This window comes from Oncorhynchus clarkii, chromosome 1 (genome assembly GCF_045791955.1).
Source record: "Oncorhynchus clarkii lewisi isolate Uvic-CL-2024 chromosome 1, UVic_Ocla_1.0, whole genome shotgun sequence".
NCBI lineage: Eukaryota > Metazoa > Chordata > Actinopteri > Salmoniformes > Salmonidae > Oncorhynchus > Oncorhynchus clarkii.
Genome location: NC_092147.1, coordinates 41468366 through 41745080, shown reverse-complemented (window position 1 = coordinate 41745080; position 276715 = coordinate 41468366). Strand labels below are relative to the sequence as shown.

The 276715-nt window shown below is 43.2% G+C and overlaps 4 protein-coding genes across 17 annotated transcripts in view; 2 read left to right on the top strand and 2 right to left on the bottom strand.

The window, feature by feature from the left end:
- Positions 1-147269, top strand: part of LOC139407218 (tetraspanin 9a) — a 270678-nt gene extending 123409 nt beyond the window's left edge. For 2 of the 3 annotated variants that reach the window (XM_071150801.1, XM_071150810.1), the window contains 7 exons: positions 42651-42730; positions 111657-111848; positions 114232-114306; positions 133223-133324; positions 133896-134027; positions 138054-138137; positions 141241-147269. In XM_071150801.1, coding sequence (XP_071006902.1) covers positions 42668-42730; positions 111657-111848; positions 114232-114306; positions 133223-133324; positions 133896-134027; positions 138054-138137; positions 141241-141312 — 720 coding nt within the window. In that variant the 5' untranslated portion in view covers positions 42651-42667 and the 3' untranslated portion in view covers positions 141313-147269. Of the gene's footprint in view, positions 1-41562; positions 42731-111656; positions 111849-114231; positions 114307-133222; positions 133325-133895; positions 134028-138053; positions 138138-141240 lie in introns of those variants that run through there. The other variant, XM_071150791.1, reaches the window with a different exon arrangement.
- A 4092-nt stretch (positions 147270-151361) lies between these two features.
- LOC139407204 (tetraspanin 33b) lies at positions 151362-162578 on the top strand. Of its 2 annotated transcripts, XM_071150769.1 has the most exons (8): positions 151362-151683; positions 154584-154641; positions 154858-154985; positions 155197-155271; positions 155803-155898; positions 156421-156549; positions 159966-160127; positions 161131-161399. In XM_071150769.1, exons 1-8 carry the CDS (start codon positions 151588-151590, stop codon positions 161197-161199), a joined length of 813 nt encoding a protein of 270 aa, XP_071006870.1. In that variant the 5' UTR covers positions 151362-151587; the 3' UTR covers positions 161200-161399. The 2 variants fall into 2 exon arrangements, with proteins under 2 accessions (XP_071006870.1, XP_071006879.1); XM_071150778.1 differs by lacking the exon at positions 155803-155898 and having other exon boundaries at positions 151385-151683; positions 161131-162578.
- LOC139407195 (tetratricopeptide repeat domain 38) lies at positions 161393-183868 on the bottom strand. The gene is made up of 14 exons (XM_071150757.1): positions 183762-183868; positions 183160-183237; positions 179572-179653; positions 178793-178967; positions 175489-175662; positions 171820-171895; positions 171458-171577; positions 170982-171041; positions 170759-170797; positions 168388-168469; positions 168067-168241; positions 163749-163908; positions 162786-162859; positions 161393-161823 (listed from the first exon to the last, which is right to left on the bottom strand). Exons 1-14 carry the CDS (start codon positions 183789-183791, stop codon positions 161736-161738), a joined length of 1413 nt encoding a protein of 470 aa, XP_071006858.1. The 5' UTR covers positions 183792-183868; the 3' UTR covers positions 161393-161735.
- Positions 183869-186239: 2371 nt separating this feature from the next.
- Positions 186240-273987, bottom strand: LOC139407155 (microtubule associated monooxygenase, calponin and LIM domain containing 3a). 11 transcript variants are annotated; one of them, XM_071150652.1, is made up of 40 exons: positions 273763-273987; positions 246449-246850; positions 245990-246197; positions 245641-245757; positions 245313-245414; positions 244171-244326; positions 243402-243502; positions 241065-241322; positions 240505-240620; positions 239304-239430; positions 235857-235953; positions 233504-233651; positions 230588-230790; positions 228629-228747; positions 228339-228410; positions 228028-228210; positions 226365-226475; positions 223876-223971; positions 223377-223442; positions 222823-222933; positions 222539-222646; positions 219747-219854; positions 219096-219282; positions 217667-217761; positions 213564-213657; positions 209547-209742; positions 208966-209258; positions 208341-208430; positions 207487-207642; positions 204641-204715; positions 204333-204532; positions 202184-204230; positions 201870-201964; positions 197742-197792; positions 196481-196588; positions 195897-195990; positions 194122-194172; positions 189058-189157; positions 188819-188892; positions 186240-188618 (listed from the first exon to the last, which is right to left on the bottom strand). In XM_071150652.1, the coding sequence occupies exons 2-40, from the start codon at positions 246734-246736 to the stop codon at positions 188434-188436; spliced, it is 7086 nt and encodes a 2361-aa protein (XP_071006753.1). In that variant the 5' UTR covers positions 246737-246850; positions 273763-273987; the 3' UTR covers positions 186240-188433. The 11 variants fall into 11 exon arrangements, with proteins under 11 accessions (XP_071006753.1, XP_071006763.1, XP_071006781.1 ...); XM_071150662.1 differs by lacking the exons at positions 219747-219854; positions 222539-222646; positions 222823-222933; ... (1 more) ...; positions 223876-223971; positions 226365-226475 and having other exon boundaries at positions 273763-273981; XM_071150680.1 differs by lacking the exons at positions 194122-194172; positions 219747-219854; positions 222539-222646; ... (2 more) ...; positions 223876-223971; positions 226365-226475 and having other exon boundaries at positions 273763-273981.
- Between the last annotated feature and the right edge of the window lie 2728 nt (positions 273988-276715).

Genomic DNA, 276715 nt, shown 5'->3' with positions numbered 1-276715 from the left:
ATAATGTCCAAGGTATAACCTAGCCTGGTGGAACCAGCCTGACCGCTATGTTCACCATATAATGTCCAAGGTATAACCTAGCCTGGTGGAACCAGTCTGACCGCTATGTTCACCATATAATGTCCAAGGTATAACCTAGCCTGGTGGAACCAGCCTGACCACTATGTTTACCATATAATGTCCAAGGTATAACCTAGCCTGGTGGAACCAGCCTGACCGCTATGTTCACCATATAATGTCCAAGGTATAACCTAGCCTGGTGGAACCAGCCTGACCGCTATGTTCACCATATAATGTCCAGGGTATAATCTAGCCTGGTGGAACCAGCCTGACCGCTATGTTCACCATATAATGTCCAAGGTATAACCTAGCCTGGTGGAACCAGCCTGACCGCTATGTTCACCATATAATGTCCAAGGTATAACCTAGCCTGGTGGAACCAGCCTGACCGCTATGTTCACCATATAATGTCCAAGGTATAACCTAGCCTGGTGGAACCATCCTGACCGCTATGTTCACCATATAATGTCCAAGGTATAACCTAGCCTGGTGGAACCAGCCTGACCGCTATGTTCACCATATAATGTCCAAGGTATAACCTAGCCTGGTGGAACCATCCTGACCGCTATGTTCACCATATAATGTCCAAGGTATAACCTAGCCTGGTGGAACCATCCTGACCGCTATGTTCACCATATAATGTCCAAGGTATAACCTAGCCTGGTGGAACCAGCCTGACCGCTGTGTTCACCGTTCTATTTCACTTCACATTTTATGCTGCCTATGTTTGCGTATAAAAAACATAACCGCACGTAACCTCCATTCGCTATTCGAGTGCAGGCTACGGATGATGCTTTTTTAATTCCACCCATAGGCTATATGTAAAGACCAAATTATATTAAGAATAGTCTGATGGGTGACAATATTATCAAGTGCTTGTCAAATTGTGAATGAGACTGGTGAAGTGTGTGCAAGCCTGCGCAGGAAACAGCAGAGCTCATGCCTTTCATGCAACTTTTTTTCAAATCATCATTAGAGTCATTATGTGTTCACAGATACATGAGACGCAGAGATGCCTGGCACTCAACACATCCACCATGAAGTGATTAATAATAATAAGGTACAGCATAAATGTCCAATAATAACAACACCCTTTTCATTCCATGTGTTGCTGATGAACTCTGCCTCAACTCTGCCTATTTCTACTGATGGACTGGAGATGCTATTTCCAGACGGCAGCCTCCGTGGTTTGATGGGGAGACCACAATTGGGTAGGTTTTTACCTGACCTGTTCAATCTTCCACATAGTACCTGTTTGTGTGTCAGGTATTACCTAACCTAACTGCCATTGGTAATAGAACAGTGACTATGTGTGTATGTGTTCACAGAAACATGTATGGAGCAGCACATGGAGACTTGCAAGATGATGCGATGAAGTCCAGACTGACAGACGGGCTTGATACTGATGTCTTCTGAATGGAGATAGACCTGTCAATTTGCATTAAAATGTTGCATTAAATTTGTTCATAAAACGTTTACTTGTATTGTCTTTTTTATTATTGAATTGAATGGTATCTGTCAACATGGGGAGAAACACTGTGTATTCTGCACCAGGGTCAGGGGATACGGGACACCACACAGGAAGGTATGACCACTCTGACATGTTTGACAAGGTAGCCCCATTACCACCAGACAAAATACTGATAGGAACAGTATCTGTATCGGCTGGGAAGGACAATGAAAGATGAAAGGTGGTCATTGTTATATTAGCAGAATACTGATTCTATGGTATTATGTAAAGGGTTGGTTATTCTACATGGACCTGTTACTACATTTCAAAGTTATCAAACACGTAGTTTAGAATATCTACATAAATTCATAAATTCATCAATTGCTTTCTCATATTACTCGGTAGGCTACTGACCTATTCAAAGCTTGCTCCGGCATCTCACCATATATCTATCTGCCTGTAGTTATTTGTTGTGATTGAGGGGGGGGGGGGGGGGGGAACAGCTGCAGGCAAGGTGCTGACAGATGGGTGGGTTTTGGTGGTGGCAAGGATACACTGAAGAAACATCCACATCAAATCACACCTCCAAGCCAACTCACGGTTGGCTTCTGTCGTGGCCGCCAGCATTTCTTAAGGAGAAAGGCAAAAAAACGAGGCCATAACAGCATGTGCAGTTCCCCTTTAAAAGCACCACAAAAAGAGAACATTACATGGATTGCTGCTGCTGCCTTGGCTGCATTAATTCTGAGGCGCCTTAATGTTAACTTTTAGTTTTGATGATTCCAGATAGGGGAATGTCAAAATCCTTACAAATGACTAAGAGTGCGAAACCTCTACCTTTGCTTACCTTCTACCTCTTCCCCCTGCAGTCAGTATAGTTTAGAGAGAATTCAATCAGGCTGTGTTCCGTTCGTTTGCTCCGCTCAAGGTGATTTTGTCAAATCACAATGAAATATGACTTTGGTAAAAATGTGGCAATAAGTGAAAATGGGAGGGAGAGAGTTGGGAGGCCAGTCAGAATGTGCATCTGTGGCTTGAATGTAAAAATTGTCCTTATTACATGCAGGCGTCTCCTCTAGGTGTGACCTCGGAGTTGCCTGTCTAGCTGTCATGTTTGAGGCTGAGTGTATTCACCTTGTCATAATAATGAAGCCATCCAAGACCTCTTGTCCCTCCCCAGAGCCCCCGACAGACAGAGCCGCTCCTGGAAAAGTCTTGAGCTCTATGGCTCAGCACTGTGACAATTATAGCTGTCTCAAAGGCTGCTGCCTCTGCCTGAGCTCCTGGGTCGTGTTCATTATGGAACGGAACCAGAACACTTTGAAACATTTTGCAACAGAAACAGAAATTAGTATTTCTTATTGGGCAAGTCCAGGTAGTCCCTCCTTGTGTCAGTGAGTTTTCTTTTGTTTGGTGCCTAATGAAAACGATCTTGGAGAAGTTCTGAAGTCATGGCAGATCTCTGGGTGCTGCAGTCAGTAAGTTACCTTGAGTCACTCACAAAATTCTCAGGTATCACAGGAGGTTGGTGGCACCATAATTGGAGAGGACGGGCTCGTGGTAATGACTGGAGTGGAATCAGTGTAATGGTATCAAATACATCAAACAAATGGTTTTCCGGTGTTTGATGACATTCCATCTGCTCCATTCCGGCCATTATTATGAGCTGTTCTCCCCTCAGCAGCCTCCACTGTCAGGTATAATTGGATGTAGTATGAACTCTGATTTAAGAATATTAATAAGAGGGCAGATTACAGGCTGATGACAGAGAGGTGTTGAACTGGACCTGGATATTTAGATGCGGTGTTGTTGTAGCAGGACTGTGATGAGGAAGGGAGTTCCTGTCGAGGCAGGTGGTTTGGAGGGGACATAATTATAATCATTTGTACACTGTAAATTGACCACAGCTAAGCCCAACAAATAAATTGTATTTGAAAATAACAATTATTTCAAACGTTGATTACATTGAGACACGATCACATACTGTATGTCACTTATTTATCTGTGGGAATACTTCGGAACACATTGTATATATTAGATTATATATATTTTTAGCTGAATTGCTGGTGATTGTACCTGTTTTACTTTTTTATTGCGGTACCAGTCAACAGTTTGAACACATCTACTTATTCAAGGGTTTTTCTTTATTTTCACTATTTCCTACATTGTAGAATAATAGTGAAGACATCAAAACTATGAAAAAACACATATAATGTAGTAACCAAAAAAAGTGTTAAACAAATCAACATTTATTTTAGATTCTTCAAAGTAGCCACCCACTGCCTTGATGACAGCTTTGCACACTCTTGGCATTCTCTCAACCAGATTATTGTGGTAGTCACCTGGAAAGCATTTCAATTAACAGGTGTGCCTTGTTAAAATTTAATTTGTGGAATTTATTTTGCTCTTAATGCATTTGACACAATCAATTGTGTTGTGACAAGATAGGGTTGGTATACAGAAAATAGACCTGTTTAGTAAAGGACCAAGTCCATATTATGGGAAGAACAGCTCAAATAAGCAAAGAGAAACGACAGTCCGTCATTACTTTAAGACATGAAGGTCAGTCAATCCGGAAAATCTCAAGTACTTTGAAAGTTTCTTCAAGTCGCAAAAACCATCAAGCGCTATGATGAAACTGACTCATGAGGACTGCTGCAGAGGACAAGTTCATTAGAGTTAACTGCACCTCAGATTGCAGCCCAAATAAAACGCTTCACAGAGGTCAAGTAACAGACACATCTCAACATCAACTCTTCAGAGGAGACAGCGTGAATCAGGCCTTCATGGTCGAATTGCTGCAAAGAAACCACTACTAAAGGACACCAATAAGAAGAAGAGACTTGCTTGGTTCAAGAAACACGAGCAATGGACATTAGACCGGTGGAAATCTCTCTTTTGGTTTGATGAGTCCAAATGTGAGATTTTTGGTTCCAACCGCCATTTCTTTGTGAGACGCAGAGTAGGTGAACGAACGATCTCTGCATGTGTGGTTCCCACCGTAAAGCATAGAGGAGGAGATGTGATGGTGAGGGGGTGCTTTTGTGGTGACATTGTCTGTGATTTATTTAGAATTCAAGGCACACTTAACCAGCATGGCTACCACATCATTCTGCAGCGATACACCATCCCATCTGGTTTGCGCTTAGTGGGACTATCATTTGTTTTTCAACAGGACAATGACAACACACACCTCCAGGTTGTGTAAGGGTTATTTGACCAAGAAGTAGAGTGATTGAGTGCTGCATCTGATGACCTGGCTTCCACAATCACCCAACCTCAACCCAATTGCGATGGTTTGGGATGAGTTGGACCGCAGAGTGAAGGAAAAGCAACCAACAAGTGCTCAGCATATGTGGGATCTCCTTAAAGACTTTTGGAAAAGCATTCCAGGTGAAGCTGGTTGAGAGAATGCCAAAGCTGTCATCAAATAAAAGGGTGGCTACTTTGAAGAATCTCAAATATAAAATATATTTTGATTTGTTTAACACTTTTTTGGTTACTAGCCATGCAACCACACTGACTGACTCAGAAAGGCCTGACCAACCAGAATGGAGTCACTGACCTGGCTCCTCAAGATTCCTAGTTTCACACAGGGACATTCCCTCGAATATATCTAAAGGCCACGCAGCTTCCATATTCCACAAATAGCGATGCTGGCTTTGTACTGTTTACTGTACTGTAGTGTACTGACAGTCCTTCATATCTCACATTCAGCACTTCAATTAGTATTTAAAGTCATCTATCGCACCACAGTCTGATGTCAATGGGGAGTAAACACACATAAAGAACAGATCCCTTGTGCAGACAGGTTTGTATGTGTTTTATATTTATTTGAAGAGGTAGGAGTGAACGGGTAGGAGTGGAGAAGTTGTCCGAGGTTGTTTTCTCTCTCCAGTTAAGGTCAATGTCTGAAGAGGCACTCAAGGCCTCGCCTGCATTAAAAATACAGCATCTCTGTAGGCAAGTTCTGTCTTAGACCCCGTATCTGATTTCTAATGCCGCGTGTGGTTAACCCTTTACACTTTTGGGAATTGGCCTATATGGATAGGGCTAAATTAAAATGTTTCTTGCAAAAAGTGCATAAGCATGGTAGCAATTGAATGGGAACAGTTCACCTGACATAAGACTGAATCCAAACATTACACTGTTGATTTGATGTGCATTTTATATTTACTGTACTTTTTGCCGCACTTGTTTATAACGCAATCTGAACATACTCTGGATACATTCAGTAACATGATAAGAATATTCCTGGAAAATGTGGGGTTGGTGCAACATAAGACAAAACAGTTTTTTGAGTGAGAGGACTAAGTGGTGTCTCCAAGTGGCTTCACAGTTCCTAAGTCATTTCAATGCGCTTTTACAACTTAAAGAAGAGTCTTCAACTGTAAGGTTTTTTTTTGTTGTTGTAGCTCTCCTAGCTGTGCCGTTGAGGAACTAGAGTAAGCACACTTGTAGTTGTTTTGTTTGGTACACAACCCTGCATCCCACCATCACACAATTACTGTAGCCATTTATAAATTGTAATCTGGGTCAGGTGAAAGCTTGTTCTATGGCCAACATGACTAGCCACATTCTAAATGACGATTTTACAGTGTTAGTCTTCCACAGGGCAATTCAGAGAAGAAGAATGTCATTTTGGTGCATATTGAAAGGAATCATGAGTGCGTTCAGGTGCGTCTTCTGTTACAAATCTTTTTCACAATAGACAAACTTAGTCACATTCTGTTCAGAACAACCCAGAGTATGATGTCATGACATCTTGTAACTACATCAAACAGTGATCATAAACGTTGACAATGTATATGACATGAGTTTTAGGATTTGGAAATGTAAAGTGCACATTTGGACTCATGGGTGTTTGATTTGCTCGTATGACATCAAAGCGGTATTTATTATAATCCTCAATGTCTCATCTTTCAAAATACATTGAGTCCTCTTAATTTACAGCATTTCCCTCAGTCAGACAACAAACATTTGTAAAAGTTGCAAAATTAGCGGGAGGGATGGGGGCAGCTCAAGTTCAGAACAGCTGTCAGTCAAAACCAATGCAGCGCTGTGAGGTGCAGAGTCTGAGCTCTGACGTCATGTATAGCATGTTACTGTACAGCCACTGTGTTCCAATGTAGGTGTTTATCAGTGCCTAAATCTGCCATTTTCAACCAGTATACAGGTGTGAGTGTGTAGGGCTACAGACTACGGTGTGAAACAGTATAGTAAGTGGCGCTGCATGTGAGGAAGTGATGCAGGCTTTATTAGAGAATCGACTGTGTGGTGTGACTGTCTCACTGCCATCCTGTACTGCAGCAACAGCTGTCAAATATTTTTACCTGGACGACTCATGACAATGAGAAGTATCACATCCAGCCGGGTCCAGACCTGCAGAAAAACCACTCACTGCATAATGTGCATATGCAAGGTGTCTTTATCTTAGAAAGCCATGTCGTAAAAGCGTGCAGGTCTGCTTTCTGCGTTTTGCAGCTCTCTCGCTCTCTCTCTCTCTCTCTCTCTCTCTCTCTCTCTCTCTCTCTCTCTCTCTCTCTCACACACACACACACACCCATACAAGTAGTTGGGGAAGTTACATTTATAATGAAGGAAGTGTGCCTGTCTGGATTAGAATCACAGGCTTGAGAGAAACTACTAAAGCCAGCCCGAGCGCGTCTTTTCCTTACAGGGTTAATTTTTCCAGATGGAAGATGATGGTTTTTACACATGGGAGACATATATTATAGTCCACGGCCATGGGTGCTCTGGGGGAAGCTATTTTCTGGCCCTAAATCATTATGAGTGGGACCTTGTGCTCCTTAGCGTGATTTAAAATTGATGACGGAGTGGCAGCTGTCATACCCAATCTCACTCAAGGCACTCTTGGCACATTTTGCCATGGGGTGGGATTAACATGATATGCTAATTTGCCCCGTATTATTTACTTATAGCTGCATCTAATGTATATATGCATATATGGATGTATTTAAAACATGTTCTATAATACATAATGCACTTTCCCACCCTCCCAATACGTATTGGTAAACAATAAAGGTGTTTTATTCAAATCATCTACAGGCAATTTTATATCAGTATACAGTATCTCAGTGCCAAACCCTTGCTTGCTTGGAGTGCAAGTGCAGTGTTGGGAGCCCTCAGTGCAGTGTGAATAAATGTAATATTAACAAAAGTAGCCTGAGCTAATTTAAACTAAAGCCCCTAAGAGTTTCCTCCTTCTGCAGACCTTAATTAAGAAAATCTGTCAGCGCCACGCGCAGTTTGTTCAAATACACCATGTATTAGTAGTACAGATTTGTTTTGTGAGGGGAATTAATAAATGTGGCTAATTGATTCAGGGCCGTAGCTACATATGAGGACATGAGGTCCAGACCTCGAATTGAAACTCAGTCGGGGTTTCAATTTACTGTTGTGAGTTAGAATAGTAGAATTCAAAAGGTGCAATTTTGAAAATTGGTTGTGCATCAGCAGTTTTCTCTTGTTATACACTGAGTATACAAAACATTAAGAACACCTGCTCTTTCCATGACATAGACTGACCAGGTGAATCCAGGTGAAGCTATGATCCTTATGGGATCAATGTAGATGAAGGGGAGGAGACAGGTTAAGTAATGTTTTTTAAACCTTGAGACAATTGAAATGTGCATTGTGTATGTGTGCCATTCAGAGGGTGAATGGTTAAGACAAAAGATTGAAGTGCCTTTGAAGGGGGTATTGTAGTAGGTGCCAGGCGCACCAGTTTGTGTCAAGTACTCTAATCCTGCTCGATATTTCACGCTCAACAGTTTCACAATTTCAACTGTCACAAACTGAACTTGAACCATCCCTAAATGGGTCTAGTTAATTTGCAGTGATTTTAAAGTAATTTGTGTATTTCTGAGAAAGATACAGACAGTCTATAATACATCGACGTAATTTGATAATTTTTTGCACATTATTGATAATTATCATGTATTTATTGAACATGTTAACCACATGTATGCAATATATCTCAGAGAGAACAATGTTATTGTGAACTGGTTACTGAATAAACGTAAGTTAGAAACATTACGTTCCACCACCAGCTGCCCCATTCAACAACATGACACAACAATATACAATAAAGAACGTGTGTGTGTTCCCCAGCCTTCACTTCCTCTGCTTCACCCTCCCTCTTCAGTCATGAAAGAATGGTCTCCTTGACCCATTTTAGCGCCACCACTTGCTAACAGCCCTCTATGCCTTGTAGTCCTCAGTCTCCGGTCCATGGATGGAGATCAGCAGCAGACTGTTCATCATGCTGGTGGACAGGCTGAACTCCAGTCTGACTTGATGCTCTTCATGGCCGAGAACCCTCGATCACAGCAGGATGTCACCTCTGTCTCTTCTGCACTCACTCTTTTTTTTTTAAATCGTAAAATGATGTCATGGTTGTTGCACCGAATTGTTTTCTGTTTCACCTTGCTGAAAGGGTGTGAAACGTCAGCGTATGTTGACTGGGCGTTAAACGGTGTTCCACTAGATTACATAGGCACAAAATCAGATTCCTCTTTCTTGAATGACCCGACACACGTAATTAGAAAGCGAGGAAGAGCTGTCAGTCAGGCTAAGATTCCACAGCCAATAGTCCAAATTGGCAGTAAGGCACAATCCTATTGTTGCATCTTCAAATATTCTCTCTTTCTAAGTTTCTACCATAAGGCTGTATATCCATCTCCGTCGCTGTCACGGTTGTCGTAAGAACGGGACCAAGGCGCAGCGAAGGTTGAGTTCCACATATTTATTTCAAAAGTGAAACTTAAAGCAAAAACAATAAATCAATAAACGAAGAACGAAATGTGACTACGTGGAGCACAGGCGCAAACACAAAATAAAATCCCACAAACTGGTGGGAAAAATAGCTACTTAAATATGATCCCCAATTAGAGACAACGATTACCAGCTGCCTCTAATTGGCAATCATACAAAACACCAACATAGAAAAATTAAACTAGAACACCCCCTAGTCACGCCCTGACATACTACACCATAGATAAACAAGGGCGCTCTATGGTTAGGGCATGACAGTACCCCCCCTCCCCCCAAAGGTCCGGACGCAAAACCTGAAACCAAATGGGGAGGGTAGGGGGGTGATTCGTTCGGTAGCGGCTCCGGTGCAGGTGGTAGCCCCCGCCCAGACCCCGGATCCGGCCATCGCGCCGAGCTGAACGCCGTGCCTGGACTGGGCATTGGCACAAAAGAGGACTCTGGCCATGGAACTGGGTTGGACGCCGTGCCTGGACTGGGCACTGGCGCAGAGGAAGGCTCCAGCTTTGGAGCTGGACTGGACGCCGTGCCTGGACTGAGCACCGGCACAGAAGAAGTCTCTGGCCTTGGAGCGGGACTGGACGCCGTGCCTAGACTGGGCACCGGCGCAGAGGAAGGCTCCGGCCCTGGAGCAGGACTGGACACCATGCCTGGACTGGGCACCGGCGCAGAGGGAGGCTCCTGCCTGGGAGCGGGGCTGGACACCGTGCCAGCCCCGGACCATGAACCATCGCTGGAGGTTCCGCACCTTGGACCGTCGCTGGAGGTTCCTGATTAAACTAGAACACCCCCTAGTCACGTGACAGTCGCATTTATAAAAACCGCTAGCATCATGTGCGAGTTTAAGAATGGTGTTATCCCGTAATAGGTTTTTGAAACATTCACGCGTATAGCCGTGACGAGTGAGAACACATTGCTGAGCTTCAGTGGCGATTTTACAGTTGAAGTCGGATGTTTACATACACTTAGGTTGGAGTCATTAAAACTAGTTTTTCAACCACTCCACAAATTTCTTGCTAACAAACTATAGTTTTGGCAAGTCGGTTAGGACATCTACTTTGTGCATGACACAAGTCATTTTTCCAACAATTGTTTATAGACAGATTATTTCACTTATAATTCACTGTATCACAATTCCAGTGGGTCAGAAGTTTACATACACTAAGTTGACTGTGCCTTTAAACACCTTGAAAATGCCAGAAAATTATGTCATGGCTTTAGAAGCTTCTGTTAGGTTAATTTACATCATTTGAGTCAATTAGAGATGTACCTGTGGATGTTTTTCAAGGCATACCTTCAAACTCAGTGCCTCTTTGCTTGACATCATGGGGAAATCAAAAGAAATCAGCCAAGACCTCAGAAATTGTCGACCTCCACAAGTCTGGTTCATCCTTGGGAGCAATTTCCAAACGCCTAAAGGTACCACGTTCATATGTACAGACAATAGTATGCAAGGTATTGGAGTGGCCATCACAAAGACCTGACCTCAATCTTATAGAAGATTTTTGGGCAGAACTGAAAAAGTTTGTGCGAGCAAGGAGGCCTACAAAACTGACTCAGTTACACCAGCTCTGTTAGGAGGAATGGGACAAAATTCACCAAACTTATTGTGGGAAGCTTGTGGAAGGCTACCCGAAATGTTTGACCCAAGTTAAACAATTTAAAGGCAATGCTACCAAATACTAATTGAGTGTATGTAAGCTTCTGACCCACTGGGAATGTGATGAAAGAAATAAAAGCTGAAATGAATTATTCTCTCTACTATTCTGAAAAACTGAGTTGAAATGTATTTGGCTAAGGTGTATGTAAACTTCCGACTTCAATTGTAAATCTTGGTGGGGCAAACTCTTTTTATTTATTTTTTATGCATGACAGCAAATCCACTACACAACACTAAATAACACTAAATAATACATTCATTCCACTTTAACATTGAAAAACGGTGCCCACAAACTGTTAGGGCCTGTTAGGGCCTACATAAAGCCTTCTTTTCAGCACAATGGAGTGAATCCTTACCACTGCTACACCTGGCTGTCATCAGAGCCTTGTCTGGCAACAAAACAGTTCATTCAGACTCATTTACTGCCTTTAAAAAAACATAGCTACTTGCTTTAACAAATGTGGTTTCAACTGACAATTGAGTTGTACAAACTATGGCATAAGGGAATGATAATTTAGATTAAGACATTAATGAGTGATCTTAGACAGATCTAGTCAATATAACTATTTGTTCAGCACTTTTGAAATGTACAGCGACAGAATTCAGAACATGGTCTGTTCTTACAATATTCTCCCTGTACACAGTCAGAACCGTAGGATAAATAAAGGGTACATATTAGCAGACTATAAAAGCTCTTACAATATCCAATGATTACATTTTCTCTAAAATAGGCTATAGGCTACATGTGCACCTCGGAGTCGGAACAATAGTGTGAAGAAGAAGCCGAACCGGCGGATCGGACAGTGAGGATGCAGACAGGATGTTCTGGTGCTCACCTCTCTTAGAGGCTTTTATTTACAATATGCAGGACTAATTGGCCAATAAACTTTGTACAGAAAATAACAAACAGGAAGTTGACAAAGACTTTAATAAATCAAAGATATTCTCAGTATAAACTATTCCAGCAACAACTATTTGTCTATAGCAAAACTCAGGTATGGCTCTACTCTAGCCAACCTGTTACCTGCCCAGCCTGCTCTCACCCAGGCAAAAGCCAACTGAGCACCAAAGTACTCTTTCCAGAAACTCCCTTCAGCTCGGAATGTTCCATCATGATAGCCCCAAAACACATTTCTACCATAAATACGTAATTTCCCATGGACATATAACATCATAAACAACAGTTTTACATAAACACACACTTCAATAGCTTGTTCCATAACTTCTTCTTTAAGTCACACAATACATATTCATGAAGTAATTCACCCCCGGGATAATTCATCACTTTGGCTATTCCCGTCAACCAATAAATGTTCCTCGATGACTTGTAGACTAATTTGCCTCATGCGTAATGCACACTGGCACTTCAACAAGGAGACAGCGTGGCGCTTAAGACAAACACACAAGGTAGGTTAAATTACATGATTATACTCTACCAACGCTTCAATTTATATTCAAATAATATATTTCACATTGCTTGAGCATGTACGTTTAAATGGGCAGCTTTATATACGGTATAAACATGATTAACTAGTTACATTGTTTTAGTAACTGGCTTGCACAACAAACACTCAACTTTGGCACCTTATGTTAAAGTATTGTTGGCAAATGGAATGCTCTACTCAATCCAACATATTCTCTTGTGTTTCAAGATTCTTGCTATACCTTTTATTACCTTTATTTAACTAGGCAAGTCAGTTAAGAACAAATTCTTATTTTCAATGACGGCCTAGGAGTGGGTTAACTGCCTGTTCAGGGGCAGAACATCAGATTTGTACCTTGTCAGCTCGGGGATTTGAACTTGCAACCTTCTGGCTACTAGTCCAACACTCTAACCACTAGGCTACCTTGAAGAGATGCAGTAAAGAGTCTTTCTCCAACCAATCATTTGTTTGAGTGTCATTGCCTATAAGTCATGGACATGCGCCTTATTACAAGTAGGCTAAGTTGTGAGGGGGTAAGGGACCAACTTATTAAGGTGAGGCACATGGGCTACTACACAACATACACTTAGTATTACTTAGCTACAGTATACATATCTCCCTGGCATATTACATCATTCATGCAGCAGCATACAATACATTTTTGGACTCACCTTGTTGTGCTGTGCTCACTTGAAAAAGAAGGTGGTGAGGCAGTCCTTGTGGGCAAATTTGGTCATCAAACTTTGTCATCAAAGTCTGGCATTCTCTGCATTTAAGGTGCTTTCAAGACAACTGTGAACTTGGCATAAAACACAGTCAAATCATGACGTCAGTGATCTTCAGGTTGGAGCTCTAGAAAGAGATCCTGACTTGGAATTCCGAGTTGGATGACCGTTCAAAACGTATTTTCCCAGTCGTTAGCTTGTTCCCAGTTGTCTTGAACTCACTGAAGTCTGAGATTTCCCAGTTCAGAGTTTCCAGTTGTTTTGAACAAGTCAGACGTCATGCTGGATTGACAGCATGGCCAATGTATTCAATCTGTTCTGGCCCATGGTGTTGCATGTGAATCTTTATCCTTTTCAGCTTGGAAAAGAGACCCTTGAACCCATACTTGGACCACACACCCACTCCGCCGAATAGCAGGCTAATGATTGCTTTGCAACGCTTGCAGTTAGCCACTGATTCCTTCCAAACCACTTATGCGATTTCCAACTTGTTGTGTAATGTTTATGTCCAATGGCCGATGAGCATCGATATGTTTTATCTATAATTTCTCTTCATATGATGAGGGTTGAAAAGGATTTACCAGTAGATTGTCGACTTGATTCATGATGATGACTGCTTGTCTAGTTTACTAGCTAAGATTTTTAAAGTCTGATGTTGACATGATCATTCACATCAAAGCGACGGTAGATATAACGTGATTTGACATCATTTTATCTTTGGCCAATGACCTTGAGCCTTCTTGGATGGGCACTTCTAATGTAAATCTATGGCAGCACCCAGCATTCATGGGGCTTGAACTTTCTAGCTCTCTCTGTAGATTTTGCAGTAATGTTCCCCATGAGTGACAGAACACTGAGCCAATCAAATCAAAATTACATTTCATTGGTCACATACACGTGTTTAGCAGATGTTATTGCGGGTGTAGCGAAATGCTTGTGCTTCTAGTTTCGACAGTGCAGCAATATCTAATAAGCAATATCTAACAATTTCACAACATATACCCAATACACACAAATCTAAGTAAGGCATAGAATTAATAATATATAAATATAAGAACGCGCAAAGTCAGAGCGGCATAGACTAAGATACAGTAGAATAGTTTAGAATACAGTATATACATATGAGATGAGTAATGCAAGAAATATTAAGTGACTAGTGTTCTATTTATTAAAGTGGCCAATGATATCAAGTCTGTATATAGGCAGCCACCTCTCTGTGCTAGTGATGGCTATTTAACAGTCTGATGGCCTTTAGATAGTTGCTGTTTTTCAGTCTCTCGGTCCCAGCATAGACGCACCTGTACTGACCTCGCCTTCTGGATGATAGCGGGGTGAACAGGCAGTGGCTCAGGGGGTTGTTGTCCTTGATGATATTTTTGGCCTTCCTGTGACATGGGGTGCTGAAGGTGTCCTGGAGGGCAGATAGTTTGCCCCCGGTGATGCGTTGTGCAGACCGCACCACCCTCTGGAGAGCCCTGCGGTGGTGGGCGGTACAGTTGCCTTACCGGAAACTTGAGAACATTAACCTCACCTACGCTGTGTATGTTCCGCTGGCTGCCCCATTACCACATAAAGCACTGAGCTAGGATGACATACCTGCATTTTGGAGCATGCATTCAGCTTTATTAACTCAATTATAATTGTTTTTACATTGTTTGCAAACTGACATGTGACAAGTATTAATGCTAAAATATCATGCAAAACAGGCACAAAATATCTAGATACAGTACCAGTCAAAAGTTTGGACACATCTTCTTATTCAAGGGTTTTTCTTTATTTTTTACTATTTTCTACATTGTAGAATAATAGTGAAGACATCAAAACTATGAAATAACACACGTGGAATCATGTAGTAATCAAAAAAGTGTTAAACAAATGAAAATATATTTTAGATTTTAGATTCTTCAAAGTAGCAACCCTTTGCCTTGATGACAGCTTTGAAAATGACAACTTTTTTTTTCAAGCCCTGAACATGCATCCATTCGAGTTTGTTTCTGGCTTTTTAGAGTGTAATCTGCTAGTTTGTTTGGTCTGGTGTTACCCATAGTGTAGCACTGTGGTGTCGAGAGTGTGAAGCCACCGGGAAATTGAATTATACAGATACTTTACAGGTACTTTCTGAATGTGAGCACTTTGTCACTTAAGTGACTCTCTGGTCATCCTTGGTCCTCTGATCCTCTGGTCGTCCTTTTACAGCCTGATACAGTATTTCCTGTGGGCTCACCTGTCAGGTTTGTTAGCAGAAATGATTGATTCGCAGCAAGAGGGGAGCATGTCCACGTAAGAGAGGGGGGCTGGCCTCTTCCTTGGACCAGGGCCATAATCCCCTACTGGATGACGTCTCTAATGCTAATCCAAATGGAAGGTATCCAGGGAGCTTTGCCATGGTCCACTGCTTACTCTGCTCCTCTCTACTCCCGTTATCTCTCCACACCATCTGGGGTGGCTAAGGCCGGAGTAGGGCTTGGCCGGGTCTGCTTACTGCTGGTCTCCTGCCCTGTGTTTGTCCGTCCGTGGGTGGTTGGCCAGGACGGAGCGGCTGCTTAGATCGACTAAGGGCCATATTGGCCAGGGTTGGGCCAGCGTCCCATTCTCACTCTCTCTCACACACACACAGGATTGCAAAGGGAGGGTATATTACTGGAAACTTTCAAAGTTTCACAGGCGTCTGTAATTATCTCTGTGTGGCCTTATCACATGATTATATGAAATAATTACATGAGATGATTTTTAAATAAAAAACGGAATGACAAAGCTGTAAAACATTATCCTAAATATAAACCATCAACAATACCATTGGTGTTTATATGAGGGTTTCAGAATGAAATATCCTTTATATGTTTTACACACTTGTTTATTTTACTGTCAATATGTATTTTTTGTCAATGTTTTTGCGTCAAACTGGTGTCAGTTGTGAAAAAAGTCAATATTTTAGACGAGTTGCAGAGGTAATGGAAAATAATGGCATTGTTGATGAGATGCTTTTTTCATTAATTAGGCTATTTTCTCTTGAACCACATGATCCATCTACTAGAAACTCATCAACAGTATAGACACAAATATAAACATTTAAATAAAAATGACATATGACTACCTTTTTTTAAGTGTATATTACTAAAGTTAACATAGATTGCCATAGCTTTGCAACCATAAACACACACACACACACACACACACACACACACACACACACACACACACACACACACACACTGAGATTGTCCTAGTAGGAAGTCCACTGTGTGCAGCTCACCCTGCACTAACATACATAACATGAAAATATCTACTTCTGCTAAGCTTCCCAGTAAAGCAATGAAAACAAGCAAGCATCCCAAAAAAGTGCTCAAAATAGCCCACGTTAACACGTTTGTTGAGGTAGCGTAGGCTAACGATTGAGGTAACGTAGGCTAATTCAATTAGCACGAGGTTGTAAGTGGCAAGAACATTTCCCAGGAAATAGACATATCTGACAATCTGATATTGGCAGAAAGCTTAAATTCTTGTTAATCTAACTGCACTGTCCAATTTACAGTAGCTATTACAGTGAAATAATACCATGCTATTGTTTGAGGAGAGTGCACAATGAACATGAAAAGATATTAATAAACAAATTAGGCACATTTGGGCAGTCTTGATACAAAATGTTGAACAGAAATGAAATGATTTGTTGGATCACACTAAAACTTTGTGCATACACTGCTGCCATCTAGTGCCCAATATCTAAATTGTACATGGGCTGTAATAATACATTATGGCCTTTCTCTTGCATTTCAAAGATGATGGTACAAAAAAAGACAAAAAAAATGTTTTTTTTTCTTTGTATTATCTTCTACCAGATCTAATGTGTTTTATTCTCCTACATTCCACAAACTTCAAAGTGTTTCCTTTCAAATGGTACCAAGAAAATGCATATCCTTGCTTCAGGGCTTGAGCTACAGGCATTTAGATTTGGGTATGTCACTTTAGGCGAAAATTGAATAAAAGGGTCCGATCCTTAAGAGTTAAGAAAAAAGGTTCATGAAATGAATAATAGATGAAAATCATATTCGGACTATCTCTGAAACGCATTTAGACAATACCTTTGATGATACAGTGGTAGCAATACAAGGTGATAACATTTACAGAAAAGACAGAAATGCCAGTGGTGGAGGTGCTGCTGTTTATATTCAGAACCACATTCCGGTAAAGATTAGAGAGGGTCTCATGTTAAATACTGATGAAGTAATATGGCTACAGGTTTATTTGCCTCAACTAAAGCCCATTATTGTGGGAAGCTGCTATAGACCGCCAAGTCCTAACAGTCAGTATCTGGATAACATGTGTGAAGTGCTTGATAATGTACAGTATTGATACAACAGTAGCTAAGATGGGTGGGAAGTCCATAGTAAAGCTCTGCTCTACCTTCTTAACAGCACTATCAACAAAGCAGGTCCTACAGGCCCTAGTTTTGTTGCACCTGGACTACTGTTCAGTCGTGTGGTCAGGTGCCACAAAGAGGTACTTAGGAAAATTGCAATTGGCTCAGAACAGGACAGCACGGCTGGCCCTTGTATGTACACAGAGAGCAAACATTAATAATATGCATGTCAATCTCCTGGCTCAAAGTAGAGGAGAGATTGACTTTATCACTAATTATATTTGTGAGATGTATTGACATGTTGAAAGCACCGAGCTGTCTGTTTAAATGACTAGCACACAGCTCAGACACTATACATACCTCACAAGACATCCCACCAGAGGTCTCTTCACAGTCCCCAAGGCCAGAACAGACTATGGGAGGTGCACAGTACTCCATAGACCCATGACTACATGGAACTATATTCCACATCAGGTAACTGATGCAGGCAGTAGAATCAGATTTGAAAAAACTGATAAAAATACACCTAATGGAACAGCGGGGACTGTGAAGCAACACAAACATAAGCACAGACACATGCATACACAGACATTATAACATACCTACTATACACACACTTACTTACACATGGATTTTGTGTTGTAGATATGTGGTAGTGGAGTTTTAGTCTGAGGGCAAACACTTAGTGTGTTGTGAGTTCTGTAACGAATGTATTGTAATGTTTTTAAAATTGTATAACTGCCTTAAGTAGCTGCTGCCTTAGCAAAAAATACAAACACACACACAGGCTGTTGATTGCTGGCCATATTGAAAGGAGGTGCTGCCCAGCTGGGTCTGAGATCTTTCCCACTGGGCACACCACGTCATTTCAAAGTGGACATTTGGGTAATACTTGGTTGAGACGTTGATCAATGAGATTTCAACTTGAATTCTCCCACTCAAAAAGACACTGTGATTCATCTAATAGCACAACCAAATGACCTGGATTGCAGTTGAGATTACATTCAATGTACAAAGTGCAAGTGATCAATGCTGTTCGAGGTTCTGCACAGATTATTATAGCAATTGTGAAGATCTCCACAGACATGCAATCTTTGCATGCTATCTTGAATATGCATGCTTTCTGTGATTGATTGTATGTACCTTTTTTTACATTTTACTGCATTGTTTGGAGCTAGTAACATAAGCATTTCGCTGCACCCGCTATAAAATCTGCTTAATTGTGTACGCAACCATAAACTTTGATCTGATCTGATAGTTAGAGTAGGCTAACCTCAAAATGTGGCCATGGATGTTTCACATTTTAAAGTTGAATAAATACTGTTGCATTAGTTTGGTAGATAACCTTCACTTTAGGCAATTTAGTGTATTACAAAAGTAATATTGAATTGTGTTTGGTTGACAACGCAACCAAATATCAACATTTAAAGGCTATCTAATGCTTGGATAGTTTAATCTGAAGCACTGGCTTAATCCTATTTGTTGTAGTTAAATTTTTGTTTTAGTTGGAGACATGAATCGAACATGTCATTTTTTAACTTGTCAACAAGTTATTAGACTTTTTACTGTATTACAAAAGTGATATTGAATTGTGTTTGGTTGTCAACGCCATATTGAAATGAGGTGCTGCCCAGCTGGATCTGAGATCTTTCCCATTTGAAGAAGATATTTTGTGCCACTGACTTAGTCCGGCTTTAAATCCATTTTGTCTACAAATGTATAATTGATATGTTGTATTCATGTCTCCATCTCAACCAAAGAATCAAAGTTAAAGAATATTGCTTTTTTTAAAGTGCATTTAAAGTTGGATTAGAGTAGATTTAGTCCTATTCTTTAACTTAGATTTGTGGTTGAGGTGAACATGTGAATACAACATATCAATTATTAACTAGAAGATTATATTTGAAATCAAGCAAAGCTTGAAACCCCAGGCCTACACTACTCTTTCCATGACACAGACTGACCAGGCGAACGCTATGATCCCTTATTGATGTCACTTGTTAAATCCACTTCAATCCGTGCAGATGAAGGTGAGGAGACGGGTTAAACAATATATATATATTTTTTTAGGCCTTGAGACAATTGGAGACATGGATTGTGTAGGTGTGTAAATCAGAGGGTGAATGGGCAAGGCAAACGATTTAAGGACTTTTGAATGAGGTATGGTAGTAGGTGCCAGGCACATGGGTTTGTGTCAAGAACTGCAACACTGCTCGGTTTTTCACGCTCAACAGTTTCCTGTGTTTATCAAGAATGGTCCACCACCCAAAGGACACCTAGCCAACTCAACACAACTGTGGGAAGCATTGGAGTCAACATTGCCCAGCATCAAGGAAAAGGGTGGCTACTTTGAAGAATCTCAAATATAAAATGTGTGGGAAGCATTGGAGTCAACATTGCCCAGCATCAAGGCAAAGGGTGGCTACTTTGAAGAATCTCAAATATAAAATAAATGTTGATTTGTTTAACACTTTTTGGGTTACTACATGATTCCATAGGTGCTATTTCATAGTTTTGATGTCTTCACTATTATTCTACAATGTAGAAAATAGTAAAACTAAAGAAAAACCCTTGAATGTGTAGTTTGTGCCCAGTGGGTGGGCTCTACCGGGGGACCTTCTCTGTGTGTTTACAGCGGGCGGGCATCAGTGCCAGTGGGTGGTTGGAAAGGAGAGAGGAGGCAGGCTTTGTACCTCTCAGATTGTTCATAGAGATAGGGCTGGCTGGACCTGCTGGGTCCTTCTCTATGATCAGTATGACTCCCTTCCCTAGGGGTAGTACTGTACGTGAGCAAGCATGTGGTATTTTATTATACGATTATGCTAGCGTGCTAATAGTATGGAGATCAAGAATATCAAACATAATTCAATAAATCAGAGCAGCCAACATCTGGCGGTATTAGAGGAATGAGGAATGACAGTCTTTGTGGTGTGGCGCAGGAGCACAATGGCTCCTCAGTCATATAGCTGCTGTGGCTTGAATCCATCATCTCCTCTGAAACGTCCTCCAGTAGCGATAGACAGCGCTGAGCAGAATAAATAGACGGACGCATGTTCTCTCCATGTTCCATCACCCCCCCCCCCCCCCCTCCCCTCTCTCTCTCTCTCGACACAGCAGCGCGTCGACACGCCTTGCTATGTTTGCAATGCAGGAGACAGCCCCTGAAATATTGATGTGATTCATCTGACCTCTCAGCGCTGTGTCAGCAGGTTGGAATCTTGTAGCTACTACCCTGGTCCGCCTGGTTTTATTGACTAATGCTCATGTATAAGACACTCCACATACTGCTCCACCAGCTGTTTCCCACTGTAGGAGCCCCATACTAAACCCAAGTGACCACTCTGCAGAGTCTGACCCCTTAATCCTGAACCATGGACAGACAGAGAGCCTAACACCACAGATCTATGGGTCTGTGGGATTTCCATAGACTCCATTAGAGTCTGAGCCCAACTGGAAAACCACAGAGGGATCTGTAGAGCCCCTTTTCTCTTGTCTTTCACCAGGTTAATAAAGGATCTGACCCAGGACACCGATTAAGTTTAGTTGGTAATCTCCTTTCAGAGAGATGGCGGTGCAGAATGCCTCATGAGAAATCGCAATATTCATGATCTGTAAAGCGGACTAAATAGTAGCACACTGATCCATTTACTCGTGGGCAATAACATTCAAGCTGGTGATAACCCCCCCCCAAAAAACGTATAAGGCTAGATAAGTGTATTGATAAATATTACGAACGTAGTCGAGGTCAAAACATGTCAGAGAGGAACCAGGGAAAAAACGGAGTACCAAACTCCAAGAAAAAACTACGAGAACTACGATGATTATGCTTTTCAAGGTAAGAATGGAAACCGACCTGCTAAAATCAATAAATAATAAATTGGGCGTACTTGAACTTGTCAGTAAGGAAATAAAGGAGATAAAGGCGAACCTCGAAATGAGTGACGGAAAAGCTGTGACAATGGAGAAAGAAACAAACAACCTAAAAGGTACATTCAATACTATTGAAACGGACGTTAATGAACTTAAAAAGGAGAACATGTTTCCGAGAGAAGCCTTCCTCGGAATACAGACTAGATCCATGCGAGAAAATCTGGTACTTAAATGGTATAAAAGAAAATGAGGCTGAAGAGCTTGAAAGCGCGGTGAAAGAATTCCTCCTTAAAGTGCTACAGATCCCACACGATACTGTCAACAAAATCAAATTTGAACTGTGTACACCGTTTCTGACAGGGAGGACAGCGATACGAGTGCCCAATCATTGCCAAATTTGCATTCTTTGAACATAAAATAATGTAAAAAGCCTGGGCAAAAGACTCGCTGGCACAAAAATAGGAATTAATGATCCGTTCCCGAAGGAAATTGCAGAACAGAGCCAAAGTTCTTTACCCACTCTTCAAGGTGAATAGACTTAAAGGGAAACGTGTAGCTCTTGTAGTCAATAAACTGTACACTGACAACCAACTGTTCGGAGACACCAAGACTACTCCATGGCTATTCTAAATAATACAAAGTTCCCATAGAGGTGTCAAATAATGGAACACCCAATACTATCCATGGTAGGGATTGTAATAACAAAAACTGGAAAACGATCAAATACAACAACTGATAAAGAAATAAACTACAAATGCCCTATACCATTCAAGATAGGGAATGTTGTAAAATATATTGTCAACTTACTATTCCTAGTATTTATAAATAGATAAAAGACAGCATTAGAAGAAAGGATCATTATTGAAATAATACATCTTCATATATAAGGAACTGGAACACAAAAGTACTTAAATGCCCGAAAGTAGGTAGGAATCAACATGGTAGGGATAAAACCGCAGCTAACAGAGGACACAGAAGTCACAGTATGTGGGTATGTGTGGGTGTAATGTGATGGAAGGCGTGTGTGTTTCTGTTTTTGGAAAAGTCTGGAGTTAAGTAAGTGAAAAAGGAAAATGGTTGCAAATGCCAGAGCCCATGTGTGTCTGCGAGCAGAAGTTGTGACAGAGAGCACTTTCAATTTTGTGCAGAAATGTGATGTACGTTTTAAAATAGATTACAAATATAGTTTATTTATTTATTGCCTTATCATGATGGAGCGGTCCCCAACCCTGTACCCTATACAGCCACCTGAGCTACCCACACATCCTTATCTGCTTTATAGGCCTACTGCAAGTAGCCTATATGCAGCCAAGACAGAAAGATAAACGAGGTCAGAGATCCACTAAAGCAGCGCTGCCCACTCAAGAGTCTGAGCCTGCCTGGCAGGGTTGGTCCAACAAAACCAAAGCCCCCGGATGGGTGAGCGTAATATTCAAGGAATTTCTCAAAGCTGCAAATGAGAATCTTGATGACCTTAGACTACCGGTCCAAAGTCTTAGAACACCTACTCATTCAAGGGTTTTTCTTTAAAAAAAAACTATTTTCTACATTGTAAAATAATAGTGAAGTCATCAAAACTATGAAATAACACATATGGAATCATGTAGTAACCAAAAAAAGTGTTATATTTGAGATTCTTCAAATAGCCACCGTTTGCCTTGATGACAGCTTTGCACACTCTTGGCATTCTCTCAACCAGCTTCATGAGATAGTCACCTGGAATGATATGGTTTTAAATACCTCTATGGACCATAAAGGTAATCACACTACAAACTATCACCCATATGCACTTAAGGAAATCACGAATATCATTGAACTAGTGGATATATGGAGGCTTAAATATCCTGACAGTGAGATATACATGCCGTAGGCTCCATCAAGCTAGTTGTCTTGACTACTTTCATTCTCTCTGGCACCAAAATTTTAAAAAGTGTTGAGAGGGGACAGAATGCAGTCGGACCATCAAATAATTGGCATATACATTACTCTTACAGAATTTCCACGTAGGCACGCCTATTGGATTACAACTTGTTTTTCAACAGGACAAAATAATTGTCCTACATAACATAACATAACAGCAGATCCCCTTTTTGTATGGGACACTTTTAAATGTGCCTTTAGAGGCCATGCAATGCAATACTCATCTTTAAAACAAAAGCAATTTAAGTCAAAGAATGCATATTAAGAGAGGAAATAGAGGGACTAACACGGTGGCAATCAAAACAGTACCATAGAGGCAGAGAATACGTTAGAGGAAACACTCAAATAAATGGAGGAACTTATTCAAGAAAGATCAGGTGTACTGAGAAGGGAGGGTTAAAGCTCCCTAACATGAAATTGTATCAAGAGGCCTTTGTCGCTTCCCAAATAAGGTCTCTCTTTGTTGTGAACTCGACTAGGCCAATCTGGGTGGACATGGAAGAGGAACTTAATGCCCCATTTGAGGGAATCAGATTATTTGAGTCAACAAAAGGTGGGACCCCAGAATCCAATAATGTCCCATACTAAAAATATATGGAGACAGAGAAGAGAGAGAAAGATCTTCACCTTTCTTGATAAGCTATGCTTCGTTATGGAACAACCCTGAATTGAAAATAGGGGGACACATGGTCAAGGTCAAAATCCCAGTACATTCCGATATAAGCGTTTTGATAGAAATCCTATGCAAATTACCACATGCCACATGGCTTATATATTGCCACCGTATAGGTTCATTTAATGGAACTTGTAAGGGCCTAAAGGCCATATGGGAAAAAAACCTGGAGGGAACATTTGGAGAGGAGGAATGTAATGTAATAGTACAACAGATGCTCCTCCCTATGAGAGATGCCCGGTCCAAGCTGATTGAATTTAAAGTGTTCAATGGGATTTATTGGACTCCTCTGAGGTAGAACAGAATAGGTTTGATAGAATCCAGTCTATGCTGGAGATGTGGGGTGCGGGCGGGCGGGGAGTCTGGGTGCTTTCCGGGTGCTCTGTGAATTCATGTCTGTCAAGTTATTGTTAAATGCCAAATATAATTTAATTGCATTGTTGTTATAACATAAAAGGAAACAATAAAAACTACTTATAATTAAAAATAACAGTAATAATAAATAAATGAAAGATAAAGCAATCTGGATGGAATATGGGGGGGAAAATAAAAAATCTATCTTCAACATGGAAATGCTACCAAAAATAAATTACTGAACCTTGTTACAAATGACAGTCACCCATGATTCACCAAACTATATTTTGAAAGAGGAAGCAAAGTACTTTAAGCATATATTTTTGTTCCAGTCTCCATCTCCACTAACTGAAGATAATTGTAAGAATTATTTTCCTATTAATAATGTCAAATGAACAGCTGTACAGAAAGACTCATTTGAAAGCCAAATTGCAGAGGAGGAACTTATTTATGTCATAAACCCTTTAAGTCCGGGAAAACTCCAGGGCTGGATGACATACCAGTGGAGGTATACCGAACCTTTTTTGATGTACTCAGAAGACCGTTATTAGCATGTTTTAACTAGAGGTCGACCGGTTAATCGGAATGGACGATTAATTATGGCCGATTTCAAGTTTTCATAACAATCGGAAATCGGTATTTTTGGGCGCCGATTTGACAATTTTTTTTATTTGTATTTTTTAATCTTTATTTAACTAGGCAAGTCAGTTAGGAACATATTCTTATTTTCAATGACGGCCTAGGAACGTTGGGTTAACTGCCTCGTTCAGGGGCAGAAAGAGATTTTCACCTTGTCAGCTCGGGGGTCCAATCTTGCAACCTTACAGTTAACTAGTCCAACGCAATAACGACCTGCCTCTCTCTCTTACAACCAACCAAATTATGACAAGTGTACAATATTATGTATTGAATCACACACAAAAAAGACTTTGACATTACCATATAGTTTATCAATAAAATGGTCTGACGGTGAATGTAGAAAGGACAATACCTGGCTATTTGTGGGAAAAATCACCCTGATTAACTCTTTAGTCATATCCCAGTTTACCTATTGTCACGACCTGGCTCGAAGTCCGTAACAAAATGGGAGACAATGTGGAGGTAAGGAATAACAAAAATATATTTATTAACTGAAGTAAACTAAATACAATTAACAATGGTGTGTGTAGTCAGTAATCCGTAGTGTAAGTGAGTGGTTGCGTGCATAAATGTGATAATGAGGGGTGTTGAAAGGTGCCAACGCAAACAAACAAAATGGCCACAAAAATGCCACGACCAAAATCTATCGGTGTCTGCATGGAGAGTCTCCTCAATGAATGGGTAAAAGGATATTTATTCCGGGACACACCCAGGTTTGTCACATTTGATCTAACCCCCTAAAAAAATAAAATACAATAAACATCGGACCCAGAGTGGAACGACCTCTCTCTCTCTCTCTCTCTCTCTCATCCTAGCAAAAGCCCAGGGTGTATATATTTCTATCCCTATCCCCTGTCGTGTCCTGTAACCTGTTTCCACAAACACAAAGGAGTATGAGTACGTGCCTTATTGCCTGTGTGGCGCCACAGGAATACTGCTCACAGAGGGAGCCGGACTGACAGACTGCTGATATAATCACATACTGTGCTGCCAGAGCCCTACATACTGTAGGTGTTGGTTGTGGCTGCAGAGCGTCCACAGGTTTTTAGGAAACATGAATAAAACAGGGATGAAAGTATGTGCCCAGAGATACGATTCCATTACGGGTGGCTCCATGCGGTGAGGCCAGGGGGCCGTAAACCGCATCCCCTTTTATCCGTCTCTCTTCCCCCTACTTCACCAAAATAAAAGCCCAACGTATTACCCATCTATTCTCCTACCAGTCTAGGACCAGTAACTTAACCCCCTGTCACTAAATATAGTAGAGGAAGTGTTTATTTCGGTCGCTGATTTCCGATGTGTGTTTTATAAGATTTGTGGAAGTGTCCAGACGGCAGTGCACCCACCATGGCAAGTGTAACTGGTAATGACCGTTAAAAAGAGCCCCCGTATCTTAAAGCTAAAAAAAAACCAGACTGCAGCTTAAAACTTTGCATCTCACAGCAATTTTGCAGGTAACTTTCTGCAGTGTGCACTCACTGTGTGTACACACAAAAAATACTATAGTGGTAAGAATACAACCACTGTAGTATTTATTATCTTTAAAAAACTGTAGTGTTTTGCAGACATTTCTGTAGTATTTACTACAGTGGTTTTTGTGGATAACACTGTAGTATTTATGATAGTATTCTACAGTATACTACAAAACTCTATACTAAATTCTACATGTGATCGAGGGATACTACAGTGTGGGGTGGTAAGGTAGCCTGGTGGGCAGGAGCTTTGGGCCAGTGACCGAGAGGTTGCAGGATTGAATCCCCGAGCTAACAAGGTAAAAATATGTTGTTCTGCCCCTGATCTAGGCAGTTAACCCACTGTTCCCCGGGCGCCGATGACATGGATGTCGATTAAGGCAGCAGCCCCCCACACCTCTCTCAATCAGAGGGGTTAAATGCGGAAGACACATTTCAGTTGAATGCATTCAGTTGTACAACTGACTAGGTATCTCTCTTTCCCTTAGTATAGTTCACTACATAATTATATACAGTGCATTCAGAGAGTATTTAGACCCCTTAAATGTTCTACATTTTGTTACATTACAGCCTTATTCTAAAATTGCTTAGATATTTTTTTCCCCTCATAAATCTACAAACAGTACCCTATATTGGAATCTTTGCAAATTTTGAAAAACAATCTAAACTGAAATATCACATTTACGTAAGTATTCATACCCTTTATTTAGTTCTTTATTGAAGCACATTTGGCAGTGATTACAGCCTTGAGTCTTCTTGGGTATGGTGGTACAAGCTTGTCACCTGTATTTGGGGAGTTTTTCCCATTCTTCTCTGCAGATCCTCTCAAGTTCTATCAGGTTGGATGAGGAGCGTCACTGCACAGCAATTTTCAGGTCTCTCCAGAGATGCTCGATCGGGTTCGTCCGGGCTCTGGCTGGGCCACTCAAGGACATTCAGCGACTTGTCCCGAAGCCACTCCTGTGTTGTCTTGGCTGTGTGCTTAGGGTTGTTGTCCTGTTGGAAGGTGAACCTTCCCCCCATTCTGAGGTCCTGAGCTCTCTGGAATAAGGTTTTTATCACAGATCTCTCCGTACTTTTCTCCGTTCATCTTTCCCTCAAACCTGACTAGTCTCCCAGTCCCTGATGCTAAAAAAACATCCCCACAGCATGATGCTGCCACCACCATGCTTCACCGTAGGGAGGTTTCCTCCAAATGTGAAGCTTGGGATTCAGGCCAAGGAGTTCATCCTGGTTTCATCAGACCAGAGAATCTTGTTTCTCATGGTCTGAGAGTTTTTAGGGGCCTTTTGGCCAACTCCAAGCGGGCTGTCCTGTGCCTTTCACTGAGGTGTGGCTTCCGTCTGGCAAATTTACCATAAAGACCTGATTGATGGAGTGCTGCAGAGATGGTTGTCCTTCTGAAAGGTTCTCCCATCTCCACGGAGGAACTCTGGAGCTCTGTCAGAGTGACCATCGGGTTCTTGGTCACACGATTGCTCAGTTTGGCCAGAATGCCAGCTCAAGGAAGAGTCTTGGTGGTTCCAAGGAGGCCACTGTGTTCTCGGGGACCTTCAATGCTGCAGAATTGTTTTGGTACCCTTCCCCAGATATTTGCCTCGATACAATCCTGTCTCACAACTCTATAAAGAATTCCTTCAACCTCATGGCTTGGTTTTTGCTCTGACATGCACTGTCAACTGTGGGACCTTATGTAGACTGGTGTGTGCCTTTCCAAATCATGTCCAATCAATTGAATTTACCACAGGTGGACTCCAATCAAGTTGTAAAAACACCTCAAGGATGATCAATGGAAACCGGATGCACCTGAGCTGAATTTCGAGTCTCATAGCAAAGGGTCTGAATATTTATGTAAATTAGGTAATTATGTTTGGGGTATTGTGTGTAGATTGATGAGGGGGGAAATAATTTATAACTTAATAAAATAACTTATTTTAGAATAAGGCTGTAACATAACAAACTGTGGAAACTAAGTACTGTAGTATTCTATAGTAAACTGTAGTATGTTTTATGCGGTTAGAGACTTACTGTATGTAGGTTTTCTTGGTTGATTACTTCAATTGTCCTTGGTCCCCAGTTTCTCCAAGACAATGGAATCAACACATTACAGAGAGGAGGCAAAGGGTAGGAAACCCATGACTATCAACATTTATCACAGACAGTAGCTCCCAGGGATATATTTGTATAATCCAGCAGCTCAGCAGTTTGTGCATTGTTTACCTGAAAATGCAATTTAATTCAAAGGCTTATTCCTCTTTGTTTTGCCCTGTTCCCTTTTTCCTACACTGAAGGGCTTTTTAATATAATTTGTGCGCGTGCATGTGTGTTTCTTGAGAACCTTTGAATTATCCACAGTAAGCTAAATAAAAATCACAAATCTTCAGAATCTAAGACTTGAATGTATCTCATGTTGAGGATGACTTGATGGCTTCAAGGGATGTTGTATGTAAAGCCGTTCAAAGGCTTACAATGAACTTGAATTACCGTACAGACAATAAATCGATGACAGGGTCCTGACTTCAACACTCGGCTGATTTCCCACTGAACTGAACAAGATACATATTGCTGACGTTCCATTCTTTCATATACCATTATGGGCCTTTGAAATATTGCGTTAAGTCTTCCACCGTCCAGAGGACTTAGCTGTTCTGCTCCTTTGATCAACATAATCATGATACCCTGTCACTACCCATATGTATTTTGTTGCCGTTTCGGATGCATGTAAGTTACTGTACAACTCCAGGAATTACATGCAGTTCTATGGTACTTAACATGGTAAACAATATTATGTGTTAAAAGATGGTCCTTTAACTGTTGCCTTTTTGTTGTGGCCTATGTTGTATTTCAGTGATGGGGAGTAGTGACCTACAGTATATGTAGTTCAACTAGTCATTTAACTACATTTGGCAGTAGCTTGGTGGTAGTTGAACTAAAATCCAATCTAGGTAGTGTTTTCAGTAGTTAATTACTTTTTTTTGTCATGTAGCGTTGTAGCTAACTTCTGGAACTAAAGTTACACACTACTTTTCTTGTGGAAAAAGAAAATTAACTTTGGATGAAGTAAGCAATCATTTCCTTTCTATTTTGGCATCAGACCTGCATCATTTTCACTTGAAACATCATTTTTGTACACTGAGTGTACGAAACGCTAACGACACCTTCGTAATATTGAGTTGCAGTGGATTTAACAATTGTCATGAAGTAATTAGTAGCTTGGTTAACTATCTTTTCAGAGTAGCGTCCCCAACACTGTTGTATAGGCTGTTTTCCTTGGCTAAATGCTAAGAAACTAGCCTGTGTTTGTCTGTTTGTGCAGCCCTGCCTGTCCTGTCTTCTCTTAGCTGTTGCAGCTCTGTCTGACAGATGTGCCTGCAGGTCTACTGTTTAGACTGGGGGACTTGGCTTTTCTTGGTGTGTGTGGTCTGTCTGCTCTGTCATCTCTACAGCTTATTCACACTCCGGTTGACAAGAGAGCACAGACATGTGTCTCCCTTCTCCTGTCTCCTGCAGTCATTGGCTCGGAACTAAGAATATATGGCAGAGTCAGGCGTAGTTTTCCATTGTATTACAATAAACAGACCTGAGTGTGTTTGTTAAAATGTGTGTGAAATTCACTAACACAAACACTGCCTTTTTAAACAACCACAAACAAACCTCTCTCAGACTATGCTCGGTAGCAACTAGTGAAATATGCAGTAATCACTCCGCCATTACCTGGTTGCTAAAATTCTAATACATTAGTTTGCCTATATTCAGTTATTGTGGCAAAACAAACAATATATAGTGTATAGAATTATTGTACCATCTAAACCGCTGGGAAATACATGTTCAATATTGTATTTTCAGCTGTTTGAAGCTGGTGTACAAAACCAAAAGTAAAAGATGCTAAATCTAAACTTAAGAACGGGAAGTATAGAAATAGCACACATAGAATATATCTACCACTTCTTAGACTTGCTTTCAATGAGAATGACAGATCTGTAATTTGGCAAAAAAGTTACACATTGCAGCTTTAACTACACAACCATAAATTGACACTGATTTCCTGGGACCTGACTGACTGGCACACACTCTAGTTGTGTCTGCTGAGGAGGAGAGCATGATGTCAGAAATCCCTAATTAGTTCCACCATCCAGACACCTTTATCAACTTTATTGTCGTAAGTCACCGGTAGGGACTCAAAATGGCCGCTATTGTCTTGTTGCCCAATTACCTGGACGCCAGACTTAGTCATAAAAGGCCAAGACAAAATCGAAAATATCCGATTGTATTGACGTCTGTCTGTCAATTCGATTTGGCCAAGTAGAAAAGAGCTTGTTAGCATACTGACAAGGACGGACAGGATGGTCAGTCTTAGACCACATGTCTATTTATAACCTTTAGCCAGCCGGAATGATAAGCAGGGAGGTGCCAGACACGCTGGAGACTGACTGGTGTCCGACAAATTAGGATGACCCCCAACCCTTTGTTCAGTTTGGACCCTGTGACATTTGAGTTCCTAGAAGTGTGTGGTCCATTTATGCAGTTTTTTCACCTGACAAGTCCTCTATGTTGTCCTTTTTGTACACAGCAACAGCCTTGGCCCCAGTATGTATAGAGTGTATAGAGTAACCAAGAGGAATGAGAGCTGAGATAGTGTGGGCAAACATGCCCTTTGTTGTCCTAAAACAAATAAAAATCTGTCGTTTAGCAGATGCTCTTCAGTCAACCTTTTAGTTTTTTATCTCCTTTTTCTCCCAATTTCAATTACGATCTTGTCTCATTGCTGCAACTCCCCAACGGGCTCGGGAGAGGCGAAGGTGGGGTCATGCGTCCCCCGAAAAATGACACGCCGTACCGCGCTCCTTAACACACGTCCGCTTAACCCAGAAGCCAGCTGCGCTAATTTGTCGGAGGAAACACCACTCAACTGACGACCGAAGTCAGCCTGCAGGCACCCAGCCCGAGACAAGGAGTTGAGCCAAGAAAAGCCCGCCCGGCCAAACCCTCCCCTAATCCAGATGACGCTGGGCCAATTGTGCGCCGCCCTATGGGACCCGTGGTCACTCTGCCTGACTCTGCCATATATTCTTAGTTCCGAGCCAATGACTGCAGGAGACAGGAGAAGGGAGACACATGTCTGTGCTCTCTTGTCAACCGGAGTGTGAATAAGCTGTAGAGATGACAGAGCAGACAGACCACACACACCAAGAAAAGCCAAGTCCCCCAGTCTAAACAGTAGACCTGCAGGCACATCCGTCAGACAGAGCTGCAACAGCTAAGAGAAGACAGGACAGGCAGGGGCGCACAAACAGACAAACACAGGCTAGTTCATTAGCATTTAAAAAATATAGGACAAAACACACATCATGACAAGAGAGACAACACTACATAAAGAGAGACCTAAGACGACGACATGGCAGCAACTCATAACAACAACATGGTAGCAACATGGCAGCAGCACAACATGGATCGCAGCACAAAACAGGGTACACACATCGTTGGGCACAGACAACAGCACAAAGGGCAAGAAGGTAGAGACAACAATACATCACGCTAAGCAGCCACAACTGTCAGTAAGAGTGTCCATGATTGAGTCTTTGAATGAAGAGATTGAGATAAAACTGTACAGTTTGAGTGTTTGTTGCAGCTTGTTCCAGTCGCTAGCTGCAGAGAACTGAAAAGATGAGCGACCCAGGAATGTGTGTGGGGGCCTTTGGGGACCTTTAACAGAATGTGACTGGTAGAACGGGTGTTGTATGTGGAGGATGAGGGCTGCAGTAGATATCTCAGATAAGGGGGAGTGAGGCCTAAGAGGGTTTTATAAATAAGCATGTCATGTCTTTAGTATCATTAAAGGTGAATAATTATTTTATCAAATTAATTCTCTGTCTAATCGTGTACATTTAATTAACTGGGAAGCCGGGAGACCACGGAAAATCTTCAGATTACAAAGTTATAATTTTCCGAATATAACTCTTGAGATATTATTATCTGATCAATTAGTCTTCTATTAATGAATTATTCTTTACCTTATATTAGTCTAATTTCAAACGTCGTAGAATTCTTGGTTAGCCTAAACCATGAGTCATCCATACACCAATTGGCTTAATAATGTATTTACTAACTAACTAAATAATCACAGAATTGCATAACAAGCAACAGTAGATAATTGGTTACTAACAATGATAGGGATGATCCCCTAGTGGGCTAAACCGGGGTGTGGACTGATAAAGGAGTGGGAAAGACAAATGGATTCATTACACAGGGTCTATAATTGCATACATCGAAAAGCAAATCCTTCACACATGAACGGCCGCTCATTCGAGAATAATTGCAAGAATATATTTATGCCCGTATGTCATTGTTGTCTTCTCTGTTGGAATCCATTCTGTCTGCTGGAGAGTTCATCAGAGTCTCTCTGGTTGCGTTTCCCCAAAGATCAAAGTATTTTGTGGTTAGATTGGATACTTCAGAGTACCATTCAGAAATGTTCTCATAGAATAGTTGTTTAGGCCGTTGTCGGTACTCGCATCCTAGGTTTACATCATTTCTAGCTGCAGTCTAGTAATTAGTATCTAAGATTTGCTCTTATTCTGTAGGGGTCGATCGTCTCAGAGTTGAACCATTTCCAGCCATGTAACCAATGATCTACGTGGTATGGTTAGGAATTCAACAACCATTGCAACCTTAGCTTACACCGGGGTTTGCGTGGTCTGATGTGAATTTCCTCAGGAGTGTTTTTTATTTGTAGCAATAGAAAAGGGAGGTACCATGACGCCTGATCATGTCGGTGCTCACGGGGGCGTGGCCACTGACTAGTAAAACCTTACAGGGAATACAATTCTCTCAAATAAAAGATTAACATCACATTACATAATTTCACAAATAGTTTCATCTTTACTCATTCATTTTACACAAAAATTAGATGCAAACCCCATAATTGAGAAGTGTACACATTCAGATATATAGGTATGTGTGTTTCCTGTCCTTGAAACACACTCAACATGTACACATTCAGATATATAGGTATGTGTGTTTCCTGTCCTTGAAACACACTCAACATAACTGTCCCTTAAGTGTCCACGGACCATTCCCACACTCTCAAAAGTGGACATTTTGTTTAATTCTCCAATTTTGAGTATTTAGGAGTTCGGCCAAGTGAAATCTTTTGATCACTCTGTGGTCTCTCTCTCTGCATGACCAAGGGGAGAGAGTCTCCGCCAGGAATTTATGGCCTGAGATAACAGAACCTGGGTGTAGGAGAGAGTGAGAGGGGGAAGCCACGATCTACACCCAGAAAGCGCCACGTCATGACAAGCATGAACCAGTGTGTCTTGCGACGGGTAGACAGAAATTACCAGTTTACAGAAGAGTATAGAGTGCAGTGATGTGTCCTATAAGGAGCATTGGTGGCAAATCTGATGGCCGAATGGTAAGAACATCTAGCCACTTGAGAGCACCCTCCATAATCTAGCATGGGTAGGATGGTCATCTGAATCAGGGTTAGTTTGGCAGCTGGGGTGAAAGAGGAGCGATTGGGGTGAAAGAGGAGCGATTACAAAGCCTGCAGCTTTGATATGTGCTGAGGGAAGGACAGTGTACCGTCTAGCCATACTCCCAAGTACTTGTATGAGGTGACTACCTAAAGCTCTAAACCCTCAGAGGTAGTAATCAAACCTGTGGGGAGAGGAGCATTGTTCTTACCAACCACGTGATCTTTGTTTTGGAGGTGTTCAGAACAAGGTTAAGGGCAGAGAAAGCTTGTTGGACACTAAGAAAGCTTTGTTGTAGAGTGTTTAACACAAAATCCGGGGAGGGGTCATTTGAGTATAAGACTGTATCATCTGCATATAAATGGATGAGAGAGCTTCCTACTGCCTCAGCTATGTTGTTTATGTAAATTGAGAAGAGCGTGGGGCCTAGGATCGAGCCTTGGGGTACTCCCTTGGTGACAGGCAGTGGCTGAGACAGCAGATGTTCTGACTCTTTGAGAGAGGTAGTTTGCAAACCAGGCCTAAGACCCCTCAGAGACACCAATATTCCTTAGCCGGCCCACAAGTATGGAATGGTCTACCGTATCAAAAGCTTTGGCCAAGTCAATAAAAATAGCAGCACAACATTGCTTAGAATCAAGGGCCATGGTGGCATCATTGAGGACCTTTATGGTTGCAGTGACACATCCATAACCTGAGCAGGAACCAGATTGCATACCAGAGAGAATACTATAGACATCAAGAAAGCCAGTCAGTTGATAATTGACAAGTTTTTCCAACACTTTTGATAAACAGGGCAAAATAGAAATATGCCTATAACAGGTAGGATCAGTTTGTTCTCCCCCTTTAAATAAAGGACTACCAGTGGCTGCCTTCCAAGCAATGGGAACTTCCCCAGAGAGGAGAGACAGGTTAACAATGGTCAGAGATGGGCTTGGTGATGATAGGGGCAGCAACCTTAAAGAAGCAATGGTCTAAAGCATCTGACCTAGATGGTTTAAGGAGCTCCTTTAGCACCTCGGACTCAGTGACCGCCTGCAGGGAGAAACTTTGTAGTGAGGCAGGGGGAAAAGAGGGAGGAGCATCAGGGCTAGGTGCATTAGAAGGGGTGGGAGATGAGGAAATGTTGGATGGGCAAGGAGGCATGGCTTTGTCAAATAGGCATCCTGACTTAATTAAGTGGTGATTAAAGAGCTCAGCCATGTGCTTCTTGTCAGTAACAACCACATCATCAACTTTAAGGGACATGGGCAGCTGTGAGGAGGAGGGTTTATTCTCCAGGTCTTTAACCGTTTTCCAGAACTTCTTGGGGTTCGACTCACAGAGAGAGAACTAACTTTGGCCTTCCGGATAGCCTGAGTGCACTTATTTGTAATTTGCCTGAACAAGAGCCAGTCAGCCTTTCGCCGAATGCAATTCTTGAGGTGGAGGAACTCTGCAAGAGTCCGGTCAAACCAGGGGCTGAACTTGTTTTTAATTCTAATTTTCTTTATGGGGGCCAGGACATAGACGTGTCCTAATCCATTCACACGCTCAGTCCATCATGAGACATTCACAGTTCAACATATGCAGTGGGACGACTGTATAAAATACATTTAAAAAATACTGAGCTAAATTTTATGCTCCAAAAAAATGAAAATTATATTCTTAATACTAATACAACTGCTCAGAGAAAGAGATTTCTTTTAACACATAATCATTTATTTTAAATTATTCCCACCTAAAATGTTTTATGAGACTGAAGAACACCTTGGGAGGGATCTTAGACCATTCCTCCATTTAAAATCTTTTCAGAACCTTGATATCCTTTGTCTGCACTTATGGACTGCCCTCTTCAATTCAAACATCAGGGGGTTCAAGTCCGGGGACCGAGATAGCCATTGCAAAATGTTGATTTTGTGGTCAATTATTATACATTTTGGGGGATATTGATGTATGCTTGGGGTTATTGTTTAAGTTTCAGCATCCTGGCAGGGGCAACCAGGTTTTTGGCTAAAAATGTCCTGTTACTGGGTAAACTTGACCTTAACAAGGGCCCCAGGACAAGTGGAAGCAAAATAGCCCCATAACATCAAAGATCCACCACCATATTTTACAGTATAGGTATGGGTTGATGATCACACTCATCTAATTTGTACATGTGCAGTTGCCAGGGATGCTTGCCAAATGATTAAATGGCTGTCCTCTATCTTATTAGATACTGTTCCACATTAAGAAACTCTTAGAGTCCAGAGTCTTAATCCTGCAGATTTATATTTTCTTTATCATTTCACCCAATAGGTTTAAGAAGAAACCTAAGACGACTTTGCTCTATTGGTCTAATTATTGAAGTGCTTCTTAAATAGAACTAGCCCCCCACCCACCACCGTGTTTCTGTTCTGCTGGCGATGATGCCGTGTTGGCTAGACTACATAAGTTTTACTCCAATAGAGCTCCACACAGATATGCCAGAATCAATGTTGTTTGTTTCATATTTACTCTGCCTGACACAGCCACAGGGCACTTTTACTTAGATTTTATGTTATACTCTTTCATACCATGATAGAAAAGCAGTAGTGTTTTGGCTGGAGGAGCCCTGAAAATGAGTATTCTAGGATGGATCTTCCTACTGAACTGAGCTCGCTTTCCAGTTTTCCTTTTAAACACGTATCGAAGGAGCTGCCAGGTTTATTCAGCATCAGAGAAAGTTCAAATGAAGAAACCCTGTGCAACCTTGCTCTGCTGCAACCTTGCTTGTCTAATAAAGGACTTCAGAGCCCCATGCCTTTTGGTTCTCTTCTGTTGAGTCGATGGCGATGAATGCAGCTGGGATCTGTTCACGTGGGAGTGAGAGGACGAACGTGCCCTTGTGTCGGGTGGAGGCATCAGCAGCACACTCACATGCTAGCTAAGGGCCCCCATAGCTCTCTGATAAATGCATGTCCTTCTATGAGGCAGCGGCTACTGACGCACAATGTATTGAATTAATAGTTAAGGGCCTGACGGGCTGTGATCAGACAACACACAGGAGCTGAGCCAACGCTTCTTTAGCTATCTGTGTGGGACCACTTTCATCGTTCTCATCCCACACCAGGCTTACGTGAACAGTGACGCTGACATTAAGGATTATTATTAAAGTTGAATGTGGCATGTAGAATAGTCTGTCACAGACACAGCTGCCCATGGAGAGAGGAGCACTGCACTCTGAAAAAGGAAATTGATTTTAGGTAAACAATTTGATTAAGGCCACCAGAGGAAAGTGGGAAAGCTGGTATCGCAGGTGCAGCAAAATGCTTATATTTCTAGCATACCTAAGAATACACAGCAATACACATAAACCCCCCAAATAACAATTATGTAATTAAGAAACATCAGAACGGGCAATGTCAAAGTCCGGAATATAAACATAATATATACAGTGCCTTGCGAAAGTATTCGGCCCCCTTGAACTTTGCCACATTTCAGGCTTCAAACATAAAGATATAAAACTGTATTTTTTTGTGAAGAATCAACAACAAGTGGGACACAATCATGAAGTGGAACGACATTTATTGGATATTTCAAACTTTTTTAACAAATCAAAAACTGAAAAATTGGGCGTGCAAAATTATTCAGCCCCCTTAAGTTAATACTTTGTAGCGCCACCTTTTGCTGCGATTACAGCTGTAAGTCGCTTGGGGTATGTCTCTATCAGTTTTGCACATTGAGAGACTGACATTTTTTCCCATTCCTCCTTGCAAAACAGCTCGAGCTCAGTGAGGTTGGATGGAGAGCATTTGTGAACAGCAGTTTTCAGTTCTTTCCACAGATTCTCGATTGGATTCAGGTCTGGACTTTGACTTGGCCATTCTAACACCTGGATATGTTTATTTTTGAACCATTCCATTGTAGATTTTGCTTTATGTTTTGGATCATTGTCTTGTTGGAAGACAAATCTCCGTCCCAGTCTCAGGTCTTTTGCAGACTCCATCAGGTTTTCTTCCAGAATGGTCCTGTATTTGGCTCCATCCATCTTCCCATCAATTTTAACCATCTTCCCTGTCCCTGCTGAAGAAAAGCAGGCCCAAACCATGATGCTGCCACCACCATGTTTGACAGTGGGGATGGTGTGTTCAGCTGTGTTGCTTTTACGCCAAACATAACGTTTTGCATTGTTGCCAAAAAGTTCAATTTTGGTTTCATCTGACCAGAGCACCTTCTTCCACATGTTTGGTGTGTCTCCCAGGTGCCTTGTGGCAAACTTTAAACGACACTTTTTATGGATATCTTTAAGAAATGGCTTTCTTCTTGTCACTCTTCCATAAAGGCCAGATTTGTGCAATATACGGCTGATTGTTGTCCTATGGACAGAGTCTCCCACCTCAGCTGTAGATCTCTGCAGTTCATCCAGAGTGATCATGGGCCTCTTGGCTGCATCTCTGATCAGTCTTCTCCTTGTATGAGCTGAAAGTTTAGAGGGACGGCCAGGTCTTGGTAGATTTGCAGTGGTCTGATACTCCTTCCATTTCAATATTATCGCTTGCACAGTGCTCCTTGGGATGTTTAAAGCTTGGGAAATCTTTTTGTATCCAAATCCGGCTTTAAACTTCTTCACAACAGTATCTCGGACCTGCCTGGTGTGTTTCTTGTTCTTCATGATGCTCTCTGCGCTTTTAACGGACCTCTGAGACTATCACAGTGCAGGTGCATTTATACGGAGACTTGATTACACACAGGTTTATTGTATTTATCATCACTAGTCATTTAGGTCAACATTGGATCATTCAGAGATCCTCACTGAACTTCTGGAGAGAGTTTGCTGCACTGAAAGTAAAGGGGCTGAATAATTTTGCACGCCCAATTTTTCAGTTTTTGATTTGTTAAAAAAGTTTGAAATATCCAATAAATGTCGTTCCACTTCATGATTGTGTCCCACTTGTTGTTGATTCTTCACAAAAAATACAGTTTTATATCTTTATGTTTGAACCCTGAAATGTGGCAAAAGGTCGCAAAGTTCAAGGGGGCCGAATACTTTCGCAAGGCACTGTATATATATATATATACAGTATGTTGTAAATTTTATATTTTATATTCTTCAAAGTAGCCACCCTTTGCCTTGATGACAGCTTTGCACACTCTTGGCATTCTGCAAAGAAACCATTACTACAGGACACCAATAAGAAGAAGAGACTTGCTTGGGCCAAGAAACACGAGCAATGGACATTAGACCAGTGGAAATCTGTCCTTTGGTCTGTCTGATGAGTCCAAATTTGAGATTTTTGGTTCCAACCACCATGTCTTTGTGAGATGCAGAGTAGGTGAACGGAGGATCTCCGCATGTGTGGTTCCCACTGTGAAGCGTGGATGAGGAGGTGTGATGGTGTGGGGGTGCTTTGCTGGTGACACTGTCTGTGATTTATTTAGAATTCAAGGCACACTTAACCAGCATGGCTCCCACATCATTCAGCAGCAACACGCCATCCCATCTGGTTTGTGCTTAGTGAGACGATCATTTGTTTTTCAACAGGACAATGACCCAAAACAGACCTCCAGGTTGTGTAAGGGCTATCTGACCAAGAAGGAGAGTGATGGAGTGCTGCATCAGATGACCTGACCTCCACAATCACCAGACCTCAACCCAATTGAGATTGTTTGGGGTGAGTTGGACCGCGGAGTGAAGGAAAAGCAGACAACAAGTGCTCAGCATATGTGGGAACTCCTTCAAGACTGTTGGAAAAGCATTCCTCATGAAGCTGGTTGAGAGAATGACAAGAGTGTGCAAAGCTGTCATCAAGGCAAAGGGTGTCTACTTTGAAGAATCTCAAATGTAAAATGTATTTTGATTTGTTTAACACTTTTTTGGTTACTACGTGATTCCATATGTGTTATTTCATAGTTTTTATGTCTTCACTATTATTCTACAATGTAGAAAATAGTAAAAATAAAGAAAAACCCATGAATGAGTAGGTGTGTCCGAACTTTTGACTGATACTGTACATATGAAGCGGGTAGGTAAAACAGTATGTGAACATTATTAAAGTGATCAGTGTTCAATGACTGTGTACATAGGGCAGCAGTCTCTAAGGTGCAGAGTAGAGTACTGGGTGTTAGCCGGTTAGTAACACAGACTAAGATTCAGGGCAGGATACTGGGTGGGTGCCAGCTAGTGTTGACTATTTTACAGTCTGATGGCCTAGCAAGCTGTTTTTCAGTCTCTCGGTTCCAGCTTTAATGCACCTGTACTGTGTCTGCCTTTTAGATGGTAGTGTGGTTAACAGACTGTGGCTCGGGTGGCTGATTGTGCCTCTGGTGATGCGTTGGGCTGGGTTGCGTACCAAGCAGTGATAAAGCCCGACAGGTTGCTCTCAATGGTGCGTCTCTGGAAGTTTGTGAGGGTTTGTCTACCCCGTCGTATAAACACCAGAGACGTGGATTAGTGTATCTCTGTGTATATAAGGTAGTACTGGGTTTACCTTAAGACCATTCAGCTGAAACTCTGCCCCATCTGTCTCAGAGTTGCAGCCATCACAAGCACTCAACCTCGCCTTGCCGAAAGAGAGGGGGGATCATTACCACAGCACAGAGGTGTGGAGTTAAGACTAGGCTGTTTTCACAAACCCAACCTTGTGAAAGGGCTAGGTAAGTGGGTGTTACGGTGCTGCTATTGCTATTGTTTGTGCAGTAGTTCTGAGGTGAGAGAAGATGTATCCAAGTAAAGGAAGCGCGAGCGCTGTATCGAAAGGTATCAGATCTTTCATCCCCATCTCGTCAAATCAGCATATGTACACTGTAAAGGAAACGTCATCTCTCTGTGGGGGTTTGATATCTTATCAGGCTAAATGCATTTTCTCTTTGTTCACAGATCATTCACATTGAGTCATCTGGGGTTTGAATGTCAAACCAGATAAATATAAGGATGGAGCTCCGTGGAGCTGTAATATGTGTGTGAAACAACTGAGACAGTCTGTGTTTGACCATTGTATTCCATAGGATAGCTCTGAGTATCTTTAAGCTACTCTCCCATTTCCATGCTTGAAATGGTGCCATCATTCCAAAGGCAGAACCCCTGCCAATTTATCGCTGCTCCTTACATGGCAGTGAGCAAGCCGGTATTGAGCAACTGACAACTTTGTGGCAAGGCTGCAGAGATACAGTACTCCGCAAGTCTGCATGCAGTAATCATCCTTATTATGAGAGCGTTTTGATGTCATTATAGCCAGCTCTTCACAAATATAGGCGTAAACATAAGCGAATGATAAATATAAGCGTAAATAAAACAGGGCGTGAATATAGCAAGTGTCGTAATGAAATCGAAGGGTTGAAGGTTGCATCGGAGAGCACTGGCCAACTCCACTCTCTTCATGTGATATGTTTCACACTGACAGGAAAAGCCCCTCCCCCCCATGCAGATATTAATATGAACCTAGCCCCTCCGCTCACCCTCCTCCGACACGTTTCCCTGGCCTCATGATATTTGAATTAATGAATGGCCTCCTGGACCCCCTGACGCGCAGACAGCACAGATGAAATTGCTGAACTTGTATAGGCAAAGCAGTGCTACGATCAGCTTATTACATGGTCGGAGAGGAGGGGAGGATCCCGGGCTGCCTGCAGCCGCCTAATTGGTTGCTCCCTCAGCAGTGGGGAGGGGCCGAGGAGAGGCAAAGAGAGGAGAGGGAATGAGGGCAGTGTTCTAATTTAGGGGGGATAGGATTGGGAATGCCCGTTAGATGTGGCTTGCCGATAATAGCACACATCAGCCACAGCGCTGCAAATGAGAGCACAGGCAGAGAGCAGGGGACTGAGTGCAGAATGATACCATAGAGCACAGAGCGAGAGAAGGAGTGGGAGAGAGTGTATTGTCAGCACGTTGGAGAGCGCAAAGCACAGAGGACTGAGAGAGTGCAGGAAAGGAGGAGAAGAAGCGGAGAGAGGGAAAAAATATAGAGGATTGTGTTTTTGTAGGGGGGTAAAAGTTCCCACCGCTCCAGGCAGAAAGCAGACCTGAGGTCAGCAGCAGGGAGAAGTGAACCAGGTGGAAGAAGTGGAGCAGCTGACAGCAGGAGAGAAAGAGTCACAGGGGGTCTGCTCTCACGGCAAACATCACAGCAGTGTGGAGAGCACAGGAGATCCAGGGGACACTATTGAAACTTACCGACTCAAGGACGCAGTCTGCCGTCACTTGTCAGGGTAATAATGGTTCTCACTGGACTAGGGCTTCTCTGCATGGCTAACTCAAGAGCATGAGAGCAGACGCTGGGCATTGGGCGGAAGACACATAGAGCTGGGAATAGCGCCTGTGTCGTTCCTTCCTCTCACTTACCTGTGTTGGGGAGATAGAAAGATTCTGATATAGAAACATTCCGATTGTCTGGCCTTGAAGAGAATCAGTACAGAGCAGAGAGGGAGAGAGGAGCCGGTTAGAGTGGGAGAGTTCTGTCCTCTCATCTCTGAGACATGGTAGAGTGTGTAACAGTAGCGAGCCCCTCAGCAGCAGCAGCAACAGCCCCAGAGCATGGAGAAGTCCAGCAGTGAGGAGTCAGCCATTCACCGCAGCCCGTCCGTGGATAGCCGCGACTCTGACTTTGCCCGCGCCTCTACATCTGGCCGCCCGTTCGGTGGCCGCGGCTTCACCGCCGGCGCGTTCTACGGCTCCACGGGGCCACGTGGCGCCTCCGCCGCACAGGGGCAGGCTGGGACAGCGGCCGATGCCAGCGTCAACATCGGAGGAGACAAGAGCAGCAATAACAAGTACACGGCGCCCAAAGGCAGCAAATACGTGGTCTTTTACCTGGATCTATCCTTTGTGTTCCTTTTAGAATTCAAGAAGTGCAACATGGCACGGGGCTGTCTCTGCTGTTTGAAGTACACGATGTTCCTCTTCAACCTCATCTTCTGGGTAAGTAAACATGATTTATCTCTCTTCTTCTTCTCTTTCTCATGTCTCCATCGTGTTTGTTCTGTTTTGGGGATGGCTAATTATAGGATGCATTAGGATGAATTTGGGCCAACAAGCAGGAATGACACTGACACATGGTGCTGGAAATTACTCAGTGGATACAAATGTAAACGGGGTAGTCATTAGGTGTGCAGTAATATGAGTAAGGCAAGATGGTAAAATGTCATATTGCATAATACTTGTAAACTGATATACGGATCATTTCAAGACTTCTGTTCAGGCGTATGTGAGATAAAGATTGGTGTTCAAGTTTATGAGGATCATTATGAAAACCCTTTTCTTCTCAAGGTGATACTGTAGGTCTTTGTGCAACCATGTGTGTTTCATAACTATGTCTGCCTCATCCTGGCATGAGGGGGGCTCATTTGCATGTTACTATCGCTGGTTGTTATTGAGGCGTTGGAGTGGGGGTTGTCACTCCAACGCCTCAAAGTCCAAATTGGCTATATCGTAAAAATGGATGAAAACAAACATTTGCTGTTTGGTTTTAATTTGAAGATTAGGGTTAGGCATACGGTTAGCAGTGTGGTTAAGTTTAGAGTTAGGTTTAACATCAGATTTGAAAAAGAGTTTGAGGAGTGGTTGCTCCTCCATGTCTCCATGTGGGTGCTCTGCTGGGGTGCTGGGGCTGACACTCATTCAGATGGCTTTACAACATGGCTCCATGTGGCTGGGGTGCTGGCACTCATTCAGATGACTTTACAACATGGCTCCTGATGGATGCTGATTTACTGCAAACATTATGAGGATTTAGAGTGTTAAGCTGTCTAGTTAAAGGACAGGGGGGCATTGCTTACATGTTTTAGATGGAACCATGACATATCTGGGGAATGGTTCTGAAAGATTTAGAACGATTGAGGATGTTTTAATTCATTTTGGAGAGCCACTGGAGAGTTGGATGGGAATAATCTGATTTGTTGGTTTTGATTTACACATTGGGATTTTTGGGGTTAACAAAGATTTTAAAAAAAAACATCATCACACATCATCATCAAATCCCCCAGATTGCAGTGGGCCTTATGTTGGCATCTGTCATTTTGTTTGTGAAAGTAGGCATCCCCAGAAATATTTAACCAGTGGATTACCCGGGGTTTAGTTGATGGACCGGAGCCTTTTGTGTGGAGCCAGTCATGTGTGAAGCGTAATAACGTCACAACACCACAGGGTATACCTCTCCAATCACGTCACCACTAGCCTACTACGTGCACCCTGCAATCTGGGGCACATTTGAGGCTCAGGCACCAGGCTGCTGCCCATTATTACTGAACCATGACGAGACCAATAGCCCACAGCACAGATTCCAATGTAGCTTTCGGGCAGAACACCCACACAGTGCAAGAGGGATATGTGTGTGCCTGATTAGCAAGGCCTGCTCAGATCAGGCAAGGTGTGTGTGCAGTACGTGATGCATGTGGAGGGATCAGAGGCCGGGCTACTGGATGGCGGCTGAGGTCATTGTGTCAGTGCTGCTTTGCCATCCGTGACAGCTACGGGAGGATTTAGCTGAGGCGCTTGCTCTCCCCGAGGGCTTTGTGTGGCTCAACCTGTACTTAACCCCTTGTGTTGGCAGTAAAACCCCCCATGTTAATAACCTGATGCTCTAGCTCCACACTGGGAGGAGTGGGGAAAGAGACTTTGCCTTTGGCACTGAGCTGGATGCCCTAGACCTGCCTTATTGTCACTGACTCTCCTAGGGTTGGGGAGAGTAAGGAGGGCTATGGGCACCCTATGGTGTGAGGAAATTGTGACCTTCCTCTGTGTGCGTGTTGATCAGTGGGGAAGCCTGGAGTGGCCGGGGGGCTTTCACTAGCGCAATGGCTCCCGCTGGGCAGTAATTGAGCTCCTCACACTGCTAATGTTCACTTAATGATCACGCCCCTTGCTAGCAGATTGATAGTCGTTGTGGCGCCTTGACTCCCTTTAATGACAGTTTAATAACTGTCCCAGGGGAGTCACTGTTTCCCTGGGTGGCCATGTATCCACCTCTCTGTGAAGGCAGGAGGTGTCTGTCTGTCTGTCTGTCTGTCTGTCTGTCTGTCTGCTGCAGCCCCACCGGGTCCGGGTGTCCAAAGGCAGCACTGAGGCTGGCTGAAGCCTGTGGCTGGACCCAGTTTAGGGAGAGACACAGGGGCTTGGGGACTGGGGGACAGGGTGAAAAGCAGCCCTGTATCCTGACACCCCTGGGACATTGCTGCTCTCCCTGTGGCACTCCATGAATCGCAAGTTTACGCTGCCTGCCCAGGGCCTCAGCTTTGACACCCCAGATCGGAGCGGAGTTGCGTGGTGGCTGCCAGGCCTATGGCGTAACCCGACGCCAGGTGCAGACAGCGGGCCTCCCTCGAAACCCACAACCCCCAGCCCTCCACTCCCTCCACGGGGCTTACAGCGGTAACTTGAAGCACAAGGTAAATAGCGCAGGCACTCCAGGCATGTCCCATGCACTCATCTCCAGGCCTCTCCAGCAGTTGTTCCTGACCATCTGGCTTCTCTTTCTTATGGAGATTAGTGTTAGTCTGAGCTGCAGCATGGTTGGGGGGTCTGGGTCAGATCAGAGTATCTGGTGGTGTAGTAGTCAGGATTGAGAGCAAGTCTCCTTTGGATGACGGAGGACACCACCAATAAAGCCAGTGGTCACGACAATCACACCAAATCACAGTGGCTATGCCCAAAAATACAGTGATGACTGGACGACATGTTGGTAGACACACTATGAGTCGGGGAGCAAGATTGGGTTGGCTGTGATTTCCTATGTGTGTCAGCTTGCAGACTGGCCGTGGTGTATTTGCAGGCCCCTGCTCTGTGTCCTCTCTCTGTGATGTCTGATAGAATCTCTGGTCTGCTCTGCCCAGCCCTCCCTCCTTTACTCCCTCCACTATTAATCGGTTCCTTCCCTCCCTGAAACATCCTCCCTGTTTCCTTCCCTTCCCAACACGGACACATAGTGCACCTTTGTTAGAAAGAGCTGCCTCCATCCCACCACTGTGTCATTATCATACCATAAGCAAAGCCTCATTTGATATTCATATTTGGAGAATAACTGGCCGCTCAGCATCCTTACCTTATAACGGGCCAAAGAAGTGGTGCAAATCCTTTGTTAGGGGAGTAGAAGATCCAACTGTGTTTAGCATTCATGAATTCCTATGCTTGCTTAGGGGATTGCTGGAGGATTTATATGCCATTTGGTCGAAGGAAACAAAAGATTAGTTTCCCCATCGATTTAATCACCTGAGTTGACATTTTTGTTTTAAATGTAGCTAGCCAGAAGAAAAGAGCTTGAAACCTAATGACAGTTTCAAGGTGTTTGTGTGTGTTTTCCTCATTGAACGGTGGCTTTATAAAGCATTGCCTTGGCAATCATTTCACTCATGCTGTCCCATTCCTTCATGCCACAAGGTTTTGAGCCAAGGTGCCGAAGCAATTTGCCTGCTGTTTTCCCCCTCACAGAGTGCTGAAAAGTTCACTAAACCCCTCGGCCCCAAGGGACTTCACATTGTAACAAACTTTCAGATGTACTCTCTCACCAGAAGTCTATCACAAGTTAACTTAATCCCTTACTAGGTGATGTGGAGGTTAAACTGAAATTGAGGCGCAGTGAATTGTTTGAACTCATGAAACCAGCTTTCAATAATTCATGATGGATTCAATAATTATTACATGGATTTCCAATACTGACATGCATACTGATAAAAAAAGATTGAACCTTTATTTAACTAGGCAAGTCGGTTAAGAACAAATTGTTATTTACAATGTTGGCCTAGGATCAGTGGGTTAACTGCCTTGTTCAGGGGCAGAATGACAGATTTTTACCTTGTCAGCTCGGGGATTCTATCTAGCAACCTTTCTGTTACTTCCCCAACGCTCTAACCACCTGCCGCCCTGATTCAGGAGTGGCTTAAATAACACAATATATTATTGTGAAGCTATATCAAACAGTACTTTAGGGCAATGTAATGTAGACAATTAATATCCAAAACAGTACAAGAGGACATGATCCTGCCATGTCAATTTTTACTCTCAAATAAGGACATGGCATATCTGATTCTCCTGCATTGGACAATGTATTTAATTTATTTACATTTACTTAGAAGAAGTATTGACGTAGTTGATATGCATTTGATCATTTTAAGTGTTGTAAGTAGCACAGGGCCTTTTGGGGGCCCTAAGAGAGATTTGGTAAGGGCCCTTTGGCACGTGCCCTTCATGCCCGGTCAGTAATTTTTGCCATGATTAATACAAGTTTAGACAGCTGGCTAGACTAATTTACCAATCAAAAAATGTTTTATGAGTGACTGTCATTGGCTGACATAAAAAACTGCTGCTGCACAACCATATTTCGAACTGTAAGTTGAGACCCCAACTGAGTACAAAAATGTAACAATAATACTAAATTGGGGTGGGGGCCCCCTAGTGGCCAGGGTCCCTAAACGAAAGCTTATGCCGCCTATACCTGGGGCCGGCCCTGAATTAGCATCCCCACAGGAGAAGGTACAGCCTTGGCTCAATATTCCTACTCTAACCTGCACTCCAATATCTCCATATACTGTAACCCCGCTCCCTGCCTGTGTCCAGTAGCTAAATGTCTGGGGAGATACATTTTAATTTACACATCTCCACCCGGCCTGCTCCTTCAATTGCCAACCTACCTCATTGTAGAGCTCTGCAGAGCTCATTAGCTTGTGTAACAGATCAAATGGGATATAGGCCCATATAATGTGGTGGCTTGTGGTGGGTGTAGTTAGCCAGAGATGTAAGTCTCCCCACCCCCCATGCTGGCTGATTGGAAATTGAGACAGCCTGTTTAGAGTAGAGACTCACTGTGTCAGTTATGACTCATAACATACTAGGTGCCACCGTTCAATAAAAACCTGTTACTGGGTTCCCAGGGCAAGACCAAAATAGCATCCCCATGCCCTGTGAAAGAGGGGGTTTTAATGATCATGCTGACATGTTTATTTTTGTTTCTCGTAGTAAACATGGTAGCGTAGCGCATGCATCTAAACAGGCATTATCCTAGGGCAGGAGGAAATTTTATTTGGTTTTAACAAGGTTTGATGGGAGGCTGGGGTGCTATTGTGTCAATATTGTGTTGTTGACTAGAGTGTGCCAGGTGAACGGAGAGACATAGAGAGACCAGATGAAATAACAACTGCTATGAGAGAGGTAGCTAAGCTAGCTCCGTAAAACCTTGGACACCTGCCATTGTGTGACAGTTGCTTGGCATCCCCCAGACCAAAGCTCTCTTATTCCTCCCACATTCCACACCACTGTCCCTCCCAATTAGGAGAACCATCCACAGGGGAAGCTCTCTGGCCAGGGCCAAGCCCTGTATTCACAAAGTGTTTTAAATCATGATTATTTAAAAGACACTTTGTGAACACAAGACCAGGGCTTGGCTATAATCCTTACTGTAGCGTTTACAGTGCAGTATTACTCCACATACCCTCGGACTCTGTCATATCTATAGGTCCCCTTAGTGCTAGATGACGAAACACGTACAGTACAATACACCTACTCATTCCAGGGGTTTTCTTTATTTTTACTAGTTTTTACATTGTTGATTAATAGTAAATACATAAAAACTATGAATTAACACACATGGAATCATGTAGTAACCAAAAATGTGTGGAACAAATCAAAATATATTTCATATTTGAGATTCTTTAAAGTAGCCACCCTTTTCCTTGATGACAGCTTTGCACACTCTTGGCATTCTCTCAACCAGCTACCTTCATGGGGTAGTCACCTGGAGTGCATTTCAATTAACAGGTGTGCCTTGTAAAAAGTTTGTTTGTGGAATTTCTTTACTTCTTAATGCGTTTGAGCCACAAAGTAGTGGTGGTATACAGAAGATAGCCCTATTTGATGAAAGATCAAGTCCATATTCTGGCAAGAACAGCTCAAATAAGCAAGGAGAAATGACAGTCCGTTACATTAAGACATGAAGGTCAGTCAATCCTGAAAATGTTAAGAACTTTCAAAGTTTTGTCAAGTGCAGTCGCAAAAACCTTCAAGCGCAATGATAAAACTGGCTCTCACGAGGACCGCCACAGGAAAATAAGTCCCAGAGTTACCTCTGCCGCAGAGGATGAGTTCATTAGAGTTAACTGCGCCTTAGATTGCAGCCCAAATAAATGCTTCACAGAGTTCAAGTAACAGACACATCTCAACATCAACGGTTCAGAGGAGACTGCATGAATCAAGGCTCCTGAGTGGCGCATTGGTCTAAGGCATGGCATCTCAGTGCAAGAGATGTCACTAAGAGTCCTTGGTTTGAATCCAAGCTGTATCACATCCGGCTGTGATTGGGAGTCCCATAGGGCGGAGCACAATTGACAAAGCATCATCTGGGGTAGGCTGCCATTGTTTTGCTAGTAAAATAAAGGTTACATATTCATGGTCGAATTGCTGCAAAGGAATCACTACTAAATGACACCAATAAAAGTAAGAGACCTGCTTGGGCCAAGAAACACGAGCAATGGACATTAGCCTGGTGGAAATCTGTCCTTTGGTCTGATGAGTCCAAATTTGAGATTTTTGGTTCCAACCTCTGTGTCTTTGTGAGACGCAGAGTAGGTGAACTGATGATCTCCACATCTCCACTGTGAAGCATGGAGGAGGTGGTGTGATGCTGTGGAGGTGCTTTGATGGTGACAATGTATATGATTTATTTAGAATTCAAGGCACACTGAACCAACATGCCTACCACAGCATTCTGCAGCGATACGCCATCCCATTTGCTTTGTGCTTAGTGGGACTATCATTTGTTTTTCAACAGGACAATGACCCAACACACCTCCAGGCTGTGTAAGGGCTATTTGACCAAGAAGGAGAGTAATTGAGTGCTGCATCAGATGAGCTGGCTTCACAATCACCCGACCTCAACCCAATTGAGATGATTTGGGATGAGTTGGTCCGCAGAGTGAAGGAAAAGCAGCCAACAAGTGCTCAGCATATGTGGGAACTCCTTCGAGACTGTTGGAAAAGCATTCCAGGTGAAGCTGGTTGAGAGAATGCCAAGAGTGTGCAAAGCTGTCATGGGTGGCTACTTTGAATAATCTTAAATCTTAAATATATTTTGATTTATTTAACACTATTTTTGGTTATTGCATCATTTCATATGTGTTATTTTATAGTTTTGATGTCTTCACTGTTATTTTACAATGTAGAAAATAGTCAAAATAAAGAAAAACCCTTGAAAGAGTAGGTGTGTCCAAACTTTTAACTGGTGCTGTATGTGTGGACTGGAGTGCTTGTCATCACAAGTCTAGTTAGTGATCATCTCATCAAGGCTGACGGATGACACCTCAGGCCTTCAGGGCTCTTTTTTTTTTTTCTCTCTCCGAGAGAGAGAGATGACCATCATTAGTTCTGCATAGATAACCAGGACCTCTTATTAAACATGTCATGTCAAACCATGTGTCTCTGGTGATGAGGGATGTTTTCCCAAGCAATAGTGTCACTGAGTCACAGAAGGGTTCTGCCTTTAATGATCAGTGGAAGGTGTCTTTTGTGCTGGCAATATCACTTTTTCACTTCTGAGAACTATCCGTACACATAGTTAACGACATAACCAACAGATTGACCACAAAAGGATAATTGAATTGATTCCTAATTGCAACTCCATTTCCATTTGAAGGAATAATGTGTGGATTGCACATTGCACAATAGAGGATGATTGAAATGCTTTCCTCGTGAAATTAAATGGGTCTGAAAGTGATTGTCATTGTGTTGATACAGCATGAGGCTGTGTATCAAATTCGCTGTAGTCGGTAGGAAAGGCTGAGGCACACATTGTATTTTGTCATATTCCCCCTGGAGAATGTATTTTTCTCAGTAGAAGACTTTGAGGCCTCTACTTCAAATAGGCCCTCTCTTTTGTGGTATTATATGATTATATAAGGCAAACTTTAGTTGTGCCAAAGTATTCTACCAACAAAACTGAGATGTGATGTTCTGGTGCTGTTTGTCTATGTAAAAGCCTCTCTTTAGTAGAAGAAGAACATCAACATAAAAAAAAATATTCATAACATTTTACTTTGTAACTTTGAGAAATGTTTAAACGACTGAAAAAAAACTGAGGCAAAGAAGCGTGGGAGTTTTTTTACGAAGTCCCAGTCCCCTGGAGTGGAGTGACGCACAGAAGTGAAACCTGTCAATCAAACATGGTTTGACAACACAACAACAATCCCACTCACTGAGAGAGCATCGGTGGAGTAATACATAACATGGTACAGTGGAAGTGAAGTATGTACCTAGCTAGTGAATAAAGCAGATATTCAATTTGTCATCTACTGTATGACGGTCTCAATGAGTTGAGTTACCTTGACACCGCAACAATTAAGTTCACTTTCTTTTCAGAGACAGTCAGGTTCTTCATTCGGTCAGAGATACTGCTCTATTTTTAACACTTTTACAAAAATCCCCAGCCTTTAATATCTCGAATAATGGGACTCTCAGTATGTTTTATGGTGCTAAAATATTTACTAAGGAGCTTCATGCAAATAGGTGTTGAGAATAAAAGGTTATCATGCTCATGCTTGTCCTTGTAGGGGTTTGTAAACTTGTCTCCATCTCAGGCCTCCACTCACTCCAGGCATTCCGATCGATGCTATTCTGCACCTAAGCAGTGAAGAATGTTAGAATAGCTTGCCCGCCTCGCCCTACTCAGCATTTTCCTCTGTCACCCAAAGGCAAATTAAGGAGAAATCAATACCCCAAGTCGCACTTGCTCAGCCTCAACTCTGAGGGAGAAGGTTTGGGACTATTTCTTTCCACTTGGTCTGCTGAGGAATAACTGGGTTTCGACCGGATTACCTCTCTGCTATTTAATGAATTATTTGGGGCGGCTGGCTTTGATGCACCTTGGCTGCAGACCCTAACACACTCAGTGTCCTGTGTTTGATGTAGCCGCCATAGGGGATTCTGAGCTTCTCTTTAATGGTCATCATGTGAGGCTGGTGTCAGGTAGATATTGGGAATCCCTAATGTTTTCCAATTGAATTGATCAGGAAATTATCTTAGCCGGTTTGTCCGTCTTACTGGCTGGCCAGGGCATCCAGGGTTTAGACACCATGGGCTGAGGATCCGCCATTGACTGGATCTAAGGGCTATCATCTTACAATTGATTCTATTGGGCTTGATTGCTTTCCCACCATGGTCCTCGTTCCCTCATACCCAGATACCATCCTCCTCCTCCTCCTGCTTATTAAATATCTTCTCCTCTCTCCAAACCAAACATAGAAAACCCAGACATGTCACATCCTTTTTAGCTTGGCATTTCGCTCTCGAATAGTGATGCACTCAAAATATGAGCCTCAACTTGCCTTTGAATCTGTGCATTTCAATAGGTTGTCACCTTGCATTTGGGCTTGGGGACCCAGAGGTGCACAGTCTGAATGAGAACGGGCCCTCGGCGACAGCGTCAACAACTTGGTCCCTTGCCAGCCTCCAATAGGACACAAAGCCCTAAATAAGACCCCACTCAGAGGAAGGGGGAGGGGGACTCATCCATTGGACACCAATCACTGCCATGTTTCTATCGTTGTTTTTTTAGTGGGCTAATTTTATTTGCCACATACGGAGCCTGTGTTATATACAGTACTGTGTGCTCCCATTGGAAGTGTACGTATATACATCTATCACGCTGTGCTCAGAGAGAAATCCACATCCACCTTCAAAAACAGGTTGTTGCAGTGCTCTCTCATTCTTGCAATTGACTCGTGTTCTTTGTGCATGAGGTGTTCACATAAACAGCTCTGACATTCTCCCTGAAGATAGATGGAGAAGCAGCATCAAGGCAACATCGACTCTATTTGTAGCTAACTGGCTCTGAAGCTTACAGGGATATTAACATGGTTTCTGAATGCGGATTCCCAATCTTCGCTCCTTTCTTGAACTGAGCTTTACCGTGTCTCTGTGACCTTCCTCGTGTCTTATCAAACGCCGTACACTATTCCTCATTTATTTCACAGCCGAACAGATGCGGGTGGATATAGATAGAGGCTTGAAGAACTGGGATTTGTACACTAATATGAGCTCATCACCGCTATCACCTCTGCGTGATCTCATTCAAGCGTTGAATCTGTGTGATTCGTAATACAGCTCTTTTGACACAAATAGAGTGCTACTACTCATCCTTACTGGGCGTGATGACGAACGCCATCATGATGTTTTCAGGTAGTGCTAATGGACAGGGAAAGGTCAGTGTGTTGTCCCATTAATTTCAGTGCTGAAATGGTGCTCCGAGCTAGTTCGTCATAATTCTCTGCACTAGGTGTACTGTATGTTCTGGTTGGTAGTGGGTTTTGCTGTAGCTGGCATGGTCACATGTACCATCTTGTCCTCAGCACCTGGAGAGATGGGGAACAGATGGTGCTGGACAGGGTTCCTACATCCTCCCTCTGAACTCACAGACCCAAAATGGCTTCCTAGCCCTCAATCTGTGTATGGAGCATGGGCTCTATGCATGGAGTTGGGGTCGGGTGGGTGGTAGGGGTCCTACTGCTACCCCAGGGACCTGACAGCCCAGCCAGGTGAATACAGTGATGTGTAGTGGCAGCTCCCACCGAGGTGATTCACACAGCCGTATCTTAGTGGTCCTGTTGGCTATCTCTCAGGCATACACATTGTGTCACATTTGTGGAAGGCATACTAATCATTCCAGCCCAGTTTTAAGGGATAATAACTGTATAGATTGGTTAGGAATTGTTCTCCCCTATTTGCAGCAGCCACTCAATAGCACAAGTGTTTATATTTGTTATATGTTATCTACAGTACAGTGTCGTGGGTGTTTCTTGTTGTTGATTAGCTAGCAATTTGCCACACACTATAAATGTAATGTTTCCAAGTGGCTGCACACATTGATTAACAAAGCACAAAACGCTCTTGAAGATGTTTATGAGTCATTTGCGCTGATGAAATGTTCACTGTGCAACAAGATGAACATATAGATAAACAGTAGCAGCAAAAATGTGATTAATAAAAAAAAGTTCAATTGTAGATAGTCCGGCTAGCTATTTGGTTTAATATTTAACTAACTATTTAGCAATCTTATAGCTTCGAGGTAGAAGCTGGTCAGGGTCCTGTTGGTTCCAGACATGGTACATCGGTACTGCTTGCCGTGTAGTTGCAGAGAGAATAGCCACTTGAGTGGCTGGAGTCTTTGCCAATTTTCTTGGCCTTCCTCTGACATCGCCACCTGGTATAGAAGTCCTGGATGGCAGGGAGCTCAGCCCAAGTGAAGTACTGGGCCTTACGCGCTACCCTCTGTAGAGCCTTGCAGTCGGATGCCAAGCAGTCGCCATACCAAGCTGTGTTGCAGCCAGTCAAGATGCTCTCAATGGTGCAGCTGTATAACTTGTTGAGGATCTGAGGGCCCATGCCAAATCATTTCAGCCTCCTTAGGGGGAAGAGGCATTGTTGTGCCCTCTTTATGACTGTGTTGGTGTGTGTAGACCGTGATCCTTAGTGATGAGGACATCGAGGAATTGAAGCTCTCGACCCGCTCGACTACAGCCCTGTCGGTGATAATGAGGGCGTGCTCGGCCCTCCATTTCCTGTAGTCCACGATCAGCCCCTTTGTCTTGCTGACATTGAAAGAGAGGGTGTTGTCTTGGCACCACACTGTCAGATCTCTGATCTCTCTGTAGGCTCTCTCATTGTTGTGATCTGTGGCCTGATCTGTGATCGGGTCGTGGGCAAACTTGATGATGTTGTTGGAGTCGTACGTGGCCATGCAGTCGTGGGTGAACAGGGAGTACAAATCACATCAAACTTTATTTGTCACATGCGCCAAATACAACATCGTGAAATGCTTTCTTACCAACAGCACAGTTCAAGAAATAGAGTTAAGAACATATTTACCAAATAAACAAAAAAATAATAATAAAAAAATGTAACACAATAAAATAACAATAACGAGGCTATATACAGGGGCTATTGGTACCGAGTCAGTGTGCGGGGATACAGATAACTTGTACATGTAGGTAGGGGTGAAGTGACTATGCATAGATAATAAACAGCAAGTAGCAGCAGTGTAAAAAACAAATGGAGGAGGGGGTGTCAATGTAAGTAATCCAGTGGCCATTTGATTAGTTGTTCAGCTTAGGGGTAGACGCTGTTAAGGAGTCTTTTGGTTCTAGACTTGGTGCTTCGGTACTTCTTGTCGTGCGGTAGCAGAGAAAACAGTCTATGACTTGGGTGACTGGAGTCTCTGAAATTAGTATATAGTATATAGGCCTTGGAGGACAGGAAGCTTGGCCCCAGTGATGTACTGGGCTGTACAGACTACCCTCTCGCCTTACGGTCAGATGCAGAGCAGTTACCATACCAGGCGGTGATGCAACCGGCAGGACGCTCCACTAAATGCACACCTGAGGGGCAGATGTGAGGGTCAGCGGGGCAGATGTTCTTGCCTACCCTCACAATCTGGAGGCGTCCCATCAGGTAGTCCGGGATCCAGTTGCAGAGGAAGGTGTTCAGTCCCAGGGTACTTAGCTTAATGATGAGCTTGGAGGTCACTATGATGTTGAACGCTGAGCTGTAGTCAATGAACAGCAATCTCACATAGGTGTTCCTCTTGTCCAGGTGGGAAAAGGTAGTGTTGAGTGCAATAGCATCTGTTGATCTGTTGGGGCAGTATGCAAAATGGAGTGGGTCCAGGGTGTCTGGGATGATGGTGCTAATATGAGCCATGATCAACCTTTCAAAGCATGTCATGCTCAGATGTGAGTGCTACGAGGCGAAAGTCATTTAGACAGGTTACCTTAGCGTTCTTGGGCACTCGGTCTGTGATGGTCTGCTTGAAACATGTAGGTATTACAGATTGGGTCAGGGAGAGGTTAAAAATGTGCAATTCGTGCAAGACTGGGCAAATGTCTGTATACTTGATCTGCGGAAACATTGAAGCGCTTGGGCTCTCCTCGATGAGAGAAGTTTTTCGGCTTAGTAAAGCCTCAAACATAAATTGTCCGCAACACTGAAATGGGCTACTTTTATGTGAATTAATGAGGAGGCAGAACACACCTTAATTCAAACTGTTAGAAAATAAAACTTCAGTTTCCTTCTTCAAAACAACTAACCAAAGCATCACCAAATTTATATGGGGCAATAAAAAAACCTAGGATCAAGTTTTCCACTCTATCGAAACCTGAATCTAAGGGTGGTCTTGCCCTTCCCTCCCTTCAATTGTACTACTGGTCTGCCCAAATCCGCAACATGCTAACATGGATCACAAACAGACAAGAGTCAACGTGGATTCAGATAGAAGCCCAATCCTGTGGTTCATTGCCCTTAAGCTCAATTATATTCATTAATAACTTTAGTGAAGTGGGCAACATAGCCAAAACCTTTGTGATTTACAGCACCCTACTAGCGTGGAGGGACTGTAAGAAATACCTGGGCATTTCCTCCCAAATATGTTCTCACTCGCCTATAGTGGGCAACCCAGACTTGCCAAAAGCCCTGAGGGATGCCAACTTTAATCTTTGGCATACTCTAGGAATCAGGACCTTTTCAGACCTATTTCATCAGAAAACCACTACACTGAAATCCTTTCAAGAGCTCTGCAGTGAATTCGATGTGCCAAGATCCCATTTTTTTTTTTTATATCTTAAAATTAGACATGTAATTTCCTCGTTTACCTCCAAGAGGAGGTTTAGAACTCAGTTGAATGAAGTTGAAACCCTTCTTGTCACAGCACAATCCATTAAAGGCAAAACATCTTACATCTATAGACTCCTTTCTGAGAAAGGAGGCTCCTCCTTTACTCCTTTGAAAATAATCTGGGAAAAGGACCTTGGTCTGACTATCAGTGATGAGTTATGGGCAGAGGTTTGCGACAGGGTATACTGCTCCTCTACTAATGTAAAAATGAAAGAATCTAATTACACATTTTTGTACAAATTTTATTATACTCCTTTGAGACGCCATAGAATGAAAACAGATATTTCTCCTAACTCTAAAAGATGTACCGCTGAAAGTGGAACCTATATGCATGTATTTTGGAGCTGTAGAGAGATTGCCAGATTCTGGCAATCTATACATACTGCTGCACAGAAAATACTAAATGTACAGTTTGATATGACCCCGTGTATCTATCTTCTTAATGCCCAGCAGGACTTTGTTCTTGATCCTGACAGAGAAAATGTGCTTATGACTTTTACCTACTTTGCTAAGAAATGTATTCTTCTATTGTGGGCCTCTAATACCCCTCCTACATTTAAAATGTGGATTGACCAGATTGTTGACTTTCTCCCTCTTGAAAAGCTCACTTATGACCTCCACAAGAGACAGCCCAAGTTTGATAGACTCTGATCTCCACTATTCAACTATATTTCAAACTGGACAGAGTCAACGGGGTGACTAGGGAAATGTGCACATACATGTTGTGTAAGGTGCTGTAAAACCTAAAAATGAATTATTGTCTCGTCGTCTCAGCGAAGGCTAGAAATAACTGATAAGAACCTTGATAGTGCTGCTGCAAGTGTTATATATGTTTTTTTGTGTTTTTATTTAAATTTTGTTTTTGAGTATGTGTGCGTATGTATGTATGTATGTATGTATGTATGTACAGTGCCTTGGGAAAGTATTCGGCCCCCTTGAACTTTGCGACCTTTTGCCACATTTCAGGCTTCAAACATAAAGATATAAAACTGTATTTTTTTGTGAAGAATCAACAACAAGTGGGACACAATCATGAAGTGGAACGACATTTATTGGATAACTTTTTTAACAAATCAAAAACTGAAAAATTGGGTGTGCAAAATTATTCAGCCCCTTTACTTTCAGTGCCGCAAACTCTCTCCAGAAGTTCAGTGAGGATCTCTGAATGATCCAATGTTGACCTAAATGACTAGTGATGATAAATACAATCCACCTGTGTGTAATCAAGTCTCCGTATAAATGCACCTGCACTGTGATAGTCTCAGAGGTCCGTTAAAAGCGCAGAGAGCATCATGAAGAACAAGAAACACACCAGGCAGGTCCGAGATACTGTTGTGAAGAAGTTTAAAGCCGGATTTGGATACAAAAAGATTTCCCAAGCTTTAAACATCCCAAGGAGCACTGTGCAAGCGATAATATTGAAATGGAAGGAGTATCAGACCACTGCAAATCTACAAAGACCTGGCTGTCCCTCTAAACTTTCAGCTCATACAAGGAGAAGACTGATCAGAGATGCAGCCAAGAGGCCCATGATCACTCTGGATGAACTGCAGAGATCTACAGCTGAGGTGGGAGACTCTGTCCATAGGACAACAATCAGTCGTATATTGCACAAATCTGGCCTTTATGGAAGAGTGGCAAGAAGAAAGCCATTTCTTAAAGATATCCATAAAAAGTGTCGTTTAAAGTTTGCCACAAGCCACCTGGGAGACACACCAAACATGTGGAAGAAAATACAATGGTCAGATGAAACCAAAATTGAACTTTTTGGCAACAATGCAAAACGTTATGTTTGGCGTAAAAGCAACACAGCTGAACACACCATCCCCACTGTCAAACATGGTGGTGGCAGCATCATGGTTTGGGCCTGCTTTTCTTCAGCAGGGACAGGGAAGATGGTTAAAATTGATGGGAAGATGGATGGAGCCAAATACAGGACCATTCTGGAAGAAAACCTGATGTAGTCTGCAAAAGACCTGAGACTGTGACGGAGATTTGTCTTCCAACAAGACAATGATCCAAAACATAAAGCAAAATCTACAATGGAATGGTTCAAAAATAAACATATCCAGGTGTTAGAATGGCCAAGTCAAAGTCCAGACCTGAATCCAATCGAGAATCTGTGGAAAGAACTGAAAACTGCTGTTCACAAATGCTCTCCATCCAACCTCACTGAGCTCGAGCTGTTTTGCAAGGAGGAATGGGAAAAAATTTCAGTCTCTCGATGTGCAAAACTGATAGAGACATACCCCAAGCGACTTACAGCTGTAATCGCAGCAAAAGGTTGCGCTACAAAGTATTAACTTAAGGGGGCTGAATAATTTTGCACGCCCAATTTTTCAGTTTTTGATTTGTTAAAAAAAGTTTGAAATATCCAATAAATGTCATTCCACTTCATGATTGTGTCCCACTTGTTGTTGATTCTTCACCAAAAAATACAGTTTTATATGTTTTATTTTAGACTTTTAAACTTTTTGTTTGAAGCCTGAAATGTGGCAAAAGGTCGCAAAGTTCAAGGGGGCCGAATACTTTCGCAAGGCACTGTATATATGTGTGTATGTATGTATACATATATATATATATATATATATATGCACCAAGGAAAATAAATAGGTAAAGTCAAATAACAACACTTATTTTTCTTAATCTTTCATTTTACTTGTATTTTTTTTAAAAATGTATTATTATAATATTTTTTGACTTTTTATTTTTATTTTTTTAAGTCTGTCACATCTGTGAATGTGGAATGTGTTTTGTTGGTTGATTGAAAAAACAAGAAAACTTAATAAAACTTTAAATAAAAAAAAAAATAAAAAAAACTTATTCGAAAATCATTTGAAATTGACAAATTGAAACATAGCCTATAGATAATTAGCAGGCAGTGCATGTTAACTGTCCTGCTTTCTGACATCATGTGCGTAAAACAACTCACACTGGGGCAACCGTTAGAAGATAAAGTGTTTCCAATGATATCATCAAACAATCAATGCCTACGCATAATTGGTTAAAATCACAGGATGCACACAGATGATATCATTTATCATCCACTATCTTTTTTTGCTACAAAACATAGAAACTGGCCATTTCCACATATGTTGATGTTGGGGTGGTGCTGAATATGAAGTTGAAAAACTGTGACATTTCCCTTTAAACTGTACTATGCTAGATTAAGAATGACTTTGACTTTACCACGGTAGGTGGATAAATGCCTTAATTTGTTTGTTTATCCATCCATCATGGCCCATAATCACAATATTTCACGTGTTTTAAATAATTGAAGTTAAAGGACAAAAAAAAGACAATTCAAATGTAAAAAAATTTAATAAAATCAAGAAATTATCAAATAGTTTGACAACCGTGTTTGTAAGCTTTTAAATGATATCAAACTCAAGTGTTTACGTTTTCCAGTGATGAAGACGTGTCATGTTAGGGGGTATGCAAAATGAGTCAACTTTTAGCATGTTTTGACATTCAGGTCCAAAAAGTTACTTTGTGACCATTTTCTACGATGGGAAAATATGTATAGAAGGTGTCATTCTAATCTAAAAACCCTGCAGTCAAAAAGGGATTCAAATCCAACGGAACGACCGTCAAATTTGACATGTGGCTAATGTATACTATACTTGTATTCCAAACATGATGACAGAGTTAGATGTGTCAACACCCACTGTACAGTCCGTTCCCACACAAATCAATTGACACATTGTTTATGGGCGGTGTGACATTGGTGTGCTGACTATGCACTGTATTGACCCACCAGATGAGGTCATCCTGTTCACGGCTGGACCTCAACCCGGGCTGGCGGTTGGCTGGTTAATTGTGTGCCAATGGCAAATTATGATGCCATTCTCCAGAAATAGGCTTATCCAGGGACAGCTGGGCGCAGGAGGATGTAACCGGAGTGGCCAAGACAAGAGAGACGGCAATCAAGAGTTGCCGTCATTGCATTGGCCCTCTCGTGTGATGGATGATACACTGAGTGTATAAAACATTAAGAACACCTGCTCTTTCCATGACAGACTGAACAGGTGAGTCCATGTGAAAGCTATGATCCCTTATTGATGCAACTTCTTAAATTCACTTCAATCAGTGTAGATGAAGTGGAGGAGACAGGTTAAAGAAGGATTTTTAAGTCTTGAGACAATTGAGACATGGATTGTGTATGTGTGCCATTCAGAGGGTGAATGGGCAAGACGAAATATTGAAGGGCCTTGTATTTTAGTAGGTGCCAGGCGCACCGGTTTGTGTCAAGAACATAAACTCTGCTCGGTTTTCATGCTCAACAGTTTCCTGTGTGTATCAAGAATGGTCCACCACCCACATGTCATGTTCTGACCTTAGTTCCTTTGTTTTGTCTTTATTTAGTATGGTCAGGGCGTGAGTTGGGCTGGGCAGTCTACGTTTGTTTTTCTATGTTGGTTTTTGTGTTCGGCCTAGTATGGTTCTCAATCAGAGGCAGGTGTCGTTAGTTGTCTCTGATTGAGAATCATACTTAGGTAGCCTTTTCCCACCTGGGTTTCGTGGGTGTTTATTTTCCGTGTTTGTGTTTGTGCCACACGGGACTGTTTCGTTTGTTTCGCGTTGTTTGTTTTTGTATGTTGTAATGTTCAGTTTTCTTATTAAATTATGGACACTTACCATGCTGTAAATTGGTCCAATCTATCTTACTCCTCACCAGAGGAAGACAACGATCATTACAACACAACTGTGGGAAGCATTGGAGTCAACATGGGCCAGCATCCCTGTGGAACGCTTTCGTCACCTTTGTAGAGTCCATGCCCCGACTAAGTGACGCTGTTCTGAGGGCAAAAGAGGGTGCAACTCAATATTAGGAAGGTGTCCTTTATGTTTTTAGCACTCAGTGTATATCAATTATCGGTCCCTGTCACTTGTCTCTGTGTTCATGTGACATGAAAGCACACCTCATCTCACTATTGGAGGAATAACTCTATCCAGGAAATCTCACTCACAACCCCACTCAATAAAAGTGCCTACCTTGCAAAGGAGATAGGAGAAGAAAGTGCTACCCTGAGGCGTGTTCTTTCATGAGTTCTCACCTAGGTTTGGAGAGGAAAGAGGGTACTTTATACCTTCAGTTGTGGTTGAGTCTCATTTGCTCCCTTTGGAAAACATCTAGGAGTTTCTTCACTCTTCACTAATGAGGGTTTCACACTACAGATGAGACTTCTTCTGGTCCAACTCTTCTCGTGTCTGGATACAGCTCAAAATATCCTCTGAGTTTTTACTTCGCAGCTAACACGCTGTTAAATCTTCCTGAAAAGCAGTCACGGAGCCTACTCTCCTCTATCTCCCCCTGTCTATTTATCTGCTTTAGTTGCAGACACAACATTGCCGCTTGAAGATTCTCCGCCAGAGGAAGCTGGCTGTTTTACAGACATTAAGCAATATAGACGGCTGCCTCTAAAAGCCCTGAGTTCCCTGATGATCATCGGTTTCCATTCTCGTCTCGCCGACAAGAATAACTTCATTCGGTGGCACGTTAAGTTACCCAGAAGCCCCGAAAACAAACAAAACAAAACATTGATAAGTCGTCGATTACACAATCTCCCCTCTGCATCAATACCCGAGTGTGACTCTCATTATATCATGTGCATTTGGAATTCACAGAGAAGAACCCATTGGATATGCATGGGCTTGCTATACAGCAGTGAGCACATAGATGAGCGGCTTGCCATCTTCCCCATCGGTTATCTTGCTGTCCGCATTTCGTTTCTGCGTAATGCAGTCCACGATGAGACCCAGCAGAGTACAGGAGACAGGCACGGTCAGCAGAGCATTCCCTGTGTATCGTCATTCAAATGTTGTATTTAATAAAATAAAAAAATAAAAAATATATATATATATGTTGTATTTACTGCAAGCCTCCTGACATTAAAATAAGCACCCAGATAATAGGTTTCCTTAGGAGTTACAGTCACTGTGGGCTCCAGCTCTGTGCCCCGGCTAACTGTGTGTACACATCTAAGCCGCCACTACTTAATAACATTCTTTAAAGCCCCACTGATAGCATGTGTCAGCTGGATCGGGATTCAGCGCTGCTGCTCTCCTTTTGTTGTCTTTTTTTGACGGGTTATTGTCTCGCGTCGCAAATGGAAACAAAAGACGCCCCACAAAGTGTAGCCGCGTGATAGGAGGACGGTAAGAAGAAAAGTGGGCTGCCATTAAACGGGAGACTTTCATGGATGGAGAGATGCCCTCCTCGCCTTCTCTCGCTCCGTGCATCTTTGTTTCACTTTCTTTGGCGGTAATGTGACCTATTCTTCCCAGGCACAGGGGACATAAAGTGACAAAAAGTGGTCACAACTCAGAGAGAACGAGCGACGGCCCCTCTCTGTGTGTTTCCTCCAGTAATGAGAGGAAGAACAAACACACAGCAGAGAGACTGGGCTCTAATGATTAGAGGTGACCACCATGACCGGACGGCCTTGTGATCTACCGTATGCCACAGCTTGTTAGTCGCCTTTTTATTTCATTGGATTACACTCACCATCTGTCCCCCTTCTTTTAATACGTTTAATTGAAAGACACTGTCAAAGTGGGTTGGATTGCCAAAGTGCAAAGCGCAAAGGATTGATTCAACTTGGTGACCAATCCTTTACATAACCAACATTTATGTCTGTGGCTGAAGCCCTAAGGCAATGTTTACAGTTGTGACTCATTTATTTATTGTCTTCCTCCTCCGTTCAGCATAAGTAGACAGAAGTAGACAGATGGTCGTTCTTGAGGGACCGCATGCTTGGGGTAACTTTGCTTGTCAGCCTGATAAAGGTTGACAAAGACCATGAAGCCTGCAACAAATAACTAAACGCGCTCAACTTGTTAAGTTATGGTCGTATTGTGTGTTAAGTAACTCGGAGGACCACTTCGGCATCCCAAAATGCTATCGCAAGCCATTCGATTCAGAGTTATAAAGACACCTCTTTAGTCTGTATCTGGATGTGTTGATAAACAGGACATTGGTGCATTCTGTCACTATGGCCACTAAGCATGTACAAAGTCCTCTATTGATCTGAATGTCCCCTGCACCTTCTACCATGTCCCCAGGTCATGTAGAACATGAGACGCCCGGTGGTTAGACGGATCACGTCGTCTTCTCCAGAGGCCAGGCCAGAATGTGCAACACAATAGAGTGGCTGCGGTCTGGCACACAGGACCCGAGACAGCTTTTTCCATCTCATAAACACCATTCATTATATATAACCAATCGTATAGGGTGCACGGCAGTGGGGGTAACTCAAGTAGCTAGAGAGGAGGAACAAATGGCCACATCAGCAACAGCAATAATCCCTCCTCCTCTTCCTTTGATATTAATGGGTCGGCTAGTGAGAGAGTTGAATTATGCTCTTATTATACTCCATGCAACAGGAATGGAAATACTTGGAATCAGAATGCTTTTTGCAAAAAATAACCATAATAGCCCATTATGACACCATGTAGCTCTAATCTAAGGGTCGGGTGATGGGTGTCTGTAGACTGCACAGATAAGTAGCTGTTGCGTGGATCAACCGTTGCTGTGTCGCCTGCGCTTCATTGCTCCTGTTTGGATTGGACAGTTGGCAACCAGGCTGCGGTGACAAGGTGACATTGGCCAGTGGTCATTAGCACCTGTGTGACGGGCGTACGGACTGGCACCTGTCACATCCATATGGCCCGCCTCACTGTCACATGGGGTGGCAGGTAGCCTAGCTGTTAGGAGCATTGGGCCAGTAACCGAAAGGTCGCTGGTTTGAATCCCGAGACGACTAGGTGAAAAATCTGTCGATATGCCCTTGAGCAAGGCACTTAACCCAAATTGTTCCAGTAAGTCGCTCTGGATAAGAGTGTCTGTTATTTGACTCAAATGGAAATGTAAATGTCCACCACCATCGGCCCTCCCAGGCTAGGACAATTAGAAGGCAAAGTAGTGGAGGTGTCTGTTAACACTGCGTTAAGCATCAGGCTTTGTTGGTGTTCGAGCCACAGGTGGGCTGATGGAAGCTTTTCCTCAGAACAACTCTCTACGGTATCTCTCTGCAGGAACTGTGAAATCCTTGGAAGATGAAGAACGAGGCTTTATCCTGCATTCAGTACAGGGCTCTCCAAGCCCTCTTGCCATGTGGATCCATCTTAGGTGGGCCACTTGAGAGACAATGGGCTCCGGCACTTATCTAAACACACAAGCAATCTAGAGCCATTGCTCAGTAAACACACCGACTCTGAAGGAAGGCTATTTGCATAATAAGACGAGGGGGAGAAGGGGAAACCTGTTGCAGTAGTGGTTGGAGGATGGCTGTGATGTACTGTGATTTATGAAGGGAGAGCACTGCTGTGGCTCAATGTGTAGCCAACTATGCTCCCCGTTGAGATTGGAGTGTTTTTTCATCTGCATTTCATCTGCATTCAAAGTACTTTTTAGGTGCTCGCTTCCCCATTCTCCGGGCTCAGGCTGAGAAGGAATGCTAAATATCAAGCTCTTAGCTGCAATTACAAACGGAAAGTTCCCAGCACCTAGAAACGCTATAGAACCCGCTAAATAGAACTCACTAGGACCTTCTACACCTCTCCTGAATGGACATTTTCCTTCAGTCCGGTCACTTCCCTTTTCATCAGCTGACCCTGTAAAAGCGGCAGTCAACTCATTTCCTCCAAACTGTTGGGATGCTTTCAGTCTAAGCGTGATGGCACCGTGCATATTTCATATCATGCGGTAGCATTTGTAGGTCGGCGGTGCAGGTGCACGCAGGGTTAAGAATGATCGTTTATAGACATAATAGACGGTAATAACCTTTATCTTAGTTTTTAAGGTTATGCTTGGGACATAGCCTATTTGTGGCGCAGAGCAGCCTTCCAACTGCTGTCTGACTGATTGTGCTCCCTGCAGGTTGGAACCTAAGTATGCCTGAGTATTAATAGCAGAAGAGAAAGCTGATATTTCCTGAGCCTCGTACTGCGGCCTAGTTCATGAGCAGAGAGCTCCCGTGTCTGCAGGCCTGCAGCGACAGGCTACTCTCTAGCACATCCTGTAGTATCCACTCATCTTCCTGCACAACCCTCAAACCACAGACCCTTTCCATTACACTGAAACTAAGAGCCAGGGAATTAAGAGAATTAGAATAAACCGTTTGAAGGAGGCAGATTTCATTATAAGTTTGCCCAAAGACGATGGCTTGTGGAGAAATGTGTTTTCTCTATCTGCAATTACCTTGTGGCCGCTGCAGCAGAGCTCTTTTAATTCCAGTAATTGGCGTAAAGGCTGAACGGTTATTGGTTTATGTGAACCCCCCTGTGGTATTGCTAATGCTGCTCCCTCCTACTGAGTTGTGCCTCTGCACAGTGACACTGACTGTACCCAAAGGACGCATGGTTACAGCTCCAAGGACAGTAGCCATGGAGATATGAGGCTGCATGTAATTACTCTGTGGGTTTGACAGCCCTGTGGAGGGATATAGGCTTACAATGTTTCGCAGTTGTTTGTGTTGTTTTTTTTTTTTTTTTTTTTTCATGTGAACTTTACATTCGCTGTATCTCGACTCCCCTCTCTAGTTCCCAGTGGACTGCCTGTTCACTGTCTGTTTGGTTATCTACTCGTCAGAAGGTGATAGAGCAAACACCGTCTCCCTCTGAAGTTCCTGGATCCTGCACGTCTTTGAAAACTTCCAGCACCTCAACATATCAAGGGGAAGGAACACAACACAGAGCAGTGCTTTGGCTTTGGTTTACCCCTGAAGGGTGACTGGAGGCTGGAGAGGGATTCAGCATACATTGTCTCCTTAAAAGTATTCAAATACTTCCTCCTTATCAGTGTGGGCAGATGTTGTTTTGAGTGGGAACGTCTCTTTAGTGGTAATTTCATGGAGTGCGCATTTAACATTACCTCCTTCTTGTTTTTGTTTTCTTTCTTTCTTTCTTTGAATACTTGATTGATAAAAAGGAATGATTGAAACAGACCATCATCATCTATACGACAGTTTTCGAACCAAATATTTAGCTCGGTATGTTATACAACAGGTGCATTTTTGATTAAAGGATTCATCCTGTCTCCACTAACGGGAGATAAATCCTGGCGTTTTGTTTACCCGGAAACTCATCTGAAACATCTGGAGGCACATCAATTGGATGACGGGTCCTGTAGATGCATGGCCTGACCTTGTTCTGAGGCAGAGTGCAGTTTTTCAATACGAATGTGAAGAGAGGAGGTAGAGTAGAGGACCCCAGCTCTGCTCTGAACATATACAAGGAAATAATGTTTTCAGCTCTGCTGCCCTCTATCTATTAACAACCTTGTCTATTCTGTTTATTTCTGTAGCCTGTTTATTTCTGTATTATTGGTGAAACAGTTCCTCTGACCTCGGTATGATGGAAGGGTTTGGACGCAGATTAGATTAGTGCCCAGTCTAAATCTAGGCAGAAATGATCAATCGTATTTGTTATTATTATTGTCATTACAACCTCTCTCGTACTTCCTCTCGTTTGCCAGCCAGAGCGTAAACAAATGGGAGTCAAATTATTACTGTAAGATAGAAGGACCAAAAGGAAAATCAGTAGAAATATTCAGCTGAGGTGGTGGAAACCACAGTGGTTGCTGTTTGAGGGCCAAATGTGGAGTTGGGTCTGTTAGAAGTGAAGGATATGACAACTGTGAAATCACCAGCAGCCCTGTTGGAGTTTGAGTCAACCTTGTTCAGAGTCGACACAGCCTATACACCTGCTGTTGTTGCTTTAGACACGGAACGGTGAGTTGTCATGGCCACAAAGCCATCTGCTGACATTTCTAATCAGTGAAGGGGTCTCGGTTGGCGTCACCCATCCAATTAGTGTCCTGTGGGTTAGAATACAAGCACACCCCACTTTACCTTTTACCTTTTTATCACACCCCGTCATGTCACACACTCCTGCTTATACACAGGATGACAATGTAACTATAACCAAGGGCCTTATTAACTTTTGTGAGAGAACATTTGCATAGAGAAGTTCAGCGGCCATTTTAGCTCCCCATTTCTCTTTATTTCGACTGGAAGCTTCATGACCTTCTATTAGAATCTTCAATATTCACATTGTGCTCTGCTTTGATTCCAACTGGAAATCACATCAAGAGATTGAGGCTATGGGATTTTGGTGCGAAAAAAAGCTAATGGCAATGGCCATTTGGATACAAACACATTGGAAATGTGTTGAGTCCCCCAACATATTTTTATAGTGATATGGCTCTCAGAGTGGACAGCATGGAAAATGTGAGCTGAAAGAGGATTGTGATTTCTCAGAGCTCCGTGGAGAAAAATACTAAGATGGGAGGGTATTGATCTTTCCAGCAGGTGTAGCTTCATAGACCACTGAGTTTCTCAGGCAGGCAGGCATTTAGCTCCAGGAGGGATCTCCTCTCTCCCTTTGGTTATCACCACTGCATTGAGCTGGGACTGCTAAGAGGCTTTATGTTATCATTGGCCAGAATATGAATGACCTTTTATCCCCTCTCTGTGGGAATAAAAACTACTCCAAAAAGATAACACGCGCACGCACATATTTGCGTGTGTGTTCGCCGAGGAATGATGTCATAAACGAGACAGATTCCACTGCAAACAAGCCCATCCTGGTTCCATACTCCACATCTCGTCCTTTCCAATTTGAGATGTTATCATACTATAAAGCTCTCGTGTCATATGTAAACATCTAGACGCCACTCAGCTTGGCAGTGCCACTTGTGAAATCAGCGCGTTGAATTTGTGCCTGAGGTGCTCCCATATTGCGAGGATCGCAAGTGCCTGTCTGTCTCAGTGGCGGGGGGAGGTCTGTGGCAGTGGTGTCACAGCGTGGGCGTGGGTGTTTGTGTAGAGAGGGTTCTCAATGGCCACTCATGCAGAGCAGTTACACCGACTCCCCCTCCAGGGACGAGCAGCAGGCCACTTTACCATATGACCCTCTATGTCTATCTCTTCTATAGCCTCCTCTCCTCTCCGCTAATCACACTGCAATTACCCACTGAGTAGAGTGGAGATGAGGACTCCAGGGAGAGTAGCAGCCTTGACATCTAATTTGTCTAATGTATGTTCTATGTAGGTGTGTGACTGTGTGTAGTGTTATGTGTGTAATGCCGTTGGTATGAGTGAGCGAGCGAGGTGGCTGGGTCGGGAGTGTATTAGCAGAGGTTGTCCTGGGGATGTTTGCAGGTGTTTTCAGGAATTAGCGCCAGCGAATGAGCCCGTTGATTCATTAGCCACTGTGTGATCTCCACTCTCCGTGGTGGTTTCTGTAACGTGGAAACATCATGGCAGTGTCTCAGATGTATGTGTGATTAAAGAGTGTTTTTTTTTGTCATAGAGAAGACCTTTCGATGGTAGTCAGGGAGAAAGAGACCTCGCAACATGTGTAGTGCTCTCACATATTATACCATTGGCCTTGACAGACAGACAGACAGACAGACAGTATGGAGGGGAAGCTGGATCCTATTGACTCTGTAGGGCAGACATTTGACGAACTGACTTGTTGGAAAGGCGGCATCCTATGACGGTGCCACGTTGAAAGTCACTGAGCTCTTCAGTACGGGCCATTCTAATGTCAATGTTTGTCTATGGAGATTGCATGGCGGTGTGCTCGATTTGATACACCTGTCAGCAACGGGTGTGGCTGCCATAGCCTTATCCATACTCTTGTATGTATAGTGTACATACTGTAGGAAGCCAACCTCCACATCAAACACACAGCACAGGGCCCTGCTCACGTAGGGACTGTCAGGAATCTCAGTAATGAACCACTGCATGTTAAAGAGATTAAGTCGAAGATGATGTGCCGCGGCAGAAAACGGGCAACCGATGGCAATCGAGACGTCATTTTGCCTTGTTTTCAAAGTTAACGAGTCACAGCAGTCATTGTCTGGAGAGGGATGGCAAAACGTTTGGTCAGGGCCTTATCGTTCTTTCATATTGCATATTGCAGAGAAGGTACTCTCCATCTTTTCTTCATCCCTGTAATGTTTGTTTCCCACCGCGAGACACACTCTGGTCAAAATATCTTAAACATTACGATAGTTAGCTGTCGATGTAAGTGCGGAGCCCCGCAAGGCTCGATGCTTGCGCTTTTATTTTAGATTGGTTTTGCTAACTGTTCTCCTTGGTGCATTGTACAGAGTCTTACGTTTCGAGTTTCAATGTCACGTGCACAAATACAGTGAAATGCCTTCCTTGCAAGCTCGAAGTCGAACAATGCAGTAATCATTATCAATGTAGTACTAAACATAACTTAAGGTAGAACAAAAACACACAAGAAATAGAAAACAGAAGCTGTAAGCTGGCAGGCAGGCAGGCAGGCAGGCAGGCAGGCAGGCAGGCAGGCAGGCAAGTCCAATCAGGAAGAGATTTAACAGTGCACAACTATGCCAAATGGACTGTTTCATTCTCTAAATATGTAAATGGTTATTGGCAAGTATCAGGGCACGGGTTTAATAGACAATATCATAATGGTCAATGCGAGACCGAGTTGCAGTGGACCCCAGGAAGAGTCCACGGTGGCACTTCCATACAAAGAGTCCGTCTGTCATTTATCTTCCCTTAAGTAAACTTAATTAGCCTACTCCTTCCTGTTAGGAGCCACTGTGTGGATCTGTGGCAAACACAGCGCCCCGCGGAAGAGGGGATTGGGCCTGAAATTGGAGTCAGAAAAATCCCTCCGATAATATATTGTTTAGGTGGTGAATACAGACGATAGGGAGGGAATGTATGACTGCAGGTGCCAGGGTTTCTGTCCATCAAACGAGGATAGAGATGTGTGGAAGCAAAACATCCCCTCTCCTTTGGGAACCTGAGTCTGCAGATGTTCTGTTAGCCAGGGCAAAGTTAGCTGGCTTCTTCTTTTATTACACTTCATTTAGATGATGCCAGTGGTTTTTCATTTGGGAAATTATGCAATAGAATTATGTAAGGGGTCCCAATGAAGACCGTAGTTCTGGTTAGAGTGTTCCTCATGCTATGCTTAGGGAGATGTTTTATTAATTATGACTGCACTGAGCTCAGGCTTGGTGATTCTTAACGAATGTCCATAAAACGTTAATCATTATTTCAATTTCTAGAGTAAAAGCCATTTTTTAAAACCTTTATTTAACTAGGCAAGTCAGAACAAGAAGAAGGAAGAACAAGAACAAATTCTTATTTTCAATGACGGCCTAGGAACAGTGGGTTAACTGCCTGTTTAGGGGCAGAACGACAGATGTGTACCTTGTCAGCTCAGGGATTTGAACTTGCAACCTTTGCGGTTACTAGTCCAACGCTCTAACCACTAGGCTACCCTGCCGCCCCCATTCACTTCACCATGAGCACTGGCCTGGGTAGATCTTACCATGCCTATGAAACGCCTTCACACTTTTACTGTGCTCAAGCCCTGATACTTTGTAGTAATTCACTGCAAGGTTTGCTAACTACCTCTCTCAAAGAGTGCAGTGTATAAAGTCAGAACATCTGCTGTCTCAGCCACTGCCAAACACCAAGGGAGTACCCCCAAGGCTCGATCCTAGGCCCCACTCTCTTCTCAATTTACATCAACAATATAGCTCAGACTGTAGGAAGTTGTCTCATCCATGTATATGCAGATGATACAGTGTTATACTCAGCTGGCCCCTCCCTGGATTTTGTGTTAAGCGCTCTACAACAAAGCTTTCTTAGTGTCCAACAAGCTTTCTCTGCCCTTAACCTTATTCTGAACATCTCCAAAACAAAGGTCATGTGGTTTGGTAAGAAGAATGCCCCTCTCCCTTCTGGTGTGATTACCACCTCTGAGGGTTTAGAGCTTGAGGTAGTCACCTCATGCAAGTACTTGGGAGTATGGCTAGACGGTACACTGTCCTTCTCTCAGCACATATCAAAGCTGCAGGCTAAGGTTAAATCTAGACTTGGTTTCCTCTATCATAATCGCTCCTCTTTCAACCCAGTTTCAAAACTCACCCTGATTCAGATGACCATCCTACCCATGCTAGATTAAGGAGACGTAATTTATAGATCGGTAGGTAAGGGTGCTCTTGAGCGGCTAGATATTCTTTAACATTCGGCCATCAGATTTTCCACTAATGCTCCTTGTAGGACACATCACTGCACTCTATTCTCCTCTAAAAACTGGTCATCTCTGTATACCTGTCGCAAGACCCACTGGTTGATGCTGATTTATAAAACCTTCTTAGGCCTCACACCCCCCTATCTGAGATACCTACTGCAGCCCTTATCCTCCACATACAACACCCATTCTGCCAATCACATTCTGTTAAAGGTCCCCAAAGCACACACATCCCTGGGTCGCTGGTCTTTTCAGTTCTCTGCAGCTAGCGACTGGAACGAGCTGCAACAAACACTCAAACTGAACAGTTTTATCTCCATCTCTTCATTCAAAGACTCAATCATGGACACTCTTCCTGACACTTGTGGCTGCTTCATGTGATGTATTGTTGTCTCTACCTTCTCGCCCTTTGTGCTGTAGTCTGTGCCCAACGATGTGTGTACCCTGTTTTGTGCTGCAATCCATGTTGTGCTGCTGCCATGTTGTGTTTCTACTGCATTCATGCGCATTCATGCCATGTTGTGTTGCTACCATGCTGTGTTGTCATGTGTTGCTGCCATGCTGTGTCGTTGTCTTAGGTATCTCTTTATGTAGTGTTGTGGAGGCCTTCTGCCTTTTGGTATGCCGTCATTGTAAATAAGAATGCGTTCTTAACTGGCTTGCCAAGTTAAATGAAGGTTAAATAAAAAAATATATAAATGTTGGCTAGAGTGTGCAGAGTTTAATACACCGTAATTGCAGGGTTGAGAGAGTGTTTGACAAATTGCCATTCTCATAATTGGAAAACAGCACTAGGTGTGTAATTGCAGAGGATTAGCTCAGGTTACCATAGCACTGAGATGAGTATTTCAGGTCTCAGACCTTGCTTGACAGAAATTAAGAACAGAGACATTTTGTCCTCTTCTTTTCCTCGTCTCTCTTCTCCCCTCCCACATTTAGGACTTTGCCACAGTCAGGAACATGTCTCTCCAGACTCTAGAGGAAGACTCTACTTCTCTTTTTAGAGAAGAGGAAGTTAAAAAAAAACACCAACAGCCAATCCCTTTCCTCTCCCTGCTTACTCAGGATAAAATGACAGCATAGATCAGTAGCCGTGCTGCAGAGTCTAATGAAGAGGAGTGAAAGATAGACAGGTTGGGGATGTCAACAGCCTAGACAGCCTTCATGACCCTCTTACTCTCGCAGTATACAAACACACATGCACATAGCAAGCATCCAAAATGTATTTGCTACTAGAATGGCTAATACATTCTCCCATTTGTCTCAATTTAGAATTTACGTCACTGCCAACATTCCAAATATATTTTTATGACTGAGTGAGTATTCATTACTCTCTTTAGACACATAACAGGCTAAAGATAAAGATGAGAGAAATACATGCATTAAAACGCAGTCCTACGGTGGCGTGGTAAAGAGAGATCTTTGAAGACAGGAAATTGCCCGACAGGATTCCTCAGCCCACAGTGTTTGTACAGTAACTGTTCTGTTTGTTGCTTAAACGAGGAACTTCCAATCGGGGGAGACAGTAATGAAATAATACGATGTAATGGAGAAGCTGATTGAAAAGCAGTATAGTGAGATCAATGTGTATGCTATGTGCCTGGTTGGTACGTCATACTGGAGATAGATCCCCAGGATTTATTGGCATTACAGACATCTCAGCCTCAGACCAGAGACTAGTAGAAGTGACAGTATATTAAGTCCATGGTTTTCTCTGTTAGATGGACACCTGGCGAGAGATGTTGTACATCGCTATGACTTTTCTGCTGTCATGCTGCTACAATTATCTTGATGACAAGGCTCTATAGCCTCTTGCTCCACAGCTTTAGGGGATCTGTTCTCTTAGGGGAGTTGTTCTCTATAGCCTCTTGCTCCACAGCTTTAGGGGAGTTGTTCTCTATAGCCTCTTGCTCCACAGCTTTAGGGGAGCTGTTCTCTATAGCCTCTTGCTCCACAGCTTTAGGGGAGCTGTTCTCTATAGCCTCTTGCTCCACAGCTTTAGGGGAGCTGTTCTCTATAGCCTCTTGCTCCACAGCTTTAGGGGAGTTGTTCTCTATAGCCTCTTGATCCACAGCTTTAGGGGAGCTGTTCTCTATAGCCTCTTGCTCCACAGCTTTAGGGGAGTTGTTCTCTATAGCCTCTTGCTCCACAGCTTTAGGGGATCTGTTCTCTTAGGAGAGTTGTTCTCTATAGCCTCTTGCTCCACAGCTTTAGGGGAGTTGTTCTCTATAGCCTCTTGCTCCACAGCTTTCGGGGAGCTGTTCTCTATAGCCTCTTGCTCCACAGCTTTAGGGGAGCTGTTCTCTATAGCCTCTTGCTCCACAGCTTTAGGGGAGCTGTTCTCTATAGCTTCTTGCTCCACAGCTTTAAGGGAGCTGTTCTCTTAGGGGAGCTGTTATCTATAGCCCTTTGTTCCACAGCTTTAAGGGAGCTGTTCTCTTAGGGGAGCTGTTCTCTATAGCCTCTTGCTCCATAGCTTTAAGGGAGCTGTTCTCTTAGGGGAGCTGTTCTCTATAGCCTCTTGCTCCACAGCCTTAGGGGAGCTGTTCTCTATAGCCTCTTGCTCCACAGCTTTAGGGGAGCTGTTCTCTATAGCCTCTTGCTCCACAGCTTTAGGGGAGCTGTTCTCTATAGCCTCTTGCTCCACAGCTTTAGGGGAGCTGTTCCCTATAGCCTCTTGCTCCACAGCTTTAGGGGAGCTGTTCTCTATAGCCTCTTGCTCCACAGCTTTAGGGGAGCTGTTCTCTATAGCCTCTTGCTCCACAGCTTTAGGGGAGCTGTTCCCTATAGCCTCTTGCTCCACAGCTTTAGGGGAGCTGTTCTCTATAGCCTCTTGCTCCACAGCTTTAGGGGAGCTGTTCTCTATAGCCTCTTGCTCCACAGCTTTAGGGGAGCTGTTCTCTATAACCTCTTGCTCCACAGCTTTAGGGGAGCTGTTCAGTTCATAGACTTTGGCCCCAGGTCAAGGCCTGAAAAGAGCATAATGTCAGCCTGGAAATAGAGCTGGCCAAGTTCTGCCTGGCCACCTGGAAGAGATAGGCCACTGTCAGGGCTGTGAGTGTTACCCGGCGTGACGGATGAGGTGGAGGAGTCAGTCAATCACAAGGGCTCCCGGTTCCCCTAATTGATCACGCCACATCTCACTCCAGACCAGAAGTCACAGGTGTCAACCTTGTGTTAGTATTCAGCATCACCTGGCCCCAAACATCTAACTCCAGATCAGATCAGAGATCACTGCTAGGCTAATTACAATGCATGTTGTTACTGTCTTTACCAGTTAATGTCCCGTCAAGCTACACCTGGAAGCCATTCTCTGTTGCAGAGCTACAGTAGCCTATATCTCCATGTGGCAGGACCGTGTGCTGGTGAACAGTAGGAAGTCACTTGCTGCGGGACACCAAGTCACAGCTTTACCACTGCATTACGGTTCGTCACCCAGGCAGCAATGGAAATGTATCAGTCAACGTGCCACCGCTCACAGGATTTACATGTGTTTAGTGCTCTTTCTCTGGGTAATCTCGGTCACTCCTACCTCTGCCCCCCAGTGCAGCCCTCTCTCTTTATAGAGCCATCTGTTCTTGCTCGTTTTAGGACACACTTCGGATTTCAGATTCCTAAATGAGTTTTCAGGGCTGCATCCTCTCCCCAAAGAGGGAGATATGGGCTCGGGTTAAAAACGATTACATAAACGCCGTAGCATTCTGATATGCAGAACATTAATTTTACTAGATTTCTGCCTTGAGGACTCACCTCTCCCTCCCTCTCTGCCTCCCACGCTAGCCGTGGCATGTTGAATTAAGGTTACGCTTGGTTGCGTCTCCTCTCTGTGTTAGTGCCTGAGGAAAATCTGGTTTAATGTGTGTTAAAAAGAGCATGCGTCAGAGGGCTTCACATGTATCTATGTGTTGTTGTAAGTCTCTGTCTTCCAATAATACACAGAAAACAATTGTGTATGCGTGTGTTATGTGATTATGCTGAATATGTCCATGTGATCTTTTCTGGTATTTTCTTCAGCGAATATACATAATGTACAGTACATGGGAGCGTTCACTGTGGTGTTTTCGAGGGTGACAGAAAAACTTTCTTATGCTTAAAATTGAATGCCGCACAGCATTTCATTGAAATTGCATTTGTGTGATCTCAGCTAGGACTATGATATAGCACACAAAGTGTTCAGTAACTGATGAACTTGTAGCTCTGTTCCACCATTACAGATTTAGTCAATATTTCTGTTTGGGGAATCGTTTGTATTTTTTTTGTTGCTTTTTTTATTGCCTGGTAATCCCTTTAAGTTCCTATGAATTAAATGCACAGTATTATTGCAGTACATCTTTATAATGTTGGGGAAGTGATTATGTGACATTTATTGATGAGATCATACCCTATATGGGATTAGCTAATGTTACGCACACACACACACACACGCACACACACACACACACACACAATAGGATATTGAACTCAGGTGATGTGCTTGCTGCTAGCTGGTCCAGTTCCAGTCCTCGGGGGTAAAGTAGAGACAGAGGTGATGACTGGACTGAGGTTCTGTTTGTCTGTCTAATCTACTTTCCCCCTGGGTAGTGAGTGTTCGCCTCTCATACTGGCCTGCTCTGTGCCAATGTCCAGTCCAAATTAAATGTTCTCAACACACAAAGGAGACAGAGAGGATCATATTTGAAAGCCAGGGCTGCTCCTTAATGACTGTTCCCTTAAAACCTCTAATGACTCCCCATCCCGCATGAGGGAGCGTAATCATCGACTGACACTAATTAGCATAACGCAACGGACATAAATATTCCTAGAAAATATTCCTATTCATGAAAATCACAGCTGAAATAAATTGAGACACAGCTTAGCCTTTTGTTAATCACCCTGTCATCTCAGATTTTCAAAATATGCTTTACAGCCAAAGCTAGACAAGCATTTGTGTAAGTTTATCGATAGCCTAGCATAGCATTTTGTCCAGTTAGCAGCAGGTAACTTGGTCACGGAAATCAGAAAAGCAGTCAAATTAAATCGTTTACCTTTGATGAGCTTCGGATGTTTTCACTCACGAGACTCCCAGTTAGATAGCCAATGTTCCTTTTTTCCCAAAATAGTATTTTTGTAGGTGAAATAGCTCCGTTTGTTCTTCACGTTTGGCTGAGAAATCGCCCGGAAATTGCAGTCACGAAATGCCGAAAAATATTCCAAATTAGCTCCATAATATCGACAGAAACATGGCAAACGTTGTTTATAATCAATCCTCAAGGTGTTTTTCAAATATCTATTCAATAATATATCCACCGGGACAATTGTTTTTTCTGTAGGACCGATTGGAATAATGGCTACCTCTGTATTTTACGCGAGAATCACTCTGGGAGCAATCAGGTGACCAGTTGCGCAATATATCCGCTTACGGGTATTCTTCAACATAAATGCGTAAAACTACGTCACAATGCTGTAGACACCTTGGGGAATATGGAGAAAAAGTAATCTGGTTGATAGCCCATTCTCTGCTCAATAGGGACGCATTGGAATGCAGCGCTTTCAAAACATGAGGCACTTCCGGATTGGATTTTTCTCAGGCTTTCACCTGCAATATCAGTTCTGTTATACTCACAGATAATATTTTTACAGTTTTGGAAACTTTAGAGTGTTTTTTCTATCCTAAGCTGTCAATTATATGCATATTCTAGCATCTTGTCCTGACAAAATATCCCGTGTACTACGGGAACGTTATTTTTCCAAAAATGAAAATACTGCCCCCTAGTCACAAAAGGTTTTAAGCTGAACCTTTCCTAAAGCATCAGAATGATGATGGGCCCAGCAACACGAAGTGTTTTTTGTCTAGAGTCGTGAGTCAGGGATTGGGGGGTAGATGAGATGGGCTGAGCAAACTGTGGATAATTGTGGAGTTCTTTTTTACTATGTGAATCAAGGAATCAATTAGTCCTGTGTATCAAAAAAGGGTCAGCTCAGCCGTTATTCTGGACATGAGAGTTTGTCAAGCGTTATAGACCTATGTTCTGCGTATGGTTAGACTTGGGGACACTGATGAGGCAGTTTTCGTCTTGCAAGGCTGCCTCTAGAAATCTGCTTTCGGTTAAAAAAAATATTAAGAGAGAATAAGAAGTTGAACATTGGGTCCATTCACTCTCCCCTTATTCTGAAATTGAGGTCAGTCCATGTAAACAGCATTGGGACCCTGAATCAAAGTTCCTTAGTTGCCCTGAAAACTGCCTGTATTGTGATTGTGTTTAGATGGATGAAGTGGGATGATAAGTTGTCCTTCAGTGATAGACATCTTCAAGCATCTGGACCTCAACACTCAGTAGGCTTTGTGTGCACGACTCAAATGTCAGATGATTAAAATTGTATTTTAAAGAGGGTTTATAGCTAACAATCTAATGTTGATTACATTTCCATCCGTGTTCTTCTCATCTGATTTGCCTTTGCAAAGAACAACACACTATATTGATCAGGTGAGCTCTACTGTTGGCTCTACTGTAATACTCAAAATGCACCAATGTGGATGTTTAAATCTGTTTGTAAAACAGTGAAAGGTCCTTTCAGTGGAAACTCTCATGGCAGATGTAGTACATTCTAATCTCCTCTCACTGACTATGTTAAAGGTCCCTGTTTCTCCAATCCCCGCAGAACAGAGATTACTAATGTCAGCCCCTCTCACTAAGCCCACTGTGAACAGCCTGGCGTGACAGATGCAGCCGCATTGGTGGCTTAATTCATTAATGAAGACATTTACTAAGATACACCCCCTGTGTTCCTCTGCCCAGGTGGAACATACAGTATGTGTCACACACCATAGCACACACCACACCGTCCGTCCGTCCACATGCGGGAGTGAGTGTGTGAGTGTATTTCTCCTGTCCATGAAAAATGAATTCCCTATCAGAATAGTGTAACAGAAGCTCTCTGTACTGTTAAAGGCTACGGTTACACTGCTATGAAAACCCTTTTAGTCTAGAATAAGAGCACTCGTGGTGCATCAATGTGCCGGCTTCACAAGTGCTTTTGTGCGTCAATACATTTTCCATTGGAACAGTGAATTGCTTCAGACTGTTTCAAATACAGGGCCTTCAGAAAGTATTCAGACCCCTTGACTTTTTCCACATCTTGTTACGTTAAGACCCCTTGACTTTTTCCACATTTTGTTACGTTATAGCATTATTCTAAAATGGATAAAACAATTTCCTCTGGAATTTATACTCAATACCCCATAATGACAAAGCAAAAACTGTTCTTTAGACATGTTTGAAAATGTTTTTAAAATAAAAAACACATTTACATAAATATTCAGACCATTTACTCAGTACTTTGTTGAAATACCATTGGCAGCGATTACAGCCTTGAGTCTTCTTGGGTATGACGCTACAAGCTTGGCACACCTGTATTTGGGGAGTTTCTCCCATTCTTCTCTGCAGATCCTCTCAAGCTCTGTCAGGTTGGATGGGAAGCGTCACTGCACAGATATTTACAGGTCTCTCCAGAGATGTTCGAGCGGGTGCAAGTCCAGGCTCTGGTTGGGCCACTCAAGGACATTCAGAGACTTGTCCCAAAGCCACTCATGCGTTGTCTTGGCTGTGTGCTTAGGGTCGTTGTCCTGTTGGAAGGTAAACCTTCACCCCAATCTGAGTTCCTGAGTGCTCTGGAGCAGGTTTTCATCAAGGATCTCTCTACTTTGCTCCGTTCATCTTTCCCTCAGTACTGACTAGTCTCCCAGTCCCTGTCGCTGAAAAACATCACCACAGCATGATTCTTCCACCACCATGTTTCACCATAGGGTTTGTGCCAGGTTTCCTCCAGACTTGGCATTCAGGCCAAACAGTTCAATCTTGGTTTCAGCAGATCAGAGAATCTTGTTTCTCATGGTCTGAGTTATTCAGGTGCCTTTTGGCGATCTCCAAGTGGGCTATCATGTGCCTTTCACTAAGAAGTGGCTTCTGTCTGGCCACTCTACCATAAAGGCCTGATTGGCGAAGTGCTGTAGAGATGGTTGTCCTTCTGGAAGGTTCTCCCATCTCCACACAGGAACTTCTCCCTGACCGAGGCCCTTCTCCCCCGATTGCTCAGTTTGGCCGGGCAGCCAGCTCTAGGAAAAGTATAGGTGATTTCAAATTTCTTCCATTTAAGAATGATGGAGGCCACTGTGTATTTGGGGACCTTCAATGCTGCAGAAATGTTTTGGTATCCTTCCCCAGATCTGTGCCTCGACACAATCCTGTCTCTGAGCTCTACTGACAATTCCTTCGAAATCATGGCTTGATTTTTGCTCTGACATGTACTGTCAACTGTGGGACCTTATATAGACAGGTGTGTGCACAAAATGATTGCTCTAAAATCCTATACTTGGAGCATTTCGCAACGTATTTCACCCAGCTGGTTTCCCCTCATCAGTTAAACACAGGCAAGGCAAGTTGCTTGCCTTTGCACTTTCTGGAGGGTTCCATTTGATAAGCTTCTCAAATGGAATTAAGATCAAATGAACGCACCAGAGCATGAGGGCAGATATTTATAAGCAGGCACCGAAATTAACGCAACGATTAAACATGTCTCCCTAACCCGACCCCTTTCATTTAAACTAGGTTTTATAAGCAGCAGCATAAAAGGCTCATTTCAGCCATGCTATGCCATGAGACCAACACCGGGACGTGTTGTGCGGTGTCTGCTATGCCAGGCATGCCTAGAATCATGGCGCTCGGATGGCGCTCGGTGCCCAGTATCCACTGCCGCTCTCTACTAAGGTCCCTGTAGCCACATTTAAGTACATAGCCCATAGAGATTGACATCACACTGGCACACAATGCTATTCAGGTCATGTCTGAATTATCTGAATCCGATGGGCACGAAAACTCTAAGGCACGGACCAGTTCAACAGTTCCATACCACCCACTTTCCATGCCTTGCATAGGAGATCTGCTCTTACTCAGCTGCGGTGGCTGTGGCCTTTCATAGTGCATTGGCAATTAATGGATCATCCTTATCCATTTATGTTGAATTGGTTCAATCCACTTAAGGGGAAATATTATTAACGTCTCTGTCTCTGTAACGTCTCTTTATAATTGGTATGCCACTGTATTCAGTCCTCCGTGTCCTTTCTGCTGGGCTGAACAGTTCATTGTGGGAACCCTGTCCGGTCCCCTCGTTGCTGGCCCAGTGTCGTCTCTAAATATAACCCCATCATCATTTGAGTGACTGGCTGGACTTGGTATGACCTTCCAGTGTTATATTGGCTAGAGAGGCCCCGTGGTTTAACAGTGGGGGAGCTCGAACTCCAGCGGGGTGAGCAAGGCCCTCTGACTGCCTGGTGTGTGAATTGTGAAACAGCTGAGTGAGGCGAACAAGCTGTAATGACACTTTTCACACTCCCACATCTGAGAGGTCACAGTCACATAGGCACTACGGCTAGGGCAGGACGTTACCTGCTCAACCTGATAACATCAAGCCAAGACAGCCTCTCTGTGCAGATAGTGGCTATTATCCGTTGGTTCATTTCAAGCCTTTTGCAGTAGTTTAGTTTTTATTCCGTTTCTTTTCACCCACCCACACATATCCTGTTCAATTCAAACGTATGTCCCGTTACAGAATGCAAAGGGACATGTTGCCTGGTTTGATACAAAGAGATGTGAGAGACCCTGTAGGTGTCTTAGACACTGTACAGTAGCTGTTTATGAGACCTTGAGAGCCGAATGGACTAATACATACGGTGGAATCATTGGTATGTGAGGATGGAGAGCATAGGGGGTCCAGGGCGGACAACCCCATAGCCAGAGGTCACATTGACCTGACATTTCCCATGAATGAGCCTCCGGAAATACCTGAAGGGAAATCTATGCCTGGGTGTGTATGAATGCTGACGTCGTGTTTCCTCTAAACTAGCCTTCTTCTATACCGCACAGAAATAATAGGTTTTCACGGTACATGACTGACTCAAGTCTTTCCCTGAGCTTGAGGGCAGCATTCACTGCCTACTATTTATTTTGAACTTGAATGCTGTTGCTGAGCAGATAGCGCCAAGATTGTACCCTGCAGTGTATACTTAGTCTTCCCTACAGCCGTTGGCATGTATTTCTCATTTCCTGCAGAAGATTGGAACTTTGATTTGACATTATGCTGGTGATGTGTGATCTGTGGAGGTAGTCTGACTAGCCTCTCACTTTGACCTGGGCCACGTGCGTGCTCCGGTGCTCAGCCAACCACTAAATCAGCCCACATGCCACCGTGTTCCCACAAGGGTTAGTGTTAACAAAAGCAGCCCGAGAGGCCTGGCTGGAGCATTCTCCTCTGGTCACAAACACCCCTCTGGAACAGGTTATGGTTAGGAGGATGGAGGGAACTCACGGCCGGATGGGGGAAGGTGCCTGGTTGAGAGTGCGAAAGGGTCAAACGTTGTCACGGTTCAGTGCATTTTAAGATTAGATGAGCTGCCTCTACTTATGCAAGGTCAAGACTAACCATAGAAATAGAATTACTAGAACAGGGAAATTCTTCTTCTATGGGACTAATGGTGAGCACTATTAGGATTGCCTCGTCTGAACCCGGCCACCACTGCATGCTAACAAGACTGGTTCATCTCATGCACCTGAGGCAGTACAATGTGCTCTGCTCTTTAGATTCCTATGACATTGAACATAGATTGCTGGTATCAGTCTGATAAACCAGGAAGGATTTTTTTTTCCAGCGAGCCCCCTGAGCCAATACACTGTACACGGCTTGTTTTGATAATCCCAAGGTTGTTGGAAGAAGCCCTTACAAATCTGATTTCCAAACCTGTGTTCCATTTTCTCTGCATTTCTTTTTCATGGAAGTTGACTACACAGCACTTTTTCTTTTTACAAACTTGGGAATGGAATGTTGAATATGGAGGAGCATGTGTACAGTACACACTCTCTACAAAATGGAGACCTAAGGCATTAGTGTCTTTTCATTATGGAATCTTGTTTTAGGGACAGAGTAGACATTTGTCTGTATCAAATCTGCATCAATTCCCTGTGAGTCTGTCAATGTCAGTGTCTGGCTTCTGCTGCCCTGCAAGAGCACTCAGCAGCACGTCCTCCAGATCTGTGTATTTTCGGCTGAGTAAACAAATTATCAGCAGGACATCTCAAAAGCCACTTGAATTGTATAATCAACCATCCACTTTCGAAATGAGAATGCTTTTCCCCCACTTTGATGTTTTGATATTTAAAATCCTTAAACAAAGTTAATTGGGTATGGAATAGGGTTGGGCGGGAACCAGATTTTCATACCATCATACCGTTTCTCTACCATACCAGGGTATACGGTATTACCGAATGTGCACACAAGGGGCGCTATTTCTCAACAACAACAATAAATAAACAAAACAATTTAGGCAAAAGGGATCTTGATCCAGGAGGGGCTTGAATATCTCTGCTGTAACCAAAAAGATTGAACTTGACATCTAGCCAGTTAGCTAGCAAGTTAGCAAACCAAATGCTTAGCTGGAGCCCTGAGCTGAATATCATTTATTTCAAATCTTCGATATCTTATAGTAATACTTAACTTACATGCAATGGAGTAGCATGCACCCCTGCATACCCCACCCCCCACCCCCCACATATTGAAAATCATACTGTCAGTATTTCAAAATACCCTGATAATGGTATAAACGGTATACCGCCCAAGCCTAGTACGGAAATGAGGAAATTGGGTCTTTAGAATTAGTCAAAAACACTCATACATATTTGATGACTTTGACGTTTCAGAAGTAGTCTGCTGCCCCATTTCGGGCCCAGTCTCTGTCCTGTCTTTGAGCAGTTTAACTGGCTTGATATATGGATGGCGCCACTTTAAAGAAGATATCCAACCGTAGCGACAACAGTCGGCTGAATGATATAGCCAGCACCATTGATTGGAATTAGGGAAAAGGTTAAGGTCTGGGGGACCACCATCATTTATTTTTGAAGACCCCATGACAAGCTCTGTCACATTCTCCCAGTGTACTTCAGCCCTTTACACTCGTTCCCGTATACGGGTTGAAAATGGCAGATTTGGGCACTGATAAACGCCTAAATTGGAACACAGTGGCTGTACAGTAACATGCTATACATGACGTCAGAGTCTGGCTCCGTGCCTCACAGCGATGTATTGGTTTTGACTGACAGCTTTTATGAACTTGAGCACCTTGCCTGGCAAGAAGCTGCCGCCATCCCTCCCACTAATTGGGTAACTCAGTGTATTTTAAAAGATGAGACATAGATGATTATAATAAATAGCATTTTGATGTCATACAAGCAAACCAAACCCCTGTAAGTCCAAATATGCACTTCTCATTTCCATATCATAAAACCCATGTCATATACAGTGTCAACGTTGATGATCACTATGTTTGATGTACAGTTACAAGATGACATGGTTCCATACCCTGGGTTGTTCTGAACAGTATGAGGGAACGCACTCATGACTCCTTTCTATGCGCACCAAAACAACAATCTGTTTCTCTGAATTTCCTTATGAAAGACTAAGATCGCATTTTATAACTTAGCTAGTCATGTTTGCAACAAGCTTTCAAATGATTCACACCTGACCCAGACCGTTTTTGGATTGCGTAAACAACATGAACTGTGTGATGGCGGGGATAACAAGTTGTGCTCCAAACAAAGAAACTACAAGTGTGCTTTCGCTAGTTCCTCAACGGGCACACCTAGGAGAGATCCAAAAAGCACCTTATAGACGAAGACTCTTCTTTGAGTCATTACAGTGCCCACTTTGGAGAGCTGTGTGGCCGCTTGAAGACACCAGTTAGTCCTCTCACTCAAACCCTTGTAATTCTTCTGTCTTATGTTGCACCTACACCCTCACATTTTCCAGGAATATTCTTATCATGTTACTGAATGTATCCAGAGTATTTTCAGACTTTGTTATTGTTAGAGTCGTGTGTATAGGTGGCAGGGAAGTCAGGCGCAGGAGAATCAAACTTGGTAGGAATGGAGTAGTTTAGTAACTTTAAAGAAAACAACTCCAAAACCATGAATACAATAAAACAAAGTGGGTACGAGGACCCGTCGCGCACCAATACAAACAACACGAATACTGAACAACAAATAATCTCTGACAAAGACATGAGGGGAAACAGAGGGTTAAATACACAACAGGTAATGAATGAGATTGAAACCAGGTGTGCAGGAAGACAAGACAAAACCAATGGAAAATGAAAAATGGATCAATGATGGCTAGAAGACCGGTGACGTTGACCACCGAGCGCAGCCCGAACAAGGAGAGACATCAACTTCGGCAGAAGTCGTGACAGTTATCAACAGATGCCGTGGAAAGTACAGTAAATGTAAAATGAACATCAAATCAACAGTGTAATGTTTGGATTCAGTCTTGTGTCAGGTGAACTGTTGTGTGCTCTCCTTTTGGTCTAATCATATTCCCATAATCTCCAAACTGTTCCATTTCAATTGCTACCATGCTTATGCATTTCATATTTCTTCTGTAAGAAACATTTCAATTTAGCCTTATTCATATAGGCCAATTCCCACGAGTGTAAAGGGTAAGGCCTTGGCCAGGAACCAAGCTCCAAGCTAACCACCAACAGTAAGGGAGGGAGGGTAGTGTGGTGGTTACGTAAAGTCACAGAGAGAGACAACCTCTGCGTTCACTCCTCCTGCTGCTGCCTGACTTTGTCTTAGAACCTGCGTCTGGTGACCGGTGGCCAAGCAGCCTGGGAGGGACTGGAGATGAACTGAGCCGCTGTCTCAACGCACCCCATAACCCCCCCACCCGGCCTAAACTACCGCAGCGCTCTAGCCAGCCCCCTAGCTCGCCCTCAAGGGAATAGGCATTACTTCATTATTAAACAGGTGGTTAACCTTTGAGAGAGTCAGTGGAGGATTGACAGAACATATATAGGATTATTTTAAAGGTGCGAGAATAATTAAGATGGCTTTTGGGGGATTGCGCCGTATTCCACTGTGTTTTTATTATTTATTATTATTTTTTATTATCTCACACCTTCATGCTTATGTAATGAGTAATGATTTATTCAGGGCCAGTCTTCGGAGCAACCCAGGGATCCATATTCTCCCCAATATCTTTTCTCCCCATGTGCTGACCTCCTCACCTAGGAACAATCGGAGAGACATTGGAGTATTTCAATATTGTTAAGGGGGAAGGCCTCTCCGCACCCTCCCCTGCCTTCAAACCCGCCTCTGTGAGATGATTTTATTGATGGGCCTAGGGAAATGTCTTATGTGTATAGCTAGGACTATAGGTGTGTAAATGATAGGCAGGCTGTATGTCTTCTTCTCCAATGTTCTATGAGTTTATGGCAGCATTGGGAGGAAGGCGAATGACAAGTTGATGGGGTTGTTTGGCTCTTTGCCCTCCAGGACTACCCAGACTCCTCTGCAGTGGAGGTCATCGTTTGTATCACATTACCAGCCGATCAGTCTAGAGGAACATAACTGTCAGACCGGACTCGCATGATACCTCACCCCTCCTGCTGACTGGAACAGACACACCCCATAAGCCTTCCCTTTGTGCTAATTAGCATGTCGACTGTAAAGTCCCCATCATTGAGCCGTTAAGGTGGAGTGGAGTAGGGGTGAGGATAGAGTGGGGGTGGGTTGATGGTAGATCCTGTGTGCTCCATTTCACCCAGCGCCATAAAACCTGACCTTTCGACAGGTCAAAGGGTTCATAGAATGGGAGGAGCCAAGTCCCGGACTGGTGACGAGGGTGTCAATGCCTGTGGTGCTGTGTGGGGAGGGGAATGTGTTTGTGTGGTGGTAGGTAGCCTAGTGGTTAGAGAGGCGAGATAGCAGCCAGAGGGTTGCCAGTTTGAATCCCGGGTCTGACAGGAAAAATTTGGTAGGAAGTTAGCTGGCAACCGGAGGGTTACTGGTATTAAATCCTAGATGCCATTGCTTTACATTGTGCCTTTGAGCAAGGCACTGAACCGATCCCCGGGAACTCAGTGTGGCAGCTCCCCGCACCTCTCCAAAACCTGTATATGTGTCTTTGAGGGGTTGGGCTAAAAGTCACATTTCGGTTGGACCTTGTGTGCAATTGACAAATAAAGTGGTGTGTGTGTGTGTACGCTCGCACGAATGCATTGGTGTCTGCGTGCGTAAGTGAGGGGAGGTTTTTATTACTCAGTGTCGTCAGAATTACGTGTGACTCGGAGGTCAGTGCTTTGGGAAGCCCTCCATGAGAACCTAGTATCCTCACACATACAGAGACGCACACAATCCCACCTCCACATAGGCCATCAGTGGATGAATACCAAGCAGGAAAAATAATAGGGTCCAAGACAAGATGGATGCTGGAAAGACAACAGGGGATTCAAGATGAGCTAGCTACTGCCTCTGGGGAGCTAGAATGTAATTTGAAAGAAACCTGCATAAGTTTGAAATTCTGAAGGACGGTTCTTGATTTTTTTTAAATCCGAGCTCCCCTAACACTGAGCCGCTCGCTCTCTTATCATTTTTATTGTAGCTGGAGGGAAATGCATGCGTCCTCTGAATATTATGGGTAAACACCGGGGAGCTGTCAAGGCTAGGGCTGCGGCATTCATGACATTTTGTCAGCAGTGATTGTCATGCAAATAACTACCAGTCTCACGGAAATTGACAGTTGATTAACATAAACACATTTAGGATCTCCGGCATTCCACACATAGCCTACAAACCACTGATGCGGACCTCTGCAACGTCTACACTTTCAAAAGTCTAATAAATCTATTTAATATAGCCTACATCATCCCAATAAATCCATTATTTATTTTAGACAGGTCTAAAGAAACATGATATGAAGAAAATGTAGCCTATTTCAGAAGAACAGAATAGCATATTCTGAGTTGTCTATGTTAGGCCCTGATCTGACTATGCCGTATGGCTGTGGGCTACACAAGTTAATTTAGCAGACAAGATTTGCTTATAATTCCTGTGTCTTTATTTTATATTATTTTATAGTAAGAAGATTATTGAACGTAGCTGAATGAAATAGAAAGGACAATTTATAGAAAGGGAGTGCTCACAGGTGTCTAATTCTGTGTTGAGGGGTTAACAAAGAAACAGGTCCTCCTATATGCTTCATTTAGAGTTATTTATGTAACATTAAATATGGCATCACCAGAAAGCTGGGATCCTCTTTTAAATAGTGACCAGTCAAAACTCTGTTTTCTGTAGGCTATGGGCTCTCTAACCCTGTTCCAGGGGTCCTAGGCATGTAGGCTATGTTTGGAGTTATTTGTCCACTTTAGTTGTGATATCAATCTTATCAAAACATATAGGGCTATAGGCTTGGCTACATGATGTGTGCAGCTATGATTTGAAAAGTCGGGGGGGGGGCATTCCCTGTTTTTTACCTTAGACTGCACATGCTGGGCATCATTCACAATTGATAATATTCTCAACCATCAGATTATTCTCAATTTGGTCTTGTCTTTACATACACTAAATCATTTATAAGTGAAATTAATTTTGATTCAGAATAATCTATTTTCACGGACCTGTCGGAACAGAGACAGGGGTAAAATGTTAATGCCAGCCAGGTAGGCTACTCTGGTTGTAAAGCAAAGCCATGTGCTTAATATTAGTAAAGTTGAGAAATAAATATAGTAGGCCTAGCCTATAGAAAGCTGATGGGATCCTCCTATTTTTAATAGAGGACATCAAAACTGTTTTCTCACGCATTGCATAGCCTATAGAATTGTCGGGAAGGAACCTGCAAGTAAGCATTTCACTGGACAATGTATTCCATGTGTATCCCGTACATACCACTAAAAAAACTTGTAGTTGATTCTTATTGTGAATCAAGTCTATTTTATTCTTATCCCATGGTGCTGAGTGTATGGATAATATATGTTGTTGTTTTCACTCACTGTTCTCTCTACTCTTTAAGCTTGTTAGCCACACATTGAAACCAGTTTCTCCGCTACGTTTGGAAAACTAGGTCCATTTTCTAGTGTGTGCATGTTTCCTCATGGGTGTGGGTGTGTGTAACCCATGTGTAAACAGTGTATGGGTTTGTTGGTATTCCCAATACTTGTTAATGGCAAAATCTGTCGATTCAGATGTGGCTCTTTGGCTGGACTGAGCCGAGTGTGTAGGAAGTACTAAAACACACCAGGGTTAAACCCTGGTTCCATACATAATACATAACTGAGAGATAGACAAGGAACCAGTAAAGTGGAATGTGCCCATAGAGAATAGTGAGAACAGCTAGAGTCTACACACCAGAGTTTACTAGGCTCTCTCTCCTCAGAAACATAAAATAACTTTAGCAGTCCTCTCTCTATCTACACTAGAATGACCAATAATATGTGGACACCTGCTCATCGAACACCTCATCCCATGGGTATTAATATGTAGTTGGTCCCCCCCTTTGCTGCTTTAACAGCCTCCACTCTTCTGGGAAGGCTTTCCACTTGTTCCACACTGTTGGAACATGGCTGCGGGGACTTGCTTCCATTCAGCCCCAAGAACATTAGTGAGGTCAGGCTCTAATGTTGGGCGATTAGGCCTGGCTCGCAGTCACCGTTTCAATTCATCCCAAAGGTGTTCGATGGGGTTGAGGTCAGGGCTCGGTGCAGGCCAGTCAAGTTCTTCCATACCGATCTTGACAAACCATTTCTGTATGGACCTCGCATTGTGCACGTGGGCATTGTCATTCTGAAACAGGGCTTTCCCCAATCTGTTACCATAAAATTGGAAGCACAGAATCGTCTAGAATGTCATTGAATGCTGTAGCGTTAAGATTTCCCTTTATTGGAACTAAGGGGCCCGAACCATGAAAAACAGTCCCAGACCGTTATTCCTCCTCCAAATTGTACAGTTGGCACTATGCATTGGGGGCAGGTAGCGTTCTCCTGGCATCTGCCAAACCCAGATTCATCCGTCGGATTGCCAGATGGTAAAGCGTGATTCATCACTCCAGAGAAGGCGTTTCCACTGCTCCAGAGTCCAATGGTGGTGAGCTTTACACTACTCCAGGCGACGCTTGACATTGCACATGGTGATCTTAAGCTTGTGTGTGGCTGCTTGGCCATGGAATCCCATTTTATGAAGCTCCCGATGAATAGTTCTTGTGCTGATGTTGCTTTCAGAGGTAGTTTCAAACTCAGTAATGAGTGTTGCAAAACGAGGACAGGCAATTTTTTTCGCGCCACACGCTGCAGCACTCGCCGGTCCCGTTCTGTGAGCTTGTGTAGTCTACCACTTTGTGGCTGAGCCATTGTTGCTCCTTGACATTTCCACTTCACAATAACAGCACTTATAGTTGAATGGCACAGCTCTAGCAGGGCAGAAATTTGAAAAACTGATTTCTTGGAAAGGTGGTACCCTATGACGGTGCCACGTTAAATGTCACTGAGCTCTTCAGTACGGGACATTCTACTGCCAATGTTTGTCTATGGAGACTGCAGGCTGTGTGCTCGATTTTATACACCTGTCAGTAACGGTGTGCTAAAATAGCCGAATCCACTAATTTGAAGATTTGTCTACATACTTTTGTGTATACAGTGTATCTCAATCCCTCTCTCTCTCTTTCCATATTTCCCTCCCTATCTCTCTCTCCCTCTCCCTCCCTCACTCTCTCTTTCTGTTTCTCCTTCTTTCTCTCTCCCTCTCTGCCTCTCTGAAATATTTACTGAACAACAAAAATGAGAGATATTATTATTAAATGGAGGGAAACTAGACCTTTAGCCGGTGGGTTGGCATGCAAAGTGGCCCTATTGATTAGACTGCCTCCACGCTGAATTTCCTTGTCCTTACTAGGGAGGTACCTGACGACGATGCTCATCTAGTTTGGACATAAGCGGATGCGCATATTTTATTTTGTGTCTTACTTCTTCCCTCTAGGGGAGATGTTATGAACAATGTATAACACAAGTGTGTTTCCAATACAGGGTTGGATGCTTCTGAAATAAGCGTAATATGTTTGATGTTTCGTAAATATACCCTGCATTTGTTAAATTGCCTCTACAGCCCCCCTCCCCCCCAAAAAATGGATCTCCATCTGCACAAAAAAGTACAGGTAGCACACAAGCCGAACTGCAAAGCCTAGTCAACATCTGTTGATGTCTCGAAGCACGTACACTTACTCAAGTAATGTGCAGTTTCGTGCAGCCCGCCAGTCTAAGCGATTGTAACCCAACCTCCCATCACCTTGTGATGGAATGGTTTAGGTCATTTGGCTGCCACCTGGTCTGATGGATGTTGGGGACTATGGCTGGAGATGAGAGGATTCCGGTAACCAGAGCCCACTTTCAGTTACCTGCCAGAGCCAATAACACAGGCAGGCAATGCAGCCCCAGCCAGGCAGCAAGGCCACAGCGGTCAATGCCCTTGAATTAGACAGAAGCTCATAAACCCATTTGGGCGGCTCACAATAGCCCCAGCCGCCCCAGTGGCATTTCTCTCCATGCAGGAGGTAAAAATGGCCGACCTTCCAGATACCATCACCCTGGCCTGATACCTAAGCCACCCAAGCCATGTACTTGTACCTAGGCCAGGGAGACCCCTGGGCTATTGTTCAGCCCACTTCAGACTAGCTATAGGACTATTCTCAGACACTTTGAATGGACTTATATTGGCGTTTCAGTGCCTCTGGCTCTACTCAGGCCTCTCTGACTGCAAGGTCATGACAGCTCTGACAGCCCCACTGCGTGCCTGGAAAGGCCAGCAACACGGTTGTTGTTGTTGTTGTGTTTCCTGTAGGGAGAGAGGCTCCCTCTCAGATATGCAGCATATGGACAGCTACGTCAGTGGACAAATTAGAGTGCATGCAGCCAGTGTGCATCAGCCCTGGGGATATAACTCAGCTCACCGCCCCCTTTAATGTCCTCACTCTGTGTGTGTGTGTGTGTGTGTGTGTGTGTGATGATTTTGCTGCACAGCGTAGCCTACATGAATACAACATGTTGGACGCGTTCTTCACGTTTTACCAGTGAAACCTCCAAACTGCATCTCCAATCATTTGATCTCAATCAGTTTCATGGGAAGATGCATTAAGATCTTCTTGAATGACTGTTTTGTGAGCCAATTAGAGCAGATGGTGTTAGCAAACTATTAGACTTCCCGTATTTTGTGTCAATCCATGCAAATTCTGCCTCGCTGCGCACGCTGTTAAGATTTGTCCCATGACCATTCAGATAACCATCCTCAAATCTCATAAGACATGACCAAGGTGGTGTCTTTGGTGTAACAGCAACATTATACTAGGCTGTTATAGTTGGTTCTGTTACAATACTAATCATTATGTGATCTTCCAAGACATTGATTCAGCTTTGATCTAACTTTACTAGCACCATTGTGAGAAGTGGCCACTACACCCCTATTCCTGTTGTACCGAATTAGCTAATTGAAGCGCACAGACTACTACTCGACGTGGAACAAAGAGCCAAAATGCGGGACTGTCCCGCACAATCCGGTACATGTGGTCACCCTAGTGTGTGTGTGTGTGTGTGTGTGTGTGTGTGTGTGTGTGTGTGTGTGTGTGTGTGCGCCTGTGTGCGAGCGTGCACTTGTATGTTTGCACATCATCTGTACATAGTCCACTTTGAGCCTGTATGTCCCTGAGACACATACCTGGTGATGATTGCTCAGTGTGCCCAGTGATCTGTATCACTCACAGCTTCTTCTGAACAGCCCAGGCTACGGTACTGCAGTAAAGCTCCTGGAGCTCACCACGAGCCTGCAGCCCTGTGGACCTGTGCTCCGGGCCAAGTAGCCAAGTGAGTGAGCTTCTAGCCGTAACTGTCTCCTCACAGGCTCAAGCTGCCTCTGACCCTGTACCAACTCTACGCTAGACAGAAGCAGGGCAGGGGGCAATGCCAATTGTAAGTCCCATTGAATAAGAGGGATGGATGCACTGGCAAGCCAGAGAGAGACTGATCTTTCTATGTGTGTGTGCCTCGACAGATGAGAAGTTTGTGTGGAGGGGAAATTGCACTCGTAAACCCAGTGCCATGTTAATAGATATTTATATTTCAGCACTTCCACTTATATTGAACTGCCATGGTTAGTTCTGTTCATAGAACCCCGTTGTTGGATGTCAACAGCAATCAGTGTCTCTTGTCGTGTGTCTCTCTCTTCATCAGCTCCCTTTTAGGTTTTGTGTTGTATTGTCCTCGTTTGAACATCAAGGACAGTTTGAGTTTGTGATTATTCATCTCTCTGAGTTAAAAAAAAAGGCTTTTGGGTGCCTTTGTTGCTCAGCTGGGGAAAGTTGTGTGAGTTTTTCAGCAGGAGCCAGCTGCCTCTGTGATCGCTGCTTTAGTCATAGAGCAGGGAGGCAAAGAGGGAAGCTTTGCTTTGTTGCATGCGCTGTTCTATTGCTTTGCTTACGGTGCCCATCCCTGGACCGGTCTGTCTCTCGGTCGGCCCATCTCGGAGCTCTCCATGACAGCTGTGGCGAGCGGAGAGTGAGTTCCAATCGCTGTAGTTGTGCTCTCTCTCTCTATCTATCTGTCCTTGTTTCAATACATAATTGAAGTGCCGGCGGCTACCCCGGCTGATTGAAGAATCCTGTTGGGCTGCCTGCATGTAGATCTGCAGCAATGAATCAGCCAGAATTAGCCATGGGTGTCTAATAGTTTGTGCTTTTCTTGTTCTTCCCCAACCCCTAGCATTGGAGGTGGTTGTCAGGAGGAGTATCAGGACGGTGAATGGGATTGTGTGGAACTGGCTGAGAAAAAGCCCTGTCGTTTAGTCCTCTCCTGCCAAGACCTGATTGATTTCAAGTCACTCCTGACTGAATGGGTCTTTCAGCACTGCCCAGGAGGCAGTCAGAAGGGTCTCTCTCTCTCTCTCTATATATATATATATATATATATATATATATATATATATATATATATATATATATATATATATATATATATATATACATATACAGTGGGGCAAAAAAGTATTTTGTCACCCACCAATTGTGCAAGTTCTCCCACTTAAAAAGATGAGAGAGGCCTGTAATTTTCATCATAGGTACACTTCAACTATGACAGACAAAATGAAAAAAAAAATCCAGAAAATCACATTGTAGGATTTTTTATGAACTTATTTGCAAATTATGGTGGAAAATAAGTATTTGGTCACCTACAAACAAGCAAGATTTCTGGGTCTCACAGACCTGTAACTTCTTCTTTAAGAGGCTCCTCTGTCCTCCACTCGTTACCTGTATTAATGGCACCTGTTTGAACTTGTTATCAGTATAAAAGACACCTGTCCACAACCTCAAACAGTCACACTCCAAACTCCACTATGGCCAAGACCAAAGAGCTGTCAAAGGACACCAGAAACAAAATTGTAGACCTGCACCAGGCTGTGAAGACTGAATCTGCAATAGGTAAGCAGCTTGGTTTGAAGAAATCAACTGTGGGAGCAATTATTAGGAAATGGAAGACATACAAGACCACTGATAATCTCCTTCGATCTGGGGCTCCACGCAAGATCTCACCCCGTGGGGTCAAAATGATCACAAGAACGGTGAGCAAAAATCCCAGAACCACACGGGGGGACCTAGTGAATGACCTGCAGAGAGCTGGGACCAAAGTAACAAATCCTACCATCAGTAACACTGCCTGTCTTTCTATCTGTCTGTCTGTCTGTCTGTCTGTCTGTCTGTCTGTCTGTCTGTCTGTCTCTGTCTGTCTCTGTCTGTCTCTGTCTGTCTGTCTGTCTCATTTTCTCTCTCTCTCTCTCTCTCTCTCTCTCTCTCTCTCTCTCTCTCTCTCTCTCTCTCTCCATTTATCAGTCTCTTTGTCTGTATCGCTCTATGTCCCTCGCTCTCTCTATTTATCAGTCTCTCCCTCGCTCGCTCTCTCTATTTATCAGTCTCTCCCTTGCTCGCTCTCTCTATTTATCAGTCTCTCCCTCGCTCGCTCTCTCTATTAATCAGTCTCTCTCTCTCTATTTATCAGTCTCTCTCCCTCGCTCTCTCTATTTATCAGTCTCTCCCTCGCTCGCTCTCTCTATTTATCAGTCTCTCTCCCTCGCTCTCTCTATTTATCAGTCTCTCCCTCGCTCGCTCTCTGTATTTATCAGTCTCTCCCTCGCTCGCTCTCTCTATTTATCAGTCTCGCTCTCTCTATTTATAAGTCTGTCTGTATCTCTCTCTCCCCTCTCTCTCTCTCTCTCTCTCTCTCTCTCTCTCTCTCTCTCTCTCTCTCTCTCTCTCTCTCTCTCTCTCAAAAGCCCTTTATTGAATGCCCTAAAACTGGCCAATCGCACACACACTGGGTTCAGAGAACTCAACCATACCGCCAGCATAGCAGTTTATAGTGCCAAACTGCCGCAGTCAGCAGAATTCTCTCTGAATCAGAACGCTTGATTAAGACTCTGATGGAGGGAGCAGACTGGATGGGGCATTAATGAACCAGGACTATATTGAGACATTTACATTAAAAAATGCACCATTTACACAGTAGAGTGCCTAGGGTGCCAGCTGCCTTGCCTTTATCAGTATGTCTGTCACTGTGCTTTTCAACGTAATCTCACAAAATGTCTAATTCCCCAAAACTCTCTGGCGCCACAACTGAAACTTTAACCAGGCGTTATTGCTTTTTAATCTTACACTCTGAATCTATCGCTTTTTAAGAATTGTTCATGTTTATTCTCAGTTTATTCTCATTGTACTGTTCTCATTTGTTATATGCATGCCAGCAAAGCCACAACACAACACTAAACAACACATTAATTGCACTTTAAAGGTGACAAACTGTTAGGGCCTACATAAAACTGTCCCAACAGCAGAGCTTTCTTTTCAACACCACTGCTACACCTGGCTATCAGTGGAGCCTTGTCTGGCAGCAAAACAGTTAATTCAGCCTCATTTACCGCCTTTTTACAAAAACATAGCTGATATGGCTGACGTGCTTAAACAAATGTGGTTTCTACTGACAATTGAGATGGACAAACTATGGCATAAGGGAATGATGAACAGATAAGAGGCAATCCGTAATTTTGATTAAGACATTAATGAGCGAGCTAGGATGGACATAGTCAATATAACTATTTGTTCAGCACTTTTGAAATGTACAGCCACATAATTCAGAACATGGGCTTCTTACAGTATTCTCCCTCTATACCAAATCAGAGCCATAGGATAAATAAAGGGTAAATATTAGCAGACAATAAAAGCTCTTACAATATTTGATTATTAAATGTCTCTAAATCAGGCTATAGGCTACATGTACACCACCAAGTCAGAACAGTAGGCTAAGTTATGAAGGGAAAATGGACCAAATGATTAGGGTGAGGCACATGGGCTACTAACAGCTTACTACACAACATAAAATCAAATGTGATTTGTCACATGCGCCGAATACAACAGGTTACTTACAACCCCTTAACCAACAATGCAGTTTAAAAAATCTGGGTGGCCATTTGATTAATTGTTCAGCAGTCTTATTGCTTGGGGGAAGAAGCTGTTAAGGAGCCTTTTGGACCTAGACTTGGCGCTCCGGTACCGTTTGCCGTGCGGTAGCAGAGAGAACAGTCTATGACTGGTGACTGGAGTTTTTTTTTAATTTTTGGGCCTTCCTCTGACACTGCTGAGTTTATAGGTCCTGGATGGCATGAAGCTTGGCCCCAGTGATGTACTGGGCTGTTACGAACGTCCCTCACGGTCAGATGCCGAGCAGTTACCATACCAAGCGATGATGCAAACGGTCAGGATGCTCTTGATGGTGCAGCTCTATAACTTTTTGAGGATCTGTGGACCCATGCCAAATATTTTCAGTCTCCTGAGGGGGAAAAGGCATTGTCGTGCCCTCTTCGTGACTTTCTTGGTGTGTTTGGACCATGATAGTTTGTTGGTGATGTGGACACCAAGGAACGTACAGTTAGTATTATTTTCTTAGCTACAGTATACATATCTCCCTGGCATATTACATCATTAAGACATTTTTGGACTCACCTTGTTGTGCCTTGCTCACTTGAAAAGGAAGATCCTTTTTGTGGGCAAATTTTGTCATCAAACTTTGTCATCAAAGTCTGACACATTGGTGTAGCTGGCTTCTGGGTTAAGCGAGCAGCGTGTCAAGAAGCAGTGCCGCTTGGCAGGGTCGTGTTTCAGAGGACGCATGGCTCTCGACCTTCACCTCTCCCGAGTCCATACGGGAGTTGCAGCGATGGGACAAGACTGTAACTACCAATTGGATATCATGAAAAAGTCCAAAAAAATAAGTAATGCTGGATTGACAGGATAGCTAATGTATTAACATTTTTCTAGCCCATGGTGTCGAATGTTTATCATTTTAAGCATGGAAAATAGACCCTTAAACCTAGACTTGGACCACACACCCACTCCACTGAATAGCAGGCTAGTTATTGCTTTGCAATGCTTGCAGTTAGCCACTGATTCCTTCCACTCATTGTTGAATTTGCAGTTTCCAACTTGTTGTGCAATGCTTATGTCCAATGGGCGATGAGCACCGATACGTTTTATATATTTCTCTTCTCTTCCTATAATGAGGATTGAAAAGGATTTGCCAGTAGATTGTTGACTTGATTCATGATGATGGCTGCTAGCTAAGATTTTGAAAGTATGATGTTGACATGATCAGTAAATTCAAAGCTACGGTAGATATAATGTCATTTTATCTGGGGCTATTGACTTTGAGCCTTCGTGGAGGGGCACTTCTAATGTAACTCTATAGCAGCACCCAAGGGGCTTGAATTTTCAAGCTCTCCCTGTAGATTTTGCAGTGACATAGTGTCCCCATGAGTGACAGAACACTGAGCCAATCACGGCGCAACTATAGAACATTACCAACCCCTGCGCTCCGTATTTTCCACTGTCTGCCCCACCACCACAGAAAGCACTGAGCTAGGCTGAATCACCTGCATTTTGGAGCTGCTTTACTCAAGAAAGCAAAAAAAGAGACCATGTTTTTTTCCGGCTTTATTAACTCAATGATTTTTTTCAATTTACATTGTTTGCTAACTGATATGTGACACGCAATAATGCCCTGAATGACCAGTCGCCACTGACTGTTCTCGACATTTCCCAGGCTTATTTAGTGGGAATTCCGCTCACATCTGCTGTACAGTACTCAAACTAGGACAGCGGAGCAGAGCAGAGTAACAACCCTGGAACTCACCAAGGAGATAGTGTACACAACATAGTATACGTTTTACTGGAAAGCAGAGAGAATTACTTTCTGTATGAAATATGGTCCAGCAGGCAGCAGTGGAGTCATCGGTCGTGTGTGTTTGTTATGCCTGTTGGGTGTTGAGAAACCATAGTCATGTAGATCGAGATTGGGCTATGAATGCTGAATTTGGTTTTGCATGCAGATTATTATTGAGCGCAATCAATATTGAACATGCACACACACTTGCATGCACGCCCGCGAACACACACACACCCATAGTATAATGATGCCCTGGGATTTCTGTGGAGCTGCAGAAGAGATGCTTCTGTATTGGGTCAGAATATAGTTTTCTGAACAGAGCTCCAAATAGAGTTTTCCTCCCAGACGGTTTTCTCTGATGACTTGGAACCAGACTGAGCTGTGAGAACCAGACAGAGCTGTGAGAACCAGACAGAGCCGTGAGAACCAGACAGAGCCGTGAGAACCAGACAGAGCCGTGAGAACCAGACAGAGCCGTGAGAACCAGACAGAGCCGTGGGAAGCAGACAGAGCCGTGAGAACCAGACAGAGCCGTGAGAACCAGACAGAGTCGTGAGAACCAGACAGAGCCGTGAGAACCAGACAGAGCTGTGAGATCCAGACAGAGCTGTGAGATCCAGACAGAGCTGTGAGAACCAGACAGAGCTGTGAGGACCAGACAGAGCTGTGAGGACCAGACAGAGCTGTGAGGACCAGACAGAGCTGTGAGGACCAGACAGAGCTGTGAGAAGCAGACAGAGCTGTGAGAAGCAGACAGCAATGTGATAACCAGACAGAGCTGTGAGAACCAGACAGAGATGTGAGAAAAAGACAGAGCTGTGAGATCCAGACAGAGCTGTGAGAACCAGACAGAGCTGTGAGAACCAGACAGAGCTGTGAGAACCAGACAGAGCTGTGAGAACCATACAGAGATGTGAGAACCAGACAGAGTGTAAGATCCAGACAGAGCTGTGAGATCCAGACAGAGCTGTGAGAAGCAGACAGCGATGTGAGATCCAAACAGAGCTGTGAGATCCAGACAGAGCTGTGAGATCCAGACAGAGATGTGAGATCCAGACAGAGATGTGAGAAAAGACAGAGCTGTGAGAACCAGACAGAGCTGTGAGAACCAGACAGAGATGTGAGATCCAGACAGAGATGTGAGAAAAAGACAGAGCTGTGAGAACCAGACAGAGCTGTGAGAACCAGACAGAGATGTGAGATCCAGACAGAGATGTGAGATCCAGACAGAGCTGTGAGATCCAGACAGAGCTGTGAGATCCAGACAGAGCTATGAGAACCAGACAGAGCTATGAGAACCAGACAGAGCTGTGAGAACCAGACAGAGCTGTGATAACCAGACAGAGCTGTGATAACCAGACAGAGCTGTGAGAACCAGACAGAGCTGTGAGAACCAGACAGAGATGTGAGAACCAGACAGAGCCGTGAGAAGCTGTGGGTCACTATGATCACTGTGTACTTCACTTAAAATAGTTTCTGCCCTGTTCAATCTGTCTATCTGGGTTATTGTATGGCTCACTCTTATAGGCTACAGCATGAGGAAACCTAGAAGAATCCACTTAACAGACTGCCAATACTCAAGCTGTTATGTTGTAAAAGAACAGAAAGGGCCACACACTGTATGCTCCTTGTTAGGGTTGCAAAGGGAGGGTATATTACTGGTAACATTTCAAGTTTCAAGTTTTTTAAAACATTTTTATCACATGACATCTAGTGGCCTTTTGGGGTACTCCAACCCTCTGTGTGGCCTTATCACATGTAAAATATATCAAACAATCAAATACAATGATTTTCACATAAAAATAGAAAGACATTATCCTAAATATAAACCATCAACTTACCAAAGGAATAGCACTTATTTCAGCTTTTTTTTTTTACACACTTGTATTTATTTGACTATATCAATATGTTTATGTTGTAAAAAAAAAAAAACATTGGTGCCAAACTGGTGGCAGTTGTGAAAAAAAAGTCAATAGTTGGAAGAGTTGCAGAGTTAATTGAAAGTAATGCCATTGTTGATTAAAGGCCATTTTCTGTTGAACCATGTGGTCTATCCACTAGAAGTTCATGGACAATATGGACACAGATATACAAAACTAACACTATTTGATTAAAAAAAATATATATACTCAAGTGTAAATGACCAAAGTTACCATAGATTGCCATAGATTACCTGTTAATTACCAAAATTACTGAACGTTCCGGTAACGTCAAAGTTTTGATCCAAAAAAGGATCTTCGTCAGGTCAAACATAATTCAAGTGTAGACACATTATCCTTAGCCCAGCACCTATGTTTGTTGAAGGATGTAGTTTAGGAACACAACCACTGTTGACTATGAAAACATAAACTATGAAAAACTATGAAAAAAGAACTATGAAAGCATAAAACATAGATTCATCTGTCTGTTGGTTTTAGCTGGATCTTTTCTTCTGTAGTTGAAAAGGCTGCGACAGTTCTGGATGCATCACACAGCACTATGATAACTCATAGGCCATTAGAAGGAGAAATCGTTATTTATTTTCTTTTACCCGTTTTTTCTGCCCAGGTTTGTGGTGTCCAATTGGTAGTTACAGACTTGTCTCATCGCTGCAACTCCCGTACGGACTCGGGAGACGTGAATGTCGAGAGCCATCTGCATCTTCAGAAACACAACCCAACCAATCCGCACTGCTTCTTGACACAATGCCCACTTAACCCAGAAGCCAGCCGCACCAATGTGTTGGGGGAAACACCGTGCACCTGGCAACCCGTGGCAGCGTGCACTGCACTCGGCCCGCCATAGGAGTCGCTAGTGCGCGATGGGACGAGGACATCCCTGCCGGCCAAAACCTGTGGCCGGCTGCAACAGTCTGGACTTGAACCCAGAATCAGAAACAGTTTAATGATGGACCACGACCCTCTCCCCGATCGTTCCAACTTGACACATATTCAAATAAGATGTTCTGTATAAAGGCAACTTTGATTGAATTAGTATTTGAAGTGATTCAATCAAGCAGAGTATATATTTAAGTGTAAGGGATGTTTTTGTAAAAAAGAAAAATAGCTAAATTGCTATTCTCATTTGCTTCTCTCCCAAATGAATGTATTACTCGTAGAAACTACATTTCCCTACATTTATTCATGACTTTTCATATTTAAAGATGTCAGCTTTGGTCAAGCCGTATGAGTCAAGGCTAGACATGTTCACAGTTAAATAACTGAAAGCCTTGCTGAAAGATGACTGGTAAATTTGATCCTTCTGATTCACAAAGGTTCATGGTGGAGTATTTTTTATTTTTTTATTTCATTTAGCCTTTATTTAACTAGGCAAGTCAGTTAAGAACATATTCTTATTTACAATGACGGCAATTGCAATTCTATAATTTCTCATTTGAAGTGTACACTGTAATTTGTGCAGTCATTTCAGATATTTGCCTACAGTCACTGTCAAAAGTCAGTTTCCCTTAAACATTTTTGGAGGGATAGTGTTTTTTTAGTATGGCCATATGCCACAGTAATGTCCGAGCAGCATTGTAAGCCTTCAGAGAGAGAAAGTTATTGTTTTCATCTGAGGTGCTAGACATTCTATCTCTTCATGATGGTATACAGTATTATCAATAAGAGCGAACTGTCCTTTTAAAGGATGGAACCCATAGTTGCTGCTAAAAATATGTTTTCTCCAATAACGTGAAGAATAGCGTGGCACTCAGGGGATGATAGAGGGATAGAGCAGCACTCCTTCTCATAGCCAGCACAGGCAGGAGGCTTTGCTACCACTCTTTACTGTTATTGCACTGTAATGTTAGAGCTATACTTTAACAAAACACACTTTCACTGAAACATTACACTCCCGAAGAGCATTTTATGTCCAGAATGGATGACTTCCATGCTTGCCAGGCCAGTCATCAGCTTTAGCCCCTGTATTGCAAAAATCTGGTGGCAAGCCATTTAACAAGAGCAGAGCAAGTCGTTTGGAGGGTCAGTTTCACACTCATGCCCGCAGACACCCCAAACCCCTTCCGAAATCAACCTCCATTGTAATACTAAGAGCCCAAGAAAAGGACTGACACAGTTTGACAAAAGCCGTTGAAGTCATTATTCCGGGTGGTTTGCGGGCCGTTTTCCCCGTGACCTCTGAGAGGGAGCGTAAAAAGATCAGCTCCACCCGGCCACACTCAGCCAGTCGCAGCCCCTCCCCTAGTCACCTCCCCCTTGCCTGGCCTGCTTGCTCCGTCGGTGGGGGAGATTGAAGTGGCGTCCCGCATCGGGTGGCTCTCTGTGTCACTGAGCAGGTTACTGTCGCAGCTGATAAAGCACCCAGCCAGTGTGATGGAGAAGGGCTGTTCTCTCGCTTTCTCTTTCTGTTCCTCTTCCTCTCCTCTCTCATCCTTCGCCACCCTCCCTCTCCCTCCACTGATGAATTTGCTTCACAGTTTCAATTACCCTGACCTTGAGCATTGAGAAGGACCCACACAGCAGGGCTCCATTCATCCAGTCAAATAGAGCCATCTCTCATGTTCTCTAGTCTTGTCCCAAAAGCTAATATGGTTCCACAGGCCTAATTTGCTCCTCACCACTCACCACAGCCACAACACTGACAGCGAGCTAGCCTTCAATGATATTTGGACTTTAGACTTAGCACAACTCAATCTGACCACAAAAGGCTTGGATAAAATTAACATTAGTCTAGTCACAAATCGTTGAACCTTGACACTCCATGTCCTCTTTCTAGCCTAAAGAGATGTCTATGTAACTTTTTATTAAATGTTGAGAGCTATAGACTTGTATTGAATTGAGTATTGTGTACTCCAGCCCCTCAACCACAGAATAGGTTGAATTTGTGGTCACACTTTATCTGGATAGTCTGGATTGTCCATGCTCTACAGATGGTCATACTATCAAAAAACTACACAACATGACCAAAAGTATGTGGACACCTGCTGGTCGAACATCTTATCCCAAAATCTTGGCCATTAATATTTAGTTGGTCCCTCCTCTGGTGCTATAACAGCCTCCACTCTTCTGGGAAGGCTTTGCTGCGGGGACTTGCTTCCATTCAGCCACAAGCATTAGTGAGGTCTGGCACTGATGTTGGGCGATTAGGCCTGGCTCGCAGTCTGCGTTCCAATTCATCCCAAAGGTGTTCGTTTAGGTTGAGGTCAGGGCTCTGTGCAGGCCAGTCAAGTTCTTCCACACAGATCTCGACAGACCATTTCCGTATGGATCCCGCTTTGCGCACAGCGCATTGTCATGCTGTAACAGGAAAAGGCTTTCCCCAAACTGTTGCCACCAAGTTGGAAGCACAGAATCTTCAATAATGTCATTGAATGCTGTAGTGTTAAGATTTCCCTTTACTGGAACTAAGGGGCATAGCCCGAACCATGAAAAACAGTCCAAGACCATTATTCCTCCTCCACCAAACTTTACAGTTGGCACTATGCATTCGGGCAGGTAGCGTTCTCCTGGCATACGCCAAACCCAGATTCGTCCGTCAGACTGCCAGGACGCGACGTGTGATTTATCACTCCAGAGAACATGTTTCTACTGCTCCAGAGTCCAATGGCGGCGAGCTTTACACCAATCTAGCCAATGCTTGGTACTGCGCATGGTGATCTTAGGCTTGTGTTCAGTTGCTCTGCCATGGAAACCCATTTCATGAAGCTCCAGATGAACAGTTTTTGTGCTGACATTGCTTCCAGGGGCAGTTTAGAACTCGGTAGTGAGTGTTACATCCGAGGACAGACAACTTTTACGAGCTACGCGCTTCAGCACTCAGTGGTCCCATTGTGTGAGCTTGTGTGGCATACTGTACACTTCGCAGCTGAGCCATTGTTGCCCCTAGACGTTTCCACTTCACAATAGCACCATTTACTGCAGAAGAGCAAGGTGGTCAAGTTGAAAGTCGCTGAGCTCTTCAGTAAGGCCATTCTTCTTCCAGTGTTTGTCTATGGAGATTGCATGGCGGTGTGCTCAATTTTATACATGTGGCTGAAATAGCCGAATACACTAATTTTAAGGGGTGTCCGCATACTTTTGCATATATAGTGTATCTGTTGATAAGCAACTGCTTGCTAAGGTTAGGGTTAGGTTTAGGTTAGGGTAAGGGTTACTTTTAGGGTTAGGATAAGGGTTAAGGTTAGAGTTAGGTTTAGAATAAGGGTTTGGTTAAGGTTAAGGTGAAGAGTTACGTTTAGGGTTAGGATAAGGGTTAAGGTTAGGGTTAGGTTTAGAATAAGGGTTTGGTTAAGGTTAGGGTGAGGATAAGGGTTAAGGTTAAGGTTAGGTTTAGAATAAGGGTTTGGTTAAGGTTAGGGTAAGGGTTACGTTTAGGGTGAGGATAAGGGTTAAGGTTAGAGTTAGGGTTAGAATAAGGGTTTGGTTAAGGTTAAGGTTAAGAGTTACGTTTAGGGTTAGGATAGGGGTTAAGGTTAGGGTTAGGTTTAGAATAAGGGTTTGGTTAAGGTAAAGGTGAAGAGTTACGTTTAGGGTGAGGATAAGGGTTAAGGTTAGGGTTAGGTTTAGAATAAGGGTTTGGTTAAGGTTAAGGTTAAGAGTTACGTTTAGGGTTAGGATAAGGGTTAAGGTTAGGGTTAGGTTTAGAATAAGGGTTTGGTTAAGGTAAAGGTTACGAGTTACGTTTAGGGTGAGGATAAGGGTTAAGGTTAGAGTTAGGTTTAGAATAAGGGTTTGGTTAAGGTTAGGGTGAGGATAAGGGTTAAGGTTAGATTTAGGTTTAGAATAAGGGTTTGGTTAAGGTTAGGGTAAGGGTTACGTTTAGGGTGAGGATAAGGGTTAAGGTTAGAGTTAGGTTTAGAATAAGGGTTTGGTTAAGGTTAGGGTGAGGATAAGGGTTAAGGTTAGGGTTAGGTTTAGAATAAGGGTTTGGTTAAGGTTAGGGTGAGGATAAGGGTTAAGGTTAGGGTTAGGTTTAGAATAAGGGTTTGGTTAAGGTAAAGGTGAAGAGTTACGTTTAGGGTGAGGATAAGGGTTAAGGTTAGGGTTAGGTTTAGAATAAGGGTTTGGTTAAGGTTAGGGTGAGGATAAGGGTTAAGGTTAGATTTAGGTTTAGAATAAGGGTTTGGTTAAGGTAAAGGTGAAGAGTTACGTTTAGGGTGAGGATAAGGGTTAAGGTTAGGGTTAGGTTTAGAAGAAGGGTTTGGTTAAGGTTAGGGTGAGGATAAGGGTTAAGATTAGGGTTAGGTTTAGAATAAGGGTTTGGTTAAGGTTAGGGTAAGGGTTACGTTTAGGGTGAGGATAAGGGTTAAGGTTAGAGTTAGGGTTAGAATAAGGGTTTGGTTAAGGTTAAGGTTAAGAGTTACGTTTAGGGTTAGGATAAGGGTTAAGTTTAGGGTTAGGTTTAGATTAAGGGTTTGGTTAAGGTAAAGGTGAAGAGTTACGTTTAGGGTGAGGATAAGGGTTAAGGTTAGGGTTAGGTTTAGAATAAGGGTTTGGTTAAGGTTAAGGTTAAGAGTTACGTTTAGGGTTAGGATAAGGGTTAAGGTTAGGGTTAGGTTTAGAATAAGGGTTTGGTTAAGGTTAGGGTAAGGGTTACGTTTAGGGTGAGGATAAGGGTTAAGGTTAGGGTTAGGTTTAGAATAAGGGTTTGGTTAAGGTTAGGGTGAGGGTTACGTTTAGGGTGAGGATAAGGGTTAAGGTTAGAGTTAGGTTTAGAATAAGGGTTTGGTTAAGGTAAAGGTGAAGAGTTACCTTTAGGGTGAGGATAAGGGTTAAGGTTAGGGTTAGGTTTAGAATAAGGGTTTGGTTAAGGTAAAGGTGAAGAGTTACCTTTAGGGTGAGGATAAGGGTTAAGGTTAGGGTTAGGTTTAGAATAAGGGTTTGGTTAAGGTTAGGGTGAGGGTTACGTTTAGGGTGAGGATAAGGGTTAAGGTTAGAGTTAGGTTTAGAATAAGGGTTTGGTTAAGGTAAAGGTGAAGAGTTACCTTTAGGGTGAGGATAAGGGTTAAGGTTAGAGTTAGAGCTAGAGTTAGTAAATTGAAATGTTACTGATAGTCTGTTGATAATCTGTAGAGCATCTACAGATGGACTATCCAAATAATGTGAATCAGTGGAATCAGTGGAAGTGCCCTTGAGCAAGGCACTTAACCCTAGTTGCTCCTGTAAGTTGCTCTGGATAACAGCGTCTGCCAAATGATTCAAATGTCCAATATATAGGATGTTCCTAGGTATTATGAAATCTGGAGGTAGACATGTCCTCCACTTCTACGGTTCAATAAATTGCATCGCTCCCTACCACTACTCACTCCCACCTCGAGCAGTCACGTGACTTGTCATAGTATCTTCAGAAATACACTATATACACACAGTACGCCAAAAAGGATTTGAACGGGCATGATGCAACTTAAAACGTTGAACATATCTCCATCAAACAGTAAAAGCTTGTTACTGTAACTCTGCCTGAGGAGAATTCCTATCAGGTAATAGAAAGCAGCGTACCAACCCCACACACTCCCAGTAATGGCTTAATGAGAGAGGCTATGTCGCTGCAAGGGTGCGCACAGGGAGCCAAGGGGATTGTGGGCGCTGAGACGGAGCAGAACCTGCCCCTCTCTCTCTCTCCTGGCCTGTTCGACAGAGTTAAAAACTGCAGCCGGTGCCTAAATACCTAACTGACATGTTACTTTAAGCTAAACACTTATACATCTTCCCCCATGGTTAGCCTCGACTCCAAGTTTTTCCCTCTCTGAACAGAGGGATAAATGAGACTTGGGGTTATGGTAACGCGGGACTACTAACACATCATTTTAGGGAATGGGAACCATTCGCGATTAAACTAACTTTCTCACATGTGGAAGGGCATTTGGCCCATCATTTTCATGTGGTTTTTAACTACTACTGTAAACTTCTGTGCATTATGTATGTCAGTCACGACCATCGAAGGTCATACCACCAATTGGCAGGCCTCGCTCTCTACTCTGGGATTTCCTACATAACATCCTTTCACGTTTGACATTGGAGCTGGTAGCAGTGGTGTAGTGAGACAGAGATTACACCGAGAGAGATCAGACAGATTGGGTGGGGGCTGGGTGGCTTCACAATCACTTACAGCAGACAACCTTGGATGCTTTCCTACACTCGGGCATTAGTCACAATCAACTAGAGGCACGGGATCCTCCTCCCACCTGGACTGGCTTACCTCTCATGCTCCCTTTCCTCATAAAGATTACTGCACCTGTACATAGCCCACCTATAATTTAGCCCAAACAACTACCTCTTTCCCTACTGTATTTATTTTATTTATTTTGCTCCTTTGCACCCCATTATTTTTATTTCTACTTTGCACATTCTTCCACTGCAAATCTACCATTCCAGTGTTTTACTTGCTATATTGTATTTACTTTGTATATTGTATTTACTTTGTATATTGTATTTACTTTGTCACCATGGCCTTTTTTGTTGTTGTTGCTTTTACCTCCCTTATCTCCTCATTTGCTCACTTCGTATATAGACTTGTTTCTACTGTATTATTGACTGTATGTTTGTTTTACTCCATGTGTAACTCTGTGTTGTTGTATGTGTCGAACTGCGTTGCTTTATCTTGGCCAGGTCGCAATTGTAAATGACAACTTGTTCTCAACTTGCCTACCTGGTTAAAACAAAGGTTAAATAAAAACATTAAAAAATAAAAAATAAATCCAACCTGCCTGTCCTCATAACGTACCTGGGTCATTCCACCAATTTGGGCTTTACATTTTTTTTTTACATTCTGTCATAAAGAGCACAAGTTCAACTTCATAAAAAGTGAAAGAGGATTGACAGAGGGACATGTCAAAATGCTGAATTTTGGTACTTTAGTAAGTCCTTATTCATATTTTAGAAATCGGATTTATCGAATTCTCCATGTGGTCTATATTAAATGGCACTTCATTTAATTTAACAGGCTTTTAAAATTCTATATTGGTGCACAATTTCAACTTAAAATATCAAAGCTTAGTGAGAGAGACTGTGTCACTGCAAGGGCGCGCACAGGGAGCCACTTACAATTGTTTTTACCCACCTACCCACCTAGTAGTACCCACCCACAATGCACCCTCTCACAAAACAGGAACTTTGGCCGTAGAGATAAAAATTACTAGAACAGCAAAAGCATGTTATCTTGCTTTACTCCTATGGGTACACTCAATATGGCTGCCGGTCCACCCATTGACATGAATTGGAAAGCCTGTTGTAGTATAACTCTGATTCAATGGCTGTGGCCTCATGAGCTGGGAGATCTATCTGCATTTTATCCACTCAGCATAAAGACAAATGTGACCTTTCACAGCATTTCCAGTTGACATTTCCATTTTTCCATTTTTAATCGGGGACCATCCCCCCGGCTCACTCCTCCTAGTAGTTAGTTATGTATTATTAAGGTGATTGAGGCCCATACTGAGCTGAGGGTCGTTCAATCTAACGCCACTCAAACAAACAACTGATGCTCCTGAGTCTCTCTCTTACTCAGTCACACAGCAAGTTAGTTGTTTGTTTTATTATGTTTTATTTTTGTACCAAAAGTAAAAGTATAAATAATTTCAAATTTCTGGTATTGAGCAAAGCAGGCGGCACCATTGTCTTGTTTAAAAAAATGTATGGATAGCCAAGGGCACACTCCAACACTCAGACATCATTTACAAAAGATGCATTTGTGTTTAGTGAGTCTGCCAGATCAGAGGCAGAAGGGATGACCACATGTTGTCTTGACAAGGGTGTGAATTGGGCCATTTTCCTGCCCTGCTAAGCATTCAAAATGTAATGTGTAATTTTGGGTGTCCGGGAAAATGTATGGAGTAAAAAGTACATTATTGTCTTCAGGAGTGCAGTGAAGTAAAAGTAAAAGTTGTCAAAAATATAAATAGTAAGTAATGTACAGATACCCCAAAAACCTACTTAAGTAGTACTTTAACACCACTGTTAAGAACAAATTCTTATTTACAATGACAGCCTACCCCGGCCAAACCCAGACAACGCTGGGCCAATTGTGTGCCGCCCTATGGGACTCCCAATGGGACTCCCAAACCAAGGACTGTAGTGACACCTCTTGCGCGGAGATGCAGTGCCTTAGACCGCTGTGCCACTCGGGAGTCACTGATATTTTCTGTACTTTTAGTCAGGCTGTCAGGATCAGGTCCCTGGCAAGGCAACACATTCTCTTTGGTAGAATCTCAATACTTTCCACTCAGAAACAGTTTTTGCTGAGCTGAGGTACTGACGTACTTATTACACAAGGTTTTCCGTTAGCGCCTCCTGATTTTTAACAACCAGGACATTTTCGCATCAATTTCAGGTCTTAAAAGGATATGCAGTCCCCCAGAAGCTCCCTGTATATACAAAGCAGTATCTCCCGTCAACTCTAGCCTACACAAACACAGGCCACACAGCCTGCCCAATGGAAATGTCACAGGTTAATGAGCGTGATCCTCCACTCAACACACGGCCCCTGGGGGGCGTTTGATGGGGGTTTGACGGCCTGAACTCTGTGACTGGCCCCAGGTTTATACAGTATGTCCAGAGTTACAGACCCTGTAGGACTCATTAACATGGAGACGTCTCTCGACGCCACCATCATCAGCAGACAGGAGTTTACCCCTCAGGCTCTGTCCCAGTGGGACAACCCCCCATCAAACAACCTTCACATAACCATCACACAACACTGACAGACCCCATTCTCATACACACTCGTATATTCACTAAAATCAAATCAAATCAAATTTTATTTGTCACATACACATGGTTAGCAGATGTTAATGCGAGTGTAGCGAAATGCTTGTGCTTCTAGTTCCGACAATGCAGTAATAACCAACAAGTAATCTAACTAACAATTCCAAAACTACTGTCTTATACACAGTGTAAGGGGATAAATAATATGTACATAAAAAGATATATGAATGAGTGATGGTACAGAGCAGCATAGGCAAGATACAGTAGATGGTATCGAGTACAGTATATGAGATGAGTATGTAAACAAAGTGGCATAGTTAAAGTGGCTAGTGATACATGTATTACATAAGGATGCAGTAGATGATATAGAGTACAGTATATACGTATACATATGAGATTAATAATGTAGGGTGTGTAAACATTATATTAGGTAGCATTGTTTAAAGTGGCTAGTGATATATTTTACATCATTTCCCATCAATTCCCATTATTAAAGTGGCTGGAGTTGAGTCAGTGTGTTGGCAGCAGCCACTCAATGTTAGTGGTGGCTGTTTAACAGTCTGATGGCCTTGAGATAGAAGCTGTTTTTCAGTCTCTCGGTCCCAGCTTTGATGCACCTGTACTGACCTTGCCTTCTGGATGATAGCGGGGTGAACAGGCAGTGGCTCGGGTGGTTGTTGTCCTTGATGATCTTTATGGCCTTCCTGTAACATCGGGTGGTGTAGGTGTCCTGGAGGGCAGGTAGTTTGCCCCCGGTGATGCGTTGTGCAGACCTCACTACCCTCTGGAGAGCCTTACGGTTGTGGGCGGAGCAGTTGCCGTACCAGGCGGTGATACCAACCCACTTAGACCCACTCTCATATGCGCCACCAGCGTGGAAGGCGCTTGTTTTGTTTTTACTGTATGCAGTGAAAGGTCACACTTTTTGGTGGGGCTCTTAGATGAGGGTGTCGATGGTGTTGAGACAGGGTGATAGAGCCATTTGTCATCTCTGGATGTAAGCCAAATCAAATCAAATCTTATTGGTCACATACACATGGTTAGCAGGTGTTTATGCGAGTGTAGCGAAACGCTTGTTTGTTAAGTGCTCATCGCTTAGAGTTATTGAAGGAGCTATTTGTCAGTCCAATTACCCAACTCATTTAGCTCGGGGATACACTGTACATGTGATTCAGCATTTTGTTTTTGTCTAATTCTCTTCAGAAATACGACTCCAGGTTCGCCTGTGTTCGTTCCTGTGTTGGGGCTGAAGGTTTGCAGGTTGGTTAGTGCACAGTACACGGCTCCATATATCGCGGACGGGCGTTAATGTGTTCAGGAGCACTGATGTGTTAACGTCTAGAGATGACTGCACTGTCAAAGACATCCCGTGTCAAGAGTTTTAATTGTTCACTGTACACTTTCCCTCCACAAGGAGGGAGGGATGGAGGAAGGTGCTAAGATCTACCATGGCGTCTAACCATATTTCACCTCATTGTAATTTGTTATTCATGACAAGATTGCATTGGATATTGAATTATATTAGTCGGAGTGAAAATGTCACCACTTACCTACCCACTGATATTTCACTGGGGCCAGCAGGCATGGCGGGCTGTCTGCCCAAATCATAGTATTAGGCTGTGTCTCAAATGACGAGAGCTCCATAAGCCTCTGGTCAAAAGGAATGCACTATATAGGGAAAAGGTTGCCTTTTAGGATGCAGCCAGTGTCTGTCCTGTCTGCTCTTACCACTCGTGGATGGGCGGAACACCCACAGACAGAACCCGGGCAACTCTCTGCCCGATCAGGCTCTTCCAAAAACACTGCGGTGCATTAATGGAGTGCATGCTAGATCTGAGAGACTTTCAACAAGGCCCCGCAGAGTGAGTCTCTGTAGGGGGCAGTGGACTGTAGAGGAATTCCAGCCCTGGGGAACTGCTCCCCTTAGAGGTGTGCCGTGTCCCTACAAGTGTTATAAGCCTAGACTACATTCAGTGTGTGTGTGTAATTCTGTGTTTGTTCTATGTCAGTAAGCTGCTCAGACCTGCAGAAAGCATTTCTGCTCATAATTTCCAGTGGAGCTCTTATTGGTTTAACAGAATCCGTTCATGTTCTGTAATAGTTGTAAAAGCTCTTGTTTTGTGTGTGTTTGGGATGGATGCTGGTGCGTAAAGGGAGGTCTGCCTACCAACACAGCCTTTCTGAGGATATTTACATGGTCCCTTTGATTTGTACTTTGTGAAGACTATGAAAATACAAATTTTCTCGGGGAATATAACATTTTGCGTTATGTGTGAATATGCTTGCTCGTTTCGGACATGCAAAGAAACTGTGGAAGCATTGGATGGCATGTTTTCTGCCGACTCATTCATCCTGAACAGATATTTCTTTGTGATGAGTATTTCCTACCTGACTTACCTGGTTTCCTCTCTTCTGATCTCTTGCTTTGCAGTTGTGTGGCTGTGGGCTGCTCGGCGTGGGCATCTGGCTGTCTGTGTCCCAGGGCAGCTTTGCCACCTTCTCGCCCTCCTTCCCGTCGCTCTCCGCTGCCAACTTGGTCATCGCCATCGGTGCCATCGTCATGGTGACCGGCTTCCTGGGCTGCCTGGGCGCCATCAAGGAGAACAAGTGCCTGCTTCTGAGTGTGAGTTATGATCTCTCTCTCTCTCTCTCTCTCTCACGCGCACACACACATATTAAGTCCATCAGGCTGCTGCAGCAGGAGGTGGAGGGGGTCTGTGCTGTACAACTGGGCTCGTTCAGAGATTATTTACAGCACTATCGCTAAGAACAGATAGGTTTCGCACCTTGATCCATTAGTGGGGAGGGGTGTCTGTTCTGTAAGGAGAAGGAGACAGTGTAGCATCAGTTTTTTTCTCGTTCCAGGCTGGTAGGGTTGTTTTCTGTCCTGGGTGGGTGGTGTACAGACCTAAGGTTCAGGCTGACTCTGGATCTATATGTCAGAGGGCCTAAATATAGCATAGCCAACAGGCAAAGGGACTGCCTAGTAAACTACCTGTTGGTGCAGACAGAAATGGTGGTGTGGAAGACCAGGAAACATGTAATGCAGGAGGCGGGAATCACGGATCCCAGAGCTGTGCTACTGGGGCTGTTGTGGGCTCGGCTGGCAAGTGTACAGTATATGGGGGGCTGGTGTACGATCTGGAGGACTGTGTAGGGGTGTGGGGCATCAGGGGGATTCTTTACAGTGGACGTGGAGGGGGGCTTGGTTCTAACTTTCTAGGTCTGTTTAAATGAAGTAACGTTTGTGCTTTTAATGATGTAACTATTGGGCCAACAAAGACATTGTTAAAATAAAACAAATCTCACATACACACTCACAGCAGCCTTATTTGTATTACTCTTCAAATGGGTCATCAGTAGAGCAGCCAGGCTAACGAGCTCAACGGGGAGTTGAATCCTCAGTAAAAACCTCAGGGGTTCAGAGAGAAAATTCGACCCGAGCGCCAGCCGCTGCGGGAGTCTCCCATTCTGAAAATGAACAGTAACCCATCGGCTCTCCTCCATGGCCGTGGTCACAGCCTGATTGAAAGATGTGTCAGTGTGAGGACATGTGTGTCACTTAAATGATTGAATTATGTAGCGCTCATAATGGCACATCAATTGCATTGGTAAGGAAAAAAATTGAACGCCCTGAATTATTTAACACAAAGAATAGTCTTGTTTGTCTCTAGACTCATGTTGTTCCTGAAAAAGTCTCAAGAGTTTTCTCAAGTTTGATTTAATCAGCAAAGTTTAAAAATAGGTTTATGTAACTGGATGTGAAACTTTTTAAATCAACTTAAAAATGAGAGTTGCGGAATATCAAACATCTCCAATCCCTTGGAGAAGCTAGCACACGCCTCAGTTAAGAGCATACCAAATCCTCCACATCAGCACAGCGGTAGGTATACACTACCTACTTTAACAACACGGAGAGACAGAGAGAAAGAGAGGGGGGACAGAGAGAGGAAAAAAGAGAGAGAGAGAGAGAAAGCGGGAGAGAGGGCCTGGATCTCAGTCAGAACACCATAGTGATAAATAATGAACTCTGATGTAAAAGTTTCATACCACATCTCTGTTAAGTCATATCAGATTGAGCCAACGGGTATTTCATATTCGCCCAAACCTGGGATGTTTTGAACAGTCAGTCTTTCTATCTGTCAGTCTGTCTGGAAACATCAGAGTGAAGTTAGCCCTCCTGGGGGCAGCCAGATCTGAGGTACCGGTCTGACATATTATTTGTGAAGTTCTTCTGTGAACAAACTCTCTTTGGATTAGAAATATTTGAAATAGATAAAGGTCAGAGAACCTTTGCCGTCAGGAGATTCAAGCTAGGCTAGACAAGTTGAAAGAGCCCATCGCAAAATTCAAGGGAAGATTGAAATGTGTAACACACTCGGCTGACATTGCAGACATGAAAGTGGGTGTATGAACGCACAGACACACACGTACACCCTCACACACATACTCAAACAAACACACTCACACATACATCGTGTCTGTTTAAGCAATCAGAGCACCCACATTGTGTCTATATAATCTGAAACGTTCCACACCCGGAGGAGACATGACGAACAGACTTGTGGGACCTGTCAACAAAAGACAAATGCTGACCTGGCCACCTACAAATTCAATAAACAACTGTCCGTGCAGTTTTCACTGTGATCCTTTTTCATATGTACCATGACCCAAATAATACATCCAAAACAAACAGGGCAAAATGAATAGAACTCTCTTCAAATTGAATTTCTGAATCTGCCGGTTGCTGAGCTCCCATGCTGTGAAGAAGGGATAGAGTCAGTATTTAGCTGAAGGAGTGAGGAGATGCTGGGCTACGTGGGAGAATCTGTGGAGAAATTAAACCTCCTCCTCGGGATGTTCACTGGCCCCCAGGCACTCACTCACCTTATCTCCATCTCTCTCCCTCCCCCTCTCTCCCTCTGTATCCCTCTTCCTCTGTCTCTTCATTTCCCTCTCTTGCTCTCTCTCTCTCTCATTCTCTCCATCTCCTCTCTCTCTTGCAGTTCTTCATTGTCTTGCTGATAATCCTGCTGGCAGAGCTGATACTACTCATCCTGTTCTTCGTGTATTCAGATAAGGTAAGGATACTTTAATGTCCCCCATGTTAACTTATGATACTGTATATTATATGATCCCATGTTACACATATGAATGTAAATGTGCCGAACGACATCAGAATTCACTTAGCATGTAACTACTTACCATTTATTGACGTGAAAACGCTGCATGTTTGCACACACACACACACACACACACACCCCAGAAACCTCAAGACACAAATGGTGTCACGTACATAAGCATGGCCCAGTTGTTCCATGCTGAGAGTGTCCTCAGTCTCCTCTTTCAAAGACACTTGTCTCACGGCGAGAGGTTAAGCGTCTTCACCCCACTGGGCTGACCCCCGGGGTCAAAAGGATCACAGGTCAGCCAACAAAATGCAGTCTCACCCCTGGCCAAATGGCTCAGTGTAATTAGTCCTTAGCTCTGTCTTAGCCCCACTCTCCTGCTATATGTCCCACTTACTCTGAAGCTTTAGATCAGCGTTTCCCATGACCCTTAGGGCATGGGGTGGGGTTTTGTGCTGCTATGTATGGCCAGGGTCTGAGAATCTGAGAACATTGGATGGCATGTAAAGCCCAGGAGGTTATTGACAGCCATGGGGGAAGTCTTAAAATCAACCTATAAATGTCCCCAGATAGATGAAGTAACCAAGCCTGAGGCAAATGTTTTGTGTTGGTCAAATGGATCAGCAATAAAATGGTCCTCTTTTTCCAGGGACATTGTGTGAGCTAGATTTTTATTATTCTTTATATTCAAATTCTTTGGACATGAGGTCATTGTTCAAAGTCAGCCTCTCCGACAGATAAAGGAATTCATTTAGCAGTTAGCACCCAGTTCATTCAGAGATCTGGATCTCTCCCCGTCTCCCATGCATGCAGCAGGCATGCACCATTAGGAATAAATATGTCTGCCATCTATAAGCGCCATCTTCAGATATCACCAGCTTAACGTCATAAACCCAAACTAAACCTTTCCAAAGGATCTTATGGGAGGGTACTTGACTTGACAGCAGTGCAGCAGTATGAGATAATCTGTGAAGGTGTGGGGTGATCATCAGCCAAAGAAGCCTGGGCTCGTATCCACAAAGCATCCCAGAGTAGGAGTGCTGATCTGAGATCAGTTTTGCCTTTTATATTATCAAGGATGGACAGGGGAACCTGGGCCCAAGGAGGAGTGCTAATATAGGATCAGGTCCACCCGTCCATGTAATCTAAAAGGCAAAGACATTCCTACTGAAACACTTTATAAATACAGGCCCTTACCCTAGATCAGCACTCCTACTTGGAGAGGATTTGTAAATACGGGCCATGACGTTTTTAGCTGTAAGGCCCGACTTTAGGCTTTACTGTCGTCTCAAGGCAGGTTTATGAGTCCTCCATCTCCACAGATTGTGTTTGTATCTCCACTTGCACATTAAAGTTAGATGAAGTGATGATAACACTGATGGCCTGAAATGTATCAATGAAATGTGAAGCTGTTACTGCAAATGGCTAGTTATTGAATGTGGCATTTCTAGCTCACATCAGACCAGGAATGGTTCAACACAGGATTTTTTGTTTTACATGAGGCTACCAGGCTTGAGGTAAATTCTAATTTAATTTGAAATTCCAATGACATTTTTGAATGAACTCATGAAGTGGATTTACGTTCAATTCAAATTTCAACAATCTTTAAGTTAAGGAATTGGAATAAGTCTGTTTGAATTGGAATTGAATTGGAATTTGTTTATTAAATTGAATTGGAATTCATTATGTGTACATTTAATTCACTTAGTATCAAATGTACTTAGTATCAAACATTGACTGAAGGATTTGTTTTAAATCATTTCAACTTGTATTTATATTTTTCCAGTATAGCTAGGCTGTCTGAACACTAACATTATTAGCCTAAAAGGCTGAGGCAATTGAATTTGAGATCTTGTTTGTCGATAATGTTGAATTGGGAAATTAATTCTTAGAATTTATTATAGACACGACAACAATCACATCTAATACAGGCATTGGTTGAAGCTCAGTGTTAAATTAAAATCTCCCTATCATCGTATCTAAGCCAATATGACACCAATCTCGATGAAAATCCGTAAATCAACTTTATTGGAGGTACACAACACACACTCCCCTTTCAACACGTCTGTTATGGAGAACCTCATACCTGATTTTTTAACCCTTTGATGCGTACGATCACATTTTTGTGATCATTGTTGAGTGGTCCTGTCAATGTTCCAGGTGAATGGAATAAAGCGGACTCAGGCGCAGGACACAGGTATAAGTAAAGCCACGATATTTACTCAATATCAACAATAATCCAACAAGGATAAACATGAACAATCCAGAACACGGAACACGGAACACCTTGACAGAACAATCACGCACAAAACAAAAGGGGAAGCCAGAGGGTTAAATACGGAACATGATTATGGAATGGAAACCAGGTGTGTACAATGAAGACAAAACAAAATGAAAATGAAACATGGATCGGTGGTGACTAGAAAGCCGGTGACGTCGACCGCCGAACGCCGCCCGTACAAGGAGCAGCTGAAATGCCAGCTGAAATGCGGTCTTTCTCCATCTCCACCCCTGACGTGGAAAAGTGGTACCCTTGAAAGGAGTGTTGGAAGAACAGACATGACGTACAGGTCATGCTCCAACAGTCGACTAAGCACCCGGCATACCAGGGACACATGCTCGGCGCGCGTGTGGCGGAGTATATTAGAATGTCATCTATATACACCACCACACCCTGACCGTGCAGGTCCCTGAAAATCTCATCTACAAAGGATTGGAAGACTGATGGCGCATTCATCAACCTGTACGGCATGACGAGGTACTCATAATGCCCAGAAGTGGTACTAAATGCTGTCTTCCACTCATCCCCCGCCCGGATATGCACCAGGTCGTAAGCGCTCCTGAGATCCAATTTTGTGAAGATGCGTGCCCCATGCAATGACTCTGTCACACCGGTTATGAGAGGTAGCGGGTAACTGTACTTCACTGTGATCTGATTAAGACCTCGATAGTCAATACACGGGCGTAAACCTCCATCCTTCTTCTTCACAAAAAATAAACTCGAGGAGGCAGGTGAAATGGAAGGCCGAATGTCTCCCTGTCCCAGAGATTCGGAGACATATGTTTCCATAGCCGCCGTCTCCTCCTGTGACAGAGGATACAAGTGACTCCTGGAAGGTGCTGCGTCTACCAAGAGATTTATCGCGTAATCTCCCCGTCTATGGGGTGGTAATTGAGTCGCCTTCTTTTTACAGAAGGCGAGTGCCAAATCGGCATATTCGGGGGAAATATGCATGGTGGAGACCTGGTTTGGACTCTCCACCGTAGTTGCACCCAAGGAAACGCCTACACACCTCCCTGAGCACTGACGGGACCATCCCTTGAGAGCCCTCCGTTGCCACGAAATAGTGGGGTCATGTGAGGCCATCCAGGGAAGGCCCAACACAACAGGAAACGCAGGAGAGTCGATCAGAAAGAGACTAATTCTCTCCTCATGACCCTCCTGCACTATCATACAGAGTGGAGCTCCCTAAGAGTGACCTCCCTATCCTATCTAAGGCATGTACAGGGAAAGGAACATCAACAGGAACAATAGGGATCCCTAATCTATGTGCAAAGCAACGGTCAATAAAGTTCCCAGCCGCGCCTGAATCGACTAGCGCCTTATACTGGGAATGCGGGGAGAACTCAGGGAATTCTATAAACAACAGGGAGCTCTGGGTGAGTCAGGTGCCTACTCACCTGGGATGACCCACCAGCGCTCCGCCTGCTAAATCGACTCCCTGGGGAACCTCCCCAGCACCGACCAACAGTGTGCCCACTGCGGCAACAGGTAGTGCAGGGAATGGTCCCCCCTCCGCTCCCCCTCATAGCAGCACCTCCCAGCTCCATCAGCGTTGGATCGGAAGTGCTGGGGGATGGAACTGACGGACCCCGATCCGGACGTCCGCGGGACGCCAACAGATTATCCAGCCAGATGGATTGGGTTGCCCGATATGGAATAAACCATTTTAGGGGGGTTTGTGGGGGAGTTCATTTCATTTGTAGAGGGTTTTCAAATCCATGGGGGAAGATATATTGGGGGAGATATGATGCAGGAAATATTACTATGATGGGGGGCATCATAGTATTTAAAAGCTAAATAAAAATAAAACCCCTGGAAAGGGGCAACCCTGAGGTACCATAGTCTGATGCCGCATTCAAAACAACTGGGAACTCGGATCTCCAACTCCCGACTTCAGTGTGTTCAAGACAACTGGGAACTCGCTTTGAACATTTGTCCAACTCGGAATTCCAACTTGGGAACTACAATTTTCCAACCTGAAGATCACCAATGTCATGATTTGATTTTTCAGAGATCCTGTTGTCTTGAAAACACCATAAGTCAGTCGAGTGAACCACCCCCTCACCTCATTTTGTTACAACATCTTTGGCCTGACAGACGCTTATTTGACAACCAGAATGCACTGTATGGTGTCAATAAACATGGCGCCACACATAGCTGGTAAATAGCTTAGCATTAGCTCATCTTAATCAGTAAAAAAGTATTTTACACGTGTCCATTACAATCTATGCAATAATCGGAATGCATGATTTATCAGCAGAACTTGAAAATGTGAATAAAACAGTAAATACATTATGCTCCATACATACTGTACATATGATATTCTACAGTAGAAACGACAACACTATATACAGAAAATAAGGCACGCACTTTGAGAGGAACGCACACATATCCAATGTTATTATTTGTAAGAAAAAATAATGAAGGCAATGCGGTTGCCAGCCAGAAAATGTGGCAGGGGGGAAAGTTTGTGGAAGGGCCTGTTCTGACTATAGATGCGTTAATGTCTGCATACTAAATCTGGGGAAATACTGGGGACGTGTTTTGGCTCTAGTCGAAGAGAGAAGTAAAGCCTCAAACATAAATTGACCCCAACACTGAAATGGGCTACTTCTTATGTGAATTAATGAGGAGGCTGAACACACCTCAATTCAAACTGTTCGAAAATAAAACTTGTTAGAAAATAATTTGAAATTGACGAATTGAAACATAGCCTATAGATAATTAGCAGACAGCGTGCCTTGGTTTGGTGGCAGCGTGGGTTAACTGTCCTGTTGCGTAACAATCACATTTTTGGACAGTGAGTGTACTCTTACGTCACGTGCATAAAAACTCACACTCTGGCGACCGTTAGAGACATTTGGAACTCAAACGAAAAGGTTAACAGGGTCGTTAGCGTCTACCTGGCTCAAATTCGAAACGAGACAGCGTCCATAAAGTTACCACTGGTCCTAAAAAATGCAGTATTAACTAAGTTTGTAGGTGCAACAGTTTTTATTAAATGTATAATTTATCGCTCTCACGTGCACATTTCCGTCTGTTAAGAAACAACGATGTGATACCTTTTTGTAGCTTTTTCAGCCGAAACTCAAGAGTTCTAACTCCTGGTTGGTTGCTCGGCAACAACACAGCTGCTTGCATCATGCTACCAGTCACAAGACGTTTATGCGAACAAACCTAGGCTACTGTAAATAGCTAGCTGACGTTAATCAATAAATGCAAACTGATATTTTGATTAGCTAAGTATCTAACTAACTTAACGGTATACCCAACAGTTTCTCCCACAATAAGAGCTAACGTTGGCTAGGTAGCTAACCAACAAGCAACAAATGATATTTTGCCAAATAAGTTTTTCCATACAAGGCAAAAGTCGTCATGTGTAAACTGCTGATCTAGACACTTGCGTGTAATCGGAGCACAAACAAATATGCACAAAATAATCTAGCGGACGTCCTTGGCTGCTATGATAGCCAATTCACTTTAGCTAGCTAAGTAACCTTAGCCAATTTAAGAGTGTATTGTTAGCTAACTTGTATGGCCAGTTCATGCACCACAATATATAATACTTTCTAGTTAGTTACATTAAGTTTGAACTCACCAATCTTTGGGAAACTGCCATGCTAATCAGGTTAATTTGCATTGCACAGACCAAGCTATGGTAACATCGACGAGGTAGACAGATTTCAGACAGGGCAAACCCTGCAGTTAACTACGCTACATTTCCTCGACTAAGAACACTATAAAAACCAAAGCTAAGAAAACAAATTGCTTTGTTAAGAAACAATAATTTAGCTATGTTGAACCACATATAGTAAATGGTTGAACCCCAAACGTACGTGTAAACAGAACCTCAGTTGTGCATGCTTAGACTGACAACATCGCTGTTTAAAACACCTGTAGAATAAATTCCAGCTTCGGCATAAACTCCCTCTCCTGCTGTCTTAACATTTATAGTACAAATGAGTGCCGACTGATCAACACAGTGTCAAATTCCTTTTCAGTGTGTTCACAGAAAATCGGAAATCGCCATTCCAGAAGTAAAATGTAGTCAGGGGCTCCACACGCTGGACCAGGTTAAAACAACATCAGGATCATTGCTTGCTTACGTGACTTGCTGTGTGCCAGCCTGGTCTCATAGACTAGATGTAACATAGTACATGCAAATCCAGGACCCTGAAATCAGTATGATATGTTACATTTGGTATAGTTACAAAGGACAGGCGGTTATTTAAAGGATAATTGTCTTATTTCTGAAGTAAATCTCAATTGTTTGTAAAAGGCATGTTATAGAAGGGTCCGACACTTTTCTTTGTGTGATTTGTCTTGTTTTTGACAAACTTACCCCAGCTGCGATTCACTTCCTCTTTGCTCATTGTGCAGTATCAGGGGATGCGAAAGACATGAACAAAAGCATCCAAATACATCCTTTTAACATTTGACACGGTCTCAGTATAATGATGTAGGACCGAGTTTGGGAAACCCTGTCCTACGGGACTACCCAGGGACACAGTGATTTTATGGCAAAGTGTCAGATTGTGTGGGCATGTGCATGTCACAGAGAAATGCAAACACCAGCTGGTTGACAGAACACTAGACAATCTCTATGCGCTTGTTGATGTCCTCCTCCCACTGGAACATCTCACTGCATGATGTCAGAGTAGACCACCGTTGTCCCAGGGAACATTCAGGTGGACTTCCTCCAAATCAGCTTGCATTTGACACACCGAGGAGGATGACTATGATATATTCACGGTAACAGCTCGCCTTAGCGAGAGAGAACTTTTAAGAACCCTTCCATTGAAAACAATGAATCCATATTTTGCGCTCCTATAGTCATCTAGCCAGCTACATTGTTTAATCGCATAGTAAATATTTTCTTTAGGCTTTGCTTCCTTGTTCTTGACAATTCTTCAGTAGGATTATGAGCTGGAATCTTGTCTATAAATAAAATCAATATTGTGAGGGTTCACAAGGAGAGCATGTATTATAAGGTTGCATAATAATGTTGCATAATCACTTTACGGTGTAAAAACCATGGAAATGAATAATGAAAAATTGAATTTTAAGTGATAATTGGCATTGGTCTGAAGCCGGAAAATAAAGGAAATTCACATGAGCACCACAATGCCTTTTCCACCCATGCTCTACCAAGGTTTTCCAGCACACAGCTTTGACCTACTACAGTAGCTATGTTGTTATTGTACTTCAAACTATGTGTAGGCAGGCTGCAGGCTGGAATAGGCATTGTGGTGTTCATGTGAGTTCCCTTTTCAGCTTCAGACAAATACCTTTTCTCACTTAAAACATGTTTTTTTTTTGTTTTATCTAACATTGGAATTGAGACAAATATAATTATCTCTGAATTCAAAGACTTAGCTAGAATTGTAATTGAATTCAATTGAATTTACCGGGAGAGGGAATTCAATTATAATTTCATTTGTGGCATTAACCCCATACCTGAAGGCTACTGTATCTGAGAATTGAATGGAGATCAGGCCCTGAACATATTGCTCTTGCGCTTCCGCGCTCTCTCTCTCTCATTTATATATATATATATATAGAGAGAGACTAAATATAGTATGCCGTGTTAGGCTCTCCACATCCCCAAAAGATGGAATCGTTAATTTACCAAGGCTATTTGATCTGGAAATCACAGACATACAGACACTTTGGCAGCATTTGGCAGTCTATTAATAGAGGCTCCAAAATTGAGATTTCATCTTCAAATCATGTGTGATTATGCTCTAATGTTCATGAATATGTCAATTTACTGGAGTACCTTTCTAGCCTGGAATCTAACTGATATGCTACATTTCACCAGTGAAACATAGCATATCAGTTTGGATTTCAGGCTAATAACTTCCCCTCCTCCCATGGTTGCTCTGCAGTGGAAGTCTTGCCTCCAGGTATGGCAGAGACACAGGTACGCCTCTTTCAACTGCAGAGTGCTCTATAAGCAGTGCTCTATAACAGTGCTCTATAAGCAATCACAGGCTTCATCTCTACTCCAGTATTCTACTACTGGCCTTGCAATGACCTACTATCTGACTACAGTAGATGGCAAGGCCAGAGACCAGATTACACCCATCCATCTTTAGCGCTGTGACCTCATTCTGGGTGAGCTACTTTAAAATATATATATTTCTATTACAAATTTCAAATGTATAATTGCAGCAGTAGTTCCTTTTTTTACGAAAAATAGTGCCAACCGCCCTCCCTAAAAGGATTTGGCAAGGTTCTACAGCTGCACCATCGAAAGCATCTTGACTGGCTGCATCACTTCTTGGTATGGAAATTGCACCATCCTTGATCGCAAACGTCTACAGAGGGTACATCACTGGGGGTGAACTCCCTGCCATCCAGGACCTCTATATCAGGTGGTGCCAGAGGAAGGCCCGAAAAATTGCCAAAGAATCCAGCCATCCAAGCTATAGACTGTTACCACTGATGGCGTCCGGCAAACAGTACCAGAGCACCAACAGGCTCCGAGGCCGTTTCTTACCCCAAACCATTAGACTGCTAAATAGCCATAAGACTGCTAAATAGTTAATTCATGGTTACCTGGATTACACCTTCATCTGGCTGGATGGCTAACATAGCCATTAGCATTAGGAGGTATTTTATGTGGACTGGTGAGGGCGGGGCCCTGGGACCAGTTCCAAACTATGTGACCGATATGGGATGGGACACAGCCTGGCTGATTGTCTTACTGTATGTGAGGACTGGGAAAGGACACTGGGTGATGCACTGGGACAGGTTCCAAACATACAGTAGGACCCAATCTGGTGACAAGTGAGCACTGGAAAGGGGACGCTCAGTCCCAATTCAACCCATGTGACTGATACGATGGAGGACCCAGCCTGGCTGAGTGTTGTTGTGCCAGCTCTTAGCATGGGCACCCATGCCTGTCTGTCTGTGTCCTAGAGTGTCCCAGGTGGTGTAGCTGTGTCAGCTCTTAGCATGGGCATCAGTCTGTCTCTGTCCTAGAGTGTCCCAGGTGGTGTAGCTGTGTCTCAGTAGCAGACCTGGGTTCAAACACTATTTGAAATCATTTTCAAATGCTTTATCTGGGCTTGATTGATCTTGCCTGTCTCAATGGAACCAATCGAATAGTAGCAAAAGGGCAAAACCATCTGGCAATTAATGGCAGGCTAGAGCAAATGCTAAAAGTATTTTAAAAATTCTGAATGGTATTTGAACCCAGGTGTGCTCCATAGCAGCCCTGGCCAGGTAGCGGAGTGTTCAGTGACCTGTAGATAGAGCATATGCTACAGGAGCAGGTCAGGAGAAACAGGTTGAAGGGATTACGGTAGGATTTGACAGTGGGGATTTGAAAGTGTGGAGCTCTAAGAAATGTTGTCTGATCACAGTTCTCCCTCAGTAAGCATTAAGGCACCTCAAGGCCACAGTAAGCTGTAAGATGTGTGGTAAATACATAAAAAGCTGTTGTAAGCTATTTTTGTAGCTCTTTTTATCTTAATGTAACCTCATTTGTCCAGGTTTAGCGAGCTATGTCATTTAGAGTTTTTAATTCTTGTTTTCAATTACCATCTGGTGAAATTACTTGAAAAGGGGGATGTTGTGTGTGTGGGAGCTATCTTTACTACAAATAAGTCAATGCTGGGGCTGTAATTCCCTGCACCACAAATGAGAAAAGCATGGCATGTAAACATGTCAGGCAATGTGCTCTCAAGTGATCCACCTACTTAGGGACTCGTAGAGGGTTCACAGCAAAGCTGTGAAACATATTGTTAGTCTTAGATTTTTCCCCCCTTGAAATGGTCAAAAAGCTCAAACAGAGATTGGTAACTTAGAGGCCATGAGTAACATGAGGCCATGAGTAACTTGGTCAAAAAGAATGGCACCGATTGGCTTATAGGTGGCGCCGTTATCAGCAGTCTCTCTTAAACCCTCATATCCACCTCCCCATTTGACCTAGAGACTTCATGCTGCACACATTTGCCTCAAGGACCCATAAAGTCCTTCAGGATAGATTGTCCTCCAAATTCAGTGTGTAGGCCCATGGTACATCTCTAAACTAGGGAGTTTTTCTCTCTCTCTCATATATGTGTATATATATATATATATATATATATATATATATATATATATATATATATATATATATATATATATAAACAGAATATAGCTAAGCAGAGGCAAAATCCTAGTGGAAAACCTGGTTCTGCTTTCCATCAGACACCGGAGATTAATTCACCTTTTAGCAAGACAATAACTTAAAACATAAGGCCAAATTTACACTGGAGTTCCTGAGTGGCCGAGTGACAGTTTGACTTAGATCTGCTGGAAAATCTATGGCAAGACTATGGTTGTCTAGTAATGATCAACAACCAATTTTACAGAGCTTGAAGAATTCTTTAAAGAATAATGGGCAAATATTGTACAATCCAGGTGTACAAAGCTCTTAGAGACTTACTCAGAAAGACTCACAGCTGTAAACACTGTCAAGGGTATTTTAAATAACACACTCAGGGGTGTGAATACTTATGTAAATAAGATATTTGTGTATTTCATCTTCAATAAATGTGCAAATATTTCTAAAAATATCTTTTCACTTTGTCATTATGGGGCATTGTGTGTAGATGGGTGAGAAAAATGTTTTTAATCAATATGGAATTCAGGCTGTAACACAACAAAATGTGGAATAAGTCAAGGGGTATGAATACATTTACATTTTTACACTTTAGTCATTTAGCAGATGCTCTTACAGTAGTGAAAGCCCTGTATGTAACGCTAATGCTCAAAATCATCTGCAATCATTGTCAGAACCAATAGTCAGATTCAGTCCAGATTTTGTATTTAGACTCATGATTGCACGTAAAGGAAGACAGTTCCTACATGATAGAGCTCTTGCTTTGTTATCCAACTGATCTTGTGTCCTTTCTGTCTGTCATCCGGTGACACCCGTTCATTGCTGTTCGTATTTTATTATTATTTTTATTTTCAAACATTATATTCTACTTATAAAGCATTGACACTAAGAATGTATTCTGACATCTGCTTGCATTCACGTGGCCATCGTGACCCAAGTCCCAGAGAGAGAAAGCCATTGTTCCATCACAGAGGAGAAGCATGGTGTTCCATGACAAAGGAGTCAGAGTAGCCAGACATCCCCCCCAGGTCTGTAGGTCATTAGTAGGCAGGGGGTGTTAGTGCTCCTCCCTCTCACACTGGCCCAGGGCCCCATTCTGACAGCAGTAGTGGCGTGTATTCATGGTTGCCAATGGAAGGCAGGCTTCCTCAAAAAATGTACCCTGTGTTTTCAGAATTTCCCTTCAATTTTGTAAGGCTGAATGTATCTCACCGGAGAAAGCATCCGAGCGAGCGAAACAGCACCCCTCTGTCTCTGTATTTGCTGGCCATCTATCTGATGCGGTCTGGTCAAAAAGAGAGTGACATTGTAGCATTGAATGGAAGGGAAGCCAGGAAGCATTTGGCCTCCCTTGATTAAAAAAAGCATACAATAATACTCAATCAGCGTTGAGGTAAACTGAGTGAGCTCAACTGGTCCTGGCGCACCAAAAAAAGTGTCAGCGGGATGCAGTTTGGATTTGGCTTCACTCTTATCGCATCAAGAGAAATACGTCATTGACAGAAACAACTTGAATTGTTGAATCTTGTTGTTGTTGTCCTCCAGTGGCTAGCTAGCTAAAATTGTCCCTTTCCTAAATTAGCCATTTATTTATTTTATTTTACCTTTATTTAACTAGGCAAGTCAGTTTAGAACAAATTCTTATTTTACAATGACGGCCAAACCCTCCCCTAACCCGGACAACGCTGTGCCAATTGTGCGCCGCCCTATGGGACTCCAGATCACTGCCAGTTGTGATACAGCCCGGGATCGAACCAGGGTCTGTAGTGACGCCTCTATCACTGAGATGCAGTGCCTTAGAGATGCAGCGCCACCCGGGAGCCCTAATACACACAGTAAAAATATAAACAGGTTAAGTTACAGTAGAGTAGGCTACAAAGTGCATCTCCTGAATGGCACAACGCATTATTCAAACAGGTCGAGACAGGGTTGTTCTTTACGCATGGATGACGTTGTCTTTATATTGAAATCTTGTACTGTAAATATCCTTTAATAGGCTATAGGCCTAAACGGTACCAAAGGGGAAAGAGTGACATGCTGGGAGAATGACCGTGGTTTAGTTTCCTCCAAATCATTGATCAGTGACTGATAAGTTGCTAACGGAACCTTGACGATAACCTTTGGCAAGACGCATGGTAAAATTATGAAAATGCAGGAATAAAAGTGTCAATTGATAAAAACTGCAAAGGAGCATGTAAAGCACATGGCTTTATAAATGAATAAAGTGTCAATCTAGAAGTAGCCTAAAGAGTCCTTCGTATTGAAGCCTACATTATATTGGACAGTGTTCTTTCTTGTGCTTACAGGAAGCTATGCGCCTATTTGCACATCTTCTGCACTTTTTTGATAGCTGGAAAATGCTCAAAGATTCAGAGAATAGAATAGAATAAAATTGAGGATTGTATTATAATACTGGAACTATAATACTAACTGGAATAGACTATTCACCACACGCCCACCGTACATTCTGGCTAGATCTAAAGGTACAGGTGAAAAATCAGTCAACTACACACTATACCTGGCCATGCACTGAGCTCTTCTACTGCAACTCCATCATAGTCCGTCCCTGCATGCATCCCCAATACATAGTTCAGTTTAGATTCTGCTAGTAAAATCCTTAGCCTTTCTGTAGCCTACAATGTTTTCAAATATTAGATTTTGCGCTGGCATTGGACATGGGAACTGTAGAACACTTTCTCTCATTCGGGATGATATCTCTTCAGAAATATATTTATTTCTATATGCCCCATGTTATTCAGAGCTGGACATGGTATTGGACTGTGATCCATCGGTTTCTAATGAAGACCATGATCTAATACAACCGTGACGTTTACCATATGCTTTCCTTATCCGGATTTGTTTACACTTCAAGGATATCCGTACAAGATGCGTCTTCGACTAACTCCGGAGGTGGTCAGGAAGATCTAATCCCAATCAGATCACAATGTGTCTTTTGATTGTCTACACCTGTCGACAAATGTGGGCACAATCAGAATGTGGACAGGATCAGGGCAACGGCTGGCGTCTCTCTCCCATCCCATTCTGCAGCTCAAATGAAGCCAGCAGCGTGCTCCATAATGAGAGAGATTTTACACTCTGTCAATATATCTCCTTGAGATATTCTGTTGATGCATTTTGACAGGTTCTGAGGAAAGTTAATGAGTGATGAGTGACAGTTCTCTAAGAACGGCATAGTTTTGCTATCAGAGAACAATTTTGCCATCTGCATAGACTTACTTGATTCGAGCATGTTATGAGAACTATCTCACACAAAAGAAGTGTTTGTATCCATTTCTGCCGCAAAGGGAGAAAAATAGGTCAAAGCAGTGAGAGATCAAGCCTGTCGTTTGTTTCATAGTCATTTCTATGCCTCTCGTTAGCGGTGGTAAAAACTAGATCATTATGTTGCATTTCAAGACATATCGAAGACTCTCACGCGTACGTTGGAGGGAGGGTGGAAAGAAAGAAAATGGGCTTTTGGGCTCAGAAGATGACTGGTCCCCTGTTCTCTCCTGTGATTGTGTGGCTGTGGGGAGGAGTAATGAGGAGAGAGAGAGACTCGTGGAGGAGAGGAGAGATGGAGATGGGACTGAGAGAGGCAGAGATAGATTATGGTGCTCTTCATCTCATTTCCCTGCACATTGACAGATATGACGATGCCTTCACGCTGATGAGGAACAATACAGATATACTGCTCCACTTTGGGAGAAAAAAATGATGATTTGAAATGATGCAAATTTTATTTAAAAAGTTTGGGAGAATTTAAGTGGGTTATGAATAATGAATAATTACTTAGCCTTTTTTTGTGAAATTATAATTATCCTGAAAAAGTGAATTCCTCTTTTATGATTAATTCAGCAAATAGTTTATTTACGCCCTTTATGGTAGAGAAATTCTGTGGGTTTTTTCCAGACCGATAACGAATCACCTCTCAAGAAAAACAAGTTCAAAAGTTTTGCTGTGTTTCGCTCACTGTGACACTGAATATAAGAGGGCTTCTTCTGGTCTTTCAAAAGGGGAATCTGATATTTTAATGTCCTCAGCAAGACCCGAGTGTCATTATAAGTGTTATTCTCCAGCTGCTCAATTCCTGTCGAGCCAGAAGTGTATTTTGATGCCTGAACCATAATAATTATCCCCTCTTGCTATACAGCAAGCCCCTCTATAATAACAATGTTCATCTTCTCCCCAGTCAGTCTGTTAGTGTTTCATCTAAGAGTGTAGATTAGTGAGTAGAGGCACATTAGTCTGTTAGTGTTTTGTGTAAGAGTGTAGATTAGAGAGGACAGGCATACTGCATCTCCTTCCCAATGGGCACAAACTGGTCAAATCAACGTTGTTTCAATATTGTGACGTGGAATCTAGGTGGAAAATACATTGGATTTGCAAAAAGGAATCAACGTAAACTGTTATTTTATGGGTTAACCGCAGGATTATGTCATTATGGTAACCAATTTTCAACATAGACAAACCTTGTATAAATGATGTTGAATTTTTACCTTTGAAACAATGTCAGGTCTTCAACGTTGTATCCACTATCTGAAAAAACAACAGGCTGGGCAGCACCTCCTGCTGCAGAGTTGATTTATCTACAGCTATCCATTTAGTCTCAAATCCGGGGTTTTAACCAAGCCCAGCTTTGATATTTGTCACTGCCAATGTGCAGTGGCGACCCGTCATTCAGGGCAGAGCCCCACCTGTTTTCAGCCCTAAAATATCAAATACATTTTTTGGGGGGGTTTCCTGTTTGAGTGTTAATTTTGCATTAATACGTGTCACATATCAGTTTGCAAACAGGGTAAAATACATTTTAAAAATCATTGAGTTAAATAAAGCCTCCATACAAACCTGGTCTCTTTTTTGTTTTCTTGAGTAAGGCAGCTACAAAATGCAGGTGTTTCAGCCTAGCTCAGTGCTTTATGTGGTGGTGGGGCTGCCAGCGGACAATACGGAGCATAGGGGTTGGCAGTGTTCTCTAGTTGACCCTGTAATCATCTAATATTGTAAGAGCTTTCATTGTCTGCTTATATGCCCCCTTTATTTATCCAAGTTCTGACTTGGTGTACAGGGAAAATACTGTAAGAACGGCCCTTGTTCTGAATTCTGTTGCTGTACATTTTAAAAGTGCTGAACAAATAGATATATTGACTTTTTCCATCCTAGCTCGCTCATTAATGTCTTAATCGAAATTACGGATTGCCTCTTATCCGCTTGTCGTCCGTCCCCTTATGCCATAGCTTGTCCATTTCAATTGCCAGTAGAAACCACATTTGTTTAAGCAAGTCAGCCATATCTGCTATGTTTTTTAAAAGACAGTAAATGAGGCTGAATTAACTGTTTCACTGCCAGACAAGGCTCCACTGATAGCCAGGTGTAGCAGTGTTAAGGTGTTGGGACTGCTGTTGGGACAGCTTTATGTAGGCCCTAACAGTTTGTGGGCACCCTTTGTCACTGTTATAGTGCAATTAAGGTATTTGTTTAGTTTTGTGTTGTGTAGTGACTTTGCTGGCATGCATGCTGGAAATGTTTGTGTTTGTTTGCCCCACCAAGATTTACATGCTAAAATCGCCACTGCCAGTGTGCTATTGAGAGATCTCACTGTCGCTATCGAAGTCATTCCAAAGGGTAGGTATAACAGAACAAATTAAATGTAACCATGTTTTATAAGTCATATACTGTATCATCAATGATACTATTTAGGCGTATATCACATTTGCAAAGTCATCAACAGCTGTTGTTTCAATTCAACCCAGGGTTCAACTAAAAACAGACAATACGTGTCCTGGGGTTTCAACCTTTGGTTCATTTCTCATTTAATCTTCAGGTTAATAATTAAAATGTTGGATTCGCGTCCCCATCTGAACCAAAAATCTAAGTTAAAGAATAGGACTAAATCAAGTTTGACTTGTTTCGATTTAATCCTATTCTTTAACTTGGATTCTGAGATGAAGACGTGAATCCAACATATCAGTTATTCATTTGTAGACAAACTGGATATTGAATTGTGTTTGGTTGTCAACGCAACTAAATATCACAAGATGCCCTTTAAATAAAGTTTGATTTGATTTAGTCATATTCTTTAACTTAGGTTTTTGGTTGAGACTTGAATCCATCATATCAATTATTAATTTGTAGACAGAATGGAATTAAAGCCAGACTAAGTCAGTGGAACAAAATATACATCTCCGTCAAATGTTGATATTTTGTTGCATTGACAACAAAACACAAATCTAGATCACTTTTGAAATGCAGTAAATAGCCTATTAACTTGTCGACAAGTTAATAAATTATATGTTTGATTCACGTCTCTAACTAAACCAAAAAAACAAGTTTTGTGATTTTGGCAATGAGGCCCTTTATCTACTTACTTCCCCAGAGTCAGATGAACTCATGAATACCATGTTTATCTCTGTGTCCAGTATGAAGGAAGTTGGAGGTAGTTTCGCAAGCCAATACTAACTAGCGTTAGCAGATACTCATAGACTTCCAGGCATTGTTTAAATGCTAGTTATCAATTACACTAGCGCTAGTTAGCAAACTACATGCAGAGACGTAAAAATGATATCCACAAGTTCCTTTGACTCTGGGGAAGTTGATAAAGGGCCCAATTACCAAAATCCCTAAGTAGTCATTTAAAGAATAGGATTAAGCCAGTGGCTCAGATGAAACTATCCAAGCATTCGATACATTCCCCTTAAAGCGTCAGTGCAGTCAAAAACGTGTTTTTTTTCCCCCCCTGTATTTGTTTTGTATTTTTGTATCAAAAATGACTGAAAAATCAACAGGAATTAATAAAAAAATGTGTTTTAATTTAGTAAATATATTCCCACAAATAAAATGTATGTCTCAATGTAGTCAAGCTATGAAATTATTGTTATTTTCAAATATAATATATTTTTGGGCTTAGTTGTTGTCAATTTGCAGTTTACAAAATATTATTATAATTTTCCAGCCCCCCCAACCATAATCTCAGACAAAAACCAGCCTGTGGCTGAATCTAGTTGCCTACCCATGCTCTCTAGACTTTAAACGATCCTATCCGCCAATTATGGCTGTGTATGTAAATAAATGTATCAACATGCCCACACGATCAGTATTTCAATGGCTAAAGGAGGCTCATGAAAATAAATGATATAATATTATATTTGGAGTTATTTTCATGAAATAAATGCACATTGATTTATTAGACATACAGTGATGATTTAATATTTAACATATAAAAAAAAACGGATTTTAAATGTTGATATTTGGTTGAGTAACCAAACACAATTCGATATGACTTTTGTAAGACAGTAAATAGCCTAAAGTTAGGTTATCTTACAAACTAAAAAAACTGTATTTATTCAACCTTAAAATGAGTAACACATCCAAAGCCACATTTTGAGGTTACTGTAATTATAAATGTTTTCTAATGTAGGCCTAATCATAGAAAGAGTGCATGTTCAAGATAGCATTGAAAGGTTGCAGGTCTGTGGAGATCTTTTGCTATAATAATCTGTGCAGAATCTCAAACAGCATCGATCACTTGCAATATGTATTTTCAATGTAATATCAACAGCAATGTACATGTCATTTGGTTGTGATGAAGCACAGTGAGAAAACTGAAGTATAAATACAAAATATCTGTTGTGCTTTTAAATGGTTGAAAGCACAGGAATAACACATTTAGATGACAACTGAATCCAAAATCAGACATGGTTTTTCCATTGGAATTTGGTAGTCCTTTTAGATGGTTGAAAGCATAGTGATAGATAACACATTAGGAATTCAACAAACTTCTGTGTTTTTTTGTTTGTTGTTGTTGTGGGGGAATAAAGGTTCAAGTCTCATTGATCAACGTCTCAACCAGATATTACCCACATTTCCATGTTGAAATGACGTGGTGTGCCCAGCGGGTTGTAACTTCCACTGACAGCGTTGCCACGGTTATTGTGCCATTCGTGTCAATGGGGGGACATCTTGTACTTCTACAGACATTACATTACAGTTGCTTTACGCTTTAAGATTTCAATATGAAACAAATTGCCTGTTTTATGTCCTGTAAGACCAGCACGCACTCCTCTTACAGACACAGTGTCATTTCTCCATATAATGACTCCCATCTCTGCACACCGCTTTCAATCTTCCATGGTAGTTTCCCAGCCCTCTAGGCATACACGGCTGCTCTGGAACAGCCAAGCATAGATTGTATGCAATAATCTCATTAACACGTGTGATGAAATATTTATATCCATTAGAAATGACATGAGCACTGATCGTATTGTTAAGATCCGGTCGAGAGGAAAACGCAATAGCTATGCCAAAAGGCATATTTAAATGTAAGCTCAGTGGAGGGAATCGAGCGACGTCAAAGTCAAACCTTCAGATTCAACAAATGATATACGGCATAATCCAATGTGTCTGACAGATTTCTAGCTCACCTGAAGCCATCTATCTAACCAAGGTTTGTGTGTTGTGTGATCTGTCATCAGGTCAGCGAGAATGCCAAGCAGGACCTGAAGGATGGCTTGTCTCTGTACAACACAGACAACAATGTAGGCCTCAGGAACGCATGGAACATCATCCAAGCAGAGGTATGTAGTATGTGACATTCTAGGATCATGACCATTCGTGAACAATCCACTTTCACATGTAAAACAGCAAAATAACTTTCATGTGGACTCAAGTTCACCTCAGGATAGTGCATAAATGCATTTATAGCGAAGCCTTCGCCTGAAACCATTTTTGCTGTAAATACCATGGATGGTTGAATTAACAGAACAGCCGGTATGGACCTTCCATACTGTTTCTTGGAATATTCTATGGGCTCCTTAAGATACAGCATCTTAAGGGACAGCATCTTACAGGGAGCGTACATACGTAATTATAATAGACTAACTTTCTGCCATATTTATCAGAATTGTTTTAAGGACTCTTTGGACGCACAGACAGGTAGCACTAACTTCTGCCATCCCCCTCCGTGTGTGTGTGTCCTGCAGTGGAAGTGCTGTGGGGTGGTAGGGTACACAGACAGGTAGAACTAACTTCTGCCATCCCCCTCCGTGTGTGTGTGTGTCCCGCAGTGGAAGTGCTGTGGGGTGGTAGGGTACACAGACAGGTAGCACTAACTTCTGCCGTCCCCCTCCGTGTGTGTGTGTCCTGCAGTGGAAGTGCTGTGGGGTGGTAGGGTACACAGATTGGCACGAGGCCCTCAAGGAGAAGGTGGTGCCCGACCGCTGCTGCCAGGAGCACTACCAGGAGTGCGGACGCAACTCCACCAACATGTTCTGGACACGGGTGAGTCGGCACACTGGACACCAGGCAGGCACACTGGACACAGGGCAGTCACTGTCATGAGATGTGGATCCTCTGGAATAAATTGGAGGCCTATAGGTCATATATTAAACAATCAAATGTGATCAATGTCACAAGCATGGGAAACCAAAGAGCATTTTAACACCAGAAAAGCCTGGCCCTTTGACCCAATGACCCTTTGACCCAACAATCTAATAAATACATTTCATATATGCTATCGGAAAAATATATATTTTTTTGTGTTTATGAAGGTCTTGGGTAACATCAGAATATGACAACAAAAAAATTGAACACACTAGCATTTTCAATAGTTTACGTTACTGTGGCACATGCTCATGTTTGGAGTGCATGGAACAGTGGTTATCACTGGAAAACGTTTTATTTGGAAATAGAGCTTATCTCTTTAATTTTGAGAGTTATTTGGCAATGGTAAGGGTTTTGGTAACCTCATAATCTGCTCTTTCTGATAATATATAGAAATCAAAACATCTTACCTATGTAGGAGGATTTGAAAAAGTGTTTTATTTATTTTTTTAAATCCTCTTAAATCTGCTTATAACACATTCCGTTTGTGATATCGAAATATTTTTTTTTACAACATATGTGAGTTAAATAGACTTATATAGGAACAGTCAAGGACGGAGGGTGGCATGATGTAAACATGGACTCGGCTCTTCTAGTGCCAATCGAAGACTGCACAGATTCTTTCTGCTCAGACAACAGGTGCATGTAAAAGAAGTATATATTTCAAATGACTATCCAATAGTTACTTTGCAAGTGTGTTGAGGTAAGGATTGGATTGTTGTGAACATCATTTTGATTTTAAGTAGCCTAACATTGCTTACTTTGCATTTTGGTCACCGTGTGAACTTTTGCTTTCATTATGCCTAAAACAGCAGTTTGATTTTACAGCACAAAACTTCAGGGTCTACATGTTCCCTATATTTCTGTACTGCAGAATGGGAGATTCCCTATAATAAGAGGTGTGCAACCTGTGCCTAAAGATGGGTTTGAGTTCCATGTAAATCTGTGCAGTAGAAAGTTGGAGACTTTTGTTTCCCTCACCAACTTCAACCATCTGAGCAGCTAACCGATCGCTGCAGCTGTACATAGTCCATCTGGAAATAGCCCACCCAATCTATCTACCTCATCCCCATACTGTTTTTATTTATTTACTTTTCTGCTCTTTTGCACACCAGTATCTCTACTTGCACATCATCATCTGCTCATGTATCACTCCAGTGTTAATCTGCTAAATTGTAATTATTCGCTCCTATGGCCTATTTATTGCCTACCTCCTCATGCCTTTTGCACACACTGTATATAGACTTTCTTTTTTCTACTGTGTCATTGATTTGTTTGTGTTATTGGCTTGTTTATTGTTTACTCCATGTGTTGTTGTCTGTGTCACACTGCTTTGCTTTATCTTGGCCAGGTCGCAGTTGTAAATGAGAACTTGTTCTCAACTAGCCTACCTGGTTAAATAAAGGTGTTCTCAACTAGCCTACCTGGTTAAATAAAGGTGAAATAAAAAAATAATTTAAAAAAGCCCCTTTTCAAATGTTAAGAACAAACGGTTTGTGTTTTTAACTAATAGAAACATCACCATGTGAAGATACTTGTAAATGTGTGTGTATGTATGTGTGTACAGTATACTATATATTATAGGTATTTTGTTTTATTAGTTGTATTAATATTTCTAGTTGTATTATTAGTTAGTATTAGTATTATTAGATAGTAGTTGGCAATACATTTGCAGAATGACCACTTGTCTCTCAAATACATCATTACAGTTCGCTAGCTAGTGAATTTTTTGCCATATTAGCATTGACATGAAATCAGTCAAAACACCTCAAAAGCTGACTTCTGCCCCATGGAAGCACGCACATTGTTTTCGTGACATTGTCAGCCAACCCATCTATTGCAACAGCTGAAACTGTCACTAACTTCCCCGCCACATGGTTGTCACTAGTTAACACAGCCACAATGTCATAATTATAATAATACATCATAATAAGAATACATTTCATTTGAATAGAGAATTTCATTACAGAGTTGTCTCATCATTAGGTTGCTACAACCTAGCGTATGAATGCAAGTTTACAACGTACGCTAGGTGCACAGGTCGAGAGAAATTTGAGTAACCAAGTTGACAGACATTGGCACAGTCAACACTGCCTTGCACACCCTTGCCTGCATCTAGATGATCTAGGGTGTAATCATTAGTCCAACAGTTGCAACGAGAGTTTCTATTGGACAAATTCAGGTATGTTTATCCCCGTTTCGTTCCGTTTGCTTCCTTTTAAGAAACGTTTTTCAACAGAATTGATTTAATGAATACACCCCTGATCACACGCAAACATAATTCACTTTCATAGCAGCCACATACTGTAGCATGATCCCTTTGGTAATTGTATCATTTCATCTCGCATCTATGCGCTCTCCTCCTCACCCTTCGCTTGTGGACTTCAGTGCACAACATGTCAGCTGTCTGTGACCGCTACACACAGCCTACATCGCTGTCTCCATATTATAACGTCATAGTCAACATAGCTACTAGAACTTACACGTTAGTAAACCAGCTACAATCATGCAGTACAGTGTACAGTCAGCAAGGAGGTTAGCAGTTACACCGGCAGGCCCTGGTGGCAAGAAATTAATACAACCAAAAGCTTACCTTGACATGGCAGAGTAAAAGTGTTGGATAGCCATAGGCAGCTAGCTAACTAACGTAGCATCCATCTCTGTTTGAGCCGGATGTTTGAGTAGGCTAAACTAGCTAGCTGCATTCACTAGCTAAGTAAGGGAAAGGGGAAAAAAATATGAAATATACAGTAGCTAACTCTCTCGCTTCTCCTTCCTTTTTGAAAAAATTAATTTACTCAAAACTGTTCAACTATTGTCTTTCTCTCTCTTTGAGTCAAGTACTCACCAAATCTTATGCACTGCTGTGCTAGCTAGCTGTACTTTTGCTTTCAGTACTAGATTCATTCTCTGATCCTTTGATTGGGTGGACAACATGTCAGTTCAAGCTGCAAGAACTTTGATACGTTGGAGGATGTCCTCTGGAAGTTCTGCTAATTGCTATGCAAATCTATGGAAGGGTTTGAGAACCACGAACATCCTAGATTTTGTATTGAAGTCAATGTACCCAGAGGAGGACGGAAGCTAACTGTCCTCTGGCTACACCATGGTGTTACCCTACAGAGTGCTGTTAAGGCTACTGTAGATCTTAATTGCAAAACAGTGTGTTTTAATCAATAATTTGGTGACGTGAATATGTTTAGTTTTATATAGTTTTACATTTAGTAGAGTCTATGGCTTAAACGATTTTCCGGGCCTTCCTTCCACACCCCCTGATTCAGATGTCCTGAATGGCAGGGAGCTCGGCCCCAGTGATGTAGTAAGCTGTCCGCACCACCCCCTGTAGTGCCACGCGATCGATGGCGGTGCTATTGCCATACCAGGCAGCGATGCAGCCAGTCAATATGCTCTCAATGGTACAGCTGTAGAACATTTTGAGGATTTGAGGGCCCATGCCAAACTTTTTCAAGTAGTAGTGACCTGTGAATGAACCTGTGATTGATAACATCTAACAATATACATGAACCAGAGATGATAGCTACAGAAGGGCCACTTCAGTGATTTTACTATCTTTCCTCCCCAACAACCTTGTGCGTCCGAAATATTAAATGTCTTGCCATATTCAAAATTGAACGATCCAAAGTGTTTTCCAATTGCTGTTTTTGACAGAACGTTATTTATCTCCATCGAGTGACTCTTACTATTCTATCTTTCCTCTCTCTCTCTCTCTCTCTCTCTCTCTCTCTCTCTCTCTCTCTCTCTCTCTCTCTCTCTCTCTCTCTCTCTCTCTCTCTCTCTCTCTCTCTCTCTCTCTCTCTCTCTCTCTCTCTCTCTCTCTCTCTCTCTCTCTCTCTCTCTCTCTCTCTCTCTCTCTCAAGTGCTAGTGTCCGCTCACACTTCTATTGTTGTCCCTCTGTCCCCTAGGGCTGCTATGAGAAGGTGGAGGAGTGGCTCGATGACAATAAGCATCTCATGGGAACCATTGGCATGTGCATCTTGGTAGTGCAGGTAAGCAGCAAGCTCTCTCCATGAAGCGCGTGTGTGTGTGTAACTTCACAGCCATACACTCCCTCTCCCTGTGAGAGACAGGCCAGTAATAAACTCTATGCTCAGTGGGCGTAGTAGTATCTACACATTCTGCCGTACTGAAATATCGAAGATGGTGTCTGGTGTTCCCTGGTCCTGTCTGAGGAAATCAAAGCACCTTGGCTCTGTGCCCAATGCTGGAGCCAGACACCAGGAAGTGATATAAGACCTGATAAAGAGATCTCAGCATGCTGCATCCCTATGTTCCTCCTGTCTGTCCTTTCTGTCTGACTCTTTGTCTACCATAAAGTACCTGTCTGATTATCTTTTCTCGTGGTATGTCTCTCTGACTACCCTAAAGTACCTGTCTGCCTCCTTGTCTACGCTTCCTGTCTTGCCTACCTGTCTAACTCCAGCTGCCTCTCTGCTCTTCCCTACCTACTCTGTGTCAGAGGCAGGAAAGCCCAAGCTCTTTAACGTATAGAAGTAGAGTTGTCACCATGATTTTAGACTGTACCGGTCTGCACTCTCTCTGCTCACACACATGATCAAATCCCAAACACGCCTGTTGCATAGGGTGTTTTTGAGAGAGGGATAGAAAAGAGCAGGAGAGAAGTAGAGAAAGAGAGAATGAGATATAATGAGGATATATAGAAGGCTGAGCCTGCAGCAGCAGAAGGACAATATACTGTACATAGTTTACTTTTCCTTTGACCTTTGGCCTGACCCCACCACCTAACATTCCCCAGCCCATTACTGAGAGAGTAGCAGAAATGGGACTCATTAAAAGGCAGTCTACAGAGACGTGTATCCCTGTGCCGGCATGGGTTTGAATCCGGCCCTCTGCCTACTGCCCTTTGACTCAAACTCCTGTCTTTTCTGTATTCACACTATTATCCTATCTGCTTAATAACAAAATATGGAACCTAGAACCATAGATAGACTTTGCTTCAGACCTCTACTTTGCTCTGTAGAGTAAGCTGGAGAAAGCTGGGGAGAGTCCGCATGAGTTAAAAACCTCTCTGGGATATGTGGGACGGTAGCGTTCCACTTGGCCAAAAGCCAGAGAAAATGCAGAGCGCCAAATTCAAATAAATTCCTATAAAAATCTAACTTTCATGAAATCACACATGTAAGACACCAAATTAAAGCTACACGTGTTGTGAATCCAGCCAACATGTCAGGTTTCAAAAAGGCTTTTCGGCGAAAGCAAACGATGCTATTATCTGAGGATTGCACCTCCATAACCAAAAGAGAGAAAACATATTTCAACCCTGCAGGCGCGACACAAAACGCAGAAATACAAATATAAATCATGCCTTACCTTTGACAAGCTTCTTCTGTTGGCACTCCAATATGTCCCATAAACATCAAATGGTCCTTTTCTTCGATTAATTCCGTGCACATATATCGAAAATGTCCATTTATTTGGCGCGTTTGATCCAGAAAAACACCGGTTCCAACTTGCGCAACGTGACTACAAAATATCTCAAAAGTTACCTGTAAAGTTTGCCAAAACATTTCAAACTACTTTTGTAATACAACTTTAGGTCTTTTTTAAAGTAAATAATTGATAAAATTGAAGACGGGGTGATCTGTGTTCAATACAGGAAGAAAACAAACTGACGCATGCTTTCTGGTCATGCGCCTCTATCAAACAGTACGCATGAAGTGACCCTCGTTCAAGATGGCCGTACTTCTTCATTACACAAAGGAATGACCTCAACCAATTTCTAAAGACTGGTGACATCCAGCGGAAGCGGTAGGAACTGCAAGCAAGTCCCTTAGAAAACCCATTGAAAAGAGAGTGACCTCAAAAAACAAATCGGAATGGTTTGTCCTCAGGGTTTCGCCTGCTACATAAGTTATGTTATACTCACAGACATGTTTCAAACAGTTTTGGAAACTTCAGAGTGTTTTCTATCCAAATCTACTAATACTATGCAAATCTTATATTCTGGGGATGAGTAGCAGGCAGTTGAATTTAGGCATGCTTTTCATCCAAAATTCCAAATGCTGCCCCCTATCCTATCCAAAGCCTCTGCCCTACAGGTGTGTGTCTGTGTGTGACAGGGTTGGGGTTGGAGTTTGATCTGTGATGTGTGCTTGGCATTGCTCAAGAGCCTGGTATAATAACTGTTAGCTTTTTTCACCACACTGTGTTAGATATTAGGTGGGACTGGCAGGTGTTTAAGAAGGTATCCCTAAGCATATGGACCCAAGTTTGTCTGGAACGAAAGGGAAAGTCAGCAGCAGCTTCCCAGAAGCTAATGCTAATCACAGTAGCAAAATACTTCCTACGGTAGCTAGCGAGCTAACTTCCGGCTACAGTAAGTGTGGTCTGCATGTGTAACTGACTTGGGTTCAAATACTACTTGAAATAATTTATAATAATTTATCTGGGCTTGACTGAGCTTTCCTGGCACAATGGAACCAATAGAATAGTCAAAAAAACACAAACCCCGCCCATTTGGCACTCTGGGCAGGCTAACGTTGTTTTTGAAAGATTTCAAATAGTATTTGAACCCAGTTATATTCTGTAATAAAGAGTTTTACTCACTCCAGTCCTGACTGCTTCAGATAATGGCTTTAGGATCAGCCTCCCGACTTTGATGTGAAAGTAGTCCTACGTATCACAGGCTATTCCTTAATGGAAAACTTCAAAGAATAAACTTTTTTTCATAATTTACCTCATTGACATAATGTGCTCACTTATCTCACGGTATTTCATCAGTGACATACAGAGGCATGTTGTTATATTTGATGTTTCAAGACGGCCTGAGAGAGAGAGGTGGTAGCCAATCTCTATCCATGGTTTGGAAATAGGAAAATGTGGGTTGTTTTCAAACTCTGCTGGAGGATTTTTCTTCAGTGTCATAAACTCAACACAAGCCCAGAAGCACTAACAGTGAATGTATTTCACCTAGTGTAGCAGAGTACATAACACAGGAGTTTGCTCACATCACTCAGAACTGGCTGCACTGTACCATTCACTGTGTCCTCTGACTTTGATACAGTAATGATAAAACATGTTTATAGAGACTTCAAAGACCAAATTCATTTTTCTCCCTCTCCTTCTCTGCAGCTCCTGGGAATGGCGTTCTCCATGACACTGTTCCACCAAATCCACAGAACAGGGAAGAAGTATGACGCTTAGCGTGGGACAGACAGCACACAGGGAAAGGAGCCCCATGTACTGCCTGATGGGATAGACTCTGGATGCCCCCCCCCCTCCCCATACCTCCTGTATCACAAAGCCTCCCACTCCCCACTCTTCCCAGAAACCCTGTACAGACTGCAGCTGTGTCACCCTTGTCCTCTTCTCTGTCCACTCCACCATTCATTTGCCAAAGATAAATGGGACTGGAAGATGTCTTATGTCGTCTCTCTCCTGTTCAGAAGTAAATATAAATGTTTTGGGCGCTTGGACTAATAGTTTTGCGGGAAGCTTTACTAATGCTCACATCCCCCCTTGCAAGGCGAAGAAAGCGGTGAAAAGAAAGATTAGATTGTAGTCTCCAGGTTTTCATGGATTTTGTCGTGTTGATTGTTCATGTTAACTTCCTCTTTCCCTTGTAAATGATGAAAGGCTCCGACATGCTATGCTAGTTTTCTACTCCCCGGAACCCTTTTGTCAGACATTTTTTTCCCCCAATACAGTATGATTTGTTTCTTCTAAATGTGTCCTTTATGCTCTTATGAAATGGAGTGTTTGATATGCTAAGTCAAGACTCTCAAACCCTGTTCCTGGAGAGCTACCATTCTGTAGGTTGTCACTCCAACCCTGTTCCTGGAGAGCTACCATTCTGTAGGTTGTCACTCCAACCCTGTTCCTGGAGAGCTACCATCCTGTAGGTTGTCACTCCAACCATCATCTAGTGCACCTGATTTGTATAATTGGCTGGTTTATAAATTGAATCAGCTTAGTTACAAATGGGGTTGGAAAAAAAACCTACAGGAGGGTAACCCTCCAGAAACAGGGTTGGAGAGCCCTGTGTTATCTGTTGTCAGAGGTGTGGAATGGATGAGATGCACAGGAGGCTGCTGAGGGGAGGACGGCTCATAATAATGGATGGAATGGAGTGAATGGAATGGTATCAGACGAATGGAAACTATGTGTTTGATGTTTTCGATGCCATGCTATTTAATCTATTCCAGACATTATGGCCACCTGTGATGAGATGTGATGAGTTGCTGTGGATCAGGGATGGGCAACTCCAGTCCTAGGGGGGCGAACTGGTGTGACACTCTTCTCCTAGCCCTATAGCTAACACACCTGATTAGACAAATTGCATGAATCTAAACTGAAGACTATGGGCGTGTTCCTCTGCCCAGGCGTTGCTGACGCATGCCAGATCTTACAATGCCTGGATAGGTATTTTACTTATCAGCTAAACACATCATATGGTAAAGCAATCGTTCAGTCTATGACATAGTCAATGAAGTGGCACGCAACCATTGGCACGTAATGTCTGAGCAGGTAGCACAGGACCCATGATCAGTTGATTATTGGAGTCTGGTGTTAGCAGTGGCTGGGGAAAACGTGTGTCACCAACCAGGCCCCCGAGGACTGGAGTTGCCCATCCTTGCTGTGGATGGTCAGGGGTTGGGGTGGGTCGTAGGTCAAGGTTGTAATGCCATGAGCCCTAAGTGGGTGGTGCCCTGGATTCGTAGAGGTGTTTCCTGTGATGGAAAGAATTACACTTCAGAGGAATCAAGTTAAGAGTGCAGGGCTCTCCAACCCTGTTCCTGGAGAGTTACCCTCCTGTAGGTTTTCGCTCCAACCCCAGTTGTAACTGACCTGATTCAGTTTATCAACCAGCTAATTATTATAATCATCTGCACTAGATTAAGGTTGGAGCAAAAACCTACCGAATGGTAGCTCTCCAGGAATGCCTGAACTCTTTAGTTTTTATTCCCTCTCTTTCTCCATCTCATCCTTTCGCTCTCTCTCTTACTTTTTACATGTCGGAACGGCAGGGGGACGAGACAAGCTCTTCACAGTACACATTTTCACTGACATTCCTGCTAGACTAAGTGATGATGTGTCTACACCTGTAGTCTGGATTCTGCTGCTGTAGTTTTCAAAGCGCCTTCCCTGCGTCAGTCAGTCACAGAGTGGGTGGAAGGGAGGGAGTCTGATCAAAAGGCGAGGCTGTGGTTCGGATATGGCAACGCGCCCTGTAGGACAAGTCGTTTTACTAGTGCTATAACGGTGGCTTATGTGCGGTTCAACAGCAGGAGTCCTGTTTAGTACAAGAACAAGGGTAGGTTTCGGGGTACGTAGATAACTACACTCTAAGCTGCTTGGGAGGGCTTTACCAACAGGATCATGTTCATTAGGCACTGGAACAAAATGGACTGAAACAGTTTAGGACTACCTGGATAAGAAACGGTCATTTTTGTAGGATAAACATTTTCCTTTGCATGCCCTAATGAACATGGCCCCGTTTTCCTTTAACATGTCAACATGCAGAAGTAGAGGGAACTTAAAGAAGCATTCACTTGCAACCTTCTGCTTGTAGTAATCAATTCATTGACTTATCGTTAACATGAAGGAGGGGAGGTTGGCTGAACTGACTGGATGTTTACTGTACTTTGGGGAATTTGGTTAGAAGTTAGATAATCGGGACCAGAAGTGTCTCAGTTCTAAAATCTCATCCTACAATTGCAGGAGGGTTAGAGGCTAGGATGCTGCTTGGGATAAGAGGTGTAAGAACTCTGACATTGCTGCTACATGCAGATGTCGTGTGAAGGATCGAGGAGGCGGCAGGAGGGAAAGGACATTTTGCCAAACGCAGCGAACTCGGAGACACTGCGGCCTTCACACTCTGTCTGCATTAAGGATCATCTTCAGGACCATCTAAGGTCATTCATTAAATCTTAATTTGAACATATTGGGATGTACAATACTCTACATAGTGGTAGATGGCAGCAGATGTGGGTTTTGTGCATGGCTGTGTCACAGGCTCAGACAGTTGTTGTTGACCTTTCTGTCTCTGATTCACTGGATGCCCCATCATAATCCATGTTTTACAACCACAGGAAAAACATGACAGCTGCTGATGTAAAGCACTGGCATGAGCGCTTCACATCCTCTGCCTGGATGCATCCACAAACATTCGGCACAATTTATCGCTCCAGCAAATGCCGCGAGGTACATGCCAGGGTCGACATTTGTAGAGATGTGACAATTGTCGTTGGTCACGTAAGAACAGGTTTGTACCCTGTGTACCTACATCCGTGTACCCTCTGCCACTTTGCTTGCTCCCAGAAGTAATACTGCATCTGATAATCATAGACTAAAGAGCACATTCATCTCAGCTGATCAGATCTGTGATCATTATTGTATTGTGAAAGTCTGACATTGCGACATTGTGTGAAGTGATTTGGGGTGGAAGGGTTAGATGTTGAATGAAATGCAGAATAGCCACTCCATCATGAAGATAGATATACATGATAAAATCCTGATACAAAACCGGCTTCACACAGTCCATATGTCAGACTTCGTTCAAGAATCATCCCAAACAGTTTTCCCCTTTGTCATTGACGTAACGTGTAACTGTCATGTGTAACTGCCATCTCTGAAATGTCGGTTTTCTACCATTTGACATTTTTCTGTTCTTCGGAAAGGAATCCATTCAAGTCTTTGCTTCCCGCATTCTCCCACCGTCAAGTGGTTTTTCAGTGTTTTATCAAACATATGTTGTTTGTTCATGTTCATAGAGGAGAAGAAGTCTATCACTTTAACACTAGTGTTTTATGATGTTGTGTCGTTGTACAGGAGCTGTTTATTGTCTCTTGTTTTCATACGATCTGCTCTTTTACTGTGTTCTACTTGGCTTTGTTGTGTCAGAAGCTCACTGTCAGTCATCTGGAGAACATTAGGATTATATCCTTGGGATTATAGACAGATAGTTAGACGGGGGAATTGAAGACAAACAGGAACGTAACGTTATTCCTTTTTAGGGTGCAACTAAACCACCTTCCTGTCTTGACTTCGCCGCAGGCATTTATTCCAGTCCTGTTTTGAGGGAGGAACATGCCGTCTGAGTAGGAGGATCAATACATACTGCATGTTTTCTGTTTTGTTTTTCTCTATACGGAGAGCTGGATCCAAACCGCATCGTAAAAGTATTGCAGAAAATCAGAGTTTTAGGTCGATTTAAAGTCAATATTCCCGCATTCACATATGTCGGCTCAATCTGAAATGACCTTACAAATGTCATCCATTTTGTGTACATTAGGATGTGCTATTCTATTATCTGCGGTATTACTTTAACCATGCCTGTACCCTTCTTGTAAATGCCTGCCCAACTCTGCCCTATGGAATTGTTCTTACTGCATTACTGTTATTCTAGTCCTGGGAGTAACTGATCAACTGATCAACTGTTCTTGTTGCACCTCTGCAATAGGAAGGACCCCATTAACCTAATGCCCATTGGCATCTTCTGATATTGACAGAAGATGATATGAACATCCACGCTCTCTCTGAACTGTTTATTTTTGGAAGTAATTTTCTTAGCTGTACGGGCGTTAACTAATTTCCTACCCATTAATTCATGTTGTTCATCTTTTATTTGTTTGATAGATTGTTTGCATTTGTACTTTTTAATTCAGGAGCATTGTAAAAGAAAATGTAAATGTGTTTTTTGGAGGGGGGGGGGGGGGTTAATACTGTATTGCTAGTTTAATTTACAGTATTGCAGCTTGTAGTGAGAAATAGGATACATTTCATTCGTGGATTTGGAATGAGCATTAAGTATTTTTTTCCCCTCTCTTCACATGGAAACACTGCCACAGACTGGAGATGGAAAGGGAAGAATGGTTATTGGGGGTTTTGTCTGCTATGGAAGCAGCTCATTTCTACCACCTTTGACATATTTTATAATCTCATCACTAATCCCTCACCACTAAAGCTGACTATCTGAGCTGTTCTGAAATGTAAGCTCTTGAATGGTGTGTTTGATGTAGTGTCATGGCAAACCGCAGTGTTATCTGCTCCATGTCAGCCTTGTCCTGTGGAATTCTTTTTTTGTTGCTACATGTAAAAGAACTCTGAATATCTATATTAGGTGGTGCACTACATTTCATTCTTTAAATCCTAATATTTTTTAAATAAAGGAAAGTGTGTCGCAAAATCCCACTATACCCTGTACGCTCATTTGCCTTTCATGTTTGAAGACTGACGTTATTGTGTTGCTTTTGTCTTGGCACCGTTAAGTATAGTTTTTAAAAGTACGGTTTGATTCGGAATCATGTATAATATTTTGGTATATTGAACGGAGCGAATCAGTGAGTGAGCTGTCAGAAGTTAGGCTACATCAGGGGAAACCGTGAACAGCATCTTCCCTTAAAATGTGTGCTCATTTAAAGATAATGAAACCTAAGGGGCACCTACTGCAGACAGTGTCATGAACTAATCACAATAGAAACTCAAATGACAGTGGTCAGGTTTTAAGTTGTATTATTACAGCAGAATAGAATAAACATTTTAGCATAAGTATAATACAGGAAGGCACAATTTATAGTCCAATATTTACATGTGTATTGGTGAAGGGGGGAATGGGGGAGACGTGTATAAATTGAGCAGTATAATAAGTCTGAGCCATATATAGATATCTCTATATACTGTATCTCACTATATCTATGGCTTTGATTTTCTTCGAGTTGGTTTCTACAGATGTGTCCTATAAAATTGGCAATTTTATCTAGTATTTTTACTGTTTGATGTGAGCACAAGAGTATTTTTCTACTGAGCTTTACCCCCTGAGTTAGGCGTAGATTCAATCCATAGCACTGAAGATCCACACTACAGCGCGGTTCAAATCTAAAGGCAATGCTCCCACGTCACAGTAAACGCAGCATATGTCGGCTCAATAGGAAATGACCTTAACATTTTAATCTCGGGAGAACACGGATCATTATCGCTACAGATTGAATCTAGGCCTTAGTCTATCTGTTCTCCTTCTCTCCTTCCTGTTTGGTAGTGAGTAGAGTTTACTGTGCCATTCCATTCTGGCTTTCTTTAATCTCACTGATCCTTCTATGCAAAAAAAATACCTATTTTAGCCTTTGTACAGACCATTTTGTATTAGTAATATGTACTGAAATAAAGTGATTAGTGGTGATTGGGGATATTCTGTTTGATTTTCCAAAATACATTATTTGATTTCTTCAAAATTAAAATTAAAATAAAAAAAAAAACATACTTACACAGTACCAGTCAGAAGTTTGGACACACTTACTCAGCTTTGCATTCTCTTCATGAGCTTCATGAGTTAGTCACCGGGAATGCTTTTCCAACCACCTAGAAGGAGTTCCCACATATGCTGAGCACTTGTTGGCTGCTTTTCCTTCACTCTGCGGTCCAACTCATCCCAAACCATCTCAATTGGGTTGAGGTCGGGTGATTGTGGAAGCCAGGTCATCTGATGCAGCACTCCATCACTCTCCTTCTTGGTCAAATAGTCCTTTACACAGCCTGGAGGTGTGTTTTGGGTTATTTTCCCGTTGAAAAACAAATGATCGTTCTACTAAGAGCAAACCAGATGGGATGGCGTATCGCTGCAGAATGCTGTGGTAGCCATGCTGGTTAAGTGTACCTTGAATTCTAAATAAATCACAGACAGTGTCACCAGCAAAAAACCCTCACACCATCACACCTCCATGCTTCACGGTGGGAACTACACATTTGGAGATCATCCGTTCACCCACTCTGCGTCTCACAAAGACAAGGTGGTTTGAACCAAAAAATCTCAGATTTGGACTCATCAGACCAAAGGTCAGATTTCCACCGGTCTAATGTCAATTGCTCGTTTTCTTGGCCAAAGCAAGTCTTTTCTTATTATTGGTGTCCTTTAGTAGTGGTTTCTTTGCAGCATTCGACCACAAAGGCCTGATTCACACAGTCTCCTCTGAACAGTTCATGTTGAGATATCTGTTACTTGACTCTGTAAGGTTCAATCTGAGGTGCAGTTAATTGCCGATTTCTGAGGCTGGTAACTCTAATGAACTTATCCTCTGCAACCGGTGGCGTCCTCATGAGAGCCAGTTTAGTTTCATCATAGCGCTTGATGGTTTTTGCGACTGCACTTGAAGAAACTTTCAAAGTTCTGACCTTCATGTCTCTTTGCTTATATGAGCTGTTTTTTCCATAATATGGACTTGGTCTTTTACCAAATAGGGCTATTTTCTGTATACCAACCCTATCTTGTCACACAGCAGCAAACTTTGTGAAAATTCATATTTGTGTCATTCTCAAAACTTTTGGCCACGACTGTACATTAGAGTGTCTAGTTTGAGAAACAGATGCCTCACAAGTCTGGCAGCTTCATTAAAGAGTACCCGCAAAACACCAGTATCAACATCAACAGTGAAGAGGCAACTCCGGGATGTTGGCCTTCTAGGCAGAGTTCTTCTGTCCAGTGTCTGTGTTCGTTTGCCCATCTTAATCTTTTCTTTTTATTGGCCAATCTGAGATACAGTTGAAGTCTGAAGTTTACAAACACCTTAGCCAAATACATTTAAACTAAAGAGAAAGGTGGCCATTGTTACTCCCAGTCCTAGTGAAAAGCCAACTGTCCCGGTTGATATATTGTCGAATAGATATTTGAAAAACACCCTGGGGATTGATTATAAAAAACGTTTGACATTTTTCTGTGGACATTATGGATATAATTTGTAATTTTTGTCTAAGTTGTCGTGACCGCTCTTTCCGGTGGATTCCTGGGCATAACACACCAAACTAACGGAGGTATTTGGATATAAAAAATATCTTTATGGAACATTTGTTGTCTAACTGGGAGTCTCGTGAGTGAAAACATCTGAAGATCATCAAAGGTAAACGATTAATTTGATTGCTTTTCTGATTTTCGTGACCAAGTTACTTGATGCTAAGTGTACTTATTGTTTTGTCGAGCGATCGATAAACTTACACAAATGCTTGTATTGCTTTCACTGTAACGCATAATTTCAAAATCTGAGACGACAGGTGGATTAACAAAAGGCTAAGCTGTGTTTTGCAATATTGCACTTGTGATTTCATGAATATGAATATTTTCTAGTAATATTATTTGACTGTGGTGCTATGCTATTCAGCGTTGCTGATGACAATTACACCGGATCTGGGATGGGTGGTTCAGAGAGGTTAACAAGTCACATAAGTGTGTTTAATAATGGTGTTTAACATGATTTTTGAACGACTAGCTCATCTCTGTACCCCACACATACAATTATCTGTAAGGTCACTCAGTGAAAACATGTTTTTAGAAATGTTTGTACATTTATTGAAAATTAAATACAGAAATATCTCATTAACATAAGTATTCACACACGAGTCAATAATTTGTAGAAGCACGTTTGGCAGCTCTTATAGCTGTGGGTCTTTCTGGCTAAGTCTCTAAGAGCTTTCAACACCTGGATTGTGCAGCATTTGACCATTATACTTTTCCAAAATCTTGTGAATGTGCAAATGGGGGGCTGAGGGGAAGGGCGTGATTTAGGATTCAGCCAATGTGGACACAGTGGACTTATAAGAGACATTTTACTACCATATGTAGATGCAACAGCTACAATGAGGGCACAATCAAAATTGGTCCAGTTGCCTGAGTGTGAACTGCTTGATGACCTCACTACCTTTTCCTGTCCAGTCTCAGACAGGGTCACCTGTCAACCAGCCAGGATGAGCCTAAGAGCATCCAGGGCAAGATCCAATAACCAGCACAGAGGGAATCACACACTGGGGTTCAAGGGGACCACAACACCCCAACAGCAGGTGTTAACTTATGTCTACAGGGAGAGACAGGGAGAGCAGGACATGAGGATGCTTTTTTTATAGGTCAAATTTACATTTCCACATTGTTGAAGGCCACTTTCATTGGGTAGGCCCATACTAAGAAATCAGAAAATGTGATAGCCTACAGAGAATGCTCTGGTATTGTAAAACTTTGGCCAGGATTCCATCAGAGGCCCTTTGTCGTCAAGCGCAATGCAATACCATTATTTTAAAGGCAATTTCCCTGACATTCACAGAGAACGCATTTACGGTAAAACGCTGAAGACTAAAAAAGCAATTGCTTTAGATTCCGGCCCCACTGTCAATTCACAATGTCCAGCCCCTAGGGCCTAGACAACCTATATGTACTGTATATACACTGCTCAAAAAAATAAAGGGAACACTAAAACAACACATCCTAGATCTGAATGAATGAAATATTCTTATTAAATACTTGTTTCTTTACATAGTTGAATGTGCTGAGAAAAAAATTATCAATGGAAATCAAATGTATCAACCCATGGAGGTCTGGCTTTGGAGTCACACTCAAAATTAAAGTGGAAAACCACACTACAGGCTGATCCAACTTTGATGTAATGTCCTTAAAACAAGTCAAAATGAGGCTCAGTAGTGTGTGTGGCCTCCGCGTGCCTGTATGACCTCCCTACAACGCCTGGGCATGCTCCTGATGAGGTGGCGGATGGTCTCCTGAGGGATCTCCTCCCAGACCTGGACTAAAGCATCTGCCAACTCCTGGACAGTCTGTGGAGTTGGTGGATGGAGCGAGACATGATGTCCCAGATGTGCTCAATTGGATTCAGGTCTGGGGAACTCCTTTATTGGGGGTGTCTTGCTAATTGCCTATAATTTCCACCTGTTGTCTATTCCATTTGCACAACAGCATGTGCAATTTATTGTCAATCAGTGTTGCTTCCTAAGTGGACAGTTTGATTTCACAGAAGTGTGATTGACTTGGAGTTACATTGTGTTGTTTAAGTGTTCCCTTTATTTTTTTGTTCAGTGTATATATACCCACATATGAATATTGATCACAGGGACATGGTTTGACTAGATGTTTCTCTGGTTGTAGGCTACTCATAAGGCTACACTGTAGTCCTTTACTGCAGCCTGGTCATGCTATGGATCAAGATGGTCATGCTATGGATCATTTAGCTATTTGATTTAGTATTTTACGACCCATTTAGATGTCTATATATATATTTTTTTAAAGACCAGGTTGTTTATTGAGAGTGACAGGCAGCCTCAGTGACAGACAGACTGACAATACATTAAAGCTCCTGGGCCAATGGGCCATTCAGCAGCACTGAGGCCACAGATATTTTGTGTAACCTGATTCCTGGGCTTGCAGGACAGTTCTGGTGCTTACCAGCCATGGCAGGGCAGCGTCACAGCTGCTAGCCCCCCTTTTTAGGCAGCAGCCACTGCAAACTTTACACAGGGGGCTGATTCGTATGGTGGTCAAATATCTCTGGGTTTGGACTAGGCATTTCGGTGTTTGTTTTTGGAGGTTTTTATTTCATTTATGAACTTTTATTTAACTGGGACGTGCCATTGAGGTCAGAAGACCTTTTTCCCAAGGAAGACTTAAGTTTTCTGGGTATATTTAAATTTTTTGGAGCATAAAAGAGAACAAAAATGGATAGGAAATTGAATCTTAACCGAGCCGAGACTTTTTCCTTCATCAACCCTTGGATAAGGTACTTCCTGTTCTTTTTCAGCTTCTTGTTCTGGGTAAGTGGAGCCACTCGGCTGAAGACCTCTAACATACTGTAACAAACGTAAGCCCTAAGCACCAGTGATCTGGCTGTAGATGTGTGTAATGTACAGTAGGCAGTGTACAAACCACTGAGCAACAGAATGCTGCACTTCTAAAAAACAGAAATACGCTCTCAAGCTAAACGCTCGTGAATTAAACATGCAGAGATATAACTCAGAAAGGTTTCCTGGGCTGCAAATAGCTGGCAGACGCTCCCTGTTCAGATTATTCACAACTGTAAAATGTCGACATTCACAGCAACAATATATCAATCTGACACGTTGTGGGTAAAATTGACTGTCTCATTTCAATGGTTCTTCATGAACTTTGCACGATTAATTATTCCTCAAAACTTGCTGAAAGTCTTAGGGGTGGTGTAAAATGTCCACTAAATTGTTAAATGCGATGAGGAATGGTTATCTTTTACATGACCAAAAGTTACACGTTTGTTGTAGTGTAGACCTAAAGCCTACAGTCTAAGCTATTTAGCCAGTATTGTGTTTATTCAATGAAGAGCTTGTGTGTCTGGTGAGTCTTCAACACCACCCGTTTGTTAAAGAGCACATTGTCGGATGTCTCCTATAGACTGATTATCTCTTCCACCAAGCACAGGGGCTGAATGGCTGTCCTAAAGCTCACATGACCATGTCGTCATTGTGAGTGTGCGGCCACGCGGCAGATAGACAGGGGGCTTGATGCTGGTGCATGGTGTTGAAGCCATAGAGATAACACTGGGGTTTTATCTCATTGGGTGAGCAGACAGCTACAATAAGATAAAGGATAGGGCAGAGATTATGTGATAGACGAGAGACGAAGCACTCACGGGATGGGAGTCGCATTGAAGTTCCATTGGCTCTTTGTGCAGGAGCAAATCCCATCGGGAATATATTGCAACCTGTGATATCACCGCTCTATCAATCCTTCTTTATCCATGTCTAGGCAAACAGAGAGAACAGAGATGTGCAGAGTGTGTTATTGAACCGTCCAGGCCAGGGGACCGGTGGCAGCCAAACATCACTGGGCTAGTTGTGTGTGTTTATCTGGACAGGCCCTGGACTGCAGTGCTACAGCCTTTTGTTCCAGTCTCGTCCCCCTGGCTTGGCTCAGCTGAGTCAGGGGCTCAGGCCGCCCGAACACAATCCACCCAGAATACAGGACCGTTTCTCCCTGTTCAAAGCCTGGGAACATATCTGGAATACTTTCACCAGTGTACCTTATTCCCAGCACAGACCAATTTTTTTTTTTTGATTTTGTCTCCCCAATTACGATCTTGTCTCGTCCCTGCAACTCCCCAACGGGCTCAGGAGAGGCGAACGTGGAGTCATGCGTCCTCCAAAACATGACCCGCTTAACCAGACTTCTAAACACCTGCTCTCTTAACCCAGAAGCCAGCCGCACCAATGTGTCGGAGGAAACACCGTTCAACTTGCGACCGGGGGTCAGCCTGCAGGCTCCCGGCCCACCACAAGGAGTCGCTAGGGTGTGATGAAAAGTAAGTAAAGTCCCCCCGGACCAAACCTAACCCGGACGACGCTGGGCCAATTGTGCGCTGTCCTATGGAATGAACCCGGGTCTGTAGTAACACCACTAGCACTGCGATGCAGTGTCTTAGACCGCTGCATCCCCCAGGAGGCCAGCACAGACCAATTCTATACAATAGGTATGTTTCAGCCAGCCAAGAGGGCATCACAAGCAACCTAAGAGCAACAATTACAGTACTAATTTATTTGACGATCTTGAAAACACTGGAGCTCCAATCAAACTGTGTTGTGTGTGGATGTATTATGTAGAGGTCATAAATGGAAAAGTACACTGTTGCTAGGTATTTCTCTCCAACCAAGGCGGTTATGACAGCAACTCTTTTCAGACGTTGATGATTCCATGACTGAAAGATAGCGCACAACAAACCATTTAAATTCTCTCATGTGTCCTCCTCGCAAACAAACCACACTATCTATCAAGCAAAGACGTCTATGATTGTTAATGGTCAATGCAAGTCTCTCTTGCAAAACATTTTTTTTTTATTTCAACGAGACAAAGCAGTATGAGACAACCAATTTTGTATGTTTAAATAGGAGCTTGTGCAATTAATTTCACAGAGATCCTACGGTGTGTACAAGCTCTCTCAGAACCACACACTATTGGCCATCAGGAAGCCAATCAGGGGGTCTGTAAACAAAAGACAAATCATACAAATCATCATTCAAGGTAGTATAACAATCATGTAGGGAAATAGATTTTGAAAACAGAACTCTTAACGCCTCAGGGCTGTGCTTTTTGACAGAGTACACATCACCTACTGACAAGGGCTAGCTCCAAGGACTCTAGCTCCAAGAATAGGGTAGCCAAATGTCTGTCTGCCAAAAAAGAATAGAAATACAATGAAGAGCTGGAACAACTATCAAATCTTCTGTCTGAGATTAGTTTGGCAAAGAAGAAACCACACAGCAAAAGCTGACAAATGAACTAGACAATTCCCCCAAAAATAAATGGAGAAAAATTGAAGGCAAGCCTCGACTGATTTGATGAATAGCCCTAAGCCCAAGGTTGAAAACCGTAGCAACAAAAACAAAAAACAGCATTTTAAGGGCTCTATTCAATCTGTCAGGCTGAAGCGTAGCGGATTCCACAATAGAAATGTAAAAGGTCATTTCAGATTGAGCCGACATATGCAGCGTTTATCATGAATGCGGTCTCCGCTAAAGCGGGAACATTGCCTTTAAATTTCAATCACGCTGTAAAGCTGAGCGTCTGTGATGCGGATTGAATAGAGCCCCAAGTTATTAACTGTTAAGGGTTTCCTGATCTAAAAAAAGTTGTATTATTACTATTTTAAGGAGATTATATGCATATCTGATTTATTGTCCTCTTTCAGGTCTTCTCCTTGCTGATTGTTGCTATAGGGGTATATGCAAAGGTTCAAAAAGCAACAGGTATGACCCATTTTATTCTGCATATTCCAAGCCATACATCTGTATCTGAAAATATGCTTTCTGCAATCTTAACTTCATGACATGGTTTGCCTTTCATTCATTCCAATATCACTGTGAAACGAATCCCCAGTAGAGGTGCCCAGAAAGATCCCCCAGCTCATAGTAGGTTGTGCAATTGGGTCACACCACACGGTTGTCTGTGTTCGTCTTTTGCAGACACGGTCAGAGACACGTTCCTGATCGACCCAGCGGTCATCCTGATCGTGGTGGGCGTGGTCATGTTCTTCATCACCTTCTGCGGCTGCATCGGAGCCCTGCGAGAAAACATTCACCTTCTGAAGACGGTAAGGCCAAGCTTTTCATATTCAAGCCACCTTTAAACAATAAATATGAGACGGTCGGAAGAAGGTGCTCCTAAACGATATTCAGTACAACAACTTTTTCCCTCTATTGGAGAACGTTAAAAGGTCAGGACTGGAAATAGCACTTATGGGAAACTCTGTACCTACCTGCCTCTGACAGAATACTATCTCTGTAACGTCTCTTCTTCTCCAGTTCTCCTTCAGTCTGACTCTGGTCTTCCTCACTCAGCTGGCCATAGCTGTCCTGGGCTTCTTCTATTCAGACCAGGTACTGTTTCTACACTTCCTGGGGTCTGGTACTGCGCCTACAGCCTGGTGTCTGTCTAGTTCCTACTCTCTCTCTCTGTGCTGTCTTCGTGTCTGCACTCCCGTCGCTGCTAAAACAGGGCAGTTTAACCACCCTCGCAGCATCCTCTCCCCATCCGCTAAATGATTCAAACGCTCTGTCACTTCAAAGTGGAACCAAATGTTCAATTTCAACAAGATCTCTTCTAGGACGTTTGCCGTTAATGACATTCGGGAGGTGCCTAGAGGCATACTGCGGGTGGCAGACAGAGAGGAAGGGAGGTAGGGGGAGAGGGGGGAGATTCTCCAGGGGGACCGTGAGCGTATTACCACTCTAAAGCATATGTTATTACAGCCGTCATAGCACATTAGGAGCCATCTATTCCAGCCCCAGGGCCCCATACTTAAAGCTCTCTCAAAACATCCCCTAGGGGCCATTCCCATAATCAAACAAGCCGATTTACATGAACATAGTACTTTACATACCTATCCTCCTTCTACTCTGTAACCCCAGACACGAGACGCTCTGGGGAAGTTTGTGAATAAAGCCATCGTGCACTACAGGGATGACCTGGATCTGCAGAACCTCATGGACTACATTCAGAGAGAGGTAATCTATTCCACTACATTCAGAGAGAGGTAGTCTATTCCACTACATTCAGAGAGAGGGCATCTATTCCACTACATTCCACACTTACATAACATGCTATTTTCTCTTAATAAGTTAAACCACATCAGACCCGGGTTGAGTTCATTACAGCGAGTCCCAATAGGCACACAACGCCATTTTGAAATCTTTGCAACTGACCTGTTCCCGTTGGGGAGGTGGACTTAACATGTTAGCCAGGACACCACAGAGTGACCTCAGATCAAAAGTTCTGTTACCCCAGCTTCAATCAGGCTTCCCACATGAAAGCCCCTGAGTAACATGCTGTTCAACGCATTCTGCATCTCCCCTCGCGTGTTCACCCATCTGCACGTACGGGCACACTTCGGCTGCTGGCGGGTTCACCCATCTGCACGTACGGGCACACTTCGGCTGCTGGCGGGTCCTCCCAGGAGTGGAGAGTGAGAGAATATACCAGACAATGTTTCTAATTATCCCTTTTCCGTATATTTCTCCTTCTCTCAGTTCAAGTGCTGCGGCTGGAACAACTACACTGACTGGTCATGGAACCAGTACTTCAACTGCACCCAGGGGAACCCCAGCTCTGAGCGCTGTGCGGTCCCTTACTCCTGCTGCACCCCCGTACCAGGAGAGGTGGGTGGGGGCTCAAAACATACATACAGTGCATTCAGAAAGTATTCATACCCCTTTACTTATTCCACATGTTGTTGTCACAGCCTGAATTCAAAATGAATTTAAAAAAGATATATATAATAATCTACACACAATACCCCATAATGAAATGTTTGCCAACTTATTGAAACTGAAAAACAGAAATCTCATTTACATAAGTATTCACACCCCTGAGGCAATACGTTAGAATTACCTTGGGCAGCGGTTACAACTGTGAGTCTTTATGAGTAAGTCTCTAAGAGCTTTGCACACCTGGATTGTACAATATTTGGCTTCAAGCGCTCTCCAATTGGTTGTTGATCATTGCGAGACAGTCTTGCCATAGATTTAAGCCGATTTAAGTCAAAACTGTAACTAAGCCACTCAGGAACATTCAATGTCGTATTGGTAAGCAACTCCAGTGTACACAGAGTGTATAAAACATTAAGAACACCTGCTCTTTCCATGACAGACTGACCAGGCGAAAGCTATGATCCCTTATTGATGTCACTTGTTAAATCCACACCAATTAGTGTAGATGAAGGGGAGGAGACCGGTTAAAGAAGGACTTTGAAGCCTTGAGACAGTTGAGAAGAATTGCAACATTTCTGGGTTTTTCACATTCAACAGTTTCCTGTGTGTATTAAGAATGGTCCACCACCCAAAGGACATCCACACAACTGTGGGAAGCATTGGAGTCAACATGGGACAGCATCCCTGTGGAACGCTTTCGACATCTTGTAGAGTCCATGCCCTGACTGAGGCTGTTCTGGGGGCAAATGTGTTCAATCTTCATGTTTTGTCAATTCAGTGTGTATTTGGCCTTTCCTGCTGAAAGGTGAATTTGTCTCCCAATGTCTGCCTGAAAGCAGACTGAACCAGGTTTTCCCTCTAGGATTTTATCCTAAAAAACACCATTGCTGATGACAAGCATAACCCATAACATGATGCAGCCACCACCATGCTTGAAAATATGAAGAGTGGTACTCAGTGATGTGTTTGATTTGCCCCAAACATAACACTTTGTAATCAGGACATTAAGTTTATTTCTTTGCCACATTTATTGCAGTTTTACTTTATTGCCTTTTAACAAACAGGATGCATGTTTTGGAACATTTTATTCTGTACAGGCTTCTTTTCATTCTGTCATTTAGGTTAATATTGTCAAATCAAATTTTATTTGTCACATACACATGGTTAGCAGATGTTAATGCGAGTGTAGCGAAATGTTTGTGCTTCTAGTTCCGACAATGCATTAATATCTAACAAGTAATCTAACAATTTCACAACAACTACCTTATACACACAAGTGTAAAGGAATGAATAAGAATATGTACATAAAAAAATATATGAATGAGTGATGGTACAGAACGGCAGAGGCAAGATGCAGTAGATGGTATAGTGTACAGTATATACATATGAGATGAGTAATGTAGGGTATGTAAACATATGAAGTGGCATTGTTTAAAGTGGCTAGTGATACATACCATATACTGTATCTTGCCATCTTGATGTAATGTATCACTAGCCACTTTAAACAATGCCACTTCATATGTTTACATACCCTACATTACTCATCTCATGTATATACTGTACTCTACATCAAGATGGCAAGATGCAGTAGATGGTATAGAGTACAGTATATACATATGAGATGAGAAATGTAGGGTATGTAAACATTATATGAAGCGGCATTGTTTAAAGTGGCTAGTGATAAATTGATGTAATGTTTCCATTATTAAAGTGGCTGGAGTTGACAGCAGCAGCCACTCAATGTTAGTGATGGCTGTTTAACATTCTGATGGCCTTTAGATAGAAGCTGTTTTTCAGTCTCTCGGTCCCTGCTTTGATGCACCTGTACTGACCTCGCCTTCTGGATGATAGCAGGGTGAACAGGCAGTGGCTCGGGTGGTTGGTGTCCTTGATGATCTTTTTGGCCTTCCTGTGACATCGGGTGGTGCAGGTGTCCTGGAGGGCAGGTAGTTTGCTCCCGGTGATGCGTTGTGCAGACCTCACTACCCTCTGGAGAGCCTTACGATTATGGGCGGAGCAGTTGCCGCACTAGGCGGTGATACAGCCCGACAGGATGCTCTCGATTGTGCATCTGTAAAAGTTGTGTTTTTGGTGACAATTTGAATTTCTTCAGCCTCCTGAGGTTGAAGAGGCGCTGCTGTGCCTTCTTCACCACGCTGTCTGTGTGGTTGGACCATTTCAGTTTGTCCGTGATGTACGCCGAGGAACTTTCTACCCTCGCCACTACTGTGGAGTAACTACAATGTTGTTGATCCATCCTCAGTTCTCCTATCACATTCATTCAACTCTGTTTTAGTCACCATTGGGCTCATGATGAAATCCCTGAGCAGTTTCCTTCCTCTCCGGCCACCGATTCGATGGACGCCTATATCTTTGTAGTGACGTAGTGTATTGATACACCATCCAATGCGTAATTAATTATTTCACCATGTTCAAAGGGATATTCAATGTTTGCTTTCAAATGTTTCTACCCATCTACCAATAGGTGCCCTTCTTTGTGAGGAATTGGTTAAATCTGTGTTTGAAATTCCCTGCTCGACTGAGGGAAATTGCATGTGGGGTACAGAGATGAGGTAGTCATAAAAAATTGTGTTAAACACTATTATTGCACACAGAGTTAGTCCATGCAACTTGCGACTGCTTAAGTAAATGTTTACTCCTGAACTTATTTAGGCTTGCCATAAAAAAAGGGGTTGAATACTTATTGACTCAAGACATTTCAGCTTTTCATTTGATTACCTTGTAAAAAATATTATTCCACTTTGACATGTGGTATGTGTATTTTGGGGGTATTTCTGAATGCACTGTATGTACGTTAACCCGACAGCAGCCTGGTCAAGGGGTTTGGGTCCCTTGGTGTAACAGTTAAGGTGTTGGGTTGACAGTCGCTGGACCTGGGTTCGTGTCCCGGTAGGGGCCAATCCCTGAATTCGCAGTGTTGGTGTCAGAAGTGGGATGGGTTAAGGTCACTAAACTTACATAGATATAGACTTACACACAGGTCATTATGTATAAATGCTGACATCACCCTCATTACTGGAGAGAATTAAAACACTTAAATGGAGATCTACAGACAAAAGCATAGATGATTTCTCACTCTGGATAGAATTACACTGACCGTTTACAACGCGATCAGAAACCCATTAACTAAACACAAGAACCGAGGTAGTGCTACAACCTGCAGTTCACATGCTGTAACTACACAGCAATTATAACAGATGAAATTAATCACAATTCATTTAAGTCGATGCGGTTGATTTATAATTAAACTTGTATGTTATTACAATGTAATTATCTGTTTTGAGTCAACAGCGCATCACGATTGCTTATGTATGAAGTCTTAATGTCATTTTGTCTCTGTACAGGTTGTGATCAACACCAAGTGTGGCTTTGGGGTCCAGACTCAGAACTACCTCGAGGCCACCAAGTCCATCTATCCAGTGGGTTGTGCAGACCGGGCGGTTCGGTGGATTGAGTCCCACCTGCTATTGGTGGGGGCTCTAGCTCTGGGTCTCTCCCTGCCTCAGGTAACCCATGCACAAGGGCTACATACAGGAGGTGGAGTGGGGAACACCAGCCTTCTCATAGTGGGTCTGCATACAACAGAAATGAGGCACAGGCAGATTTTAGATTCAGGTTGGGATGATAAAACCCACCACTGAGATGGTGGCCTACTTACCACATCATGTAAGATATTATCCATGCCTATATTCCCTCACATCCTGAGTGTGAGACACTCATGAATCACATCCCTATAATAGCCTTGAAAGCTTTCAAAATGTGGGATAATTTAAGTTGGTGTTTAATTAAGTTGCATGACTCACCCACTCTTGTCTGCTGGTACAGTAGCTCATTTCTCAGAGTGCTGTGTGCAGTTTGTACAGTCACTAATGAACGGGGCTGCTCACTACTCCCATCTGTCACTTCTCTCTCCGCCTCCAGTCTCTCCATCCATCCCTTTTTCTCTCTATCCCTCGCTCTGATATTCCACTGATTTGGTCTCCTCCGAGAAGGAAGTGTGTAAATTACCCACAAGTCACGTCAAAACAATTGCCTTACAATTCCGACAGCTTTGATGTGGCATCGTATTCAAGAGCAGGAGTCAATGCCTACTTTCCCTGTCTCTTCATTTATTTAACTGTTGTTTACATCACCCGATGCCTTGATCACTTGCACAAAAAAAGCTCCTATTGATGCAAGTTAAAACAAACACAATGTGTTAAGGTCAAAGAATAACTATCAGACTCTGCAGTCTGTTTTCATGCAGATGTTAGATGAAATTTGCTAAGCAATAGAATTGTATCCACTGTGCATGGTAAAGCCACGCAAGTTTTGACCTTCAGAGACTGTTCTTAGTAAGCCGTATTAAGCTTTATCTAAGAGTGGCGGTGTTGGGAGTGAGTTAGCACCCAGCCTGCGACCCAAATGAGACCCTATTCCACATACTGGGCTCGGAACAAAACTAGTGCACTGTGTAGGGAATAGGGTGCTATTTGGGACGCAGCCAGAGTGTGTTCTTGTCTCTGTCAGATTGCAGGCATTGTGCTCTCCCAGATCCTCATCTCTCAGATCCAGGATGAGATCAGCTCAGTGTTGTGAGAAGAAGATGGCCCGACCGACACAGAAAATAACAGAACAACTAGGAGAGAACAGAGAAGAAGTACTGGCCACTCCAGTTAACAAAGGGCATCCATCTATGGTTACATTACACAGCCTTCGGAGCATCTGATTTAGTGGTGTGCTGTATAGACCGTATGGAAGTGTGTTATGCTGGACTTAGATGACTAAAGGCTGACATTGGAAGTGTTTATTTATTACATTATTTAAATATGATTTATATTGACATGAGGATATTCTTTTCTGAAAAGGATGCATTATTTATATTTCAAAGTGTGATTGCTAATATAATTTGCTATATGAGACTGTAAATGTTGTGTTACAGAACATTCAATTGAACATACTTTTTGACAAATGTTGAAGTTAGAGAAATCATTGGATATTGAACATGTTGATGATCATTTCTATTAGGTCCACGTAACTGAAGAATAAAGGCCACATTCTTCAGCCAAGCATCGAGTCAATTTGGGGAGGGTACCTCTGCAGTAGCCCCTGGTCCAGACTCAGTGACACCCAGGTTAGGCATGCAGGACATGGGCTCTCTGGATCAGCCGGTCAGTGAGGGGAGAGTTGGGTTTCGTTGCCTCACGCTCCACCAACAAACATCTCCAGAAGGACAACACAAGACAAAAAAAAGGACAGTTCTAGATTGAGTTCTTTAGAGTAGAACATCTAACTGGAGAACAAAAGGCACTCTGTAACGGTAATCAATAGATACAGTACACTGTATACAGATCATTGTGTACTGTATTGCACCCAGAACGCTTGCATTTGACAGACTTCAGGGGGTGTCAATAAGGACAAGCTTAGCCATGAGAACATACTGATGAAATTCAACAGTCAAGATATTTCTACTTCCCTGACGAGGGAGCACAGGGAGCACAAGACGAGAGAAAATAAAATCTTACTGGACAGAGGACCGTGTATTATATTGTACAGAGAGATCAATATTGTGTATTTAGCCATTCACTTTTGTTGGGTTGTAACTTGAAAAACGTATTCCTGTCATTATATTAGAACTTATTGATTACATTACATGTATAATAAATGCTTCGTGTCACGGATCAATGAAAGGGTGAATAGGAACTCTGTATGAAAAGTTATTATGGGAGAAAAGGGAAACAGAGTATGACATCACTTGTAAACATCCTGGAGAAGTGACCGGATCAAGAGCAGCTGCTACCAGACGGCTCCATCAACGAAGACGACAGCACAACCGTTAGGCAGTATTGGGCAACAGATAGAAGTTGAAGTTACACCCCTCATCTCATCTGGACATATAAATGGTTGTTTGATCATGTGCAAAGTGTGATTGCAGCTGAGGCACCCAGTGGGTTGAATAAAATGGGTTAGAGCTTTTACTAGTTGTGCGTTTGAGTTAACTCCTGTTTGTTTAGAACCCAACACTTTTTTTCTCATCGATGTCTATTTTGAGAAAGAAACATACTCGGCATCTACGTCATTGTCCAATCACAGTGGCACAGCATTGAAGTGACCTCTGGGCTAATAACAGAGCAAATCGGAGTAAAAAGCCTTTCAATTGGAGGCAGCCCATCAATGTATTTTACCTGGCTAATTTCTGGTGATGAGTCACTCCTGACTTCATTGCTGCGTGAATCAGCAGCAGATTAAAGACGTCTCTCTGAGAAATGGAACAAACAAGGCAATTACAATACACACTAGACCCAACATATGTTTTTACCACAGAACATACTGTGTCTACCCCTCTGGATCAGGTTCACTAGGGCACACCATTTCAAAAAGGTTGTGCAACAGAAAAAAAACATCTTATTGGACAAGTTCGGGTAGCACCTGCCCGTTTTCTTCCGGTTCTTCCCAAGTGAATACGACCCTGCTGTTGTACCCATAGAAATAAGAATGAATAGAAAGGGCATCTCCATTCAGGTCAATGATAAGATAATGGGTATACTGGCAGCCATTTTGAGTGTACAGTACCCATGCCAGGAAGTAAAAGCAGGAAGAGTACCCTTCAATCTATGCTGTGATTTGTTGTGTCATCTCTACTGACATTACATGAGCCACATCGGTTAGCATCATTTAAAATTACAATCCAGCATCAGTTGATGGAACATTCCAAATTACCATGGAAATTATTGCATCACAATACCAGGCAGCCATTGAGTGTACCCATGAGTTTACCAGTCAATTGCCAGGGTAAGAGCTTCCAAGCCCATTCATTCTTAGTTCTATGGTTGTACCTAAATAAGGATCATTTCCCTATGAACAGCGCCTAAGGACGATTGTATTGTGGTTAAATGATTTATCACTCATTGCATTGTGCTTTACATTCCCATAGGCCTATTAGAAACACAGACTGCCATAGCCTGAATGCCTCAGTGAGTGTTCGTCAAAGGTCCTTTTTTCTGACATAGATTATATCTATTCCTGGTCTAAAAAGCACTTCCAAAAAGGACATTCCCTATTGAACATGCTTTTCACTCCAGGCGTAGGTTTGAAAGCCCATAGAGCTCCTGAAAACCCCCCGATGGTTCACAAAATTTGGGGCTCACCTGCGCGTCACTGCCTCCTATCTCCATCATGCGGTAACGTATGGGCTGCAGGAGCTCCACGGCTCGGCTGTAGTTGCCCTGGTCGTACTCCAGCAGGGCCTGACACATGGGCAGCCCCACGCTGCCAGCCAGCAGGTGCTGGTAGTTCTCCTCTGGAACACTAGACACACAGCAGGAGAGACGATCGAAGACAATAGAGATGTCAAAAGCCCTATTATACTTACAAAAAAAAAATATGTATGCTCTCACTGAACTGTATGTGATCCCTGCAGAAATGGTGTCACCATGGTGTTACTAGCAAAACGAGGTCTGAGGTTTATTCTGTACTGTCAAATACAGTTCATGACCAGAAGCTTCAGGGCATCATCCACACACAGCCAGACTAAAAGGTAAATTGGATTTACAAAACGTTGTAGGATTAACATCTGATAATAGATACTGTAGGGCATTACTGCATGTGATTGCAGAAGAGAGAAACACGTGAAACTGTCTAAAACGACAACACATCCCACCAGACAGAGTTGCTTTCGTAAAATCTCTAGACTAGACCATGCATTATGATTCCTAGACATTGGTGTGAAACAGGGTTGCATTTGATCACCTATTCAGTTCTCAATGTATATTTATGATTTTACTCTGGCCATCAAAGGTGTCCGTCTAAACAATTTTATATGCAAATGGCATCATATTGAGCTCTGAAACTGAAGATGAGCTTCAGGAAAATGGTAAATATTGTTAACTGGTGTGAAAAATTTAAACTGAATATCAATGTAGACAAAAAGCAGTACTCTATAGAAGAAAAAAAAACTAGAACACCTTTAATGTTCTCCTGCCATATTAACGTTGTCAGTGAGCACAAGTATCTGGGGTTGATTATTAATACATTTTTGGATTACAATGTGTCTGTTAAGTATGAAGCTAACCATGTGAATTGTGCCCTTGGTGCCATCATTACAAAGTGTAAAGCCATGGGTGGCCTACCTTGTAAATGTGTATGTACTTTCTGTAATGGTGGTTCTGTTGAAACTGAAGCTCATACAACGAAATAAGGGATGATCTTTGTCAGCTGTCCAGCCAAAATGAACATTTTCACGGTCTTGATGAAAATAAATAGTGACGTTTTATCCAGTAACAATAACGGAAATGCCTGCGCCAAAGCCTGCCACCACCGTATCCTCCAACAGAGAGGTTTCTTTAGAAGTGCCTAATTGTCCTTTCATTCACTGTACTTTGCTTATGCAAACGTGTATAGATGATGTAATGCATTATAGATGTCTGTACCATGTTTGATTTTTGAGACACTAAAAACTCTCTTTGAGTGGTCTACAATGTGGTTTTAAAGAAATCAGGTTTTTTTGTATAATAGTGGCGTGATATGTTTTCTAACTCTGCATGCATCACTGTTCACAAACACGGAAACAAAGGAAGCCTCAAAGGAATCAAATAAACGATGAGTATAATTTTTGGTAGCCTACTCTGTCACAGTACTTATATTTTGGTATTATTTGGGAAATTACACTCGACCACTAGGACCAGACAAATGGTGGTGGTAAACATCAGGCGATCTATAAAGTGGCTGGGGATCTCACCAAACAACACAAGAAACACCACATAAGATAAAGGATTTTACTACAGTCAACTCTACGGCTCAACACACATTTAAGATAACCACTACTGCTAAGTTTGTGGCTCATAAAGAACAAGTCTATTAGCTACCATCCACTCACCTGGTGACATTGGCTAGTTAGAACTTTTTTATTTTCCAGATTTTTATTTGACCTTTATTTAACCAGGTAGGTCAGTTGAGAACAAGCTCTGACAGCTGCTGCTTAAAGTTAGACTCCAGCTTCAGTGATTTTTGCAATTCGTTCCAGTCATTGGCAGCAGAGGACTGGAAGGAAAGGCGGCCAAAGGAAGTGTTGGGGATGACAAGTGAAATATACCCGTTGGGGCACGTGCTACTATGGTGACCAGTGAGCTGAGATAAGTCAGGGCTTTGCCTAGCAAAGACTTATAGATGACCTGGAGCCAGTGGGTTTGGCGACGAATATATAGTGGGTTCGCGCCCAGGCTCTGTCGTAACTGGGTTCGCGCCCAGGCTCTGTCGTAACCGGCCGCGACCGGGAGGTCCGTGGGGCGACGCACAATTGGCCTAGCGTTGTCCGGGTTAGGGAGGGTTTGGCCGGTAGGGAAATCCTTGTCTCATCGCGCACCAGCGAATACTGTGGCGGGCCGGGCGCAGTGCGCGCTAACCAAGGTTGCCAGGTGCACGGTGTTTCCTCTGACACATTGGTGCGGCTGGCTTCCGGGTTGGATGGCGCTGTGTTAAGAAGCAGTGCGGCTTGGTTGGGTTGTGTATCGGAGGATGCATGACTTTCAACCTTCGTCTCTCCCGAGCCCGTACGGAAGTTGTAGCGATGAGACAAGATAGTAGCTACTAAACAATTGGATACCACGAAATTGGGGAGAAAAAGGGGTAAAAAAAATACAAATATAGTGAGGGCCAGCCAACAAGAGCATACAGGTCGCAGTGGTGGGGAGTATATGGAGCTTTGGTGACAAAACAGATGGCACTGTGATAGCAAACTGGATGTAGTTTGAGTAGAGTGTTATAAATGACATCGCTGAAGTTAAGGATCAGTAGGATAGTCAGTTTTACGAGGGTATGTTTGGCAGCATGAGTGAGGGAGGCTTTGTTGCAAAATAGGAAGCTGATTCTAGATTTAATTTTGGATTGGAGACACTTAATGTGAGTCTGGAAGGAGAGTTTACAGTTACAAGACACCTAGGTATTTGTAGTTGTCCACATATTCTAGGTCAGAACCGTCCAGAGTAGTGATGCTAGTCAGGCGGGGGGGTGCGGGCAGCAATCAGTTGAAGAGAATACACTTACCAGTTTTACTAGCATTTAAAAGCAGTTGGAGGCCACGGAATGAGTTTTGTATGGCGTTGAAGCTCGTTTGGAGGAGTCCAAAGAAAGGCCAGATGTATACAGAATGGTGTCGTCTGCGTAGAGGTGGATCAGGGAATCACCAGCAGCAAGAGCAACGTCATTGATATATACAGAGAAAAGAGTCGGCCCGAGAATTGAACGCTGTGGCACCCCCATAGAGACTGCCAGAGGTCCAGACAAAAGGCCCTCCAATTTGACACACTGAACTCTGAGAAGTAGTTGGTGAACCAGGCGAGGCAGTCATTTGAGAAGCCAAGTCTATTGAGTCTGCCGATAAGAACGCTGTGATTGACAGAAAGCCTTGGCCAGGTCGATGAAGACGGCTGCGCAGTACTGTCTTTTATCGATGGCGGTTATGATATTGTTTAGGACCGTGGAGCGTTGCTGAGGTGCACCTATGACCAGCCATGTGGAAAGCATGGCCAGCCATTGAAATGATCGATTATCGTAGATTTATCGGTGGTGACAGTGTTCCCTATCCTCAGTGCAATGGGCAGCTGGGAGGAGGTGCTCTTATTCTCCATGGACTTTACAGTGTCCCAGAACTTTTTGGAGTTAGTGCTACAGGAAACCATTTTCTGTTTGAGAAAGCTAGCCTTCGCTTTCTTAACTGACTATAAATCGGTTCCTGACTTCCCTGAAAAGTTGCATATCACGGGGGCTATTCGATGCTAATGCAGAACACCACAGGATGTTTTTGTGCTGGTCAAGGGCAGTCAAGTCTGGGGTGAACCAAGGGCTATATCTGTTCTTAGTTCTACATTTTTGAACGGGGCATGCTCATTTAATTAAGATGGTGAGAAAATCAGTTTTGAAGAGCAACCAGACATCCTCTATTGACGGGATGAGGTCAATATCCTTCCAGGATACCCGGATGCAAATTGTCATAACAGAAAGCATTACGCAAGCAAAATTAATTGACCAAAAGCGCATCTGAAAGAGCCCAGTCGGCCAATTCAAAATAGAATTGAGTTTCTCTCCTCACTTTGGGAATTGATTTTTCCCCTCTCAAAAAGCTGCATTGGCCCAAAGGTGCCTTGGCTGCCTCCACGCTACATTTTCCTGTTACGTAACAATCAGAAACATGACAACTGCCCAGGATTGGATTTTTTGGCAGAAGGGGTTGTTCGCTGAGGAACATAGTGTATAGAGCCTGTGGTCAGGGGTGTCAGAACACATTACAGCCACACACGTAAACACCACAACCTGTGGGAGAGCGCAACAGAGAGCAACCCTGAGCTCTCTCTCCACTCTGAGACTTATCCCTCTCACCCCACCAGTCATACTCCCACTCGTTTTCTCCTCGTGTGTTATGTAAGGGGGCTGTGTAGGAGTTTCATAAGCCAGCGGTGGTGTGGTGCTCACTTGGCCCGCTCCCGGAGGCCCTCCAGCAGGCGCTGGGACTGGGCCGCTCCCCCTGACTCCTTGGCTCCCAGCGACGACATGAGGAAGTGGAGGTCGTTGAACAACAGCACATGGTCGTCAGTGTGGGGCTCTGTGAGTTGTTGCAGCTCCCGCCAGCGGTCCTTCACGCACACACCTGACACACAGGAAGAAAGTAAATCAAAAGACAAACAAACATTGAGCACAAGCCTATCGATAAGACACACACACACCTGACTAGACACTAGATACACATAGTAAGAGTGCACGTAACAGTAAACTTGAGCAGTAAGCATGTCTAACCCTCCATCTCCAGTCTGTAGAGTAGAGAGCAGGCGTCCACAGTGTCCAGCATGGCCCCTGAAGCCCTACCGCGCCGAGACACCTGAGGGGAAACAGTCACTTCTGTTCAGTACACAGACGTATGTCACAACCTGTGACTTCAGCCGTATGGGTAACTGTGTGTTTAAATGCCTCTCCAACAAGGGAATATCAATTTGCTCATTTTTATTTTACCTTTATTTAACTAGGCAAGTAAGTTAAGAACAAATTCTTATTTTCAATAACGGCCTAGGAACAGTGGGTTAACTGCCTGTTCAGGGGCAGAACGACAGATTTGTTGTACCTTGTCAGCTCGGGGATTTGAACTTGCAACCTTTCGTTTACTAGTCCAACACTTTAACCACTAGGCTACCCTACCACCTCATACTTGCTTTACTTTCTAGAATTGATACAGTAGTTCCCTATCCATTCCCAATGTACCAATAAAATAATAAGGGCAGACTTGACTGCTGTATTTAAGCAATAAGGCAGGAGGGGGTGTGGTATATGGCTGACGCAACACGGAGGGCTTGGATTGGGCATATACCACAAACCCCCGAGGTGCCTTATTGCTATTATAAACTGGTTACCAATGTAATTAAAGCAGTAAAACTATACGGTCTGATATACCACGGCTGTCAGCCAATCAGCATTCAGGGCTCGAACCACCCAGTTTATTTAGCATATTATAAAATTACAGCATATATTCCAGAGACACAATGTAGCTTTACTGTTCATATTTTCCAGGGCCGTAACTACATACGAGGACACATGTTTTCTAATAAAAATAACAGAATATATAACACACACAGTCAATAGTTTGGACACACCAAAATCATTCAAGGGCTTTTCTTTATTTTTTACTTTTTTCTACATTGTAGACTATGAAATAACACATATGGAATCATGTTGTAAGAGGAAAACAAATATATATAAAAAGTGTTAACCAAATCAAAATATATTTTACATTTGAGATTCTTCAAAGTAGCCACCCTTTGCCTTGACAGCTTTGCACTCATTATCTCAACCAGCTTCATGAGGTAGTCACCTGGAATGCATTTCAATTAACAGGGGTGCCCTCTTAAAAGTTAATTTGTGGAATTTCTTAACTTCTGAATGCGTTTGAGCCAATCACTTGTGTTGTGACAAGGTAGGGGTGGTATATAGAAGATAGCCCTATTTGGTAAAAGACCAAGTCCATGTTATGGAAAGAACAAATAAGCAAAGAGAAACAGCCCATCGGTCAGTCAATACGGAACATTTAAAGAACTTTGAACATTTCTTCAAGTGCAGTCGCAAAAACCATCAAGCACTATGCTGAAACCGGCTCTCATGAGGACCGCCACAAGAAAGGAAGAGCCAAATTTACCTCTGCTGCAGAGATTAAGTTCATTAGAGTTACCAGCCTCAGAAATTGCAGGCCAAATAAATGCTTCAGAGTTCAAGTAACGGACACAGCAACATCAACCGTTCAGAGGAGACTGCATGAATCAGGCCTTCACGGTCCAATTGCTGCAAAGAAACCACTACTAAAAGGACACCAATAAGAAGAAGAGACTTGCTTTTGCCAAGAAATACGAGCAATGGACATTATTTCCATCGGTCTCTGTCCTCCACATTTTAGATTTTTGGTTCCAACCGCCGTGTCTTTGTGAGATGCAGAGTAGGTGAACGGATGATCTCCGCATATGTGGTTCCCACCGTGAAGGTGTGATGGTGCTTTACTAGGGACACTGTGTGATTTATTTAGAATTCAAGGCACACTTAACCAGCATGGCTACCACAGCATTCTGCAGCTCTACGACATCCAATCTGGTTTGCACTTAGTGGTATTATCATTTGTTTTTCAACAGGACTACCACATGATTCCATATTTGTTATTTCATAGTTTTGATGTCGTCAATATTATTTGCCAATGTAGAAAATAGTAAAAATAAAGACCCTGGAATGAGTAGTTGTGTCCCACCCACCCAAAAGTAAGTACATCCTCCCCTCTTCTGGGAAGGCTTTCCACTAGATATTGGAACATTGGAGTTTTAGTGAGGTCTGAAACTCCCTGCAGCAACCTTAGTTACGGCACTGATTTTCCCCCATTCACTTTGGATTTACTCTTTGTCCATAAAAATACCACACCGCTATCATGTTGTGAACAAAAACCGATTTAACTATTTTTGACTTTAGACCGGAATGACACACATTGACCCCCAGTCTGCAGCACAACATAACCACACCATATAGCTTTTACTCTGCTCCCATACAGTAAGTGCTGCTACAGTAGGATTCTTGGAAGGCCTTTGGTACGCCATCTGCGAGGCCAAATTAGTCTTGATGAGAACTTATTGAGAGCACTAACCTGGGTGTCAAATATGTTCAGAGCTGCATCATAATCTCCCTGCGGGGGAGAAAACACAAACAAATCCAAATTGAAAAACAAGTATGAGTCTTAAAGTTAATTACACAGATAATACACACTAATACAAACATGTCCAACTGTAATCAACTTCACACTTCAGAGAACCCACGGAAAGGTACAACAAATATAAATTGCGCTTGGAGTATCTCATTACAATCTGTACCTTTTCGATGAAGTATAGTGCCCAATGCCAGTAGTTGTGACAGGCTAGCATGTCACATCCCTGCAAATGAAAACGTCAAAGTTAATTACGTATTTACACAGATAGTTGAAGCCTAGCCTGGTGCCAGAGCTGTATGCATTGGCATGACAATGACTATAGGAGTTGGGGCGGCAGGTGGCCTAGTGGTTAGAGCGTTGGGCCAGTAACTGAAAGGTAGCTGGATTGAATCTCCGAGATGACAAGGTAAAAATCTGGCATTCTGCTACTGAAAAGGGCAGTTAACCCACTGTTCCTCAGTAGGCCTTCATTGTAAATAATGGATTTGTTCTTAACTGACTTGCCTAGTTAAATAAAAAAGGTGTTTTTTTTTTTTTTTCAAGGAGCTGGCAAGTCAGCACAAACAGATCTGGTACCAGGCCATATTGAGGTGTTGAATGACACAACATGCAGCAGATGGACTCGTGATGAAAACCCACCGCCCAGTCTTTCTCTGTGCTCTCCATGAACTTGAGGCCCTTTTCCACCTCAGCCTTCATCTCGTAGACGTGGGCTACAGAGTGGACACACCAGGCATCCTCCGGGGTTAGAGCCAGGCCCTGGGGGTTAGAGGAGAAGATTGTAGATTGAACTACCTCATGGTAGCACATTGGTCAGTCTAGTTGATTGCCTACGCAACAGAAACGTCTGCACAGTAATAGACATCTTCTGAATGTGGTTGGATTGCCATCAAGGTTGGACAATTTAACCAGCGGAGGTCATCGTTGCATGACGACAGAATTAATGATTTACAGCTCCAAATCATTTCCATGGCAAATTGACACCGCCAGAAACATCTTACCTCTTTAGCCATTTTCTCAGCCTGGTCATAAAAATGAGTCTCCAGAAGTCCAAAGGAATATAAGCCCTTTAGGTAGCTGCAGGAAAAAGCAAAGGAAGTGCAAGTATTAAAGCAGTGCTACAGCAATAGCAGACCCGAGGCAAGCTAGCTAGGTCAATATTCGTGTAGTGCATTTAAGGATGAATTATAACGCCCTATAATAAATAGCCATCCATTTGTTTTCGGGGGAAAAAGAAAAAAAAAAGTTTTAAAATGGGATCCTTCGATTTGAATTCGACTGTTGGGACTCATGGTCTGACTGCCAGCGGTGATTGTTGATCACAGTAAACACTTATACACAGAGGCAATTACTGTCTAGCCGAGAGGGAGCCTATGATGAAATACTATGAGTTATTTAACAAGAATGGCCCTCAAGAGTTCACATGATATGAAAAATACAGTATTACCAAGGCTATATCTGACTGACACCTTGCGTCTCAGTACTTGAAAAAAAAAATATATATATATGTATATAAGGAAATCAGTCAATTGAAATGAATTCATTAGGCCCTAATCTATGACCTTCACATGACTGGGAATATAGAGACGCATCTGTTGGTCTGAAACCTTAAAAGCTACACGACATCTCCTTCGCATAGAGTTGATTAGGTTGTTGATTGTGGCCTGTGGAATGTTGTCCCACTCCCTTCAATGACTGTGCGAAGTTAATGGAAACTGGAACACGTTGATCCAGAGCATCCCACACATGCTCAATGGGTGACATGTCTGGTGAGTATGCAGGCCATGAAAGAACCACCATTTTCAGCTTCCAGGAATTATGTACAAATTCTTGCGTCATGGGGCCGTGCATTATCGTGCTGAAACATGATGTCAGCGGATGAACGGCACGACAATGGGCCTCAGGATCTCATCATGATATCTCTGTGAATTCAAATAGCCGTAGCTTATGCCTGCCGATACCATAACCTCACTGCCACCATGGGGCACTCTGTTCACATCAGCAAACCGCTCAATCACACGACACCATACACACTGTCTGCCATCTGTCCGGTACATTTGAAACTGGGATTCATCCATGAAGAGCACACTTCACCAGCGTGCCAGTGGCCATAGAAGGTGAGCATTTGCCCACTGAAGTCGGTTACAACGCTAAACTGCAGTCAGGTCAAGACATTGGTGAGGATGACGAGCAAGCAGATGAGTTTCCCTGACACGGTTTCTGACAGTTTTTGTGCAGAAATTCTTTGATTGTGCAAACCCACAGTTTCATCAGCTGTCCCGTTGGCTGATCGCAGATGATCCCGCAGGTGAAGAAGCAGAACGTGGAGGTCCTGGGCTGGCGTGGTTACATGTGGTCTGTGGTTGTGAGGACAGTTGGGAATACTGCCAAATTCTGTAATACGATGTTAGAGGCAGCTTATGGTAGAAAGAGTTACATTAAATTCTCTGGCAACAGCTCTGGTGTGCATTTCTGCAGTCAGCATGCCAGTTACAGTCCCCCAAAACTGCACATTTTTGACTGGACTTTTGGTCACCAGCACAAGATGCACCTGTGTAATGAGCATGCTATTTAAAATCAGATTTTTGATAATCCATCCACCTGACAGGCAAGGAATATCTTGGCAAATGAGAAATGCTCACTAACATGGATGGAAACAAATTTGTGCACAAAATCAGAGAAATAAGCTTTTTGTGCATATGCAACATTTCTGGGATATTTTATTTCAGCTCATGAAACCAACACTTTACAAGTTGCATTTATATTTTTGTTCAGTGTAAATGCCATGAACCTATCACAATGCCCTGACAATCAGATAAGACCCCCTTGGTACAGCTAATAATTGCATATCCTCAGAGTAAAAAAAAAGACCCATGTGCAATTGTGTAATGACTACCTATAGAGGGGGGGGGGCATATATGCCTCTCTTATAATATATAGAGGCATGTGGGGCTTCCAATGAGGCAGCACCTACCTACAGTGCCTTGCGAAAGTATTCGGCCCCCTTGAACTTTGCGACCTTTTGCCACATTTCTGGCTTCAAACATAAAGATATAAAACTGTATTTTTTTGTGAAGATTCAACAACAAGTGGGACCCAATCATGAAGTGGAACGACATTTATTGGATATTTCAAACTTTTTTAACAAATCAAAAACTGAAAAATTGGGCGTGCAAAATTATTCAGCCCCCTTAAGTTAATACTTTGTAGCGCCACCTTTTGCTGCGATTACAGCTGTAAGTCGCTTGGGGTATGTCTCTATCAGTTTTGCACATCGAGAGACTGAAATTTTTTCCCATTCCTCCTTGAAACACAGCTTGAGCTCAGTGAGGATTTGTGAACAGCAGTTTTCAGTTCTTTCCACAGATTCTCGATTGGATTCAGGTCTGGACTTTGACTTGGCCATTCTAACACCTGGATATGTTTATTTTTGAACCATTCCATTGTAGATTTTGCTTTATGTTTTGGATCATTGTCTTGTTGGAAGACAAATCTCCGTCCCAGTCTCAGGTCTTTTGCAGACTCCATCAGGTTTTCTTCCAGAATGGTCCTGTATTTGGCTCCATCCATCTTCCCATCAATTTTAACCATCTTCCCTGTCCCTGCTGAAGAAAAGCAGGCCCAAACCATGATGCTGCCACCACCATGTTTGACAGTGGGGATGGTGTGTTCAGGGTGATGAGCTGTGTTGCTTTTACACAAAACATAACGTTTTGCATTGTTGCCAAAAAGTTCAATTTTGGTTTCATCTGACCAGAGCACCTTCTTCCACATGTTTGGTGTGTCTCCCAGGTGGCTTGTGGCAAACTTTAAACAACACTTTTTATGGATATCTTTAAGAAATGGCTTTCTACTTGCCACTCATAAAGGCCAGATTTGTGCAATATACGACTGATTGTTGTCCTATGGACAGAGTCTCCCACCTCAGCTGTAGATCTCTGCAGTTCATCCAGAGTGATCATGGGCCTCTTGGCTGCATCTCTGATCAGTCTTCTCCTTGTATGAGCTGAAAGTTTAGAGGGACGGCCAGGTCTTGGTAGATTTGCAGTGGTCTGATACTCCTTCCATTTCAATATTATCGCTTGCACAGTGCTCCTTGGGATGTTTAAAGCTTGGGAAATCTTTTTGTATCCAAATCCGGCTTTAAACTTCTTCACAACAGTATCTCGGACCTGCCTGGTGTGTTCCTTGTTCTTCATGATGCTCTCTGCGCTTTTAACGGACCTCTGAGACTATCACAGTGCAGGTGCATTTATACGGAGACTTGATTACACAGGTGGATTGTATTTATCATCATTAGTCATTTAGGTCAACATTGGATCATTCAGAGATCCTCACTGAACTTCTGAAGAGAGTTTGCTGCACTGAAAGTAAAGGGGCTGAATAATTTTGCACGCCCAATTTTTCAGTTTTTGATTTGTTAAAAAAGTTTGAAATATCCAATAAATGTCGTTCCACTTCATGATTGTGTCCCACTTGTTGTTGATTCTTCACAAAAAATACAGTTTTATATCTTTATGTTTGAAGCCTGAAATGTGGCAAAAGGTTGCAAAGTTCAAGGGGGCCGAATACTTTCGCAAGGCACTGTATAGAGAGGCATGTGGGGCTTCCAATGAGGCAGCACCTACCTATAGAGAGGCATGTGGGGCTTCCAGTGAGGCAGCACCTACCTATAGAGAGGCATGTGGGGCTTCCAGTGAGGCAGCACCCGGGCCACAGAGTCTCTCATCTGGATCTGGGCCCCTAGGTAGAAGAAGCCGTCGTGGGCAAACTTCAGGGCGAGCAGGTCAGTAGGGTGTTCCACCAGGATCTCCTCCCAAACATCACACGCCTTAGGGAAATTCCTACAGGGGACAGACAGTAGTTATTCTCTATTGTCTTAAGTCACATTAAAACCACAGGAACGCAATGAAAGCAAATCAACATCAGATCAAATGAGAGATGTTACCTTGGTTTTAGATTGTGCTCTTGGAGATTCATATTATTTCTCTATAGCTTAGATGTATTTGTAGACTTAAGGAAGGAACTGTTTTTAGAAGCATGTGACCAAGTCATAAGGCTGAGTCGCCTGGTAAAAACAAAGATACTGGTGTGTGAATGGTCTGTTTTGCTAGGTGACCTCAATTCTCCAGGGTATTCCTTGAACCCTGTTCTAAGGCTATTACACAAGACGAGCCGAACAGATGTGGTTTTGTTTTCGCTTGTGGAATCTCTTCTGCTGTCCAAAATGTGGACCTCAATAATCAGTGCTAGTACAGTTCTATTGTCCCCTGGGAGCAATAAAGTAAATCAGGGCCCGTATCCACTAAGCGTCTCCGAGTAGAAGATGGGAGGATAGAGACATTTTACTCTTACGGGTAGAAATCTATGCATGAAGCTTCTTTCGTCATCAGCGTCACACCTAGTCAGATATTTAGGAGACCACATGAGCTATCCTAACCAGTTAAGTGTTACTAGCAGGTGTCTTGATAATAGAAAAAATGCAGCGAGTCAGTGGTTCCTCCATCACATGCAAATTCTTTGGAGTTCTTAAAATAATGGTTTTGATACTTCTATATGATCAATCCATAATTAACTTAGACCTACAGTACCAATCAAAAGTTTGGACACACCTACTCCAAGGGTTTTTCTTTATTTTTTACTATTTTCTACATTGTGGAATAATAGTGAAGAAATCAAAACTAATGTAATGACACATTTGGAATCATGTAGTAACCAACAAAATAAGTGTAAATCAAAATATAATTAATATTTTAGATTCTTCAAAGTAGCCAACCTTTTCCTTGACAGCTTTGCACACACGAGGCATTCTCAACTAGCTTCAACTGGAATGCTTTTCCAACAATCTCGAAGGAGTTCCCCCATATGCTGAGCACTTGTTGACTGCTTTTCCTTCAGTTGTTCAACTCATCCCAAACCACCTCAATTGGGTTGAGGTCGGGTGATTGTGGAGGCCAGGTCATCTGATGCAGCACTCCATCACTCACTTTTCCTGTTGAAAATGAAATGATGCACAAACCAGATGGGATGACGTATCGCTGAGGTGGCCATGCTGGTTTAGTGTGCCTTAAATTCTAAATTAAATCACTCAGTGTCACCAGCAAAGCACCCCCACACCATGCTTCACAGTGGGAACCACACATGCGGAGATCATCCGTTCACCTACTCTGCGTCTCAAAAAGACACGGCGGTTGGAACTAAAAATCTCAAATTTGGACTCATCAAACCAAAGGACAGATTTCCACTGGTCTAATGTCAATTGATCGTGTTTCTTGGCCCAGGCAAGCCTCTTCTTATTATTGGTGTCCTTTAGTAGTGGTTTCTTTGCAGCAATTCGAACATGAAGGCCTGATTTACGTAGTTACCCCTGAACAATTGATGTTGAGATCAGTCGGTTACTTGAACTCTGAAGCATTTATTTGGGCTGCAATTTCTGAGGCAGGTAACTCCAATGAACTTATCCTCTGCAGCAGAAGTAACTCTGGGTCTTCCTTTCCTGTGGCGGTCCTCATGAGAAACAGTTTCATCATAGCGCTTGATGGTTTTTGCAACTGCACTTGAAGAAACTTAAAAAGTTACTGAAATTTTCCGCATTGACTGACCATGTTTTAAAGGAATAATGGACTGTCATTTCTCCTTGCTTATTTGAGCTGTTCTTGCACCAAATAGGGTTATATTCTGTATACCACCCGTACAACACAACTGATTGGCACAAACGCATTAAGAAGGAAAGACATTATACAAATGAACTTTTAACTAGGCACTCCTGTTATTGAAATGCATTCCAGGTGACTCACTCATGAAGCTGGTTGAGAGAAAGCTTTGCACACTCTTGGCAGTCATCGATTTAAATGTTTAACACATTTTTGGTTACTACATGATTCCATGTGTTATTTAATAGTTTTGATGTCTTCACTATTATTCTACCATGTAGAATGTAAAGGAAAAACCCTTGAATGGGTAGGTGTCCAAACTTTTGACTGGTACTGTACATCTTGCACTTCCGACTATGATTTCACATGAGGCCTATTACACAATTATATATACCTGAATACTTATAACCACTAAGCTAATAAACATGTTTGGCTTTTTTATTATTTAATTAGCTACATCATGTTATTTCAAGTTATCCTTTTGGAGCACAACATCACGTTGTTAAAAAAAAGATGTCTACATTGGGTATGCCTATAAGTTGGGCAATTGAAGTCATCTAGGGCTTATGTTAACGTTGTATGCAACATTATCGGCAAGTGTAATCATTATGCCGATTTGCAAAACGTCTTGCAACAGAAACCAGTCACTCCAAATGGAAAATGCAAACAAGAGTTTCTATTGGACCAACTCAGGTAGGGCCCTCCCCGCTTCGTTCCGTTTAGTTCTTAAAACGGTAAACAGTTTCTTTAATAAATACACCCCTACTGTACCAAAGCAATTTGGAGATGTTAAACGGGAGTGACAAGTGTGTTGACGGTAATATTGTCCAAATTCTGCTTTTAACAACCATCAGAATTGGTTATGCAGGCCAACATATTAGGCAATAATTAAGAGTAGGCAAAGTGATCGTGCCAGGTGACAATTAGATCAAACTTTTTACCATTGCAACATTTGATGTACAGTCACATTCACAGTGGTTGTCTGAAGTACATTATCTATAGAGTTCACAGATGGCGATGCCGTACAGCGATGGGATATTCCCCATCATTTTGCAACAAAGTCAGAGCGTCATCACCAGCTTTCCTTTGCGGTAACTCAAACTGTCGGGATGACCAGCTGAGAAACTTATTAGTTGATTTTACTCCTGGCTTAGAGTTTGTCTGGGCAGTATACTACCATCATCCTAAAAACCTACCGTTAGCTGTGTGTTTGTTGTCGTTTTAAAATAGGTTAACAGGATTCCTAGGACTTTTTTCTGAGATGTTTTGTGGCTACAGACTCAGATCGCTCTCAGATCTCCAGTGGTTCCCTGGTTCTCACCCCTTGGAGAAGTGCTCCATGGCCCTGACGTGCAGCCTCTCCCTGGTGGTAATGTCCTGCTGGATCTGGCCGAGCTCTACAGTCCTCTTCACCGCGCTGGCCAGGCGCTCGTTCAGAAGAACCGAACTCCCTGTCCCCACCAGCTCCATCCCCGTGCTGATCACATGACCCATCACTACAGGGCACAGGGACACTTTTGGTAAGTCTGAAGGCCTAGTCAACCCCTAGATACTCATTCACTATTCTCTCAAAAGCTACAGTAGTCGTGATGAATGTAGACCCTCAGAGTTAACATCGGATAGTTGGAATTCAACCTCATAGCTCCAATCCTAGACACTTCTCAATGATCTGAAAGAATTGTATGGATGTAAAATAATATGGCCATGGCTCCACCTCGTCATCTGAAAGGAAGGTAGAATTTCCACCAGATTGGTTACACCCATCCGCTCCGTTCAGATCTATGAGAAGTGTCCTGACGTAAGGCTAGGGTTGATTTCAGACTGGGACGCTCACAGCACTGTACTACACTTCAATGTTAGCTTAATCCTCAATGTTACAATGTTGTACTGTATTTAGACTGAAGTCCTGAATGTAGCCTAGTGAGTGTCATTGCTATAGCCTTAATGCTCCAGTAACCTCTTTCGAGTGCTTGTTAATAATGTATCTTTATAGGCTGAATAGGATTCTGTGCAGGCCTACTAAGGGTTTAACACCCATACAATGCTTTATTTTTATGAGGAAAAATTGATTACCAGAAGTCTCACTATGTTCTTACATACCAAAGTCAGGGTCAGCTGACTTGACTGCAGACATGCATCCCTCGACTCCTCCAAGGTTCTCATCATTGCGCCAGGTTACATACTGGGATTTAAGATAATGCACAAAATCCCAAAAAATTTAACAGAATGTGTTCAGATCACAAAAAGGAACATATGTCTCTCTCCGGTAAGTTGTAAGGTTTATGTCAGCAATTATACACAATGACCATTGTTACTTTTTTTTGTCCACAAGGAAAAAGGCCATTTTAAGCTTAGGGGTTAGATTCAAGGTTACAACAGTGTAGGCTCCTTAGACGAGGGAAGGGAGGACCATCCTAATTTCAGAAAAATGTAAAGTGAAACATTAAAAGTCATCCTTTTTACATTTTAGTCATTTACCAGACGGTCTTATCCAGATCGACTTACAGTTGGTGCATTTAAGATACTGTGATGTGTGGTTGTCCCATCTAGCGAAGTACATTTTCTTCAATAAAGTAGCTATCAGCAAAGTCAGTAAATTGTGAGTGTTAGGTGACGAGAGGCTACTTTTGTTGATAAAACTATACTTAACAAAAATGTAAACGCAACAAAAGTAAAGTGTTGGTCCAATGTTTCATAATAAAAGTCCCAAGAAAGGTTCCAAATGCAAAAAAAAACTAATTTCTCTCAAATTTTGTGCACACATTTGTTTACACCCATTTAGTGAGCCTTTCTCTTTTGCCAATGTATCCATCCACCTGACAGGTGTGGCATATAATTGTAATTTTTATTTAACCAGGCAAGTCAGTTAAGAACAAATTCTTATTTACAATGACGGCCTAGGAACAGCGGGTTAACTGCCTTGTTCAGGGGCAGAACAGATTTTTACCTTGTCAGCTTGGGTTTTCGATCTAGCAACCTTTCGGTTACTGGCCCAAAGCTCTAACCACTAAGCTAATCAAACAGCATTATCATTACACATGTGCAACTTGTGCTTGGGACAATAAAAGGTCATTCTAAAATGTGCAGTTGCAACAGATGTCTCATGTTTTGAGAGAGCGTGAAATTAGTATGCAGGAATGTCCACCAGAGCTGTTGCCAGATAAATTAACATGAAATTATCTACCATAAGCCACCTCTAACATCATCTTAGAGAATTTGGCAGTATATCCAACCGGACTCACAAACGCAGACCACGTGTAACCACGCCTTCCCAAAACCTCCACATCTGGCTTCTTCACCTGCGGGATCATCGGAGACCAGCCACCCCGACATCTGATGAAACTGTGGGTTTGCACAACCAAAGAATTTCTGCGCAAACTGTCAGAAACGGTCTCAGGGAAGCTCATCTGCGTGCTTGTCGTTCCCACCAGTGTCTTGACCTGACTGCAGTTCGACGTTGTAGCCGACTTCAGTGGGAACATGCTCACCTTCGATCGCCCCTGGCACGCTGGAGAAGTGTGCTCTTCACGGATGAAGTCCGGTGTCAACTGTACCGGGCAGATGGCAGACAGCGTGTATGGCGTGGTGTGGGCGAGTGGTTTGCTGATGTCAACGTTGTGAACAGAGAGCCACATGCTGGCGGTGGGGTTATGGTATGGGCAAGCATAAGCTACGGAAAATGAACACAATTGCATTTTGAATGCACAGAGATACAGTGACGAGATTCTGAGGCCCATTGTTGTCATTCATCCGCCGCCATCACCTCATGTTTCAGCATGATAATGCACAGCCCCATGTCACAAGGATCTGTACATAATTCTTGGAAGCTAAAAATGTCCCAGTTCTTCCAAGAACTGCATTGGGATGCTCTGGATCAACATGTATGACAGTATGTTCCAGTTCCTGCCAATATCCAGCAGCTTCGTTCGCACGGCTATTGAAGAGGAGCGGGACAATATTCCACTCTATGCGAAGGAGATGTGTCACGCTGCATGAGGAAAATGGTGGCAACACCAGATACTGACTGGTTTTCTGATCCACGCCCCTACCTATTTTTTAAGGTATCTGTGATCAACAGATGCATATCTGTATTCCCCGTCATGTGAAATCCATAGATTAGGGCCTAATGAACTTAAATGGACTGATTTCCTTATATGAACTGCAACTCAGTAAAATCGTTGAAATTGTTGCATGTTGCGTTTATATTTTTGTTCAGTGTAATTATATTCAGGTCACCAAATAACTGATTAAAACAGTTGCAATGAAAGTCTACAGCAGCCTCAACAGAACCCTCTAGGGTAGCACCATGGTGTAACCGGAGGACAGCTATTATCCATCCTCCTCTAAGTCCATTGACTTCAATACAAAACCTAGGAGGATCATGGTTCTCACCCCTTTCCATAGACTTACACAGTACTTATGACGACTTCTGGAGGACATCCACCAACCTTTCAGAGCTCTTGCAGCATGAACTGACATGTTCATCCAATCAAAGGATTTAGAGAATGAATCTAGTTCTGAACGCATGAGCTACAGCTATCTAGCACTGAAGTGCATAACGTGTGGTGAGATGACTCAAAGAGAGAAAGACAATAATTGAACAGTTAAAATAATTTCTTAAATTGAGAAGCAGCAGCGATGAGTGAGAAAACGAGAGCTAGCTATATTTCATTGTATTTTATCTTACCTTTCACCTTCTTACAGTAGCTAAATAATGCAGCTAATTTAGCCAACTCAACAACTTGACTCAAACAGAGAGGAATGCTATTAATGTTAGCCAGCAAGCTAAGGCTAGCCAACACTGCATCTCTTCCAAGTCAAGGTAAACTATATTTGATTAATTTATTGCCACGAGGCCCACCGGTGTAATTGCTATACTGCATGATAGTACACATGGATTGGATTGTGGGTTTACTAACGTGTTCGTTCTAGTAGCTATGTTGACTATGACGTTAGCTAATACGGTGAGAACGATACAGTTATGGTATGAAGGTTGGGCTTAAGAGAGGTTTTTCACCTGGTGACAGACAGCTGTTGTGTTGTGCATTGAAGTGACAAGTGAAGGGAAAAGGTGATAGAAGGAGAGAGTGTAAATGCAAGAAGGAATTATACAAGAAGCAAAGTGATGACGCTGCATGCAGCTGCTAAGAAAATGTAATCTGTGTGTGCGGATGATCGGGGGTGTTTTTATTCCAAAACGTTTATTAAACTGAAGCAAACGGAACAAAACGGAGATGGACCTGCCTGAATTTGTCCAACAGAAACTATCGTTTTAGCTAACTGTTTGGACTAATGATTACACCCCAGATCAGCTAGATGAAGGTGGTATTGAATGTGTCACCTTGATTACTCCAATTTGTCTCAACCTTTACTTTATAAACGTTCATTTGTAGGCTGGGTTGTAGCTACCTTATGATGGGTATAGGGCAAATTCAAGTATCATGTAGTAACATAAACCTATTGATTGTTACATAGAGATGGGTGAATGGAATATCCAATATAATCCAATATGCTGTAATAGAAATAAGGCTATCCTCCCTAATCTTAAATGACACCAACCGCCGCTGGGCTACAATTAGGTTTAGGGAAAATAGGATTTTTCATGGGAATCAATTGTTTGGTCCCCACAAAGATAGTAAAACAAATGTGTGTGTGTTTGTGTGTAGACAGAGCTAATAAAATGACTACCTGTGTGAGTATAGCATCATACATTTTGCAGGCCTCATTGCTGGATGTGGACAATGGTAGACCCTCTGCCCTCCAAGCCTAAGGAAATAGAAAGCGGTTATCACACTAACCTTACGTCCCTTGAGAGGAAACTAATCGGTTTGCCGTAGGAGACTTTTGTTATCAAGCGGGATTTTAGTGTGTGGAGGAAATTGTCCCTCGGCCAAAGTCTGACTTCATCAGTTCATGAAACTCTAATTTGTTTTATTGACGACAGACACCTTCACTGCCTAGGCTACTGCAATAGAAAATCGTTTATCGCGATAAAAATGTAGCCTACAAAAGTTACAGTAGCCTATGCAGCTTGCCGTCATGCACATTGATGTTAACGACAAAAGACAGGACAATAATGTAAAATGTAATTTATCCATTGTAAATAAAACAGTTAACCTCTATCTGAAACTTGGCATGGCCAATCAACAGCGCAGTAGCTTAATGGAAGGAAACAACCTGTGGGATGTAGCCTATTTTCTACTTTCCCGATATCATAGCCTATTGAATTTAAACAATCATAATATGCAATCCAATACATAACACGCAGCTCTGGTAATTGGTTAATTTACCTGACAATCCCTGAAACTAGACGCAATCATTTCTGCTAACTGCGGCGGTCTTCTTTTTCCTTGCGCGACTAAAAACTTTTCCGTTTCGACTGCACACACCCGCCCTTTGTACTGAGGAGATACACACAAATACCGGAGTGGACATTTCAACCAGCAAGTGGCTTGGGTCTAAATCTGTCAGTGTGTAGTGACTAGACGCCAGGTTTCTTCCTTGTCGCGCCTATATCCCAATTGGAGTACAGCGAAAGGGAAAATTAGGCTACCTTTCAGCAAATTTGTCATAGGTAAATGTTACACATTATGTAGGGTAGATTCTGAGAAAGTTGCCCTTATTTGATGTAGCCTCTATGTCATAGATAAAAACAAGCACTCCTGGTTTTAATTGGGCAAGTATTCAAACTGATCTTTTCATTAGAGAATCCAGACCAAGTTCAGTAGCCAAAGGTCGCAGATAGAAATGCATAGAGCCGGGGTGATTTCTTATTCTACATGTCAGAGAGGCATATTTGTTCTACATAGCACATTTATCTGATTGTTGCCTCCTGCTGAATTTACACCAGATGTGCTAGTTCTGGAATATACAAAATAATTGGAAATGACAGGGGGCAGCATGCTATGCAGGACAGTTCTCTTTCAAGTATTCTTTTCGGCATTTCACTTATAGCGTGTTTGTCAAAAGCCTTTATTGAGTTGTGTGCGTCGGGAAAGGGTGTCCCTCCTATCCCACAAAAAGGTCAAACGCAGCATCTCTGGGTCATTCAAAACCTTCTTCTCATCAGAAAGCTTACTTCAACATGACAGCATTTTCCACAACTAGCTAAACTGTCCAGAGAAGTGAGTTTACAACTCGCTCGCTGGGCGCTATTCTCGGGACTGGTGGTGACAATTTTACTTTCCCTTCACCATAGTTAGAGAAATTATTTGAGGGAGGAACGGGTACAGCTGTGACACGGCTAACTCATTCAAGACCAAGTTAGCTGTATCGAAACACTGACTAGTCGTTAGCAAGCTAGCCACCACGCTAGCTAGCTTTTGTGGTTTTACTTCGACAATAAAAGTTTTTACTAACTACACCAATCTATCTTTTCTAACTTCTTGTTTCGGAAACGGTATCCGGCCATCACACCGGAGATAGCTAGCAATTAGTGGGTTATCGGACTACCCTAACAACGCCACAGGGTTTTTCAACAGCCTCCTTTTGGAATCATCGGATGGAGACGAAGACTCCTTCGTCCCCTCAGGCCAGGCTACCAAGCCTCCTGTCGGGAATCCAAAACCGGTCAAGTAGGCGTGGCGCCATCCCCACCAGTTCTCAGTATAGACCTGCAGGTTGTGTGCAAACGTGCTGCGAATAAACTGGTGGTCCATTGCAGTAGCAGAGACCCCCACGTCCCGCTAGGAGGGTAAGAGGCTACCCAAAGCCAAACGGGTAGCCAGGCAACTACTACCAGTCTTCCCAGAATGCCTGGAGGAGATTACCCATACCTGGACTACACCTTTCTCCTCCAAGAACCCTGTCCAAGGTAGGTTGGTGTTAGACAGTGTTGACATGGCAGGGATTGGGCTTGCCCACATGGTCCCCCATCGAAACCCTGGTGGCTTCCCATCTACACCCCAGCCAGAAGTCCTCCATGACCTCGACTACTGGCCCCACCTTCCCAACCAAGTAGGAGCGCTTCCAGTCCTCTGCGACAGAAAAGGTCTACAGGTCAGTCGCCACAGCGGTGAGGGCTCTCAGTACACACCGGAGCCGGGTCTGTGGGATAAGATCTGTATTGCCACAGACCTCAACCTGCGTCTGCTGAAAGCCGCTGTCTAGGTGTCAGGAAGAGCGACGGGGCTCATGATATCCCAGGAGAGGGCTCGATGGCTCAACCTATCCACAGTGTCCGATAGTGAGAAGCTGAAGATTCTGGATACTCCAGTAGACCCTAAAGGCCTTTTCGGTCCCACTGTCAAGATGATGCAGAAACGGTGCAAGGAGAAAGAGGGTGAAATCCTCCAGCTCTGTCTGCCCAGGAAGACACAGCCCAGTGTCTCGCCGCACCTTTGCCCAGGCTGCAGCAGGTCAACCCCCCTCGACCTTTAATATCCCCAGATGCCCAGCCCCCCAGGCTGCGAGCCCAGGGCAGCAGAGAACCTTAAGGGCCCCTGGTCTAAGAAGCATCCCATCCATGGCACCAAGGAGCCAGCCTGCCCCTAACCCCACCCAGGGGGTGAAGAGGAAGAAGCGGATGGCCTGACAATGTCCCCATCGCCAGAGAGGTGAGAACGGCCTCTATCTCCTCCGCCAAGCCTGAGCCTGTTCCAGGGTGCAAGTTCCCAGGCACCTCAGTGTACTTGGCGTATCGGGTCGGGGGTCACAGGGTACAGACCAAAGAGAAGAGACAATGTTCAGGTGGATGCCCCCCTTTTGTCTCCAACACTACTTGTAATAGGTTTTATATAAAAGCTTACTCATAAAAGGAGACAACATACTTTTTAAAATAACTGCATGGTTTTATTGCCGTTTCAGCATACATCCAACACTCTATGCATTTTCGCTACATGAATAAGCATTTACATATCTGCCATGTGTTTTAAAAATTAGGATTCATTTTTCTTTACATATGATACATTTTTGCACACATGTTAATAAATATCAATACAATCTGTCAAACGTATCACACACCATCTAAAACACCAAGCCTTGAAATGTTGTAACTTTTTTTTATGTATTCACAGCTCTGTTTAATTCTTACACATATTCTCACGGTGTGTAACTCTATACAGCAACAACAACAAACGGTGACCAACCAAAGGTTTACAGTTTGGCAGAAAGGCCAGTAGGTTCGTATGACAAACAAATGTACATGCTCCTGTGACTGAATAGAAGCGGTTTACTTCGAGCAGTAGAGCAGCCTTGTGTCTCCACTTCTACTCATGACTGCTGTTTTGGCGACCTGTAGTTGTATAAAAAGGATTAACAAAAAAGTTAAATGTACCCTGGTGGGATACATACAAGTTTGAAACTCAAAAACTGTAAAATATTAAAACAAATGAAAAAGGCATTTTGCTCCAAAGCAGGTTGGATAGCGAAGCCAGAGGCTGTGTTTGAGTTCTGTGGTTTATCCCCTTTGATATAGCAAAATATTCACTGACACAACTGTACTGTGACACCAGTTAGTGACGTGTCAGTTCACTTCTGGTATTATGATGATAACGCGATGCACTGATATACTGTGTAAGTCCAATAAGACACTGCCTCTTCTGAGATCAAACTAACTCGACTGCTATGTCTTTCTCTTTTTAACATTTCATCTACACTGAGGATATTTCACGGTACAGTATATGCCAATTAGTATTGAATAAGGGCAACTGATTATATAAACTGACATTTTTATGTGATATACAGGGAAAGGCATCGTATGGAGAAGGACACATTATCACTCAGAACTAGGAGCCTAAGAGATGTGTCAAGTGGGTTCCTTGCTGAAGTGTGCATGTGTCAATTAATCTATGCTACAGGTTAGAGCATCAAAACCGTGATGTATCATGGGTAAATAGTGACTGACTGAGCTACAAATAATATTGAGTAGTTATTTAGGATGCAAGGTGATTTGTAGATCAGTCAGTCCCGACTCGCCTTTAAAGTCGGCTGCAATGACAAAACGTGCACTTTGTAACACATGATATGCTTCTATATGAGTCTGCAGCAGCATACAGTCCTGACACGCACTGGCTTCTGGGTGATGGAGTTTTCCGTTAGTTTCCTTGCTGTCAATGTCATAAAGAGAGCACAAGTGCATTCTGTTGAGCCACCAGTTCAGGCACTCTCATCCATGAACAAAAATACCAAAAACAGTTCATTTGGGTTCTTTGTAAAAACAACGCTAATAAATACACAATTGAAAACGACTAAGTGACCAGATTCCAATGATCCTTATCGTTGACTCTTAGTGTGAATCTCTGTGCAAAGAAATGACAGGCCTTTTAGAGTGTGATCCTCATTGGCTCCTCAGAACATGGAAGCCACTGTGTAATTGGAGAGAAAGCCAGCTAATGCAGAGGATGTCCCTCCCTCAGTCAGCATTCACAATGGCAGAGGATGTCATGAGGTTAGGATGAGAGAGACCAGAGTCTTCGGTCCACTCCTCCCCTTTCTACAGAAACTCTTAACAATCGATAGATCAAGGGCCTACCCTCATCTAAAACCACAGCTTCTTTAATGTGTTGTGTTATGCACATTCAATACACAGAAACCGGTATCATATATTGAATTCCTTTACATCAGCAGGACCAAACCTCTTTCTTCCCTTTGTGTGATCGAGATTAAAAGAAATAAAAAATAAAATTCTTCCTAGAGGAGGTAAGTTCCCCGTTCTGGAGAATCACGTCGAAAGACCTTCTGAGGTTCTGAGAAAGTCCAGGCTGTAGTTGCTCCTCCCACCGTGAGGTGAGATATCACTAGGTAATGATGCCTGCCTGGTGGCAGAGTAGATATGTAAACATTTTAGACTGCTCCAACAGCGGAGCCATGATAGGACAACTCTGCGCACATTCGCCAACAGAAGGGCCGTGAAAGAACAACTCCGTTCTGTACGCATGGAACCGTGATTTAGGTCTTCACTGAGCCCTGACACAGGGGAGGGGTAGTGTATTATCTGAGTGGGGGTGGATGGTGCGTCTAGTTTCAGGCCCAGTTGAGGTTGAAACCCTTTGAGAGCATGACAGACTCCAGGTCCTTATCTTCCTCCTTCTCCCTGAGCCTCTGCTCCTCCAGGAGGGCTACCAGGGAGTCTCTCTGCTCCACCACCTCCAGCATCTCATTCAGGATGTGCTTCTCCTGCGCCAGCTCCACCTCTGTCTTCAGGTGGTCTGAGGAGGATGAAAAAGAGGGACAGATAAGTCAGGAGCTCACATGTGGAGAGGAAAGTAAAAGGAGTCTCACTGAAATTTGATGAAACCATGGATGTTGTTTCACATTGTCCCGCTTTTCCATGTTTTTTTATTGCTGCACACAAATTTCCCTTTGGGTACAATAAAGATGTATTGAATTGAAAAATGCCGATCCTCACCTTCAATTGCCATGCGCTCCCTCAGGTCCTGCTGCAGTCGACTCTGACGATCCTCCAGCTCCAGTTCTCGTGCACTGGGGGACAGAAAGACAGACTTACGGCCCAACTATTACACCCGTGGCCCCGTATTATGTCTGAAGTCTAAATGATGTCGGTCTACTTTTTGTTACAGTAGCGTATTTGGATGCAGAGTTAACATTCAGTAGGCCTATAACAAAGGATATCAATGGTCAACTCACAATATCATCAGCTCAGATTCGTATCGCACCAGGGCGTTTTTCTCCTGGACCAGTTTGAACCACTCCTGCATGAGCTTGGGGTCGTCCTTTTTCCCCATCCCTGGAAGAAGCAGCAACACGGAAAGGGGAGTGAGGGAAACGGCAGGGCAGAGGAAGCTCTAGGTGGTTCTGATGCAGACACTGACACAGGCAACGCATTGACAGCCAAGCCAAGATGTCTTTGTAATGGGAATGGATGATGAGGTGGGTATGATTGACCGGACTGTTGAGCAGGGGTCAGGATGGTCTGGCCGTACGGCTCACAGAAGATGGCGTGGAGGATATTTCAACTTTGGGTGTTGCAAAGTTGAGAATTTGTGTGTCACTCAATCTGGACTTCTGAGACAGACACCCCTGCTACTGTACTATGATATAGTAATAATAATAAATGGCATTTAGCAGATGCTTTTATCCAAAGCAACTTACAGTCATGCCTGCATACATTTTTATTATTCGGGTGGTCCTGGGAATCAAACATACTATCCTGGCGTTGGAAACGCCATGCTCTACCACTGTATGTTCAGAGCAGTGGACGGCTCCTACCAGTGTGTGTGTGTCCCTTACAGAGAGGGCCATGGGTAGGGAGTAGAAAACCTGGCTATTCCACCACATTGGACTTTTTACACAGAGATACAACTATTCTGGTGTTCTATCTCAATGGAAGTTTGACATCCCTACATGCAACAATGAACCACCAGCAGAAATAAAGGACTTTGTCGGATCCTATTTATGCGGAGTGGTTTCATAACACCCATGTTATGAATTATTTCATACTCCCTACAGCTTCTACTGGGTCAAATGGTGACGCCGATCTGCCATTTCGACCAATAGTGAAGCGATCACACTCTCCTATTAGGTCTGCCTGAGAGGGAAGCCTCTACTGGCATTTGGCATGCATTACTGCAGTCAAGGGCCAATGCAGCCAGGGGCCGCAGAACCTTTTTCCTTGTGCCACTGTAAAAGCGGCCAGTCCATGCTATGCTATCTGTCGCACGCAGGTGGAGCCAAGCGGTTTCAATGAGACACTGGGGGGGGGGGGGCAAACCATTGATGCAGCATGACGTACTTAGCTGGAGTGGTTGAGTCTCTTGCAAAACGAAAAGGAAAAACACAGTACACACAAAAATCGAATGGCTGTGCTCTTGGGTGCTGCTGCCGGCTTTCGCTGATTAACAGACAAGGACAGAGAGAGGCAAAGCAGGGTTCCTCAGACAGGACAAAGAAGAGATGGAAACAGGTGGATTTGCTAACTTATCCAAAAATGTGCTTGCTTTTCTCTCCCTCTCTCTTTGCGCCTCGTCCACCACCACCCTCAGCCCAGGTTCCCAGAACACAGGAGAGAAGAACCACAGAATTAGCAATAAAAACACACCAGCCTGAAAACCCGATCGCACAGAACACACACAGGCATGTTTTGTTTGCTACATTGATCAGCAGGCTTCTCAAGAAGTTCCACTTATCCCCTAATCTGTATGTTGGTAGAATATGCAAAACTGAGACGTGTCAGTATTTCGTTCTCTTTCCCACAACCTCGTCACACACGGTCTAGTTGCAACACACTATAGTCGAGGGACAGAGGCTGTCTGGCAGCCTTCACGCACTATAGAGAGACTAGACCATTCAGTCGTGCAAATGTCCATTAGTTTTACAGCAAACAGAGGAGATGCTGTTGATTAAACACTTCACACTGAAGTAGAGGAGGTTTCCCCTTTAGCTTTTGTTTTTAGCTTTAGCTGCAGCTACTTAGAATGATGGAAAAAGGTGTGTACGATAGTTGTTTACTAGGGTTGAGGGCTTTGACCCATGTTCTGCCTGAGACTGTTAAACTCAAGGGCAAGATCATCTGGGAGAGGGTCTATAGAAACGTCAATGTATATATGGTTGATTCATGACAGTCACTATATAAACCTTTTAAAAGTACTATTGTTGGCAATGTGAACTAGGTTTCTGAGTATCCTCAGCTCAACAAACCAAAAAGTACATCAGTAGCATAGACATGTCCTGTCCTTATGTTCTACACCGTTCCAGCAAGTTCCCAAATATCTACATAACAGTGTGTACTGTACTGTTGAATGTAGTGTGATACGACTATGGCAGATACACAACGGTGACATGAGGAAATCTACTGAGCCCGGGCACACAGAGGGTGAGGAGGAGGAGAGGGAGGAGGAGTTTCAGGAGCCCGGCTCTGTGGATCCTGGTGGTCGGTTGCCATGGTAACCCGCAGCAACCGGATGCAGCGGAGGCAATAGATTACGTTACCTTCAGGGGAACAGCAGGGGCAGAAGGAGATAGGTCTTCGGCGAGGGGTCCCGACAAAAGGCTCAACTACTTCCACAACGTGGTGAAAGAGTGCCAAGGAGTGGAAGAGTGGAGGAAGAGGAAGAGGTGATAGACACAGAGAAGAAAGTGTAGAGGGCATAAAGCGTGAGAGGAAGTGAAGGAGGGGGGAAGGTGAGGAAGAAACAACAGTGAGGATAAAAATCTAAAAGAGTGAGAGCACTAGGGGGGAGAACTGAAAACACCTTGAGAGAGGAGGTGAGAAGATCAGTTGTGGGGAGGGAGGGAGGGGGGGGAGGGAGGGAGGGAGGGAGGGGGGGAGGGAGGGAGGGAGGGAGGGAGGGAGGGAGGGAGGGAGGGAGGGAGGGAGGGAGGGAGGGAGGGAGGGAGGGAGGGGAGTAAAAACAAAGGGCTAGAGAACGGGAGGGAAAATTCTTGTTCTTTCATCTGTTCATCTGAATAATACCCCTCAAACTCAGAAAGACAGTATTGTGTCCACAGAGTTCTATGGTGCTACACAGGAGCTTTTGCAACATCAATGTTGTGTGATGTGTTGACAATGCTCTGCAAATTGGATTCATCCAAATAAAAACAGCTTTATATTCATCATCACTCGAAGGTTTACAGAAATAGAAAATAACTATTTCCCGCTCAGATGATTTCATTATTCCATCCTTGAAAATATTTCAGCTCTTCCAGGTAAACGTAACTTGTATTTTTTGACGCTATTTTGAAGTGCAAATGAGCATTTCGTAGAAATGCATGTGAACCTCTGTGAGAATGTTCTCACAGAAAACGAGTTCATACTATCTGCTGGATATAGTAGAGTTAGTAAAGTGGAAAATAGACAAAATAATGGAATTCTCTCAACAAGGAAGAACCTTCTATCCCAGGGTACGGAACACACAATGGGAAGGATCTTGATAGGACATGTGAAGAGGAGGGATGGTGTCATCGACGGTCACACACCGATACAGACAGGAAACTCACAATGTACTGAAAAGTCTGAGACCTGGGGTGAAAGAGCTGGGAGAGAATGGAATGCGGGGAAATTGAACCACAAGGGACTATCACAGAGGATAGGAGGAGGATGTGTCGGAAGAACTACCATGTAGAATCATCATAACTCTCGACTCAAACAAGAAAGGCTTATCGCTTATACACTCACTGCTGGCAGATTTTTATAGCGGATTGCTTCTGCCTCGCACCTCATCATGAAATCAAAGTTATGTAACAGAACATGTATATGAATTTCCAAATCATTGAGAATCAGTGGAATGTGAAACTAGCATGCCTATTGGAGGTGATTATGGTCATAAATGGAGTGATAGACAAGATGTGTCGCTGCAGTCAACCCTGCTGGCCAAAAGCGAGAGCATGACAGTTTTGTTCGCTAGCTTTTAGCACCCCCTGCAGGGCTACTACACACACAGCACAGCCATGCTGCTTCTCACAACAGCCTGTGTCGCGGAGCACGACTCAGCCAGAGCCAGTCCGACACTGTACCAGACCAGGCCCAACCTGCAGAATGCAGACCATGCACACCTTCTCCTCCACACAGCCCAAAAGCTCGAGACCACGGAATTCAGTTTGGAGGATCAAACCAAGTGTCAATGGTGTCTTCCAGAAATACTTACCTTCTGTGCAATGGATTCCTTATCTCAAGAAACTAAACATTTATGATGGTGGCATGCAATTGAACCGAGGCACGATAAACCACAAAGTGAGAAAGTGAAGAACAATCGTCAAAGGGGGCATGGAATTCATGAATGTGATCATATTAAAATCGGGGGGAACAATGGCCAGATAGATTTTTCCCGGTGTTACAACACTCCACACCATCTGCTGTCTAATGGGTGGGGACAACGACAACATGGCTGGACAGCATCATCACAGAAAGAATAACAGTCCAACAGTCGGACGGCCACACACCACATCCACCCTGGGTCAATAAGACGGAGACTCTGTTGGACAATCACAGGTTCTGTCCCAAATGGCACCCTATTCCCTATGTAGTGCACTTCTTTTGACCAGAGCCCTATGGCCCTGTGTGGTGCACTATTTCTGACCAGGGCCCAAACCCTTTTCCCGATGTGGTGCACTACTTTTGACCAGCGCCCTATGTGCCCTGGTCAACTTTAATGCACCATATAAGGCCCTGTTCAAAAGTAGTGCACTATATAGGGAACCGGGTGCCTTTCAGCACGGACACGTACAGTACAGGGAGTTATGCAACGGGGCAGATATGGTAGAGGCCGAGGAGCAGTGGCACCAGAGCTGGGACTACAGGGATGGATTTAGTACCACAGCACACAGCTCTAAGGTAGTAGGGGTGGGCTAGGGGCTAGTCAAGGGCCAGGCCATGGGTTTAGTTAGGAGTTTAGGGGTCAGTAAGAGGCAGGGCTGCACTACTTTCCAGTTAGGTGTTAGCATGCGTGAATTTTTCTTTTGTCGATGTGATCATTAACTTGTACACAAAGCATTAAGGCGTTGACATTTACCACCGCCGTAAAATCATATTATGTCATCAATGCAGCGGCGTTAACGTTACAATGTTCAAAGAGGTTTTGAAAATGATCAGACTATCTTAAGACGACTGTCGGACTGTGTGTGCTGGAAGTACTGCTACTGCAGCAGCAGGGGACGTAGCTAAGAGGAAACAAGCTCCAGACCGGTAGCATAGCTGGGGGAAGACAAATAGGTGGGTTAGCTGTTAGTTGGAAGCGACAGATTTGAAATACATACCGCCCAGATGCAAGTCCAGGATTTCACTGTAATTAGACTCTCCCCAATAGTCTACAACAGGGATATATTAGAGATACGAGTTATTGTACACACACACACACAGCCACCACTGGGCTACACCAATCTGCAACAACAGGGTCATGCATGTGATTGCATACACGTCACATTCACACACACACACTACAACATACACCCAAGTACTCACCACAAAACAAATGCAGTCAAGTACACATATTGGCTTGTACTACATGGTATTTTCCGTAATGACAGGATGGCTACATAGATTTGCTGTATGGCTGGGTACTGCCTCTGTGTACAAGATATGAACCGTGTGTGTAGGAGGCAACACCAGCTCTGGAGAGTCATTGTGATATAACCCAAAGGGTCGGTGGGTTCAAATTTCTTGTAAATATCCCCACTTTTGATTATTGACCATACCGACAGATAAAACACAATGTTGCACGATATGGAAGCCCTTTGGGGCAAAATTCAACTCAATCTCGGCGCATATGAACCCTTCTAGAAAGAGGACAACCACATCCAGTGTGAGCACACACAAATCTATGTTGAAACAGACATCCTCCTAATCGCATGCAGCTCAAGACGATGACCGACAGGAAATAAATGAGAGTACAAAGATCAAATGTTCAGAGATGGAAGACTGTTGCAGTGTCACCACTATTGGCATGTACAGTACGGGTCTTGTGTTAAACTACAGTGAGTCTAATACCTGATCGTCTTTTGTGTTGTTTTGGTATAGTACAATAAGTCCCTTTATACAATCCTTTAAAAGAGTAGACAATAGAGAGGTTAAAGTCAATTTGAGAGAAACAGTCAATTTGAGAGAAATTTGATGGGGGAAAAAAGTTTTAGTAAAATAAGCACAATGACCAATCAAGATCGACTCCTACACCTCAAGGTTGTCATTCAATTGGTCTCATTCTTGGGGGTGTAGAACATCACCATAGCTATTTTATAAGCAAGCATTCACCAGCTTGTGTCGTATTCAGCAGACATCATGTAGATTACAAGTAATTAGAGATTATATTCAGACTAAAATGTATCCCTCGAAAAGTGACCGATTATGTTCTAGCTATGCTATACTCTACATGCATTGAAACCCTCCTAAAGCTGGGTTAGCATTGTATCATGTTCTACAGTAACCAATAATGACTTCTTCACCGAGCGAAAGTACAGATGTCTGTGATAGTCCCTTGTCTTGCACGGTTTGAATGCATCGCTTCAGAGTAACAGATACCGCAGACACTGCATATCCGAGAGTAGGATTTCTATACATGTAAGACATACTTTCATTCATTGCAAAACCTGGGTGACTGGGTTTGTGAAAAGCATAACTTTTAGAAGTCTAGTCTGCTGCTATCAAAACCACTTTTATTACGGAAAAGGGAGGTCAATGCATGTTTCGAGGAACATTGTTACACGGTCAAGAAACCCTCAGTAACAGCGTTTGAGAGTGGTTGAGTTGATTTAGAGGGCAAACAGTCAAATCTGTACTTGCATAACCAGAATGTATTTAGTATAGTAGCATATAACATATAGAATTGTAAAATAGAGATGAACATATTCATCAACATATTGTTGAAGAGCATCACCTCCACCCAACTAGGACACTCGTGCATCAACAAACTGAATGAACATCTCCAAACTCTTTCCCCAATCCCAACATTTAAAATGCATGACCACACCCCACGGGCGGGCCCTTGGGGTATGTAACTCAATCAGAATAAGAAGACATAAGAGTGACAGATATATACCTGCTTCCCCTCGCAGGGCTTTCTCCACGGCCACACCCCTCTCCTCCAGCTGTCTCTGTTTCTCCTCCACCTGCTCCAGCTGCCTCTGGATGGTCTGAAGGAGGAAACAAACAATTCAGCACACACACACACACACACACACACACGGTCTGGGAGAGTCTCTCATAGCCCACAGATCCAAAACATTTGAATGAACCGACACAGTTCCAATAGGCAAAAACATTTTTTGTATGAGAAGAGTTTAAAGGTCGTGTCTGAAACCCTCTTAATAATTACTGTCTCAAAGTTGGATCCGTTTTTGTTCTTCTATAAATAGGCTTACTTTTTGTCTTATCAAATATTCATGAGCGGCAACACCGAGGATGCATAGCTAATTAGTATTGTCTTGATCTCTGCATGGGAGTTCTGTTTTGATGATCTTCAAAGACATCAAATTGGGGCTTGCTAAAATCATTCATAATTCACAGCAGTCTTGGTTCACCGGTTAAACATTCCTGTGCAGTGTGGACTCATACACAAGTTACTTAATCCACTCACAAAGTCCCCCCCCCCCCCGAACATAAAATATCCTATTGGCTGCTTACCTGGGCTCTGTGCAGTCTCTTCAGCTCCTCCTGCTTGGCCTGTCGCCGGGCAGCTTTCTGTACCCTACGTGTCAGCTTGGCATTGAGCTCCTCCTCTGTGTAGGTTTTCTGAAACAGCATTACAACCATGTCAGAGGCCTTTGACTAATGGCCCATCCAGCTCTGTGGGAACTAGGCCCTTCACAAGACAGGACAGTGGAACCGCTCTGTTCACAGAACGTTCAAAGAACATTCGCAGATAATGTTCTACAGTGAAGAGTCCAGCGAGCGCTTACAGGGGTGACTGATATGGTCTAATGTAATCAACAATCTATGACATCGCAGGAAAACACCAGAGAATGATAGCTCTCCTCCTCCACAGTGGAATTAAATAGAAAACTGGTGTTTCTTTCTGGGAGGTGGCAATCACTTATACCAAAGTCTACCATTGAGAGTACGAGAAGAGCTCGCCAATTCTAGAAATTGCATAATTAGGACAGGGCTCAAAGGGTAAGACTAACTACAGGGATCTTATAGACGGGCAGCAACCACAATCTGCTCTAGTACAACCTGAAGTTCACAACACACAATCCAAACTGAACAGACAAAACTACAAATATATGATATACCTTAGATTTCCTTATATCACTTCTCCAACTCGCAATATTTCCCCAGTCTACAAGCCTATAAATTATCAGAAATGTATGGAACTTTTTCCATCACATTTTATGAGTTGGTCTATGTACGTTTAACAAGGTTCTTGTCCTCTTTCAGTTCTTACTTGTATGCAATAAACATTTGAATTTGGAGTGGGGAAAAAAAAGTATTAAAACAAATTAAACATTTAATCTTTTTTTTTTAACTGGAGTGATCGAGGAAAAGAGATAGTGGTATAGAAAAGGAGCAGTATTGCAACAAGGAGAGGTAGCTAGAATCCAAGTGGCTCTGACAGCAGCGCTGGAGAACAGTGGGTTAACATCAGACCAGTAGAGACAAAAGATAAGGTGATCGACAAAAAGACCGGAGCAGACGGGGGAACAGCACGGGTAGGCATATTGAAAAGTTGTCATTCATTGTGACCCGAAGAATGAGGACTGCAGTAGTTTGGACCTCCAGCAGAGGGTGAGGGCGCTGTGGCATGCATCTGAAGAGTAATGGTTAGGTATGCGGTCACGGTGGCCACTGGCAAAATGGACGTAGATGGTTAGGGTAGTAGTGCAACGGTTGGCGCATGCGCTGGGGTAATATGACGTGAGCCAATGGACATGTGTGTACACACTACCTTGGTGGCGTACGCTCTCTTGAACGCCAATGCGTGAGGGACATAAACAGACTTGGGGAAAACAAAACAAACAGAAAAAAGAAAACAAACAAATGGAATGATTAAATGGGTACAATCAAACAGGCAATGTTAAAAGCCCTCCTCCCCCCATCAACACAAAGATGAGGGTGCAGTGATGAGTGGTGAATCTACATTTCTACCATGAATTATTCATCAAACATTGAACTCAAATCATTTGTATTTAAAATAGATACCCAAGTAGTCCAGAGACAACATGAAGAAAACATTGACGCAAAACAGCTGATTATATTCATGAGAAGACTTTGCTCAAAAATATACTGAACTAAAATATAAAAGCAACAACTTCAAAGATTTGAATTACAGTTCATATCAGGAAATCAGTCAATTGAAATAAATGAATTAAGCCCTAATCTATGGATTTTCACATAACTGGGAATACAGATTGGGGAGGGGGGGTTTGGTATCTGGTGTGACCACCATTTTCCTCATGCAGCGTGACACATCTCCTTCCCATAGAGTTAATCAGGCTGTTGATTAAGGCCTGTGGAATGTTGTCCCACTCCTCTTCAAAAGCTGTGTCAAGTTGCTGGATATTGGCGGGAACTGAAATACACTGTCGTACACGCCGATCCAGAGCATCCTAAACATGCTCCATGGGTGACATGTCTGGTGAATACGCAAGCCACGGAGGAACGGACATTTGGTGTTGGCAGCGGGTAAATGGCACGACAATGGACCTCAGGATCTCGTCACGGTATCTCTGTGCATTCAAATTGCCATCGATAAAATGCAATTGTGTTTGTTGTCCGTAGCTTATGCCCACCCATACCATAACCCCACCACCACCATGGGGCACTCCGTTTACAACGTTGACATCAACTAACCGCTCGCCCACACGACACCATACATATGGTCTGCGATTGTGAGGCCGGTTGGACATACTGCCAAATTCTCTAAAAAGACATTGGAGGCGGCTTATAGTAGAGAAGACAACATTACAATTATCTGGCAACAGCTTTGGTGGACAATCCTGCAGTCAGCATGCCAATTGCACGCTCCCTTAAAACTTGAGACATCTGTGGCATTGTGTTGTGTGACAAAACTGCACGTTTTAGAGTGGCCTTTTTTTGTCCCCAGCACCTGTGTAATGATCATGCTGTTTAAACAGCTTCTTGATACACCAAACCTGTCAGGTGGATGGATTATCTTGGCAAAAGAGAAATGCTCATTAACAGGGATGTAAAAAAATTTGCGCACAGAATTTGACAGATATAAGCCTTTTGTGGGTATGGAAAAATTCTAGGATCTTTTATTTCAGCTAATGAAAAATGGGAGCAACACTTTACATGTTGCGTTTATATTTTTGTTAAGTGTAGATGAATCTGCACTGCTACTAGCAGAGCAGTCTGAGACAAAAATAAGTGACAATTACATACAGTAGACTACCTATTTCAGTGAGAAGTAAAGGTACTATTTCACTCCACAGAACTGACATTAAACTACTCAACATCTCTAAAAAACGAGAAACACTAAACAAACCACAGAACAACAAAACTAATTGAGACTATTCTGGATAAATGATCCCTGATGTTCCTCAATGAGCGTCACAGGGCCAGATCCCTTGTAGTGAAAAGATCCACTCTTAACGAACATGAAATTACATTTTGTTATTTTGTTGTTGTTGCTAAAAACACGTTTTATGTACTATCAGACATATTCAGTGTTGGAGCCATGACTGAAGTCATGCTTGCCATGCCCATTGAGGCTCTGATACACGTTCAGAGTCTGTTGAAATCATAACCGTGGGCAAGACATTAACGACAAGTTGTTTTGGAAAGTATTTAAAAAAGGTTAGCATGAGGAATGCTAGCCTCTGGCCCTGAGCTCCATCTATTCTAATGGATAAACCTCCACAGATACAGAGCAGCAGCAGCAGCGGAACTAAACACTTTGAATTTGCCAGACACTGCATATTTTGACTGCTCACTGACACACGTAAAACTAATTCAATTTAACTCCTGTCCTTGATCAGGATTTCACAAACTCGGTCCGAGTGTCCCCCCTGGCTGCCCGTTTGTGTCAACTCTACACAGTTCTGTGAGTGTCACTGGGTAGGCTGATACTCCATTACATGGGTGCAACATCCATAGGTTAGGCTGTACAGTGCATATACACCGAGTGTACAAAACATTAAGGATACCTTCCTTATATTGAGTTGCACCCCTCATTTTGCCCTCAGAACAGCCTCAAATCGTCAGAGTATGGAATCTACAAGGCGACGAAAGCGTTCCACAGGGATCCTGGCCCATGTTGACTCCAATGCTTCCCACAGTGTCAAGTTGGCTGGATGTCCTTCGGGTGGTGGACCATTCTTGATACACACAGGAAACCGTTGACTGAAAAACCCAGCAGCGTTCCAGGTCTTGACACAAACCGGTGCACCTGGCAGATACTACCATACCCTGTTCAAAGGCACCTACATCTTTGGTCTTGCATATTCACCCTTTGAATGGCACACACACACAATCAACCTCAATTGTCTCGAGGCTTAAAAATCCTTCTTTAACTTGTCTCCTCCCCTTCATGTACACTGATTGAAGTGGATTTAACAAGTGACATCAATAATCGATCATAGCGTTCACGTGGATTCACCTGGTCAGTCTATCATGGAAAGAGCAGGTGTTCTTAATACTGTGTACACGGTCAGTATGCCCCCAATGCAATTACAAAGTCTAATACTTCCACAGTGCGATTTCAACGGATTTATATGTGAAATTAACAAACTTTTGTATTTTGTTGAACTTTCAATGGCGGTCTTTTATTTTAAAGGCAAATCGCAAATTCCACTATTGTGGCTAATCCTTATTGCGGCTAGCTTCACACAGGCAGAGTTGTAACTGACAAGTAACATGTAAGTCTATGTTGTTTTTTGTTTGAATTGTTTACGTGTTCGCTATGCGTGGGAAATGATAAGACAAGCGGAACTACGTAGCTAATAACTGTTGTAACGGGGACAGTATTGTAGCAACACACCTTTGGAGGGGAGGCAATCCCGCGCTGTGTTAGCTACATTTTCATGTCATCGGGTGTAGTTCGTAAAGGTTGCAGTGTGTATGTTAGGATGGTAACGTTATAATAATTAAGGATGAAGTGTGAATTCATGCCAGGAATAATAAGGGTGAAGTTTGATTTCCTCCCTTCTGTAATAAGCAGCCAATTAGTTATTTTTCCTTTATTCGTGTGTTTAATCTGATACTGTTATAACGCCGGCTAAACTGTTTATGTATGTAAGCACTTCAGAGTTATACCAAGCTAATAAGTCACTCGTAAGATAAGAAGGTTGTAAGAGTGTGCTTAACTGTATTTTTCATTTACTTTATAGTTCTCACGGAAGGTGATAATTCTGACTAAAACTACAGAATAAAGCCGCCAGTTAAAATCAAGGAACGGTTGTGCTCGTGGTTACTGGAGGGAGCTACAAGAGTTGTTGACCATTTTTATCAACATTGGTGTCATATTGGCTTTGATATGATGGTATGGAGATTTTCATTTAACATTGAACTTCAACCAATCCCGACTATTAATACCAATATTAATACTATTAATACTAATAGTTTGTTACTTTGCTTGCAGACAGAATTTAATGGCAAAAAATGGAATGGTAAATCTTTTTATAATACTGTTTTAGGTTGAGTTAGGGTGTCTGGGATTCTAACCAGAAAATAACCAAAAAATGAATAGTAATTTACATTCAACATTTGAATTGTTATGCTTGTTTGAAATTCAAAAGCATTCATCCCACTGTAGCACCAAGTGTAGTACCTCCTCTTCCTCTTTTTCTATGATTCGATCAAGGTCCCGACCTCTTTCTCTTTCTTTTCCCCTCTCCCTTATTTTTTGCCTTTTTCTCTCCCCCGCTTTTTCCTCCTTTGTCGTTTCCTTCTGAATGCCTGACACTAGGTCAAAGATGTCCGTATGCCGCTTGGAATATAAAGGATTTAAAACAGCATATGAAAACACACAAAAATGACCACAGTTGGGGTGAGGTTTTCCAGTGTGAACCGGTGATGGATGAAAATAAAACTCTGAGTGACAAGCATGACTCACGTCTGTCCTAGACTTCTGAGAAGACCTCTCCAGCACATCATCACATGACAGATCCGAGTCCTCAGAGAAGCTCAGGTTTCTGCGCGACTTCAAATCTGGAATGGAAAAAACAAAGACAGCATAACTAACTGTTATTTCTCTCTGGACTTGATGTGACCATAACTAAAATAACTAGCCAGGAACATATAACCAAAGACCGATATCAAGACTAAATGCCTTGCTCTAAGCAAGTGGTACATGGTAAACTACAGGCCATGGTATACCATGGTAAACTATAGACTCCATGACATCCTGTGTTTCTCTGTCAGTCTCACCTGACGACCTGCCGAGAGGCGACAATCGCTTCTTCCCGGAGTCGTTGGTGTTGGAGCTGGATGGCGTGCTGGGACATGACTTGTCATCCTTATTCTTCTTCTTGTCTTTCTTGTACCCCGAGAACACAGCCTTCCACAGGGACTTGTGTTTGGGCGGCGACGGCGTCTCGTCTGTGCCGTGCTTGACCGAGAGCTGGCTTTCATTCTTGGCTTTCTTCTCCTTCTTGTTCTTGCGCGGTGAGAAAAGCGAGCCGCGCTTCTTGCTCTTGCCCCCCGAGGCGGAGCCGTCGGAGGAGACGGTCGAGCTGTCCAGACTCTTGTTACCCTGACTGCTAAAGAAACGCTCTGATAGAGTCTCAGCCTTCTTCGACTCAAGAGATTTCACTGCATACGTCTTTGGAGAACCGGATGACTTCTTAGTACTTTTCCCGGAAGTCTCTGATGAGGCCACGTTCCACACCACTTTAGCCGTGGCGGCGGCGCCCTTGGCAGTGTCCGTCTCTTTCATCTTGTTGAGCTGCTTGGCCATGGCTTCCTTCAGAGCTTGGCTCTTGATGGACTTCTCTCTGGCTCTCATCCGTTCCTCTGCTATTTCCTTGGCCTCCGGGGAGAACTGCTGGGCCTTCTGGCTCTTCGAGGCCTGCTGGTTCACAGGGAAAATGGGCTTTCCGTTTTCCATGGCCAGGGCCAGGTGCAGGGGACGCTTCTCCCTCTCCCTGTTGGGCTTGCTGCTGGGCGGAGTGTAGAACCTGTCCATGGTTGTGTCCGGCGTCCGCTCGTCGTACGTGTCCTCCACATCGTCCGCAAACGGGATCTCCGCCACACACTCCACGAATGACTTCCTCACCTCCTCCCGACGTGGTTTGCTGCTCTTCTCCCGTCTCATGACCACCAACGGAGTGACCGGAGCTGTGACCGGCGAGGTGACTGGCGAGGTGACCGGTGTAGTCCTGGGGGCAGGCTTGGGCGCAGATACTGGCATAGACACAGGGCTGAGTTGGGTCCTTGGTGCAGGCACAGGGCTGTTGGTCTTGGTGAGTGCCGCCTTGGCTGGCTTCTTGGCTGGCTCAGGTGTAGTGGGGCCATCGATCCCATTGTCCCAGGACACCTGGTGCTTCTGCTGCTGCCTGAGAGTAGCTGGCTCCTCGTTGGGCGGGGGCGGCGGGGGGCTGGATGGTGGGGTGAGCATGGTGGAGTCGGAAGTGTGGTAGCTGTCACTGGCCGCCTGGCTGGTCTGGTTGGTGGCCATGCTGCCGTTGAGGCCTAGGCCGGAGCTGCTGCTGAGGTCCCTCCGTTCTGAGCCATTGCTCTTGGGCTCCGCAGGGGAGATGACCTGGCCCTCCACTGTAATGTTCAGCCTGCGAATGACCGAGCGACCGGTGAAGGGAGAAGGGGAAGGCCTAAGCTCTGAGAGATCCTCTGAGGTATAGGACTTGGTCGAGGGGGAGTCCGGAGTGGGCACCTTACCCACAGTAACATGACCCTTCTCTGGGGCTTTGCTGCTGCTGCTACGGTCCAGTGGGGTGAGACCCAGGCTCTTCCTAATCTCGGCACTCTTCAGCCAGAACTCCTCGATGATGTCCGTCTTCTTCACCAGGGTTTCGTCTGTAAGGTCCAGAGATTTTTGAGGCTCGGGGGTAGTCCTGTCAGAGGAGGCTGGTTTGGCCAGCGGAGTGGAGGTGATGGCAGGGACAGGCTGAGTTCTGACAGGGGAGTCCGAGGTGAGGGGTGAGGAGGGCTCGTGGCAGGGCAGCGGCTGGGCACAGATGGGAGACAGCGGGTTCCCTGTCGGGGGGCAGGAGCAGGGTGGAGAGTTGACAGGGGATTTTGGGGTGACCGTCTCAGGCAGTGGGATAGGCTGGGAGCGAATAGGGGATTGAACAGGGGAGTGAATGGGGGACAGGGCAGGGGTAGCGTATTGGGGGCTCTTGGTATTGGGAGTCTGAACTGTCCTCTGGGGTATTGTGACGTTCTCCAATGCCAAGGGATCTGGGAAAAAGCGCATTCCGGGTGATTTGACCAGGTAGGGAGGAGACGTGTGAGACATCTGGAAGACAAGCAGAGGAAGAGGAGCATTTAGCCTTTGACGAAGTCATTAAATGCCAAGAACTAATGGCTAACAAGTGGATGAGAGGGAAACATTTCTTACCTGTAAATCAGGCTGTGGAGTCGATGGTTTGACTGGCGAGAGCACAACTTCCGCAACTAACTTCACCGGACTGACACTAGGTTGTTCAATGCTATAGGTGATCCCCTGACTCTGCGACTTCTTGTCCTCTTCAGGAAGCGCATCACTGAGCTCTGACTGGTGCAGACGAGCCTCCGCCTCTGCGTCAGAGGGAATGTCCTCTGTAATAATATAGACAAGATCAGTGTTCTTAATAAGCCTTCTGTGACGCCTCAAAAAAATATTAGATACGAAGTAGTAGAGATTTGCTGAATAAGTTGGTTCAATACCCTGGTCCATCTCGGTGCCTGGCTCAAAATCATGGCTGCCCACTTCTGCTTCCGGGTCATCATCCTCACAGGGCTCTGAGGGCACAGGAGAGATACAGTTAAACAGGGTTATCAACTGAGCTTTCAGTTAGGTTCAAGCAGTCTAATGGGTCGTTCCATGTCATTTCAGAAAGTCACGACACCCACGATCACAGATTGTTCTGAAAAAGTTTCTGTAGTTAGAAACAGATAAGATAAGCATTCCTGCAACATGATTTTGTTTAAATATCATTTGATCTCTGAGAAATTAAGCTATTGATTGCATCCAAATTGGCCATTTTAATTTATAGTTCATATAATATTCAATAAATATAGTACACAACATCCAATTTCAGTGGGTGGTTTTCAAATTATTTATTTTTTTGATTACCCATGTCTTACACATTGGTAGAAAAAAAGTTTGGTCCAAATAGGATGTTGGGTAGTATATTTATTGAATATTATTTGAATCCTATACATTTAAAATGGCCAATTTGGTTGCAATACAATTAGCTTAATTTCATAGAGATCAAATTATATTTCAACAAAATAATGTAGCAGGAATTCAGAACAACTTGAGAGGGTGGGTGTCAAAGTCCTCTTTCTTGTTGCTTTTTGAAGGAACCCTAATCTGAACCCTCTCCATGTCTGACCTCTGAGTAAAAAGATAAGAAACAAAGTGTTATTAAACAAATACTTAAGAAAATGCCTTTGGGTAAATGTGAAGCGTGAAGAACAGGAATGAGATAAAAGCAAACGAAAGGGGATTATTGAAAACTATGCTATAACAACTGCTACAGACTAGGCTAAGGAAAGGTACACTTCTGGGACAAACTTTAAAAAGAGATTTGTGGTAAGATATTAACAGACACATCATTATAACATGTAGACATAGTTGCACATAAACACTAAAACAAAAAGAGGAGCATATATCATGGCATGATTAGTGGTATGAGACATGCACTGATCCATTTCTGCAAAACGCAAAGCATGACGCTTGCATCAAGCAATTGCACAACCAAAACGGGTTAATGGCATCACATGTCAGTGGACAAGCAAAAGTATCCCTCCTCCAAAGCGTCCTTGTGAGCTCGATACACTACAGGTGTAGGCGAGAGAGTTACTAGTTTGTATGTTTTTTTGTGTCAAGAACGAATCCCCTCCAAAAAGCTTCAAATGGGAGTCACCCGACCTCAGAAACATGCAACTGTTAATATCAGAGGAAAACAACTATTCCAGAGAAATGACTGCGCTATAATTGTCAACTCCACCCTCATTCATTCCCCACCTAGTGACACCACTGTGCAGGCAGAGGCAACCTACCATAGACTTGCAACAGCTCTGGTGAGTGTGACGTGTAGCCTACAGGAGAAACTCTTTATAATGTGTTATCAGCACAGCTTAAAGAGAGCTTTACCCTGGCTGGCCTGGCACACTGTGAATGATCTGACTCTCAACCCCTAACACATCCTGACCTCTGACAGACAGGCTTTAACACGACCTATACCCATCCCCAGGCAGAATAATAGTTTTTTAAAACTTTTATCTCTTTTTCTCCCCAATTGGTAGTTACAGTAGCTGCAAGTCCCATACGGACTCGGGAGAGGCGAAGGTCGAGAGCCATGCGTCCTCCGAAACACAACCCAACCAAGCCGCACTGCTTCTTGACACAATGCCCGCTTAACCCGGAAGCCAGCCGCACCAATGTGTCGGAGGAAACACTGTACACCTGGCGACCGTGTCAGCGTGCATTGCGCCCGGCCCGCCACAGGAGTTGCTAATGCGCGATGGGACAATCCCTGCCAGCCAAACCCTCCCCTAACCCGGACGACGCTGGGCCAATTGTGTGCCAACCCATGGGTCTCCCGCAGCGACGCCTCTTGCACTGAGATGCAGTGTCTTAGACCACAGCGCCACTCGGGAGTTCATTCTCTTACATTCTTGATGGTGCTTGCCGCTATAGATATGTGTCAAGTCTAGAACACCTTATGCAACTCGTCTCCACTTCTACTCCTATTTGCTGTAGGTACTGTATAGTCCGATGCACAGGGAAGCGGGGTTGGGTGGTGAGTGAAGTGGTAAAGGTAGTGCAAGTGTTGGCTTCACCCCAAGAGAGATACACTCTCCTGCGTGGCATCATTCCGGCATGCATGCTTGTGAGTGTGGGTCTGTGTGAGTGTGTGCTGCCATGCTCTAAGGAAGGCCGGTATACAGTAGCATAGAGTTACGAGCTAAAGTATATAGGGATCATCATATAGAATGATCACATATATCGCTCTGCACTACCTCCGGACACCGACTCCAACCAGACTCGCACAGCCTCATGACGAGTGGATGTGTGGGCGGGGGCTACATTCAAAACAGACATTGGGATAGGAAATGAATGTAAAACAACAGACTCTTGGGAAAGAAACAACAGAACAAAACAAAGCCAAACTAGACAGTATAAAAAAAATGAGAAAAATAAATGAAGGAAGCCAGGGTGTGATTGTTGACCTTTGACCTGACCCAGTGACACTGGTGTCTTTGTCCACCAAGTCACAACCCCATACCCCCGCAATAACAATTAGACACAACATAAAAGGCTGGACAAAAATTAGACACAGAAAATAAAGCAGGTCAATCAAAACAAATCACAGACGATTATAGACAATATGTTTGTTAATGTTGGGGTTAACAGGGTGGCTCCCCCTGGCTCAGACACACAGAAGTAGCCGGTCTGATGAGAAACACTGGTCTCTTCCCTCAACCTGGAGACCCACAGCCAAGAAGCCACGGGGCCAGGTCTGGTAGTGTACCCAGGGATCAGCTCCTTTGGGCTGGGTTACCTGTGGAGGGGGACTGGGTGAGCGTGGTGGATGGCTGGGAGGCCGAGGCAGGAGGCTCCTCCTTGTCCCCCTCTGACAGTGCGGAGACTCGTCTGAGATTCTTAATGCCCGTCGGATCCACAGGCTGCAGCACCTGCTGGATCTGCAGGTTTCTGGCTGTATGGAGGTGTAGGGGTTGGGTCATATACATGTGATGGTGGTGTGTGTGGATTTAAGTTGCAGAAGGGTGAGAGAGAGTAGAGGAGAGACAGTCGTTGAGGAAGAAGGGTGGGAATACAAAGGGAAAGGGGAACAGACAGGACAGAACAGGAAAAGGAGAGAGAAGGCAGAGAGGTGATTAAAGACCAGTAGGAGACAGTAGAGTTGTATATGATATACCACAACCAGGAAGGTGGACGCTGCATGCACTAGCATCCTGGAACAAGAGTAGCAGCTTAACAGTAAAAGTATTACATTAGGAACAAGACTTTAACAATGTTTATCATCACACCACTCTCTATCATGCTAAAACTGTAATGACTAAAACTGACTCTGTACATTTTCTTAGTATTAGTCGATTAGTACAAAGTTGAAAGATTAAAAAAAAAAATGTTAATTTGAAAAACGTTAAAAGTTAGGGTAAAACGGGAAGTCATATTTCAGCTTGAAAATGTAAAACAGAGAATGAAAAATAAATCACTCTTACTCTCTTCAAAATAGCAAAAATAACCAAATCAGACAACATAATAATGCAAACCAAACACTCCTGGAGAAAGCCTGGTAAAAAGAAACAAATTGATGAGAATGTTTCTTCACTCGTAGTTATTATGTTCAGTGTACAAACTGCAAAACTCATCCGCAGGCAGTGGTGCTACCTTTAAATCTACAGGTATCCTCTTCGTCTTGGAGGTTCTCCAGCCATATGCCTGACTGGAGCTCCTGCTCCCACGGGCAGTACTCCCCCTCTACCAGTTGGGGGAGACATCGCCCACATAATAACACACACACACACGGGAAAGACACAAACGCATTCAGACACAGACGTCACACACACAGGAAGGGAGACACATGGTGGGAAAGAGGAGGAGAAGAAGAGGGAGGAAGAGAGATGGAGAAGATGAGGAAAACAATGACTTTACAATGACAGGTGAAAAAGGTACACTTTTCTACAAGAAGTAGATTCAGTCTGTTCTGAGATAAATTGTCACAGAGCTGAGATGAAGACTGAATGCTCACATACATATGAGGAGGAGGGATGAGGAAGACCTCATAGGGAAAACATTGACATCCCTCTGGCTCTGACACCAGTTTACTGGAGGCTACCTCTCAGAACCCAGTGACTGAACACCTAGAAACAGCAGCTACATTCAGAAATGTCATATTACTACCTTGACATTGAATCAGAGCAGACAGAATATTAGGGATCGGCACACCAACAGGACATCTGAAAACCACAGACAAACTGCATAGATGTTTGTGAAACTTTAAAAAAATGTTTACCATCAGTCGATTCCGCCTCATCGTCCTCCTCTTCTTCGTCATCTTCCTCCTCCTCCACTTCTAGATCCCTAGCGATGTGACCATGTGTCTCGTCCTCTCCCTCACCGTCCTCTCCCTCACCGTCCTCTCCCTCAGCCCCTGGGTCGCTGTCAGTCTTCAGCTTGGCATGGAGCTCCACAGCCTCCTTCCAGGGTACTCCTCCCAGGTCTGAGGGGCTGGGGGGCTCCTGCTGCTCCTCCTCATGTTGCTCCTCTTCATCCTGGTCCTCCTCCTCCATGTCAGACTCAGAGCTGCTGTATGAAAGCAAGGGAGGGAGGTGCAAGTCAGAGCAGGCAGGGTTGGAGTCATCATGGAAGGGGATTTATATCACCAACACTTACTGGCACTGTATGTATCCAGTACTAGAAAACCACTGACCATAACGATCATCACATACGAACATGCAATATTAAAATGATCGTTTAAGTATCTGCCACGCTTTGTGTACATGACTATATATAGGCCTATGTTAAATTGCTGAGTTCAACAGTTGTTGCCATAGGTCACCCCATGCAGAGTTGACTGTTCCTCTGTGGTCTCACCTGGAGCCCAGGTCTGCGTGCGTGTCCTTGTCCAACACACTGCTTAGGTTGTGTTCGGCCAGCGTCTCCTCTGGCACCTCCTCTAGGTCCTCCTCCCGCTGCAGAGACAGACGATAGTTCTCCAGCTCGATGCGCTCCGGCGTGCCCCGCAGACGCTTAGCCAGGCTGGGCTCCTGCAGCCCGTTCACCTCCGGGACTGGGGTGGACCGCGGAGGGGGAGAGAATACAGACAGGCAACTGAGAAATCATAGGTAGCATGGTCGAGGAGAGGAGCTGGAGGGATGCAGCAGGGCAAGAGCCATGCAAGGCTTGTAGACACTAGGCAGGCTCAGCTTTCATTCAAACTGGGGCTATGCTACTCTGCAACTTCTCTCAAGGTTTGCACTATACCATCGGACCAGTATACTGTGCCTACTGTATAACAACGTGCTACCAGAAACCAGATCTCTTCCATAATCACATTTCCATCCATGTTTCTTCCATTACTATAGTTGGGCACGGGTTTATTGTGGCTCATTTTCTATCAACTGATTTGTGTCATGTTTGAGACATTTTTGTTTTGTTTATATACACATTTATTTTGGAATCTAGGAAAAACAGACAAAAACACAGCCATTCTAATCATTTATTGCATAAATGTTTGTTTCCTACAGCGTCTCACAAATCCAATATATATAGTGTATATTATTTATACTTTATAGAATTATATAACATTCTATATGCAACAGGGTAAAGGTTGGTACTACTTTGCCTGTTTCCCATCCTAGGAAGCAACTCTTAAAGCTGACAGACACTGAAAGTCTAAATTTGAGGTGAGATTATACAAGAGCACAGATGCGGTAAAGATGTCAATGGAACACAGGACACTGACGCCGTCATTGAGGCACATTCAACAAACCTGATATAACAAAGTGGATATTCGTCAAATCCATAAGGATTTATACACAGAGTGTACAAAACATTAAGGACACATGCTTTTTCCATGACAGACCAGGTGAAAGCTATGATCCCTTATTGAGGTCTCTTGTTAAATCCACTTCAAAATCAGTATAGATGAAGGGGAGGTTAAAGAAGGATTTTAATGCCTTGAGACAATTGGAGACATGGATTGTGTTTGTGGGCCATTCAGAGGGGGAATGGGCAAGACAAAATATTTAAGTGCCTTTGAACGGGATATGGGAGTAGCTGCCAGGCGCACAGGTTTGTGTCAAGAACTGCAACGCTGCTGGTTTTTTCCACACTCAACAGTTTCCCGTATGTACCAAGTGTGACGACCCTCCCACTCTGTCTGCCAAATTCTTTCCCTTTGCTCTTGTTTTCCTTAATAGGATGTCGGTGGGTGGACAAATGGGACACACCTGGGCTTGGGTGTGTCCCAGGATAAATGCACCTCTTCCCCCATTCATTGAGGAGACTCTCTCCATGCAGACACCGATAGATTTTGGTCGTGGCATTTTTGTGGCTGTTCTGTTTGTTTGCGTTGGCACCTTTCAACACCCCTCAGTATCACATTTATGCACGCAACCACTCACTTACACTACTGACTACACAAATTGTATTTAGGTTACTTAAGTTAATAAATATATTTTGTTATTCCTTATCTCCACGTTGTCTCCCTTTTTTTTTTTTTACTTAGAGCCGGTTGGTGACACAAGAATGGTCCATCACCCAAAGGATATCCAGCCAACTTGACACCACTGTGGGAAGCATTGGAGTCAACATGGGCCAGCATCCCTATGGAACGCTATTGACACCAGAGTACATGCTCCTGATGAATTGAGGCTCTTTTGAGTGCAAAAGGGGAGGGTGCAATTCAATATTAGGAAGGTGTCCTTAATGTTTTCTACACTCAGTGTATATTGTAAAAGGCCCACAATATGGTTACTGAAGTCAGATTTTGATATATTTGGCTATTTTCACTGCATAACATTTAGAAGTGACCGCTAAATGCTAACGTTAACTCCCGTTCGTATGAGCTAGTAGGATAGCTAGCATACCTAAATTAGTTGCGGTAGTCAAAGTAGTTTAACTGTAATGCAGTTGATAAGTGATATTGACATCCATACAAGCATTAAACTCAGATTTTTACCTCAAAATGTTGTGAAATACACATACAGTATAAACAACAGCGTAAATGACGGCTAATTCTGCTGGTGAGCAATGAGGGGATTCGGGATCTCTAGCACACGCATTTCCAATGCGTAAAAATGGTTTGGGTCATGTTCCATTTACCTTTTTACCGCATCTACAGGGCACAGCAACCCTTAGAAACGTGTTCTTTAAAATTCTAAATGTAGCTTATAATTAAGGGAGTGAGAAACTTACCAACAGACAATGTGTTGTAAGCAATGACCTTACGCAACACTCACCAAAGCATGGTGTGGTAGTGAGTGTGATATTTGATTTGTTTTCATGAGCTGGTGCTAGTGGTGACAGTTCATGTCAGATGAGTGAAACTGAAGAATGCAGAACTCTAGTATCACAGGGGAGCATTTAGAGGGCAATTACACTGTCTGCATCATGAGACGATAGATTCTCGAGCCAATTCGTCTTAGTCCACTAACCTCTAAAGACTATAACAGAAATGATAGGGGTTCCCAAAGGCCAGCATGTGTTACGAGATGATCAAGGTCATTGCCATTATCAGGTAATATATGTCATGTCTGCGGCCTGCCTATATCTTATATAATATATCTTAGTTCCAAGTATAAATGTGCTAGTAGTTGAGGGGTGAAAGCCTTATATTTACCTTAATTATAATACTGGCATAGTAGGTCTACAGATGACCTATTAAAGTAATCTAAGATACAAACTTCCCACCTCGGATCAGTCGCCTGACATTAGATATATCAAGCTACACGTTTCAGCTATTACATCTATGACCCCACAGTACATGCAAGAGAAATGTAACATTTTAGGAAAGGCAGTAGAGGTGTTCGTATGCAAAGAGAGAAGGTGGGAATGCAGGAGGACAGACAAGACAGCCACTGACGGTATGGTCAGAGAGGAGAGGGAGGGTGGATCTCACAAGGGGCCAATCACAAGCACTGTTTCAAACACTAGCTTTTGGCTTCGGGCTGCTCTGATAGGAGGGTGAAAAGGTAAAGCTTACAGAGAACCAATCACAAGCACTGATACAGGCACGCTCTAGTCAGCGGGTCAAAAAGGAGAAGGTAAAGCTAAGAAGGTCACAGGCCACTACAGGTTACAATCACAAGTTTGGCTATCGATTAAAGCACAGGCAGGCAAAAGAGCACAACTTACTTATTGAGTAATATAACATGTTTAATATCATAAGTTACAATTCAACAGGTTACTGTTAAATTACTAATAACCTGTTAAATTACTATAAGTCAGTGAGAAAAGGTAACTTGAGTATAATGGTCTTAAAAACCACAGAAGAAAACAGCGAAGGCTCATCATTTTGCCTGACTGTTATTTTAATTTCCAGGCCGAGAAATGAAGAAGAAGAAGATGCACCATTTGTTTCAAATCTAGCTGCCGGCCGGGCTACTTTACTAGCCAAAAATCAATCCCAAATTGGATGCGAATGGGAGGGAATGCTGCATCTTCAAGAAATAAATTACACCACACACACAGAATCACAAGATTTACATCAACAGGACAGCAAGTCAACAAGCTATACGAAAGACGGATAGAGGATGCTAGCTTAGATCTATACAGTTTCACTCAGAGTAATTAGTTGGTGAAGTGAAGTCAGAGGTCATAGGGAGACGGGATATGTTATACAAAGCATTGTGGGTACTGTAGTACACCATGCTACAGGTCATGCTAGGAGATTGAGCAAGGCGTTGAGGGTGAAACAGCAGAGGAGGTAGACACAGTAGGTACAAAGGAATGGCGAGTCGAAGGGGTTTAGTGCCACCTGGTGGCAGGTCCAGGACAGGGTCCGGCGGAGGGTGCGCAGGGGCCCCTCCCCACTCCCCAGGGCCAGCGGTGCCAAGCAGGGCAGTGGCACCACAGCTAGAGGTGAGGATAGCGGGATAGTGGGGGTACCTGAGGACCGGCGCTCGGTGGGGGAAGGGGATGCCATCGCCCCCCTCCCAGGGGAGTCCACAGTGACCGCCGCGGGCAAGGAAGCCTGGTTGTCCTGGAGACGAGACAGAAGTGCAGGGGAGGAGGGGGTCAATACACATCCTACACTTCCTGATTATCCTACGAAACAGATCCAGTGTGATAGTGAGAGATTGAGAGGAATAAATTCACAGAGCTGGAGAGAGACATGGTAGAGCTCAGAGAGCTAGTCCACACAATACAAACAGAACAAACCCACAAAACAGACCCCAACAAGACCTGGAGGGCAGACGGTGGAGATGGACGGCCATCTGAGAGAGCTGGTCGCTCTACGGACTGGGGAGGGAGAACTTAAAAGAGTCACACATGGCACTGAAAGAGGAGGTGAGAAACCTGAGGTGTGACAGAGAGCAGGGACTCTCCCCCAGAGAAGCCAGCGGAACAGCCCAACCCAGACCCCAACACAACAATGGGACAGGACCCACCAACCCCTCCTAACAGCCCCCTGTCAACTCCCCTGATTGCTCTCTTGACAACCCCCACACATCCACTGAGGACACACAAAAGCCAGAGATTGCGCTCCTCATTGACTCAAATGGCAAATACATTCAAGACACAAAGTGGCTAAGCTCTGGTGCCCAAACACTAGGCATGCCCTGGAGCTGTTGTCAGAGGACAGACTAGGGTCCCCCAGCCACATCATAATTCACACGGGCACAAATGATCTGAGGGCCCAGCAGGAAAGGGTGGCCATAGCACTCAAGGGAGTGATTGAAAAAGCTTATCCCACTTTCCCCAACGCACCCTGCTGCCACGAAAAGACGTTTACCCTGTCACCACCATACAGCGGGTGAATGCAAGAATTTCGCGAGACTGTGCCCCAAAACCTAATGTCTACCTGGCCCACCACTCCAGCCTGGACAGATCAGATGCTCAACATGCTCTGTTCACACCTACTGTGATGGTCCAGGCCTAAACCACACAAAAACAACACTAGACACCATGGAACACAGAGCTTTTACCATCTCATCCTGGAATATACAAGGTCTGAGGTCATCTGCCTTTGGCCTAAAGAGCAGGAACCCAGACTTCATCAAAGAAATTGGAAATACAGACATTGTCATCCTACAAGAAACATGGCGTAAAGGAGACGGACCCACTGGTTGCCATCTAGGTTACTGAGAGCTGGTAGTCCCATCCATCAAACTATCAGATGTGAAACAGGGAAGAGATTCCGGGGGTATGCTAATTTGGTATAGAGCAGACCTAACCCCACTCTATTCAATTAGTCAAAACAGGAACATTTTACATCTGGCTAGACATTAATAAGGAAATGATCTCACCAGAGAAAAATGTCCTCATGTGTCCTACCTATATCCTCCCAATAGAACCCCCATTAACGATGACAGCTTCTCCATCTTAGAGGGGGAGATCAACAATTTCCAGACCCAGGGTCCTGTACTAGTTTGTGGCGACCTAAATGCCAGAACTGGACAAGAACCTGACACCATCAGCAAACAGGGGGACAAGCACCTACCTGGAGGGGACAGCATTCTCTCCCCCATATGCCCCCCTAGGCACAACCATGACAACATAACCAACAAAAACGGGTCACAACTCCTGCAGCTCTGTCGCACACTGGGTATGTACATATGGACCACAAAGCTTCTACCATCTCATCCTGGAATATACAAGGTCTGAGGTCATCTGCCTTTGGCCTAAAGAGCAGGAATGGTAGGCTTCGAGGGGACTCCTACGGTAGGTACACATATAGCTCATCTCTTGGCAGCAGTACTGTAGACTACTTTATCACTGACCTCAACCCAGAGTCTCTCAGAGCGTTCACAGTCAGCCCACTGACACCCCTATCAGACCACAGCAAAATACACTCTACTTGAACAGAGCAATCCTCAATCATGAGGCATCAAAGCCAAAGGAGGTGAATAATATATATTTTTAAATGTTATAAACTTGAAGGAGAGTAGTGTGGAAATCTACCAAAAAACAAATTGGGCAACAACAAATTCAATCCCTTCTAGACAATTTCCTGGACAAAATGTTTCACTGTAATAGTGAAGGTGTAATGCTGGCAGTAGAAAATCTAAACAGTATATTTGACCTATCAGCTTCCCTATCAAATGTAAACATTTCAAACAGAAAATGAACAACATCGACAAATAGTTTGATGAAGAACGCAAAAACCTAAAGAAATTGAGAAACCTGTCCAACCAAAAACAGAGAGACCCAGAACACCGGAGTCTACACCTTCACTATGGTGAATCACTAAAACATCACAGAAATACACTGCGGAAAAAGAAGGAACAGCACGCCAGAAATCAGCTCAATGTAATTGAAGAATCCATTGACTAACCACTTCTGGGAAAATTGGAAGACACTAAACAAAGAACAACAGGAAGAATTATCTACCCAAAACGGAGACGTAGGGTAAACCACTTCTCCAATCTTTTGGCTCTATAACAAAGAACAAACCGCAAAAACATGAACAAATACAAATCTTAGAAACAACTATTAAAGACTACCAGAATCCACTGGATTCTCCCATTACCTCGAATGAACTATAGTATAAAATAAAAACCCTCCAACCCAAAAAGGCCTGTGGTGTTGATGGTATCCTCAATGAAATGATAAAATATACAGACAACAAATTCCAATTGGCTATAATAAAACTCTTTAACATCATCCTACAGCAGCACCTAGATCTTCTGCACAGATTCTGCCAGACCTGGGCCCTGACAGTAAATCTCAGTAAGACCAAAATAATGGTGTTCCAAAAAAGGTCCAGTCGCCAGGACCACAAATACAAATTCCATCTAGACACCGTTGCCCTAGAACACTATACTATACAAACAAACTATAAATACCTTGGCCTAAACATCAGCGCCACACGTAACTTCCACAAAGCTGTGAACAATCTGAGAGACAAGGCAAGAAGGGCATTCTAATTCTGCAAAAAATATCCTCCGTATACAACGTAAAACACCAAATAATGCACGCTGAGCAGAACTAGGCCGATGCCCGCTAATTATCAAAATCCAGAAAAGAGCGTTAAATTTTACAACCACCTAAAAGGAAGGGATTCCCAAACCTTCCATAACAAAGCCATCACCTACAGAAATTAACCTGGAGAAGAGTTCCCTAAGCAAGCTGGTCCTGGGGCTCTGTTCACAAACACAAACAGACCCCACAGAGCCCCAGGACAGCAACACAATTAGACCCAACCAAATCATGAGAAAACAAAAAGATAATTACTTGACACATTGGAAAGAATTAACAAAAGAAACAGAGCAAACTAGAATGCTATTTGGCCCTAAACAGAGAGTACACAGTGGCAGAATACATGACCACTGTGACCGACCCAAACTTAAGGAAAGCTTTGACTATGTACAGACTCAGTGAGCATAGCCTTGCTATTGAGAAAACCTGTCTTCTCTTGAGAGCCAGGCAGCCTACGTGCTCACTGCCCACAAAATTAGGTGGAAACTGAGCTGCACTTTCTAACCTCCTGCCAAATGTGTGACCATTTTAGAGACACATATTACCCTCAGATTACACAGATCCACAAAGAATTTGAGAACAAACACGATTTTGATAAACTCCCTTATCTATAGGGTGAAATACCACAGTGTGCCATCACAGCAGCAATATTTGTGACCTGTTGCCACAAGAAAAGGCCAACCAGTGAAGAACAAAAACCATTGTAAATACAACCCATATTTATGTTTATTTATTTTCCCTTTTGTACTTTAACCATTTGCACATCGTTACAAGATTAAATATACAAAATATGACATTTGTAATGTCTTTATTATTTTGGAACTTCTATGAGTGTAATGTTTACTGTTCATTTTTATTGTTTATTTCACTTTTGTATATTATCTACTTCACTTGCTTTGGCAATGTTAACATGTTTCCCATGTCAATAAAGCCCCTTCAATTGAATTGAGAGAGAGAGAGAGAGAGGGTGAGAAAGAGAGAGGGTGTGAGAGAGAAAGGGTGTGAGAGTGAGAATGAGTGTGTGTGTGTGTGAGGATGTGTGTGTGTGTGGGGGGGGGGGGGGTCATTACCTTAGCATTGAGCAGAGCAGGGGTCTGTGCCGGCCTCTTCCTCTGAGCCTGACCAGACGAGCGGTAACAGTAGTGGGGCTTGCAGTAAAACTTCCCTGTAGGAGAGGAGACAGAAACAGAGAAGTACTAAACCAGTGCAAAACAAACATACTGCAGACTGCATTAACCTCATCTGACTGTTGCATACTCTTCAGTACCGTGAAAGCCTGTGTGTGTGTGTGTGTGTGTGTGTGTGTGTGTGTGTGTGTGTGTGTGTGTGTGTGTGAGAGAATGCTGTACATAGAAAGACAACATTTTGTCCTCCCTCCCTCAGTTCCTACTGGGCATTCTGGAGTCTGCTCTACCAGTGGGATGACTGGGATCACAAACTAAAACTGGGAGAAACAGACACTCTTGTCATTGCAAACAATTTGCTACTTGTTCCATGAGCAGAAGAGAGGCCTTGTGGCACTCAGAGAGAGAACATGAATGAATCATGCAGCAGACACTGAGGACAATATGATGACTCTTACTGCAACCACAAGGACAAAGCTTGGCATAGCGCGCGTGTGTGCCTATGAGTCAACACTTTTTACAGTACCTTCATCATGTAACAGGTGCCTTTGAGTCTAAATTGACTGTATTGTGTGTCAGAAATGTCTGTGCCCTGTTTGAATTTAGTCAAAACAAAGTGATTGTGTCATTCAGCGGGATGTTTTTGTGAACATATCAACAGTGTATGCAAGCTGTTTCTATTCACATGTACACTCAGTGTACAAAACATTAGCAACACCTTCCTAATATTGAATTGCACCCCCCTTTGCCCTCAGAACAGCCTCAATTCACCGGGGCATGGACTCTACAAAGGTGACGAAAGCGTTCCACAGGGATGCTGGCCCATGTTGACTCCAATGCTTCCCACAGTTGTGTCAAGTTGGCTGAATGTCCTTTGGGTGGTGGACCATTCATGATACACTCTGGAAACTGTTGAGCGTGAACAAACCAGCAGTGTTGCAGTTCTTGACACAAACCGGTGCACCTGGCACCTACTAAAATACCCCGTTCAAAGGCAGTTCAATCTTTTGTCTTGCCCATTCAGCCTCTGAATGGCACACACACACAATCCATGTCTCAAATTGTCTCAAAGCTTAAAAAACCTTCTTTAACTTGTCTCCTCCCCTTCATCTATTCGAAGTGGATTTAACAAGTGACATCAATAAGGGATCATAGCTTTCACCTGGTCTGCCATGGAAAGAGCAGGTGTTCTTAATTTTTTGTACACTCAGTGTACATTTGTATTAGTCTGATCCCAGAACTGTTTGTATGACGTTACCAACTCCTACAGTCATTCAATGGGAAGACAGCACAAACATATCTGTACTGAGCGAAAAGCACACTACACATTGTAACCACAACAGGTGGCTTTAAAGTTGGGTCTTCCTCCACGTACCGTCCTCCACATCGAAGGCGTAGGACGAAAGTCGTAGTGTGGTGCCGCAGTAGTCACACTTGAAGCAGCTGCGGTGGAAGAACTTGCCCTCGGCACTCAGCCGCTCCATCACGTACACACGCTTCCGGCAGAAGAAGCACACGTCACTGCCCCCGATGTTCTGGGGGAACTCCTTCCTCAGGGAACTCTGTAAGGGTGAGAGGACGAGAGGAGACAGTATTAGGGGCTGGGGAGAGGTAAAGAGAGATGAGGAGAGTGGGAAGCCATTTTCCTGAAGCCCCCGGCTTCACAACTAAGTGGGAAAAATCTAACTGGTAGAGAGTTAGGGGATGTGGGATCAAATGTTCCATTGATATCAAACCATTCACAACCTAGTAGATTATGGCTGTGAATTAGCCACTGACAAGTTTTTCAGAAACACCTGAGATTATAGCCACCACAAAGCTTAAGTGGGGTCAAATGTTTCACACACACAGAACACTGGTCACAGAGTTCCTAACACACACACAATTACAATCCGTCTCTAGAACTAGAAGGAAGTCCTAGTTATACTCATCATCACTAAACACCACATTTACGTTCCCTAGCTGGAGTCACTTCACTCTTGGGTCTACAACATGCCTAGTGTCCTACGATGCCATTGGCTCTTACCAACTCCCTTTTGTCAAGTAAGGGCTTAGGTTCCTCTTGAGGCTGAAGCTGATTGGCTATCTGCTCAGCCAATAAGCTCACTTCCCCTGTGTACATCTTTAAATAGCTCTATCGAAGGCAGAGAGAGAGAAAGAAAGGACAGTAGGATGAGAAAGACAAAGAGAGAGGAAAAAGAAAGACATGCCAAGACAAAGGGATACTTTGGGATTTTCCAATGGAATCCCCTTTATCTACTTCCCCAGAGTCAGAAAAACTTGTGGATAGAGGTAGTTTTGCGAGCCAATGCTAACTAGCGTTAGTGCAATGACTGGAAGGCTAGTTAGCAATTGCGCTAGCGCTAGTTCGCAACTTCCTTCAAACTGCATGCCAAGACATACAAATGGTATCCACGAGTTCATCTGACTCTGGGGAAGTAGATAAAAGGGCCTCATTGCGAACATCCCGAAGTATCCCTTTACGGATGAGAGAAAAGACATGCAAAGGAATGTGAGCAAAACCAAATGGCAGAGTAGAAGGAGTTGTATGAGGAAGAGGGGTAAACTATGATGGGAGGTGAGGTAGTACACTATGTAAGGCACTAAAGGGCAAAAATATTCAACTGATCGTGAGAGGGAAACTAAGCCGTGTTTGGTTGAACGGCCCACCAGCCCCACCCAATGAACTGCTTTGAATGAGTGTTTTCAACAGAAGAGAAATACGTGCTAACCAACTGCATACAACTCTTGAACCCTCATTGGCACAAAGAAAGCCACTACCCACACCGCGCCACATGCAGTGTCCGACAGAAAGCCTATTTGATTTGAACCAATAAAACACATGTGATGTGTACACACCATTACTTTAATGAGGAGCGAAAGCTGTTGACTGGCTCTGTGAGGCTGAGTATGATCCTGGACTTTGACTGTGGCTATATGCGCTTATACCCATATACACAGACACACACAAACACACAAACACACACAGTCAGATTTATGGTGTTAATGTTTCCTGCGCTACCCTTTGGCTAATAAAACAAGAAAGATAGTTGGTCACCGTGGACACAGGAAGTTAGGATCAACTGTGCACATTCAAAAGAGCAGAGATTCACTGTAATATCTCAAACGCGCTTCAGCTGTAACCCTAAAATGGCCAGGATTAGATCAACAAAGATCCCAAAATAACATTTATCCTGCAGAGAGACAGAATTGAGGTCAGTTAGCACAGCGTAAGCCATAGAAAAGAGATTGAAATATTTAGCGTAAATATACCATGGTGTATTATAGTGGCACATCTCTGGGGCGTGATTACACCAGCCCAGTTGGAACAGAACAGGGCTTATGAACATGAGGATCAAATTAAACTGTATTGAGGCCAAAACATCAGGCAAGGACTCCCCTAAGCACAGAGACCACAAAACTGAAATGCAATGCAGGCCACGCCTAAGGGACTACTTACAGCAATCTATTGGAACATAAATCAATGACTACAGTACACTCTCTTCCACATTTCAGTGTCATCACACTTTTCACCGCAGCAATCTGAGTAGTATCTTTGACTAAAACGGCAGGATGCATTTTTACATCCATACATCATATGAACCATTCCTGTATGCAGTGTGAACTTGCTTGTTAGGACACACATTGGAGATCAGTTCAATTACATATCACAGGCCAGGCAGTGAGTTATTTGGCCCGTCTTCAAGAGCCAGTGAGTGTTAGGGTGATTTCAACTGTCAATCTTCCCAGAAGGGAGGGGCTACCGGTCTCAGAGTTTCAGGGGAGGAGAGGGGGCTCTCTGGGTTCTGGCTGTGAGACAGGTGCCCCTTTTGTATACAGAAATGCAAGGGTTTTTTTGTGGATTCCAGGGGGAAAAAGAGGGAAGAGAAAGGGCAGTTATGGCAGGATGACTTGGTTAGAGAAAAGAGAAATTAGGAAATATCCCTCATATTCCAATTCTACAGAACAGTAATGACTGATACTGAGCAAATAGTATGACTAATCAAAACCTAAGTGTTTTTTATTGATCAGTTTATCGCTCCATCTGACATTCATGATAAGTGAAGTGACTGAAGAGGTCAGAGACGAGGCCGGTTCCTTGGTAGTCGTAAAGTCCTTAACTTGGAATTTGGACTCGGGGCTATCGAGCGGTGGTGGCGTACAGTATATCACCTGTGGATTTGCCAGCTTGCCTTGAAACTGCGAGGCTAGCTGCTCAGCCCTCTCCTGTACACTAAAGACACGTCGTGACAGTTGGTCATCAGAGCGCAGTAGTTCTATCTCCTGCAGAATAAGTCATTATTCGTTTACAAAAGAATAGAATAGGAATGGAAAGACAGAGTTTAGACATGGAATGGTATTTTTAGTGCTGTTCTACAAAACATCCCGTGCTCCACACAAGACCCTGACGTTATTTTGCCTTTATTTAACCAGGAAAGACCGTTGAGGTTTGCGTTAGTGGATGAAGTGATTTTTACGTGACAGGTTTGCCTGACCTATGCATACTAACAAGGATGTCACGACTGCTGCACCTTCACATCCCTTATCAACCATTTTTCATTGATCTCCATTTGCCATGCAGTAGAAACACAGGGGCAAATTCAGCCTCGGTCAACTTATGAGGTCAGCAGTCAGAGAAATGTTACAATGCAGCGGTCCTTAATGGCAGTAGATCTATCTTAGAGATGAGTGCTGTATAATTCTAATCGAGCCAATCTATGGAAATCAGTATAAAGGTGGTCGTGTTTCCAGGAAGCAGAGGTGTGTTAGTGCCAGCTCCACACTGCAGGTCTTTAGTCCCCAGGCAGGAGAGGATACCTGTCCAAGAGCTTCAGGGGGGGAGAGGAGGCTTTGTGTGTTCTGGCTGAGGGTTCTGGCTGACAGGTGCCACTGTTCTAATAAGAAACGCGAGGGCTTTTTCTTACGCTCCAGGGGAAAGGGAGAGGACAGAGAAAGGAGACTGTTTAGAGAAGGCAACAGGAATGAGAATGATCAGAATGATGAAGTGTACTGGAGTAAACCAACACTAAAGACACAAACTATTCACAAATGCAATACATCTAGTAGGCCTATCATTCTAGACAGCACGGTTTGGTATTCACCTTTAGTTTCTCGGGTTTAACCTTGAACTTAGCGACTAGCCACGCAGACCTCTCCTGGATGCTAGGGATGTGAATAGGCTCTGGTTCCTCAAGCTGCACGGATTCCCATTTCTGCAGAGCAAACCAAGGTAAGCCTTGTGTGTGTTTACAGTCTGTTTTCCCCAAAACTCGATGACACTGGTTTGATGCAGTTAGCTGGTATGGTTGGCCTAGAACCCTATGAAATGCTATTAAATATGAGACCACTAACGACAAAGGGCAGACATATTATGTATTCATACTGTATATGAGTTAGCATGGAAGCACTGCTATGGTACAAGAAAACAAACAACAACCGTGCCCAAATGAAACTAGCCCTGAAATGGCACAAGTCATCACCTGCTTAACCCTTTGATTGTTGTTCGTGCCAACCATTATAGTCTGCCCACAACAATTCCTTCCGTTCTCCCCTACACAATCCGTAGAGACATCCAGTCACACACATTCTGTCTGGGTTGTTCGTTCCCCAGGGGTTAGTATTGATTACAGCAGGCCCGTGCAACCATGGTTGTTACCCGGTGAGCCTGAGGTGTCTGGTCCTGTGTGGTCCCTTCCTCCTCCAAACCTTCTCTATCACAGTTCTTAAGGACACACACACAGACACACACACACACACACACACACACTGAGAGCTAGGACCATGTTTCTCCGATCTAGGCCTTCATAAGCAAACCGCAGCATGCTATATACAGTATCAGATCTTCCACTGCAGAAAGTATGGCAACAGGGCCCCAATCTACACACTGGTCAGCCACAACATAAGCAAACCCTCTTAAAGTTAACAAAAAGCAACCCACTGACGAGAAGAATGTAAACTAAGACTAGATAGTTTATTTGAGTTAGATTGGAAGTTGTCTAAGAGGAAGGGGAGAAAGAGTTGAGCTTTCTACTTTGACAGCACATTTGGAGAACTTATACAAAGGTAAGACCTGAGAGGAAAGGTATTGGATCGACAAGGAAGAGGACAGGGTAGAGGACCAGTATGTCTGGTCTGGTAGGGCACAGACTGGTCACCTGTGAGTGAAGAGAGAGCGAGGAGGAGGAGGAAAGCAGAATGGTTTTCTTAGGGCAGCTCCGTGAGCCCGAACACCACTCTGTACCGCTTCTTGGCTTGAGTGAGGAGAGGAGGACAGGCCGTCACTTGCTGGTGTCACCGACGTCCACCATTTAACACGCACATTCAAATCGATACCATTCAAGGTATCATATTACCTCATCTGAATTCACTTTTGAAGTCAACACACACATTTACATTTTAATATCAATTTAACTCGTGATTCACATCCACTAGGCTAAAACAATCATCTGCTACAGGGCTACCCTCACCCACACACTCATTCACATTACTACATGGGGCATTCTACTACACTAAACACTCACGCCAACACTGTTGAACGACACACCAGGACACACACAGCGCACAAAGACCACCCACTGGATGTATGTGGAAAATGATGGCGAATAAACCACATTTCCCAACTCTAGTTAGAATACAGTTAGCAAGCATGAGAGCAAGCATTTTTTTCCTTTCAACAGCCACAAAAACCTTGTGCATGAATGGGAAAAAGAGGGCTGAGGGAAAATATAATAATAATATATATATATATATTTTTAAATCGCATGAGGAGGAAAGCATGAAATACTGTGGAGAGTGAGCGTATAATTATGCGAGTCTAAAGAGTTCCTAAAACAGGAGTACTAATCACTGAAAATGAGTGTGTGAGATGGAAATGTGGTATTGGAAGGTTCTCACTGTCCACTCAGTCTAGATGTTAAAGGTAAACTTAGCTAAATGACTTTGCCACGAGCAGCACCGCAGATATTAAGATGAACGAGATGCAAGATATCATACACGTATTCCTATGGAGAACTACCGATGGCGCATGAAGCCGGAAGTATTCGAATTTGAAGCACCATATTGCTGAATGGGGCTGAGTGGCACAACAACAACAAAAAACGCTAAGGATCATGATGAAAGTGGCCCTAACTAGCAAAGGATCATGGTCGATGTCATTTTCATCCTGCCTGAGAGACACGTGCAAAGAGTGTGAATGAACCTCCTCGTAGCCTGCCGGCCTGTGATTGGTCTGTGTCTGTACGTGGTCCTGTGTGACGGCAAATGTCGTAGTCAGAATGGATCAGTATTTAATTAAATATCTCAATTTATAGCAAGCTTTTAAATAATTCAATGTGGGGATCGAACTTGATCACAATAAAACACATTTTAGAGCCCAAAACAGCAGTCAAAAAATGACTTGTTTGGCCGTTCTGCCGATCGCAATTTTCATAGGCTTTCTAGGGCAGACCAGTGCTTTTGGCACCGCTAGGTTTCTACGCAATAGCCGACCAGAAGGGCTTGTGACGCTCCAGACCGGACACTGGGGGTCTGGTTCACAGTGTGGTAGGCAGGGCACCAAAACAGCAGAGAAGTTGAGCCTCGCGCTTCAACACTCTTAGTTGTTGTGGAAACTGTTCCACTATGCTGTTTACTTTCTGCATCTACATCATAATCGCTGAGTCTACCTTTAATGGCTTAATGGTGTGTTAACTAATATTTCCACAAAAAAAATCTATATTTTTTTAATTGCAGACTATATCCAGCAAATTAACTGAGGATTAGTTTTCAGGGGTCAATCAAGCACAGCTCTGAACTAGCCATGTGTCTCAAACTATTAGACTCTGCATCTAGCATTTAAAAAGAACTACACAGAAACGACAAAGAAGCTACAATGATTAGCTAACTAAGCTACATCTTTGATTATTAGCACAATTAAGCTAACTGAGCTCAGCTAAAGTGAAAGCATGTCTGTCTATGAAGGCATGAGATGCTAGGCTAGCTAGTAGCTAGCACTGATAGCATGGTTAGCTGGTAAGCTGGAGAGGGGAGATGGCCTACTAGGCAGGGACTACTACAGCGTCAGCCAGACCTGCTCCCCTCTGATAGGTAGGGTCTGACACTTGACCGTCTCCTTATAGTGGAAGCTGAGCTGCTCCTGCTGCTGCTGGGTGCGTTTCTGAGACAATACGGAGCGAGTCCGAGAGGGGAGAGGGAGAAGGATAATCCACACGAGACAAGAGAAAACAGGGGAGAGAAAGAGATCGGGACAGGGGAGATGGAGAAGAAGATGGAGAGGGATAATCCACACGGGACAAGAGAAAACACGACGTCAACACACCGCCTGGGCCGAAAAGTCAACGGACGGCACCCACGCACAGCTGCTTATTCTGGCAATACACACAAAACTATCAGATCCAGAAGTTTTAGAACACGTACTCTGACCTTTTCTTGTTGTTGTCATTAACAAAATCGAAACTACTGGTTTCATCACTCCAAAGTCTACAGAAAACAAGACGTGCTATGTCTATGATCAATAACAGTTAGTAAGCTACAATTTGGACACAAAGCTATACAACAGTCAAACACAGCAGAGGCAAGGTTGCTTAGGGACATCCAGGGGTTAGACTAGGGTCTAGGGGAGGGAGGTGAGGCGTCCACTCTTTACCTGTCTCCATGCAGGGACCGGAGCTAGGCGGACAGGCTCCCTGGGGGGGCCCAGGGAGGCAGGGGGAGGGGGCAGCGCCAGGACGACACCCAAACTGGGCAGAGAATCCCCCTTTGACCAGTGGAAGATGAGTGGAAGATGAGTGACAGCCAAAATGGTCAATAACAGACCAGGACACGGTGAGCAATATCCCCATGAGTCACGGTCATGATCCATGGTGGGAGGAGAGGAGATGTTGGAAGAGAGGAAAAATAGAGAGGGAAGTGAATCACGAGGAGACATGCTGGTTGGAAAAAAATGTAACTGGGAGAAAAAGACTCAAAGGAAATGGAGTTTGTCATAAGAATAGCATGCTGCCTGTGTGTAATGTAATATGACTACAACATGACATGCATGATTATTGTACCAGCTGGACCCATCTTTGACTACAGAATTAAGAACTGTAATATGGACACTGTGGAACATACATTATCAGTATTTCATGCAAAGAGCAGAAGGGTCAAAGATGGGGTGAAAAAGTGAAGCCCACTGGCTGGAAACACCCACACACAGGCTCATCTTTCAGCCATTCTGGTGGAACAGACACAATTCAATTCAACACAGCAGCAGCAGAATACAATGTGATATTACCACCAGTGGGACTCATCGTAAGTAGGGCTTAGCTCCTATTAAACAACATGTAAATCGTCTTCGATGGGCCATTTGTAGCTGGTTATTATACCATTAGGAAAGATGACAACTGAAGACTGGTGAATCAATCATATTTTACATTGTACAAATATGTGACCAAAAGAGAAATCTTTCAAACGTTCGGCACAAAGCTTGTTCACTCGGCACACCACTTGACCTGGGCCATGCTATTCACTTCTAACGTTTCATCTATTCAATTTACATGAACCAAGTGGTCCTCAGTATCAGCGATCTTAGCAGTTGTAGCGATTGCAAAACGCACAGCCCGAGCAGGCATTGTGGAATGGCAACACTCTGGAATGCTGCCTGTGTCTTTCTATGTCAACAATAGTGGCTTGTGTTCCACTAACCCACATAGCTTTCCCACTGCTCCAGGCCAGCAGTACTGGCCTCTCAGGGCGACTGACCCAGGATCAGGTCTTAGACTGGCTCTGTAAACCCCATTCACGACCTAGTCCTGGAGGAGCAAGCCAGTCAGCACAATCAGCACTTCTGTTACCACGGAACAATATCCTGCCAGGCCTGGGACACGTTAATATTAGCATACTGGGCCCCGTATTCACAAAGCGTCTCTCATAGCAGGAGTGCTGATCCATCTTTATATCAGAATTATTCATGACCTAAAAAAGGGAAAACTGATCCTAGATCAGCACTCCTACCCTGAGAAGCCTTCTTCATACAGGCCCTGGTGTTCAACACAATAATACAGTTGTACAGTGCTCCTACACACTCGGCATCACGAGACTATTAGTAATGTTAGACGCCGTGAGATGAAATAGATCTGCATATTTACTATTTGACAAACACAACACTGTGTGCAAACAGAGCCGTCACCATCTGATCTACCATCCAGGAAGGCTAAATCCCAAGCAACAGTTCTCATGTTTAAAACAGTTCACTGTCATCTCTTCCCACATCCAGGCAAGCAAGACTACTCCTTACACTCACCAGACACATAGGAGTCTCTCCATACCTGTCTTTTGAGGCCCTTGGATTCGACGGGGGCGTTCTCCTCAAACTTGGCGAGGAGCTGGGTGGCCATGGACTTGACTTTGTTGTGGTTCCCTAGAGCTGCTGACTCTTCCTTCATCTTCCTTTCTGTCAGAGCAGTACTGTTAGATGGCCTGTCGTCACGGTTACCCCTCAAAACCTCTTCCTGTTACAAACACATGGACAGGAAGAGACCAGTCGGAGAATAAAGTTTACGTGACAGTTTCTCTCAGTTTGCAAAGCTCCGAAGCGGAGTTCAGCGTCTGAGTTTGAACCCTTGAAAGTGTTACCCACGTCTTCAGAGTGGTCAGCCTGACTGGTCTTCCTCCTCTTCCCCAAACCATCCACCTCCTTCTCCTTTTTGTCCTGTCGATCACATGATGTCACTGGTTATTTCAGGCAGACACCTACTAATTCCTACATTAACATTAAAACGTGACAGAAACACAGTAATCTGTGTTAAAGGGAATGAGACTGCTGACAGTGATGTAATGGGCTATGAGTCCTGGCCACTGTGCTTTTCCTACTGCTGATGTGAAAAGGGCTTTATGAAATCCATTTGATTGATTGATTTGAGTCCTGACCTTGGGGTTACGCTTCCGGGAGATAGCGATGCTCTGGCCCAGCTTGCTGAGGAAGGAGATGGGGGACTTTGTACTGTTGATCAACGCAGCCTTCTCCTCAGGGCTCATGTTCTGGTCCCCTGAAAATGTAACAGACAGAGAATGTAAGGCTGTACACCAGGGTCGCATTCAATAGGGCACACTAATTTAAACAAGTATTTCTCATTGGACAAGTTCAGGTAGGACACTCCCCGGTACAGTCTGTTCGGTGCCGAATGAACATCGAATCAAAAGACGACTTCTTTTTTGTCACATACTTCGTAGACAACGGGTGTAGATTAACAGTAAAATGCTTACTTAGGTGCTCTTTTCCAACAATGCAGAGTTAAAACATTATAACAACATATAAAAATAGTTATCAAATAAAATAACATGGCTATATATAGGTAGCAGAAAATATGTATGCATGTTACGTTTACATTCACGTCATTTAGCAGACGCTCTTATCCAGAGCGACTTACAGTAGTGAGTGCAGACATATTTTCATATTTTTTCAAACTGGTCCCCCCGTGAGAATCGAACCCACAACTCTGGCATGGCAAGCGCCATGCTCTACCAACTGAGCCACACAGGACCTGTGTATGTGTGTGTGTTGGGGTGTCAGTGTAAGCATGTGAGTGTGGGGGTAGAGTCCAGTGTGGCTTGGGGTAGAAGCTGTTCAGGGTCCTGTTGGTTCCAGAGTTAGAGAATTTGTACCGCTTGCCGTGTGGTATGGGGCTGTGCCCGGCCCTCCATTTCCTGCACGGCCACACAGTCGTGGGTGAACAGGGTGTACAGGAGGGGACTAAGCACGCACCCCTGAGGGGACCCCGTGTTGTGGGTCAGCATGGCAGATGTGTTGTTGCCTATCCTTACCACCTGGGGGTGGCCTGTTAGGAAGTCCAGGATCCAGTTGCAGAGGGAGGTGTTTAGTCCCAGGGTCCTTAGCTTAGTGATGAGCTTCAAGGACACTATGGTGTTGAACGCTGCACTGTAGTAAATGAACAGCATTCTCACATAGGCGTTCCTTTTGTCTAAGTAGGAGAGGGCAGTGTGGAGTGCTATAGAGATTGCGTCATCTGTGGATCTTTTGGGGGGGGTATGTGAATTGGAGTGGGTCCCCCTGGTCCCCCTGTCTGGGATGATGGTGTTGATGTGTGTCATGACCAGACTTTCAAAGAATTTCATCATCGCAGTGCTAGCTGTGCCACTAGAGATTCTGGATTCGAGTCCAGCCTCTGTCGCAGCCGGCCGCGCCCGGGAGACCCATGGGGCGGTGCACAATTGGCACAGCATCGTCCGGGTTAGGGGAGGGTTTGGCCAGCACGAATGTCCTTGTCCCATCGCGCACTAGCGACTCCTGTGGCAGGCCGGGCGCAATGCACACTGCCACGGTCACCAGGTGCACGGTGTTACCTCCAACACATTGGTGCGGCTGGCTTCCGGGTTAAGCGGGCATTGTGTCAAGAAGCAGTGCGGCTTGGTTGGGTTGTGTTTTGGAGGACGCGCGGCTCTCGACCTTTGCCTCTCCTGAGTCCGTAGAGGACAAGACTGTAACTACCAATTGGATACTACAAAATTGGGGAGAAAAAAAGGGAGGTAAAAGTAAAAAATTTAAATTTAAAAAAGCATTTTATGGATACAGATGTGAGTGCTACGGGGCGATAGTCATTTAGGCAGGTTACCTCGGCATTCTTGGGCACAGGGACTATGGTGGTCTGCTTGAAACATGTAAGTATTACAGACTGGGTCAGGGAGAGGTTTAAAATGTCAGTGAAGACACTTGCCAGCTGGTCAGCGCATGCTCCGAGTATGCGTCCTGGAAATCCCGCCTTGTGAATGTTAAACTGTTTAAAGGTCTTACTCACGTCGGCTATAACATTTCATTCAACCTGCACCCCAAAAAACAAAGTTACAAAACCAGCCAAATACAGTGCTTACCTCCGGCCCCAGGGGGCACTGTGTCCTTGAACATCTCGTAGAACTGGCTGAGGTACATGACCATGGAGAGCTTATCAGGCTCTGCCACCTGGGACATCTCCTTGCCCGTCATGCAAGGTGAGATGCCAAACTCCCTCTCGGCCACGTCAAAGCCCAGCTGATTGTTCTTCTGCTGGTCCCGCTCATCCAGGGAGTCAAAGTCACTGTGGGGCAGAGAGAGTCAGGAAAATACCTGGAGTCAAAATGGGAGTCAACACAACCATCAGCACTGTGAATGTAAACATCACTTGACTTTTCCCAATAAACATGACAAACACAAGAAGCAGTGGATGCTGTGGTTGTATAATCTTTATACACTGAGTGTACAAAACGTTAGGAACACCTGCTCTTTCCATGATATAGACTGACCAGGTGAATCCAGGTGAACGCTATGATCCTTTATTGATGTCACTTGTTAAATCCACTTCAAATCAGTGTAGATGAAGGGGAGGAGACAGGTTAAAGAAGGATTTCTAATGAGCCTTGAGACATGTGCCATTCAGAGGCTGAATGTACAAGACAAGTTAAGAGCCTTTGAACGGGGTGTGGCAGTAGGTGCCAGGGCCGCACCGGTTTGTGTCAATAACTGCAACGCTGCTGGGTTTTTCACCTTCAACAGTTTCCCCTGTGTATCAAGAATGGTCCACCACCCAAAGGACATCCAGACAACTTGACAACATCCTTGTGGGGGGGGGGTATTAGTAATAATTAAGAATGTCCTTACTGTTGATGTCAATTGTTGTGGGTGATAACTTTGCATATGAAAAGAAAAAAACACATTTAGCATACTTGAAACATCTGTATACAACCTCCCCTTTATCTATATAACCAATTTAAAACCATTAGCATGTTACCCCCCTTCTTTGTATGTTTAGTGCTGCAGCATTAGTGATGGGAAGTGGGAACCAATCACAGCTGTCTGGGAGTGATTGTGAGAGCATATTTCCCCATCCATGCAGCCCCCTATCATCCTCCCACCATCATCTGGACTATGAAAGCCAGCAGAGGAGAACAACCGCGTGGTAAGGTCAGTCAGAAGACAAATGGGTTATAATGCTAATCGCTGTGGAGCCAGGAGAGGGTAACAACCCCATCTCACCCCTCGTTAGGCAATGTGTCAGTCTCTGCTGTGTGTGTGTGTGTGTGTGTGTGTGTGTGTGTGTGCACATTTACACCCTTTTCCCTGACTCAACAGGCAGTTTGACTGTGAGCTGTCACGTTATTTAGCATGATATACAGACTGAACCAAGGCCTGGACTGCCAAAGCCAGGAGATAAATAACACATGCTACTAACAAACAACGTCGTAAACACAGCAGATAGGACATTCCAGTCCAAGGACCATGACAGTTTTAACCCTTTCCCGCCATCCCGTATATATGTGTTGAAATTGGCAGATTTTGTCATTGGTAAATCGCCTAAATTGGAACGCAGTGGCTGTACAGTAAAATGCTATACATGACATCAGAGCTCAGGTTCTCCGTTTAACAGCGCTGTGTGGGTTTTGACTGACAGCCATTGTAAACAAAGAGATGCCCCCATCCCTCCCGCCAATTTTGCACATTTGTCGTCTGAGTGAGGGAAATGCTGTAAATCGAGAGGAGTTGATGTGCTCTCAAAGATGAGACATTGAGGATTATAATAAATACAGGCGAAATAGGTTCAGAAATACAACATCCAGATTAGAGGTCGACCGATTATGATTTTTCAACGCCGATGCCGATACCGATACCGATTATTGAAGGACCAAAAAGGCCGATACCGATTAATCGGCTGATTTTTTTGTTTTTTTTGTAATAATGACAATTACAACAACACTGAATGAACACTTATTTTAACTTAATATAATACATCAATAAAATCAATTTAGCCTCAAGTAAATAATGAAACATGTTCAATTTGGTTTAAATAATGCAAAAACAAAGTGTTGGAGAAGAAAGTAAAAGTGCAATATGTGCTATGTAAGAAAGCTAACGTTTCAGTTCCTTGCTCAGAACATGAGAACATATGAAAGCTGGTGGTTCCTTAACAGTCTTCAATATTCCCAGGTAAGAAGTTTTAGGTTGTAGTTATTATAGGAATTATAGGACTATTTCCCTCTATACCATTTGTATTTCATTAACCTTTGACTATTGGATGTTCTTATAGGCACTTTAGTATTGCCAGTGTAACAGTATAGCTTCCGTCCCTCTAGTTAGCGCACGCTAACTAGCTAGCCATTTCACTTCGGTTACACCAGCCTCATCTCGGGAGTTGATAGGCTTGAAGTCATAAACAGCGCAATGCTTGATACACAACGAAGAGCTGCTTGAATTAATCTTTACGCGCCTGCATCTGCAGTCAGATACTTGTATGCATGTATGCTCAGTCAGATTATATGCAACGCAGGACACGCTAGACAATATCTAGTAATATCATCAACCATGTGTAGTTAACTAGTGATTATGATTGATTGTTTTTCATAAGATAAGTTTAATGCTAGCGAGCAACTTACCTTGGCTTACTGCATTCGCGTAACAGGCAGTCTCCTTGTGGAGTGCAACGAGAGAGAGGCAGGTCGTTATAGCTTTGGACTAATTAACTGTGATGTTGCAAGATTGGATCGCCCGAGCTGACAAGGTGAAAATCTGTCGTTCTGCCAATGAACAAGGCAGTTAACCCACCATTCCTAGGCCGTCATTGAAAATAAGAATGTGTTCTTAACTGACATGCCTAGTTAAATAAAAGGTATACATTTTTCAAAATTATTATTATTATTTTTTTTTAAATCGGCAAATCGGCGCCCAAAAATACCGATTTCCGATTGTTATGAAAACTTGAAATCGGCCATTCCGATTAATCGGTCGACCTTTAATCCAGATGTGTATATGTGACTCACATGAGGTCAGGTCTGTAGCGGTGGATGAGGGCACACAGGGCCATGCCACTCTTCCAGGACATGGTGAGATCAGTCACACTGACTTTTCTGTAGCCCTCCGTCTGCCTCTGACACCAGTTTAGCAGCTTGCTGGAGCGAGCTATGGATTCTGGGAGGGGAAGAGCACAGGATTTTTAGACCACTTTTGGTTATTGGAGATCATTGTCATACATGCAGTGCATTGGGAATGTTTTCAGGCCCCACGACTTTTCCCACATTTTGTTACATTACAGCCTTATTCTAAAATGGATACAATCAAATACATTCCTCGTCAATCTACACACAATACTGCATAATGACAAAGCGAAAACGGGTTTTTAGACATTTTTGACAATGAAAATGATTAAAAATTAAAAAACAGAAATACCTAATTTACACAAGTATTGAGACCCTTTGCTTTGATGCACCCTGTTTCCATTGATCATCCTTGATGTTTCTACAAATTCATTGGAGTCCACCTGTGGTAAATTCAATTGATTGAACATGATTTGGAAAGGAACACACCTGTCTATATAAAGTCCCACAGTTGACAGTGCATGTCAGAGCAAAAACCAAGCCATGAGGTTGAAGGAATTGTCTGTAGAGCGCCGAGGCAGGATTGTGTCAATGCACAGATCTGGGGAAGGGTACCAAACAATGTCTGCAGCATTGAAGGTACCCACAAACACAGTGGCCTCCATTATAAAAGGAAGACGTTTGGAACCACCAAGACTCTTCCTAGAGTTGGCCTCCCGGACAAACTGAGCAATCGAGAGAGAAGGGCCTTGGTCAGGGAGGTGACAAGAACCCGATGGTCACTCAGACAGATATCTTGAGCTCCTCTATGGAGATGGGAGAACTTTCCAGAAGGATAACCATCTCTGCAGCACTCCACCAATCAGGCCTTTATGGTAGAGTAGCCAGACGGAAGCCACTCCTCAGTAAAAGGCACATGACAGCCTGCTTGGAGTTTGTCAAAAGGCACCTAAAGACTCTCAGACCATGAGAAACAAGAATCTCTGGTCTGATGAAACCAAAATTGAACTCTTTGGCCTGAATGCCAAGCGTCACATCTGGAGGAAACCTGACACCATCCCTATGGTGAAGCATGGTGGTGGCAGCATCATGCTGTGGGGATGTTTTTCAGCGGCAGGAACTGGGAGACTGGTCAGGATCGGGGGAAAGATGAATGGAGCAAAGTACAGAGATCCTTGATTAAAACCTGCTCCAGAGCACTCAGGACCTCAGACTGGGGTTCACCTTCCAACAGGACAACGACCCTAAGCACACAGCCAAGACAACACAGGAGTGGCTTCGGGGCAAGTCTCCGAATGTCCTTGAGTGGCCCAGCCAGAGCCGGACTTAAACCCGATCGAAAATCTGTGGAGAGACCTGAAAATAGCTGTGCAGCAACACTCCACATCGAACCTGACAGAGCTTGAGAGGATCTGCAGAGAAGAATGAGAGAAACTCCCCAAATACAGGTGTGCCAAGTTTGTAACGTCATACCCAAGAAGACTCAAGGCTGTAATTGATACCTTAAGCGCATCAACAAAGTACTAAGTAAAAGGTCAGAATAATTAAGTAAATGTGATATTTCTGTTTTGTATTTTTTATACATTGCAAAAAAATTCTAAAAACCTGTTTCTGCTTTGTCATTATGGGGTAAACAACAATTTAATCAATTTTAGAATAAGACTAACATAACAAAAACAAGTCAAGGGGTCTGAATACTTTCCGAATGCACTGTATATAGTTGCCAACCATGTTAGCGTAGTCTGACAGTGACAATGAAACTATCTCATAAAGGTGATGGAAAAGCCTATGAGAGATTAGGGAAAGTCACACTAAGAAACATTTCAAATTGTTAACAATTGTATTAACCTTATTGACGATGCAAGTGACATTCCACCAGGTTAGTGAACACAAAATAAATCAAATAAAATCAGCCCATCAGTCAATCCATCCACATAGCACCATTCCCAAGTCACACATGACAGTCATGGCCGTTGCTTGTTTCTACAGTTAAGGACTATTAGGACGGAAGCTTCAGATAAACACCATGCATTTGGACTTCAGTCATTCATGTTACGTAGCAAATGCTTCTCAAGCAGGTAATGGTCTAGGATGAAAGCAATTCATTGTCACATTTCAGTGATTGCAATGAAGACCAGTTCCCAAAAAACAAGAAACATACAAAAACAGACATTCATGAAAATGTTATAATATGAAGTTATCTAAATAACTGAATACATTTACTCATATTTTTTTCATTATAGCTTAATTAAATCAGGAGACACATGAATACAAGAACATTCATGCAAACACTACTCACCATTTCGGGTGAGCTTGGGTGTTGACGAGTTGACTACATTCTCCATTTCAATAAGCATTTCCCTACTTGAATCCCCTGTGTCTATGAGGTGTCGTACCTGAAAACAGTGGGGGTGGGGGCAACATACCACTAGGATTTCACATTGGAAGATGTCCTTAGGTCAAAGCTAGGGCCAGGGTTTTTTACCAGGTCACATATCTGAGCCGGGAAAAAACTCTGGTTCTTAGTTACAACCTAGGCCGGAGTATCCCTGGTCAGGTCAGGTGGTCAAGACAAACTCCTGGCCCACCTCAAATGGGATATCATGCACAGAAAAGTATGGGTACTTCAGTACTAGAGGTTGACCGATTAATCGGCATGGCCAATTTCATATTTTCATAACAATCGGAAATCTGCCTTTTTGGACGCCGATTATGGCCGATTACATTGCAATCCACAAGGAATCTGCGTGGCAGGCTGACCACCAGTTACGCGAGTGCAGCGTCAAAAGGAACTTGTGGCTGAAAAGAGCCATGGTAAGTTGCTAGCTAGCATTATACTTATATTACAAAAAAACAATCAAACTTCACATAATCACTAGTTAACTACACATGGTTGATGATATTACTAGGTTAACTAGCTTGTCCTACGTTGCATATAATCAATGCAGTGCCTGTTAATTTATCATCGAATCACAGCCTATATCAACTTCGCCAAAAGGGTGATGATTTAACAAAAGCACATTGCAGAAAAAAGCACAATCGTTGCACGAATGTACCCAACCATAAACATCAATGTCTTTCTTAAAATCAATACACAGAGGTATATATTTTTTTAAACCTGCATATTTAGTTCAAAGAAATGAATGTTAACAGGCAATATTAACTAGGGAAAATGTGTCACTTCTCTTGCGTTTAGTGCAGGCAGAGTCAGGGTATATGCAACAGTTTGGACCGCCTGGCTCGTTGCCAACTGTGAACTAATTTTCCAGAATTCTACATAATTATGACATAACATTGAAGGTTGTGCAACGCAACAGCAATATTTGGGTTGCCACCCGTTCGATAAAATACGGAATGGTTCCGTATTTCACTGAAAGAATAAACGTTTTATTTTCGAAATGATAGTTTCCGGATTTGACCATATTAATGACCAACGGCTAGTATTTCTGTGTTTATTAGATTATAATTAAGTTATGACTTGACATTTGGTAGAGCAGTCTGAGCGGTGGTAGGCAGCAGCAGGCTCGTAAGCATTCATAAAAACACTTTCCTGCGTTTGCCAGCAGCTCTTAGCAATGCTTGAAGTACAGCGCTGTTTATGACTTCAAGCCCATCAACTCCCAAGATTAGGCTGGCAATACTAAAGTGCCTATAAGAACATCCAATAGTCAATAGACGCGTCAATATTCCTATAATAAGTACAACCTAAAACTTCTTTATTGGGAATATTGAAGAACTGGAATATTGAATCACCAGCTTTCATATGTTCTCATGTTCTGAGCAAGGAACTTAAACGTTAGCTTTCTTACATGGCACATACTGCACTTCTAATTTCTTCTCCAACACTTTGTTTTTGCATTATTCAAACCAAATTGAACGTGTTTCATTATTTATTTGAGACTAAATAGATTTGATGTAATATATTAAGTTCAAATAAAAAAGTGTTAATTGTTCATTCAGTATTGTTGTAATTGTCATTATTACAAATACAGTTGAAGTCAGAAGTTTACATACATTGGAGTCATTAAAACTAATTTTTCCACCACTACACAAATTTCTTGTTAACAAACTATAGTTTTGGCAAGTCGTTAAGGACATCTACTTTGTGCATGACACAAGTAATATCTCCAACAATTGTTTACAGACAGATTATTTCACTTATAATTCACTGTATCACAATTCCAGTGGGTCATAAGTTTACATACACTAAGTTGACTGTGCCTTTAAACAGCTTGGACAATTCAAGAAAATTAGGTCATGGCTTTAGAAGCTTCTGATAGGCTAATTGACATCATTTGAGTCAATTGGAGGTGTACCTGTGGATGTATTTCAAGGCCTACCTTCAAACTCAGTGCCTCTTTGCTTGACATCATGTGGAAGTCAAAAGAAATCAGCCAAGACCTCAGAAAGAAAATGTAGACCTCCACAAGTCTGGTTCAACCTTGGGAGTAATTTCCAAACGCCTGAAGATAACACGTCCATCTGTACCAACAATAGTACGCAAGTATAAACACCATGGGACCACGCAGCCATCATACCGCTCAGGAAGGAGACACAGTCTGTCTCCTAGAGATGAGCGTACTTTGGTGCGAAAAGTGCAAATCAATTCCAGAACATCAGCAAAGGACCTTTGGAAGATGCTGGAGGAAACAGGTACAAAAGTATCTATTTCCACAGTAAAACGAGGCCTATATCGACATAACCTGAAAGGCTGCTCAGTAAGGAAGAAACCACTGCTCCAAAACCACCATAAAAAAAGCCAGACTACCGTTTGCAACTGCACATGGGGACAAAGATAGTACTTTTTGGAGAAATGTAGAAAAATATAGAACTGTTTGGCCATAATGCCCATCATTATGTTTGGAGGAAAAAGGGGGAGTCTTGCAAGCCGAAGAACACCATCCCAACCGTGAAGCATGGGGGTGGCAGCATCATGTTGTGGTGGTGCATTGCTGCAGGAGGGACTGGTGCACTTCACAAAATAGAAGGCATCATGAGGAAGGGAAATTAAATGGATATATTGAAGCAACATCTCAAGACATCAGTCAGGAAGTTAAAGCTTGGTCACAAATGGGTCTTCCAAATGGACAATGACCCGAGGCATAATTCCAAAGTTGTGGCAAAATGGCTTAATGACAACAAAGTCAAGGTACTGGAGTGGCCGTCACAAAGCCCTGACCTCAATCCTATAGACAATTTGTGGGCAGAACTGAAAAAGCGCGTGTGAGCAAGGAGGCCTAAAAACCTGACTCTGTTACACCAGCTCTGTCAGGAGGAATGGGCCAAAATTCACCCAACTTATTGTGGGACGCTTGTGGAAGGCTACCTGAAACGTTTGACCCAAGTTAAACAATTTAAAGGCAATGCTACCAAATACTAATTGAGTGTATGTAAACTTCTGACCCACTGGGAATGTGATGAAAGAAATAAAAGCTGAAATAAATCACTGTACTATTATTCTGACATTCCATTTTCTTGTGAAAAAAAAGTTGTGATCCTAACTGACCTAAGACAGAATTTTTACTATGATTAAATGTCAGGAATTGTGAAACTGAGTTTAAATTTAGGTGTATGTAAACTTCAGACTTCAACTGCATATAAAAATTGGCCGATTAATCGTCTTTTTTTTTGGGGTCCTCCAATAAATCGGTATCGGTGTTGAAAAATCATAATCGGTCGACCTCTATTCAGTACATCATGCTCCAATCATAGTCATACAGTCATATGTTCTCAGTGTATACCCTACCTGGTTGGGCCTGAGGAAGTGGAGACTAATATTAGGGTAGCGCGTGGTGGGGTCCACACTGTAGTGACTGAAATTTTTATTGATGTTCTCTGGCGTTGTCTGAGGCAGCAAGCGATATATGCTCTCCCTAAAAAAAGAAAAAAGGGGAAACCATGATAATTGAATTATAGAAAAGGCACATGGGAGAAGAACAGAGGATTCAACACATTCCATTCAGAGCTCCAAAAGCTCTTATTCTATTAGTAGTACATTAATAGAGGAGGGGCTGAAAGTGAAGCCTAATGCAGACACTTTTCCTGGTAGAGCACTCAGAGATAACGGAGTATGTGTATATATATATATATATATATATATATATATATATATATATATATATATATATATATATATATACAGTGCCTTGCGAAAGTATTCGGCCCCCTTGAACTTTGCGACCTTTTGCCACATTTCAGGCTTCAAACATAAAGATATAAAACTGTATTTTTTTGTGAAGAATCAACAACAAGTGGGACACAATCATGAAGTGGAACGACATTTATTGGATATTTCAAACTTTTTTAACAAATCAAAAACTGAAAAATTGGGCGTGCAAAATTATTCAGCCCCCTTAAATTAATACTTTGTAGCGCCACCTTTTGCTGCGATTACAGCTGTAAGTCGCTTGGGGTATGTCTCTATCAGTTTTGCACATCGAGAGACTGACATTTTTTCCCATTCCTCCTTGCAAAACAGCTCGCTCACACACACTCACACACACGCCGTTATATTCACAGTAACCCGTCAAAAGTTGACACACCTTCAAGGGTTTTTCTTTATTTTTTACTATTTTCTACATTGCATCCCCAATAAAAGCTTCACAGAGTTAAAGTAACAGACATCTCAACATCAACTGAGACTGCGTGAATCAGGCCTTCATGGTCGAATTGCTATAAAGAAACCACTTCTAAAGGACACCTTTTTCACCGGTACCGTATATATTAATATGAGAGAACGAAAGAGAGAGGGGAGTCATTTGAAAGCTTATTATTATATTGCCAACATGGCTAGCTAAGTTATAAAAGACAATCTTACAGTGTTAGCCTTGTGCGCAAACATGTATTCGACTGTGAGCATGTGGAGTGCGTGTGTGTATAGTATCTGTGTGAGTTGAAGTATGACGTGGGAGTATAATGTGTGTGTTATAACGTGTCCACTCCCTCACCTCTCAGCCAGCACGTCCAGAGATGTGTTTCCCTGGGCCCAGCTCTTCACCATCCAGCCGGAGTCCATGGCTGCCAGGAAACCCCGGGCTATACCAGTGCCCATGGGCCAGAAGGGCTGGAGAGAGGGACAAACACAGTAGTAACATGGTGAAGTACTCATACACTTTTTTGGTTACTACATGATTCCATATGGGTTATTTCATAGTTTTGATGTCTTCACCATTATTCTACAATGTAGACAATAGTACAAATAAAGTAAAACCCTGGAATGAGTAGGTGTGTCCAAACTTTTGACTAGTACTGTATACAGTACACACACACACACACACGTTACGTTTTATATATAAAATTGTCTGTTTCAAGCAAGCAAACGTCAATACTGAAATCACTCTCTAAATTCACTGACATTTTTTCCACACTCTTGGTCACGCTGATTTTCACTCCCTTTCTCATTTATTGTAAATAAATGAGCCAGTCAGACTCTACCTTATCCACAGTGACTGAGAATATACCTTCTTAGTGAGACTGAAACACCCTCCACCCGGTAGACCCCCCTCACCTCCAGTAGACTGTCCCCCACCAGAGACACCAGTAGCTGGCGCCCGTTGCGTTGGCGTACCAGCGCCGCGTTCTCCGAGGCGTACATGCAGGTGAAGTCGAACATGGCCACGTCGGGCTGGCCGTAGTGGTTGATGGCAAAGTCCAGCGTGGGCAGCTGGTGGTTGGTGGAGAAGTCTGCGGCCTCGCGGGCGTAAGATAGCAGAGCTGCCTGGTCCACGTTAGCCCTGGAAAGCAGCATCTCTGTGTCCGCATAATCCTGGAGACATGAAGAAGTGAAGACGGCTCAGATGACGAGAGGAAGGGAGAGACACTAATAAGAGACTGTCACGCACAGAGAATGAGGCATGACATCGGTGCAGTGGTATTTGGAAAATATGATATTTCCCACAGGAGGTTAGCCTGCACCACCAAAGCAGAACTTTGATTCCGAATCAAGTCAATAACATTCGAAAGTTATATTGAATTGAATAACTTTTGGCCTGTTTGCAATGTCTCCAAAAAAAGGTATTTTAATTCCCAATATAAAAATCTAAACACCCCCATAGTCAATTATACTTTACTGTCTCCAATATGTCGCATCAAATGAAGGCAAGCTCTAAATGGACTGTTCTTTGAAAGAGACCGGTGAGAGGCACATTCTTTTCCTTTGACTTTCCCTGGCTAGGCTGGCTCTGGCAGTGTCAGGCCGGCTGACTGGTGAGCCGGATGGGTGGAGGGGAGGTGAAGGGTGGAGCATTTGGAAGATCTGAGAGAGTGACTTTCTATTTCACGGTGCTAGGGGGAACAGTGTGGACCCGACCCACCGCACCCCTGGCTGCCCCCCCCCCCCCCCATTTATTTAAATGGAGCATAAAAAAGGGACTATGGAGTGATTTCCATTGATATGAAAGGACCGTGACTGGAAGCAAGTCATCTTTTAGGAAACTTATCTGTGGGCTAGGATACATACCGGTACATCAAATCACTGAAAACTCAACGGTTTGTTATGGTCCTAATCACGGAATGACATATAGAACCCCTATTCCTTCAATAGGATATCTGTGGGCCTAGTCGGTACAGATTTGTCATGTAACTTCTAATGTGTATGACCTTTTATTGTGGCATAAACACAACCGGTCATGATGTGGTCATCTGATTGTCAAACAATAACTTCAAAGTTCTCCTTTACTAAGCCACCTGCTCCCGTTCATCTACCGGCATCATATTCCAGCCTCCGAACACAGTGATGAATAGAAAGAGACATCTGTTACACAGAACACCACAAAGTGTCATCGGGGCCAGGATTTATGGGTCCGCTGTTGTCTGTGCGCGTCTCGGTGTCATCTTTTGCCACGTTCACGTGCTAGTCAGAAACCTGACATTTCCCGACATTTTAACTGGTTGTAGCTGTGCCGTGTTCAACCAGTTAGCAAGTCGAACGATTCGGAGTTCCTTAGTTCCGACTAGCACGTAAACGCGGCATCTGCCTTGGCAAAATGTCATTGTCCCCGTCGAACCACATTGCATTTTGGAGCATAGGAAATACCACCCGTTTTCATTATTGTGATAGGCTCATGTTTTGCCGGTACGGTGTACCCCCAATATTTATTTTGCCGGGATGCCGTACCGGGCCGCCTTACTTTCACCCTTGATCATGTCCCCGCTCAGCCTGCAGCCTGGCCCAACTCATCAGGATCAGATTCATTAGTGCACACTGTAGCAAAACCTTTGCAACGGAAAAGGAAAACAGTTTGTTATTGGACAAGTTCAGGTAGTCCCTCCCTGTTCCAGTCCATTTTCTTCCCTTTGGTGCCTAATGAATACGACCCAGCACTGGACCTACAGAGCCTGTTCAGCCATTCAACCTCCTACTGTACTGGCCCGATGACCGCTGATTAAAACTCACATTCGGTGCCAATCCGATTATCAAAAGGGTTAGCATTCCCAATTACTCAAATGCCTTCATAACGAGTGTTTGATTGGGTCTGTGAAATATTACCAAACCCTTTTTTCCCTCCACAAAGTAAGATCGAAATACAGCGGCAACTTTTACTGGAACATGAAAGCTGAACTTCTAAAAGAGGTCCTGATGTCCTAAAAGCTAGAGTGACTGCCCACTCTAGTCAAAGGAAACGGCAGTGTTATGAAGTGTGGGGACACAAACTCTCATTAAGTGTGGTTGAGCTGGCGGTTTGTTCCTGGTACAGTTTTGGCTTGGTCTGGCCATTAGGCAGGGACACAGGCACACAGAGACGGAAAGTGACTGAGTGAGTGTACAGTTCTGAATGTGTGTGCATGCATGTGTACGAGAGAGACATCTCCAGACGTGTCTCTCTCTCACCCTCTGATCACTCACATGCAGAATGACTCCCTTCTCCAGCAGGCTCTGTTTCTTGGCAGTCATGACAAAGTAGTGTGTGTCATCCTTGTAGTAGACAATGTTTTCCAGGTCAATTCCTATCAAATCAATAGAAAGAGAGAATTTTGTGATTTATTTTTGGTAAACCAATGTATTTTCTACAGTTGCTCCTATGGCTCCTCCATTGACAGTCTCTCTGGTTGTCTTTGTTAGAGGAATGGTGGACAATGAACCCGAATACCCAACCCGGGACCCGAGTGGGTCCGGCTCCAAAATTCTAACTTTTCCCTTGGGTCTGGGGTCGGGTACTGTTTGATTGTTATCGGATCTCAGGTCCATGTAACTACAGCTGATAAACGAGAGGACCCGAATGGACCTGGCGGCTCTGCATAGCTTATAGCATATTTATTTTATGCTACTAAGGTGCATTTATTGACTTATAGAAGGCCTAGCCAACATATAAATATCTATTTGTTAAGCAGAAGAGCAACTTGGCTGATAATGTTTTTTTGTCACTCTGGTCCAATCGGGTCGAGGACTTCTCTCTAACCCATGGATAAACCATGCAGATAGGAACTGACAGGCTCTCAGAAAACACATGTGTATCACCTAAATCCATACACTCCTAATATATAACAATCTGTCAAATGTTACTTAGAGCCTACAGCTGTAATGCTTAATAACTTGTTATAAGCACCTATGAGCCTTTATAATGTCTCATAACGACAGTTATTACATGTCGTCTCCCTATGGAGCAATAACTGACCCGTGGCTTCCCGGAGGTCCTGGAAAAACTTCTGATTGAAGATGAAGGCCACTCCGCTGATCTCCTCCACCTTGGCCTCGGCTGTGGTGTTCCTGTTGATGAAGTTGGCTGTAATGGCGATGGCCAGCTTGCCCCGGAACTCCTTCCTCCTGAACCCTGTAGGGGAGAGAGGCGGGGGTCAAGGGTTCATTATGTAGACAGTGAATGAGTCAGGGGTCAGGCGTCGAGAGAACAAATGAGCCACGTTAACAGTTGCCTTGTATTACAAACTCACGTTTGTAAAAGAGAAGAGAACAGGACAACAACAAAAAGGTTGCACCTGTTAGGCTTTGATGCACACCATCAGTGTCTGTTCGATCAATATAACCAGCCATTCTTTTAACCATCTCATGTAAGACTGCAGGCTGAGAACGATCATTGCATGCAGTGACTACTGGAAGCAGTTTCCCTCAGGGCTAGATGGGTCACAGCAGTCCACACACTACAGGGCACCCAGAGGGCTGTTAGCTCATACAGGAAACAGACAGCCAATTCACCCGTTCATGAGTGCTCTCTAAAGACGGATGGAGTGAAGGAGGGCACAACATGTGCACAACAAAGCAGCAGGAAAAGTGGAGGGCGAGAGGGAGAGAGAGGGGGGGGAGAGAGGAGTGGGGAGAGGGAGAGAGAGGGGGGGAGAGGGAGAGAGAGGGGGGGATAGGGAGAGAGAGGGGGAGAGAGAGGGGGAGGGGAGAGAGAGAGAGAGAGGGGAGGGGAGAGAGAGAGAGGGGAGGGGAGAGAGAGAGAGAGGGGAGGGAGAGAGAGAGAGAGGGGAGGGGAGAGAGAGAGAGAGAGAGAGGGAGAGAGAGGGGAGAGAGAGGGGGGGGAGAGAGGGGGGGGAGAGAGGGGGGAGAGAGGGGGAGAGAGGGGAGAGAGAGAGGGGAGAGAGAGAGAGGGGAGAGAGAGAGGGGAGAGAGAGAGGGGAGAGAGAGGGGGAGAGAGGGGGGGTTAGAGATGGGGGGGTTAGAGATGGGGGGGAGCAAGAGAGAGAAAGAGGGGTCGGACTCGTAAACGAACCACAGCTGTGTTTTTGAGGGCTTCAGCTCGCATAGTGTTTTACACAACTCATTTTAAAACACATCTGTTACTTTGTTGCTTTCTACCTGCCAGCGTGTTTCTCCTCCCATCTGCCCCAATGATGACATCAAACTCCAACTCGTTGACTGGGTGTGTCCTGGGGAGGACCTCAGCCCTCCACCCTATCCCTGCAGAAACACAACACAGGGAAATACACAAGACGTGTAACTGTGTCTTATTTAACATACGACTTGACTTCACTGACAGCAATGGGAATATTTTCCAATAGAGACCACTCCGTTAGCACTGTCACATACAGTAACATATGGCCCTTCCTTATCCCCTTAATGTCTGGCTATAGAGAAGTCGTGTCTTGTGACGCCTCTTAACGCAGTTCCATAACACATCTCTTACTCTCGTTCTCCTGGTCCTCGGGGGGCTCGATGAGACCCTTGAACTCCGCGTTGACGTGGATCTCGATGCCCAGGAGCAGGGCCACCTTCAGCAGCATCAGCTGGAGCTGCCGGATACCTGCACAGAGAGTCAGACTAGATTAGAGGAGAACGTCAAACAAGTACTATTTATTAGATTGGACGACCGAAAAGACTGCAACGTCACAGCTGATCCATGGTCCTGGCAAGCACCAGAACTATTCTCTTCATAGATCATATTAGATCACAAAGCAAACCGTGAAAGCAGTTCAACCGTTTGATAAAAGATGGAAATCTTTTAAGAGGAAATGGCCGTAGTCTTATCCACTTACTGATATGGTCGATGGCTCCGGCACAGAACTTTCCGTAGAACTTTTTGGCCCCGAGGCCTCGGAGGTCCTGGATGGTGAAGGGCCACAGGTGCAGCACGTTGTTCCTGGAGAAGGCATCCCTCTTCTCCAGCAGCACCACCTTGGCGCCCAGGAAGCCCAGCTCGATGGCCGTCCGCAGGCCACATGGTCCTGCCCCGATGATCAAACACTGTGGAGGGGGGAGCATGCCGTATCTCATATACAAGAGTGGGCTGATATTACCATAAAGTTCAGTTGCCGATATACTGTTAATCGCAAAATATAATTTAAATCGCAATATTAAACAAGGGAAAATAGACAACATGAATATGTGGATATCGCACTACCCTATTATATAGAAAAATAACTCTCTATATACAGAAATAATACTCTCTGAGGTACTTTGAACAAGGATATGAGACAAGTTACATCATCACATACCTTAGAGTTGGTACATGCACGTCCTTTCTTGTACTCCTTCTGGCCGGCCCGCTTGTCAAGCTTAGCCCAGAGTGCCTTGGCCTTCCAGTAGTTGAGACGGGACTTAAGCTTGTGGTAGAAGACCCGGTACTCACAGGGCTTGAGCTCCAGATGGTCACAGAGCTCCTGGAAGGCCTTGAGCGTGACCTTGCAAGTGGAGGCCTGGACGAAGCGGTCAAACAGGATGTGGGCCGGGTTCACCCTCTCCCCTGTGGTGGTGAAGCCTCCCAGGTCCCCCATGGTCCCCATGGACCTCCCCCCCAGTTGGGGGCCTCTGGGGGTCTCTGGTCAGGGCCCAGCCCCTGGCTCTATCACACACTCTGCTCCGGTGAAGTCTATCTCCCTGTCTCAGGGATCCTCATTCTGTCAGGGAGAAAGATGAGAAGCGTAGTGAGTTATGAGAATGTTCGCATATTTCACAAGTTTATCATGACGCATTACCGAGTTTGATTTGGAACGTCCTTGAATGATCTTCCTTAAACAACTTGTTAGAAAGACCTCTGGCTACAGTGTAGACCAGTGACGTGTAGCCAGTGCTAACTCTGTAATAATCTAATTTTTAAAAGCTGCTGTGAAAAGACAAATCTAAAAATGTTATTATAATGAAAGAAAATATATTGATATCTAATGTTAGTTTCTGAATGATTCTGGTGGCTGTTATGCTCAAAATCTCAACATTTTCTAAAACTGCAACAAAACCTCCCGAATAATAGGGTATTCATGAATAAAGGTCAAATCTATGTTTAAAAATTCATGACTTTCTTTCCATCCATTTGAATCCATTAAAATCCTTGACGTGCGCGGCCTTCATTCGTCCAGTCACTGTAATGGACAGGTTCTGCATTTCGCATGTCTACATTATTTGGTGCTGAACAAAGATTGCTAGCATCCCTGAACTGCTAGATTTCTAGCAAAAACAACTTGACGTACGGACACTACCTTCATACTGCACCTCAAACAACTTTCCAAGTTGGAATAATCATGGAGGTTTCGAATAGTGGAACATCAACTATAATGAACGTTAAGACCAGACAAGGGCAGCATACAGCACGTGACTATATTCATGACAGGCAAGGCAACCACCATCTCCCTCGCTGTCGGGCAGGCGAACAGCGAGTACTGGACTGTCCACTTGTGGGAAACATTTCAACATGTACTTTGTCGACATATTGGGAACGGGGCTTCTCCGCCACTCAGTGCGGGCCCGAGCCTTGGCTTCTACAAGATGGATGCGACTAAATGTGTGTGTAATAATATCACACGTAATATTATTGTGTGTGTGCACGCCGCGCATTGGAAGAATTGTAAATCCTCCATGTTGCAAATTATTCCGAATAAATGTGTCCATATATTGGTCTTTTAGTACCACACCTATGAGTTGTTACTCTGCACGCTACAACGGGTCTATGGCTGAGCTGAGTCGAGCAGTGTGTTATTTGGTCGCTTGTGTATCTCGACTACATTGGTATTTACATTTGGTGAAAATGTTTGTACAGTTAATGTTAATAGCCTATGTCACAATGGTTGTCGGTTTTATAATAAACCTGGGCTTCATCGAGGTTTATTTGATTAAATCTGGCTTTGATAATAGCCAGTTCCTACCCAGCCACCGACCTCACCACACGTCACTGGTGCAGCCTATCCCCTATGTTGTTTTATTGACAGTCTTGAAGAAGTGATCCAACAGAATCCAATGGGATATCATATCCGCTGCATCAACAACAGGAAATTCATAGATTAGCCGAATCAGCTATAAACGCCAGAACATCAAGCACAACAAAATATCCAAGCGCTGATTGTGTACCGCAATTCAATTCCATTGATGAATCCATAATCGCACAGATATGCAAGGATGAAGAGAAAGCATGAGACAATGTAATCAGGTCAGCAGTGAATGACAGGCAACAGCCTCTATACTGTACTGCGTGTGATCCAACCATTTTTGCAGAGCAATGGGTATATTGTGATGTGCCCGGTTCGCATAAAAATCCCCAGAGGCAACAGGGAAGAGAGCTGACGTCCCTGGTTAGAAGTTGGAGCAGGGTTCACAATTATGTTCACAGATAGTGCTTCGGTAGGCAGTAGGATGGATCACATTTCAGACCAATCTGACCACTGGACAACTAATACATGTGTTAACCTCCTGAATGGCAAATTGCTTTGTGAAGGGCACAGTAAGAGTTTTAATGTCTCAGTTCGAAATGATCGTTGACTATTATACAATGTGGTGATAGTTGCGCATTAAGAGTGATACACACTTCACATAGGCCTATATCAATGTTGTGTTGAATGTGTCACGGAAGGCTATTAGCTACTGATATAAAACGAGGAAGACACATTTACTGAGATACCGTTAAAGCGCTTTGGACTGTATCGGTTGTCTGAGAGGTCAGTGTGGCAGACTGCAGTGGGTATGATGTCTCTCAATCCTTTGATCCACACAGCAGGGATCTAAGTCGTCAGATCATATTCCAGGACAGAGCTTGCAGGCAGGAGTGGACAGAGACTGGACACTGACCTAGAGCCTTTAAGTGTCCAACTTCCCAGTGAGGGGACGGATGTGACAAATTCATCAGAATTAGGCTAGCCCATATAATTCTAGAATTCAAAACCTTTTCAACAATAATATGAACCGCCATAGTTCATTCTTTAGCAGATCTAGAGTAAAGTCCTGCATCTGGTCAGATATCCACGGTTCCCCACAGTTGACCCGCAAAAAATGAATAACATTTTAACCCGTGGGTCAACTCCCGGTTTAGAACAATTATATTGAGTGTCGGAAACATTTTAAATCAATCAATCATATTCATTTTTACAAATCCAGGAACTTGTTGTGTTGGGAATTCCATTCTGTGGGAAGCGAGGCAGATATGTAGGCTACCAGCCACGAATGCAGTGGATCAGGGAACTGTCCGTTATTTGTGTGGTGCTGAAACTTATGGTTTCATCCCCCCCACGTGAAAATATGTTGCCAAGTGAATTTCCCTGGCTAGCCTAGCTCATGTGAAAATGGCTAACGTAGGCCTAACCGGAAAAATAAAAAGGTTATGAACAACAGGGCTTTCTCCTATAGAGCTCCATTTTTATGGAACGGTCTGCCTACCCATGTCAGAGACGTAAACTCGGTCTCAACCTTTAAGTCTCTACTGAAGACTCATCTCTTCAGTGGGTCATATGATTGAGTGTAGTCTGGCCCAGGAGTGGGAGGGTGAACGGAAAGGCTCTGGAGCAACGAACCGCCCTTGCTGTCTCTGCCTGGCCGGTTCCCCTCTTTCCACTGGGATTCTCTGCCTCTAACCCTATTACAGGGGCTGAGTCACTGGCTTTACTGGGGCTCTCTCATGCCGTCCCTGGAGGGGGTGCGTCACCTGAGTGGGTTGAGTCACTGATGTGGTCATCCTGTCTGGGTTGCCCCCCCCCCCCCTTGGGTTGTGCCGTGGCGGAGGTCTTTGTGGGCTATACTCAGCCTTGTCTCAGGATGGTAAGTTGGTGGTTGAAGATATCCCTCTAGGGGTGTGGGGGCTGTGCTTTGGCAAAGTGGGTGGGGTTATATCCTTCCTGTTTGGCCCTGTCCGGGGGTGTCCTCGGAGTGGGCCACAGTGTCTCCTGACCCCTCCTGTCTCAGCCTCCAGTATTTATGCTGCAGTAGTTTATGTGTCGGGGGGCTAGGGTCAGTTTGTTATATCTGGAGTACTTCTCCTGTCCTATTCGGTGTCCTGTGTGAATCTAAGTGTGCGTTCTCTAATTCTCTCCTTCTCTCTTTCTCTCTCTCGGAGGACCTGAGCCCTAGGACCATGCCCCAGGACTACCTGACATGATGACTCCTTGCTGTCCCCAGTCCACCTGGCTGTGCTGCTGCTCCAGTTTCAACTGTTCTGCCTTATTATTATTCGACCATGCTGGTCATTTATGAACATTTGAACATCTTGGCCATGTTCTGTTATAATCTCCACCCGGCACAGCCAGAAGAGGACTGGCCATCCCACATATGCTCTCTCTAATTCTCTCTTTCTTTCTCTCTCTCGGAGGACCTGAGCCCTAGGACCATGCCCCAGGAATACCTGACATGATGACTCCTTGCTGTCCCCAGTCCACCTGACTGTGCTGCTGCTCCAGTTTCAACTGTTCTGCCTTATTATTATTCGACCATGCTGGTCATTTATGAACATTTGAACATCTTGACCATGTTTTGTTATAATCTCCACCCGGCACAGCCAGATGAGGACTGGCCACCCCACATAGCTTGGTTCCTCTAGGTTTCTTCCTAGGTTTTGGCCTTTCTAGGGAGTTTTTCCTAGCCACCGTGCTTCTACACCTGCATTGCTTGCTGTTTGGGGTTTTAGGCTGGGTTTCTGTACAGCACTTTGAGATATCAGCTGATGTACGAAGGGCTATATAAATACATTTGATTTGATTTGAACACCATCTAGGAAACAGGTGCTGTGTGAGTGAAATCCCCAGTTTGGTTTGGAAGGTTTTCGGAGTCATTGTAGACAAAAACCTGGTAGATGGATACACCTGCTTGCACTATTTGCAGGTTGTATGTTTACGATAGGCTAATTCAGTTTATTATCAGTTAATTATTCAGGCTTTCGTTCACTTAAACCATATGCAGAGCAGGCCATATCAAGTTTAAATTGGTGCAGCTGGTAATAGTTTGAGTATAGCCTACTAAATAAATGTATTTTTACAGCCTATATTCAATGCTGGAAATTGTTAATTTAACTTTGGATTAAAACTATACTGAACAAAATATAAACGCAACATGGAACAATTTTACTGAGTTACAGTTCATATAAGACCCTAATTCATTAGGCCGTAATCTATGGATTTCACATGATTTGGCAGGGGCCTGGCTCCCACTGGGGAGGCCCAGCCAATCAGAATGAGTTTTTCATCACAAAAGGGCTTTATTACAGACAGAAATACTACTTAGTTTCATCAGCTGTCCGGGTGGCTGGTCTCAGACGATCCCACAGGTGAAGAAGCTGGATGTGGAGGTCCTGGGCTGGCATGTTTACACAATATTTGCAGTTGTAAGGACGGTTGGAATGACTGCCAAGTTCTCTAAAATGATGTTGGAGGCAGCTTATAGTAGAGAAATTAACATTCAATTCTCTGGCAACATCTCTGGTGGACATTCCTGCAGTCCGCATGTAAATTGCACCCTCCCTCAAAACTTGAGACAACTGTGGCTGCTAGCGTTATGAAGCAATAACGAAATTAACTTCTCTAGGGTAGGGGGCAGCATTTGGAATTTTGGATGAAAAGCGTGCCCAAATTAAACTGCCTTCTACTCAGGCCCAGAAGATAGGATATGCATATAATTGGTAGATTTGGATAGAAAACACTAAAATTTTCAAAATTGTTAAAATAGTGTCCGAGTATAACAGAACTGATTTGGCAGGCGAAAACCTGAGAAAAATCCATTCAGGAAGAAGGATTTTGGTTGTTGTTGTAGTTTGATTCAATGCCATTGCAGTATCCATTTACTTAGGACTCAAATGGCAGTTCCTATGCCTTCCAGTAGATGTCAACAGTCTTTAGAAATGGTTTCAGGCTTGTATTCCGAAAAATTAGGGAGTAAGAGCAGTCTGAATGAGTGGACCCTGACGTGTCACAGAGCTTTTTCATGCGCGCGACCGAGAGAGTGCCTTTCTTGTTTACCTTTTATATTGACGTTTTATATTGACTAAATATTATCGATTATTTGGGCTAAAAACAACCTGAGGATTGATTATGAACATCGTTTGAAATGTTTCTACGAACTTTACGGATACTATTCTGATTTTTTGTCTGCCTGTTGTGACTGCGTTTGAGCCTGTGGATTACTGAAGAAAACGTGCAAACAAAACGGAGGTTTTTAGATATAAAGAGACTTTATCAAACAAAAGGAACATTTATTGAATAAATGAATGTCTTCCGAGTGCAACCATATGAAGATCATCAAAGGTAAGTGATTAATTGTATCTCTATTTCTGACTTGTAACTCTTGTACTTGGCTGGTTACTGTTTGTAATGATTTGTCTGCTGGGCTATGTTCTCAAATAATTGCAAGGTATGCTTTCGCCGTAAAGCATTTTTGAAATCTGACACCGTGGTTGGATTCACAAGAATGTGAAATAGTTGTATCTTTTCTGAATTATTATAATGAGTATTTCTGTATTTGAATTTGGCGCTTTGCAATCTCACTGGATGCTAGCGTCCCACATACCCTAGAGAGGTTTTAACACGGAATCCGTTGATACACACCGAAAGCCGGGACTCCACAGATCATGAGGATATCATATTTGTCTGCCTGTGACCTACCATTATTGACCTCCAGGACCAAGAGTCAAAATTTTTATTTTACACGTTTTCACCAAACCTCTTACAAGGTAAGCTTCGATTTGGCCTGTGTTTGAGCTATAGCTACATGGGGATATCAAATGAATCCTTAGGTTGGTAGAAACAAATCTAGCCTATTGCCAATGTTATCTGATGATGTATGACTTAATGGCAACATCGAATGTCCCCCGAGTGACTATATCTTTGCGCATCAACAAAATATGACGTCGCCTGCTTAGTTTTTTTATAAGTGGTCTGCTTTTTGTGCTTTGGATTTAGTTGACATAGGCCTGTGTAACAAGTCATTTCAATGTTCTATAATTTCAAAGTAGTTATTTCCTTGTAAGTTTCATCCTTGTATCTTTGTAGAGGCCACTACACTCATGGCCATTGTTTATTTGAGTTGCTCACCTCTGCCTGTGTCTCCAAATTGTTACTGTTTGCATTGTGTGTGTGTGTGTGTGTGTGTGTGTGTGTGTGTGTTTCACACCTTCCATGTGAGTAACATGACAGATAACGTTTAGGCTTGGTGTTTTTACTTCATAGTAATGTCGTTTTGTAAATTTAGTCAACTGTAATTGTGTCTTACAACAATATATCCCTTTATTTGAGCAACCTCACAACCATCACAAGATCCCCCCACTCAAGCTGAACGCCACAATCCAACACACATGACAAAAGGAAGAACTGCAGCATTGCTCAAAACACAGGGGGGGAAAGGGGGAAATGCCAGACCTTCTGTCCGGTCGCTTTTTGTTTCCTGACAGAGAGGGACTGCTTCAAAGACTCATCACGACATGCACAAGCGATGGGGAAAGTGAAATCTAATCATCTACACCTGGGATGTAAAACCAACACCATTCGTAAATAGTTCAGCTTGTTTCTATTTTTGCACCTTCTTTAGTGAAGGACATGTGTGTAACCAAGTTTGTTTGATCAGACATGATTTTGTTTTTTTAAATGTATGTGTAAATATATATATATATTGCTTTTATTTTGTTTTTGTAAACAGTTCATTTGTATGTAGGCCCAAGACATTGGACATGCCTAGGCTAAACGTTCAGGCACTTTGGAGAGTTTGAAAAAACACAGCACCACAATGTTTGAGAGGGGTTGGTGTTGTAGAAATGTAGTTTTTATAGTGAATAATAACTTTTAGGCACATCCAGTGTGCAAAAACGGTGCAATTACCACATTCAGACACTTTGGAGAGGTTGAAAGGACACTGAATTTCCCATAACACCACCACAATGTTTGAGTGAGGTTGATATGGTAAAAATTGTGTTTTTATACTGAACAAATAGCATTTAGGGATTGCAAATATGTAATAGCACTGTAATTATCTAATTTACAGACATATGCCACTTCGGAGAGGTTTAGGGACACTTGGAAATGTTCCGTGACCAAACGTGACACCACTTACTACAACATCTGCTCATTTCTAGTTGTTAGATCTATCAAAACCATATTGTTTTCTGATATTAATCACGTGGAAGCCATCTGATGTGTTTTCAGCTCTGGGCATCAATAATTCACTTATAGCTTGTCAATGAAAGACGGTTATTTTGTGTGTGCTTGATCTTGTGTGTTCTGAACTATGTAACTCCTATCTATCTTCTGATCATTTCCTCATATTCGCCCAGATGTCTTCTTTCCAAATATATGTCAGAATCATGTAATTACACATGAATAGCAGTTACTTTTGGGTATGTCTTTTTAGGCGGAAATCTACATTTTGCCATTACATTTAAGAGGTTTATCAGCTTCTTGATATGCCATGCTCATAACAGGGATATAAACAAATTTGTGCACACCATTTGAGAGAAATAAGATTTTTGTGCTTTTCAGGTTTTATACATTTCAAATACCCTCACGAATGCATGGAAGGGGATCTGAAGAGCACTGGATTTGACACAATAGCTTTTGTGAAGGGGCATTTTTCGAACATTTGCTAGAAATCTGTATGCTACCCAGCCAGCATAGATGTTATCTGCATATGAGAGTTTATGTAACATTTATGGGATCTTTTTATTTCAGTTAATAAAACACTGGACCAACACTTTACATGTTGCGTGTTATATTTTTGTTAAATGTTTCACACCCTGCCAACTCCTCACCGCTGTCAAAACAACTCTCAGCTCTGGAAGTGCAGCGCCTGCAGAGGGGGCCTCTCCACAATGGCCCACATATCCCTTTCCCTGGACACCACCACCTACATGTTTCCACTCTCCCTAAATACCTCAAAGGTCTCCTTGAGAAGGCCGTCTGCAGCTGTGTTGTTCAGTCTGTGTGGGTTCCCCATCTGGTGTACACTACCTACAGCCACCTGCAGGTGGTCTGGTTCAGTTCCTCCCTGTACCTTGGATAACCTCTGAAATACACCGGCAGCGGACAGGAACACACTACAGTAACTATGAACCAGGCTCCTCCTCTGGGATCCTCTGTTCATACAAGGTGTATGTTTCCTAACACTGAAAGTAGTGGAACACCTCAGGAGTTACAGTCCTCAACTTCCAAAATGACATTTCTGTGTGCCTCTTACTGCCCTATATGGTCTCATCTAAGAACAGTGGGTCAGAATCAGACTTTTAAAAAGGGACATTTCCAAAAATGTCAACTTCATATTCACCATCTCCAGCACCACCCCAACATATGTGGAAATAATTTCTAAGTTTTGTAGTAAAAAATAAAGAGGAAGATAAGTGTTTCCAATGCCTAGTCATAATTGGTTAAAATAACATGATTCACACCAATGATGTCATTGGAAACACTTATCTTCCTCTCTCTTGTTTTACTACAAAACAGAAACGCACTATTTCCACATATGTTGATGTTGGGATGGTGCTGGAGATGGCGAATATGACGTTGAATAATGGTGTTAAGCAGCACAGGACAGGGGAGGAGAGAACAGTCCCTCTAGCTACTGGAACACTTTTGAGGCCAAGGATAACCAGAAAGACAGAGAAGATGTTTCCCAGACACCATGTGGACAGAGTATCCCAGTTTCCTTTTGTTTTGGCAGGACAATAATCCCTCTTTTGAAACTGACTGGAATTGAGCAGATCCTGAAAGGTGTTCTCTCTGTGGTCATTTCCACACTGACTGTTCATAGGGACTGAAGGATTTACTCTCAAGGTCCTGAAAACCCAAACTGCTAGATCCTAGTGTGGAGGGAAGGACACGTCATAATGGGGGAGCATCAATGGAGCAAAGAGCATTTCACCAGAATCACAGCCCCATGGCACACTTCGCCTCACTTCTAATGAAGCTATAAACATTTGGCGGTGGCGGTTGGCCGGGTGATTCAAACCAGACAGTCAACACAGGATGTGCCATGTCACCGGTGCGCCGTATGCTAATGTTCCAGTTCCCATGTGAAACGCTACACTGCACTGCCATGCCTGGCCATTTCCAGACCAGATAAGACTATACAATTATAGGCTAGAGTAATGTGGATACTCATATTACCCACGCAAAAGGAAATACTGTGCAATGTACATACAGTAGGTATAAATTCTCAGGACATTAAGAAAACACTATCAAGTCTCAGTGGCGGAAACTTAACTTCACGGCACTGTTTACTAAATGGGAGAAGGGCATTCACATTAAAGAAATCATGGGCATGATTAGAAATAGCTAAGTGATATCTAGAGAGAGAACGGGTGGGATGAGAGAGAAAGGAATGGGCCACTCAATGCAAACAATACATGCTTTTCCAAAGCCGAAGTCCGTAAATCAAGACGTTTCCTGTGTAGTAGGCTTATTCAGAAGGTGTCCTTATTAAGACCCCCCCGCACAGGGCTTTTATTGGGAAGAAACAAACCGAGAAGCAGCAAAACATGCATCATTCTCTGCCACACAAAGCAAATATCTAAATATATGACAGGCATTCACACACACACACACACACACACACACACACACACACGTTACAGGCTACCATGGCTATGCCCACATATGAAAATGCCCCCAACCACAGGGCACGAGTGGTCACTGTATGGTTTGATGAGCTTGAAAATGATGTAAACCATATGCTATGGCGGTCTCAGTTACCAGATCTCAACCCAATTGAACACTTATGGGAGATTCTGGAGCGCTGGCTGAGACAGTGTTTTCCATCATCAACAAAAACACCAAATTATGGAATTTCCTGTGGAAGAATGGAGTCGCATCTCTCCAATAGAGTTCCAGACACTTGTAGAACCTATGCCAAGGTGCATTGAAGCTGTTCTGGCTCGTGGTGGTCCAACACCCTATTAACACCCGGTTGGTGTTTCCTTTATTCTGGCAGTTACCTATAGCTCATACACACACACAAATGTAAGCGTTCTCTCTCACACACACGCCACACACACACACACACACAGCTTTGAGGTTGGATTATATCACTTTCTATTCTAAAACGTGTTTGAATGGAGAGGATCTTGAAGACTTAAACCCTTGTTCACACTGCAGGCCTTAATGCTCAAATCTGTTTCGTTTTTCAAATCTGTTTTGGAATATTGACTGTCCAAACAGCAAGTTGCAAGTGACCAAATCAGATGTGTGTGTTCAGACAGCAGTCATTTGCTGACATGGCTACTCTAGTTGGCATAGTAATGACGGGTGTGCGCATTGGTGTAGGCTGATTGATAGAAAACACCTGCACCACCACTCAGAAGTTATGTAGCAAGCGAAGGTTCCTGCCATGGACGTTTGAATGTTCAACATCAGTGGAAGAACGCTTTTTAATGCCTCAAAGGATAAGATGTCAGTTTTGGCTAGCCACATCAGTCAACCAGCTAGCTGTTCAGCTTTCTAGCACATTCACTCATTTGTTTGTGAAAAACAAGCTATTTAGCTACCACATGTTCCTGTCAAAGCTGTTAATAGAGAAGCTAGCAAGCAACAAGTTATGCCAAATAACAGTCTAAAAAGGGCAAATAAATCAGATTTGACTGTTCGGACACAAGTCGCAGGGTGATGAGATTGGTGGTTTGAAATATCCGATTCCATCACTTACAAAAAAAACATTGCAGTTTTGAAACTGTAGTAAAAGTGCAGTAACTGCAGTCGACTGTGGTATTATGGACGCAGTAATTGTGCACATGGACCCATTACGGAGAATAACCAAACTCTGCATATGAAATTAAGGACATGCTCAACAGTTTTCTGTGTATCATGAATGGTCCACCACCCAAAGGACATCCAGGCAACTTGACACAACTGTGGGAAGCATTGGAGTCAACATGGGCCAGCATCCCTGTGGAACGCTTGACACCTCGTAGAGTCCATGCCCTGACGAATTGAGGCTGTTCTGAACAGAATGAGCCTGTTTGTCTGTTCACTGCGGGACACGCACATGAACGCACTCATGACTCCTTTCTATGCGCACCAAAACAACAATCTGTTTCTCTGAATTTCCTTATGAAAGACTAACACTGTAAGATTGTATTTTATATCTTAGCTAGTCATGTTGGCAATGGTAATAGTGTAACATGAAGATCCCTTTAAAAAAGGTCACCAAAAGTGAAGTTCTTACAGTAGTCCCCCTCCATGTGTTATCGCCTCTGTATCATATATTCCACTGGTCTCTATGTACAGATCATTAAGGCTGGAGCCTACATCAACCAGCGACTGAAGTCCACTGCCATGTAACAGGAAAATGTACTGTAAATAATGTTCATTTACAAATCAGTAGCCTACAATACAAGAGGACAGCGGCAGGTAGCCTAGCGGTTAAGAGCGTTGGGCCAGTAACTAAAGGTTTGCTGGTTCGAATCCCCGAGCTGACTAAGTGAAAAATCTGTTGATGTGCCCTTGAGCAAGGCACTTAACCCTTATGTCGCTCTGGATAAGAGCGTCTGCTGAATGACTAAGATGTAAACGTAAATGAACAAGAGTTATTTTCAGATAACCTAGTCAAACAATGATTTCAGCTTTACAACGTTGAGTGAAAATGTGCAATAAATCACCTCAATCATCTAATTCCTTCCTCCCCCTCCTTTCTCTACTGTCCCTTTTCCAGACTATGCTTCCCTCTGTCCTTCCTCACTCTCCTGTCTTTTCCTTTGTTACAGAGAGAAGCACTCTCCCAATGAACTCTGCGATGGAAGCCTCCAGAGACAGTTCCCGGAAAGGGCTCCCGATGCTCCAGGAATCACTAGCCCTGACACTGCTGTCTGAACTACAACACAGTAAGATGACAGCATGATGTCATATCCCCTCTACGGAGCAGTCAGGTGGTGTGGATGAAGTGAACCCCACCTGGGGGGACCAGGGGAATCCCAGTGGCGCAGCTAGTGTGTCGTCACACAATCATCTCTGCTGCCCTTCTCTTGTTGCTCCTGGGATGAGGCTGTGTTTAAGGTATGGTAGTATCAGTGACAGACGAATAGCTGGCAAGAGCACGCAAAATGTGGTTCTGTGTTCAGAGTATGTGAGCAGAGTGGAGCTGGAGTGAGGAGTGTGCCTAATTGACTGGAGGCTGAGCGAGATTCCAAAAGGCTGGAGCGCCGGCCTTCTCACCCGCTCCAATTTCACTCCAATAGCGCTCACTTCACGAGATCAGGGCATGCCCGTCCCAGCATGCATTTGTAGTCTACTTGTGTTCTGCTATCTATAGCCCCTTGCTTTAGCTAAATCTTTTCATAAAGAAACTGATCAAACACACAGGTGCTAAATCAAGGTGACTTACAAAGATGATGACCAATAGCAAGAGAGGGAGTGCAGTGATGTAATATCCACAACTAAATAATCATTGTGGAACCTGAAATGACACATATCCCGAAAGCATGATGGCGTACTTACTATGTGCACATGCTAAAAGAAAGGAACGAGGTGGGTAGCTAATTGTGTCATTATAGCAACGTAATTATAAACAAAAAAATCTGTTCTATTATCTATACAATAGGCCATAGTTGATTTTGGTCCAATAGGCCTGGCATATTCTTTCAAGGAGCTTTCCATTTTGATTGGGTTATTTTGCCTAAAAACCTTCAGGCCTACCTATAGAGAACAAAATGCATCCCTGCCCAGCCAGCAAGAGTGACATAAAGGGTGTTTATCATCCCCAGTGGCTCTGCAGGTGTGGAGAGGATATTCTCCGCTGCTGACCTGCTCTCCAGGAACCATCGCATGGACTCATTTTCCTTCTTAGTCCCCCCGTCTGGCTCCTGACCTATTTAGAGTTTTTATATGCCGTTTAATATGACATGTAACCTATTTGAAATTATGAGCGCTTATTACATTCACCTTTCATGTTTATTATAATACTTTCCATTCAAATCATATGGTTTGGTTTCAATACTTCCAAACCAAATGGTAAGTGAATTACTTTTCGCCAGGCAGGTGGTTATGAAAATCAGAAATGTCATGGCGTTACAGTACGGGTTGATTTAAGGCCCTTTCTGAGAAAAGTTGTACGCATTCAAGTGGCAAACTCAGGATCACCAGTCAGTCCTCATCTGCACAGACTGCCACCCTGCACAGACCGCCACCCTCCAGCCAGCCAGACAGACGACAAGGACAAGATAAAAGGTGTGATTATGAACAAGCTGCGGAGATTTGGCGAAGGGAATGCTTGACCGCAGCAGCTGTAGGGCTCCACACTAGTTAAGATAAAATGACACACAGATGGTTATGTGGAAGGCAGATGAAACTCTGGTTCCACAACAAATGCTTTATGAAAGCATTATCATGTCCTTATCCAACATCATATAAACATTATCTGTGGAAATATGGAGCTATATTTGACCTTAAAGTTATCAGAACATTTATGGATCACATACTGACCTGGGCAGACTATACTACAGATGTTCTATATCATTTTTTTGCCCATGTCAACATTATTAGAGCCCTGAAGTCAATAGGTGGGGGTTGGCCTAAGCCCTGGTCACTAACCATTCTGTTCTAAATCAAATATACCTTTTGTAAGCCTGTCATCCCTAAGATCTTACATCTCCACACACAATCACATCACAACTGCTGCCACCAGACTCTGATTTGCTATTGCTAATACTGCACAATTTAAAACACTTGTCCCATAATCCCACCCTTCCCTGATACACGTGTAAATATTGGACTATAAATTGTGCCTTCTTGTATTATACTTCGGCTAAAAATGTATTCTATTCTATTGAGCCATGTACTACATGTTCATTTACCACATGTTCATGTACTACATGTTCATTTACCACATGTTCATGTACCACATGTTCATGTACCACATGTTCATGTACTACATGTTCATTTACCACATGTTCATGTACTACATGTTCATTTACCACATGTTCATGTACCACATGTTCATTTACCACATGTTCATTTACCACATGTTCATTTACCACATGTTCATTTACCACGTTCATGTACTACATGTTCATTTACCACATGTTCATTTACCACATGTTCATTTACCACATGTTCATGTACCACATGTTCATGTACCACATGTCCATGTACCACATGTCCATGTACCACATGTTAATGTACGACATGTTCATTTACCACATGTTCATTTACCACATGTTCATGTACTACATGTTCATTTACCACACGTTCATGTACCACATGTTCATGTACCACATGTTCATGTACCACGTGTTCATGTACTGTGTGTTCATGTACCGCGTGTTCATTTACCACGTGTTCATTTCCCACGCGGTCATGTACCACGCGTTAATGTACCACACGTTAATGTACCACACGTTAATGGACCACACGTTAATGTACCACACGTTCATTTACCACACGTTCATGTACCACGTGTCCATGTACCACGTGTCCATGTACCACGTGTCCATGTACCATGTGTTCATGTACCACGTGTTCATTTACCACGTGTTCATTTACCACACGGTCATGTACCACACATGCATGTACCACATGTTAATGTACCACACATCAATGTGCCACACGCTAATGTACCACCCGTTAATGTACCACCCGTTAATGTACCACACGTTAATGTACCACACGTTCATTTACCACACGTTCATTTACCACACGTTCATTTACCACACATTCATTTACCACACGTTCATGTACTACATGTTCATGTACTACATGTTCATGTACCACATGTTCATGTACTACATGTACTACTAAGCATTTGGTTGGACAGTGTATACCATGTGTATCCTGTACATACCACTAATAAAACTTAAAACATACAAGGGCAGGCTCAACCCTTTCCCTTTTTCAGTTTCCACTGCAGGAACAGATGGTTGTCTAGTCAAAAAGCTACGAAAAGACAAAGATTCAGAGCACATTGAGTACACAATTGTTGTTGACTGTAACCAAAAACCACATCTGGCAAAGACCAACTTCGAACCATCTGTCTTTCACATCTTATATGAAGCAAAAACATATATTTCAGGCTGTGATAGTCATACTTCACAAACCCCTGCTTTGATTTTGATACAAAACCACTTGCGATAATGTGTGGGGAATTTCACCTCCGCACCAGACTGGAAAACCATTTCCATCCAGACAAACTTATGCTCAGCAGAATAACAGACACCTCTTGGGCATCTAGTCCGATCTATCATCATTTTCTCTAACTAGGCTGTCTGGTTATGTTCACATGTTCAGGCGGTCAGGTTTCAGCCAGCCTGTGCTGCGAGCCTGTCCTTCACCCAAAAACCTCTCGACCCATCTCTTCCACAACATCAATTGTCCTACAGCTCACGCAAACAATATTCCATATGGCACCACTGGGTCAGACACTGGACTGACCCTTCACTGAGGGAACTAAGGACAGAGTTGAATTCCATTTCGGTTCCTGCCAATTTAACTGGACATGGGATTTCTTCTGAATTGGAAAGTGATTGAATTCCAGATTTTTCATTAAAAAATCATCCCATCCCAGACTATGGGTCATCGGATTTGTTAGGGAACTCAGTCAAAGCCATGGAAAGAAATGAATTACTCTACAGTAGTAACTCAAAATCTCTTAACTACTCAAGGGGAGTATTTAGCGCCAACAAAGAATTGCTCCTTTTAAATTCTATTAGTACCAGTAGCTGTATAATCAGATTGAATGGCCAGTGTGTTTTCATCTACATGCTCAATTACAGGAGCCTGCCAGGCTAGTCGCCAGTCACTCACCTGGTGTAGGCTACCTCTCAAACACTCAGACACCACCTCCTTCCCAGCCCTGGGTTGCACCAGCCATTACAGCTGCCAATGCCATCAACACACACGAAGGAACACAGAGGAAGATAGGAGCAAATACAGGAGCAAATACAGGGCACTAATAAATAGAGCCACAAAATCAGCATCTGTTGCTACTGCATGTCATAAATCCATTTGGTTATACAGTTCCAGGGATTTCAATATCTGACTATCTTTCCAAGCATTTGCATACTTTAGGGAAATAGCAGGGTGTGTGGTGGCGTATCTCCAGTTACTCATTAGATTGGGTTTCCTAGGGATCTAACCTGAAACCTGTAAGCAAACAGAGCCGTACAGCGAGTAGTTTCCAAGGCTTAGTCACGTCAACTGTGAAATGGTGGAGCCGGAGAGGAGGAAGAGGCCTCAGACTAGGAACATGTTTGCTTTTCATCTATAAGCCTTTTGCTTGTGAAAGAGTTGTTTATTGTGTGGGCTCGAGCCATAATACTCCTCCTAACCAGTAGCAATAATATTACAACAGACTCTCGCTTTCTCTCGGTTTTACATTATGAAATCTCACTTGCCATTCAGAGTTCAAGTTTTTCGTGACCATGTTCATGATTCAAAACACAACAGCAGCTGTTGATGATGAAATACATTCTTGGTTGCAGAATTGCTGTAGAATAAGTCAACTAACAGCAATGTTCCACTGAGCCACGCTGCATTTCAGTACGGCTCGAGGATGGGGTAAACCCAATTGAATTCAATCCCTTTTTGACATCACCCCTTTTGATTTGAAAGAAACCTTCCATACATATTTGCCCATTGTAGACCTGCATGCCCAAGCATTCAAAGAGATAAAGCTGCTCAAAGTTGACCCATTTTGCATAACCCACCATGCCATGAAACATCCATGTCTTCATCACTGGAAAAGATAAACGGTTGAGATCGATATCATTTATAAGCTTGCAAACAGGGTTGTCAAACAATTTGATATTAATGTTTATCAAAATGTCATTTTTTCCCCCTTTGACATCAATTATCTTAAAAATGTGTAAACTCCAATATATTTCATATTATGTTGTAGCTTAGACCCCATTTTACATCCTCTAAGGATTTTGTGTTGTGCCTGTCATCAGTTGAGACAACATGACCTTGGATACAAGGTGGATGTCATGTTTTGGCTAATTAAATGTACTATCATGGGAATACAATTGAAATGTCAACTTACAAATCGTACCACAAAGACAGCTGGAGGTCCACACGTCAGAGAATGTTGACTTGAATGGGAATATCTTATTTAAAAAAGGAGTGGTGATTGAATTCGTTGCTAAAAATGCGGGACATGATTGTTTGGTTGCGGGATCTAGGACAAAATTCATGACTGTCCCGCACATTTGGAACATGTGGTCAATCTTGACCGTGACCCTTTTGTCATGGAATTACCATCATTGGAATGAATCATTTCTTATAGGCTAAGCAGATGCAATATATCACTTTCGAATGAGAATAACATTGTCAGTTTGATAGCCCCCATTGACTGACATTGTCCTTTTGCCAATGTTTGTAATGTGGGACCTTTGTTCATAGGGTAAATCCATTTGAATTAAATCACTTTTTGACAGCATCCCATTTGATTGAAACTTTTAGCTACATTTTTGCCCATGGAAGAAGTGGTCAGAAAGTGCATTTTTGGACCTGAATACCAAAACATTCCGTAGATAAAGGTTCCTCATCACTGGAAAATATAAACGGTTGAGTTTGACAACACTGTTTGTAAGCGTTTAAATTATATCAAACAATTTTATTATTTCTTGACAAAAATGTGCTTTAATACAAAAATACGTTATTAAACTTTTAACGTCAATTGTCAAAAAACACATTTTTTTCTATATTCGCATAGCTTAGACCCCATTTCCCATCATCTGATGTTTTTGTGTTGTGCCTGCCTTCGGTTAAGACACAACATGCCCTTGAATGCAGGGTGGGTGTCATTTCAATCCTAGAAGTAGAATTCATAGAAAGGACCTACAGTATCCCTTCAGACCACTGCAATTTAGCTGCCACACCACTGACATTTTACATTTAATTGAAATTGTAACTTCTAATTACTACCACAAAGAAGACTGCCAGTCCACCCACCGTTGAATGTCATCTTAAAATGGTCATGTCAATTCTAGTATCCACATTTCTATGATCTCAATAGGTTTCCTGTGGAGGGTCGACATTATTATTTAAAAAAGGTTGATTTGTCCCCGTATTTCTGTCAGACATTCCAACCGGTCTCTTGCGGTCACTTTGTACTTATGGAAAGATATATAAATCATAAGGATGTGGTACTGGTGATGTTAAAACACTTCTCCAATCGTTGTTGAGAGCTGATATTCTGCACAGCGCAGGACGAGACGTATGTAATAGGCCTATTGTCAACCATCACATTACCTCAAATCCTTTTGGACTATATTCAAGCTAGACTTGGAGGACAGTTAGGCCTAACTACTTACAAAAAGTGCACTTCTGACAAAGAGCTACAAAAGTCATAAATGGCCGTATTAGACTGAAAGGTCATTTTGTCAAACTTGTGAGGCTCTCCATGCTTATTAGTTGCTAATTCAAAGCACAGTATTTGTTGCTACTTCACTCAATCCCTTTTAAAAGTCTCCCTTCCTAACTGTTTTACAGTCCCTGAGACCAACTGTTTCCTTGGCCAAATATTTCCAGATTTTCATAAAAACAGCATGTGGTCTCATTTCTGCATCACCAAATTTTGCACAATGCAAAAGAGTAAGCTAAGGGCAGCAGGTACCTACCCTGGTGGGTAGGAGCGTTGCACCAGTAACCGTAAGGTTGCTGGGTTGAATCCCCAAGCTGACAAGGTAAAAATCTGTCCTTCTGCTCCTGAGCAAGGCAGTTAACCCACTGTTCCCCGGGCCCCCGATGACGTGGATGTTGATTAAGGCAGCCCTCCGCACCTCTCTGAATCAGAGGGGTCGGGTAAAATGCGGAAGACACATTTCAGTTGAATGCATTCAGTAGTAAAACTAACTAGGGATCTCCCTCTTGAGATTTTAGTATGGTTAGCTGACAACTCTTTTTTTATTACCAGGCAGCCAAAAATCAACCGCGCACACCACTAGGCAGCATGCTCTTGGATTGAAACAAAATACAGGAAGTCTAATAGTTTGTTAACACCATCTGCTCTAATTGGCTCAGGAAACAGTCATTCAAGAAGATCTTAATGCATCTTCCCATGAAGCTGATTAAAATCAAATGATTGGCATATCATTCACGTTTGACAGTGATGATGGCTCCCTCAAAAAAAGTAGGCTACACTGACCCACAAACTCATCCGGTTGTCCCAAATTTGGGTGTTTTAAATGTGGTTACCTTATCATGGCCAGTAGTGCAGTGACTAGCATTTTACTGCTCAGGCTTTCAACATTTCTGTCCCTTGCCACACACACATTCCCAGAGCACAAGCCATAATCCTGCAACCTACAGTACAGTGCAGTACACACACACTTTAACCCCACTGCATGAGTGGAAATATGAGCAGCTCAGAGGGTACACCATCAGTGGACCTATGGTCCATCATAGAATGACCAGACAGACAGAGAGAGGTTGGCCCCACCTGCCCTCTGCCCCCAGTGCCATCGACCTATGGAACTGTTGGAACTCCCCTGCCCCAGCAGGCCCCCAGGCAGCACTGGAGGAGTCTCCTCCCACAGACTATTTAAGATCTCCCCTCAGCATTTCACCTAAGCAGCAGTGGAGTGTTCAGTCACCTACCTCTCATGAGGAGGCTCCAAGCCAAACACCAGGCCAGGCCAACTTGGCCAAGAGAGACAGGAGAAGTGGGAAAGGCCTATTTTAGCCTGTGAATTGCTTTCCTGCCTACTACTCAATGCAAGAGTAACATGCTGACCACACCTCCCGCGTTACAAAATAAAATGTAGACATACATGTTATTCAATCATTGCATCCAAACTGCTCACGCGCGTCAACGACCGTCTGCATAGCCCGGCGCTAAAATAGAACTTGGTTCTATTTGTGACTCTTGACGCACTACAAGTCCCACCTCTCCCATTTCCTTATTGGTTTATAGGAGCATATACCCACGTGGGTGATTGAATGATGAACTGAGGTCCACACTCCAGTCCAGTTGGTAGTGGTAATGCACCTTAAAGTTGCTTGCCAACCGGCATATAAAGTCCAAAGAATAAGACTGAAGGAGGAGAGATTACTAGAAACAAACTCGGTATACCCTTTTATCTGTGGATTAATTGTCAGAGTAGAGGACCTTGTGCATTTCAGGTAAAATAACAACCCAATGTTTATATCCCAGGACAAATTAGCTAGCAACAGCAAGCTAGCTAGCTAAATTGCCATGAATGTTTAATGCTTTTTGACCTAAACCCCCAAATTAATATAGGGGTTCAGGGTTCGTTTTGATATTTCAACCTGCGTGTCCTGATCCCATCTGGTGTGGATGGACAAAAATCAACATGCGCACTCGCGCCCAGTTTAGTAAGAGACGCTGCTGCCAACTCTAAACACCCAGGGCCATAGGAAGAAAGGTTTTCCCTGTGTGAATGAAGCAGCGCTGCAGTCGATTCATTCAGTGGGAAGGTAACCAAACCCCTGCACCATGCCGAGCCGTCAAACACGCTGATAGCTTCACCTGAAAGCATGAAAAAAAGATTCCTCCTGAATTACACTTTAATCCCAAACAGATTTTACGTGCAGCAGGGGGAAGTTAAATTAACGCTTGGCCAGACGTCGTGTGAAGAAGCCAGCCTGTGAAAAGTGGGTTCTTTGGTTCCTCTGTTTCTCATTCGTGACTGTCACTCAAGTGTTTTGGGGTGTTTTTGTACATCCGCATTAAGTAGATTTCAAGTATCGGAACTGCATATGGTTAAAGGGATTTGACTTGAGCAAGTGCTCCTCCAGTAGAGAGTCCTAGATATCGAATGTAGCCACGCAATGTGAGGTGAATTAACATAGGTCATGTAGTCTTGACAGCTGTCACAGTGGTCAGGAAGACAGCACATGCAGCTCTGCACCTGAAGAACAAAGAAAAATACATAACATAAAGAAAACATTTATAATTCTTTGACCTACAAAACAAAGCCCAACTCCTAATCCATCTATGGATTCCCACTCATTTCCTCACATGCTTGTGTGCCTTCTCCTATTACCATCTCTCTCTCTCTCTGCCTGCCCCCTCGCCTGGCATGCCAGACTACCGTCATTAAGGAAGTAAGGAACAGGAGGAGGTGGAGTGGGAGGAAGTGCCTCATTGCCTCCCAACCGTGAGCTTTGATGCGCAGCAGGGGGCAGTTGGGGGCGAGGGTGGCAGTGGCCTGGCACTGGGGGAAGGTTATCTGTGAGACACAATATGGTGGGCAGCACACACGACCCTGAGGGGTGGGCCACCATGAGAGCAAGTCTGACATTGTGACAAGCAGGCACAATTCTGTTAATCTATTCCATTATGATGTTCTCTCTAGATAAGAAGGTAATGGGGACAGGGAGCACCTTGACATGCAGAGGGTTAGCGAATGTGAAATATGATGTGGTCTCAAGAGATGGGCTTGAGTTGGGCAGGGGTGTTGTGGGAGAAAGAGTTGCACATGTTTGCAGTATAGCCTGTTATCGATAAAGCACAGTGGCCTTATCAACTATTAACTTACAACAAAGAGGAACATTTTAAAATACGGTTAACAGAGAAAAAGTGTTGGATGCCTGTGACTTGAAAGGTAGAGTCAGCGTAATCTTGAAGGGGAAATCAGCTGTGTACTACACCCAGGGGTGTCATTGCTCCCTGGCCTCAGTGCAGGCATGGTATAATAATCATGTATTCCTCAGGGTTTGTGTCGTACAGCCATGGTATGAAAGGAATAATCAACTAGGGGCTTTGTGTGTGCTATGGAAAATAATGAACAACGTGGACGGTGTGTTCCACGGCGCACTAGTGGAGTGGAACTGACCTTCCATGGAGTTGTGTTGCACTGTTTTCCAGAAAACGCATAGAGCCCCTAGTTGATTATCCCTGTTATACCATGGCTATAATTGAACACATTTGCCACTATAAATGTGTTCATTTGCCGGTATACATTTTCCCCCACATCCATTGAAGTAGCTAGCACGTTTTTACTAGATAGACACAGCAGTTGCCATGGTCACCAAACAAACAGACTTGCTAGTTTAGCTAGCAAAACCACCAGTCCTAGCTTGCTATTATGAGAATCGAATTCAGCAATACCAACACTGTTTTCAATTCGACTTTTGCTTTCAAAAAGCAGCTCAAAGGCAACATGTAAAAATTGACTATAGTCATTGAATTCTACCGTGCAAATATACCCCAAGTTAAAGGGAAATGATTCACAAATTTGGACATCATACAATAATAACGAATTGCAGACCCTGGATATTTAAAACAGAGATTCTGCATTTTATTCTCCACACATAATTGTCTTCAATTGTGCAAGCGTCCATATGGAGCTCAGAGAAGTGTCATGCTTTTGGGCTGAACCCTTAAAACAAAAACATCTGGTCTTAAAATTGTAAAAAGCCCACATTACCTGCATGTCCGGTTTTCATACAGCTTAACAAAAAACCACTGCGGCTGCACTGGAAAAGTTCAAGGGTCACTTAAGTGGCTAAATGTAAACAGCTTCGTCTGACTTGGGCATGCTTGTCACAGTGACCCAGTCCTGACCCTCAAGAGCTCAAAAACTGGTACACCCTAAATCACCAGATCAAAGCTTGTAGAAACAGCATATTATGTCCTCAGGTCTATGGCAATTCCACGAAAACAGATTTTTTATTGTTTTTTGCCAGACAAAAACCATTGATTTCAAAGTTTAACAAACCATACAAGTCCATGCAAAAAGCCTATTTTGAACTGTTTACGCAGAAATTTTCACAAAAACACATTTACTGGCAGAAACGTACAGATGCAAAGTTTGGTAACAGAATTACAGTAAAATCTTCCTCAGGTTTTTTATGCAACCACGTTTTCCAAAAACGTCATATCTGCTCCAAATTAAGAGTCAAAAGATGTCTGCAGAAAGAATGGGGTGTCAGCTATGCCATGACACCTTGAGTTTGAAAAATATATATCTGATTATTGAACTACAGCAGGTGAAGTGGATTTACATCCGGTAACGGAATGACATCATGGGTCCCTGATCTGTACTGTACAGAAATGCATTATTATGGATAGGAATATCATTCCCTTCAGGGTGATGTATCCTGTACACAAAAGTTAGAAAAATGCAATATCCTTCTTTTGCATATTTGGGTAATATTCTACACACTGGCTAGTATTGTAATGAGCTCTGCCCCCAAACAAGACCACGTTTGGTTGGTCCAGACCAAATCTGAAAAAAACATAGACGTCTATGTTTCATAAGTTTGGACAGCACAGCAAAGTACAGTACAGCAGAGTAGAGTTCAGTACAGTACATTATACTATACTGTCCAAACTTGTGAAACATAGACATCTATGATTGGTTCAGATTTGGACCGGCCAGTGCGGACTGACCAAATTTCAACATCCATGGACGTTCGCTGTTGGCTGGTGCTCAGTAGGTGAGGATGCTTGTTAAAGTAAAATTGAAAGAGGGTAGGTGTCATGGTAAGTGTCAGTAAGAACCGGGACAGGTGACATTAACTGGACGGAGAAAGGAGAGAGGGGCAGAGAGAGAGGGGGGGGGGGGGGGGGGGGGTTGTCCAGAAGGTTCAGTCTTGCTTTGGCATTCAGACAACAGAAGGGGAAAAAACAGTTATGAGCTGAACATAACAGTATGCCAGTGGAAGAGATGACAGTAGCAGGTGACCCAACAGTGGTCTGTGACTTATTGATTTCCCAATTTGGTAACAGAATTACAAGTTTAAACAATTCATAAACAAAAAGTAATCAGTAAATACACTAACTAATTGGTAGGTCTACCTTTACTTGTTACTTCTGTGAACTTTCATGATCCTCCCTGATGAGAAATTACAAAATATCATCAAGTTATGTAGGTTTTTGATAACGGAAATACAAGGTTTCTTAAATTTACAGAAGGCAGAATTTTTTTCTTCCTGAAACTAAATATAAAAGATGTTGTTTAAGACCCCTTTTCCATCTGTTTGACCAGAAATCAAAGCCTTTGCTTATTCCTAAAAGGGAAAATGGTTGAAAAATGTATATATGCCTTAATTTCTCTAAATTATAGACTTATTTTTCATTTGACACCAACTTCACGTTGGTGCTCGTGGGTCCTTTTACATGGAAATGCCCCCAAGCAAGCAATTGACCATTAGATTTCATGCTTTAACTCAGACAATCAGCAATGCCTTTGCTGGCACAGCTTTTACCACATTCTTGATGATATAATGACATTTCTAATTCCAGCTCTTTAATATTTGATGGCATACTTCGATATTTGGTTAAGTTGGCAGGAAGCTAAGTGCTTTATCGTAAAAGTCCCTAAGGTCTGCCTATTTTGATTAAGTTGAAGTTGCCCTCAAAGAACCGATGAAAAAGTTAAATATGACAACAATTACCTTCAGAAGGACATAAAGGGTTTGAAGAATGAGAATCAGTAAACTACAGTCAATGTATAGATTAGTCAAAATAGTCTACACTAACTGGCTATAAAAGGTGAGATTGTGACTGACCAACTACATGTCAAGAACAACTGATATGTCCTGTATATTGCCCTCAATGGGAAAAGCACAATTTTCATTCAAACTTGACAGTAATATTGTTCATTGGTTCTGGTCTGGTACTGGATAGGACTACCTCAGTGTTCCTTGACGTTATCAGTTACTACTATAACTGCCACATGAACTCCACGGTAAGCTGCTTTTACATGGTATGTCCTTTTCCATGAGCCAAAGGAGATTGTTGGCTCAACACTCTTGAGATAATGGTCGAGGGTGACCTCATTTGGAACACTGGACAGATTTTCAAATGAAAGATGGCCGCTTGCCCAATAAATTCCTGAGGTAGCTGTTACAAAACATAACATCAACCATAACAGTTGCTGGCACAGGCATGGGCATCAGACATATCCTTTTAAGGCTAACCAAACACACTAGGCTGGGGGGGGTCAAGTTACCATGCTTTTCAGGGGAAATCTGACAGTCACTTCCAGCTGTTTACTTCCTCCTCTACAGGAGTTGACTTTAAACACTTGCTTTCATCTCCCTGGTGTTCCCTTCCATTTCCCAGTCAGTCACTTTCTGTTATAGGTCAGAGGAGCACAGGGACACTCTCTCCCTGGTCATATTAACTAGGGCACACCATAGCAAAATGTTCTGTAACAGAAAACAAACATTTGCATTTCTTATTAGACAAGTCCAGGTAGTCTCTCCCTGTTCTAGTCCATTTTTTTCCGTTTGGTCCCTAATGAACATGACCCCTGTGTGAAGTGGCATAGTGAGAGCTGAGAGAGGTGATTCTATAATCTAGCTCCAACCTGTCCAACTAGACTGCAACAGCCTCTTCCTTCAAAACCAGCTGGAGAAGCTGAGTCAGCCTGCAGACTTCCTCCTCTGACTGTATCCCGGGTCTCTAGGGAAAGGGACTGCAGATCTATAGTAGCACAGACCAGAGGGGCCTGGGTTAGCCCAGACACTTAGCAATGTATTTATCACCTATGAACACTGACCCAAGACCTTTGTTCTGGCCTAGGATGACCAGAGCATACAGTACCTAAATGGCCTAGCTAAATGCAGCATAGTGGAATCAAGCAAAAATCTAAATCAATGATGTTGGCTAAATGCAAAGGATTGCTCTGCTAAGAAGGAGTAAGAACCCATTTGTCCACAGAGGAAACGTCTGTCAGGTTGAGACCTTATCGCTTAGCCACAGACTGATGTTTGTGTATGTGCTGATGGTCAGAATGAGTCATGTACAGTACATTAAGCTAGTATTGCAAAGATTGAGTTACCCAAAATGGCATTTGAGAGTCAAACATGGTTTGACAAGGGCACATATTAAATCAAATCCGCTGATTGATATGGAACATTTTGACCGAATTTTCTAACATTGAATGAGGCCGTTCTGTTGTCCTTGTGCAATATTTCCCATTCATTGTGCCTAGGGACGCCAATGCTTTGCAGTCAGTCTCCCTCCTGTCTTGAATAATAACATTTTCCAGTGTTTCAGTGTAACCCCGTTGTTGACCTGCATTTCCATAATCTGCATAAATCAATTTGAGATTCCTAGCTTTGAGCAAGAAAACAAGTTGCATAAGAAAGCCAGCCTACATCTCTCCCTCACTATGCTGTGGTCTCAAATAGAAAACGGAGACATACCAACAGCCTGGTCTAGGGGTGATGAGGACAGATGTCATGGTAGACTTTTTAGTCCACTTTCTTATAGCCGATAAATAGCTTAGTCTATACCGTCTACCAGTTACTAATATGAAAAAATGGGAGTGCATTAAAAATGTGTAACCTACTGTGGATATAGGACCAATAATGATCATAGCCAATGCAGAAAGGTCTACCTCATCTCGTGCGTAACAGAGCATGTTTCATGCGAAATTAGACAATGTAACAAGCCGGGTAAAATGTCAACCACTTGCAGTACATGAAAAGTCGATATGCATACATAATAGCCAATCATTTATACAATTTAGCTCTTTCATGTGTTACAATGTGGCAAACCAACAAAAATCGGCAACTGCTAATGTAAACAACGAGTGAAAATGGTATTTTGCAGCCGAATGCACGTCAATTTTAGAGGAGAAACAGTTCAGAAAAGGTAACGGATGTGAAGGAGTTGATTATTTAAACAATTTAATCACCAAAGCGTGACATTCCGAAACGTGCAGGAGGAGTAGCCTACTTACCTAGCTCCTGTTAGCTAGCTAGAATCTCATAAAATCGGCACTGTTACAAACGATCCGCGAATGCAACTCTTCGCTTTGGTCCATATGTTTATTGAATCCAGCCGTATATCCGGGAAGATATCCTATTTCGATTATTCTTGCCTTTTCTATATTCCGCCTGGTATGTATGTATGTACTGTAGCTATGTTTTATGTGGGCTATATCGCAGCTTGGTTGGGCACATTCAGCGAGAAGACGCAACTTGAAAACTGACAGAGGGAGAGGGAGAGCGCATAACGATGTTGAGGGGGTGGCATAAACCTTCGACAAGAGAAGCGCTTTTCGAAGACAACATATTTGCGCAAGTATTCCAATGACATACATTAAACCACTATATAGAAAAACTAGATTGCTGTAATCAAAGGGAATAGTTCTCATTTTGTTATACAACTCTGAATGTCAGAGAACTGCAACGAGAAACCCCCTCAACTGTTCAAAGTGAGACCGTATGTTTTAACTCCGTTTAATCCGATTGGTTTCTTCGAACGTGACGCTAGAGTGGGATGCAGTCAATAGACCAAAACATCAGTAGAGGCAGCAAAGTCTTGTGGAATTGTTTCACCTGTCTGTTTGATCGCTAAGATCAATATGTGTATGCAGATACCTGCGATGCTGTGAGACATTTGTATTTGATTAAAGTGGGCGTGTAGGTGCAGGTAGGTGCTCCAAGAAATTATTATTGTCACCTAGTCTAGAGTCTATCTGATGTGGCAGGGTGAGTTTAACAAGCAGTGAAGCACAAAGAACTATAATGGGTTTGGTTATTTAACGTTAAACTGTAGATGAGAAAAGGCTGAGCGGGCACAATGCCTCTCATCAAACTAAAATTACTGTGTGAGAAAATGATAGGTTTCCCATTTGATCCCACTTGGAAAGACATCGGATGAAAAGGCCCAGAGCAGAGAGAGACATTACAGACAAAAATCAACATTGTCACTGTTATACTACTCCTGTTGTTCTTTGTGAATCAAGCATCCAAGAAAATGATGGTGTCAAGGATCCTAGCTTGCCCTGCCAGAACAAACACATCAGAGATTCATTACCCTAAAGATCATCAGACCAATAGGCCTCCATACGACCACCATAAACTCACATTGCCTCTTGTACTAATAGCATTGAAGTGTCATGACTGTTCGAAAGGAAAGGTCAATGGCATGCCGGTGCTGGCTGGCCCTTAATAAGACACACTTCAGTATCAAAGTGACGTGTGTTGCAAATGTACAAATGTTCACAAAGGAGAGGCAAGACCGGGACAGAACAACCGCTCCAAAATGTGCCTTGTTGAGATAAAGCCAAGATAAACGTATCACAAATAGGCCCTTATCTGTTCTAACGTGAGTGTTCAGGGGGATTGAATGCAGCTGTGAGCCCACCAAAAACAAGAGTGTATTATGCTGGCAGGAAGAGCCCCTGTAACACACACATACAGTGCATTCGGAAAGTATTCAGACCACTTTCCACATTTTGTTACATTACAGCCTTATTTTAAAATGTATTAAATCGTTTTTTTCCCTCATTCAGCTACACACAATACCCCATAATTACAAATCAAAAACAGTTTTTTTTTTGCAAATGTATTACATTTTTTAAACTTCATCACATTTATGTAAGTATTCAGACCCTTTACTCAGCAAAGCACCTTTGGCAGTGATTACAGCCTTGAGTCTTCTTGGGTATGATGCTATAAGCTTGGCACACCTGGATTTGGGAAGTTTCTCCCATTATTTTCTGCAGATCCTCTCAAGCTCTGTCAGGTTGGATGGCGGGCGTTGCTGTACAGCTATTTTCAGGTCTCTCCAGAGATGTTAAATCGGGTTCAAGTCAGAGCTCTGGCTGGGCCACTCAAGGACATTCAGAGACTTGTCCCGAAGCCACTCCTGCATTGCCTTGGCTGTGCGCTTAGGGTTTTTGTCCTGTTGGAAGGTAAACCTTCGCCCCAGTCTGAGGTCCGGAGCACTCTGGAACAGGTTTTCAACAAGGATCTCTCTGTACTTTGCTCCGTTCCTCTTTCCCTCAATCCTGACTAGACTCCCAGTCCCTACTGCTGAAAAACATCCCCCCAGCATGATGCTGCCACCACAATGCTTCACCGTAGGGATGGTGCCAGGTTTCCTCCAGACGTGATGTTTGGCATTCAGGCCAAAGAGTTCAATTTTGGTTTCATCAGACCAGAGAATTTTGTTTCTCGTGATCTGAGTGGCTTCCGTCTGGCCACTCTATATAGAGATGGTTGTCCTTCTGGAAGGTTCTCCCATCTCCACAGAGGAACTCTGGAGCTCTGTCAGAGTGACCATCAAGTTCTTGGTCACTTCCCTGACCAAGGACCATCTCCCCCAATTGCTCAGGTTGGCCGGGTGATCAGCTCTAGGAACGGTCTTGGTGGTTCCAAACTTCTTCCATTTAAGAATGATGGCGGCCACTGTGTTCTTCGTGACCTTCAATGCTGCAGACATTTTTTGGTACCCTTCCCCAGATCTGTGCCTCAACACAATCCTGTATTGGAGCTCTACAGACAATTCCTTTGAACTCATGACTTGGTTGTTGCTGTGGGACCTTATAGAGACAGGTGTGTGCCTTTCCAAATCATGTCTAATCAATTGAATTTACCACAGGTGGACTCCAATCAAGTTGTAGAAACACCTCAAGGATGATCAATGGAAACAGGATGCACCTGAGCTCAATTTCGTATATCTCATAGCAAAGGGTCTGAATACTAATGTATATAAGGTATTTCTGTTTTTCATTTTTTATAAATTTGCAAAAAATTCTCAACCTGTTTTCGCTTTGTCATTATGGGGTATTGTGTGTAGCTTGATGAGGGAAAAAAATGATTTGATCCTTATCAGAATAAGGCTGTAACGTAACAAAATGTGGAAAAGGGGAAGGGGTCTAAATACTTTCCGAATGCACTGTA

Coding starts and splice junctions, on each gene's coding strand:
- LOC139407195 (XM_071150757.1), bottom strand. CDS start 183,791: ATGATTGCGTCTAGTTTCAGGGATTGTCAG. Junction 170,798..170,981: donor CACTATACTTCATCGAAAAG/GTACAGATTGTA, acceptor TCTCCCCCGCAG/GGAGATTATGATGCAGCTCT. Junction 161,824..162,785: donor CATCACCAGAAATTAGCCAG/GTAAAATACATT, acceptor GTCCTTCTGGAG/ATGTTTGTTGGTGGAGCGTG.
- LOC139407155 (XM_071150652.1), bottom strand. CDS start 246,736: ATGGGGACCATGGGGGACCTGGGAGGCTTCACCACCACAGGGGAGAGG. Junction 219,855..222,538: donor CCCCTGAAGCTCTTGGACAG/GTATCCTCTCCT, acceptor TGCCTTCGATAG/AGCTATTTAAAGATGTACAC. Junction 204,716..207,486: donor CACCCAGTCCCCCTCCACAG/GTAACCCAGCCC, acceptor CTGTGCCCTCAG/AGCCCTGTGAGGATGATGAC.
- LOC139407204 (XM_071150769.1), top strand. CDS start 151,588: ATGGATAGGAAATTGAATCTTAACCGAGCCGAGACTTTTTCCTTCATC. Junction 154,642..154,857: donor AAAGGTTCAAAAAGCAACAG/GTATGACCCATT, acceptor CGTCTTTTGCAG/ACACGGTCAGAGACACGTTC. Junction 154,986..155,196: donor ACATTCACCTTCTGAAGACG/GTAAGGCCAAGC, acceptor CTTCTTCTCCAG/TTCTCCTTCAGTCTGACTCT.